This window comes from Somniosus microcephalus, chromosome 30, assembly GCF_052327205.1.
Source record: "Somniosus microcephalus isolate GS21.2 chromosome 30, FLI_Smic_1.0, whole genome shotgun sequence".
Taxonomy (NCBI): domain Eukaryota; kingdom Metazoa; phylum Chordata; class Chondrichthyes; order Squaliformes; family Somniosidae; genus Somniosus; species Somniosus microcephalus.
The window spans coordinates 43,446,695-43,735,052 of NC_141016.1; the positions used below are offsets into that span (position 1 = coordinate 43,446,695).

The 288,358-nt window shown below is 49.3% G+C and overlaps 1 long non-coding RNA gene across 1 annotated transcript; it reads left to right on the top strand.

Moving 5' to 3' along the window:
- Positions 1-2,193: 2,193 nt before the first annotated feature.
- LOC147098182 (uncharacterized) lies at positions 2,194-230,290 on the top strand. The gene is made up of 4 exons (XR_015074289.1): positions 2,194-2,314; positions 153,931-154,075; positions 205,242-205,355; positions 227,867-230,290. It is a non-coding gene; the product is annotated as an uncharacterized LOC147098182 (long non-coding RNA).
- The last annotated feature ends 58,068 nt before the right edge of the window (positions 230,291-288,358 follow it).

The window sequence follows — 288,358 nt, forward strand, 5'->3', positions numbered from 1 at the left end:
TCCAGCCTCACAACCCTCCCTATCGCTGTGACCTCCTCCAGCCCCACAACCCTCCCTATCGCTGTGACCTCCTCCAGCCTCACAACCCTCCCTATCGCTGTGACCTCCTCCAGCCCCACAACCCTCCCTATCGCTGTGACCTCCTCCAGCCCCACAACCCTCCCTATCGCTGTGACCTCCTCCAGCCCCACAACCCTCCCTATCACTGTGACCTCCTCCAGCCCCACAACCCTCCCTATCGCTGTGACCTCCTCCAGCCCCACAACCCTCCCTATCACTGTGACCTCCTCCAGCCCCACAACCCTCCCTATCTCTGTGACCTCCTCCAGCCCACAACCCTCCCTATCGCTGTGACCTCCTCCAGCCCCACAACCCTCCCTATCGCTGTGACCTCCTCCAGCCCCACAACCCTCCCTATCGCTGTGACCTCCTCCAGCCCCACAACCCTCCCTATCACTGTGACCTCCTCCAGCCCCACAACCCTCCCTATCTCTGTGACCTCCTCCAGCCCCACAACCCTCCCTATCACTGTGACCTCCTCCAACCCCACAACCCTCCCTATCTCTGTGACCTCCTCCAGCCCCACAACCCTCCCTATCTCTGTGACCTCCTCCAACCCCACAACCCTCCCTATCGCTGTGACCTCCTCCAGCCCCACAACCCTCCCTATCTCTGTAACCTCCTCCAGCCCAAAACCCTCCCTATCGCTGTGACCTCCTCCAGCCCCACAACCCTCCCTATCTCTGTGACCTCCTCCAGCCCCACAACCCTCCCTATCACTGTGACCTCCTCCAGCCCCACAACCCTCCCTATCTCTGTCATCTCCTCCAGCCCCACAACCCTCCCAGATCTCTGCGCTCCTCAAATTCTGGTCTCTTGCACATCCAAGATTTTCATTGCTCCACCATTGGCGGCTGTGCCTTCAGCTGCCACTAAGCTCTGGAATTCCCTCCCTAAACCTTCAAAGGCAAAATACTGCAGATGCTGGAAATCTGAAATAAAAACAGAAAATGCTGGAAAGGATCTCTCACTGACACCACGCTCTGTCTCCCTATCTCTGTAACCTCCCTCAACCTCTCTGCTTCTCTACCTCTCTCTCCCCCTTAAAACCTACCTCTTGCACCAAGCTTTTGGTTACCTGTCCTAATATCTCAGGTGCCTCAGTGTCAGGTTTTGTTTGATAAACGCTCCTGTGAAGCACCTTGGGAGGTTTCACGACATTAAAGGTGCTATATAAATGCAAGTTGTTGGAATATTAAATTCTGCACCATCTCCGAACCATGGACCATCTCTGCCTGTCCCTCAACCTCACCACTACTGAAACACTCGCCCATGTCCTTCACCTCCAGCTCGACTTGTCCAACACTAAATCCTAACATTCATCCCTTTGCTTGCCCACCTTCATTGGCCGCCCATCCCCCATTTCATCCTCATCTACAGATCCCTCCAGGGCCTCGACATTCCCGTATCCTCTACCTCCAGCCCTCTGCTCTTCTGACTCCTGTTCCCTATGCATCTCCCCCTCCCTCCAGTTGGGCTTCGGTGACACAGCTCTCAGCTACCTCTGACTCCACACTCCGCCACTCTTTCCCTATAACTCCTCTGCCTTGCCACCTCCCTCCCGTCCTTTAAAAGCCTCAAAAAACGAACTCCCTGACAACACCTTTGCCTGCTCTCCCCAACCCTTCTCCTCCTATTGCTGTGTCGGATTTGCCCTGTGAAGCACCTGGGGTCATTTTACTGTAGGCAGGGCACAAGAAAGTAAGTTCTTGTCGGGTCAAAGGGAGTGCCTGTGGAAAATACCTAGCCTTGTATTGTCTTTCTTACAGACCCAATGCTGCTAAAGGGACAGAGAGCAGCAAGTGAAAATCAAAGTTTTCTGCTCAATCACCACACACCACATCAGTCCAATGTAGTTGGATATTGGACAATGTAATCCCACTGCATTATTACCCCTCAGATCTTTCATCATTTCTAATATGACAAATTCTGGTCTGTGAGAGTGAGCCCGCCTTTTATCAGGAGTGAGGAAGCTGCGGTTCAGGCGGTGGATGTGCAGACAATGAGGATTCAAATCCATTCCCAGTGTCTCTGGACTCCTGTTAGGGTTTTACCAATGGCCGGCAAACATGGCCCACAGAGTCACCAATGTAACCTGACACTTGTGCTGGCTGAGCTCGGTGCAATGCGAGGTTGATTCACTCACTCCAGCACCAACATCAGGCCAGTGCTTTCCCTCCTCCTGTGGGCAGAAGCAGCTCTGGGGCAGCCCAGCTCCTGCTCTGCTCGAATGCAGCACCCCGTCCCTCAGTGTGTAAGTATCTTGAAATCTATTGGTTGCAGGCTGTGTGTTGTTTGGGGGGAGTGTCCTTTGTGAGTGGAAATAGAGGTAAAATGCAATGTGTGAATCTCAGCACTCCACACAGACGAGGAACGATGAGTAAAATCACCAGCAATGGGCAAAAGCAGATGGGCGCATTCATGCCAAGCAAGGCGCGCTTGATTGAATCGGTGTGATTGCCCTGTGCTCTTTGACTTGTCATTTGTAAGGGTGACGGCAGTGTGAGGCAGTGCACCGAAAGTGGTCGAGTGCTCCCCTGAACAGGTGAGGGAAGGAAGGAGGGATCTGTAATGATATCAGCAAATAGTGATGTTATTTGCTTGTTTGATTATCATGCCTTACCAGCATAGTTGCATGTATTGATTACTTATGCCTGACCAGCAGAGGTCATGTGAGAGACAAGCAGTTTGGTTTAGTTTCAGTTTTGTTCTAGATGCATCACTAGCATGATGTCTCCTGTAAATGTTGTTAAAAGAGTTGAACAAGCTTTAGATTAAAAGACATTCTCTTTCATAAATGTCTCGTCATTGAACCCACTAAGAAATCAATACATGGTGTCAGAAGTGATTGAAAGAGATGAAGAGGAAAAATCTGAAGTTAAATCAGCTCTCCACAGATTAGCAAGCAAAAAGAGAACATCGTTACTTACCATTAGAGAATAGCTAACGAAGTGAAAAATGGAAGGTTTACTCCCACCGGCGACGCTTCAGTTGACAGGTAATGTGGCTGAAAATTGGAGGAGATTCAAACAACGTGTAGAGTTGTATTTAGCGGCAATCGGAGCTGACAAGAAAGGTGATAAAGTAAAAGCGTCGTTGTTCTTACATGTCGTGGGTGATGAAGCGCTGGAGGTGTATAATAACTTCATATTCGCTGCTGATGGAGACAAAATGAAGCTAGATAAAATAATGGAACAGTTTGAGGCCTACTGCATACCTAAATGTAACGTGACGTTTGAGAGGCACAGATTTTTCACATGTGTACAGAAAACGGGTGAGACTATTGATCAGTATGTGACTGAACTGAGAAACAGAAGCAAATCGTGTGAATTTGGGGGACTGACAGACTCGCTGATAAAAGACAGACTGGTGTGTGGTATTCCAGATAATGGCCTAAGGGAAAGATTGCTAAGAGAGCAAGATCTAGACCTGGGAAAAGCCATAGCACTGTGTAGGGCTACAGAGACTGTGAAGTTGCAGGCAAAGGAGCTGTTCAGTGACAATAGCTGCAACGTGGATGCAGTGAGAAAGAATGGACACAAACCGTTTAACAAAAAGAGCGCCAATGTGAAAAAAGAGGCGTGGCCAGCGAACAAAAATGACAGGGACAATCGAAAGTCATGTAGTCGATGCGGTACACAGCATCCACCAAGAAAGTGTCCAGCATATGGTAAAACATGCAATAGTTGCAACAAAAACAACCATTATGCCCGTTGCTGTAAGAACCAAGCGCAACAAAGCAAGGCCCATACAGTAGATGAAAGCAAGATAGAGGAGTTCTATGTAGATGTTGTGTCTGAAAACAAAAAAGAAGAAAGAGACTGGATGTTGACACTAAAAGTGAATGACATACATATTCCATTTAAATTGGATACTGGAGCACAAGTTAACGTGATATCAGAGACTGATTTTAAGAAAATTAGACCCAGACCAAAGATACATGGAATCAAAGTGAAAGTGACAGGATACTCAGGTACTGATATACCAGTGAAAGGAAGATGCATTGTCAAAGTAACACACAAGGACAGAGAGCACACGCTAGCATTAATCGTGGTGCCAAAGGATGTGCAAGCCATACTAGGTTTAAAAGCCTGTGAGAGACTGAACCTGGTAAAGAGAGTCCTCGTTGTGGAAAGCGAAGGAGAGACAGTCTATGATGAACTGAATGTTGCGTACACACCGGGTAAGCTGATGTATACAGCAGACACGTTGTCCAGAGCTGTTGACCCAGGAGAGCCCGCAAACACAGTGAAAAGACTGAAGTACAAGGCAAAAGACAGTGGAACTGACTTCTACCAAAGCATGCTTGTATACCGCACAACGCCGCTCGAGTGTGATATGTCACCAGCCCAACTCCTGATGGGGCGTCGGCTAAGGTCAAACCTACCCATCCCGGAGAACCTCCTGAAAACAAAAGAGGGGGAGAAAGTGAGGAAGTTCAAAGAGCAACAGAAAGAAAAGCAAAAGTACTACTATGACAGAGGAACACAAAACCTACCTGAACTCCACACTGGTGACCAAGTAAGGTTCAAAGACAAAACAAACACATGGACTCAGAAGGGAACTGTCCTGAGTGAAGTTCAACCAAGATCATACACCATTCAGACAGATGAGGGTGCTGTTCTGAGAAGAAATCGTCGAGATCTTCTCATGGGACCAGCCACAGCAGGTCAAGAGACTGATACTGTTGAACAACCTGATCACACAGCTGAGAACACATCATCTGAGGCAACAACTCAGATTCAAGGACAATCAATCAGAAAATCCTCAAGACACGTGAAGCCTCCTGAGAGACTCATTGAGCAAATTTAAGGACTATTGTTATAGAAGGAAGTAACGTTATCTTATTCTTTCTTCAAGTTCTAGTGTATTGACATATTTCATGTGAACACACAAAGCAAGGTTAAAAAACCTTGATCATGATAATGATAATGTAAGTTCATTAAGTGTTACAGTTAAAATGCAGATTAATACAAAGAAAACATGTTGTTAGTTAAAAGTAAAATACTTTTGTTTTAAGAAAGGGAGATGTAATGATATCAGCAAATAGTGATGTTATTTGCCTGTTTGATTATCATGCCTTACCAGCATAGTTGCATGTATTGATTACTTATGCCTGACCAGCAGAGGTCATGTGAGAGACAAGCAGTTTGGTTTAGTTTCAGTTTCATTCTAGATGCATCACTAGCATGATGTCTCCTGTAAATGTTTTTAAAAGAGTTGAACAAGCTTTAGATTAAAAGACATTCTCTTTCATAAATGTCTCGTCATTGAACCCACTAAGAAATCAATACAGGATCCAGTGCTGCAGAGCCCAGGGGGAATTAGTGTCAAACTGTACTGTTGGAGCCCTTGTTGAGAACTAGTTGGGGAGTTGTAGTTAGTGTGTCTTCTCCTGACCATAGGCAGGGAGTGCGAGGGCTCCAGGGCATTGCCTCTCAGTGTGTGGAATTTCATTCACATTTCTCTCTCTCTCTCTCTCTCGATATCTCCACGGCTCCGCTGGAAGAAGGGGAACAATCGGAGGGGGGTTTAGTGCCCGCCCCCCCCAGTTTCTTTCTAAAACCAGTCAGAAGCACTTGGCCATGAGGGGAACTTTAACTGGGAAGATGGGAAGGCGCTGAGAGCCAGACTTGAGATTCCGGTCTCTCACATCTTCAGTCCACAGATATAGCATTTGTAGTGTATGTACCTTTAAGGGGAGAACTACTTTTTTACAGCTCCTGTATACTGTAGTACCGGCAGTGACCACACCTGTATATAAACCCTGAGTAGGGATCTGTACTTTAGTTTTAGAGTAACCCTCATCCAGTAAACACCTGTTGATTGTTCCTCTGCAGTCTCTGTCGAATTATTGAAGGACACCATACATCAAAATTCACGGATTTAACATTGGCGGTGAGTCGATTCGAACCTACCTGCAACTCTGCAGAAGAAGGCCAATTCCGCCAGTGCGGGCGTCGACCATCCGGAGAGGACTTGAACATCGCAGAGGAGGTTGTGGAGAGCTGGGCTTGGTTCTCCAGTCACGACGATCCAGCGCAGCAGGCTGGCAGCAGGTATGGCGCAGACCCTTTCCGGATGGCGGCGGCTGGAGCCGACCGACGGCACAGAAAAAGGCCGAGCAGCGTCGACGGGGTAAGAGAGAGGGTAAAGCGCACAGGGTGCAGCCGGGGTTGAAGACCGAGCGGCGTCAACGAGAGAGGGTAAAGCGCACAGGGCGCAGCCGGGGTTCAGGACCTAGAGAGGCGCAGGAAAACGCGCAGAGCGCGGCCGGTATTCAAGGGCTGAGCAGCGTCCATGGGGGAAGAAAGGAAGCGTGGGAGACGCCATTTTGAGCCAGCGGAGAAGAAGGGAGAGCGCGGGAAGAAAGGAAAGCGCGGGAGACGCCATTTTGAGCCAGCGGAGAAGAAGGGAGAGTGCGGGAGACGCTATTTTTAGCCAGTCTAACCACACCCAGGGATGCTGAAGAGTGGCAGTGTCACAGCATTCGACAATGAAGTCGAAGATTGGGCGACATATATAGAACGCATAGAAGTATACTGCAAGGCGAATGAAGTGCCAGATGCCAGGAAAGCACTAGTATTGTTGAATTCCATGGGTGCAAAAACGTACGGCTTACTGCGAAACCTAGTAACCCCAGAGAAGCCAGTGGAAAAGGATTTTGAAAGCATAATGGCAATCCTACAGGACCACTGAAACCCCACACCGCTGCTGATAGCAGAAAGATTTAAGTTTCACAAAAGGAACCAGCATAAAGACGAAAGTAATGCTGAGTATTTAACGGAACTGCGCAAGCTATCGAAACACTGCCAGTTTGGAATGGGACTAGCAGATACTTTAAGAGACAAGTTTGTGTGTGGGCTTCAAAGGGAAGGAACCCAGAAATGGCTTCTATCAGAAAAGGATCTTAGGCTTTCAGCATGGCAGTATCACATGAAGCAGCCGCACGGGGCGCTGCAGAGATACAACGGAGACCGCCAGAATATGCCACAAATGAAATGTCATATGGAGTAGTGAAGTGTTATTGCTGCGGCAGAACAACACACGACCATAAGGATTTTTGGTTCAAGGACCAATTCTGCAGACAGTGTGGAAAAGTAGGACACATAGCAAGAGTCTGCAGGTCGGGAAAGAAAACCAGCAGCAAGAAATCTCCACAGGAGAAGTACAAAAAGGTACATAAGGTGACAGAGAGTAGTTCAGACGAACAGAAAAGTGATACAGACTCCGGAAGCAAGGAGCTGGGTTGTCTGAAACTACATAATGTAATCAAAATGGAGGATCACCAAACTATCTGGGTCACGCTCAAGATAGACGGAGTCCAAGTGAAAATGGAATTGGACACAGGATCAGCCCTAACAGTCAAAAACCGAAGGGACTACAAGCGGCTATTCTCACATATACCCTTGAGAGATACAGAGATTGTCTTGAAGACGTACACGGGGCAAAAAGTCGACCCCAAAGGAAAAATAAGGGTGAACATGATATACAACGGCAAGGAAACACCAAAAATGGACCTATATGTGTTGCCAGATGGAGGACCACCACTACTAGGACGTGAATGGATCCAGAAGATACAGTTAGATTGGCATTCCATACAAGCACTGATGGTAGATGCCAAAAAGGATGATGGCGTCACACCTGGATGACTGTCAAAAATGCTAACTGATGCACAAGAAGTGTTCCAGGAGGGACTCGGAACACTAAAAGGCATAACAGCGACGATCAAAATAGAGCAAAATGCAAGCCCAAAGTTTTTTAAGGCCTTATGCAATCCGCCCAGCCGTTGAAGCAGAGCTGGAAGGGTTGGAACGTTCTGGAGTACTGTCCAAAGTGGACTGGAGTGAGTGGGCTACACCCATCGTTCTTGTAATGAGTAATACGCCTGGGGAACCAAAGAAGGTTCGCATCTGTGAGGACTTTAAGGTGACAGTGAACCCAGTCCTTCACACAGTACAATATCCGCTTCCGCGGATTGAAGATATTTTCGCCTCGCTATCTGAAGGAAAACGCTTCACTAAGATTGATCTGGCCCAGGCGTACCTGCAAATGGAGGTAGAAGAAGCCTCGAAACAGTACCTCATGATCAACACTCACAAAGGTCTCTACCAATACAACCGGCTGGTGTTCGGGGTAGCATCAGCTCCGGCTATTTGGCAAAAGGCAATGGATCAAGTCCTGCAAGGGATTCCAGGGACCCAGTGTTATTTGGACGATATCCTGGTCACGGGCGAAAATGACAGTGATCACCTCGCCAACCTGGAGCAGGTGCTCACTAGATTGAAGGAATATGGGCTCCGAGCTAATCGCCACAAATGCGAGTTTTTCCAGAAGCAGATCTCGTACTGTGGCCACGTTATTGATGAAGAGGGGTTACATAAGTCCCCTGAAAAGATTGAGGCAGTAGTCAACTGCTAACAGTTTAACCCGGAAAAGTGCGAGGTGATGCACTTTGGGGGGACTAACAAGGCAAGGGAATACACAATGAATGGTAAGACCCTAGGCAAGACGAAGGGTCAGAGGGATCTGGGTGTGCAAGTACACAGATCCCTGAAGGCGGCGGAACAGGTGGATAAGGTGGTAAAAAAGGCATATGGGATACTTGCCTTCATTAGCCGAGGCATAGAATATAAGAGCAAGGAGGTTATGATGGAGCTGTATAAAACACTGGTTAGGCCACAGCTGGAATACTGTGTGCAGTTCTGGTCGCCACACTACAGGAAGGATGTGAACGCTTTGGAGAGGGTGCAGAGGAGATTCACCAGGATGTTACCAGGGCTGGAGCACTTCAGCTATGAAGAGAGACTGGGCAGATTGGGTTTGTTTTCCTTGGAGCAGAGGAGGCTGAGGGGGGACATGATTGAGGTGTACAAAATTATGAGGGGCATAGATAGGATGGATACTGAGGAGCTTTTTCCCTTAGTAGAAGGGTCAATAACTAGGGGGCATAGATTCAAGGTAAAGGGCGGGAGGTTTAGAGGGGATTTGAGAAAGAACTTTTTCACCCAGAGGGTGGTTGGAGTCTGGAACTCACTGCCTGAAAGGGTTGTGGAGGCAGAAACCCTCACAACATTTAAGAAGCATTTGGATGAGCACTTGAAATGCCATAGCATACAAGGCTACGGACCAAATGCTGGAATATGGGATTAGATTAGACAGGGCTTGATGGCCGGCGCGGACACGATGGGCCGAAGGGCCTCTATCCGTGCTGTATAACTCTATGACTCTATGACTCAAGGCTCCAGCACCGGAAAATGTGTCAAAACTGAGGTCGTTCCTCGGGCTGGTGAACTACTACCATAAGTTCTTGCCGAATTTGTCTACAGTACTACACCCACTGAACACCCTACTGCAAACGGGGGTACCATGGAAGTGGAATGACGAATGTAAACGAGCTTTCCAGAAGTGCAAAGAATTGATCACATCAAAAGAGGTGTTGGCTCATTTCAGCCCAGCACTACCAATTCGGTTGGCGTGTGATGCATCACCCTATGGTATTAGAGCGGTGCTGTCACACAAATACCCGGACGGCTTGGAGAGGCCAGTAGCCTTTGCGTCTCGGTCACTAACCTCAACCAAGCGTAACTACGCCCAGATTGACAGGGAGGCCCTCAGCCTAGTGAGGGGAGTAAAAAAGTTCAACCACTATCTGCACGGGCAGAAGTTCACCTTGCTGACTGACCACCAACCACTTGTCTCCATCTTTAATCCAAAGAAGGGCGTTCCAGTGATGACTGCGCAACGGCTACAAAGATGATCCCTTTTTCTAGGGGCGAACCAATATGAAATCGAGTATAAGGGCACTAAACAGCATGGAAACGCTGATGGGCTATCACGCCTGCCACTGCCTACTGCGGAGGAAGCACCAGCAGTGGACCCTGTCGAAATATTTTATTCGACTATAATTGAACGCTTGCCAGTAACTAACGCGGATATAGAGAAGGAGACCCGAAATGACCCGACACTGTCTCGGGTATATGATTTGACGGTGAAGGGATGGCCAATACATGGCGACTCACTGTTGCCAGCATTCTCATCCAGAAGAGAACAGCTGTCAGTATGCCAGGGGACCTTGATGTGTGGATCCCGAGTGGTAATTCCACCCAAGTTAAGGGAGAGAGTGCTCAATGTGCTGCACAAAGGCCATCTGGGAGGGGTGAAAATGAAAAGCCTTGCTAGGGCTTATGTGTGGTGGCCGGGGATCGATCAGCAAAATGAGGACTTGACAAAGAGCTGCTCAGGATGCCAGAAGGTCCAAAATGCACCACCACATGCCCCTCTACACCCATGGGAGTGGCCCTCCTCTCCATGGCAAAGGGTACATATTGATTTTGCTGGTCCATTCATGGACTCAATGTTCTTAATAGCCGTGGATGTGCACTCGAAATGGCCTGAGGTCATCAAAATGTCCTCCACCACCACGGAGAAAACTATTGCAGTCCTACGGACCATATTTGCCAGGAACGGCTTGCCAGAGCAGATTTGCTCTGATAACGGACCACAGTTTGTGTCCGAAGAGTTTCGGAAATTTATGGGAAGGAATGGGGTAAGGCATTACACATCCGCCCCGTATCATCCAGCCACAAATGGATTGGCTGAGAGGTTCGTACAAACCTTTAAAAAGGCAGTAAGGGCCATGTGCGATGACGACATTCCACTGCAGCATAAGGTGGACAATTTCCTGTCAGCCTACAGAAATGCGACACATGCAGTTACCAACCAGACCTCGGCCATGATGTTCTTTAACCGAAGGTTGAGATCTCGTCTGGATTTGCTCAGACCAAATGTACAAAGAAATGTTGAGAATAAGCAATTCCAGCACATCAATGAGAAGCCGACAAGGAGCTTCAATGTAGGGCAACCAGTCTTGGCCCGCGACTACCAAACAGAGAAATGGCAACCAGGAACGATATGCATACGGCAGGGGCCACTAATGTACACAGTGGATGTTGGGGAGAACATTGTGAGATGCCATGTCGACCAGATCCTAGAGTCACAGGAACGAGGCAACCCCAGGTCTCACGTACCTGGTGGTGAACCCGACATACAAGTAGCATCTACCCCAGAAACAGTAGCATCGGAAGCTGATGAACCAACCGATGACAGGGGGCCAGAATCGCCTCCGCACCAAGAGCAAGACACTCAGGAAAGGCGCTATCCAGAAAGGATCAGGAAGCTGCCCCAAAGACTGAATTTATAAATGGACTATTTGCAGTTAATGTTGCATGTTAAAAGTGTTAATTGTTAAATGAATGTTATGGTACTGTTAATCTAAAAGGGGAGGAATTGTAATGTATGTACCTTTAAGGGGACAACTACTTTTTTACAGCTCCTGTATACTGTAGTACCGGCAGTGACCACGCCTGTATATAAACCCTGATTAGGGATCTGTACTTTAGTTTTAGAGTAACCCTCATCCAGTAAACACCTGTTGATTGTTCCTCTGCAGTCTCTGTCGATTTATTGAAGGACACCATACATCAAAATTCACGGATTTAACAGCATTGTTTGAGCAATTTCTTCCCCAAAGTTGTCTGCCCTATTTTGGCATCAAATCAGCACAATGCAAAGTTGAACTGATCCTGAGAGCAGTTTTAGTTTAGTCTAAAAACCAGAGAATGCTGGAAACACTCAACAGGTCAGACAGCGTCTGTGGCGAGAGAAACAGAGTTAACGTTTCAGGTCGATCAGCTTTTCTCAGACCTGGTTTACTTTAGTTTAGTCTGAGAGGGCTCAGGAAGAAAAGAGAATCTGGGAGAGGTAAAGTCCTCTGTTAACTTATACTTGTCAGATGATCAGTAGTGAATATACCTCCACTGTGCTGTGTGATTCGCTGCTCCTGTCCTGCCATGGACTCCTCTTGGAGGAGAGTTACATGGACTCCTCTTGGAGCAGGGTTACACGGACTCCTCTTGGAGCAGGGTTACACGGACTCCTCTTGGAGCAGGGTTACATGGACTCCTCTTGGAGCAGGGTTACACGGACTCCTCTTGGAGCAGGGTTACATGGACTCCTCTTGGAGCAGGGTTACATGGACTCTCTTTTGGAGCAGGGTTACATGGACTCCTCTTGGAGCAGGGTTACATGGACTCCTCTTGGAGCAGGGTTACATGGACTCCTCTTGGAGCAAGGTTACAGGGGCTCCTTCTTGGAGCAGGGTTACATGGACTCCTCTTGGAGCAAGGTTACATAGACTCCTCTTGGAGCAAGGTTACAGGGACTCCTATTGGAGCAGGGTTACATGGACTCCCTCTTGGAGCAGGGTTATATGGACTCCTCTTGGAGCAGGGTTACATGGACTCCTCTTGGAGCAAGGTTACAGGGACTCCTTCTTGGAGCAGGGTTACATGGACTCCCTCCTTGGAGCAAGGTTACATGGACTCCTCTTGGAGCAAGGTTACAGGGACTCCTTCTTGGAGCAGGGTTACATGGACTCCTCTTGGAGCAGGGTTACACAGACTCTATTTTGGAGCAGGGTTACATGGACTCCTCTTGGAGCAGGGTTACATGGACTCCTCTTGGAGCAGGGTTACTTGGACTCCCTCTTGGAGCAGGGTTACATGGACTCTTCTTGGAGCAGGGTTACATGGACTCCTCTTGGAGCAGGGTTACATGGACTCCTCTTGGAGCAGGGTTACATGGACTCCTCTTGGAGCAGAGTTACACGGACTCCTCTTGGAGCAGGGTTACATGGAATCCTCTTGGAGCAGGGTTACATAGATTCCTCTTGGAGCAGGGTTACATGGCCTCCTCTTGGAGCAGGGTTACATGGACTCCTCTTGGAGCAGGGTTACATGGACTCCTCTTGGAGCAGGGTTACATAGACTCCTCTTGGAGCAGGGTTACATGGACTCCTCTTGGAGCAGGGTTACATGGACTCCTCTTGGAGCAGAGTTACACGGACTCCTCTTGGAGCAGGGATACATGGACTCCTCTTGGAGCAGGGTTACATGGACTCCTCTTGGAGCAGGGTTACATGGACTCCCTCTTGGAGCAGGGTTACATGGACTCCTCTTGGAGCAGGGTTACATGGACTCCTCTTGGAGCAGGGTTACATGGACTCCTCTTGGAGCAGGGTTACATGGACTCCTCTTGGAGTAGGGTTACATGGACTCCTCTTGGAGCAGGGTTACATGGACTCCTCTTGGAGCAGGGTTACATAGACTCTTCTTGGAGCAGGGTTACAGGGACTCCTCTTGGAGCAGGGTTACACGGACTCCTCTTGGAGCACAGTTACACGGACTCCACTTGGAGCAGGGTTACATGGACTCCTCTTGGAGCAGGGTTACATGGACTCCTCTTGGAGCAGGGTTACATGGACTCCCTCTTGGAGCAGGGTTACATGGACTCCTCTTGGAGCAAGGTTACAGGGACTCCTTCTTGGAGTAGGGTTACATGGACTCCCTCTTGGAGCAGGGTTACATGGACTCCTCTTGGAGCAAGGTTACAGGGACTCCTTCTTGGAGTAGGGTTACATGGACTCCTCTTGGAGCAGGGTTACACAGACTCTCTTTTGGAGCAGGGTTACATGGACTCCTCTTGGAGCAGGGTTACACGGACTCCTCTTGGAGCAGGGTTACATGGACTCCCTCTTGGAGCAGGGTTACATGGACTCCTCCTGGAGCAGGGTTACTTGGACTCCCTCTTGGAGCAGGGTTACATGGACTGCTCTTGGAGCAAGGTTACATGGACTCCTCTTGGAGCAGGGTTACATGGACTCCTCTTGGAGTAGGGTTACATGGACTCCTCTTGGAGCAGGGTTACATGGACTCCTCTTGGAGCAGGGTTACGTGGACTCCTCTTGGAGCAGGGTTACATGGACTCCTCTTGGAGCAGGGTTACATGGACTCCACTTGGAGCAGGGTTACATAGACTCCTCTTGGAGCAGGGTTACATGGACTCCTCTTGGAGCAGGGTTACATGGACGCCTCTTGGAGCAGAGTTACATGGACTCCTCTTGGAGCAGGGTTACATGGCCTCCTCTTGGAGCAGGGTTACATGGACTCCTCTTGGAACAGAGTTACACGGACTCCTCTTGGAGCAGGGATACATGGACTCCTCTTGGAGCAGGGTTACATGGACTCCCTCTTGGAGCAGGGTTACATAGACTCCTCTTGGATCAGGGTTACACGGACTCCTCTTGGAGCAGGGTTACATGGACTCCTCTTGGAGCAGGGTTACATGGACTCCTCTTGGAGTAGGGTTACATGGACTCCTCTTGGAGCAGGGTTACATGAACTCCTCTTGGAGCAGGGTTACATAGACTCCTCTTGGAGCAGGGTTACATGGACTCCTCTTGGAGCAGGGTTACATGGCCTCCTCTTGGAGCAGGGTTACATAGACTCCTCTTGGAGCAGGGTTACATGGACTCCTCTTGGAGCAGGGTTACATGGACTCCTCTTGGAGCAGGGTTACATGGACTCCTCTTGGAGCAGGGTTACATGGACTCCTCTTGGAGCAGGGTTACATGGACTCCCTCTTGGAGCAGGGTTACATGGACTCCCTCTTGGAGCAGGGTTACATGGACTCCTCTTGCAGCAGGGTTACATGGACTCCTCTTGGAGCAGGGTTACATGGACTCCTCTTGGAGCAGGGTTACATGGACTGCACTTGGAGCAGGGTTACATGGACTCCTCTTGGAGCAGGGTTACACGGACTCCTCTTGGAGCAGGGTTACATGGACTCCTCTTGGAGCAGAGTTACATGGACTCTCTCTTGGAGCAGGGTTACATGGACTCCTCTTGGAGCAGGGTTACATGGACTCCTCTTGGAGCAGGGTTACATGGACTCCCTCTTGGAGCAGGGTTACATAGACTCCTCTTGGAGCAGGATTACATGGACTCCTCTTGGAGCAGGATTACATAGACTCCTCTTGGAGCAGGGTTACATGGACTCCTCTTGGAGCAGGGTTACACGGAGTCCTCTTGGAGCAGGGTTACACGGACTCCTCTTAGAGCAGGGTTACATGGACTCCTCTTGGAGCAGTGTTACATGGACTCCTCTTGGAGCAGGGTTACTTGGACTCCCTCTTGGAGCAGGGTTACATTGAATCCTCTTGGAGCAGGGTTACATGGACTCCTCTTGGAGCAGGGTTACAGGGACTCCTCTTGGAGCAGGGTTACATGGACTCCTCTTGGAGCAGGGTTACACGGACTCCTCTTGGAGCAGGGTTACATGGACTCCTCTTGGAGCAGGGTTACACGGACTCCTCTTGGAGCAGGGTTACATGGACTCCTCTTGGAGCAGGGTTACACGGACTCCTCTTGGAGCAGGGTTACAGGGACTCCTCTTGGAGCAGGGTTACATGGACTCCTCTTGGAGCAGGGTTACATGGACTCCTCTTGGAGCAGGGTTACATGGACTCCTCTTGGAGCAGGGTTACATGGACTCCCTCTTGGAGCAGGGTTACATGGACTCCTCTTGGAGCAGTTTTACATGGACTCCTCTTGGAGCAGGGTCACATGGACTCCCTCTTGGAGCAGGGTTACATGGACTCCTCTTGGAGCAGGGTCACATGGACTCCCTCTTGGAGCAGGGTTACATGGACTTCTCTTGGAGTAAGGTTACATGGACTCCTCTTGGAGCTGGGTTACATGGACTCCTCTTGGAGCAGGGTTACATAGACTCCTCTTGGAGTAAAGTTACATGGACTCCTCTTGGAGCAGGGTTACATGGACTCCTCTTGGAGCAGGGTTACATGGACTCCTCTTGGAGCAGGGTTACATGGACTCCTCTTGGAGCAGGGTTACACGGACGCCACTTGGAGCAGGGTTACATGGACTCCTCTTGGAGCAGAGTTACATGGACTCTCTCTTGGAGCAGGGTTACATGGACTCCTCTTGGAGCAGGGTTACATGGACTCCTCTTGGAGCAGGGTTACATGGACTCCTCTTGGAGCAGGGTTACATGGACTCCTCTTGGAGCAGGGTTACACGGACTCCTCTTGGAGCAGGGTTACATGGACTCCTCTTGGAGCAGGGTTACTTGGACTCCCTCTTGGAGCAGGGTTACATTGAATCCTCTTGGAGCAGGGTTACATGGACTCCTCTTGGAGCAGGGTTACAGGGACTCCTCTTGGAGCAGGGTTACATGGACTCCTCTTGGAGCAGCGTTACAGGGACTCCTCTTGGAGCAGGGTTACATGGACTCCTCTTGGAGCAGGGTTACATGGACTCCTCTTGGAGCAGGGTTACAGGGACTCCTCTTGGAGCAGGGTTACATGCACTCCTCTTGGAGCAGAGTTTCATGGACTCTCTCTTGGAGCAGGGTTACACGGACGCCACTTGGAGCAGGGTTACATGGACTCCTCTTGGAGCAGGGTTACATGGACTCCTCTTGGAGCAGAGTTACATGGACTCCCTCTTGGAGCAGGGTTACACGGACTCCCTCTTGGAGCAGGGTTACATCGACTCCTCTTGGAGCAGGGTCACATGGACTCCTCTTGGAGCAGTGTTACACGGACTCCTCTTGGAGCAGGGTTACATGGACTCCCTCTTGGAGCAGGGTTACATGGACTCCTCTTGGAGCAGGGTTACACGGACTCCTCTTGGAGCAGGGTTACATGGACTCCTCTTGGAGCAGGGTTACATGGACTCCCTCTTGGAGCAGGGTTACATGGACTGCTCTTGGAGCAGGGTTACATGGACTCCTCTTGGAGCAGGGTTACATGGGCTCCTCTTGGAGCAGGGTTACATGGACTCCTCTTGGAGCAGGGTTACATGGACTCCCTCTTGGAGCAGGGTTACATGGACTCCTCTTGGAGCAGGGTTACATGGACTCCTCTTGGAGCAGGGTTAAACGGACTCCTCTTGGAGCAGGGTTACACGGACTCCTCTTGGAGCAGGGTTACATGGGCTCCTCTTGGAGCAGGGTTACATGGACTCCTCTTGGAGCAGGGTTATTTGGACTCCCTCTTGGAGCAGGGTTACATGGACTCCTCTTGGAGCAGGGTTACTTGGACTCCCTCTTGGAGCAGGGTTACATGGACTCCTCTTGGAGCAGGGTTACTTGGACTCCCTCTTGGAGCAGGGTTACATGGACTCCTCTTGGAGCAGGGTTACATGGACTCCCTCTTGGAGCAGGGTTACATGGACTCCTCTTGGAGCAGGGTTACATGGACTCCTCTTGGAGCAGGGTTACTTGGACTCCCTCTTGGAGCAGGGTTACATGGACTGCTCTTGGAGCAGGGTTACATGGACTCCTCTTGGAGCAGGGTTACATGGACTCCTCTTGGAGTAGGGTTACATGGACTGCTCTTGGAGCAGGGTTACATGGACTCCTCTTGGAGTAGGGTTACATGGACTCCTCTTGGAGCAGGGTTACATGGACTCCTCTTGGAGCAGTGTTACATAGACTCCTCTTGGAGCAGGGTTACATGGACTCCTCTTGGAGCAGGGTTACATGGACGCCTCTTGGAGCAGAGTTACATGGACTCCTCTTGGAGCAGGGTTACATGGACGCCTCTTGGAGCAGAGTTACATGGACTCCTCTTGGAGTAGGGTTACATGGACTCCTCTTGGAGCAGAGTTACACGGACTCCTCTTGGAGCAGGGTTACATGGACTCCTCTTGGAGCAGGGTTACATGGACTCCTCTTGGAGCAGAGTTACACGGACTCCTCTTGGAGCAGGGTTACATGGACTCCCTCTTGGAGCAGGGTTACACGGACTCCTCTTGGAGCAGGGTTACACGGACTCCTCTTGGAGCAGGGTTACATGGACTCCTCTTGGAGCAGGGTTACATGGACTCCTCTTGGAGCAGGGTTACATGGACTCCTCTTGGAGCAGGGTTACATGGACTCCTCTTGGAGCAGGGTTACATGGACTCCTCTTGGAGCAGGGTTACATGGACTCCTCTTGGAGCAGGGTTACATGGACTCCTCTTGGAGCAGGGTTACATGGACTCCTCTTGGAACAGGGTTACATGGACTCCTCTTGGAGCAGGGTTACATGGACTCCCTCTTGGAGCAGGGCTACAGGGACTCCTCTTGGAGCAGGGTTACATGGACTCCCTCTTGGAGCAGGGTTACATGGACTCCTCTTGGAGCAGGGTTACACGGACTCCTCTTGGAGCAGGGTTACATGGACTCCCTCTTGGAGCAGAGTTACATGGACTCCTCTTGGAGGAGGGTTACAGGGACTCCTCTTGGAGCAGGGTTACACGGACTCCTCTTGGAGCAGAGTTACACGGACTCCACTTGGAGCAGGGTTACATGGACTCCTCTTGGAGCAGGGTTACAGGGACTCCTCTTGGAGCAGGGTTACATGGACTCCTCTTGGAGCAGGGTTACATGGACTCCTCTTGGAGCAGGGTTACAGGGACTCCTCTTGGAGCAGGGTTACATGGACTCCTCTTGGAGCAGGGTTACACGGACTCCTCTTGGAGCAGGGTTACATGGACTCCTCTTGGAGCAGGGTTACGTGGACTCCTCTTGGAGCAGGGTTACGTGGAGTCCCTCTTGGAGCAAGGTTACATGGACTCCTCTTGGAGCAGGGTTACAGGGACTCCTCTTGGAGCAGGGTTACATGGACTCCTCTTGGAGCAGGGTTACACGGACTCCTCTTGGAGCAGGGTTACATGGACTCCTCTTGGAGCAGGGTTACGTGGACTCCTCTTGGAGCAGGGTTACGTGGAGTCCCTCTTGGAGCAGGGTTACATGGACTCCTCTTGGAGCAGGGTTACATGGAGCCAAGGTGCTTTTTGGTGCCTCACCCATGTTATTCTGCTGAAGCTATTCTACTGCAGTGGGAATCACAGCTGAAGATGACCATCCAACATCCACTCAGGCTCACTCCCTGCAGCAACCATTGGCAGCCCAGAGCAAGAACTCTGGAGAATTCCTCTCTGAGTTAACTCAGGGGCTGCTGAGCACCATTCACTGCCCTGACTGTACCCCTGCCTGATATCATGGAACTGGTCAGACACTGAGGAGTCAACCTGGGGCCGTCCTGACCCGGATGGCTCAGTTGATTAAAAAGAAATGGAAGGACTCAATGTTGGGTCCTGTTTTAAGTTGGGAGAACCTGATCTAAAGCAACCGTTGAGAGAGGCCAGAGAAACGGAAGACTCCACCAAGCTACCATCAGCCTTTCCACAGGAGCCTGTGCTCCCAGCCCGAGCTCTGACCCAAACCCGGGCCTCGACACATGTTGCAGGGTGGGTGATGAATTAGCAGCAATCCTTTTTATTACCTGCAGCATAGATAAGCAATCATTTATTTATCACAAAAAGACTTGGATTTCTGCAGTGCCTTTCATGACCACCGGACGTCCCAATGCACTTTACAGCCAATGAAGTACTTTTTGAAGTGTAGTCACTGTTTTAATGTAAGAAACACACAGCAAGCTCCCACAAACAGAAATGTGATAATGACCAGAGCATCTGTTTGTGATGTTGAGGGATAAGCATTGGCCAGGACACCGGGGAGAACTCCCCTGCTCTTCTTTGAAATAATGCCATGGGATCTTTTACATCCACCCGAGAGAGCAGACAGGGCCTCGGTTTAACATCTCATCCGAAAGACGGTACCTCCGACAGTGCAGCACTCCCTCCGTACTGCACTGGACTGTCAGCCTGGATTACGTGCTCAAGTCCCTGGAGCGAGACTTGAACCCACAACCTTCTGACTCCGCGGTGAGTGAGCTACCCCCGAGCCACAGCTGTCAGTGTCTGCGCTCACATAAAACACACACAGCTGCTCTCACACGCTAAGTTCTGGCACATGTATAACACTGATACTTCACAACAATACTTGACAAAGTAACACATTTTTAAGCACTGGACTGTAATAAAACCCGGGAAATTGTGCTGGTGGCACTCGGGGGACTAGTTCCAAACAGCAAATATTCTTCCTGCTGTTGAAACAAATGGAGAAGGAGGTAAATTTGACGGCAATTCAATAGCCAGAAACACTAACACAGATTAACACTAACACAAACTCTTTGTTTTCATGAACACTGGCCCAGAAATTCGGGTCGGGGGCTTCCCGCGGGTGCAAGTCTCTGACCTGCACTTACCTAGCGCGCCGGCCGTTGAGCTCTGGGCCCGCATGGGATTCTGATCCTGGGCCTCCTCCAACTGCCGGCGCACAGTGCTTGTGTATCCCGGGGCGCAGTTAGTTCAATGCATCCGCTGGGATCACATGGGCCATGGAGAGCCAATGGTAGCAGGGAATGCTTCATTCATAAGTTTGACAGGAAGACCTGTCAAACCTATAAATACTATAAGCCCCAAAACATCACTAAAATCTCAAATAAATTTTTTTTTAAATCACATTTTTAAAGTAACTATAAATTACATGAAATAACTATTTTAAACAATAATTTAAAATTTTGAAAAAATTAATTACATTTTCTAACGGGGCTAAAAATAAACTTACCCTTCTTTAAAGTATTTAAAAATAATAAACCTGTGGAAAAATGTTTTAATTTTAATTAATTCACCACTTACCTTGTTAAAAGCAGGCCTTGCGACTACTTTTAAAAGTGTAACTGCTGGAGACTTACCCTCCCGGAGAAACCTGCAAAAAAAATGTAAGTTCGATGCGCACGTGCTGCCTCTCCGGCGCACGCGTTCCACCTTCTTTCAAGGGAACGGAAGTTCCGGTTTCCCGCGCATGCGCAGTGCATGCACGAAACTGGCACTTTCATTGGGCCTATGGGTGAGTACACAGTGTGTACTCACGCGTGGGGATCCGAGTTTCTGGGCCATCGTGTACGGATGATAAACCGAGTCCCCATCTGCTCTCTCAAGTGGATGTAAAGGATCCCATGGCATTATTTTGAAGAGCAGAGGAATTCGCCCCAGTGTCCTGGCCAACCACCATTACTAAATACCAGATTTTATGGTCATTATCACATTGCTGTTTGTGAGAGCTTGCTGTGGGACAATAGAAAGGGAAACCCGGCGGGGTTTGTAATCTAAGAACGAACTCCGATATCACGGGTCAATCTCTGATTGTAATCACTCCACCATTGGCGGCCGTGCATTCTGTTCCTGGGCCCTGAGCTCTGGAATTCCCTCCCTAAACCTCTCCGCCTCGCTACCTCTCTCTCCTCCTTTAAGACTCTCCTTAAAACCTACCTCTTTGACCAAGCCTTTAGTCAAATGTCCCAATATCTCCTTATGTGGCTCGGTGTCAAATTCTGTTTGATAATCGCTCCTGTGAAGCGCCTTGGGATGTTTTACTACATCGAGGTGCTATATAAATGCAAGTTGTTACATTTCTATCTATTAATGGTTCGAATGAACAAAGGTCATTGTAACTTTGCCGATAGTGTAAAATGGGCCATATCAGATTTCACAATGGAAAGGAAAACCAGGAGAGGTGTATAACATGTGGCCGATCCAATATTGCCCCTTTGCTCTTTCGCTAACAGTTAAAATGACCCCCTAATGTTCCAATACATTTTTAGACTGGAATGGGATGCCTTCACTTTGTGCTTTAATCTGCTGTCAGCTTTTCGTTTTACCATTAAAAATGTTTTAATGTCCATTTTAATCACAATGCAATTAGGTAGTGTACTGTTGGTGGTCAACATAATATAGAATTATGTTCAGTTCAGTGAATATCTGCTCCATTATAAATGAATGTTGTACGTAAAGAGGATATATACAACGGTATGGCAGATTACAAACAATGAGCACTTAAGCCTTGAACCTGGGTTCATTAAATAGTAATGTATTCATATTAAATCCCTTTGCTGCTATGTTAACGGGAGGTGCTAACTTGTTTAAATAGCGGACAAAGAAATCGCAAACAAGCTCATTAAACTAATATTCCAGGAGTTTAATTCTGACGCATCATGATCTGCAGAACACAGATGCAAGTGAGTTATTTTGATAAGTGGGTTATCGACTGTATTCTGTGTCGCCTTTGCATAGAGACAGTTTATACCACACGCTTCTGTATTTACTAGTCAAAGTTCTAATTCAAGGCAATGTTTTTATGTGTTTTTGCTGAGATGCTCGAGTTATCCTTTCAGCACAGGACCAGAGGACCAGAGTTAAAGTTAAGGAACCTCAAGTGAGAATAAAGAATCAAATCTTTTTCCCCCACTGCACTATTGAACCTGTAATGATTAACTTCTTCAAAGAAGAGCTGGATAGATATCTGGTTGAGGTTAGGTGTTGTACAAGTAGGCTGAGATCATTTGCTGTGTCATAGTACATGATGAATGTAAGAAGTCACACAACACCAGGTTATAGTCCAACAGCTTTATTTGAAATCACAAGCTTTCGGAGCGCTGCTCCTTCTTCAGGTGAAGTGGAGAAATGCATAAAGACACAGCTTATATAGTCAGAGAATCATGTCAGATGTTTACAGGTAACCTTTCCAACTGCCATTTATCACACCTCGGCAGAGAGATAATCACAGCAGTCAAAGGTGTGAATGGTGTCCAAACAGGTCAGTCAGGGAAACATTACATCAAAGAACAATGAGGTGGGGTCACAAGGGGTTAAATATTGCAGATGCTGGGGTCTGTATGAAAAACAAAAAAACAGACAAAAAACATTTTTTTTGGCTGGAAATCACAGCAGGTCCGGCCGCATCTGTGTAGAGAGAACAAGCCAATGTTGACTCGAGTCTGGATGACCCTGCACCAGGTGGGGTTACATGTAGCGTGACATGAACCCAAGATCTCGGTTGAGGCCGTCCTCATGGGTGCGGAACTTGACTATCAGTTTCTGCTCGACGATTTTGCGTTGTCGTGTGTCTCGAAGGCCACCTTGGAGAATGCTTACCCGAAGATCGGAGGCTGAATGTCCTTGACTGCTGAAGTGTTCCCCGACTGGGAGGGAACACTCCTGCCTGGTGATTGTTGCGCGGTGTCCGTTCATCCGTTGTCGCAGTGTCTGCATGGTCTCGCCGATGTACCATGCTCCGGGGCATCCTTTCCTGCAACGTATGAGGTAGACAACGTTGGCCGAGTCACATGAGTATGTACCATGTACCTGGTGGGTGGTGTCCTCACGTGTGATGATGGTATCTGTGTTGATGATCTGGCATGTCTTGCAGAGGTTGCTGTGGCAGGGTTGTGTGGTGTCGTGGTCGCTGTTCTCCTGAAAGCTGGGTAATTTGCTGCGAACGATGGTCTGTTTGAGGTTAGGCGGCTGTTTGAAAGCGAGTAGTGGAGGCGTGGGGATGGCCTTAGCGAGGTGTTCGTCGTCATCGATGACATCTTGAAGGCTGCGAAGAACATGGCGTAGTTTCTCCGCTCCGGGGAAGTACTGGACGACAAAGGGTACTCTGTTGGTTGTGTCCCGTGTTTGTCTTCTGAGGAGGTCGATGCGATTTTTCGCTGTGGCCCGTCGGAACTGTCGATCGACGAGTCGAGCGTCATATCCCGTTCTTACAAGGGCGTCTTTCAAATGATGCATTTAAGGGGAAGCTGGATAAGTACATGAGGGAGAAAGGAATAGAAGGATATGTCGATAGGGTGAGATGAAGTAGCGTGGGAGGAGGCTCGTGTGGAGAATAAAGAGCAGCATTGACTGGTTGTGCCGAATGGCCTGTTTCTGTGCTGTAGATTCTGAGATAGTTGCTGTGCTGTTGGGGAGTAAGGGTGTTTGGGTTCAGAAAGATTTTGCGCAAAAACTCCTTCTTAGGAGGTTAAGTGGGGTAGAGTCCGTGTCATGTTGGGTTGCATGTGGTGCGTGGATGGAACAGGCTTGATTTGGGTGAATGGCCTTTTTTCATTTCATCTTTCTTATGTTCTTGTATCCTAACATTAGTGATTTGAGCCATCAGGACATTTCTTTGTCACTGTGGGCGTTGGAGCAATCGATAGCTCTGTCTGGAAGCGAGAGAAAAATTACATCGACAACTTCAGTTAGAGAGTAGGTGTAATGAGGGAAAGAAGTTGGGAGAGATGAGGTGAGCAACTAGGAAGGGGAAACAAGTTGGAGAAATCAGAAATGCAAGGTTGAGAGAGGTGACAATCAGTAAGTTTGAGAGAAACTGCACTGGTTAGCACTGTTGCCTCACAGCGCCAGGGACCCGGGTTCGAATCCGGCCTCGGGTGACTGTCTGTGTGGAGTTTGCACATTCTCCCCGTGTTTGCGTGGGTTTCCTCCGCGTGCTCCGGTTTCCTCCCACAGTCCAAAGATGTGCAGGTTAGGTTGATTGGCTATGACAAAAATTGACCCTTAGTGTTAGGGGGATTAAATACATGGGGTTACGGGGATAGGGTGGGATATGTGTTGGTGTAGGGGTTACGGGGATTGGGAGGGATATGTGTCGGTGCAGGCTTGATGGGCCGAAATGGCCTCTATCTGTACTGTGAGGTTTCTGTGATTTCTGTGATTTCTGTGAAAAGCAAGCTGCTGCTGGACAAAGCGAGAGAGGGCCAGGGAAAGGGTCAAGGTGGAATTAGTTGGGAGACAAGCTCTGGGCTACGCACTGCTAAAGAAGGGGAGGAGGAGGAGATATTCTCCAGAAATGTTGCACAGTAGTTTCAGCACTTTCCATTTGAGTATTGGATGTTGGTGCGGTGTGCGAATTACTTCATGGCAATGTTTGTAGCAATAGGATTGAATTTATTTATTTTATTTGTTCATGGGATGTGGGCATCACAAGCAAGGCCAGCATTTATTGCCCATTCCTAATTGCCCTTGAGAAGGTGGTGGTGAGCTGCCTTCTTGAACCGCTGCAGTCCGTGTGGTGAATGTGCTCCCGCAGTGCTGTTAGGGAGGGAGTTCCAGGATTTTGACCCAGCGACGATGAAGGAACAGCCAATATATTTCCAAGTCAGGATGGTGTGTGACTTGGAGGGGAACTTGGAGGTGGTGGTGTTCCCATGCACCTGCTGCCCTTGTCCTTCTAGGCGGAAGAGGTCGCGGGTTTGGGAGGTGCTGCCGAAGAAGCCTTGGCGAGTTGCTGCAGTGCATCTTGTAGATGGTACACACTGCAGCCACGGTGCGCCGGTGGTGGAGGGAGTGAATGTTAAGGTGGTGGATGGGGAACCAATCAAGTGGGCTGCCTTGTCCTGGATGGTGTTGAGCTGTGGTCCCGATTTTAACTCCACATGGATTCCCCACTCAGGCCTGAGTTAAAATGAGTCGGGTCTCAATGATGTCATAAGGCCACAACATGCATCTGTAAAGAAGGACCCTGTTGGCTCCGGGTGTGTGTCCTTGCTGCTTGCTCAGGAGAGCAGGTTAAAATTGCAGATGTTGTGATCGTGGCGGCTTTTGGACAGGTAAGTGCCAGGGTGATTTTAACTGCCCACACGCCAGGCTTCTGCTGAGCGAGTAGGGTATCTTGTCACTTTATTTTCAGGCAAATGCTATTTCCCACAGTAATTTTTATATTTATGTTCTTTTAATCTATTTTGAGATGCTGATCAAGAGATGCTGTTGTCAGATTGTAAATGGAAAGGTTCGCAGACACCCGAAGAGATTTGAGCAGAATGCCACGACACAGTGCTGCTCAGTGAGCAATCAGAATGTTGGCAAAGGCAAGAGGCTCTTGGATTTTCCTGACAGTAAATGTGAATACCGATGATATCATTGGCTGTTTAGGTCACGTAAACTCGGTTGAGCATTGTCAATGATAAAAGGACTGGCTGCTGTGTGTGTCTCAGAAATATCCCATCGCAGCGGAGCCACAGTGAATTACTAGGGCTTATTTTGCAATTAAATGCAGCAATGAGTGGATTCAGCGAGAGTCGACTAACCACAAGGTGAAGAATGACCAGGCGATTTGGTTTTAGTGGTGCTGGCTCAGGGAGGAATGTTGGTCAAGACACCGGGAGAATTCTTTGCTCTTCTTTGAATAGTGCCTTGGAATAGGCAGATGGTGGTCTCGGTGTTAATGTCTCGTCTGAAGGACGGCATCTCTAACAATGCAGGACTCCCTCAGTACTGTACATTGTTGGTCTACATTTTGTACTTGTTCTAGAGTGGAACTTGAACCCACAAGCTTCCGGCTCAGACAACAACAACTTGTATTTATATATTTCTTTATTCGTTTATGGGATGTGGGTGTCACTGGCAAGGCCAATATTTATTGCCCATCCCTAATTGCCCTTGAGAAGGTGGTGGTGAGCCGCCTTCTTGAACCGCTGCAGCCCGCATGGTGAATGTTCTCCCACAGTGCTGTTAGGGAGTTCCAGGATTTTGACCCAGTGACGATGAAGGATCGGCGATATACTTCTAAGTCAGGATGGTGTGTGACTTGGAGGGGAACTTGGAGGTGGTGGTGTTCCCATGCGCCTGCTGCCCTTGTCCTTCTAGGTGGAAGAGGTCGCGGGTTTGGGAGGTGCTGCCGAAGAAGCCTTGGCAAGTTGCTGCACTGCATCTTGTAGATGGTACACACTGCAGCCATGGTACGCCAGTGGTGGAGGGAGTGAATAGTCCTTTTATTCCAACCTGCTGTAGATCCAACCTAGACAGATAGACTAATAGTGCAATGTTTATGTTGGGCAGCCTTGCGTTCTCTCAGTCTAGCTCAGAGTGATGTTTCCAAGATTTTCCCTCAATTTGGCCATGAGTATGCAAGATTTTTACTGCATTTTGGCATCGCTACTGCACAAGTGTCAGCTGTGGCTCAGTGGGCAGCACTCTTGCCTCTGAGTCAGAAGGTTGTGGGTTCAAATCCCACTCCAGGGAATTCAGCACAAAATCTGCTGCACTGTCGGTGGTGCCGTCTTTCGGATGAGATGTTAAACTGAGGCTCTTGTCTCCCCCCTCGGTTATGCAAAAGATCCTGTAACGCTTCTTGAAGAAGAGCAGGGGAGTTCTCCAGATGTCCAGGCCAGTATTTCTCCCTCAACCAACACCATGAAAACCAGATTATCTGGTCATTTATCTCATTACTGTTTGTGGGAGCTTGCTGTGCACAAATTGACTGCCACGTTTCCTTACATTACAACAGTGGCCACACTTCAGAAGTACTTCATTGGTGGCAAAGCACTATTAAGATGTCCTGAGGCTGTGTAAAGTACTATATAAATGAAAGCTTTCTTTATAAGTAGCTTTGTGAACCTGTGTCGGTGATTCCGGTTCTATGAACATTTCAGTTTTAGTGCAGTGAGGAGAATGTCCTTGTGAGGTTTGCGTTTTTAATAACTTGCCAAGTAATGTTCGAGATTATGCACTTCATGAAGCACTTAAACATACCTGGCAAATACTGCAGTGCCGTTTGTAGTGTGACTTTCATAGTTCATCCCTGGAACCAGTATGGGGTCTGAACAGTATGGGTATTGTGCAATGAGAAGGGACTTATCAGCAATCTTCTTGTACGAGGCCCCTTGGGTCAGAGCGATCATAATATGATCGAGCTCTCAGTCGAGATGGGGAGTGAGGAAATTGAATCAGAGACTAAGGTCCAGAACTTAAATAAAGGGAATTACGAGGCTCTGAGACGGGAATTGGGTAAGATTGATTGGGTGGTGTTTCTGGGGGGATTGACAGTAGAGAGACAATGGCAAGCATTCAAAGATAGAATGGAAGAATTCCAGAACATGTTTATACCGGTTTGGCATAAAAATAAACCTAAAAAGGTGACTCAACCGTGGATAACGAGGGAAATTAGGGACAGCATAAAATAAAAAAAAAGGGCATATCAACTGGCAAAAAAAAGCACCAGACCGGAAGATTGGGGGCAGTACAGGATACAGCAAAAGAGGACAAAGGGATTAATCAGGAAGGGGAAAATAGAATACGAAAGTAAACTTGCAGCAAACATAAAGACAGACTGCAAAAGCTTTTATCGGTATATCAGGAGGAAAAGACTGGTAAAATCCCAAGTCGGTCCCTTGCAGTCCGATTCGGTAGAATATATAATGGAGAATAAGGAAATGGCAGACCAATTAAACTCATACTTTGGTTCTGTATTCACAAAGGAGGACACAAATAACCTCCCAGGAATATCGGCAAACATAGGGACTAATGAGAGGGAGGAGCTGACAGAAATTAGTATCTCTAGGGATATGGTGTTGGGTAAGTTGAGGGGACTGAAGGCCGACAAATCCCCGGGGCCTGATAAACTACATCCTAGGGTACTTAAGGAGGTGGCCCTGGAGATAGCAGATGCTCTAAGGATCATCTTCCGGAACTCCATTGACTCGGGAACAGTACCCGTGGATTGGAGGGTAGCTAATGTTACCCCAATATTTAAAAAGGGGGGTAGAGAGAAAGCAGGGAATTATAGACCAGTAAGCCTTACATCGGTTGTGGGCAAAATGCTAGAGTCCATTATTAAGGATAAAATAGCGGAGCACTTGACAAATGGGGAAAGGATCGGACAGAGTCAACATGGATTTACAAAGGGTAAATCGTGTTTGACTAATCTGCTGGAATTTTTTGAGGAAGTAACTGGTAAAATAGATGGGGGAGAGCCAGTGGATGTGGTGTACCTTGACTTCCAGAAAGCCTTCGATAAGGTTCCACACAAAAGATTATCATGCAAAATTAAGGCTCATGGAATTGGGGGCAAAGTATTAACGTGGATAGAGAACTGGCTGGCGGATAGAAAACAGAGAGTTGGAATAAACGGCTCGTTTTCGGAGTGGCAGGCAGTGACCAGCGGGGTGCCACAAGGATCTGTCCTGGGACCCCAGCTGTTCACAATATATATAAATGATCTGGATCAGGGAATTGGATGCAATATTTCCAAATTCGCTGACGACACTAAACTAGGAGGAGGGGTGGGCTCTGATGAGGATGTCAGGAGGCTACAGTGCGATTTGGACAGGTTGGGGGAATGGGCGGATACGTGGCAGATGCACTATAATGTGGATAAATGCGAGGTTATCCACTTTGGGGGTAAAAACAGGAGGGTAGATTATTATCTAAATGGCAATAGATTGGGAGATGGGGAAGTGCAGAGGGACCTGGGTGTTCTTGTGCACCAGTCACTGAAGGAGAGCATGCAGGTGCAACAGGCGATTAAGAAGGCAAATGGTATGTTGGCCTTCATATCAAGGGGGTTCGAGTATAGGAATAGGGATACCTTACTACAGCTGTACAAGGTGCTGGTGAGACCGCATCTGGAGTATTGTGTACAGTTTTGGTCGCCCCATCTGCGGAAGGATGTTCTTGCCATGGAAAGAGTGCAACGGCGATTCACCAGGCTGATACCTGGAATGGCGGGAATGACCTACGAAGAGAGATTAAATAGTTTGGGCTTGTACTCACTGGAGTTTAGAAGATTGAGAGGGGATCTCATCGAAACATATAAAATTATGGCAGGCCTGGACAGGCTGAATTCAGAGAGAATGTTTCCAATGGCCGGGGAGCACAGAACCAGGGGCCACAGCCTAAAAATAGCGGGCAAATCATTTAAAACAGAGATGAGGAAGAATTTCTTCACTCAAAGAGTGGTGAGCCTGTGGAATTCCCTGCCACAGAGGGCTGTGAAGGCTAATTCAATAAATATTTTCAAGAGAGAATTGGATATATTTCTGAAGGCTAAGGGAATTAAGGGTTACGGAGAAAAGGCGGGGACGGGGTACTGAACTGGTAAGATCAGCCATGATCTCATTGAATGGCGGAGCAGGCTCGAAGGGCCGAATGGCCTACTCCTGTTCCTATCTCTATGTATCTATGTATCTAACTCTAGGACAATAGCAAAATACTATCACGGTGGCATAGTGGTTAGCACTGTTGCCTCACAGCGCCAGGGACCCGGGTTCGAATCCGGCCTCGGGCGATTGTCTGTGTGGAGTTTGCACATTCTCCCTGTGTCTGCGTGGGTTTTCTCCGGGTGCTCCGGTTTCCTCCCACAGTCCAAAGATGTGCGGGTTAGGTTGATTGGCTATGATAAATTGACCCTTAGTGTTAGTGGGGTTACGGGGATAGGGTGGGATATGTGTTGGTGTCGGGGTTACGGTGATCGGGTGGGATATGTGTCGGTGCAGGCTCGATGGGCCGAAATGGCCTCTATCTGCACTGTGGAGTTTCTGTGATTCTGTGGATGCTGGAAATCCGAAATAACAACAGAAAATGCTGGAAAAACTCAGCAGGCCATGCAACATCCTGGAGAGAAAGTAGTCAACGTTTCGGGTCGAAACCCTTTTGACCTGAAACGTTGACTCTATTTCTCTCTCCACGGATGTTGCCTGGCCTGCTGAGTTTTTCCAGCATTTTCTGTTGTTATTTTGGGGTCTGAACTGTTTATGCTGCTGGAGACGATGGATTTTTTTTCCAGTTTTGTATGCAGAGTGAATGGCAGGCGGTGCTATAAGTTCAAGGCTCCATACTGTTAGTGCGCAGAGACGTGCGAACGCATCAGGGGGCTCTTTCTGGAGCCAGACTAGCGATCCACTCGCACTGTCTGAACCCCCCCACCCCCGGGGAGGAGGGCGAGTTTGCTGGCTCGGTTGCAGAGTGGGTTGGATTTTCTTTGCCACTTTCTAGATTGGGGTCCGTGCCGGAATGACTTGTGCTATTGAGAGTGGGAGAATGGGGTGAATTCAGGGAGATGAATCGGTGGGGGAGAGGGGGGTGAAGGGACAGGGACCTCGGCAGTACATGAAACCTGTGCCAGCATAAAACATACCCCTGATTAAAATCAGCACCAGTTCGAGTCTGATTCCAATTCAGGAACTGACGTTGAATTGAATCTGATTTCGGGTCTGATCTGTTGAAAGTGGTTGTTGATGTCTTTGTGTAGAAGAGCAGGGAGGAGAATGTTGCTTTTTTGCACCCTGTCATCTCTCAGCTTCACGAGTTGTTGTGACTGAATTTCAGGATTTACACAAATGAGTGAACCCTTTTCTCCCCCCTCCCCACCCCACTTATAAATTGGCCAATAGCTGAGCTTTGAGTCAGGAATTCAGGGTCGCTGAAGCAACATGTCCTGGAAACTGTGCTCAGCTCTTTGTGTGTTCCTTCATGTTTGAAGAGCTGTGAGGTTTGAAGCGAAGGCCTCCTGGCAGGGTGTTTATTTACCATCTGCCTCGAGCCTAGTGCACATTGGGGACAGGGAACGGAGCCAAATCTGCTGTCTACTCGATTTAAAAATCTCCGTGTTTTTCAGTACTCGCACAGAATTTAAAGTTGGAAAAATTAACGTGACTTTGGATATGTACATGTGGATGTTCTGGGAATGTAATTTTGACAGAAAGCCAGCGTTTATGCAGGGCAGTGGAAAACATACTGCAGGTTTTAACTTTCTGAGCACAGACTGCTCTTCAAAGCTTTCAAAATACACCGAGTTCCTACTGGAAGGAACGTAAAATCTGCAGAAATCAGTTTGACAATTTTCTAATGTATTTGTGTTGGATAATTGTGTCAAATTGTTAATTCACTTTACCTTGCCATTTTATTCTGCTCCCGCAACCCTCCGTGTCCGAGTTGACCCAAACCGAAATGACTTTCAGCTGATGTTCAGCTGCAAACATTCACTCAATTAAAAAGGACAGTTTTGCCCATTCATTATTAATTTCCAGTTTGTTTTAACTGCCCGAAATGTCTTTAGGCTCATGCTTAAAGAATGGATCAGCAAGCTCCCATTCCAGGAGAGGGGTATGGGGTCGGGATTTGGCAAAATAATATACAGTGTGCTCTCAAAAGTTTCATTTTCACCTGGTCCCGGAAATGAAACCCCCTCCTGCCGCTTTCCGCTGTTGTCCCCGGTTTGCAGTCGAGGGCCGTGCATCACGTGGCATGTTCACAAACGCTGTTTATCCCATTCCTTAATTTTGATCTTCCAGGAGGGATGATCGGAGTGCAGGAGTACCCTTCCCCACACCCGCCATGGCCATAAATGAAACCTATTGCCAAGAAATTGTTGCTTGATTTGGAAAACAAGCACAATCAGCAGCTATCTGAGAGCGAGCAATGCTGCAAACCCGGCCCGCACTCCAAGTCAGAGAAATGGAATACATTCCACTTCAGGGACACCGCGTCAGAATCAAGCATCCCAGATCAGATACAGCATAGCTTAGATATGGAGTAAAGTGCCCTCTACACTGTCCCATCAGGGACTCCCAGATCAGATACAACACGGCTTAGATATGGAGTAAAGTGCCCTCTACACTGTCCCACCAGGCACTCCCAGACCAGATACAGCATAGCTTAGATAAGGAGTAAAGTGCCCTCTACACTGTCCCACCAGGTACTCCCAGATCAAATACAGCATGGCTTAGATATGGAGTAAAGTGTCTTCTACACTGTCCCATCAGGGACTCCCAGATCAGATACAGCATGGCTTAGATATGGAGTAAAGTGCCCTCTACACTGTCCCATCAGGGACTCCCAGATCAGATACAGCATGGCTTAGATATGGAGTAAAGTGCCCTCTACACTGTCCCATCAGGGACTCCCAAATCAGATACAACACGGCTTAGATATGGAGTAAAGTGCCCTCTACACTGTCCCATCAGGTACTCCCAGATCAGATACAACATGGCTTAGATATGGAGTAAAGTGCCCTCTACACTGTCCCATCAGGGACTTCCAGATCAGATACAACACGGCTTAGATATGGAGTAAAGTGCGCTCTACACTGTCCCATCAGGGACTCCCTGAGCAGAGACAGGCCAACCATCTCCCCTGACCTTGAATGACACCGCTGTCGCCGACTCCCCCACCACCATCTGTTCCTGCCAACTAGCCTCAGGAAAAAACTTGCATTCATTCACCGAATCTGCCAAGTTTCCCGTGATGTTGCTGTCGGCGGTAGGAGGCCGTCGTACCAGAAGGCAAATGGTATGTTGGCATTCGTAGCAAGAGGGTTCGAGTACAGGAACAAGGATGTCTTGCTACAGTTGTACAGGGCCTTGGTGAGACCGCACCTTGAGTATTGTGTGCAGTTTTGGTCGCCTTACCTGAGGAAGGACGTTCTTGCCATGGAAGGAGTGCAGCGAAGATTCACCAGGCTGATACCTGGGATGGCAGGAATGACGTACGAGGAGAGATTGTGTCAATTGGGCTTATACTCACTGGAGTTTAGAAGATTGAGAGGGGATCTCATCGAAACCTATAAAATTCTGTCAGGCCTGGACAGACTAGATGCAGGAAGGATGTTTCTGATGGCCGGGGAGTCCAGAACCAGGGGCCATAGTTTAAGGATAAGGGGTAAGCCATTTTGGACTGAAATGAGGAGGAATTTCTTCACCCAGAGAGTGGTGAACCTGTGGAATTCTCTACCACAGAAGGCAGTGGAGGCCAATTCATTAAATATATTCAAGAAGGAGTTAGATATATTTCTTAAGGCTAAAGGGATCAAGGGATATGGGGAGAAGGCAGGGACAGGGTACTGAATTTGGATGATCAGCCATGATCTCATTGAATGGCGGAGCAGGCTCGAGGGGCCGAATGGCCTACTCCTGCTCCTATCTTCTGTTTCTATGTTTCTATGACATCAAAGCATCTCCCCCGCCCCAATCTCCTGACTCCTGCTCGGTGCCAGCTGCCCTTCAGTGATTCCGTTACACAGACAGTAAGTGCTGACGGGCTGTGCAATTGTGCAGGACATACAAGCTGAACCCGATGTTGTTCAGTTGGAGCCCCGGCTGATTGTCCCCTCTTTCGCTCACAGACGGGGGTCGGTTGTCGAGCAACAGTTCCTGCCCTGGTTGAAATGATCTAAGGCTGGAAATAAAACCTGCAACCCCCTGGCCTGGTTCTTTAATGCTTCCCCATTGTGCCATGGGAGGGGGAGGGGGAGCGGGGCCAAATCCCCAACAAATTGAATGTTTAAACTATTGTTTTCAGCCTCCTTTCCTTGCAAACAACAACTGGATTATTTCTAACCTGTCTGCCGGCTTTGTATTAATGGAGAAATCAAGGGCTCCTTCCAGACCATCAGTTAGCAGATAAATCCGACTCACTTGGACAAAAGTGTGTTGAATGTTTTTGCCCTGTTGTGTGCGGTGCAGTTTATTCGGAAGGGTTTCGACCTGAAACGTTAACTCTGTTTCTCTCTCCACGGATGTTGCCTGGCCTGCTGAGTTTTTCCAGCGTTTTCTGTTGTTATTTTGGATTTCCAGCATCCGCAGTATTTTCCTATCCTAAGAACCCTTCTTTGACTGAACCTTCAGTCTCTTCCCCGCGCCCCCCCCCCCAGCTCCCATATTCCTTCACCTTGTACTTGTACAGTGTGAGTTGTTTTTCCCTGCTGGTAACACCTGTCTCTTTATGTGTGCTGATGGCTTTAGTGGCTCAGCCTGTTAAGGGAACGAGTAACAAAAGACTAAAAATTGCATTTATATAACACATTTGCACACACCCGGGACATCCCAAAGTGCTTCACAGCCAAAAACTAACTTGTGTGGAGGAGATTCCCTCCCTGTGTGGAGTGTGTGTGGAGTGTGCAAAATATACCATCGGACAGCAGCGAATGTTCTGAACTTTTTCATTTTGTAAAACCTATTGGCCCAGAAATTCGGGTCCCAACGCGTGAGTACGGACGGAGTGCCGGAATCTTGCATGCACTACACATGCGCGGGAAACCGGCATTTCCCATCCTCTGAACCAAGGGATTCAGAGGTTGAATGCGTGCGCGCAGGAGTCTGCGCGTGCGCATTGAACTTCCTTTTTTTTTTCCAGGTTTGCCCGTGTGTGAAGGCCTCCACTTTTTACACTTGGAAAAAAGCAGACGTAAGGACTTAATTTTAAAAGGTAAGTGGTCTAATAATTAAAATTAGAATTTTTTTTCCACAGGTTTATTATTTTTAAAGACTTTATAGTAAGGTAAGTGTATTTTTAGCCCCGATTTTTTATAAAAATTTTTTTTCAAAAATTTAATTTATTCTTTAAAACAGTTATTTAAAGTTATTTATAGTTCATTTAAATACTGTGATTTAAAAAAAAAATTATTTCAAGTTTAAGTACTGTGTTGGGCGCCCGGAGTTTTCATGAGTTTGACAGTTCTTACTATAAAACTCATGCCCAGTGCTCACATGATCCCAGCCGACGCATCGCACTAAGTAGGCCACTGGATCATGCAAGCACAGCGCACCGGGAGCTGAACCGGGCCGCAGACAGGAAATCCACGCAGGCCCAGGCTTCAACTGTCGGCGCGCTAGGTAAGTGTAGGTCGGGGGCTTGCACCCGCGGGAAGCCCCCGACACCAATTTCTGGGCCGTTATCGTCCAAACATGCTTTTTGTTTTCTTCTGCCAAGGTCCAATTCCTTACGTCTCGATGTTAAACTAGAAAACGGTCGCGGTGTGAAGTCCGCCAAACCCTTCACCCCCACCAGTTACAGAAACCATCGAAGAGATGCCAGATTGGAGAAAGATTGATTATTTGTTGAATGGTCGAGCGGATCACATAGAAACATAGAAGATAGGAGCAGGAGTAGGCCATTCGGCCCCTCGAGCCTGCTCCGCCATTCAGTGCGATCATGGCTGATCATCCAAATTCAGTACCCTGTCCCTGCCTTCTCCCCATATCCCTTGATCCCTTTAGCCTTAAGAAATATATCCAACTCCTTCTTGAATATATTTAATGAATTGGTCCCAACTGTCTTCTGTGGTAGAGAATTCCACAGGTTCACCACTCTCTGGGTGAAGAAATTCCTCCTCATCTCTGTCCTAAATGGCTTACCCCTTATCCTTAGACTGTGACCCCTGGTTCTGGACTCCCCGGCCATCGGGAACATCCTTCCTGCATCTAGTCTGTCCAGTCCTGTTAGAATTTTATAAGTTTCAATGAGATCCCCTCTCATTCTTCTAAACTCAATCGACCCAATCTCTCCTCATACGTCATTCCTGCCATCCCAGGTATCAGCCTGGTGAATCTTCGCTGCACTCCCTCCATGGCAAGAACATCCTTCCTCAGATAAGGCGACCAAAACTGCACACAATACTCAAGATGTGGTCTCACCAAGGCCCTGTACAACTGCAGCAAGACATCCTTGTTCCTGTACTCGAACCCTCTCGCTACAAAGGCCAACATACCATTTGCCTTCTTAACTACCTGCTGCACCTGCATCACGGCAGTGTAGTTGTTGAAGTTGCCGATGTAAATGTTTGTTCCCTGAATGTTTAGCTGTTGGAGCGAGGTTGTATTAACATCTTCCCTGTGCCTGCCCAAAATCAGACTGACAGAAGCTCAGTAAAAACACACGGGTTTGAGTTCCAGGCTGAATTTTGTGTTCTATTTCTGTTAGCAGCCGGATATATCTTGGCCCAGTCTAGACCATCTTGGGCCCAGAACATATGGTTGAGTAATGTTCCTGCTAAGTTTTTTTTGGGTGCGCGGTCCATTCAAATTTCCTCACTTGCGTGGATTTTCCCCGTACAAGAGCCGATGGAAGGCCTGCACGGGACCTCAAGACCTCCGTGCAGTTATGCAGCTTAACAGGAACAGTGCTGTGGAGTATATTCAAGGCTGAGAGCGATAGATTTATGGGCACAAAGGGAATCAAGGGATTTGGAGATCAGGCGGGAAAGTGGAGTTGATGTCGATGATCAGCCATGATCTTATTGAATGGCGGAGCAGGCTCGAGGGGCCAAATGGCCGACTCCTGCTCCTAATTCTTCCTTTCTTTCTTTGGATGTTCTGTGTGTGAATCTTACTGGTTTCCATTATCTTGCTGAAATTGCCAATACCAGACATGTTATAATAAGCCACTTCCGTCGCCATCTTTGAACTGTTTATCTGGTTTTATCGCTCTCTTTCACGAGTCTCAACTTTATGTGGGCTGTTGTGAAAATGTTTAAACAAGAGGATTTAAATTGGAAATGTTGGGAGGAGACTGGTTCAGCAGCTCACTCCTCCTCCTCCTGCCCCACCGCGCGCACACGGATTGATCCTGATTAATCTGTGAGCTGATGCAGAGCAGAAGTATGGAGATCATGGTAAATGTTGCTTGGTTGGATCACATCTCATTGAACATGATCCAGAGCGAATGTGATTGCAGGAGTCAATGAAGTCGTTCTTCCAAGTCATGAGCCTATAATCCAGGCAGCCACTCCAGTGCAGTGCTGAGGGACCGCTGCACTGTCAGAGAATTAGTATTGAGGGAGCGCTGCACTGTCAGAGAATTAGTATTCAGGGAGCGCTGCACTGTCAGAGAATTAGTATTGAGGGAGAGCCACACTGTCGGAGGGGTAGTACTGAGGAAGCGCTGCACTGTCAGAGGGGCAGTACTGAGGGAGCCGCACTGACGGAGGGGCAGTACTGAGGGAGTGCTTCACTGTTGGAGGGGCAGTACTGAGGGAGCGCTGCACTGTCGGAGGGGCAGTACTGAGGGAGCGCTTCACTGTCGGAGGGGCAGTACTGAGGGGGCGCTTCACTGTCGGAGGGGCACTACTGAGGGAGTGCCACACTGTCGGAGGGGCAGTACTGAGGGAGCGCTGCACTGTCAGAGGGGCAGTGCTGAGGGAGCGCTGCACTGTAGGAGAGGCAGTACTGAGGGAGCCGCACTGTCGGAGGGGCAGTACTGAGGGCGCGCTGCACTGTCGGAAGGGCAGTACTGAGGGAGCCGCACTGTCGGAGGGGCAGTACCGAGGGAGCGCTGCACTGTCGGAAGGGCACTACTGAGGGAGAGCTGCACTGTCGGAGGGGCAGTACTGAGGAAGCGCTGCACTGTCGGAGGGGCAGTACTGAGGGAGCGCTGCACTGTCGGAGGGGCAGTACTGAGGGAGTGCTTCACTGTCGGAGGGGCAGTACTGAGGGAGCGCTGCACTGTCGGAGTGGCAGTACTGAGGGAGCGCTGCACTGTCGGAGGGGCACTACTGAGGGAGAGCCACACTGTCGGAGGGGCAGTACTGAGGAAGCGCTGCACTGTCAGAGGGGCAGTACTGAGGGAGCGCTTCACTGTCGGAGGGGCAGTACTGAGGGAGCGCTGCACTGTCGGAGGGGCAGTACTGAGGGAGTGCTTCACTGTCGGAGGGGCAGTACTGAGGGAGCGCTTCACTGTCGGAGGGGCTCTACTGAGGGAGTGCCGCACTGTCAGAGGGGCAGTACTGAGGGAGCGCTGCACTGTCAGAGGGGTAGTACTGAGGGAGCGCTGCACTGTCAGAGGGGCAGTGCTGAGGGAGCACTGCACTGTAGGAGAGGCAGTACTGAGGGAGCCGCACTGTCGGAGGGGCAGTACTGAGGGCGCGCTGCACTGTCGGAAGGGCAGTACTGAGGGAGCCGCACTGTCGGAGGGGCAGTACTGAGGGCGCGCTGCACTGTCGGAAGGGCAGTACTGAGGAAGCGCTGCACTGTCGGAGGGGCAGTACCGAGGGAGCGCTGCACTGTCGGAGGGGCAGTACTGAGGGAGCGCTGCACTGTCGGAGGGGCAGTACTGAGGGAGCGCTTCACTGTCGGAGGGGCACTACTGAGGGAGTGCCACACTGTCGGAGGGGCAGTACTGAGGGAGTGCTGCACTGTCAGAGGGGTAGTACTGAGGGAGCGCTGCACTGTCAGAGGGGCAGTGCTGAGGGAGCGCTGCACTGTAGGTGAGGCAGTACTGAGGGAGCCGCACTGTCGGAGGGGCAGTACTGAGGGCGCGCTGCACTGTCGGAAGGGCAGTACTGAGGGAGCCGCACTGTCGGAGGGGCAGTACTGAGGGCGCGCTGCACTGTCGGAAGGGCAGTACTGAGGAAGCGCTGCACTGTCGGAGGGGCAGTACCGAGGGAGCGCTGCACTGTCGGAGGGGCAGTACTGAGGGAGCGCTGCACTGTCGGAGTGGCAGTACTGAGGGAGCGCTGCACTGTCGGAGGGGCACTACTGAGGGAGAGCCACACTGTTGGAGGGGCAGTACTGAGGAAGCGCTGCACTGTCAGAGGGGCAGTACTGAGGGAGCGCTTCACTGTTGGAGGGGCAGTACTGAGGGAGCGCTGCACTGTCGGAGGGGCAGTACTGAGGGAGCGCTTCACTGTCGGAGGGGCAGTACTGAGGGAGCGCTTCACTGTCGGAGGGGCACTACTGAGGGAGTGCCACACTGTCGGAGGGGCACTACTGAGGGAGTGCCACACTGTCGGAGGGGCAGTACTGAGGGAGTGCTGCACTGTCAGAGGGGTAGTACTGAGGGAGCGCTGCACTGTCAGAGGGGCAGTGCTGAGGGAGCGCTGCACTGTAGGTGAGGCAGTACTGAGGGAGCCGCACTGTCGGAGGGGCAGTACTGAGGGAGCGCTGCACTGTCGGAGGGGCAGTACTGGGGGAGTGCCGCACTGTCGGAGGGTCAGTACTGAGGGAGCACTGCACTGTCGGAGGGGCAGTACTGAGGGAGCGTGGCACTATTGGAGGGTCAGTACTGAGGGAGCGCCGCACAGTCGGAGGGGCAGTACTGAGGGAGCGCCGCACTGTCGGAGGGTCAGTACTGAGGGAGCGCCACACCGTCGGAGGGTCAGTACTGAGGGAGCGCCACACCATCGGAGGGGCAGTACTGAGGGAGCGCCGCACAGTCGGAGGGGCAGTACTGAGGGAGCGCCGCACTGTCGGAGGGTCAGTACTGAGGGAGCGCCGCACTGTCGGAGGGGCAGTACTGAGGGAGCGCCGCACTGTCGGAGGGTCAGTACTGAGGGAGCGCTGCACTGTCGGAGGGGCAGTACTGAGGGAGCACTGCACTGTCGGAGGGGCAGTACTGAGGGAGCACTGCACTGTCGGAGGGTCAGTACTGAGGGAGCACTGCACTGTCGGAGGGTCAGTACTGAGGGAGTGCTGCACTGTCGGAGGGGCAGTACTGAGGGAGCGCCGCACTGTCGGAGGGGCAGTACTGAGGGAGCACTGCACTGTCGGTGGGCCAGTACTGAGGGAGCACTGCACTGTCGGAGGGTCAGTAGTGAGGGAGCACTGCACTGTCGGAGGGGCAGTACTGAGGGATCGCTGCACTGTAGGAGAGGCAGTACTGAGGGAGCGCCGCACTGTCGGAGGGGCAGTACTGAGGGAGCGCTGCACTGTCGGAGGGGCAGTACTGAGGGAGCGCTGCACTGTCGGAAGTTCCGTCTTTTGGATGAGACATTAAACCACGTTTGCCCTCTCGGGGTGTAAAAGATCCCATGACACTATTTCAAAGAAGAGCAGGGATGTTCTCCCTGGTGTCCTGGGGCCAATATTTATCCCTCAATCAACATCACTAAAACAGATTATCTGGTCATTATCACATTGCTGTTTCTGGGAGCTTGCTCTGCACAAAGATCTGCTGTGTTTCCTACTTTACAACAGTGACTGCAGTTCAATGGCTGTAAAGCACTTTGGGACGTTCTGAGGCTCTGAAAGGCACTATAGAATTGCTTGTGCATTCGTTCCTGATAAATTTAGACAGCTACGAGGACAACCTGGAGCCTCACCAGAGACACGCATGGGTCGGACAGAGGACTACTGCACTGTAGCCCTGACTCTGCACCGTGTTCTCATCTGGTGAGGATTATATAGGATATACGGCACAGAAACAGGCCATTCGGCCCAACCTTTCTATGCCGGTGTTTATGCTCCACTCGAGCCTCTTCCCATCTTTCCTCATCTAACTCTATCAGCAGAACCCTCGATTCCCTTCTCCCTCATTTGCTTGTCAAGCCTCCCCTTAAATGTATCTATACTATTCGCTTCAACCACTCCCTGTGGTAGCGAGTTCCACATTCTCACCGCTCTCTGGGTAAAGACGTTTCTTCTGAATTCCCTATTGGATTTCTTGGTGACTATCTTATATTGATGGCCTCTAGTTATGCTCTTCCCCACAAGTGGAAACATTCTCTCTGTATCCACTCTATCAAAACCTTTCATAATTTTAAAGACCTCTATTAGGTCACCCCTCAGCCTTCTGTTTTCAGGAGAAAAGAGACCCAGCCTGTTCATCCTTTCCTGATATGTATACCCTCGCATTTCTGGTATCATCCTTGTAAATCTTCTCCGCACCCTCTCCAGTGCCTCTATATCCTTTTCATAATATAGCGACCAGAACTGTACGCAGCACTCTAAGTGCGGTCTAACCACGGTTCGATACAGGTTTAGCATAACTTCCCTACGTTTCGATTCTATCCCTCTAGAAATAAACCCCAGTGCTTGGTTTGTGTTTTTATGGCCTTGCTAACCTGTGTCACAACTCTTAGTGATTTGTGTATTTGTACTCCTGGATCCCTTTGTTCCTCGACCCCACCCAGACTCGCACCCTCCAACTGATGTGACCTCCCTATTCTTCTACCAAATTATAATACCTCACATTTATTGGTAACTTCAGTTGCCAATTATATGCCCATTCTAAATCGTTAATATAAATTGTGAACAGCAGTGGTCCCAGCACGGATCCTTGTGGAACACCACTACCCACCTTCTGCCACTGTGAATAGCTACCCTTTACCCCTACTCTCTGCTTTCTGTCCTGAAGCCAGCTAGCGATCCATTCTGCTACTTGTCCCCTGACTCCACATTCCCTGACCTTGTTCATCAGTCTATTATGGGGTACCTTATCGAAGGCCTTTTGAAAATCCAGATAAATTACATCTACTGCATTACCCTTGTCTACTCCCTGTTACCGCTTCAAAAATTTCAATGAGTTTGGTCAAGGAAGACTTTCCCTTTTGAAATCCATGCTGACTATTCATTATTATATTTTTGTTTCTAGATGTTCTTCTATTTTCTCCTTTAGTAGGGATTCCATTATTTTTCCTACCACTGATGTTAAGCTGACTGATCTATAATTCCCTGGACATGTTCTATCCCCCTTCTTAAATATCGGTATTACGTTAGCTATTCGCCAGTCCTCTGGCACTACACCTTTTTCTAACTAATTATTAAATACTAGCTGAAGTGCCCGGCGGTGCCGAGGCTTTTTCGAGGGCATGTTGTTGTTGGAAGAGAGAGAGAGAGAGCGACTGGGGGGGGGGAGGGAGGGTGGGGGGGGGAAGGGAGGGTGGGGAAGGGAGGGCGGGGGGGAAGGAGCGGGGGAAGGGAGCGGGGGAAGGGAGGGGGGAAGGGAGGGCGGGGGTGGAAGGGAGGGCGGGGGGGAAGGGAGGGGGGGAGAAGGGGGGAAGGGGGGGAAAAGGGGGGGAGGGAGGGCGGGGGGGGCCCCCCCGAGGGTCGCGGCCCCCCGAGGGTCGCGGCCCCCGCAGAGGGTTGCGCCCCCCCCGAGGGTCGCGGCCACCCCCCAAGGGTCGCGCCCCCCCCAAGGTGAAGCCCGCCGATTGCGGCTGTGCGAGACGGCCGGCGGGCCCGGTTGCCAGGGTAACCGTTGACGCTCAGCAAGCCCCGCCCCCCGGCTGAGCCAGAGAGAGACGCCGCATCTCAGCTCCTGCTGCGTGCGCACCCTTTAGTAAGGTAGCGGCGCTGGGCTGAGGCCTGCCCGCCCCTGCAGCCTTCGAGTGGGGCCGGGAGGTGCCTAGCTTGGGTGTGGGTGCGGAGGAGAAGCCGAGGCTTCGAGGCCTACCTGGAAAAACGGGGAAAGGTAGGAAAATTAATGAGATTAGATAAGTTAATTCGTTTCTAAATCATTTTTTTTAAAAACAATATGTGTTTTAAAAGCAACGTTTTTTTTAAAGACGCAGAAAGCGGTAAAAAGAAAGGAAAAGTTTGGAATCAAGATGGCGGCGACTCACCTCGGTTCAGAACGATAAGGCCCGCCCACACACGCACCGATTGGCCCGGTCGCACGCGGCAGCAAGCCGCCGTACGATTGGTCGACCTCGAGGTCACTCTGTCGCTAATGAGCGGATAATGAGATGCTAATGAGCGGAATGTTGAAGGTTTTTGGGATACCGCGGGCGCGATTTTAGCCCGGCCGAAACGTAAATACACTTAAAACCGTCTCGGAAGCGTAAGCTTTCTTTGGAGGTAACGCACGCGTAGGTACGCCCTGTAACTTTCGAGCGCATAGCCCGCCAGACGCACACGCGATGACAGACAGAATGACAGATCGACCGATGTGTAGTAATGCCTCTGCTATCTCTTCCCTAGATTCTTTAAAAATGCGTGGATGCAATCCATCCGGACCAGGAGTTTTATCCTCTTTGAGTTTAATTAGTTTATTTAATATATCCCCTCTTTTTATTTTAAATGCACTTAGCTCATTACTCATTTAATTATCCAATGTCATGTCCACCTGTTTTATCTCCCTGGTAAATACTGAAGCAAAATAATTATTTAATATTTCTGCCATCTCTCTATCATTACCTGTGGTATTGTCCTGTCTATCGCTTAATGGCCCTATTCCCATCCCAATCTTCCTTTTTTTATTGATGTGCCTCTAAAATATTTTACGATTTTGTTTTATGTTCCTTGATAATTTCATTTCATACTTTCTCTTTGCCTTCCTAATTGTTTTTTTGATTTCTCTCCTAACCTTTTCGTATTCTCCCTTATCATGCACTCCCCTGCTGTCTATGTACTTAATCTATGCCTCTTTCCTTACCCTCAGTTGTTCCCTTATGGCTTTATTCATCCATAGAGTCTCATTATTGTTTAGTTCGTTCTTTCCTTTAAGTGGAATATATATTTTCCTGCACTCTGCAGGAAACTGGCTCTCGGACACCTAGCATCCTCTGCCCAGGCTTGATGTAGCACTAGGCTGAGTGGATCAGTCGAACACTGCAAGTCCCCTCTGTGTTTCCCAGCCTGTGCAGAGTCAGCCAGCCTCAGCCAGGGGAGCTTTTGGAGCTCTGCAATGGGCCTCGGCCCCCTGGACTAGGGAGGGCTCGAATAGCTTGCTGACAAATGGTGTGGACATGCACATGGTGAATTCGGAACGAGTGCGGCGGAGAGCAATGGTGTGGTACCACAATGCAGCTTCTAATCTTGAGAGCTAAGGAGGCCATATTGAAAAACTGTTGATGGAAAAAGGTGAAAAGAAAACGATAAGATATTGCCTGGTGGGCAAGTGCCCAAATCAAAATGGAAAACAGGGAAACCATCATTTATACTTCACTGTAATTTTCCCAGAATTGTGTTTGCTCTATTTATTACCATTGATGTTTGGCGGACATTGAGGTATTTGTTGCTAAATCCCGAATGTATCAGGTTTATACCAGTCTGAAAGTGTCCAGTCTGCGGAATGAGTTGCAGGATTCCTGAATAACAACAGAAAATGCTGGAAAAACTCAGCAGGCCAGGCAACATCCATGGAGAGAGAAATAGAGTCAACGTTTCAGGTCGAAACCCTTTGTCAAGATTCGGGCAAAGATTCCACCAGTGACCATCATCCAGTGACACAAAAGACAGATGTCTGGAAGACACCCGGATTCTGTCACACAATCAGCAGCGTGAATTGCACAGGTTGTGTGATTTACCACCGAACCAAGCTCCTGTAAAACAGCTCGTTCGGCAGCTTTCCCCATCCCACTCATTCTGCTGCCTCTTGCTGCCTGACTGGGTGAAGAAGCCAGAACAACAAATGAATTCAAGCTCAGCCACACAAGGCTTCTCCTGAAGGAGGAAGGCACTCCTTAACCTGTGAAGTGCCGAGACAGTCCATGTCGTCCTTCTGTATTAACTACATCAAAACCACGGTTAAACATCTGGGGGAATGTCCAGACTACCAGCATTATCTTCAACATGTTTTACTTGCATTTATTCCCTTTGCCTCTACCGATGTTATTGACTCTTTGCTGTGGTACCAGTGCCGACCACTGCTGGCTACTCTTCATCGCAGAGCCCAGACAGAGAGTCTGGTGATCGGGTGAAGCAGAGTTAGTTTCAGGTCAATGACCCTTCATCAGGGTTCTGACGGAGGGTCATCGACCTGAAACGTTAACTCTGTTTCTCTCTCCACGGATGCTGCCCTGACCTGCTGAGTATTTCCAGCATTTTCTGGTTTTGTTTCAGATTTCCAGCACCCGCAGTATTTTGCTTTTGATCAGATCTCACCTGGTGACCCCCGACACGTACACTCTCCAGCGCGGGAGATCAGTGCTACAGGCAGGAGCAAGAACCCTGGCTTTTTTTGTTCTCTTCCTAAACTGAGAGAGGAACTGAGGCCAACACGTTAAAATGACAATACATGCCTTGTGGTGACTTATGATTTGCTGGCATCCATCATATGCTGTGCCGTTTGACAGGAAGATGTTACCTGTAAACAAACCAGATTGTATCAGTGTGATCTGAACGGGGTCTGATTGGTGGTTTTAGTGTGCACATACACTGGAGCAGAGGCCAAGAAGAGAAACAGCAAACTTGCCAAAACTGCAACTTCAATTTATATAATGAAAGAGAAAAGCTATTGGTGAAAGAGCGGGGAGTGGGACTGATTGGAGAGCTCTTTCAAAGAACCGGCACAGGCAAGATGGGCCGAATGGCCTCCTGTGCTGAGAGATTGTATGGTTCTGTGACAGGTTCTGATAGTGAATCTCTACCTGAAACAATTGGATCTAATGAAGACCCACATCCAAAACATGAACGTGTGGCGCTGGTATAGCAGGACCGAATGTGTTGAGAGTGTGTGGAGCCCCCAATCTCAGCTAACACTTCAGTGCAGGACTGAGGGAGCCCGCATTGTCCAGAGATCTGGTGCGTTGCTTAGTTAGAGTCTCCTGTGCCTATGGGGCAACTCATTTCTTGCTTTGCTGTCTGACTCCATCGGAGTATCCTCTTGCCCACATCCAGCTGATCGGACTGTGGAGCCAGCGACGGTGAGAAGGAGGCCACGGCGACCGGTGCATTTACAATCCGATGATGTGTTCGGCGAGTCGGGCGGAGGCAGCGCAGCGCAACGAGCAGCAGCAGCAGCCACGACGACCCGCTACAGCACGTCGGCCGGCAGCTCCATGGCGGGAAGCTCGCAGTCCGACTGGGAGGAGGGGAGCCGGGCATGGCGGCCAGAGGTCGGATCATGAGCGGGAGAAGCAGGCCACCACACGTGGAGCCAGCAACAGTGAGGAGGAGGCCGCAGTGACGAGGAGGATGGAGCGGCTGAGGGAAATCGTGCTCCCACTGCCACTGGATGCCAAAGAATTGACTTTCAGAACACGGCGCTGTAAGAATAGCTGACGTGTCCCTACGGGGAGTAAGCATTCCATTGTACTTGTACTTGTACTAGTTACATATGGCAAATAAAATTGAATTGAATTGATTCTCCGCAGTTGATGTTTATATTTCAAGTCTGTAACAGACTCGTTTTGTCTCCGGGTTCTTTCCGTAACCAAAGGTATTTTTATGTGAGCAGGTTGTTTGCCTGACTCACAACCCATCACCAGGAGAGCTGGTGCACTGCCCTATGTCTGGCTTGGGTGTCCCCGACCAGGAGTTATACTCCCGTCAGCATAGCTCTCCGGGTCATAGGAGCACGCAAGCCTCCTCGTCCCCTCCTCGTCAAGGGGCAGCCCCTACTGTCCTTTGGATGTGAAGTTATGCCGAGGTCCTGTCTGCCTGTTGCGGAGGTTCTGATGCCAGGGCACGGGCACGGTTCGATGGGTTGCAGGGAGATGACTGGCTGCCGCTGATGGGCCGCAGGGTTGTTAGAAGCCATATCCCGGCATGAGCCAACACCTTCAGGATAAAAGGAGCAGGAGGAGATTTGGGGAAAACTGAAAGTATTCATTGTAACAACCGAAAACGCTGGAAAATCTCAGCAGGCCCGGCAACATCCGTGGAGAGAGAAACAGAGTTAACGTTTCAGGTCGAAACCCTTCGTCAGAACTGAGAAAAAAAGGCAGGAGTATTCATTGTGTTGGGTGAAAAATTTAATTTTTTGATATTGTAGGAGTCTCTGCACTCCTAGCAAAGAATCTATAAACTCACTAGTAGTTAACAAACTGAGTTTAATGTACTAAAACTTTACAAAACAAGAAAATGCAGGAGAAGCTCTAAACAGGTCTATTCACTATCACTCCACACGAGGACTAGCTGGAAACGCCCTCTACCTCTGACGTCATGACGTCATCACGTTTCCTGCCGTTGGAACATCACATGACCCACGTGATGACATCATCGCTTCAGATCGCGATTTTGTCGATCTAGCTCTGTTTAACCAGAGCCAACATTAAAAGGTAATAAACATGATTAAAGGCAATTGTACCAGTCACTGTGAGAGTCCCTTAATGGCTTTGTCACATAATACTGTTAAGGATCAAATGATTAAAACGCAGAACATGTGATAGAGACAGAACGCAGAATGGTGAGCACTGGACTCAGAGCTGAGTCATAGGCGAGCTCGAAATGTCACACTTGTGACTCATGGATATCAGAATTCTGTTTAATACCCTATAATTTATCACCACGCATTTCTCCTCCCCTCCCAGTCCCGGAGCAATTCACAGTGTTTTCCTTTCATCTGGAGGGGTCATTCCACGCTGCAGCACATTACTGAGCAAGACAGCAGGTAGAGTCCATAGACTCTGCATCAGAAAGCCTTGGGTTATCTTGCTCCTTTATTTCTTCCTTCTTCTTGCCTTCAGTGTGAGTGTCTCTCGCTGGTAGCATTCCAGTCAATGTGCAGGGCTCTGGGGAAAGAGCAGGGAGTGATTGGAGAGCTCTTTCAAAGAGCCGGCACTGGCACGATGGGCCGAATGGCCTCCTGTACTGTAGGATTCTATGAATCTAAGAGTCCTAATTGTAATGATTTGAGGTGGTGTCTGAGGCCTTTGTACAAAAATCGTCCAGAATTTAGCAATCTACCTAAGGCAGGCCGTGAGGGTGGGCTGTGTGGGACATGGGAACGTCACACTGGCACTCGCCTGATTCTGGGACATGGGAACGTCACACTGGCACTCGTCTGATTCTGGGACATGGGAACGTCACACTGGCATTCGTCTGATGCTGGGACATGGGAACGTCACACTGGCACTCGTCTGATGCTGGGACATGGGAACGTCACACTGGCACTCGTCTGCTGCTGGGACATGGGAACGTCACACTGGCACTCGTCTGATGCTGGGACATGGGAACGTCACACTGGCACTCGTCTGCTGCTGGGACATGGGAACGTCACACTGGCACTCGTCTGATTCTGGGACATGGGAACGTCACACTGGCACTCGTCTGATGCTGGGACATGGGAACGTCACACTGGCATTCGTCTGATGCTGGGACATGGGAATGTCACACTGGCACTCGTCTGATGCTGGGACATGGGAACGTCACACTGGCACTCGTCTGATGCTGGGACATGGGAACGTCACACTGGCACTCATCTGATGCTGGGACATGGGAACGTCACACTGGCACTCGTCTGATGCTGGGACATGGGAACGTCACACTGGCACTCGTCTGATGCTGGGATCCAGGAATGTCATTAGGGCAGTGTTTAGGCACCTTAACTTAATGCTGAGATGGCAAAAGTGAAAAGAATGCTCAATTCTCCAGCATGACCTTCTAACAGCCTGCTAAGCAAAAACCTTTATTTAATAATGATTTAATGCCGGGGGATACAAGGCTGTTTTGGCAGTTAGTGTCCAACCACTCATTTAAAACAGACTCCATGGTTAAAGGATCCGCTGTCACCTAAACAGCTGAATACTTGAATTGTAAATTGTCTTGCTTGGTTATGTGTTTTACACACGGGGGAATGAATTAATTCCATTAGTTTGTGAAAGAATCAGAAAGCGAGAGAAGAGGAGGCTTTAGAAGGAGCACGTGTAGGAAGAACAAAACAAACCGGGACTGCTGGAAGCAAAGGAACAGGAGAGAGAAGAGAGTAAATTACGAGGAGAGATTTTTAAAAATTCACTTTTGGGATCAGGGCATCGCTGGCAAGGCCAGCATTTATTGCCCATCCCTAGTTGCCCTTGAGAAGGTGGTGGTGAGCCGCCTTCTTGAACTGCTGCAGTCCATGTGGTGAAGGTACTCCCACAGTGCTGTTAGGAAGGGAGTTCCAGGATTCTGACCCAGCGACGATGAAGGATCGGCGATATACTTCTAAGGCAGGATGGTGTGTGACTTGGAGGTGGTGGTGTCCCCATGCACCTGCTGTCCTTGTCCTTCTAGGTGGAAGAGGTCGCGAGTTTGGGAGGTGCTGTCGAAGAAGCCTTGGCGAGTTGCTGCAGTGCATCTTGTAGATGGTACACACTGCAGCCACGGTGCACTGGTGGTGGAGAGAGTGAATGTTTAAGGCGATGGATGGGGTGCCAATCAAACAGGCTGCTTTGTCCTGGATGGTGTCAAGCTTCTTGAGTGTTGTTGGAGCTGCACTCATCCATCACATTCCTTACTTGTGCCTTGTAAATGGTGGAAAGGCTTTGGGGAGTCAGGAGGTGAGATACTTGCTGCAGAATACCTAACCTCTGACCTGCTCTTGTTGCCACAGTATTTATGTGGCTGGTCCAGTTAAGTTTCTGGTCAATGGTGACCCCCAGGATGTTGATGGTGGGGGATTCGGCGATGGTAATGCCGTTGAATGTCAAGGGGAGGTGGTTAGACTCTCGCTTGTTGGAGATGGTCATTGCCTGGCACTTCTGTGGCGTGAATGTTACCTGCCACTTATCAGCCCAAGCCTGAACGTCATCCAGGTCTTGTTCCATGTGGGCATGGACTGCTTCATTATCTGAGGAGTTGTGAATGGTGCTGAACACTGCAGTCATCAGTGAACATTCCCATGTCTGACCATATGTTGGAGGGAAGGTCATTGATGAAGCAGCTGAAGATGGTTGGGCCTAGGACACTGTCCTGAGGAACTCCTGCAGCGATGTCCTGGGGCTGTGATGATTGACCTTCAATCACCACAACCATCTTCCTTTGTGCTAGGTATTACACAAACTAGGGTTGTATTCCCTGAAATTTAGAAGGTTAGGTGATCTGATCGAAGTTTTCATGATATTAAGGGGAACTGATAGGGTAGTTAGAGTGAAAGTAAATCTGCTGGTTGGGGAGTCTCGCACGAGGGGGCATAGTCTAAAATTTAGAGCCAGACCTTTCAGGAGTGAAATTAGGAAACATTTCTACACACAAAGGGTGGTAGAAGTTTGGAACTCTCTTCCGCCAACAGCAGTTGATGCTAGATCAATTGTTAATTTTAAATCTGAGATTGATAGATTTTTGTTAACCAAAATTATTAAGGGATACAGGACAAAGGCGGGTATATGGAGTTAGGTCACAGATCAGCCATGAACTTATTGAATGGTGGAATGCTGGAATGGCCTCCTCCTGTTCCTAATGTAACAGACTCGAGGGGCTGAATGGCCTCCTCCTGTTCCTATGCAAAAATCTCGAGAGGCTGAATGACTTCCTCCTGTTCCTGTGTAACAGGCTCGAGGGGCTGAATGGCCTCCTCCTGTTCCTGTGTAACAGGCACGAGGGGCTGAATGGCCTCCTCCTGTTCCTGTGTCACTGTCTCAAGGGGCTGAGTGGCCTCCTCCTATTCCTGTGTAATAGGCTCGAGGGGCTGAATGGCCTCCTCCTGTTCCTGTGTAACAGGCTTGAGGGGCTGAATGGCCTCCTCCTGTTCCTGTGTAATAGACTCAAAGGGCTGAATGGCCTCCTCCTGTTCCTATGCCAAAATCTCGAGGGGCTGAATGACCTCCTCCTGTTCCTGTGTAACAGGCTCGAGGGGCTGAATGGCCTCCTCCTGTTCCTGTGTAACAGGCATGAGGGGCTGAATGGCCTCCTCCTGTTCCTGTGTCACTGTCTTGAGGGGCTGAATGGCCTCCTCCTGTTCCTATGCCAAAATCTCGAGGGGCTGAATGGCCTCCTCTTGTTCCTGTGCCAAAATCTCGAGGGGCTGAATGGCCTCCTCCTGTTCCTATGCAAAAATCTCGAGGGGCTGAATGGCCTCCTCCTGTTCCTGTGTAACAGGTTCGAGGGGCTGAATGGCCTACTCCTGTTCCTGTGTAACAGGTTCGAGGGGCTGAATGGCCTCCTCCTGTTCCTGTGTAACAGGCTCGAGGGGCTGAATGGCCTCCTCCTGTTCCTGTGTAACAGGCTTGAGGGGCTGAATGGCCTCCTCCTGTTCCTGTGTAATAGACTCAAAGGGCTGAATGGCCTCCTCCTGTTCCTATGCCAAAATCTCGAGGGGCTGAATGACCTCCTCCTGTTCCTGTGTAACAGGCTCGAGGGGCTGAATGGCCTCCTCCTGTTCCTGTGTAACAGGCATGAGGGGCTGAATGGCCTCCTCCTGTTCCTGTGTCACTGTCTTGAGGGGCTGAATGGCCTCCTCCTGTTCCTATGCCAAAATCTTGAGGGGCTGAATGGCCTCCTCCTGTTCCTATGCCAAAATCTCGAGGGGCTGAATGGCCTCCTCTTGTTCCTGTGCCAAAATCTCGAGGGGCTGAATGGCCTCCTCCTGTTCCTATGCAAAAATCTCGAGGGGCTGAATGGCCTCCTCCTGTTCCTGTGTAATAGACTCGAGGGGCTGAGTGGCCTCCTCCTGTTCCTATGCCAAAATCTCGAGGGGCTGAATGGCCTCCTCCTGTTCCTGTGTAACAGGTTCGAGGGGCTGAATGGCCTACTCCTGTTCCTGTGTAACAGGTTCGAGGGGCTGAATGGCCTCCTCCTGTTCCTGTGTAACAGGTTCGAGGGGCTGAATGGCCTCCTCCTGTTCCTGTGTAACAGTTTCGAGGGGCTGAATGGCCTCCTCCTGTTCCTGTGTAACAGGTTCGAGGGGCTGAATGGCCTACTCCTGTTCCTGTGTAACAGGCTCGAGGGGCTGAATGGCCTCCTCCTGTTCCTGTGTAACAGGTTCGAGGGGTTGAATGGCCTCCTCCTGTGCTGGAGGATTCTATGAAAAGGAGGGAAATTTTCTTTTATAAAACAAAATGTACCTTATTGATATTCTGTTAAGGTACAGCAGTAAGTATTGTGCAAAAACCCACCCATTAAATGGCTCGACCCTGTACCCCAATCTACGGCAGTATTATCACCAGGATTTTAATACAGAGCGATCCTGGATGTGTGAAATGTTTCCATTTGAAATGTGCAAAGCCCCCTCAGTGCAGTGAAAGGCGGTGGGTTGAGACAATCGCGCAGGAGTTTTGTTCTGTTGATCTCGGAGGGATGAAGACGGGCGGGGTTCCAGAGCGGGCAGAGTTCTTACAACAGGGCGGGTTCTGTAACAGGCTCCCAGGTGAAATTGAAAGTTTCCCCTTCCTGTCAAAACTTACAACAGGCAGCATTACGGTTACTAGCGGTCTGAGCGTGAAGTTTTACCTTCCATTCCCATAGAATCTTACAGCACAGGAGTTGGCCGTTTGGTTCTTTGAAAGAGCTCTCCAATTAATCCCACTCCCCTGCAACTCAAGCATTGCATGTGTCATTAAACCTGGCGGTAGCGAGCCCAGAGAGGCACTGAGAGTGCAGGCGGACAGTGGGGACGAGCATGTGAAATGCAGGAAGCTGCAGTGTAGTTTGTCATTAAAATGGCCAATTATTTCCTCCCCACTGGATCACATTCTCTATGTTAGAGACGAAGATTCATGCGTGGAACATAAAAAAAAACTTTAATTTTAACTTAATCCAAGTCTTTTAGTATTCAGCAGCAGAGTAGCGAGTATGAATCATGGTAATATCTCCAGATATCTGCTGTGAGGCTGAGACGGAAAGGAATGCTGCGGACAATCACTGTAGCATCATCAGTGGATCACTTCATCAAGCCAATTAATCTGGAATTTTAGTAAACACTCTGGATATAGTTAGTGCAAGTTGCTGAGATGCTGCTCGATATCCTGAATTGTTCATCACCTGTCTGGGAGCCGTCTGGGATTGACTTACCTCCATTGGCTGCTTGGTAGACAGGCAGGCAAGTGAACCTCGCATTGCTTCTTCCAAAGGCAAGTTGGACTGAGAGCGGATTGTTTGATCCTGACATTTGTTTGTTTGATACGAGAGGCTGGGCCGAGATATCATCACGGTCATTCGGGGGACAAACCAATTCAGAGAATCAACTGAGTCCAGATTGACCAAGGATGCTCCAGTTGACCAGGAGACGCAAGCTTGAATCCCAATCCGGATTTATTGCGGCACTTGCATTTCTCCCAGGGGGCACTGGGCCAAGTCAAGGCAACGGGGGAGTGGGAGGACTTGGATTGGCGGGGCGGGGGGCGGTGATGATCATTTTCTTCCAGTAGGTTCACCAAGGCAGCGTTAAACAGACTGGTGAGGTAGGGGTTCTGATTGTCACGGTCGTCACCTGTAGAATCCATTTTTCAAAGTCACTGCGGGCACGGTCACTCAGGGCACGGTCACTCCACGCATGGTCACTCCGGGCACGGTCAGTCTGCACACGGTCACTCCAGGCACGGTCACTCCAGGCACGGTCACTCCACGCACAGTCACTCCAGGCTCGGTCACTCTGCGCACGATCACTCCACGCACGGTCACTCCGCGCACGGTCACTCCGGGCACGGTCACTCCGGGCTCGGTCACTCTGCACACGGTCACTCCGGGCACGGTCACTCCGGGCTCGGTCACTCCGGGCTCGGTCACTCTGCACACGGTCACTCCGCGCACGGTCACTCTGGGCACGGTCACTCCGGGCTCGGTCACTCTGCTCACGGTCACTCTGGGCACGGTCACTCCGGGCTCGGTCACTCCGCGCACGGTCACTCCGGGCACGGTCACTCCGGGCACGGTCACTCCGGGCTTGGTCACTCCGGGCTCGGTCACCCTGCACACGGTCACTCCGCGCACGGTCACTCTGGGCACGGTCACTCCGGGCTCGGTCACTCCGCTCACGGTCACTCTGGGCACGGTCACTCCGGGCTCGGTCACTCCGCTCACGGTCACTCTGGGCACGGTCACTCCGGGCTCGGTCACTCCGCTCACGGTCACTCTGGGCACGGTCACTCCGGGCTTGGTCACTCCGGGCTTGGTCACTCCGGGCTTGGTCACTCCGGGCACGGTCACTCCGGGCACGGTCACTCCGGGCTTGGTCACTCCGGGCTCGATCACTCTGCACATGGTCACTCCACGCACGGTCACTCTGGGCACGGTCACTCCAGGCTCGGTCACTCCACTCACGGTCACTCTGGGCACGGTCACTCCGGGCTCGGTCACTCCGCGCATGGTCACTCTGGGCACGGTCACTCTGGGCACAGTCACTCCGGGCTCGGTCACTCTGCACACGGTCACTCCACGCACGGTCACTCTGGGCACGGTCACTCCGGGCTTGGTCACTCCACTCACGGTCACTCTGGGCACGGTCACTCCGGGCTCGGTCACTCCGCTCACGGTCACTCTGGGCACGGTCACTCCGGGCTTGGTCACTCCGGGCTTGGTCACTCCGGGCACGGTCACTCCGGGCTCGGTCACTCCGGGCTCGGTCACTCTGCACATGGTCACTCCACGCACGGTCACTCTGGGCACGGTCACTCCGGGCTCGGTCACTCCGCTCACCATCACTCTGGGCACGGTCACTCTGGGCTCGGTCACTCCGCTCACGGTAACTCCGGGCACGGCCACTCCGGGCTCGGTCACTCCGGGCTCGGTCACTCTGCACACGGTCACTCTGCACATGGTCACTCTGGGCACGGTCACTCCGGGCTTGGTCACTCCGCTCACGGTCACTCTGGGCACGGTCACTCCGGGCACGGTCACTCCGGGCTCGATCACTCCGGGCACGGTCACTCCGGGCACGGTCACTCCGGGCTCGGTCACTCCGGGCTCGGTCACTCTGCGCATGGTCACTCTGCGCACGGTCACTCTGGGCACGGTCACTCTGGGCTCGGTCACTCTGCTCACGGTCACTCCGGGCACGGTCACTCCGTACACGGTCACTCTGGGCACGGTCACTCCAGGCACGGTTACTCCACACATGGTCACTCCGGGCACCGTCAGTCCGCGCACGGTCACTCTGCACACAGTCACTCCACATATGGTCACTCCGGGCACGGTCACTCGGCGCACGGTCACTCCATGCACGGTCACTCTGCACACGGTCACTCCTCGCATGGTCACTCCTCGCATGGTCACTCCTCGCACCATCAATCCAGACACAGCCACTCTGGGCACGGTCACTCTGCACATGGTCACTCCTCGCACGGTCACTTCTTGCACGGTCACTCTGCGCACCATCAATCCAGACACGGCCACTCTGGGCATGGTCACTCCAGGCTCGGTCACTCCGGGCTCGGTCACTCTGCACATGGTCACTCCACGCATGGTCACTCCGGGCACAGTCACTCCGCACACGGTCACTCTGAGCACGGTCACTCCGGGCACGGTCACTCCGGGCACAGTCACTCCGCTCACGGTCACTCCGGGCATGGTCACTCCGCGCACGGTCACTCCGGGCACGGTCACTCTGCTCATGGTCACTCCGGGCACAGTCACTCCGGGCACGGTCACTCCATGCACCGTCTCTCCGGGCACAGTCACTCCGGGCATGGTCACTCCGCACACCGTCACTCCGTGCACGGTCACTCCGCACACTGTCACTGTCTTCACAGTAGAAGACACAAAAAATATACCAGAAATAGTGGGGAACCAAAGGGCTAATGAGAGTGAAGAAAGTAATTAATATCAGTGGAGAAAAAGTACTGGAGAAATCAATGCGACGAGAAGCCATCAAATCCCCTGGACCTGATGGCCTAGATCCAAGGGTTCTAATGTGGCGGCTGCAGAGATAGTCCATGCATTGGCTGTAATCTTCCAAAATTCCCTAGACTCTGGAACAGTCGTGTTTGACAAATGTATTCATTTTTTGAGGATGCAACTGGCAGGATAGATAAAGGGGAACCAACGGATGTAGTATATTTGGATTTCCAAAAGGCATTCAATAAGGTGCCACACGAAAGTTGTTGCACAAGATAAGGGCTCATGGGGTTGGGGGTAATATAGTAGCATGGATAGAGGATTGGTTAATGGACAGAAAGCAAAGAGTTGGGCTAAACGGCTCTTTTTCAGGTTGGCAGGCTGTTACTAGTGGGGTGCCGCAAGGATCAGTGCTACGGAATCAGCTATTTACAATCTATATTAATGACTTAGATGAAGGGACCAAGTGTAATGTATCCAAGTTTGCTGATGATACAAAGCTAGGTGGGACAGTAAGCTGTGAGAACACAAAGAGCCTGTAAAGGGTATAGGCAGGTTAAGTGAGTGGGCAGTAAGGTGGCAGATGGAGTATAATGTAGGGAAATGTGAGGTTATTCACTTTGGTAGGAAGAATAGAAAAACAGAATATTTTTTAAATGGTGAAAAACTATTAAATGTTGGTGTTCAGAGAGATTTGGGTGTCCTCGTACAGGAAACACAGCAAGCTAGCATGCAGATACAGCAAGCAATAAGGAAGGCAAATGGCATGTTGGCCTTTATTGCAAGGGGTTGGAGTATAAGAGTGAGGAAGTCTTGCTACAATTGTACAGGGCCTTGGTGAGACCACACCTGGAGTACTGTGCACAGTTTTGGTCTCCATACCTAAGGAAAGACATGCTTGTGTTCGAGGGAGTGCAACGAAGGTTCACTAGATTGATTCCTGGGATGAGAGGGCTGCCCTATGATGAGAGATTGAGTAGAATGGGCAGTATGGTGGCATAGTGGTTAGCACTGTTGCCTCACAGCGCCAGGAACCCGGGTTCGATTCCGGCCTCGGGTGACTGTCTGTGTGGAGTTTGCACATTCTCCCCGTGTTTGCGTGGGTTTCCTCCGGGTGCTCCGGTTTCCTCCCACAGTCCAAAGATGTGCGGGTTAGGTTGATTGGCTGTGATAAATTGACCCTTAGTGTTAGGGGGATTAAATACATGGGGTTATGGGGATAGGGTGGGGTAGGGGTTACAGGGACCGGGTGGGATATGTGTCGGTGCAGGCTCGATGGGCCGAAATGGCCTCCATCTGCACTGTGGGGTTTCTGTGAATTCTGTGAATCTGTGAATACTCTCTGGAGTTTCGAAAAATGAGAGGTGATCTCATTGAAACATATAAGATTCTGAGAGGGCTTGATAGGATAGATGCTGAGAGGTTGTTTCCCCTGGCTGGTGAGTCTAGAACTAGGGGGCATAGTCTCAGGATAAGGGGTCGACAATTTAAGACTGAGATGAGGAGAAATGTCTTCACTCAGAGTGTTGTGAATCTTTGGAATTCTCTACCCCCAGAGGGCAGTGGTTGCTGAGTCATTGAGTATATTCAAGGCTGAGATCGATAGATTTTTGGACTCTAGGGGAATCAAGGGATATGGAGATAGGGCGGGAAAGTGGAGCTGAGGTCGATGATCAGCCATGATCTTATTGAATGGTGGAGCAGGCTCGAGGGGCCGAATGGCCGACTCCTGCTCCTATTCCTTATGTTCTTACTTATGATCACTCTGCGCATGGTCACACTGCGCATGGTCACACCTACCCTGTCTACATCATTATCTAATGAACTTTACCTAACTCTTTTCCACAGTAAGACTTGTACGGTGGCAGCACAGTATGGTCTGAATACACTTCCAGTTCTGACTGTGGCACTGACTATAACTTTGTTCATGAGTTCAGCACTTGTAAGTTACCAGGTCAGCTCAGTGGTGAAACGTGAATCAAATCCTCCCGGATTCCCTAATGTAACCTACATGTACCCAGCTTCTAACACAGCTAGCGTGATTGGAAGAGTTTCACTATTCTGCATTGTGTAAGTGTGGCCACGCAGTCCTAATACGCTTTGTCCCCTTTACGGTCCCGTACCGTGCAGAGGGCGGTTTCACGACCTAGGGTTGAAACAGTGTTGAGTCACTTGTGCTGCCTGGTTATCTCCAACTCTGCTTGTGTCATAGCCAACCCTGGCGGGTACAACAAGGCTACTCCTCTCTGTACGCTGAAACTCATGGGCTGTGCTCGGAAACTCATGGGCTGTGCTCGGAAATACAGTGCAACGTTGTATTCTGTTCTTCAGTGTGTTCCTGCACTGTCAGCTCTTCCTGTGTGAGTCTAGATAGGTTCAAAGCTCTTTGGCTGAGGGGGGAGACCAATCTGGTCCTCACGTACCTCCAGCAGGGCTCACTAGATAGTAACCAGAAACGGAGCTCTGGCCAGTGTTCCTTTCCCTTCCTCAGGTGTGTTGAAGCCAGCTGGAACATATTTACTGACCCACCCCCCCCCCCCCCCGCTAACAGACAGGCGATACAACCTGGGCCAGCTGTTCACTGCCTTCATTAGCTGGGCCACTGGGGAAGCCAAACCAGCAATCTTAACAACGCGCACAAGAAGCGACACATGGACGGAACAATCTGTTTTGACAGAAATACCCTGAAGCTGAAGAATTTAATAAAAGCTCTCTGGAATCCCCCCTGGGGATAAATTGTGAGATGAAGTTGGTTGAGAGGAGGCTGATAGAGTCATAACGGCACAGAAGGAGGCCATTTGGCCCATCGAGTCCGTGCCAGCTCTCTGTAGAGCAATCCAGTCAGTCCCATTCCCCCGCTCTATCCCCGTAGCCCTGCAAGTTTATTTCCCTCAAGTGCCGATCCAGTCTCCCCTTGAAAACATTGAGTGTCTCCGCTTCCACCACTTCCGTCGGTAGCGAGTTCCAGGTCCTCACCACTCGCTGCGTAAAAAAGTTTTGCCTCACATCCCCCCTGTATCTCTTGCCCTAAACCTTAAATCTGTGTCCCCTGGTCTTTGTACCATCAACTAGTGGGAACAGCCTTTCCCCGTCTAGCCTATCCAAACCCGTCATAATCTTGTACACCTCGGTCAAATCACCCCGCAACCTCCTTTGCTCTAATGAAACTAAATCCAGCTTCTCCAACCTGTCCTTGTAGCTAAGATCCCCCATCCCCGGAACCATTCTGGTAAATCATGTGGAGCATGAACACCGGTACAGACCAGTTGGGCCGAATGGCCTGTTTCTGTGCTGTAAATCGATGTCATTCTATGTAATTGCTTCTTCGTATTGTATAGCCCGCCACCATATCTGCGTTCCTCCAACTCTGGCCTCTTGTGCATCCAACACTCTCTTCGGCCCACCATTGGCGGCCGTGCCTTTAGTCGTCTCGGCCCCAAGCTCTGGAATTCCCTTCCTAACCCACACAGCCTCACCACCTCTCTGTCCCTTTAAGAGCCTCCCTCAAACCCATCTCTTTGACCAAGCTCCTGTGAAAAGCTTCAGGACATTTTACTATGTTACAGACCCAAAAGTAGTTGTTGAAGTTTGACACAGTATTGGGTCATAAATTGCATTTATTGCTAAACTTGTTGTCCTGTTCGAAACATTTTCTTACTCCAACTGTCAGTGCAAAAAATGCTATTAGAACATGATTGGCTGCTGTTTATTTTTGCCGGGTTTTTTTGCTATCTAAAAGAAGTATTGCATCGAATGTTCAGCACAGAAACAGGCCATTCAGCCAAACAGTTGTTTCTGCTCCACACGAGCCTCCACCCACCCCTCTTCATCTCACTGCACCAGCATATCCTTCTATTCCCATCTACCTGTTGTGTTTATTTGGCTTCCCCTTCGGGGCAACTCTGCAAGTATGAAAATGACACCTTCATTGGACAGTTTTAATAAAGGAACTTCCTGCGAGACATGGAACTCATCTGTTAAATATAATGGCCCGGAATTTGCGGTGGGTAATAACAGCGAATGAGCAGCGTTTGCTGTTATTGCCCCTTTGAAACCGACCGCAACTTCAGGATGTAGCGCATGCGCATCCTAACGGGGGAATCCTGAAGTTGCGGTCAGTCATTCACTGCTCCGACACTGACTGCGCTGTGGATTCCCCGCCTCCACCTCCTCCCCCGCCCCACAGAGCCGGCAATCAGTGAAATCAGTGGAACTGGCGAAACGTCGGCTCTTCCGCGGTTAATACCGCTGTAAAATTCCCCACTAAAAGTTAGACCTTGTCGGATTAGGTGTAACTGGGGTTTTAACAGCGTATTGACTGCTGAACAAAGGTTATGGGCCTGAAAAACTCATTTCAATTCAGTGAAGAGTCAAATTTCTCCATTATTATAAAAATTACAATTTTTAAGAAATTTTTTAAAAAATTACAATTTTTTTAAAAGTTTGTTCCTGTTTATTTCAGGTTTACCTTTTCCCCATGTGAGACCCCTATCTTTGTTTTGCTCGCTATCACATTTTTTCAAAAATTAGAATAAAAACAGCTTCTTCACTTCCTGGTTCCCAGTCTGTGAGAATTCTCATAGAGTCATAGAGTTATACAGCACAGAAAGAGGCCCTTCGGCCCATCGTGTCTACGCCGGCCATCAAGCCCTGTCCAATCTAATCCCATTTTCTAGCACTTGGTCCATAGCCTTGTATGCTATGGCGTTTCAAGTGCTCATCTAAATGCTTCTTGAATGTTGTGAGGGTTCCTGCCTCTACCACCCTTTCAGGCAGTGAGTTCCAGATTCCAACCACCCTCTGGATGAAAAAGTTTTTCCTCAAATCCCCTCTAAACCTCCTGCCCCTTACCTTGAAACTATGCCCCCTGGTTATTGACCCCTCTACTAAGGGGAAAAGTTCCTTTCTATCTACCCTATCTATGCCCCTCATAATTTTGTACACCTCAATCAAGTCCCCCCTCAGCCTTCTCTGCTCTAAGGAAAACAATCCCAGCCTGTCCAGTCTCTCTTCATAGCTGAAGCGCTCCAGCCCAGGTAACATCCTGGTGAATCTCCTCTGCACCCTCTCCAATGCAATCACATCCTTCCTATAGTGTGGCGACCAGAACTGCACACAGTATTCCAGCTGTGGCCTAACTAACGTTTTGTACAGCTCCATCATAACCTCCCTGCTCTTATATTCTATGCCTCAGCTAATGAAGGCAAGTAACCCAACAGCCTTTTTAACCACCTTATCTACCTGTTGTGTTGCCTTCAGGGATCTATGTACATGCACACCAAGGTCCCTCTGATCCTCTGTCTTTCCTAGGGTCTTACAATTCATTGTGTATTTCCTTGCCTTGTTAGTCCTCCCAAAATGCATCACCTCCCACTTTTCAGGGTTAAATTCCATTTGCCACTGTTCTGCCCATCTGACCAACCCATCTATATCGTCCTGTAGCCTGAGGCTTCCCTCCTCGCTATTTACAACTCCACCAATTTTCGTGTCATCTGCGAACTTACTGATCCTACCTCCTACATTCATATCTAAATCATTAATGTACACTACAAATAGCAAAGGACCCAGCACCAATCCCAGGCTTCCAGTCACAAAAACAACCTTCGACCATCACCCTCTACCTCCCGCCACTAAGCCAATTTTGGATCCAATGTGCCAAATTGCCCTGGATCCCATGGGCTCTTACCTTCTTGACCAGTCTCCCATGTGGGACTTTGTCAAAAGCCTTGCTGATGTCCATGTAGACTACATCATCTGCATTACCTTCATCCACACACCTAGTCACCCCCTCGAAAAATTCAATCAAATTGGTCAGACATGATCTCCCCCCTGACAAAGCCATGCTGACTATCCTTGATTAATCCTTGCCTCTCCAAGTGGAGACTAATTCTGTCCCTCAAATTTTTTTCCAATAATTTCCCTACCACTGATGTTAGGCTCACTGGCCTGTAATTCCCTGGTTTATCCCTACTACCCTTCTTGAATAATGGTACTACGTTAGCTGTCCTCCAGTCCTCTGGCACCTCCCCTGTGGCCAGAGAGGTTCTGAAAATTTATGTCAGAGCCCCTGCAATCTCCTCCCTTGCCTCACACAGCAGCCTGGGATATATCCCATCAGGGCCTGGGGATTTATCCACTTTTAAGCCCGCTAAAACTACTAGTACCTCCTCCTTCTCAATCCTAATTTGTTCAAGTATATCACAACCCCCCTGCCTGATTTCTATGCCTACATCACCCTTCTCCATAGTGAACACAGATGCAAAATACTCATTTAATACCTCACCTCCATCTTCTGGCTCTACGCACAGATTGCCACTTTGGTCCCTAATGGGCCCTACTCTTTCCCTGGTTATCCTCCTGCCCTTAATATACTTATAAAACACCTTGGGATTTTCCTTTATTTTGCACGCCAGTGTTTTTTCATGCCCCCTCTTCGCTCTCCTAATTTGTTTTTTAAGTACCCCCCTGCACTTTCTATACTCCTCTTGGGCTTCCATTGTTTTTAGTCCTTTGTATCTGCCAAAAGCCTCCCTTTTTTTCCTAATCTATTCTTGTATATCCCTTGACATCCAGGGTTCCTGGACTGTGATTGGCTGCTTACACAGCTTGTTGCCATCACAGCTTGTTGGGATTCCCACTAAACTGCGCGGATCTCAATTGCATGTCGAAAAAGGCAAACTTCTCGCCACAGGGATCGCAAGATACATTTTGGTAGAAAGAATGAGGAGAGGCTAAATGGTACAATCCTAAAGTGGGTGCATGAATAGAGAGACCTGGGGGTATGTGCAAAAATCGTTGAAGGTGGCAGGGCAGGTTGAGAAAGCAGTTAAAAAAGCTTACAGGATCCTGGGCTTCATGAATAGAGGTACAGAGTACAAAAGCGTGGAAGTTATGATGAACCTGTATAAAACACTGGTTTGGCCTCAACTGGAGAACTGTGTCCAATTCTGGACTTTAGGAAGGATGTGAAGGCCTTAGAGAGGGTGCAAGAAAAGATTTATCAGAATGATTCCAGGAATGAGGGACTTCAGTTACGTTGATAGACTGGAGAAGCTGGGGTGGTTCTCCTTAGAGCAGAGAATATTGAGAGTGGATTTGATAGAGGTGTTCAAAATCATGAGGGGTGTGGACAGAGTAGAGAGAGAGAAACTGTTCCCATTGGTAGAAGGGTCCAGAACCAGAGGACACAGATTTAAGGTGATTGGCAAAAGAGCCACAAGCAACATGAGGAAAAACTTTTTTAGCAGCCAGTGGTTAGGAAAGGGCGGTGGAGGCAGACTCAATGACGGCTTTCAAAGGGAATTGGTTAAGTATCTGAAGGAAAAAAAAATTCAGGGCTCCGGGGAAAGGGCGGGGGAAGTGGGACTAGCTGAAGTGCAGAGAGCCCACGGGCTCGACGGGCCGAATGGACTCCTTCCCTGCTGTAACCATTCTATGATTCTATCTTTGTCGCTGCTCCTTTGAACAGTCTCCATGTCAACGGGTTGTTGATTAATTCCCATCCGACCGTGAGATGGGACACGTTCCATTTTTCCAGATGGTACTTTACCACCAACAGTAAGTTAAGCAGTTCAAGCAGTCAGAAATTGATTCGGTTCCCATGTGGCAGTCACTGTCACAACATTATACAGCCTAGAATCTTTATCTGAGGAACCCAGAATTTATAGAGCCGGAGCTAGAACTCATCACCGAGGAGATGGGCTCCATTTCTGGAATCAGCGTAATTCCATCGCACCCCAGAATGGGCCAGGGATTGCTCAATTGCTGATGTCTCTTCCTGCATTGCCTATAATTCTTGCTCACTCATCCATGGGTTGGCATTGAGGACATCCCTGCCCGACTGATTTACTGAGATAAGGTTGGAATTGGCGAATCAAATCTAGAAGTAAATTATTCATAAAGGCATTCATACTTTCCTTTTGTAAGAACCATGCCGTGCAATAATTGGGATTATCTCAGGATCAGGGCCCGCAGCATAATGAGGTGAAATGGGAATTTGATCCGACTGATGAACCCTTGGACAGCCAGTAACTCCGAGTTCAACTCCACATAACCCTGCTACCAACTAATGTTCGAGCAATTCGAGTCACTGACTAGAAGGTGAGCCTTCTCACAGCAAGATTAACCTCTCTGCTACCATAGAATAGAATGGTTACAGCACAGGAGGAGGCCATTCCGCCCGTCGAGCCTGTGCCTCTCTACAACAGCACTTCAGCATAAAATATCTTCCAAAATATATATCTCCAACCAATAGTAAAAGTGAACACTAAAAACGTCCCTTCTGCTCCTGTTGCCTTTCTGCTTCCTGCTCACGGTGTTAATCTCTTGTTTCTGCTATTTTGAGGCTGCCTCGAGCTGAGACTCGCTTTGCCCCAAATTAGCCAGTGGTTGCAAACCAGCTCCAAAGGGCAATGTCTCAGCCAGCTGAGGCTTAAAGATTGACCTGAGTGTGACGCGGGCAACACTGGCGCAGCTTTGATTGTAGACACTCCAGACACTTTAATGAGATAATTCATCTTCTTGTTGATATTCTAAGGGTTAACACGTTCCTCTTAAAAATAAAACCTAAACAGATAGAAAGACGCGAGCTGAATATTTTATCACCGTCTAACCTGTTATTCTGATCTCGGCTGAAGAAACGGAGATTTTCCCTCCGGCATTTTAGAGTCAGGTAATTGCAGACAAAGTCCACGCGAGGAACCAATGGTTGGTGAGGAGGAACCCAGCCAGTAAATGATGCACTGCTTTACTTTTCACAGCTCGTCCATTCTCCGCGCTATCTTTTGTGTTTTTCATCATTCCTACATCCCATAGTTCACTGAGAAATGTAAGGTGGAATCTCACATTGCCCAGCTGTCCAAAGCTTAACATTATGTAGTTATTTATCCAATTTTCCTTCCTGTTCGTTTTTCTTCCCTCACTCACTTCCTCCTTCACCTCTTTCTTAGCCTCTTCCTTCCTTCCTTCCTTCTCTTATCTTCCTTCCTTCCTTCTCTTATCTTCCTTCTTTCCTTCCTTCCTTCTCTTCCTATGAGCAGTTTAATATTAAGTGACTGGTCCTAAAGGCTAGAGAGTGCGATTGAATCCAGCTCTCTTGTTCATTTAGTTCTGGCCCACACTTACTCTGCTCAGCTCTTTGGTGTCACCATGACCCAGTGGGGAGCACTCTCAGCGCTGAGTCAGAAGGTTGTGTCTTCAAGTCCCACTTCACAGTGTTGAGCACATAATCCAAGCTGACATTTCAATCCTGTACTGAGGGAGTGCTGCACTGTCAGAAGTGCCATCTTTCAGATGAGACATTAAACCGAGGCCTCAAAGATGGACGTAAAAGATCCCATGGCGCAATTCGTAGAAGAGCAGGGGCATTATCCCTGCAGTCCTGGCCAATAATTATCCCTCAAACAGTGTCACTAAAACAAGTGGTCTGATTGCTGTTTCTGGGAGCTTGCTGTGCACAAATTGGCTGCCGCGTTTCCTACATTACAACAGCGACTACACTTCAAAAAGTACTTCATTGGTTGTAAAGTGCTTTGGGACATCCAGCACTCATGAAAGACGCTGTAGAAATACAAGTCTTTCTCTCTACACAAACATGCTAGAAAATGCAAGATTTACAACAACTTGTATTTATACAGCACCTTTGATGTAGTAAAACCCCCCAAGGCACTTCACAGGAGCGTGATCAGACAACAATTGACACCGAGCCATGTAAGGAGATATTAGGACAGGTGACAAAAAGCTTGGTCAAAGAGGTAGGTTTTAAGGAGCATCTTAAAGGAGGAGAGAGAGGCGGAGAGGGTAAGGCAGGGAATTCCAGAGCTCGGGGCCCAGGCAGCTGAAGGCACAGCCGCCAATGGTGGAGTGAAGGGAAGGAGGGATGAACAAGAGTCCAGAGTTCACTATTTCAAGGTGGAGGTTGCAGATTGCACAATGTCAGTGGCTTAGAGAAGTTGTGTTTTTGGAGTAAAGTGCATTGTTGCCCTAGCTTATATCAAACTCTAGCACCTCCATCCTGAGTACTTCCGAGTGGCTCTGCAGCACCAAGTCCTCGCAGGTCTTCACTGGATCCCTGTCTCCCAACACAATGAATTCCAAATCCTTATCTTCATTTAAAATCCCTCCCAAGCCCCACCCTCCCCCCGCAGACTCCTCCAGTCCGATGTTCCAGCTCACACCCAGCTCGGGCCTTGTGGTAAACCACTGTATTGTATATTGCCACCTCTGGGTGGCGCTGTGTATGGAGGCATGCCTCAGCTGACTCCACCCACCACTGTGTGGGTTTCGTTCAGACTTGTTCAGTCACTCACGAAGAAGCATGGTCTCTTCTTAGCTAATAAAAGCCTTATTCATCTCTTCTTTCGACTCATCATCTCTTCTTCGACTCATCACCTTTTATGAAGTAATTGATAAGCGTATCAATTTTATTAGCTAAAAGTTAAATGGCGACACCTGAGGAGCAACAACAGCAACGGATACAGCAGACATTGCTGAGAGCCCTCAGACCACCACGCCTGGACCTCGACCCTCAAGATGTGGGTGCATCAGCCAAGTTTGAACACTGGCTGAGCTGCTTTGAATCCTTCCTCGCAATCTCACAGGTTACAGAGGAGGATCACAAACTGAAAATTTTGACCGCCCAGGTGAGCCATCAAGTATATATGCTAATCCGGGACTCTAATACGTACGTGGCGGCCCTCGAGCTACTAAAAGGGCAATATACGCGCCCAGTGAACACAATTTACGCCCGACACCTCTTGGGATCCCGCAGGCAGCAACCGGGAGAATCGGTAGGGGCATTTGCACGGGCGCTACTGGCACTCTGCAGAGACTGCGATTGTAAAGCGGTAACGGCTGTGGAGCACGCGCAGGGACTCGCCTGTGATGCCTTCGTCAGGGGCCTCCAGTCAGACCACACCCGGCAGAGACTGCTAGAAAGCAAGGAACCCGACCTGAAGACGGCCATTGCCCTTGCGCTCTCGTTAGAGGAGGCCCACCGAAACCTCGAGGCATACCCCCGTAACGGCGCCGAGACATGGCAATCGAAACCGTGGGACACGGGACCGCCGCCCCCGGCACCAACCGCTGCAGCGACCCAACCGAGACAGCAGCCTCCGGTAAGAACTGCTTCGATGCCCAGTAACCAGGCCCAAAAATGCTATTTCTGTGGCCAGTTAAAACATCCCAGAGCGCACTGCCCAGCTAAGACAGCTACCTGCTCGGGCTGCGGGAAGAAAGGCCATTACGCTAACGCCTGCAAGGGGAAGCCAGCCAGCAGCGCAGCGTGCGGGCCGTGGGAGCAGCCATCTTATCCGCCATTTTGTGTACCCCCGGCCGCATGGCATCCGCCGCCATCGTATCCAACGCACTCAACCGCCATTTCGTCACCGGAACCGACCACCGTCTCGGCGGATGACTATAGTGACTCACTAAGCCACATACTGGCCTCCGTGACGCTGGATCAAGGCCACCCTCACCATCTATCCAGCTCCATGATGGATATCGCGGTAAACGGCCGCGCCACCAGTTGCCTGATCGACAGCGGGAGCACAGAGAGTTTCGTCCACCCCGACACGGTACGTAGCCACTCCCTCACGATTCTGCCAACGCACCATCGCATTTCTATGGCGTCCAAGTCCCAGTCAATGGACATCAGCGGCTACTGTGTGGTGACCCTGTCAGTAGGGGGCACTGAATATCAAAAATTTAAACTGCTAGTCCTGCCCCGTCTTTGCGCTGCCGTCCTGCTAGGGTTGGATTTTCAGTGCCACCTTAAGAGTGTCACACTAGCATACGGTGGACCCCTCCCCCCACTCACAGTCTGCAACCAACAACTTTTAAATCGCCCGCTGCAAACCACCTGCAGCCTTTCCACATTAAAAGTCCCCCCCCCTCCCCTGTTCGCTAACCTCACCCGCGACTGTAAACCCATCGCTACCAAAAGCAGGCGGTACAGTGCCGGGGACAGAGCTTTTATCAGCTCTGAGGTGGAGCGGCTCTTGAAGGAGGGCATTATCGAAGGTAGCACTAGCCCCTGGCGAGCCCAGGTTGTAGTCGTTAAAACCACTGCAAAACGCCGCATGGTAATCGACTACAGCCAAACCATAAACCGGTACACCCAGCTGGACGCGTACCCCCTCCCTCGCATATCTGATATGGTCAATCAGATTGCGCAATACAAAGTATTCTCCACCATCGACCTTAAGTCAGCGTACCACCAGCTGCCCATCCGCCATGAGGACCGCCAGTATACTGCCTTCGAGGCAAACGGCCGCCTCTACCACTTCCTTAGGGTCCCCTTCGGCGTCACCAACGGGGTTTCGGTCTTCCAAAGGGAGATGGACCGAATGGTTGACCAGAACGCGCTGCGGGCAACCTTCCCCTATTTGGATAACGTCACCATCTGCGGCCACGACCAGCAGGACCACGACGTTAATCTAGCAAATTTCCTCCGTACGGCCCAACGGCTGAACCTAACGTACAATAAGGAAAAATGTATGTTTCACACCAAGCGCCTGGCCATCCTCGGCTGCGTGGTGGAGAACGGAGTCATCGGGCCCGACCCCGACAGAATGCGCCCCCTAATGGAGCTACCCCTTCCCCACTGCCAAAAAGCACTGAAGAGATGCCTGGGGTTTTTCTCCTACTACGCCCAGTGGGTGCCCCTCTATGCAGACAAAGCCAGGCCCCTCATCAAAGCCACCTCCTTCCCCCTGACACCAGAGGCGTGTGCAGCCTTCACTCTTATCAAGAACGATATCGCGAAGGCCGCAATGCACGCGGTGGATGAGTCCATCCCCTTCCAAGTGGAGAGCGATGCCTCCGACTTCGCCCTAGCCGCGACCCTTAACCAGGCGGGCAGACCCGTGGCCTTTTTCTCAAGGACCCTCCAGGGCCCCGAGACGAGACACTCCTCCATCGAAAAGGAGGCCCAGGCTATTGTAGAAGCGGTGCGTCACTGGAGGCATTACCTGGCCGGGAAACGATTTACCCTGCTCACTGACCAGCGTTCAGTAGCTTTTATGTTTAATAATAAGCAGAGGGGTAAAATCAAGAACGACAAGATCTTGAGGTGGAGAATCGAACTCTCCACCTACAATTATGATATCTTGTATCGGCCAGGGAAACTCAATGAGCCCCCAGATGCCCTATCACGTGGTACATGCGCCAACGCGCAGAGTGATAGGCTGCAGTCCCTCCACAATGACCTCTGCCACCCGGGGGTCACCAGGTTTTTCCATTTTATCAAATCCCGTAACCTGCCCTACTCCATCGAGGAGGTCAGGACCATGACCAAGAGCTGCCAAATCTGCGCCGAGTGCAAACCGCACTTCTATAGGCCGGACAGAGCAAGCCTGATCAAGGCCACCCGCCCCTTCGAACGCCTGAGCGTCGATTTTAAAGGGCCCCTCCCCTCCGCTGACCGCAATGTGTACTTCCTCAACATAGTTGATGAGTACTCCCGTTTCCCCTTTGCCATCCCTTGCCCAGACATGACCAGTACCACGGTCATCAAGTGTCTGAATGACATCTTCGCTCTGTTCGGGTTCCCCAGCTATATACATAGCGACAGGGGCTCATCGTTCATGAGCGACGAACTTCGGCAGTACCTGCTAACAAGAGGTATCGCCACGAGCAGGACCACCAGTTACAACCCCCGGGGGAACGGCCAGGTGGAAAGGGAGAACGCGACGGTTTGGAAGGCAGTCCTCTTAGCACTAAAATCTAAGGGCCTTCCGACCTCCCGCTGGCAGGAGGTCCTCCCTGCAGCGCTTCACTCCATTCAGTCACTGCTTTGTACTGCCACTAATGCGACCCCTCATGAGAAAATGTTCGTTTTCCCCCGGAAGTCTACATCGGGAACCTCGCTACCGGCATGGTTGACTTCTCCTGGGCCCGTCCTACTGCGGAGGCACGTGAGGACGCATAAAACGGACCCCCTGGTCGAGCGGGTGCACCTCCTACACGCCAACCCCCAGTATGCCTGGGTGACATACCCAGACGGGCGGGAGGACACGGTCTCCATACGAGATCTCGCACCCTCGGGTACCCCTGAATTACCACCGTTATCCCCCTTACCACCGTTATCCCCCTTACCACTGTTATCCCCCACCACCCCTCCCAACCCAACCCCTGCAGACGGCATGCCAAAGCCCCAGGAATCTTCGCCAACCACCCAGACACCAGACCCGACGTCGGATGCTGCTACACCACCGCCGCCACCACGACGATCAGGACGTCAGACAAGGCCTCCTGATAGACTTAACTTGTAGTACTCTTCACCCCGCCGGACTTCACATTAAACAAGGGGTGAATGTGGTAAACCACTGTATTGTATATTGCCACCTCTGGGTGGCGCTGTGTATGGAGGCATGCCTCAGCTGACTCCACCCACCACTGTGTGGGTTTCGTTCAGACTTGTTCAGTCACTCACGAAGAAGCATGGTCTCTTCTTAGCTAATAAAAGCCTTATTCATCTCTTCTTTCGACTCATCATCTCTTCTTCGACTCATCACCTTTTATGAAGTAATTGATAAGCGTATCAGGCCTCCTGTACATCCCCTCCCTCCCAACACTCCTCATTCAGTATCAGTGCCTTCAGCCATCTCAGCCTCACTCACTCAGCCTCCCTCCCTGGAATACCTGCCCTTGCTAATTCTCTCCCTGCTGTTCACCCTCCTCAAAACCTCTCGTTTTGACCCTACATTTGCTCACCGCACAGTCAGTTCTCTGCTGTGTGAAGCACCTTGGGCTGGTTCTAGAACATTAAAAATGCTGTATAAATGCAAGTTATTGTAAAACTATGAGAAAACTGCAAGGGACCATCTTCACTCCATAAATGTTTAATGGCGAGTATGAGAAACAAGTATTTAGTTCCCTCTGACATTGTACCTTGTGAGAGCAAGGCTTTCAGTATAATTTTTGCATATTTATGAAGAAAGCTATGTCAGTTACATAGATGTCTTGGTGCAGAGACATGTGGGATGAGGTCTGTGGAAATTCCAACACTTGGTTCCATGTTTGCAGAGCCCTTTGGTGAAGTATATTGACTGAGGTCCTGTGGATCTCAGTGTTAGTGCATTCATTTTAGAGCAATGTGATTAAAGTTTCTTTTAGTAATAAGTTGTGACTGTATCCCTTGTCTGCTTTATATCTTCATCTACACTCTGTAATTCCTCACTTAACAGGGATTGATGCATTGACGAGCACAGTGTAATGCTTCATTCAGACTGATGGGTTGGCAGTACCGTAGCTGAGGCAGCAACGCGTTCTGTCAACCAGAAGGTTGGAGCTGAAATCCCAGCTTTCACTGGTATTCAGACTTGTGTTCTGTCACTTTGTGGTTTGTTGCAAGTTCTTTTCCGACTGTTCCGTTTAGTGAACAGTGTTGTCACTGTGATTTCAGTAAAATGTACTGCAGGGTGTGTGACACGCCCACGCTATCACTGGGCTAGTAACCCAGTGGTAAAAACAGAGAATGCTGGAAACACTCAGCAGGTCAGGCAGCCTCCGTGGAGAGAGAAACAGAGCTAACGTTTCAGGCCAATGACCCTTCATCAGAACTGATAATCCAGAAGCCTGGACTAATAATCCAGACAATGTGGGTTCTAATCCCACCTCGGCAGTCTGCGAATTTGAATTCAGTTTTATTAACCTGGAAGTAAAAGGTTGGTGTCATTACTGTCCTTTATGAAACATGCCACCGTTACCAGGTCCGGCCTATATGTGACTCCAGTCTCACCACAACAGTAGCCTAAGCAAGGCACTCCATTGTATCACCACCCCATCAGGGCAGGTAGTAATGGACAATAAATGCTGGCCTTGCTAGCGACTCCCACATCCCGAGAATGAGTAATAAAAATACTTGAACCGGAAAGAGCATCAAGCAGTATAATACATAGATACATAGAAGATAGGAGCAGGAGTAGGCCATTCGGCCCTTCGTGCCTGCTCCGCCATTCGATGAGATCATGGCTGATCCTTTAATTCAGTATCCCGTCCCCGCCTTCTCTCCGTAACCCTTAACCCCTTTTGCCCGTAGAAATATATCTAATTCCCTCTTAAATATATTTAATGAGCTGGCGTACACTGCCCTCTGTGGCAATGAGTTCCACAGGTTCACCACTCTCTGAGTGAAGAAATTCCCCCTCATCTCTGTCCTAAATGGTTTAGCCCTTATCCTTAAATTATGTCCTCTAGTTCTGTTCTCACCCGCCAAGGGAAACATTCCTTCTGCATCCAGTCTGTCTAGACCTGTCAGAATTTTATACACTTCTATGAGGTCCCCTCTCAATCTTCTAAACTCCAGTGTGTACATCCCTAAACTACATAGTCTCTCCTCATAGGTCATTCCCGCCATTCCTGGTATCAGCCTGGTGAATCGCCGCTGCACCCCCTCCATGGCAAGAACATCCTTCCTCAGATGAGGGATTCTGTCCTGCCTGGGGAGAGTATTTTGGGCTCCACCACTCTCGGTGAGGTACTGGTGAGCACATGGCTGTCACTGGGGGTGGGCGAAGTTTGAGGGATGAATTAAGAGAATCAGATGTAATTATTTTCACTGTAGTGGTACTTCCCCTGGAGTACATGCAGTATCACTAATATGTCAAATAAAGTGACAACCCTGGTTATCCCAAAGCCATAGGAAAGTTAGGAGCAGGAGGAGGCCATTCAGCCCCTTGAGTCTGCTCCGCCATTCAATGAGATCATGGCTGATCTGCAGCTCAACGCCTTTTTCCCGCCTTTGCTCCATGTCCCTTGATGTCCAAGCCCAACATTCCTGCGAAGTTGTGCGGCCGTGCCGTGGTCTGGAGGTCCCGCACAGGCTGCTCACCGGCTTCTACAGGGAAGAAACCGGGCATGTGTGAAAATTTGAATGGGCCGCGCAGCCTGTTAAAGGGGCCGCGCAGCCCGTTAAAGGGACCGCGCACCCAAAAAATGAGAGGGAACCTTGCCCAAGACACCTTTAGGTTGAGAGTGTCTGTTGATGTGATGCCCGTAGTTCTGACAGTATATCTATCTATCTATCTACATATATATATAAACGAGTCATTCTGTCTGTCTGTCTATCTGTCTGTCTGTCCTTCTGTCTGTCTGTCCTTCTGTCTGTCTGTCCTCGGGTGTGCGTCTGTCCGGCTATGCGCTCGAAAGTTATAGAGCCTACCTACGCGCGCGTCACCTCCAAAGAAAGCTTACGGTTCCGGGACGGTCGTAAGCGTATTTACTTTTCGGTCGGATGAAAATTGTTCGCGCCTTATGCAAAAAACCTTCAAAATTAAACTCATTATCTGCTACTTAGCATTGATTGACTGACGTCAAGGTTCGACCAATCCTGTGCCGTCACGATTGACCAATCCTACAGTACGGTCCCCTGATGGTTGGCCAATCGGTGTGTGTGTGTGGGCGGGACTAATCGTTTTCATCTCAGGGATGTGGCAGCCATTGTTTCACTGCTTCCAGCTCAAACTACTTTGATCATCCAGCTTTGAAAAAGTTAGTATCTCTTTTAAAAATAACATAAGATTTACCAAAAACGTTTTATAAGTACTTTCACTTTAATCTTTCAAGGTATTAAAAGGTAGAAATGTTGCCCGGCAGCAGATTGAGAGAGGGACACAGACAGGGCCCAAAAGCCTGGGACTCAATTTAAAATGTTGCCCGGCAGCAGATTCACAGAGGGACACAGAGAGGCCCCAAAGCCTGGCACTCGATTTAAACCGCCCGGCCCAAAACAGCCCTGGCAAAGCCGGGCTCCCCCAGTTATTACAATATAAAAGCAAGCTTTGCAAGGGGGCTGTCTGAGAGGCTGAGCAAAGGCCCGTCACATACTGGCAGCACACACGGGCAGAGCGATGTTTATGTTTGAGCACCAGGTGTCTGCGGGAAGCTGAGATTGGGAATTTTGACCTCTTTCAATGCTGCTCATGCGGGCCAAAGACCCCAAACAGATCCGTCTGTGGGGTCAGCCAATTGCTGCATTAATTATTGCTTCATATCTTTTATTTTCCTTAGTTTGAAGTGGGGGTTAAATGACTGTATTTCCCCCCGAAACCCGAGGAAGCTCCCAGGGACTGTTTGCCTCCCAATTTCCCCCCTCAGTGCGGCTGTGCCCGGTGTCCACCTGGCCCTCCCAGCAGCACAGCGACTTACAACGGAGTGCTCAGCTGTGTGGGGATCAGGCCTGGGTTGTGCTTTGCCTGAGTTGTTTCGGGGCCTCACCACCTCGCCGTTTGCTGCAGCTGGAGTGGAGGAAAGTCTGAAGCAGCGTTTTCCGTCCAGCGTCTCCTGTGGCTGAAGGGCAACTTCTTCACTGCTTTGTTCTACTGTCCTGCCCGGCACCCAGTCCCTCTGGCAGAGATTTAGAATAACAAAGGGCACCATCAGAGGTTGGTGGGGAGGGTCGTTGGGGTCGGGGGGGAGGTTGGTGGGGAGGGTCGGTGGGGTTGGTGGGGAGGGTCGGGGGGGTTGGTGGGGAGGGTCGGGGGGTGAGGGGGTGTCGGGGGGTTGATGGGGAGGGTCGGGGGGAGGGGGGTTGGTGGGGAGGGGGGGTCGGGGGGGTTGGTGGGGAGGGATGGGGAAGGGGGGGTTGGGGGTTTGGTAGGGGTGTTGGTGGGGAGGGTCGGGGTGGGGGGGTCGGTGGGGCGAGGGAGGGTTGGTGGGGGGGTCGGTGGGGCAAGGGGGGGTCGGTGGGGTGGGTTGGGGGGTTGGTGGGGAGGGTCGGGGGGCGAGGGGGGTCGGTGGTCAGGAGGGTCGGGTAGGGGGTCGTGGGGGGGTCGGTGGGGTGAGGGAGGGTTGGTCGGGGGGGTCGTGGGGGGTTGGTGGGGTGAGGGGGGGTGGGTTGGTGGGGAGGGTCGGGGGGCGAGGGGGGTCGGTGGTCAGGAGGGTCGGGGGGGTGGGAGGGTCGGGGGGGAGGGTGGGGAGGGTCAGTGGGGTGGGAGGGTCAGGGTGGGTCGGGGGGGTTGGTGGGGAGGGTCGGGGGGGGCTGTTATTTGAGACATTAGAATTTCCAAACTCCAGTGAATGTGTTGGCTATATCTTTGGGATAATGGAGGAATTTTTGACAAAACCTAATTGATGCACATTCTCCTGATAAATAACAAGATCGTCAGTTGGTGAGCGAGATTGGGTAATTGAAGTTGAGTTGTCATCACTTTTAGTTGATGATGGGATGTTCTTTGCTTGTGTTTTGAGGACAGCTGCTGCGAAACCGATGATTCGAGATGGAGAGGCCCAGCGTTCTTCACCATTGAAACCGTCGTTTACCATGAGTGAGGGCCGTTAACATGGGCGCACAGATTGCGGATTTATTTTCCTACATTGTATTTTCCTGCATTACAACAGTGACTACACTTCAAAAAGTACTTCATCATTGTAAAGTGCTTGGGGACGTCCTGAGGCCACGAATGGCGCGGGAGAAATACAAGTCAGTCTTTTAATTTCTTCTGGAATGGACTTCCCGAAGATAAACCAGTTTATCTGTTTCTAAGTTTGTGGAATCACCGCTATGTCGAGTGAGGGACCTGCCACACACCCACACTCCGCTCTACACAATCAATCAGTGTGGTGCCCAGCCGATGATCAGTGGGGACCAACAGCACTGATGTCTGGGCAAGGACACCTCTCCATGCTGCTGGCTCGAGAGCAGAAGAGAAGCCAGATGGTTTAACACTGAAATAAAAACACAAAATGCTGGAAATACTCAGCAGGTCAGGCAGCATCTGTAGAGAGAGAGAAACAGAGTTAACGTTTCAGGTCGATGACCCTTGGTCAGGTATAACTCTGAATGCAGGTTCAGGTGGGTTTGAGGGTGGAAGAGCCACTGCCAGTAACTGTGAGAGAGAGGGAATGTAAATGAAGAAGCACGGTGGCATAGTGGTTAGCACTGTTGCCTCACAGCACCAGGGACCCGGGTTCGAATCCGGCCTCGGGCGACTGTCTGTGTGGAGTTTGCACATTCTCCCCGTGTTTGCGTGGGTTTTCTCCGGGTGCTCCGGTTTCCTCCCATAGTCCAAAGATGTGCGGGTTAGGTTGATTGGCTATGATAAATTGACACTTAGTGTTAGGGAGATTAAATATGTGGGGTTACGGGGATAGGGTGGGATATGTGTTGGTGTAGGGGTTACGGGGATCGGGTGGGATATGTGTCGGTACAGGCTCGATGGGCCGAAATGGCCTCTATCTGCACTGTGGGGTTTCTGTGAAGTTCTGTGAAGAAGAGAGACGGAGAGGGGGACTGAGAGGGACACAGAGAATGAGCGAATGACAAAGCCAAGTGGAGAGCAAATGATAAGTTATGAGAGAGAGGGGTTGTGATATAGAGACGTAATGAGAGGGAAAGTAGGGAAGAAGAAATGAGAAACAGGAAAGAGTGTGGGGGAGCCGGGGAGAAGGGAATGTGAAAGATGTAATGACCGAAATAATGAGAGATTGGGGAACAGAGGGAAAATGTGACAGAGAATGAAAGGGAAGATGGAAAATGAAAGTTGAAAGAATAAAAGAAAAGAACTGAGGGAATGTAAGTGGGAGAGAAAGAATGAAATTAGAAAAAAAATCTTCATCTGAAGCGCTGATTGCTGTCGCCATTGGCTGTGACAGAAGCAAGTGGAAGGGCATTGGCCACAGGACTGATAGCAGTTTTTTACAGTGCGATATCAAGTGACACACAAATTGTAATAAATCAGCTCAGCAGAAATGCAAAGTGAGCTGAACACAAATCGCACCCTTGGGCTAAAGCTAATGTAACCACAAAATGAATACTTCAGTATAAAGCTGTCCTGGCTTTCTACTCCGAATTACTTAATTAGCTACATTTTATTCAGTAATTTGAAATGTCTCCCGACAGCCGAGCTTCGACCTGCAGAGCAGGAAGTTCCATTCCCAATCTCTGCTGATCATGGATCAGATAGCCGCTGGAGGCCGACACTTGACCCCGCCACTCCTGGGGAGGAAAGAATTAGTTCGGGACCCTGTACCTGATTGTAAAGTCTGTGGGTTGTGCAGTTAATAAATACACAGACTTCAGAAGTAACAAACAAACAGGTCTTTACTATTCGAAGGTCAGGGCGAATCTGCCCCAGCGATCCTGCCACAACACTGGTGTGGTCACTATCGGTATTACAGTATACAGAAGCCAAACAAATAGTGCCACACCGAAAGTAGTCCTCTTAAAGGTGAACGGTTACATTCAATAGTTCCCTTAAAGGTAGACGGTTACATACACTACAATCCTCCCTTTTTAGCTTATTACTTACTAAGTCCATAGTGAACATACATTCTAACATATATACAGGTTTATGTAAGACAGTTCATAGATTCAGTCTTTCCGGGGGTTTCCGGATTCTGTCCGGGTAACGCCGCAGTGGTGTCGTCATTTCCGGCCACTTGGAGTGGGCATCCACCGCTATTAGAAACATCGAGTCCATAAATGGACCAGCAAAGTCGATGTGTACTCTTTGCCAGGGAGATGAGGGCCACTCCCATGGGTGCAGAGGAGCCTGGGGCGGCGCGTTCTGAACCCTCTGACATCCTAGGCAGTTCTTCGTGATCTCCTCTATGTCTCCATCAATGCCTGGCCACCACACAAACGCTCTTGCTAGATTCTTCATCTTTACTCCCCCCAGATGTCCTTCGTGCAGCTCCTTTAGCACCTTCTTTTGGAGTTTAGGTGGAATCACCACTCTAGATCCACACATCAGGGTTCCTCGACACACTGACAGTTGTTCTTTCCTCTGTGCAAATGCTTGCAGTGTTGGTTCGCTCTGTGCTGGCCATCCCTCCACCGTTACATCATAGACTCGTGAAAGAGTCGGGTCATTCCTTGTCTCATTCTCAATCATTGAGTTTGTTATCGGTAGACACTCCACTATGGATGAGTGGAACAACTCTACTGGGTCCACTATACTCGCTCCTTCTACCATCGGCAATGGCAAGCGTGACAACCCATCAGCATTTCCATGCTGTTTAGACCTTTTGTACTCAATTTCGTATTGGTGTGCCCCAAGTAACACGGACCACCTTTGTAACCTTTGTGCTGTCATGGTGGAAACGGCCTTATTTGGGTTGAATATGGACACCAATGGCTGGTGGTCTGTCAGCAATGTGAACTTTTTACATTGTAGGTAATGGTTGAATTTCTTCACGCCCCACACAAGACTGAGGGCCTCCCTATCTATTTGGGCGTAATTTCGCTCCGCGGGTGTCAATGATCGGGACGCGAAAGCCACTGGCCTTTCCGAGCCATTTGGTAGCCTGTGCGAGAGTACTGCCCCAATTCCGTACGGGGAAGCATTGCAAGCTAGACGAAGGGGTAATGCTGGGTTGAAATGAGCCAACACTTCTTCCGAGGTAATCAACTCCTTGCTTCTGCGAAAAGCCTTTTTGCATTCTTCACTCCACTTCCATGGTGTTTCTTTCCGCAACAGGTCATTCAGCGGATGCAGCACCGTGGATAAATTAGGCAGAAACTTGTGATAGTAATTAATCAACCCCAAGAATGATCTTAACTGTGATACGTTTCCTGGAGCGGGGGCCTTTACAACCGCTTCTATCTTTTCAGGTGACTTATGCAGTCCCTCTCGGTCAATGACATGACCGCAGTATGAGATCCGTTTTTGGAAGAACTCACACTTCTTGCGATTAACCTGAAGGCCATACTCCTTCAACCTGGTGAGTACCAGTTTCAAATTCGTGAGGTGTTCTTCCTCATCTTTTCCCGTGATTAAAATGTCATCTAAGTAGCACTGCGTGCTTGGAATTCCTTGTAACACCTGTTCCATGGCCCTCTGCCAAATTGCTGGCGCCGAAGCTACCCCAAAGACCAGTCTATTGTAGCGATACAAGCCTCTGTGAGTGTTGATGGTGAGGTACTGGCGTGACTCTTCCTCGACCTCCATCTGTAGATATGCTTGAGCCAGATCTATTTTTGTGAAGTGCTTCCCTCCAGCCAACGAAGCAAAGATATCTTCAATCCGCGGAAGCGGGTATTGTACCGTGTGAAGCACCGGATTCACAGTAATCTTGAAATCTCCGCAGATACGGACCTTCCCCGGTCCCCCTGGCTTATTACTTGGTGAGGACTTCATGACGGGAACAATGGGCGTGGCCCACTCACTCCAGTCCACTTTTGACAGAACCCCTGATCGTTCAAGTTCTTCCAGTTCTGCCTCCACAGCTGGTCGTATTGCGTAAGGTACCGATCTGGCCTTAAAAAACTTTGGGCTTGCATTTTCTGCAATCTTAACCTTTGCTTTAATACCTCGCAGTGTTCCCAGTCCTTGCTGGAATACCTCCTTAGCTTCGTCCAATATTCTGGACAACCGTTCAGGTTTGACATCCTCTTTTTCGGAATCCACCGTCATGGTGTTCAGTGACTGCCAGTCCAACTTTATTTTTTGGATCCACTCCCGTCCCAGAAGTGGTGGTCCTCCCTCAGGCAATACATACAGGTCCAACCGGTGATGATCTTTATCCTTGTATCTCACCTTGACTTCTATCTTTCCGATGGGGATTACTTTGTGCCCCGTGTATGTCTGTAGTACTAGTTCCGTATCCCGTAGTGGAATATGCTTGAAATTTTTTTTATAGTCATGCTTATTCATGACCGTCAACGCCGATCTGGTGTCCACTTCCATTTTTACTTGGACCTTTGCAATCTGTAGCGTTATCCAGATAGTTTGTCGGTCAGCTTCATTGTTCACGTTGTGAATTCTCAGACTGTCCAGTCCTTTGCATTTGGAGTGTGAGACCGACTTCTGTTCCCTCAGACTCTTCTTAGTCACCTCTTGTACCTTTCCGTACCATTTTTGTGGTGACTTCTTATTGTTGTACGTTGCTCCTGACCGGCATACCTTAGCTATGTGCCCGATCTTGCCACATTTCCTGCATTCTTGGTTTTTAACCCAGCATTGATTCTGGTCGTGTGTTGTCTTCCCACAACGGTAGCATTTTGTTGTGCTCGAAGTAATTTGGTCCACCCCTAGTGCCGCCGCCTTTAGCTGCATTTCCGCAGTTCCTTTCGCTGCGGCTTCGTGCGATGCAGCTGTGAGGACAGCCCTGTCCAGTGTGAGGTCATTTTCTTCCAGTAGTCGCTTCTGCGTTCCTTCTTTGGACAATCCGCATACGAACTTGTCACGCAGTGCCTCTGTCAGATTCCCTCCAAACTGGCAGTATTTCGCTAGCCTACGCAGTTCGACCAAGTATTCCGCATTGCTTTCGTCTTTCCTCTGCGTTCTTGCGTAGAATTTGAATCGTTCAGCCAGCATCAACGGTGTGGGGTTCAAGTGATCCTTCAGCACTGCTGCAATATCATCGAAAGTCTGATCTGCCGGTTTAGCTGGTGAGAGAAGATTCTTCAACAACCCGAATGTTTTCGCACCCATCATGTTAAGTAAGGTTAAAGCTTTTTCCTCCTTAGCTATTTTGTTAGCCTTACAATGTATCTCAATACGTTCTACGTACGTGGCCCAGTCTTCTATCTCTGAATTGAACTCGTTGATGTCCGCCCGCTTAGGCATCTTTCTTTCCTTGGGTACAACACAAGTATTTCTCCAAGTATTCTTATTTATTTGTTTATTTCTAAGATGGCGGTTTCCCCGCGAAAATGGCGGTTTCCCGCTCTTTCCTTCTCGCCCCGCCCACTTCAATCGTCTTCTCCGCCTAATGGCGGCTTCCCGCGTTTCTTCCCTGGTGGAAGGGGTACGCTTTCCCCACAGCGGACAGGTTCAGCCGCTGGGCTGGCTTCCGCACAGCTCCCCTTACTCAGCTCTGTCTTTTCCTCCCGCCCGCACGGCTCTACCGGCGCTGGGTACACCCCGTTAACGGAGGACAGTTCAGCCGCTGGACTGGCTCTCGCGCAGTTTCTCTCTCCGTACCTGGCTCTGTCGCTCTCTCTCCCGCACGTTCGGTTCTACCGGCCCTGGGTACCCCGTTGGTGGAGAACAGTTCAGCCGCTGGACTGGCTCTCGCGCAGTCTCTCTCCCCTTGCTCGGCTCTGTCTCTCTCTCCCACCCACACGGTTCCTGTTCGCCTCCCAGCCCTCTCGCAGACCGGTGTTTCCCTCCTCGGCTGCGGCTGGGTTTCTCTTCCTGCGCCTACTCCCGGTCTCAGCGCTTCGTGGCTGCGGTCGCTGCCCGGCTTTTCCCGCCGATCGCGGTCCGGCTGTCACCCGACGCCGTTGGACCCGACTGCTGACCGGCTCCGTTCCCCCCTCGACCGTGGTCGAGTGCACAGCCCTTATCCTCCGGATATTCTCTACACCTTCCCCTACTCACAGTCTCCGCGGCCGCCTTGTTTCCTGCTGATCGGCTCACTCCGCACCGTGGTAGAAGGGTAGTCAGTGCCTGTTGCAGACGGAAGCTTTTGTTGCTAAAGTCTTCCACCTTTCTCCTGCTGCAGCCTCGTGTTTTCTTCCAGCAGCACGACGAGGGCGGTTGCCTCTCTTCGACGCTCTTCGTTGCTTTGGTAGTCTTGCCGCAGGGTACGATCGGACTCGTCGCCACTGTAAAGACTGTGGGTTGTGCAGTTAATAAATACACAGACTTCAGAAGTAACAAACAAACAGGTCTTTACTATTCGAAGGTCCGGGCGAATCTGCCCCAGCAATCCTGCCACAACACTTATGTACTGGTGTGGTCACTATCGGTATTACAGTATACAGAAGCCAAACAAATAGTGCCACACCGAAAGTAGTCCTCTTAAAGGTGAACGGTTACATTCAATAGTTCCCTTAAAGGTAGACGGTTACATACACTACACTGATCACTATCCAGTGACCGTTGCACATAAGAACATAAGAATTAGGAGCAGGAGTGGGCCATACGGCCCCTCGAGCCTGCTCCGCCATTCAATAAGATCATGGCTGATCATCGACCTCAACTCCACTTTCCTGCACTATCCCCATATCGCTCGATTCCCTTAATATCCAAAAATCCATCGATCTCAGTCTTGAATATACTCAACGACTGAGCCTCCACAGCCCTCTGGGGTAGAGAATTCCAAAGATTCACCACCCTCTGAGTGAGGAGATTTCTCCTCATCTCAGTCCTAAATGGCCGACCCCTTATCCTGAGACTGTGACCCCTGGTTCCAGACACCCCAGCTGCGCGGTGCGAGTGTGTGGAGGCTGGGATCAGTCCAGACACGGTCAAATAGCCTGCCAAAAGTTACTGCCTGGGCTCTCGCATGAAGAATGGTCAGTTGGGTGAGGTGTTGACAGGCCTGATCTCCCACACCACTGAGAGCATGATCTTGGCTACTGCTGCTAAGAGATGCCAAGTGGAGATTAGCAACTTGAGGGAATTAACATTGGAATGTTGGCTGTATCTGGGCCCCGAAGCCTGTCAGACTGCAGCCCAGCAAGAGACAGCACCTTCAGCAAAAGAGGGAGGGAATAATCGGGACCAGTTCCTGATTGTGAAAGTGATGTGTTGCACAATCACTGCCTGAATATATGAGTGAATGTTACTCTACAGCAAGTTACATATTAATAGAAAAGGAAAAATGCTTCAAGCATCATGAAAATTCAGATCATGGCTGTTTTAGAAAATGCTAATGTTACATATAATTGGCCTGAGGATTTAGGAAGCCCCATGTGCGACCTGCAATGGGAGTTGGTGCAAATTTCGGAATCTCCCTCAGGAACACCTTTCTTCTCCGTTCTTCAGTTGCCGTGACCATGTTGAGGTTAAAACAAGTTGTGTGTTGGCTTTCTGCCCCGTGCGGTGTAACAAGAGAAAGGATGTTACTCTGTGAGTTGATCCACGTTACCAGGGTGATTCCCTGTTGTTCACGGCTGTTTGTATCGGGGCGTTTTACAGAATTCGTTGTGGCCAAGCTTCAGCGGGAGTGTGGGGAGGGGGCGGCTGGGGCACGAAGTCACCAAAGGTCACCTTATTTTCCCAATTAAATCTATGTGCTTCAGACATTCTCTGCATTGCGGGTAAATTCCACTTGATTAGCCTGTTCAGGGCCGGGCCAGTGTGCACTGGGTGGGCAGGATGAAAACCCTCAAAGGACTCGGAAACCACAGATCTACCAGCAGGTTAACCCTTGCCGTGAACAGTTCCTCACAGAAAAGGTGCACCAAGTATATGGTCAGTCAGAAGAGGAACAGGAACATCACATTGAATTTTACAGCAGTAATTTGTAATAATTGGGAAAGGGGCTCACACACCACTCACATTTACACACTCGCTTACACACACATACTCTTACACATTCACACTTGCCCACATATTCACATGCACGCCCACACATTTACAGACACTTAACACACGGGCAGCCCACATACATCACACATTCACACCCACACGTTGTCACACCCACTTACACGCACACAATTACACATTCACACTTACCTCTCTTCTCTTAGGCAGAACCGAGGATGACTTGCTTCCACATTAAAAATGAGTTCGCAGGTGACTGATGAGTCCAATGCGGGACCAAAAAGTCTCTGTCACAGGTGGGGCAGACGGTGGTTGAAGGGGCGGGTGGGTGGGGTGCTTGGGTTGATGTGCGCTCCTTGCGCTGCCTGCGCTTGGCTTCCGTTTGCTCCCGGCGAAGAGACTCGAGGTGTTCGGCGCCTTCCCGTGCGGTCTTGGGCCAGGGATTCCCAGGTGTCGATGGGGATGTTACACTTTTTCAAGGAGGCTTTGAGGATGTCCTTGAAGAATTTTCTCTGCCCACCTGGGGCTCTCTTGCCGTGCCGGAGCTCCGAGTAGAGCGCTTGTTTTGGGAGTCTCGTATCGGGCATGAGGACAATGTGACCCGTCCATTGGAGCTGATTTGAGCGTGGTCAAAGCTTCAATGCTGGGGATGTTGGCCTGAGCAAGAACACTGACGTTGGTGCACCTATCCTGCCAATGGATTTGCAGGATCTTGCGGAGGCAGCATTGGTGGTACCTCTCCAGTGCTTTGAGGTGCCTGCTGTACATGGTCCATGTCTCTGAGGCATACAGCAGGGTGTGTATCACCACTTCTCTGTAGACCATGAGCTTAGTGCCGGGTTTGAGGTCCTGGTCTTCAAACATTCTCTTCCTCAGGTGACCGAAGGCTGCACTGGCACACTGAAGGTGTTGTTGGACTTCGTCGTCAACGTCTGCCCTTGTTGACAGTAGGCTGCCGAGGTATGGAAAGTGGTCCACATTGTCCAAGGCCTTGTCGTGGATTTTGATAATCGGGGGCAATACTGTGTGGCAGGGGCAGGTTGGTAGAGAACCTTTGTCTTATGGATGTTTAGTGTAAGGCTCATGCTCTCGTATGCTTCGGTGAAGGTGTTGACGATGGTTTGGAGTTCGATCTCTGAGTGAGCGCAGATGCAAGCATTGTCTGCATACTGTAATTTGATGACAGAGGATGGGACGACCTTGGATCTGGACTGGAGGTGACGGAAGTTGAACAGTTTCCCATTTGTTTTGTAAATTAGCTCCACTCCAGCGGGGAGCTTACTGAGGGTGAGATGGAGCATTGCAGCAAGGAAGATCGAGAAGAGCGTTGGTGCGATGACACAGCCTTGTTTGACCCTGGTTCGTACATGAATTGGGTCTGTGGTGGAACCGTTGGTCAGGATCATGGCTTGCATGTCGTCGTGATGCAGGCGGAGGATGGTGACAAACTTTTGAGGGCAGCCGAATTTGAGGAGGACACTCCATAATCCCTCATGGTTGACAGTGTCGAAGGCCTTTGTGAGATCAAAGAAGGCCATGTACAGCGGTTGGTGCTGTTCCCTGCATTCCACACTTACCTACACATTCACATACATGCACTCACAAACCCACACAATTGTAGGCACTTTACACACCGGCAATCCACATATTCACACCCAAAGAGAAACACTTAACCACTTACATACTCAGAAAACATTGCCCGGTCAACTAATATTCCTCCATGTAATAAAATTCTCATCACCTAATTGACCAACTTCCCTGGAACTCTTCAAAAGGTTGCCATGGGTTTCCTTTCCATTACCTCCACTGTTGAAGTCACTGACTGGTTCCAAAGGCTCTGCCGGCCATCTCTTACCTCGCACAAGCCGACATTTGTTTTTTGGTGAACTTTGCAGTGAGGTCTGTTGGGCTATTCCACCACCAAAGGCATCACGGCTGAGCCTAATCCTGTCGTTGCCCAATGACCACACACGTACCCTATCCAGCAGAGATCACTGGCGAGCGGTCAGGAATTGGGACCATCCCTCACTAGCCCAGGGGTGCTGAACGATATCTGTTTTAAGAAGTAGGAATAGTGCGATGGGAGTTGTAGTTCGATCAGACTTGCATTTAATGGGAAAATAAAGTAAGCGTTGAACTGAAAAATGAAGGCTACGAATAAGAGCATCGATTATTGGAGTCTTCATTGTGCCACATAGTCAGTTATTCAACACATTCATTAAATGGGCTTGTACAAAGGATGGCCCAGAGATTCGGGTCGGGGGCTTCCCGCGGGTGTAAGCCCCCGACCTGCACTTACCTAGCGCGCCGGCCGTTGAGCTGTGGGCCCCCGTGGGATTCCGATCCTGGGCCTGCTCCAGCTGCCGGCGCGCAGTGCTTGCGTATCCCGGGGCACAGTTAGTTCGATGCGTCCCCTGGGATCACGTGGGCCATGGGGAGCCAATCGGAGTAGGGAATGCTTCATTCATAAGTTTGACAGGAAGGGCTGTCAAACTTATAAATACTATAAGCCCCAAAACATCACTAAATCTTCAAATAAATTTTTTTTTAAATCACATTTTTTAAATAAACTATAAATTACATGAAATAACTATTTTAAACAATAATTTAAATTTATGAAAAAAATAATTTTATTTTCTAATGGGGCTAAAAATAAACGTACCTTTCTTTAAAGTATTTAAAAATAATAAACCTGTGGAAAAAATGTTTTAATTTTAATTAATTCACCACTTACCTTGTAAAAAGCAGGCCTTGCGACTGCTTTTTATGTCTAACTTCTGGAGACTTACCCTCCCGGGAAAACCTGCAAAAAAACGTAAGTTCGATGCGCACGCGCTGCCTCTCCTGCGCATGCGTTCGACCTCTCAACCCCTCCTTTCAGGGGAACGGAAGTGCCGGTTTCCCGCGCATGCGCAGTGCATGCAGGAAACCGGCACTTCCATTGGGCCTACGGGCGAGTACCCCGTGCGTACTCACCCGTGGAGACCCGAAGTTCTGGGCCAATGTTTCAGGTGGAGTTGGCGCTGGCAGACTGACTCACAGACTGACTCACAACTGCCCACTGAAACTTTGCCGCAGCGGACCACAGACGTTCAGTTCTCCCCGGTTATCCGAGATAACGCAGGCTGCAGTGGGTGGCGAGCAGGAGGAATTAGGAATTGCTGGCAATACTTGGCAGGCCTGTCAGCCTGCGAGAGGGCAAAGATGGGCTGATGTTTTGGGCGCACACCCAGCTCTCTGAAAAGTCTCCTTCCAAGACGTTAAACTTTTCTCTCGGTTGCTGAACGATTTGCTCCATATTTCTAGCATTTACTGTGTTTTTGCAGAAAGACTGGCCATGTTAGTCTGCGTTAACTTTGTGTGGTGAGTATCCCTGTATCCTTTCACATGAGTGCTGTACCTTTTCCCAGCCATTGATTGAGAATGCAGCAGCTTTTGTTAGAGCCGAGGATAAGAGCTTGCGTCCCAGGCTCCACTGACTTGCATTCTTGGCTTCCCACTATGAGTGGGTTTTAGTGGTTCGAAGCTCTCCCGAGGTGGCAGCAGGTTACCTTTAGAGGGACAATAACAGGATTAATAATATGAGTGCGGAATTCTGAATGATCCACTTGAGGGAGGCTGGATGGCCCGGTGAATTAAACACTGGCATTTCACCTCTGCAGCCGAGATAGATGGATGACTATCGTTCTACTGGTTTTAAAGTCTACCACATGAAAGGCCTTTGGGCCCTCTTAACCCAGTTCCTAGTGAGTGTGACACAAATCTCCCCCTTATTCTGTGTTAGCTGGCAAGCTCGCTGCGAGAGGCTGCAGGATAGCTGGTGTGGAATGGATCAGTGTCGTGCTGCTGCTCTCGGAGCTGCTTCTCCGAGGCTGGGGCTGAGGCACATTGCTGGTGATTGATGCCTGAATTTCCAGCACTAACATCCATCACCTTGATCAACTTCCAATTCATTAGTGTTAATCTGAACTCTGCCAGTTTAGACTAGTTCAGAATGAAGTGCTTTTGATGATCCACCTCATTCAAATATTCTACGGCGCAGTGTATATGGGATGGACGTGGGCTGGGGCAGGAGATTAAATGGATGGGGTGGAGTCCATCCCAGTGTGGAGTGGACACGGGCTGGGGCAGGAGATTAAATGGATGGGGTGGAGTCCATCCCAGTGTGGAGTGGACATGGGCTGCGACAGGAGATTAAATGGATGGGGTGGAGTCCATCCCAGTGTGGAGTGGACATGGGCTGTGGCAAGAGATTAAATGGATGGGGTAGAGTCCATCCCAGTGTGGAGTGGACACGGGCAGCTTTGCTAGACTGAATTCTCATTCCTTGCGCTTTTTGTGTTATTGGTTGCAAATTAATCAAATGTTGCCGAGGCCGCTGTGGTGATATTCTGGGAAGCCCCTCTGTTTGCTGACTGCTTAAGAATTTATTTTAAACACTGAGATGAGTAAAGGCTTTAAAACCTGGTCGTGTCTAAGTCAGCATTATAATCGCTCGCCCGATTTGGAGCGTGAACATTTTGAGCTGGTCATTATGAAGTAGTCCAGTGAAGTTCTGGAGGCGGGTGTTAAAGATGGCATCATATTTGTAGCTGCATGAAATACTTAAACAGTCATGTGCCTGAGTCAGACTGGTTTCTGAAATACAAGCCCTGTAGGTTCCTCACCATGATACTGTTCACTTAATGTTGCTTATGAAGTTTATAATGGTGTGAAGTGGTGGCAGCTTATAATGTTTGAGGATACCAACAGAAAATGCTGGAAAAACTCAGCAGGCCAGGCAACATCCGTGGAGAGAGAAATTAGAGTGACGTTTCGGGTCTAACTGGAAAGGAAATAAAATAGATCGAAGGCAGGGCTGCGATAGAACAAAAGAAGTAAAAGAAGTAAAAGCGACATTAAGAGTTATTCAAAACGAGACGAGATGGTAATAGGACAGTGGAGACAAAAGACAGCTCAGATTAGGTGTGAAGTGTACTGGCAGGATGAGAGACAGCTGCCATGTGGGAGAAAAAAAAGGAAAGGGGGGGGGAAGGGAAGATCCAAAACAAGGGGTGGAAAAAAAATATAAGTAAAAATGTAATAGGGGCCGAGGTTATGATCTGAAATTGTTGAACTCGATATTGAGTCCGGAAGACTGCAAAGTGCCTAATCGGAAGATGAGGTGCTGTTCCTCGAGTTTACGTTGAGCTTCCGTGGAACAATGCAAGAGGCCAAGGACAGTGAGGACCGAGTGGGAATGGAGCGGTGAATTAAAATGACAGGTGACCGGAAACTCGGGGTCACCCTTACGGACTGAACGAAGGTGTTCCGCAAAGCGGTCACCCAATCTGCGTTTGGTCTCCCCAACGTAGAGGAGACCGCATTGTGAGCAGTGAATACAGTATACTAGATTGCAAGAAGTACAAGTAAATCGCTGTTTCACCTGGAAGGGGTGTTTGGGGCCCTGGACAGTGGGAAGGGGGGAGGTATAAGGGCAGGTGTTACATCTCCTGCGCTTGCACGGGAAGGTGCCAGGCGAAGGAGAAGGGCTGTTGGGGGTGATAGAGGAGTGGACTAGGGTGTCTCGGAGGGAGCGGTCCCTACGGAATGCTGAAAGGGGAGGGGAGGGGAAAATGCGTTTGGTGGTGGGATCACTTTGGAGGTAGCGGAAATGGCGGAGGATGATGCGTTGAATGTGGAGGCTGGTGGGGTGAAAGGTGAGGACAAGGGGAACCCTATCGTGGTTCCGGGAGGGAGGGGCAGGGGTGAGGGCAGAAGTGCGGGAGATAGAACGGACACGGTCGAGGGCCGTGTCAACCACAGTAGAGGGGAATCCTCGGTTGCGGAAAAAGGAAGATATGTCGGAAGCACTGGTGTGGAAGGTGGCGTCGTCGGAGCAGATACGGCGGAGACGGAGAAACTGGGAGAATGGAATAGAGTCCTTACAGGAGGCGGGGTGGGAGGAAGTGTAGTCCAGGTAGCTGTGGGAGTCAGTGGGCTTGTAGTGAATATTGGTCGATAACCTATCCCCAGAGATGGAGACGGAGAAGTCGAGGAAGGGAAGGGAAGAGTCAGAGATGGACCATGTGAAGGTGAGGGAAGGGTGGAAATTGGAGGCAAAGTGAATGAAATTGTCTAGTTCGGGGCGAGAGCAGGAAACGGCACCGATACAGTCATCAATGTACCGGAAAAAGAGGTGAGGGAGGGGACCCGAGTAGGACTGGAACAAAGAGTGTTCCACATATCCCACGAAAAGGCAGGCATAGCTAGGACCCATGCGGGTACCCATAGCAACACCTTTGATTTGGAGGAAATGAGTGGAGTTAAAGGAGAAGTTGTTCAATGTGAGAACAAGTTCAGCCAGGCGGAGGAGGGTGGTGGTGGATGGGGACTGGTCTCTCTTTCTCTCTCTCTGGCAGCTGTCTCTCTTTCTGCCAGTACACTTCACACCTAATCTTGCCGTCTTTTGTCTCCACTGTCCTATTACCATCTCGTCTGGTTTTGAATACCTCTTAATGTCTCTTTTACTTCTTTTGTTCTATCGCAGCCCTGCCTTCGATCTATTTTATTTCCTTTCCAGTTTGAAAAAGGGTTTCGACCCGAAACGTCGACTCTAATTTCTCTCCACGGATGTTGCCTGGCCTGCTGAGTTTTTCCAGCATTTTCTGTAGTTATTTCGGATTTCCAGCATCTGCAGTATTTAGCTATCGTATAATGTTTGAGGTCCATTTTTTTCAGGTTGGCAGGCTGTAACTAGTGGGGTGCCGCAAGGACCAGTGCTGGGGCCTCAGCTATTTACAATCTATATTAATGACCTAGATGAAAGGACCGAGTGCAATGTATCCAAGTTTGCTGATGATACAAAGCTAGGTGGAACAGTAAACTGTGAGAAGAACACAATGAGTCTGTAATAGGCTATAGATAGACTAAGTGAGTGGGCAGTAAGGTGGCAGATGGAGTATAATGTGGGGAAATGTGAGGTTATTCACTTTGGTAGGAAGAATAGAGAAACAGAATATTTTTTAAATGGTGAGAAACTTTCAAATGTTGGTGTTCAGAGAGATTTGGGTGTCCTCATGCAAGAAACACAGAAAGCTAGCGTGCAGGTACAGCAAGCAATAAGTCAAATGGCATGTTGGCCTTTATTGCAAGGGGGTTGGAGTATAAGGGCTCGATTTTGCCAGGTCCAAGGAGGCATGTGAGGTGTTAAAATCGCAATAAATGGCGGGCGGCACCAATCCCGCCTCTAGCCCGCCTCCGAGCAATTTTCCAGAATCGGGGTTTCAGACCCCGTTATAGGCCTTTAAGGCCCTTAACAACCAGTTAAGTGCCTCTATAATCCAATTTTGAGAGGCCTTTCTGAATTTAACACTTTTCCCCTGTGCTGCACCCCTCCTCTGGAACACGACAGTTAATCCTGGCGGCCTCACAAGTGGATTGCTTACTAACAGCTGCAGCTCCACCATTAAAAAGGAGTTTTCAGCAATCATCATTTGCAGGTGGCAGAACTTGGGGGATCTGGGGGATCTTTTAGCGGCCTACTCATTGTTGTGGAAGTTTGGAGCCTGACACCCATCTCCAGTGTGACCTCCTGGGAAACCCCTCTCCCCACCTTGACTGAGCGCTTCCTCAATTGAGGCATACACCAGAAGAATGGGAACCATTTATTTCCTTTCCTCCTGGCCAGTGGGGAGGGGGGCTCTCGATTGTCCTGTGGGGGAGTAAAGGAAAGAGTTAGAGATGTGAGATAAACTTTACATGCACATTGAATTGTGCAGATGATCATAAGTCAATCTGTTAGTGCATCAGAATCAATATCAGTCACTCATGCAATGTCAATGAGAGAGATGAAAAACTATTCTGTCACCAGCTTGCTCTGATGCGCCCGTCTGTCCGTCCCCGACTTGCGCATCCTCCTCCACTCTCACGGTCTCCAGGGCCGCCTCCTCTGCAGTGGTGAGCTGGGCTATTGAGAGTGGCCCTCCTCCTGTCCTTGTCCTTGAGGTGTACAAAATTATGAGGGGCACAGATAGGATGGATACTGAAGAGCTTTTTCCCTTAGTAGAAGGGTCAATAACTAGGGGGCATAGATTCAAGGTAAAGGGCGGGAGGTTTAGAGGGGATTTGAGAAAGAACTTTTTCACCCAGAGGGTGGTTGGAGTCTGGAACTCACTGCCTGAAAGGGTTGTGGAGGCAGGAACCCTCACAACATTTAAGAAGCATTTGGATGAGCACTTGAAATGCCATAACATACAAGGCTACGGACCAAATGCTGGAATATGGGATTAGATTAGACAGGGCTTGATGGCCGGCACGGACACGATGGGCCGAAGGGCCTCTATCCGTGCTGTATAACTCTATGACTCTATGACTCTCCCTCTTATTGTGGGCTCCCTTTTCCTGCAATGAGGGACACAAGTGGAGTTTGAGTGAGAATGAAGGAGTTAGTGTAGAGAATCCATAGCATAGAAGGACACAAAGATAGAGTGAGGTGTCAAGACCAAGGGCCCTCCCTGTGTGTTGTAAGTTGTTGTCATAGCATCACAGTGATAGGGAGTGTGAGGGCTGTACAGTCGAATAGTTAAGTGAATGTGAACATACAGAGAGAGGGAATGGGTAAGGGTGCAGGGATGTAAGGGTGAAGTGGGATGTGGAGGAGGAGGTTGACAAAGCAGAGTGCTGGTGATGAGAGGCGATGGGGATCAGACTGAGGGTCATGGAGATGGAATACTCACATTTCCTGTGCAGAGAAGGTCATGAAACCTCTTTCGGCACTGCAGCCAGGTTCTGCTGCACATTGAAATCGCATTCACCTCCTGTGCGGCTTGCAGCCACACAGCTTTGGTCTGTTCTGGAGGCTTTTTCCTCCCTGAGGAAGGAAAGAGCACTTCCTTATTTGCTCTTGATCCCTCCACCAGAGCTTGGAGGGAGGCCTCATCGAATCTGGGTGCACACTTTGGTCTGGTGCTGGACATAGTGGCAGTAGGAATCCCTCAGAAGTATATGTTGATAAAGTTGTAAGGCTGAAAAAAACCCAAGGCTGCTTGAAGGCCTTAAATCCAGCTGCATAGATGACATCATCGGAGGCGAGTTTCAGTATCAAAAGACTCATTGGGCCAGGGGTTCCCACACGCTGCAAATCAAGGGCCCAATTGGGGCAAAATCGCACTTTTGTCCTGCCTCACATCGGAGGCGGGGTCCTGACACGCCGACCACCTGACACGTCCCCAGCCCCAATGACAAAATCCAGCCCTAAGAGTAAGGAAGTCGTGCTACAATTGTACAGGGCCTTGGTGAGACCACACCTGGAGTACTGGGCACTGTTTTGGTCTCCTTATCTAAGGAAGGATGTACTTGCCTTGGAGGCGGTGCAACGAAGGTTCACTAGATTGATTCCTGGGATGAGAGGGTTGTCCTATGAGGAGAGATTGTGTAGAATGGGCCGATACTCTCTGGAGTTTAGAAGAATGAGAGGCGATCTCATTGAAACATACAAGATTCTGAAGGGCATTGACAGGGTAGATGCTGAGAGGTTGTTTCCCCTGGCCGGAGAGTCTAGAACGAGGGGGCATAGTCTCAGGATAAGGGGTTGGCCATTTAAGACTGAGATGAGGAGGAATTTCTTCACTCAGAGGGCTGTGAATGCTGAGTCTGAGTATATCCAAGGCTGAGATCGACTGATTTTTGGACTCGAGGGGAATCGAGGGATATGGAGATCGGGCGGGAAAGTGGAGTTAAGGTCGATGATCAGCCATGATCTTATTGAATGGTGGAGCAGGCTCGAGGGGCCGTATGGCCGACTCCTGCTCCTAATTCTTATGTTCTTATGTTTGTTAGCCGTGGCTGAGTGGTGGCTCTCTTGCCTCTGAGAGAGAAGCAAAGACTGGAATTTCTATAGTGTCTTTCACACCACCGGACGCCCCAAAGTGCTTTACAGCCAAAGAAGTATTTTTTTTGCAGTGTAGTCACTATTGTAGTGTGAAAGGTTCAAGTCCCAATCCAGAGACGTGAGCACAAAATCTAGATTGACACTGCACTTTTGGAGGTGCCGTCTTTCAAATGAGATGTTTGAGGTCCCGTCTGCTCTCTCAGGTGGACATAAAAGATCCCACGGCACTATTTCGAAGAATAGCAGGGGCGTTCACCCCGGTGTCCTGGTCAATATTTATCCCTCAACCAACATCACTAAAACAGATTATCAACAGCTAAGAGGGGTCGGAGGAGGCTCATGTAGAGCAAACACCGGCACTGACCTGTTGGGCTGAATGGCCTATTTCTGTGCTGTACATTCTATGTAATTCCATGTGATATCTGGTCATGATCACATTGCTGTTTGTGGGAGCTTGCTGTGCACAAATTGGCTGCTGCGTTTCCTACATTACAACAGTGACTACACTTCAAAAGTACCTCAACACAAAAGCAAAATACTGTGGATGCTGGAAATCGGAAATAAAACCAGAAAATGCTGGAAATACTCAGCAGCTCAGACAGCATCTGTAGAGAGAAACAGAGTTAACGGTTCAGGTCGATGAAAAATGTTGGAAAAAGTTAGAGATATAACAGGTTTTTAAGCAAGTGCAGGGGCAGGGAAAGGGGGGGTGAGGAAAGAACAAAAGGGAAGGTCTGTGATAGGTTGGCAGGCAGGAGAGATTAAATGACAAACGTCAAAAGTTCTTACTTCACAAGTACTTCATTGGCTGTAAAGCGCTCTGGGACGTCCTGAGGCTGTGAAAGGCGCTGTGCAAGTCTTTTTTTGTGTAAGATCTGTTACCCTTGTACACTGCTGCATCAAAAGTCAACACGTCTGCTGGGATTATCACCCTTGACCACCAATCAATGACCCCTGCCAGAAAATGCATGCGTGAGTGGATGTGAGGTGACGAGAGGTTTGGGCTCGGCGCTGACTCACTCCACAGTTGCATAGTCTGCTAATACTCGCTGTTGAATCTCATGCATGAAGAATGGCCTGTGAGGTATCATGGAGCAGTGAGTCTCGGGAAGGCTGATGGGGTGGGGAGGTCTCACTTCATTTACCTTGTCACCTACCTTGTGTCTCCAATCCTGCACTCAACATAACTAAAGCATACAGTGATAGAAACTCAAGAGTTGTACTGATGTTCATAACCGGCTCTCAAGTTTTGTTGTGGTTAAAAAACATAGAAACATAGAAGATAGGAGCAGGAGTAGGCCATTCGGCCCTTCGAGCCTGCTCCGCCATTCAATGAGATCATGGCTGATCATTCAAATTCAGTACCCTGTCCCTGCCTTCTCCCCATACCCCTTGATCCCTTTAGCCTCAAGAAATATATCCAACTCTTTCTTGAATATATTTAATGAACTGGCCTCCACCGCCCTCTGTGGCAGAGAGTTCCACAGGTTCACCACTCTCTGGGTGAAGAAATTCCTCCTCATTTCAGTCCTAAATGTCCTACCCCTTATCCTTAGGCTATGACCCCTGGTTCTGGACTCCCCAACCATCGGGAACATCCTTCCAGCATCTAGTCTGTCCAGGCCTGACAGAATTTTATAGGTTTCGATGAGATCCCTTCTCAATCTTCTAAACTCCAGTGAGTATAAGCCCAATCGACACAATCTTTCCTCATACGTCATTCCTGCCATCCCAGGTATCAGCCTGGTGAATCTTCGCTGCACTCCTTCCATGGCAAGAATGTCCTTCCTCAGATAAGGCGACCAAAACTGCACACAATACTCAAGGTGCGGTCTCACCAAGGCCCTGTACAACTGTAGCAAGACATCCTTGTTCCTGTACGCGAACCCTCTTGCTACGAAGGCCAACATACCATTTGCCTTCTTAACCGCCTGCTGCACCTGCATGCTTACCTTCAGCGACTGGTGCACAAGAACACCCAGGTGTCTTTGCACTTCCCCTTCTCCCAATCTATTGCCATTCAAATAATAATGTGCCTTCCTGTTTTTGCCACCAAAGTGGATAACCTCACATTTATCCACATTATAGTGTATTTGCCATGTTTCTGCCCAATCACCTAACCTGTCCAAATCGTACTGGAGTTTCATGACATCCTCCTCACAGCTTACCCTCCCACCCAGCTTTGAGTCGTCTGCAAATTTGGAGATATTACATCCAATTCCCTCGTCCAGATCATTAATATATATTGTGAACAGCTGGGGTCCTAGGACCGATCCTTGCGGTATCCCACTAGTCACTGCCTGCCACTCAGAAAACGACCCGTTTATTCCAACTCTTTGCTTTCTGTCCGCCAACCAGTTCTCTATCCAAGTCAATACCTTGCCCCCAATCCCATGTGCCTTAATTTTGCACGCTAACCTCTTATGTGGGACCTTATCGAAAGCCTTCTGAAAATCCAAATACACCACATCCACTGGTTCTCCCTTATCTATTTTACCAGTTACATCCTCAAAAAATTCCAGTAGATTAGTCAAGCATGATTTACCTTTTGTAAATCCATGTTGACTTTGTCCGATCCTGTCACTGCTTTCCAAGTGCTCTGCTATTACATCTTTTATAATGGACTCTAGCATTTTCCCCACTACTGATGCCAGGCTTACCGGCCTATAATTCCCCACTTTTTCTCTGCCACCTTTTTGAATAGTGAGGTAACATTAGCTACCCTCCAATCCATGGGTACTGTTCCAGAGTCTATCGAGTTCTGGAAGATGACCAGCAATGCATCTACTATTTCTAGGGCCACTTCCTTAAGTACCCTGGGATGTAGATTATCAGGCCCTGGGGATTTATCGGCCTTCAGTCCCATCAATTTTCCTAACACCATTTCCCTACAAATACTGATTTCTTTCAGTTCCACCCTTTCATCAGACCCTATGTTCCCCGGTATTTCTGGGAGGTTATTTGTGTCCTCCTTTGTGAAGACAGAACCAAAATATGTATTTATTTGGTCTGCCATTTCTTTGTTCCCCATTATAAATTCCCCTGATTCTGACTGCAAGGGACCTACGCTTGACTTCACCAATCTTTTTCTCTTCACATATCTATAAAAACTTTTACAGTCAGTTTTTATGTTCCCTGAAAGCTTACTCTCATATTCTATTTTCCCTTTCTTAATTAATCCCTTTGTGCTCCTTTGTTGAATCCTGAACTGCTCCCAATCCTCAGGATTATTGCTTTTTCTGGCCAATTTGTATGTCCTCTCCTTGCATCTTATGCTATCCCTAATTTCCCTTGTTAGCCATGGTTGAGTCACCTTTTTTGTTTTATTTTTATGCCAAACTGGGATGAACAACTTCTGTAGTTCATCCATTCGGTCTTTGAATGTTTGCCATTGCCTATCCACCATCAACCCTTTGAGTGCCATTCCCCAATCAATCCTACCCAACTCGCTCCTCAGACCATCGTAGTTTCCTTTATTTAAATTGAGGACCCTTGTTTCTGAGTCAACTACTTCATTCTCCATCTTAATGAAGAATTCGATCATATTATGATCACTCCGACCCAAGGGGCCTCGTACAACAAGATTGCTAATTAATCCTTTCTCGTTACATAATACCCAGTCTAAGATGGCCTGATCTCTGGTTGGTTCCTCGACATATTGGTCCAGGAAACCATCCCGTAAACACTCCAGGAATTCCTCCTCTACAGTATTGTTACCAATTTGGTTAGCCCAATCTATATGTAGATTAAAGTCACCCATGATGACTGCTGTGCCCTTGTTGCATGCTTCTTTAATTTCCCTTTTAATGCCATCCCGAACCTCCACCTTACTGTTTGGAGGTCTATATACCACTCCCACTAACTTTTTTTCCCCTTAGTATTTCTCAATTCTACCCATACAGATTCCACATCATCAGAGCTAATATCCTTCATTACAATTGTGTTAATCCCTTCTTTAACCAGTAATGCTACCCCACCTCCCTTTCCTTTTTGCCTATCTTTCCTGAATATCGAATACCCCTGGATGTTGAGTTCCCAGTCTTGGCCATCCTTGAGCCACGTTTCCGTAATCCCAACCAAATCATATTCGTTTACCTCTATTTGCGCAGCCAATTCATCCACCTTATTACAAATGCTCCTCGCATTAAGACACAAAGCCTTCAGGCTTGTTTCTTTAACGCTCTTAGATCTATTCGAATTATTATTTACTGTGGCCATGTTTGATTTAAACCGTTGATTTCTCTGACTGCCACTTTTGTTTTTTTCCTTCCTATCTTTTGCTTTTATCCTTGTTTCCCTTTCCTCTGTCTCCCTGCTCAGGTTCCCAACCCCCTTCCATTTTAGTTTAAACCCTCCCCCACAGCACTAGCAAACAAACCCCCTAGGACATCGGTTCCAGCCCTGCCCAGGTGCAGACCGTCCGGTTTGAACTAGTCCCACCTCCCCCAGAACCGGTTCCAATGTCCCAGGAACTTGAATCCCTCCCCCTGGCACCATTCCTCTAGCCACGTATTCATCTGAAGTATCCTTCTATTTCTACTCTGACTAGCACGTGGCACTGGTAGCAATCCTGAGATTACTACCTTTGAGGTCCTGTTTTTTAATTACCTCCTAACTCCCTATACTCCGCTTTTAGGACCTCATCCCGCTTTTTACCTATATCGTTGGTGCCTATATGCACCACGACAACTGGCTGTTCACCCTCCCCTTCCAAGATGTTCTGCAGCCGCTCGGAGACATCCTTGACCCTTGCACCAGGGAGGCAACACACCATCCTGGAGTCTCGTTTGCGGCCGCAGAAACGCCTACCTATTCCCCTTACAATTGAATCCCCTATTACTATAGCTCTACCACTCTTTTTCCTCCCATTCTGTGCAGCAGAGCCATCGCTGGTGCTAGGAAGTTGGCTGCTGCTGCCTTCCTCTGATGAGCCATCCCCCGCAACAGTACTCAAAGTGGTGTATCTGTTGGAGAGGGAGATGGCCACAGGGGACCCCTGCACTACCTGCCTGATACCTACTTACTGCGCCAATAGGGCCCTTTAATTGAACTGTTTCTGTAACTGTGCCAGCCATCTATTATTCTGCATTTATGTCTGCTGTACCACTGCCTCCTACCAATTTTCCTTTTGGTGCCAAATATTGATGGACTGTCTGAACTGTGGGAACTAATTGGGTTGGTCATGTCCAATGTTGGCATTGGCTCACCTGAGTCCAGGCTGACCTCTGCTACCCACTGGAAGAGGTCACATAGGGGTTAACCACCACCCCAGGGAAGGGAATGGAGGAGAAGGGGGTAAAGTACGGGGTCTGTCAGCCTCTGGTACGTGAACATGCAATCTCAGGATGTTAGATACATCCTACATTTAGCAACTTGTTTTTCTTTGTCTGCTGTGTTTGATTTTGACGCACTAGCCCACATATTTCAACCAATCAATTTGGAATGTATCCTGCCACGGTCAGGAACAAAATGGTAGTAAATCAGGACACCTATTTTTTGGCGGTATGTGTGCATGTTAATCAAAGAACAATGCACATATAGAAGGGGGCAAAAGAGGTTTTTTTTCAGCCCTGCCAGACAAGTAGGGTAAGTATTGTTGCAGTCTGTGGAAATGGGACATCTCGCATAATCGGGGTCACTGGATACATCTTGGTATTCTGGAAATCCCCATGGCTTTCGGAGGTCGTGTCTCTCCTTTTTTGATGTTACTATCTCCCTGTGTTTGATTCAAAGTAGAGCAGTGAAGTTGTTTGGTGTCCTGGCCACTATTTTTCCCTGGACCAAAACAGATTGTTTGCCCATTCCTTAATTTGATATTGGTGGGATCTTGCTGTGCAGAATTTGGCTGCCATGTTTGCCTACATAACAAGAAATGACTGCACTTCAAAAAAGTTATCCCTTGGTTGCAAGGTGCTCTGGGGTGTCACAAAAATGCAACCAATTGCTAAGTCAGCCCATCTGCTGCTGAAACCCTCACCCAATACACTCCTGGCCAGCCTCCCACCTCCATAAGATGAGCTCATCCGAAACTCTGCTTCCCATGTCCGAACTCGCACCAAGTCCCGCTCACCCATCACCCTCGTGCTCGCTGACCTACATTGGCTCCCGGTCCAGTAAGGCCTCGAATTTAAAATTATCCTCCTTTTGTTTCAATCCCTCCATGGCCTCGCCCTCCCTATCTCTGCCACCTCCTCCAGCTCTACAATCATAGAGTCATAGAGTCATAGAGTTTTACAGCACAGAAAGAGGCCCTTCGGCCCATCGTGTCTGCGCCGTCCATCAATCCCTGTCCAGTCTAATCCCATTTTCCAGCATTTGGTCCATAGCCTTGTATGCAATGGCATTTCAAGTGCTCATCCAAATGCTTCTTGAATGTTGTGAGGGTTCCTGCCTCTACCACCCTTTCAGGCAGTGAGTTCCAGATTCCAACCACCCTCTGGGTGAAAAAGTTCCTCCTCAAATCCCCTCTAAATCTCCTGCCCCTTACCCTGAATCTATGCCCCCTTGTTATTGACCCCCCTACTAAGGGGAAAAGTTCCTCTTTATCCACCCTATCGATGCCCCTCATCATTTTGTACACCTCAATCAGGTCCCCCCTCAGCCTTCTTTGCTCCAAGGAAAACAACCCCAGCCTGTTTAGCCTTTCTTCATAGCTGAGGCGCTCCATCCCAGGTAACATCCTGGTGAATCTTCTCTGCACCCTCTCCAAAGCAATCACATCCTTTCTATAGTGAGGCGACCAGAACTGCACACAGTACTCCAGCTGTGGCCTCACCAGCGTTTTGTACAGCTCCATCATAACCTCCCTGCTCTTATATTCTATGCCTCGGCTAATGAAGGCAAGTATCCCATATGCCTTTTTAACCACCTTATCTACCTGTTCCGCTGCCTTCAGGGATCTATGTACATGTAAACCAAGGTCCCTCTGACCCTCTGTACTTCCTAGGGTCCTACCACTCATTGTGTATTCCCTTTCCTTATTTGTCCGTCCAAAATGCATCACCTCGCACTTTTCAGGGTTGAATTCCATTTGCCACTTTTCCGCCCATCTGACCAACCCGTTTATATCGTCCTGTAGCCTGAGGCTTTCCTCCTCGCAATTAACCACCCCACCAATTTTCGTGTCATCTGCGAACTTACTGATCATACCTTTTACATTCTCATCCAAATCATTTATGTAGATCACAAACTGCAAGGGACGCAGCACCGATCCCTGAGGTACCCCACTGGACACAGGCTTCCAGTCACAAAAGCAACCTTCGACCATCACCCTCTGCCTCCTGCCACTCAGCCAGTTTAGGATCCAACGTGCCAAGGCACCCTGGATCCCATGGGCTCTTCTTGACCAGTCTCCTATGCGGGACTTTGTCAAAAGCTTTACTGAAGTCCATGTAAACCACATCCACAGCATTTCCCTCATCTACACACCTAGTCACCCCCTCAAAAAATTCAATCAGATTGGTCAGACATGATTTACCATTGACAAAGCCATGCTGACTATCCCCGATTAATCCTTGCCTCTCCAAGTGGTGACTAATTTTGTTCCTCAGAATTTTTTCCAATAATTTCCCTACCACAGATGTTAGGCTCACTGGCCTGTAATTCCCTGGTTTATCCCTGCTACCCTTCTTGAATAATGGTACTACGTTAGCTGTTCTCCAGTCCTCTGGTACATCCCCTGTGGCCAGAGAGGTTCTGAAAATTTGTGTCAGAGCCCCTGCAATCTCCTCCTTTGCCTCACACAACAGCCTGGGATACATCTCGTCCGGGCCTGGGGATTTATCCACTTTTTGGCCTGCTAAAACCGCTAGTACCTCCTCCCTCTCGATGCTAATATGTTCAAGTATGTCACAGTCCCCTTGCCCGATTTCTATGTCTACATCATCTTTCTCCATAGTGAACACAGATGCAAAAAATTCATTTAAAACCCCGCCTACATCATCTGGCTCTACACACAGATTGCCACTTTGGTCCCTAATGGGCCCAACCCTTTCCCTGGTTATCCTCTTGCCCTTAATATACTTATAAAACATCTTAGGATTTTCCTTTATTTTGCTCGCCAGTGTTATTTCATGGCCCCTCCTTGCCCTCCTAATTTCTTTTTTAAGTATGCCCCTGCACTTTTTATACTCCTCTAGGGCTTCCTCCGTCTTTAGTCTTTTGTAATTGCCAAAAGCTCCCCTTTTTTTCCTAATGCATTTTTGTATATCCCTTGTCATCCAAGGTTCCCTTTGCTTGTTGGTCCCACCCTTGACCTTTACAGGAACATGTTGGCGTTGTACTCTCTCTATTTCCCTTCTGAAAGTCTCCCACTGTTTTGATGTGGATTTTCCTATAAGTAGCTGCTCCCAGTCCACTTTGGCCAGATCCTGCCTTATCATATTAAAATCGGCCTTCCCCCAATTTAGAACCCTTATTTCCGGGCCGTCTTTGTCCTTTTCCATGACCACCTTAAATCTCACCGAATTATGGTCACTGTCGCCAAAATGCTCTCCTACTGACACTTCCACCACTTGCCCGGCTACATTCCCTAGAATTAGGTCCAGTACCGCCCCCCCTCTTGTAGGACTTTCTACATGTTGGCTCAAAAAGCTCTCTTGGATGCACTTTAAGAATTCTGCACCCTCTAAGCCTTTCACACTCTGACTATCCCAATTAATATTGGGGAAGTTGAAATCCCCCACTATTATTACCCTATTATTTTCGCACTTCTCTGAGATTTGCCTACATATCTGTTCCTCTATCTCCCCCTGACTGTTTGGGGGCCTATAGTACACTCCCAGCAGAGTGCTTGCCCCCTTTTTGTTTTTAAGTTCTACCCATATGGCCTCATTAGAGGAACCCACTAATATATCATCCCTCCTTACAGCAGTAATTGACTCCTTAATTAATATTACAACACCCCCTCCCCTTTTACACCCCCCTCTGTCTCGCCTGAAGATTCTATACCCCGGAATATTGAGCTGCCAGTCCTGACCCTCCCTCAACCATGTCTCCGTGATAGCAACAATATCGTACTCCCATGTGTTCAACAACAACTTCAGTTCATCCACCTTATTTGCAAGACTCCTTGCATTAAAATAAATGCCTTCCAGCCCTGCCATATTCCCTTTTGCCTTCACATATTTGCTCTGCCTTCCCAGCTGACTTGTTTTTTCCTCCGTATTTGGCTGTAAATCACCCCCTACTATAGCTCCACTCTGTATCCCATCCCCCTGCCAAGTTAGTTTAAACCCCCCCCAGCAGTGCTAGCAAACCTCCCCGCAAGGATATTGGTTCCCCTCTGGTTTAGGTGTAAACCGTCCGACTTGTACAAGTCCCACCTTTCCCAGAAGCAGACCCAGTGATCCAGGAAACTAAAGCCCTCCCCCCTGCACCATCCCTTTAGCCACGCATTCATCTGTTCTATCTTCCTATTCCTATACTCACTAGCACGTGGCACCGGGAGTAATCCAGAGATTACAACCTTTGAGGTCCTGCTCTTTAATCTTCCACCTAGCTCCCTAAATTCTTGCTGCAGGACCTCATCCCTCTTTTTACCTATGTCTTTGGTACCAATGTGGACCACGACCTCTGGCTGTTCACCCTCCCCCTCCAGAATGCCCTGCAGCCGCTCAGTGACATCCTTGACCCTGGCACTAGGGAGGCAAGAAACCATCCTGGATTCACATCTACGGCCACAGAAACGCCTATCTGTTCCCCTTACTATAGAATCCCCTACCACTATTGCTCTCCCACTCTTTTTTCTCCCTTCCTGGGCAGCAGGAGCACCCCCAGTGCCAGGAAGTTGGCTGCTGCTGCCTTCCCCTGGTGAGTCATCCCCCTCAACAGTATCCAAAGCAGTATACCTGTTTGAGAGGGGAATGGTCACAGGGGTCTCCTGCACTACCTGCCTGCTTCTATTGTTCCGCCTGGTGGTCACCCATTTCCTTTCTTCCTGTGCAGCCCTACCCTGCGGTGTGACCAACTCACTAAACGTGTTATCCACGACCCTCTCAGCATCGTGAATGCTCAACAACCCATCCACCCGCAGCTCCAGCGCCTCAATGCGGTCTGCTCGTAGCTGCAGATGGATGCATCTCCGGCACACGCGGTCATCAGGGGCACCGGCAGTGTCCCTGAATTCCCACATAGAGCAAGAGGAGCATATCATGGGGCTGGGCTCTCCTGGCATGACCTTCCCTTTAATTAATTTAAATTAATTTACTATCACCAATTAAAGATATCACTAAGGCGCTTGTATAGTCTACCAACAGTCCCTGCTATACCAGAAAAGACCCTAGTAACTATTAAACTACAGAGTTAAAGTTTAAAAAAGAGAAATACTCACCAACCAATCACTTACCTGCTCCCTGGTGACGTCACACTCTGATTACTTTTTACCTCTCTCCTCTGCTGTTGATTTGGTGTGCCTCGCTGGTCGCCGGTTTTTATACCGGGCTCCGCCTCCTGCTCCCTGGTCCGATCTGGTCTCGGGCCTCGCTGGTCGCCGGTTTTTATACCGGGCTCCGCCTCACTGCTCCCTGGCCCGATCTGGTCTCGGGCCTCGCTGGTCGCCGGTTTTTATACCGGGCTCCGCCTCCTGCTCCCTGGTCCGACCTGGTCTCGGGCCTCGCTGGTCGGCGGTTTTTATACCGGGCTCCGCCTCCTGCTCCCTGGTCCGATCTGGTCTCGGGCCTCGCTGGTCGCCGGTTTTTATACCGGGCTCCGCCTCCTGCTCCCTGGTCCGATCTGGTCTCGGGCCTCGTTGGTCGGCGGTTTTTATACCGGGCTCCGCCTCCTGCTCCCTGGTCTGATCTGGTCTCGGGCCTCGCTGGTCGCCGGTTTTTATACCGGGCTCCGCCTCCTGCCTCCTGGTCCGATCTGGTCCTCGGAGATCTCTGTGTTCCTCCAACTCTGGCCTCTTGCACATCCCCAACTTCCTTTGCCTAGCAATTGGTGGCCGTGCCTTCAACTATCTAGACCCTAAGCTCTGGAATTCCCTCCCTAAACCTCTCCGCCTCTCTTTTGTCCTTTAAGACACTCCTTAAAACCTACCTCTTTGACCAAGAATGCCTTTGTCTGATAACGCTGCTGTGAAGCACCTTGGGATGTTTCACTACATTAAAGGCACTGTATAAATGCGAGTCCTGATAGTCTGCTATCATATCGCCCTGTGTCTTTTGATGTCTGTGATGTTCTATTGATTGGCTATTTCTAGGAAATCCACAATGTGAGGCATTACAAGCTAATCGTGCTGCCAGTTTCTCTCGCACTGTAACGCTCCTTCTAGTAGCTTGACTGAGAACTGATAAACCTCATGAACATTTATTGGCCATCTGTTGCGCAGTCAAGTCTCTGCTAAGCGACAAACATCTCATATTAGGGGAGAAAATTAACTGCCAGAACAAGGGAATTGGATAAGTACCGGAAGGAAAAACATTTGCAGGGCTCCGGGGAAAGGGCGGGGAGTGGGACTAGCTGAAGTGTTCTTGCAGGGAGCTGGCACGGGCTCGATGAGCCGAATGGCCTCCTACTGTGCTGTAACCATTCTATGATTCTATTGTCACCAAGCCACACCGCTGTAGGTGTTAGTATTGTGGGCCCAAGATTGCACTGTGTAAGGGTGGTGTGTGTGGTCAGCTTCACCCCTGACTCTTGAGCGGTTCGAATCGCTCCCACTCCCTTGGTTCTAGACCTGGACTTATTTGGGGGTTGTAATGAAATTGCGGCAGGCAACTAAATTGGTGAAAAGAACTTGGATTTTTATTTGAGACAAGAAAATATACACAACACAATAATCTTATCACTCTAAAAAGGGGAACACTTCAGAATATACGAGGGAGAATGACAATAAACAAAATACTTCACCCCTCCCAATCCCACTACACTAACTAGGTTGGATTCCAGAGGACCAGGAAAATGCTCACCAAAACGCAGGAATAGTTTGCAGAGTGGGAAAAACTTGCAGATCTTCAGTTTCTTCCGAGTTGGTTTCTTGTTGGTCGCGGTGGCCCAGTATTACCTGGTTGTTGGTAATATTGTTAGTTGTTTGTTTCGTGGGGCCCTTGGTTGCCGCGATTCCTTTCCGTTCTCTTTCTGTTGTCCTTCCATCGATTGATTGTCCCGAGGCTGATGTCTTTCGAATGAGCTGTGCCTCTGTCTGTGTCTGTCCGAACTGTACTGCTGGCTTCAATTCACTGCCTGCTGTTTCAATTCTCTGACTGTTTCTGTGTAAAAGCAGTCCTCAATTATACTGTTTTGAGGCCTTGCTTATCTGCTCGCCAAATCTCATCTGGCCCATTGTTAATTTTGGTGGGCTCGTTAACTTTAATAGTTTTAAAATTCTTATCGAGTTTCGGGGCTGGTCCCATCTATTTTTAATTGACTTTTAACTGGTTTCGGGATTGCTTCGAAATCAGTTTAGGTGTGCGAAGTGGTTTTGGATGTCTCTCTGAGTGGGTTTAAACTGTTGTTCGATTGTCTTCCCCTGCTGGGGCCAGGGTCTCTTTTGTTGATTAGTGGCATGTATTGTATTATTCATGTTCTTGATGGCCCTGTAGGTTTTTGGCGGGAACTGTCCTTCCGTGGGCCTATTGTCTTTATGTAGAATGGCTGGGACGGTCCAGAACATTCCCAGACAATCTGACCTTTTCCAATACTCAAACTGTCTGTCCCACAGTGCCCAACCCAGTTCCTTTGTTGCAGCTTTCCACAGGCCTGGACATGCCTTTTCAAATAGCCAAATCTTCCTGGGGTTTTGACTTTAAGTCCCTTTTGGCCCAATATTCTTTAAAACAGTCCAAAATCTCTCCTTTTTTTGGTTTGGGGGAATCTGCGAGCCTTACAACTGTACAAGTTGGTAAATTAGTAAGAATAAACACTTCATTTGTTTTACCTCCTTGTTGTACGGACTTTGTATTAGATGGAGTGAGAGTTAACTGTACAAGGGCAGCCATCTCGGGAGTTAAGCCCTGGCTGTTGCGGAGAATCTTGGAGAAGCTGTGAGTGTTGCGAATTGAAAATGTGGCTGACTTCTTTTGTCGTTGTCATCGTCTGGGATTAAGTTTCACTGACACTGGATACAGACAAGCTCAAGATGGCAGCCACAGAACTAAAGGACCCACAGAAATCAGTTTCTCGTTTCTCGCACAGCTTGGTAGCTGCCATCCATATTTATCTTTAGATAGAAAGAAAGACTTGCATTTCTATAGTGCCTTTCCCGACCTCAGAATGTCCCAAAGCGCTTCACAGCCAATGAAGTACGTTTTGAAGTCATAATCATAATCATAATCAATTTTATTGTCATTGTTAGTGCACAAGTGCAGTACAACGAAATGTAGGCTTGCGGCTCCCGAGAGTGTACGTTTAGATTAAGACATTTAAACATTCAACATACATTTGGCTTGTAATACATTAACATAAACATAACCATAATAAAGTGCATTGGCAGATGTGCAGGCTTTAGAGTTTATTTGTGGAGTTCAGTAGGATGACAGCCCTGGGAAAGAAGCTGTTCCTAAATCTGGTCGTACGGGTGCGAATGCATCTGTAGCGTCTCCCAGATGGCAGGAGGGCGAACAGACTGTGGCTGGGGTGGGTAGGGTCTTTGATGATGGTCCATGACCTCCGTAAACAGCGTTTCTGGTATATGTGCTCTATGGTCGGTAGCCGGGTGCCGGTAATGCGTTGGGCAGTTTTGACTACCTGCTGCAGGGCTTTCCGGTCATAGTAGCTACAGCTGCCATACCATACTGTGATACAGTTCGCCAGGATGCTCTATATTGTGCAGCGGTAAAAGTTAGAGAGGATCAGGGGTGACAGGTTACATCCCTTCAGCCTCCTTAGGAAATATAGGTGCTGCTGGGCCTTCTTCACTAGAGAGGAGGTATTGAGGGACCAGGAGAGGTCTTCCGTGATGTGGACTCCGAGGAACTTAAAGCTGTCCACCCTTTCCACCACAGCCTCATTGATGTGAATGGGGGTGTGACTTCCGCCTTTAGACTTCCTGAAGTCCACAATGATTTCTTTGGTTTTCTTGATGTTAAGGGCCAGGTTGTTGTCAGCGCACCACTTCACGAGATGCTGGACCTCCTCCCTGTAGGCTGACTCATCGTTGTTGGTGATCTGGCCTACTACCGTGGTATCATCCGCAAACTTGATGATGGTGTTGGAACCATGAACAGCCACACAGTCGTGGGTGAAGAGGGAGTAGAGGAGGGGGCTCAGCACACACCCTTGTGGGGCCCCCGTGTTCAGGGTCGGGGGGGGAGGTGTGGTTACCTAATTTGACAGACTGGGGTCTGTTTGTTAGGAAGTCCAGGGTCCAGTTGCAGAGGGAAGTGTTCAGGCCAAGAGTGTGGAGTTTGGTGGCCAGCTTGTTGGGGACGATAGTGTTGAATGCTGAGCTGTAGTCTATGAACAGCATTCTGATGTAGGTCTCTTTACCATCTAAGTGATTTAGTGCAGAGTGTAGAGCAGTTGTGATTGCATCCTCCGTTGATCTGTTTGCACGATAGGCAAACTGGTGTTGGTCAAGAGAGGCGGGAACACTGGCTTTGATGTGAGCCAGGACCAATCTCTCGAAACACTTCATTATGATGGGTGTGAGTGCGACAGGTCGATAGTCATTCAGGCACGTCACAGCCGTTTGTTTTGGCACAGGAATAATGGTAGCGGTCTTGAAGCATGTAGGGACTACTGCCTGGGCCAATGACAGATTGAAGATGGCGGTGAAGACATCAGCCAGCTGATCAGCACATTCCTTGAGTACCCGTCCAGGGATGCTATCCGGTCCAGCAGCCTTTCGTGTGTTCACTCCGCGTAGAACACCCCTTACGTCGGAGGTCGACAGAGTGAGCACCTGGTCTTCCGGGGGTGGCAAGGCTTTGGTAGCCGGCTCCCTGTTGTCCCTGTCGAAGCGAGCGTAGAAGTTGTTAAGCTCCTCCGGAAGGGAGGCATCGCTAACCGGGGGGCTGGTGTTTTTGCTCTTGTAGTCAGTGATGGACTGGATGCCTTGCCACATGCGCCAGGGGTCCGAGTTGTTGTGGAAATGATCCTCTATCCGCAGTGTCTGTTTCCTTTTGGCAGTCCTGATACCCTTTTTTAGGTTGGTCCTAGCTGCACTGTAAGCCGCCGCGTCGCCAGATTTAAATGTTGCGTTGCGTGCTTTCAACAGCGAGCGGACCTCTCCGTTCATCCAGGGTTTCTGGTTGGGGTATGTCCTGATATTTTTATGGGTCGTGACGACCTCGACGCAACTGTTAATGTAGAATAGCACTGTGGATGCGTATTCCTCGATGTCATTATGGGCAAACATGCCCCAATCAGTGCGTTCGAAGCAATCCTGAAGCTCCAATACTGCCCCCTCTGGCCATACTTTCACTGCTCTCACTGATGTTCTCACTCTTTTGATGAGCGGTTTGTATGCCGGGGCTAGAAACAGGGAGAGGTGGTCAGACTTCCCAAGGTGGGGGCAGGGAATGGCCTTATAAGCGTCTACAATGCTCGTGTAGACTTGATCCAGTGTGTTCTCCCCTCTTGTGGGGCAGGAAACATTCTGGTGGAATTTCGGTAGTACAGTTTTTAGGTTTATGTGATTGAAGTCCCCCGCGACGATAAAAGCTCCATCTGGGTGCGCAGTTTGTTGTTCGCTGATGGCCCTGTAGAGGTCCTTCAGTGCTAGTTTGGCATTAGCGTGTGGTGGGATGTAGACCGCAGTGATGATAACAGCCGTGAATTCCCGAGGCAGGTAGAAGGGTCTGCACCTTACCATGAGGAATTCCAAATCAGCCGAACAGGATCTATCGATTATGTCCGTGTTAGTGCACCAGGCATTGTTAGTGTAAATACACAAACCGCCTCCCTTGCTCTTACCAGAGTCTGCAGTTCTGTCGGCGCGGAAGACCGTGCGTCCTTCTAGTTGGATGGTGGTGTCAGGGATGCCGTTGTTCAACCAGGTCTCTGTGAAGATCATGGCGCAGCATTCCTTTGTCCTTTTCTGTGAGGAGAGATCAAGTTTGATCTCATCCCTTTTATTTTCTAGTGACCTGACGTTGGCCAGGAAAATACTTGGGAGGGAGGGTTTGTGTGGGGCCCTCTTCAGCCTATTTTGGATTCCGGCCCTCTTACCCCGCTTCTGCTTGCGTTCTCTGCGCGGTCTGCGCCGACTTCCGGCTGGGGAAGGACGCCACGCTGGTCCCGGGGGTCGGGCGATGTCGGGAGGCAGATCGATGGCGTCGAGTGTGAGCCGCACGCAGTCGGCCCCGATGTCGAGGAGCGTCTGCCGGCTGTACAGTAGGTCTGCCCTCAATTCCCGTATCAGCAGAGTCCAGAAGAGACTCAGAAAGAGGGTGAAAACGCTCAGTCTTGGGAGAGACAAAGCCGCTGCGTCCGTGCGCGCCGCCATTTTTTTTTGCCTCGCGGTCACTGTGGTCACTGTTGTAATGTAGGAAACGCAGCAGCCACTTCACACACAGCAAACTCCCACAAACAGCAATGTGATAATGACCAAATAATCTGTTTTAATAATGTTGATTGAGGGATAAATATTTGGCTCCCCTGCTCTTCGAAATAGTGCCATGGGATCTTTTACGCCCACCTGACAGAGCAGACGGGGCCGCGGTTTAACGTCTCATCCGAAAGACGGCAGCTCTGACAGTGCAGCACTCCCTCAGCACTGCACTGGATTGTCAGCCTGGATTCTGTGCTCTAGCCTGTGAAGCTGGGGTGCTACAGTTGGTTTCAGCAGTGGGAAGTGGCTCAATCTATCAGGGTTCCTGCCCCGATCTCCAATCATTGACTCTGCTGGAAAGTGTGTGCCTGTTTGTTGACCTTTGGTGAGAACAGAATCGGCACCAGACATGATGCTGTTTTGGTGCGATCAACTAAAACTGTAACTTAACAAAAATACAACAAATGAAACTTAACAAATTAAAGTTTGGTTACTGGGGTTGCTGATGCACTCTAGTCCCTGCGGTGCCCACGGGTGGCTGTTGGCCTTGAACGTGCTGGCAGACACCACGTGCTCCATTTCCAGGGCCACCCGGGCGCAAACGTGGCCGCGGAAGAGAGGTGGGCAGTCGGGCCGAACGGCCCCCTCACCAGACATGATGTCCTCCATGGTGCAATAGCCAGTTGGCACTCACTGTCTTAGATTCACGCCTGAAAAATGGTCACTAAAGTGAGAAATGGGGGAGAAGGGGGGGCATTGATCGGGGGGGCTTGTGACAGTGTAGAATCGGCACCTTCAGGACAGGAGGGGGAGGGTTATCCAGCAAAACATAGAAACATAGAAGATAGGAGCAGGAGTAGGCCATTCGGCCCCTCGAGCCTGCTCCGTCATTCAATGCGATCATGGCTGATCATCCAAATTCAGTACCCTGTCCCTGCTTTCTCCCCATATCTCTTGATCCCTTTAGCCTTAAGAAATATATCCAACTCCTTCTTGAATATATTTAATGAATTGGCCTCTACTGCCTTCTGTGGTAGAGAATTCCACAGGTTCACCACTCTCTGGGTGAAGAAATTCCTCCTCATTTCTGTCTTAAATGGCCTACCCCTTATCCTTAGACTGTGACCCCTGGTTCTGGACTCCCTGACCATCGGGAACATCCTTCCTGCATCTAGTCTGTCCAGTCCTGTCAGAATTTTATAAGTTTCAATGAGAACCCCTCGCATTCTTCTAAACTCCAGCGAGTACAAGCCCAATCGACCCAATCTCTCCTCATACGTCATTCCTGCCATCCCAGGTATCAGCCTGGTGAATCTTCGCTGAGTTCCTTCCATGGCAAGAACATCCTTCCTCAGATAAGGCGACCAAAACTGCACACAATACTCAAGATGTGGTCTCACCAAGGCCCTGTACAACTGGAACAAGACATCCTTGTTCCTGTACTCAAACCCTCTCGCTATGAAGGCCAATATACCATTTGCCTTCTTAACCGCCTGCTACACCTGCATGCTTACCTTCAGCGACTGGTGCACAAGGACACCCAGGTCTCGTTGCACTCCCCCTTCTCCCAATCTATTGCCATTCAGATAATAATCTGCATTCCTGTTTTTGACACCAAAGTGGATAAGCTCACATTTATCCACGTTATATTGCATCTGCCATGCTTCTGCCCAATCACCCAACCTGTCCAAATCATCCTGGAGTTTCTCGGCATCCTCCTCACAGCACACACGCCCACCCAGCTTTGTATCGTCTGCAAATTTGGAGATATTACATCTAGTTCCCTTGTCTAGATCATTAATATATATTGTGAATAGCTGGGGTCCAAGGACTGATCCCTGCGGTACCCCACTAGTCACTGCCTGCCACTTGGAAAAAGACCCGTTTATTCCAACTCTTTGCTTTCTGTCTGCCAACCAGTTCTCTATCCAAGTCAGTACCTTGCCCCCAATCCCATGTGCCTTAACTTTACACGCTTATCTCTTATGCGGGACCTTATCGAAAGCCTTCTGAAAGTCCAAATACACCACATCCACTGGTTCTCTCATCTATTTTACCAGTTACATCTTCAAAAAATTCCAGTAGATTAGTCAAGCACGATTTACCTTTTGTAAATCCATGTTGACTTTGTCCGATCCTGTCACTGTTTTCCAAGTGCGCTGCTATTACATCTTTTATAATGGACTCTAGCATTTTCCCCACTACCGATGTCAAGCTTACCGGTCTGTAATTCCCCGTTTTTTCTCTACCACCTTTTTTGAATAGTGGGGTAACAAAGTGATTGGACCATGCACAACCCATATTGCACGGTCCCGGCAGCTAACAGTGAGACTGAGTGGCCTTGTGGTGCACTCTCTGCTGGTTGGCAACAGCTCCATTAAGTTGTTATCAATGGGGTATGTAGTGTATGTAACTGTTCTACCTTTAAGAGAACTATTGTATGTAACCGTCCACCTTTAAGAGAACTATTTTAGGTGTTGCACTACTTTAGCTTGGCTGCTGTATACTGTAATACCGGGAGTGACCACACCGGTATATAAGTGCTGTGTAAGGATTTATTGGGCAGATTCGCCCTGACCTTCGAATAGTAAAGTCCTGTTAAAGTTATTCTTGTAGTCTGTGTATTAATTCACCATATAACCCACAGACTTTACAGTGGCGACGAGTTCGATCTTACCCTGCGGCAGCGATACATCCGAAGCAGTTAACGAGCGTCGAGAAGAGGCACCCGCCCTCGTCGTTCTGCTGAGAGAAGACTCGAGTCTGCAGAGCAAGGAAGAAGGAAGGATTCAGACACGAAGCCTTCCATCAGCAACAGGCTGTTATTGTCCCTTCTGCCACGGCGGTGAGTGAGCCGATCAGCCAAGAGAAGCAAGTCAGCCATGTTGACTGTGAGTAGGGGGAAAATAAAAAGAAACGGAGGATAAGGGCGGTGAACTCGACCACGGTCGGGGGAACGGAGCCGGACAGAAGTCGGGCCCAGAGGCGCTGAGACTGGGGCAGCATAGGGCACGGAAGCCGCGGTACAAGCGGGAACGCAGCCGGTGTGAGAGACCGGGCTACAAGCGGGAACGCAGCCGGTGTGAGAGACCGGGCTACAAGCGGGCTGGGAGACGCAACAGCATCGTGAGACAGCTAGACCGCGACCGGCGAAAAAGGCCGGGCAGCTACCGAGGCCACGAGGCGCTGCGACCGGGATCGTAAGGCGCGGGAAGATATAAAAATAAATAAAACCGCGGAGTACTCAGCCGCAGCCGGGGGAGGAAAAGACCGGACTGCGAGAGGGCTGGGAGGCGCGATTGGAAGCCGCTGAGGGAGAGACAGAGCCCGAGTGAAGGGGGAACGGGACCGAGCGAGGGAGACCGAGCGAGATTCCGCCCAGCGGCTGGAACTGTTCGCCGCCAACGGGTTGTCCCCAGCGCCGGTTGCCGGCCGAGAAAAGGGAACAAGGAACGCATTGAAGCCGGCGCGCAGGCTGCGAACTCCGAAAGCCAGCGGTCGTCGCCCGAAGGGAAGCTTACCCCTCCCGCCAGGGGGAAGAAGACAGAAGCGGGAAACCGCCATTTTGAAAGTGGGCGGGGAAGAAGACAAGCGCGGGAAACCGCCATTTTTGGAAAAAAAAGAAAAAAAAGGTAACGAACAAATTCGTTGTGGTTTCTCAAAAAGATAGTGAAGATGCCTAAGCATGGCAACATCAACAACTTCGATTCCGAGGTGGAAGATTGGGCCACGTACGTAGAACGCATCGAGATATATTGTGAGGCCAATAAAATAGCAGATGATGATAAAGCTCTCACCTTATTAAACGCAATGGGGGCGAAGACATACGGGCTATTGAAGCATCTTCTATCACCAGCTAAACCGGCGGATCAGACTTTCGCTGATATTGTTGCTGTCCTGAAGGATCATTTGAACCCCACACCGCTGATGTTGGCGGAACGATTCAAATTTTATGCGAGAACGCAACAGAAAGAGGAAAGCAACGCGGAATACTTGGTCGAACTGCGTAGACTAGCGAAATACTGCCAGTTTGGGGAAAATCTGACAGAGGCATTGAGAGACAAGTTCGTGTGCGGGTTGTCGAAGGAAGGAACACAAAAGCGACTGCTCGAAGAGAACGATCTTACACTTCACAAGGCTGTCCTTATTGCAGCATCACACGAAGCAGCCGCGAGAGGCACTGCGGAAATGCAGCTGAAGGCAGCGGTACTCAGCGTGGATCAAATGACTTCGGGTACAACAAAATGTTATCGTTGTGGGAAGACAACACACGACCAGAACCAATGCTGGTTTAAAAACCAGGAATGTAGAAAATGTGGCAAGCTTGGTCACATAGCTAAAGTATGCCGGTCAGGAAAGAAGACCAACAACAGAAAAAAGTCACCGCAGGAAAAGTACAGCAAGATACACAAGGTGGCTGAGAAGAGTTCAGATGAACAGAATTCGGATTCAGACCCGAACGGCCAGGAACTGGGTAGTCTGAGAATTCACAATGTGAGTAAGGAAGCTGACCTACAAACTATCTGGGTCACACTAAAAGTAGCCGGAGTCCAAGTGAAAATGGAATTGGACACAGGATCAGCCCTATCAGTCATAAATCGAAGGGATTACAACCGGCTATTCTCACATATACCCTTGAGAGATACCAAGATCGTATTGCAGACATACACGGGGCATAAAGTATACCCCATGGGGAAGATACAAGTCAAGGTGAGAGACAGGGGCAAAGAACACCAAGGAATGGACTTATATGTACTACCTGTGAGAGGTCCACCACTTCTGGGACGGGAGTGGATCAGGGAAATAAACATGGAATGGCACTACCTAAAAGCAATAACGAGTGAGAACTCGGTGAAGACAATCAGCTCAGACTCTGAAACGGATGATGACAAGACCAGCCCAGGTGCGAAAGACAAGTCTAAAATGGACTTGCTGACTAAGGTTGGAAAAACGAAGGAGTGCATAAATACTGATGCTTCAAAGGAGAACAAAGTTTCAGAACAGAATTCCACTGAACAACAACAACTTAGTTTGGCAGAGAATTCTGAGTCTGTCCAGTTTACAGACATGCACAAGTCTGAGGAACACCGGGCTCGAACTCAACTCCATTTCAAATTACAACAGCAATTGGAACAATTGAGTTGCCGTCTCGAGCAAGAGATAAAAGCAATGAAAACGTTCTTTGACACAGAGTGGGAGAATCTGGAAAGACAACAGGAACAGCTGAGGGAGAAAAGGGAGCAGGAGCACACAAACCGTCTGCGCAAGGAGGCCAAACGAATCAAAGCTGATTCGGTTTCTGAAGGTGCGTGCTCTAATCTGGTGGAGCAAGATGTTCAGCAACTGAAGGCGCTTGTTAGCAGATTGCAGGCAGAAAAGGCTGAGTTGGTCGCCATGAATTCCGAGCTCCTACTGAAGTTGTGTGCAGCATCACCGGACGATTCATTTGTGGAAATTCGAATGGTGGAGGCTGCGGATGATGGCGAAGTAGAAACAGCAAAGGAGCCCCAGGGCAAGGTTATAAGCAGCCCTGCAGCTACTGGGAAACGGATGAGGTCAGAAGAGTCAATGGTCAGTCAACTCCGTCATATGCTGAGGGACAAGACTCTGAAATGGGAACAATTTGGACATGAGTCTAAATCTTCAAAGGAGAGGGGTTTGGAGCTCCCAAAAGTTATTGGAATAGCTGAGGTTGCAACACAGACTGAGAAGATGGCAGCAGAGCAAACCTTGGATGCCAAAAGTACGCTGATTCACGTCAATGTTGAACAACAGAATGCTGAAACAGCTGCTCCAGTAGAGGGATTGAATAATACAATCAATCAATCTCCCAATGAAGTTGAAGTATTGAAATCACGAATGAGGTCATTCGTAAAAGACTTGCAGGAAGCCCAGAAAAAGCTGGATGAAACAGAACGCATGAAGAAGTCTCTTCAGGAAAGATGTCTGGATTTGGAACAAAAGCTGGCTAACGTCCAGCTGGGTATGGAGGAAATAGAAGACCCTCTCGCTGGCCTAGCTCAGGATGACACCGAATATTACCATGACCTGTTGGACGACACCGAATATTACGATGACCTGCTCTGCCCAGCTTGTGATGAAAACTCCCAAAGTGCAGAAACCATGAAGAATCACCTAAAGTCTAAGGAACATCGGGAGATGGTGGCGCTACTACGGAAAAAGGAGGACGAGAAGGAAGAACGGTGCATGCAGCTGGCAGCTGACAGTGGAGCCCAGAGAGTCTCCAAGAAGCAGAAAAGGAAAAGACGAAGCAGAAGATGATGACCATCTGAACCATTATCACCTCTACCAGGTCACGCACGTGGTCTCTCCGTACGGAGCCAAATCAGTTTGGAAGTAGAAAAACTTCCCAAGGTACTCAAGCTTTTAAAAGTCAACAATGCTGGTTCAGAAGTGACGGAAGTTCAAGCTGTTAAGTCCAGTGAAGGACTATTGGATGAGTCACTCCAGCAACGTGAACCGACTACACCGAGACTGAATCTGTGAACTGTTTTCCGCAGAGACTGAATCTGTTAACTGTTTCCCGCAGAGACTGAATCTGTGAACTGTTTCCGCAGAGACTACATCTGTGAACTGTTTTTACATGAAGTTGGATATATGTTATGTTTAATGGGGACTAAGTATGTTGTAAGCTAAAAAGGGAGGATTGTAGTGTATGTAACCGTTCTACCTTTAAGAGAACTATTGTATGTAACCGTCCACCTTTAGGAGAACTATTTTAGGTGTTGCACTACTTTATCTTGGCTGCTGTATACTGTAATACCGGGAGTGACCACACCGGTATATAAGTGCTGTGTAAGGATTTATTGGGCAGATTCACCCTGACCTTCGAATAGTAAAGTCCTGTTAAAGTTACTCTTGTAGTCTGTGTATTAATTCACCATATAACCCACAGACTTTACAGGGTACAAGTTGTAGCATCCGCTGAGTTACACGGAGTTTGATCTGGTTGTTTACTTGCTGCCGATGGCCCTGGCTGCCAGCACTTGGCAGGTTCTTGTAGACTGGGTTCCAAATTTTAGTTCCTGCCACTCTTCATAGTCTTGCAGTAAAACTTTATAATGCTTCGGCAGAAAGGAGGTCGATGTAAACTCCTCCATCCGAACTGAGTGAATGCTTCACTCCCACAATACTGCCCATGAGGTTAGGGTGCACAGCTTGCTATTTGTTTTCTCCGCGCTGAGTTTAAGCACTCCTGGTTCCATGTAGTTCACTTCAAAGACAACGTCAGTTGTGTGGAGCCTCTGGAGACATGTGGCGAGTACTGCACCTTCTCCTGCCACTAGTTGTATTTCCTGCTCCATCTTCAGCTGCTCCACTTTGCTGTTCATCTGAGAACTGACTAATCAACACAAATTCATAGCTTGTAGATGGTGCCCGTGTGGAATAAATGCCACAGATACTGCAGAACAGTCTTTGTTTTGTTTTGTAGAACTATTTTTACTATATAAGCATTAAAGAAGGTGGAGGTAGAGAGAGATTTGGGCATTCTGGTGCATACACCTCTAAAGGTACATGAGCAATGCTGTGCAGCGATAGCTAAAGCAAGTAGAGTGTTGGGGTTGGGGACAATTAAGTACAAGACGAGGCATACTGTTTTGTTCTTGTACAAGACCTTGGTCAGGCTGCACTTGGAATACTGTGTCCAGTTTTAGTCTCCTCACATGGTGGGTGATATTGAGGCTTTGGAGAGGGTGCAGAGGAGGGCCACTAGACTAATTCCATGTTTAAAGCTTCTTAGTTATCAAGATAGCCTAAAAGAACTGGAACTCTACACTTTAGAGAAGCGTAGACTGAGGGGTGATCTGGCCGAGGTTTATAAGATGATGAAGGGAATAGATCGGGTTCCAGTTGACAGTTTGTTCCAATTAAATAGGTTAGGGAGGGCCAGGGGTCACAAAGTTCAGTTGTTTAAGGCCAGATCTACGTGAATGTCAGGAGGTGGTTCTTTTCCCAGAGAATAGTGGAGCTCTGGGACAGGCTGCTGGCTCGTGCGGTGGATGCTGATTCGTTGAATTCCTTCAAGTGAGAGCTGGACCTGTTTCTGGCCGGGGTGGAGATCACCTCTTACAGAAGGTGGGCACTGCAGGGAATTCAGGGCCAGTGTGATCTCCTGGACTAGTTTCGATTGCTGAGATGGGTCGGAGAGGAATTTCCCAGATTTATTTCCCCCAAATTGGCCTGGTTTTTTTTTTACCTGTTTTTTCGCCTCTCCCAGGAGATCACATGGTTTCAGGTGGGGTGGAGTGTATATATCATGATACACAAGGTATGGGATTGGATGGAACGACCACAGGGTCTTTACCTGTCCGTCATTGCTCGTATGTTCATATGTTCATATATATCTCAGAACTATTATTTAAAAGTTCTATGTATTTTCATTTTTTTTTAAACTTTCCCCTCCCTGACGGTGCTGTCACTGGGGTACAGTTTGATGGGTGGTGTTCACCCTCTGGTGGGATCATAGGAACAGGAGGTCATTCAGCCCCTCGAGCCTGTTCCACCATTCAATTAGTTCATGGCTGATCTGTATTCTAACTCCATCCACCTGCCTTGGCTCCATATCCCTTAATACACTTGGCTAGCAAACATCGATCGATCTCAGATTTAAAACTATTAATTGAGCCCCAGCATCTCCTGCTTTTTGTGGGAGGGTTCCACACTTCTTGTGTGAAGAAGTGTTTCCGAACTTCTCTCCTGAATGGCCTGGCTCTGATTTTCAGGTTATGTCCCTGAGTCCTAGACTCCCCCACCAGCGGAAAAAGCTTCTCTCTATCTACCCAATCAATTCCTTTCACAATCCTAAAACCTCAATTAATCCCCCTTAACCGTCTATATTCCAGGGAATACAAGCCTAGTTTATGTAATCTCTCCTCATAATCTAACCCTTGGAGCCCTGGTAACACTCTGGTGAATCTGCGCTGCCCTCCTTCCAAGGCCAATATATCCTTTCTACGGTGCGGTGCCCAGAAATGTTCACAGTGCCCCAGATGTGATCTAACCAGGGCTTTGTACAGCTGTAGCAAAACGTCCTCCCCTTTATATTCCAGCCCTCTCGACATTCCATTAGCCTTTTGATTATTTTTTGTACCTGACTACATTTTAGTGATCTGTGTACACGGAGCCCTAAATCTCTTGGGACCTCCACTGTTCCCAGCTTTTCACCATTTATAGAATACTCGGATCCATCCTTTTTTGGCCCAAAATGGACTCACCCACTTACACTTACCTGGGTTGAAATCCATCTGCCAGGGTTTTGCCCACTCACTGAATCTCTCAATGGCTCTTTGTAATTTTACGCTCCCGTCTACACGACTTACTATACCACCAATCCGTGTCAGCAGCAAGCTTGGATATACAGCTCTCTATTGTGTTCTTCCCCCTGCAGTGGCTGTTCTTTGTGTGTGAGAGCAGTTAATGGCTATTTGACCATGGGGTGATGGCACCACAGCTGCACCTGATCTTGCCCTTATCCAGGGTCCACATTCACACACTTTGCAGTCGGGGTGACTGGATGGGGATCAGGAGTGGGAATTCTGGCTGATTGATTTCCCTTGTAGCCTCTTCCCCACTGCCCCAGTCACGACCTGCAGCCTCAGGATGTGGCCAATTGCGCTGTATGAAACTTACAGCTCAGAGGGTGCAGGAAGCAAGACCCTTGGGGATGGGACAGCTGCATGCAAACTCAACACATTTTTATATTCTTAACATATATACATTACAGTAAAAATTGTGGTTATCGAGCAAAATGCAATGTTTGTAAATACTATGTTTGGCCGCTTTACACGGGAAGGATTGCAGATCGGAGGACCTCCTCATAGGACTGCTCCTGGGCCTGGCCAAAAAATCCATCAATTGGTCCAGGCAGTGGGCGGTCGAGGGGGTTGTTCGGCCCGATTGCCTGCCTTTCTTCCGCGGCCATGTTTGCGCCCAGGCGGCCCTGGAGGTGGAGCATGCGGTGTCCGCTGGCACGCTTGAGGCCTTCCGCGGCCGGTGGGTGCCACGGGGACTGGAGTGCATTATCACCACCGGGAACCAAATTTTAATTTAATTTGTTAAGTTTTATTTAAAGTTTTATTAATTTACAGTTGATTTGTTTATCCACCAAAACTAAAAGAGTACACGGGAAGGATTGCTGAGCTGACTGGGTGATGGCGTAAATGCAGTCAATGTAACTCGACGCACATCTCAAACTGGCTGGAATCATTCTTCCCCCTGCTACTCTGGTTTAGCGACCAAATGAAAGCATATAGACAGAAATGACGCTCGGGTTTGATAGTCTAATGCTTTTGCCTGAAGTTCCTATTTTAGGTGAGGTGGCGATGAGCTTTTTAAAGAGTCCAGGCCTGCTGTTGTAACCGAGGAAAGAGGAGGAGTCTCGGACAGTGTCGTACAGTATCTTCAGGGCCCTTGTTTCTTTAACAGCAATGGATTGTAACATACTGTGGCTGCAAAGTGAGCAGAAACGGCAGGCGTTGGTACTGAATGAAGGGGGAGTTTTCAAGCAATGCATCAGCTGCTTAATTTACTGACTGCGCTGATGGGCTTTTTAGGTTCAGTTTACGACACAATTAAAAGCTCAAGTGGGATCATGTGGCTCAGCAAAGCCTTCCTCGATATTAATGGGACATTATGTGTGCACTGTGAACCTGAGTACAGGGTGACTGCAGGATTGTTTGTTCATTTTATTCAGCTTTTAAAGCTTAGGACAAATGTTTGCACGTTTGAAACCTCAGAAGTGACTGTTCAGTTCGATGTCGAGCATCTGTTTGATGCCAATGCCGGATTACACTGGTTTTATATTGTGGCAAAAATCCAGGCCTGATTTTAACCCACGTGGCCGAGGAGCAGATAAAATCACGGGAATTCACTTACCATCCGTTTCCACTGTGAACTCTGCCATCACGATTTTAACGGTGTGACTGACTGGGCTCAGATACTGGCGGGTGCCTGATGAACATATCTTAATCGGGGTCCCGTGATATCATTGGGACCTCAATGCTATTTTAACAGAAGTCCGGCCCAGCTGCCAAACCCGCTCAGTTAAACCTCGTGTGATTGGCCTCAGAAACTGACTGACGTGGCTGCAAGGACTGTTTAGAGGGCACTTTCCTGCAGTCATTTGGATTATTGGGATCTTTGTGCTTGTCTGGTTACTATGGCATTTCTTGGAGATTGCTTCTTTTTGATTTGTTTGCCTTTCTCTCCCGGACTAAGGATTTCTGGCTAACTATCTGCGCCATTTTTGCTGTTTTATTCTGAATGTCTTTCAGGTGGATGTAAAAGATCCCACGGCACTATTCAAAGAAGAGCAGGGGAGTTCTCCCCGGTGTCCTGGCCAATATTTATCCCTCAACCAACATCATTAAAACAGATTTTCTGGTCATTATCACATTGCTGTTTGTGGGATCTTGCTGTGCGCAAATTGGCTGCTGCGTTTCCTACATTACAACAGTGACTACACGTCAAAAGTACTTCATTGGCTGTAAAACGCGTTGGGACGTCCTGAGGTTGTGAAAGGCGCTGTAGAAATGCAAGTCTGTCTGTCTTTATGGTGAAAAAATTGGAGGAAGAACAGCAGCTGGTCCTGTTGGAGCACGGCAGGTGATGGGACTACTCGTAGACGCCACGCCCAGAACACAAGGTCTGTCGGACAAGAGTCCCTTCCCTGGACATCTTAAAGGAGCACTTCTTGCAACAGGACCTGTTGTCTACTGGACCAAGATGTCCTGCTTTACCAGTGGCTGTGAAAATCACCACCACCCTGAACCTTTTCACCTCAGTCTCCTTCCAGGCGGCTACAGGAGACGCCGCCCGCCTCTGCCAATCTGCATTGCACAGCTGCATTAAGCAGATCGCCTCTTAACCAGAGCCAGAGCCGATCAGCACATTACTTTCCCAGTGGACACCAGCTGTCAGACTGAGCGAGCCATGGGATTTGCAGCAGTGGCTGGCTTCTCTCTAGCACAGGGGATCATTGACCGTTGTAAGTTGATGTAGTCAGGCTGCGTAAATGTGCATTTTGCCAGTGCCTAATGAAGGGGTACAGGTAATTGTCAGACACCCTGCTCAATGAAGCCCCCAGCCTCGAAATGCCCGGTGCACACAGCTCTGGCAGGTCCACACATTTCCCTGCCTTGCTGCTCCAGCTCACTCAGGATCATAAGGTTGAAGGGTCCTCCCATAGTCTTGCTCCTTTTGCCATTATTGTGCATTGTTTTGTCCTGCAGACAGAGAGAGCGAGAGTTAGTTAGTGGCTACTGAAAAGGGGAGTGCTGGTAGTGACTGTGCTGAGCGAGAAGCAGGATGAGGAGGTGTTGAAGGGGAAGCAAGTGTGTGGAGTAAGGAAGGGGGGGGCCCTGCGAGAAGTCAGTGAGTGTACAAAGGCGGGTGAGAGGAGAAAGCTGGTGTGAAGCGTTCAAAGAAGAGGTGAGTGTGTGTTTGTCATGAGAATGAGAGGTGTTGTAGTGTGGCCTTGTGCTGGGGGAGTGATGGAGGGAAGAGAAGTGTGGAAGAGCGAGGGAGGAGGGTTTACTGCCAGGTGTTCTACGGAGAGGGGCATCAATGATCATCCTTGCCACCCCAGCGAGGCCATTGAAGTGCTTCCTGCACTGTACCCAGGACCAGGGCTTGAGCTGATGACCTGTGAAACCCCTGGTGGGCGGAGGGTTTGACGACCCTCCTGGCACTGTTGGGGACAGGAGTTCCCGCCTCGCCCTCACCTCTTCCACAAGCACCTCCAGATCGGGGTGGGGCAGGGTGGGGGGCTTGCCTGCGCCTTGCAGCACCCTGGAAATGGAGAAGTCGCAAGGGGATGCAAACAATGTTCCCACTAATGTGCGTGCATGGCCACACAGCAATGGGAAAAGTCCCGTACGGGCCGCTCACCGGCTTTTACACTGTAAACACCATGCATGCACAGAAATTTAAAGGGACTGTGCATTAAAAGAAACCAGCCATGCAGAACAAATCACAGCTTCCAGGGAACATTAGAGACAACCTCGCTTCAAGAGGTGCGTTCCCGCTGGAAATTGCACCCTGGAATGTGGCGGCTTTCTGCTCGGTCAGCCAATTCTCGCCAGTAAGGTTATAATAAGGCCTGAGAGTTAAGATACCCCGGGTCTGTGTTTGGCTGCAATGGGTGAATTTTAAACTAAAACTCACCCACTGAAAACTGAGTTAAAATGGGGGGCCTATTACCAGCTCGTTCAAACTTTGCCCCTCCCCATATGCCACAGTACACAGTGAAGAAATGGGTGAATGGTGCATTAATGGCACGTCCAGGCACTGCCACAGTAAAACTGGAACTCCTCACCTCCCTCAGTCCTTTCTTCTGGTGTCCGCTGTGTCTCAGTGGGCAGCACCCTCACCTCTGAGTCAGAAGGTCGTGGGTTCAAGTCCCACTCCAGAGACTTGAGCACAAAATTCTAGGCTTACACTCCAGCGCAGTGCTGAGGGAGTGCTGCACTGTCGGAGGTGCCGTCTTTTGGATGAGACGTTAAACCAAGGCCCCGTCTGCTCTCTCGGGTGGATGTAAAAGATCCCATGGCATTATTTCAAAGAAGAGCAGGGGAGTTCTCCTCAGTGTCCTGGCCAATATTTATCCCTCAATCAACATCAGTAGAACAGATTATCTGGTCATTATCACATTGCTGTTTGTGGGATCTTGCTGTGTGCAATTTGGCTGCTGTGTATCCTGCATTAAAACAGTGACCACACTCCAAAATTGCCTGAAAAGCACTTTGGGACGTCCTGAGGCTGTGAAAGGCGCTATTGTGGTGATTATTTCCTATGTGTAATAAGAAGTATTGTGATTGGTGAATGGGGTGGTTGTTCTCTGTATTAGTAAGAAGTATTGTAATTGGTTGTTTGTTTCTACCTTGAGATATATGTTGTAAACTCATTGGTAGTGGATGTCAGGTGATTTGTGGTGGCCATCTTAAATTCAGTTCTCTCTAGTCATTGTTGGAGACTGGTGTTGAAAGATGTGCTACTGGGTTTTTAAAGTTAATAAAGCCTAGATTAGAAAGGCAAATCTATTCTTTATTTCAATTTATTAACTTTTTATCAGAATGGAGCGATATCTTCAACCGGAACGATTCAATGCTGACCCTAATTCTGCAGGAGTGGATGATAAATGGAAACATTGGTATTGTACATTTACAAACTTTTTGGGTGTGTTGGAACAAGAGTCTCTGAATAAGCTGAATATGCTGATCAACTACATTGCTCTGGATGTGTATAAGTATATTTTGGACTGTAAAACTTACGAATTGGCTATTTCTACATTGGAGAAGATTTTTGTTAAACCAAAGAATGAGGTATTTGCACGTTACCTTCTATCTGCCCGTAGGCAGCAGGTGGGAGAATCTTTGGATACTTATTTACAAGCACTTCGGCACCTTGGTGCTAACTGTAATTATAAAGCCGTGACGGCCGAAGCATATAAGGAAGAATCGGTACGGGATGCTTTTATTAATGGACTACTATCTAGATCAATTCATCAGCGGTTGTTAGAAAATAAGACTTTGGATCTCAAGAGTGCTTTTGAGCAAGCTTCTACATTGGATATGGCTCAGAGAAGTTTGGATTCTTATGCTCTTTCTAATCGGCCTGTGACTGTGGTTTCGGCAGTTCCGGACGAAAGGAATTAGGTGGACTTAATGGGAGTGATTTACTAGATTCTGAAATAGTTTCTACTCCAACAGCTCCACCTTTTACTTCGGCGGCTGTTGCCTCTAGGATTCAGAAGTGTTATTTTTGTGGGAACGTCCGGCATCCTCGTTTGAAGTGTCCTGCCTGGGAGGCTGTATGTAGTAAATGCGGCAAGAGAGGTCATTATGCACATGTTTGTAAATCATTAGGTTCAATTACCTCCTCTTCTGCGACTATTCAACCTGTAGAGAGGGCGTTTATTGCATCAATTTCTGCTGCATTTGCTCATGGCCTAAACAAAGCTATAGTTGTGGCCCAAGTTAATGGGTTAGAAGTGAAGGCTCTCATAGATACGGGCAGTACCGAGAGTTTTATAAGTCTTCAGTTTGTGAAGGAAAAGTGTTTGAAAATCTTGCCTGTTACTTATCAGGTGTGTATGGCTCAGACGACCCTTACTTCACAAGTAGCTGGTTGTTGCCTTGTGAAATTGATTCTTCTAGGTAATACGTATACTGATATACGCCTATCTGTTTTGCCTAATCTTTGTGCGGATATTTTGATTGGTCATGATGTGCTTAAATTACACGAGAGTCTTAGTCTTTCGTTTGGAGGGACTAAGCCACCCTTATCCATTTGTGGATTAACTTCTTTATCCATTTCTCCATTATCACTTTTTTCCAATTTGATGCCGGAATGTAAGCCAATTGCTACCAAGTCAAGAAGGTATAGCAGTCAGGATAGAGAATGTATTAATTCTGAAGTCCAACGTCTTTTATTGGAAGGAATTATTGAACCTAGTTGTTCACCTTGGCGGGCTCAGGTAGTTGTCACCACTAACGAGAGGCATAAGAAATGAATGGTGATAGACTACTCTCAAACTATTAATAGGTATACTCAATTAGATGTGTACCCTTTGCCTAAGATTGATGAGCTTATCAACAAACTATCTCAGTATAAGTTTTTTAGCACTATTGATTTAAAGAGTGCTTATCATCAGATTCCTATTGTTAAGAGGGATCAACCATATACAGCCTTTGAGGCTGGTGGAAAGCTGTATCAGTTTTGCTGAATACCATTTGGTGTTACTAATGGTGTTGCTTGTTTTCAACGGGCAATGGATGCTTTTATAAGTGATAACTCTCTGACACCTTTTCATATTTAGATGATATCACGGTGTGTGGTAAATCAAGGGTGGAGCATGATTCTAATTTAGAAAGATTCCTTCAAGCTGCGGAAAAAGTTGGTTTAACTTTTAATAAAGAGAAGTGTATCTTTTCGACTACTGAGGTAAATCTACTGGGGTATATTATCTCGGGAAATAAGATTAAACCAGATCCAGAACGTCTGCGACCATTGATCGATTTACCTTATCCTACTAATTCTAAGGCTTTGCAACGAGTTGTTGGACTGTTTTCTTACTATTCTAATTGGATTGCAAACTTTTTGCAGAAGATCCGGCCCCTTATACGGGTTACGACATATCCTCTATCATGGGAGGCCAGGACATGTTTTGATAAATTTAAAAAGGATATTCTAGGAGCATTTGTGCATTCTATTGATGAGCAGGTTCCCTTTGTGATTGAGACGGATGCTTCTGATTTTGCAATTGGGGCTACTCTGAACCAAAATGGAAGACCTGTGGCCTTTTTTTTCACGTACTTTGAACAATAGTGAAAAAAGGCATTCTTCAATAGAGAAAGAGGCATATGCAATAGTAGAAGCACTGCGTAAATGGAGACATTATTTATCGGGGCAACATTTCACGTTGGTAACCGATCAAAAATCTGTGTCCTTTATGTTTGATGTTAAACATTTTGGAAAGATCAAAAATGATAAAATAATGAGGTGGAGGATTGAGTTGGCATGTTACCATTTTGATATAGTTTATCGTCCGGGGAAGGATAATGTTGCTGCTGATGCACTGTCGAGGGCTTATTGTTCTGTGATTCATGGAGATACGCTTATTAATCTTCACAATGCTTTATGTCATCCTGGGGTTACGAGGATGATACACTTCGTACGCAGTAAGAATTTGCCCTTTTCAGTTGAAGATGTCAAGCGGATGACTTCATCATGTTCTATCTGTGCTCGGTGTAAACCGAATTTCTTTAAGCCTCAACGAGCTCATCTTATAAAGGCTACTTCTCCTTTTGAACATTTGAGCGTTGATTTTAAGGGGCCTCTTCCTTCAACGACTTAAAATCGATACATATTTACTGTTGTGGATGAGTTTTCAAGGTTTCCTTTTGCTTTTCCCTGCGCAGATGTATCAGCTGCTACAGTTATCAAATGTCTGACTCAACTTTTTGTCATCTTTGGGATGCCGGCGTATATCCATTCGGATCAAGGAAGTTCTTTTATGTCTTCCCAGTTGAAGGAATACCTTCAGAGTCGGGGAATTTCTACTAGTAGAACTACCCCGTATAACCCCCAGGGTAATGGACAGTGCGAACGATACAATGGGGTGATCTGGAAGGCAGTTATGTTGGCTTTGACATCCCGGAATCTTAAGAATACACAGTGGGAAATGGTACTGCCTGATGCCCTGCATTCCATTAGATCATTGCTTTCAACGGCTACTAATGTGACCCCCCATGAAAGGCTCTTTAATTACCCGCGGAGATCTACTACGGGATATTCGGTACCTTCATGGCTTACTATGCAGGGACCTGTGTTGCTTCGACGCCATGTTAGATTGTCAAAATATGATCCTTTAGTGGAGGAGGTGGAGCTGTTAGAGGCAAATTCCCAATATGCTCATATTCGATTCCAAGATAGGAAAGAAAGTACTGTTTCAATTAAAGACTTGGCTCCTTGTGGTGGCCAGCCCTCTTCCGAGGATACTAATAATAGTCATGATTCAGATAATGTGGATGTTGTTATAGATACTACGAATGTTTCCAATCCTATTGCAGATAATTATACTTCTATTAGTCAGCCTTTGAGGGATGTTTATGACCGTCCTAGTTTACTTCCTGATGGGATTTCCAATCCGGAAACCGTTGATAATCGGGATATGGATAGCCTGTCTGCAGAAGATACTTCGGTGCCTCCGGGTGTGGGAGGGCAAGGAATTTCACCAAGGTTAAGAAGGTCGACACGAACAAGATATCCGGTCGACCGATTGAAAATGGACTTTTAAATTGATAGTAATGTTTTAAAGTTGTTGAAATATTATATTTGTATTTTAGTTGTAAATAAATTAATTATAAATTGTAAAGGTTATTTAGGTTGGAGCATGTTTTAAAAGGAGGGGTGAATGTGGTGATTATTTCCTATGTTTAATAAGAAGTATTGTGATTGGTGAATGGGGTGGTTGTTCTCTGTATTAGTAAGAAGTATTGTAATTGGTTGTTTGTTTCTACCTTGAGATATATGTTGTAAACTCATTGGTAGTGGATGTCAGGTGATTTGTGGTGGCCATCTTAAATTCAGTTCTCTCTAGTCATTGTTGGAGACTGGTGTTGAAAGATGTGCTACTGGGTTTTTAAAGTTAATAAAGCCTAGATTAGAAAGGCAAATCTATTCTTTATTTCAGCTATATAAATGCAAGTCTTTCTTTTCTTCTCTTCCTCATCAGTGTACAGCCTTTTAAAATGGCGTCACCTCGTCACTACTTTCTGATTTGCCTTATTTTAGCCCTCACTCATTCCTGCACTGCGGGCCACGGTCCTCCCTGTGGGCCAGGGTCCTCCCCGTGGGCCAGGGTCCTCCCCGTGGGCCAGGGTCCTCCCCGTGGGCCAGGGTCCTCTCCGTGGGCCAGGGTCCTCCCCGTGGGCCACGGTCCTTCCCGTGGGCCAGGGTCCTCCCCGTGGGCCAGGTTCCGCCCTGTGGGCCACGGTCCTCCCTGCGGGCCAGGGTCCTTCCTGCGGGCCACGGTCCTCCCTGCGGGCCACGGCCCTCCCTGCGGGCCACGATCCTCCCTGCGGGCCAGGGTCCTCCCTGCGGGCCACGGTCCTCCCTGCGGGCCAGGGTTCTCCCTGCGGGCCATGGTCCTCCCTGCGGGCCATGGTCCTCCCTGTGGGCCACGGTCCTCCCTGCACTGTGGGCCACGGTCCTCCCTGTGGGCCATGGTCCTCCCTGTGGGCCACGGTCCTCCCTGTCGGCCACGGTCCTCCCTGTGGGCCACGGTCCTCCCTGTGGGCCACGGTCCTGCACTGTGGGCCATGGTCCTCCCTGCGGGCCAGGGTCCTCCCTGCGGGCCACGGTCCTCCCTGCGGGCCAGGGTCCTTCCTGTGGGCCACGGTCCTGCACTGTGGGCCACGGTCCTCCCTGTGGGCCAGGGTCCTCCCTGTGGGCCATGGTCCTCCCTGCGGGCCAGGGTCCTGCACTGTGGGCCACGGTCCTCCCTGTGGGCCAGGGTCCTCCCTGTGGGCCATGGTCCTCCCTGCGGGCCAGGGTCCTCCCTGTCGGCCACGGTCCTCCCTGTCGGCCACGGTCCTCCCTGTGGGCCACGGTCCTGCACTGTGGGCCATGGTCCTCCCTGCGGGCCAGGGTCCTCCCTGCGGGCCACGGTCCTCCCTGCGGGCCAGGGTCCTTCCTGTGGGCCACGGTCCTGCACTGTGGGCCACGGTCCTCCCTGTGGGCCAGGGTCCTCCCTGTGGGCCATGGTCCTCCCTGCGGGCCAGGGTCCTGCACTGTGGGCCACGGTCCTCCCTGTGGGCCAGGGTCCTCCCTGTGGGCCATGGTCCTCCCTGCGGGCCAGGGTCCTCCCTGTGGGTCACGGTCCTCCCTGCGGGCCATGGTCCTCCCTGTGGGTTTTGCAATTAAAATAAGTATCCGTTTTTCCTGGTGCTGTTTTGCTGAGACCACAAAACTCGAGCATTAGCACTGCATCTTCCAGACCCTGAATCTTGAAACATTAGGTCCACGAGCCTAAAGCTGGGACTCTGGATGGGCGAATGGGTGAGTAGCTGAACTATTTCGAAGGAAGGTTTCAGGTTGGATCTCAGTTTGACAAGGTGGCAAGAAGCGTCCTACCTGGTATCCGCACCGCTGGGTCAGGGAGAGACAATAAACAGCCAGGTTTCCTGCTCCAGTGCCCACCGCTTACAGCGGGCGTGATTGGTGCTACCGCCATTTGTCTGTGATGCGCGTTGGACCGTTTACATGATTAAAAAGTTCTGACACTAATTAAACCATGAAAAAAAAATGCCTTCAGAAGAACCTGTGCTTAGTGCCATTGGTACTTCACATAGTAAAGGCAGGCTCTGATTTCATCCCTATTGCCTGTTTGCCACAACTTTCTTCTTTCATTTTGATTGCTGCATAAGGGCAGCAGAGGCAGAGGCAGAGGAACGCGGAATCCACTGCAGCTTAGCGGGGGGAGCAGATGACAAACAAATACCAAAGGTCAAAATTGTCTATTGTAACAAGCTGGTTGGATTAGCCTTACCTGAGCTATTGCTTGGGTTTGCTAATGTAATTTACTTCGAGGTTCACCTGAACGGGGTGAGGCCCGCTCGCTGAAGGGGGTGAGGGGCCCCCCAGCCGGCCGAAGGGGGTGAGGCCCGCTCGCTGAACGGGGTGAGGCCCACCGGCCGAAGGGGGTGAGGCCCACCGGCCGAAGGAGGGGAGGTCCACTCGCTGAACGCCTGTTTCTGCCCAAAATAGCCGGCGTGGTTCACGGGCTGTAAGTGGAGACTCTGTAACCGACAGTAATGGTCGTGGGTGGCGCTGCTGCTGTTTGGCGAACCGACCTCTACCTAGCGGAGACAACTCTGTGACCTCTTCTAGTAATGGTCCTGGGAATTGGTTAGCGCTATTCGCCCGATTTAACCACGGGTGGGTTAAGTGGTGGGGATTGTAAATGTTGATTCCTGGCGAGGTGCGTGAGGCCAGTGCCACGCTTGGCTCTGATGCTCTCCATGAAGCCTGCTCACACTCACTGGGCTCACACACGGAGAACGTCCATTTGAAACAAATCTGTGTCTCGGGTTCGGGGGCAATAGAAATAGAAACAGAAATATAAAGGTAGGACATCCCGTTGCTGTTCTCATTAACACCTAATGCACTCTCACCAGATTCTCACCACACTCGGCGCTTTACAGAGAGAATTGGATACGAGTGTTCATGCATATTCACTTAATGTGACAAGAAAAATCTACCCCATAAAAGTATATTGTGGTGCAGTTTGTTCAGTATAGCTTCGGGCTGGTCGCAGGTGGGCTGCATTTCAGGAAGTGTAGCCTAACGCGCTCGCTGGAAAAAGAAATCTCTGTGCCTTGTTGTGAGGAGAATGAGCCCAAAATGTTAATTCAGCTGTAGTGTTGAATAAAACACGGCAGCGCCCAGGGATATGTAGTCATTCTTTAATCACATTGTTCAGGTTAACAAAAATGGGCTTAATGACTGCGGCAGGAGTGTGCTGCTGCTGTCTATTGATTTGGAGGAATGTGCTGTTGTTTCTACGGCAACGTGGCAGAGCCCAGTGCAGGCGAGACTAATAAATCTTGATAAAGACACAAATGAACAAGGAGATTGAAAACGGGTCATTCTGTGAGTGAAGTGGGGGGGGGGGGGCAGTGTTGCCCTGTCCCTCATGAAACAAATGCTTATTTCTTTCAAATGCAGCAGAGTACAGTTAAATGTCGTGGCGATGTGTAGATTTTGATGGTTTTAACGACGACACCCTAAGCCTCCTTGACATAAGTCATGGAAAACATACGGCGTGTGTATGGAGTATTTCCCAGCTCTGCCTGTGCGTGTGCCCTGAATGACATTGATCGCCCGGGCAGAGACAACCTGCAATCAGACATTGGTCTGGGTACAAAGTGGGAGCCAATATGGGCTGGAGTTCCATCCCAGCCATTGCTTCTGCTTATGTCCAGATAATAAACGCTGCAAAAGTGCTTGTGTGCCAAGTCAATGTCAAGGGCACAGACAAACAGAAGTTATTACTGCTGGGCACCAAGATGCTCAGAAATACATTCTTTTGGATTTTGTTGGGTGTTCTGAAGGGTGTTGCTCGTGAACTTTGTTCACCACAGTGGAAAATAAAAATCTCCTCTCTCTCTTAGGCAGTGCCTCGGAACCGAGGATGACTTGCTTCTACACTAAAAATGAATTCTCAGGTGACTGATGAGTCCAATGCGGGACCTACAGTCTCTGTCACAGGTGGGGCAGACGGTGGTTGAAGGGGTGGGCGGGTGGGGTGCTTGGGTTGATGTGCGCTCCTTCCGCTGTTTGCGCTTGGCTTCCACTTGCTCCCGGCGAAGAGACGCGAGGTGTTCGGCGCCTTCCCGGATGCTTCTCCTCCACTTTGTGCGGTCTTGGGCCAGGGATTCCCAGGTGTCGGAGGGGATGTTGCACTTTTTCAAGGAGGCTTTGAGGATGTCCTTGAAGCATTTCCTCTGCTTACCTGGGGCTCTCCTGCCATGTCGGAGCTCTGAGTAGAGCGCTTGTTTTGGGAGTCTCGTATCGGGCATGTGGACGATGTGGTCCGTCTATCGGAGCTGATTGAGCGTGGTCAAAGCTTCGAGGCTGGGGATGTTGAGCAAGAACACTGACATTGGTGCACCTATCCTGCCAATGGATTTGCAGGATCTTGCGGAGGCAGCGTTGGTGGGACCTCGCTAGTGCTTTGAGGTGCCTGCTGTACATGGCCCATGTCTCTGAAGCATACAGGAGGGCGGAAATCACTACTGCTCTGTAGACCATGAGCTTAGTGCCGGGTTTGAGGTCCTGGTCTTCAAACACTCTCTTCCTCAGGCGACCAAAGGCTGCACAGGCACACTGAAGGCAGTGTTGGACTTCATCATCGACGTCTGCCCTTGTTGACAGTACGCTCCCGAGGTATGGAAAGTGGTCCACAGGCCCAATTCACGTACAGGCCAGGGTCAAGCAAGGCTGTGTCATCGCACCAACGCTCTTCTCAATCTTCCTTGCTGCAATGCTCCATCTCACCCTCAGTTAGCTCCCCACTGGAGTGGAGCTAATTTACAGAACAAACGGGAAACTGTTCAACCTCCGTCGCCTCCAGTCCAGATCCAAGGTCGTCCCATCCTCTGTCATCGAATTACAGTATGCAGACGACGCTTGCGTCTGCGCACACTCAGATGTCGAACTCCAAACCATTGTCAACACCTTCACGGAAGCGTACGAGAGCATAGGCCTTACACTAAACATCCGTAAGACAAAATTCCTCTACCAATCTGCCCCCGCCACACAGTACTGCCTCCCGATTATCAAAATAAAAATAGTCCCAAACAATGGCAGTTATTTCTCGGACCTTTGCTGCCCATTTTACGTGTAGCTTTTTGTCATCTCTGTCTCGCGCTTGCTTTTGCCAGTTTTTTCTCCCCGGCTGCTTGTTGGGGTTCAGCTCCATGGGCACTCGCGACCTCTCAGTATCCCAGCCAAGTGGCTACTTGTGTAAGTTCAGATGGTGAGACTGCAAGGAGGAGCATCACAGCTGAACTCAACCCTGTCCTCAACCCTTGCACATCACCCCTGCCCCAGCCCAGGGCTCAGGAACACCTGTCGTGTCCCTCCTGTTACTCTGGCCCAGAGCACAACTCCACACAGCCTGGCAATCAAACACTGGGCCACTCCTGCTGTGCACCGCACACCACCTTTTGGAAAAAGTAAATATACCAGGAGAGATTTTCCTCATCCGCGCGCCCAAAGTGTGTATCTGGAAACTGCACACCCCACCCTGTCTTAAGAACATAAGAAATAGGAGCAAGAGTAGGCCATTCGGCCCCTCGAGCCTGCTCCGCCATTCAATAAGATCATGGCTGATCTTCTTCCTCATGTCCACTTCCCCCCCCGATCCTCATATCCCTTGATTCCCCTAGAGTCCAAAAATCTCTCTCTTAGCCTTGAATATACTCAACGACTGAGTGTCCACAGCCCTCTGGGATAGAGAATTCCAATGATTCCATTCCATTTATAGGGAATGGTAGCACAGTGGTTATGTCACTGGGCTAGTAATCCCGAGGCCTGGACTAATTATCTGGTGAAGGCGTTGACGATGGTTTGGAGTTCGACCTCCGAGTGTGTGCAGATGCAAGCATTGTCTGCATACTGTAATTTGATGACAGAGGATGGGATGACCTTGGATCTGGACTGGAAGCGACGGAGGTTGAACAGTTTCCCATTTGTTCTGTAGATTACTTACTGAGATGTCATCAACACCTTCACCGAAGCGTACAAGAGCATAGGCCTTACACTAAATATCCATAAGACAAAGGTCCTCTACCAACCTGTACTGCCCCCCGATTATCAAAATCCATGACGAGGCCTTGGACAACGTGAACCACTTTCCATACCTCGGGAGCCTACTGTCAACAAGGGCAGACGTCGATGATGAAGTCCAACACTGCCTTCAGTGTGCCAGTGCAGCCTTTGGTAGCCTGAAGACCAGGACCTCGGCAGCACCTCCCAAACCCACGACCTCTTCCACCTAGAAGGACAAGGGCAGCAGGCGCATGGGAACACCACCATCTCCAAGTTCCCCTCCAAGTCACACACCATCCTGACTTAGAAGTATATCGCCGATCCTTCATTGTCGCTGGGTCAAAATCCTGGAACTCCCTACCTAGCAGCACTGTGGGAGTACCTTCACCACACAGACTGCAGCGGTTCAAGAAGGCGGCTCAACACCACCTTCTCAACGGCAACTAGGGGTGGGCAATAAATGTTGGCATTGCCAGCGATGCCCTGATCCCATAAACAAATTTTAAAAAACCCTCAAAGCCTCCTTGAAAAAGTGCAACATCCCCTCCGACACCTGGGAATCCCTGGCCCAAGACCGCACAAAGTGGAGGAGAAGCATCCGGGAAGGTGCCGACCACCTCGAGTGTCTTCACCGGGAGCAAGTGGAAGCCAAGCGCAGGCAGCACAAGGAGCGCACGTCAACCCAAGCACCCCACCCACCCGCCCCTTCAACCACCGTCTGCCCCACCTGTGACAGAGACTGTAGGTCCCGCATTGGACTCATCAGTCACCTGAGAACTCATTTTTAGCGTGGAAGCAAGTTATCCTCGGTTGCGATGAACTGCCTAAGAAGAAGAATGATCTGGAGACACGAGTTCAAATCCCACCACGGCAGCTGGGGAATTTAAATTCAGTTAATTAATCTGGAATAAAAAGCTAGTATCTTTAATGGTGACCATAAAACTACCGGATTGACGTAAAAACCCATCTGGTTCACTAATGTCCTTTAGGGAAGGAAATCTGCTGTCCTTACCCAGTCTGGCGATTCTATGCAACTCCAAACTCCAGGATGATTCTTAACTACCCTCTGAAAAGGCCTAGCAAGCCATTCAGTTGTACCAAACTGCTACAAAGAAGTATACGAAGAATAAAATGGGATGGTCCACCTAGGCACCGGAAACGACAGCGGCACACCCAGCCCAGTCAATCCTGCAAAGTCCTCCTCACCAACATCTGGGGTCTTGTGCCAAAATTGGGAGAGCTGTCCCACAGACTAGTCAAGCAACAGCCTGACAGTCATACTCACAGAATCATACCTTTCAGCCAATGTCCCAAACTCCACCATCACCATTCCTGGGGTGGCGGCGCAGTGGAGGGAGTGGCCCTGGGAGTCCGCAACATTGACTCCAGACCCCAAGAAGTCTCATGGCATCAGGTCAAACATGGGAAAGGAACCCTTCTGCTGATTACCACCTACTGCCCTCCCTCGTCTGGCCGAGTCCTGAAGAACATAGCTGCCAGACTGCAGCACGTGGTGAGAGAACCAAGGCGAGGGAAATACCTACTTGATCTCGTCCTCACCAACCTGCCTGTCGTAGATGCATCTGTCTATGACAGGATTGGTAGGTACAACTGAGTGACCACCGCACAATCCTTGTGTGAGACAAAGTCCTTTCTTCACACTGAGGACACCCTCAATCATGTTGTGTGGCACTACTACCGTGTTAAATGGGATAGATTCAGAACAGATCTAGCAGCTCAAAACTGGGCATCCATGAGGTGCTGTGGGCCATCAGCAGCAGCAGAATTGTATTCCCCCACAATCTGCAACCTCATGGCCTGGCATATCCCTCACTCTACCATTACCATCAAGCCAGGGTACCAACCCTGGCTCAATAAGGAGTGTAGAAGAGCTGGCATACCTAAAAATGAGGTGCCTACCTGGTGAAGCTACAACACAGGACTACAAGCATGCTAAAAAGCGGAAGCAGCATGCTATAGACAGCTAAGCGATTCCACAACAAACGGATCAGATCAAAGCTCTGCAGTCCTGCCACATCCAGTCGTGAATGGTGGTGGACCAATAAACAACTAACGGGAGCTGGAGGCTCCATGAATATCTCCATCCTCAATGATGGTGGAGCCCAGCACACGAGTGCAAAAGACAAGGCTGAAGTGTTTGCAGCCATCTTCAGCCAGAAGTGCCGAGTGGATGATCCATATCGGCCTCCTTCTGAGGTCCCCACCATCACAGAAGCCAGTCTTCAGCCAATTCGTTTCACTCCATGTGATATCAAGAAACAGCTGAGTGCACTGGATACAGCAAAGACTATGGGTCCTGACAAAATTCCGGCTGTCGTGCTGAAGATTTGTGCTCCAGAACTAGCCAAGCTGTTCCAGTACAGCTACAACACTGGCATCTAACCGACAATGTGGAAAATTGCCCAGGTATGTCCTGTCCACAAAAAGCAGGACAAATCCAACCCGGCCAATTACTGCCCCATCAGTCTATTCTCAATCATCAGCAAAGTGATGGAAGGTGTCGTCGACAGTGCGATCAAGTGGCACTTACTCACCAATAACCTGCTCACCGATGCTCAGTTTGGGTTTCGCCACGACCATTCGGCTCCAGACCTCATTACAGCCTTGGTCCAAACATGGACAAAGGAGCTGAATTCCAGAGGTGAGGTGAGAGTGACTGCCTTTGGCATCAAGGCAGCATTTGACCGAGTGTGGCATCAAGGAGCCCTAGTAAACCTGAAGTCAATGGGAATCAGGGGGAAAACACCCCACTGGCTGGGGTCATACCTAGCACAAAGGAAGATGGTTGTGGTTGTTGGAGGCCAATCATCTCAACCCCAGGACATCGCTGCAGGAGTTCCTCAGGGCAGTGTCCAAGGCCTAACCATCTTCAGCTGCTTCATTAATGACCTTGCCTCCATCATTAGGTCAGACGTAGGGATGTTCGCTGTTAGTTGCGGTGTTCAGTTTCATTTCCAACTCCTCAGATAATGAAGCAGTCTGTGCCCGCATGCAGCAAGACCTTGACAACATTCAGGCTTGGGCTGGTAAGTGGCAGGTAACATTCGCACCACACAAGTACCAGGCAATGACCATCTCTAACAAGAGAGAGTCGAAACACCGCCCCTTGACATTCAATGGCATTACCATCGTCAAATCCTTCACTTCAAAATCCTGGGTGTCACTATTGACCAGAAACTTAACTGGACCAGCCACATAAATAGTGTGTCTGCAAGAGCAGGTCAGAGGCTAGGTATCCTGTGGCGAGTGACTCACCTCCTGACTTCCCCAAAGCCTTTCCACCATCTACAAGGCACAAGTCAGGAGTGTGATGGAATACTCTCCACTTGCCTGGATGAGTGCAGCTCCAACAACACTCAAGAAGCTCGACACCATCCAGGACAAAGCAGCCCGCTTGATTGGCACCTCATCCACCACCTTAAACATTCACTCCCTGCACCACCAGTGCACCGTGGCTGCAGTGTGTACCGTCTACAAGATACACTGCAGCAACTCGCCAAGGCTTCTTCGACAGCACCTCACAAACCCGCGACCTCTACCACCTAGAAGGACAAGGGCAGCAGGCGCATGGGAACACCACCAACTTCAAGTTCCCCTCCAAGTCACACACCATCCTGACTTCAAAATATATCGCCGTTCCTTCATCATCGCTGGATCAAAATCCTGGAACTCCCTCCCTAACAGCACTGTGGGAGCACCTTCACCACACGGACTGCAGCGGTTCAAGAAGGCGGCTCACCACCACCTTCTCAAGGGCAACTAGGTAAGGGCAATAAATGCTGGCTTTGCCTGTGACGCCCAGATCCCAGGAACAAATTAAAAAAAATTCACAACCCTCTGAGTGAAGAAATTTCTTCTCATCTCAGTCATTATTTCCCCATTCGCCTGAGTGACCAGGAACTCGTGGGCTGGGGATGCGGCATTTCCAGATACACGCTCTAGCCATGCACCAGTGGTGGAAGTAGAAAGTGCACTTATTGTTACCAGGTCCTGATGCAAACACCAGTGCAAGTTGTCAGACAGTGGCGTACCCCAGCTGATCAATTTGAAGTCTGACCTCACGAATCGCATAACTATACCACAACAACTTGCATTTATATAGTGCCTTTAACGTAGTCCCAAGCTGCATCACAGGAGCGTAATCAGATCAAATTTGACAGCGAACCACATAGGGCGATATTGGGACAGGTGACCAAAAGCTTGGTCAAAGAGGTCGGCTTTAAGGAGCGTCTTAAACAAGGAGAGAGAGACGGAAAGGTTCAGAGAGGGCATTCCAGGGCTTAAGGCCCAGGCAGCTGAAGGCACGGCAATTAAAATCACGGATGCTGAAGAGGCCGGAATTGGAGGAGTGCAGGTGTTGGGTGGTGACTGCGTTGGGCTCAGCTGTGATGTGGTGAAGTAGCCTGCTGAGATTGTGAGACGCCGTCTCAGCTCACACACGGAGTGGGGTAAACTGGAGGGCAGCCTGTAACCCAGCAAGGGCTCAGCACCTTCAGGAGAGGAGCTCGGGAGAAAACTTGGGAGGAAGAAATATTTGAGACGAATGCAGCTCTGTGCTTGAGAAAAAAAAATATTTGCAGTATTTGCTGTTTTACATAATTTAATAACAGTTAACCTTGGCTCGTGACTGGCCTTGGCATCATCATCATATAATTATGATGTATTTTAATTTGAAACTACAGGTTAACATTATAATTAAAATAAAATTGCTGCATCAGTGTTTGCACTGGCTACATTTAGCTTAGCTGTACAATATATCAAGTCTCTCAAATTCTGTAATACGCTTCCTGTCTGACGCTCTTAACTCATCTCTTCAAACTATTCCCCCAGTGACAGGCTTGCACACATCAGTACTTCACCCGAGTGTCACAGAGCTCATACTGCTCAGTCCACATACAGCCCACGTTTAGAAGGACGCAGTCTCGAGCTTTACGGCCGGGTGTTTCTCACAGTTCAGTGTGGGAGTTTCACATGCTCAGCATTACCCTGGACTGAAATCTCCACGACAGCACTCAAGTGGAGAGTTGAGGTTTCCCAGGGGTTGGGCAAAATTGGAGGGTAAATTATTGCAGATCAGCTGTCTGCTCTTGGGTTAGGAGATGAGGAATTACCCAGCAGTGCTTAAGAAAATCAAAATAATTCAAAAAGGGCAAAACCCTCTCAATTCGAGGCACCCCCTTTGTTCCAATTTCTCTTCACCGTGCTGATTTCCCCCTCTCTCTTGTGAAGGTGCCAACTCATGCTGGTAGCAAGCATGTGAACTTTGACAGTGAATGTCAGCAGGGTGATCATGACCCTGCACAAGCACTTTTCACCAATGAGGCTCATAGGATGATACAGCCCATCTTGCTCTTTGGTAGAGCTATCGAATTACTCTCACTCCCTGCTCTTTCCCCATAGCCCTGTAAGTATTTTCCCTTCAAGTATTTCTCCAATTCCCTTTTGAAAGCTACTATTGAATCTGCTTCCACCGCCCTTTCAGGCAGCGCATTCCCGATCACAACAACTCACTGCGTAAAAGAAAAGTTTCCTCATGTCGCCCCTGGTTACCGATCCTTCTGTCACTGGAGACAGTTTCTCCTTATTTACTCTATCAAAACCATTCATGATTCTAACACCTCTATCAAAACTCCCTTCTCTGCTCTAAGGAGAACAATCCCAGCTTCTCCACATAACTGAAGTCTCTCCTCCCTGGGACCATTCTAGTAAATCTCCTCCGCACCCTCTCCAAGGCCTTGACATCCTTCCTAAAGTGTGGGGCCCAGAATTGAACACGATACTCCAGCTGCGGCCGAACCAGTGCTTTATAAAGGTTTATAAAGCTCTGGAATTCCCTCCCTAAACCTCTCTACCCCTCTCTCCTCCTTTAAGACGCTCCTTAAAACCTGCCGCTTTGACCAATCTGTCCTAATATCTCCTTATGTGGCTCGGTGTCAAATTATGTTTAATAATGCTCCTTTGAAACGCCTTGGGACTTTTTACTATGTTAAAGGCACTGTATAAATACAAGTTGTTGTTGTTCAGCATAACCTACTTGCTTTATACTCTATTCCTCTATTAATAAAGCCAAGGATCCCATGTGCTTTTTTAACAGCCTTCTCAACTTGTCCTGCCCCCTTCAATGATTTGTGTACCCACACCCCCAGGTCTCTCTGTTCCTGCACCCCCTTTAAAATTGTATCATTTAGTTCATATTGCCTCTCCTCATTCTTCCTACCAAAATATATCACGTCACACTTCTCTGCATTAAATTCCATCTGCCATGTACCTGCCCATTTCACCAGTCTGCCTATGTCCTCCTTGTAATGTATATACCTTTAAGGGGGGAACTACTTTTTACAGCTTATGTATACTGTAGTACCGGCAGTGACCACACCTGTATATAGCACTGAGTAGTAATCTGTACAGTCAGTTCAACTGTGAGCCACATTGAGTAAACACCTGTTGTACCGTTTCTGCTGCAGTCTGTGTCTTATTATACCCAGACGTAACATTGGCGACGAGGCAGGTTCGAACCTACCTGCAACTCTGCATCACCTCCCGGGGATGATGATGCAGCACGGTGGCATAGTGGTTAGCACTGTTGCCTCACAGCGCCAGGGACCCGGGTTCGAATCCGGCCTCGGGTGACTGTCTGTGTGGAGTTTGCACATTCTCCCCGTGTCTGCGTGGGTTTCCTCCGGGTGCTCCGGTTTCCTCCCACAGTCCAAAGATGTGCAGGTTAGGTCGATTGGCTATGATAAATTGACCCTTAGTGTTAGGGGGATTAAATACGTGGGGTTACGGGGATAGGGTGGGATATGTGTTGGTGTAGGGGTTACGGGGATCGGGTGGGATATGTGTCGGTGCAGGCTCGATGGGCCGAAATGGCCTCTATCTGCACTGTGGGGTTTCTGTGATTCTGTGATTCTGTGATTCGTTCCTGGAGATCAGTGGATTGGAGGTCAAGGCAGAGACTCGGGCATCGACCACGGGCAAACGCCCAGTCATCCAGCAGAGACTCGAGAATTGCGGGGTAGGCTGTTGAGAGCCAGGCTTGGCTTTCCAGTCGAGGTGGTCCAGCAAAACGGGCTGGCAACAGGTAGTGCACAGACCCTTCCCAGACAGCGGCGGGTTAGAGCCCGGCCGAGCGGCACAGCAAAGGGCCGAGCAGTGTCGACGGGGGAGAGAGAGAGAGGGCAGAGCGCACAGGGCGCAGCCGGTGTTCAGGGGCCGAGCAGCATCGGAGAGAGGGAGAGAGAGACGTGCAGAAACCCGCGAGGCGCCACCATTGCCACGAGGACCGCCGAGTGCGGCGTTGGCAGCAGCGGGGGAGGAAGGAAAACGCGGGAGACGCCATTGGGAGACGCCATTTTCAACCACACCCAAAATGCCGAAGAGTGGCAGTATTACCGCATTTGACAATGAAGTCGAAGATTGGACTACATATGTCGAGCGAATAGAGGTGTACTGTAAGGCAAATGAGGTGTCAGATGACAAGAAAGCATCAGTATTGTTAAATTTAATGGGTGCAAAGACGTATGGGTTATTACGAAATCTAGTAACCCTAATGAAGCCAATGGAAAAGAGTTTTGAATACATAGTAACGATACTACAGGAACATTTAAACCCCACACCGCTGCTGATAGCAGAAAGATTCAAGTTTCACAAACGGAACCAGCATAAGGATGAAAGCAATGCTGATTATTTAACAGAACTGCGCAAACTATCGAAACACTGCCAGTTTGGAGTGGGACTGGCAGATACCTTAAGGGACAAGTTTGTGTGTGGGCTTCAAAGTGAAGGAACCCAGAAACGGCTTTTATCTGAAAAGGACCTTACGCTGGAAAAGGCTTTCAGCATTGCGGTATCATATGAAGCAGCAGCACGGGGCGCTGCAGAGATACAACAGAGACCGCAAGAATATGGCACAAATGAAATGTCATATGGAACAGAGAAGTGCTATCGCTGTGGCAGAACAACACACGACCAGAATGATTGCTGGTTCAAAGACAAAGTGTGCAGACAGTGTGGAAAAGTAGGACACATAGCACGAGTCTGCAGGTCGGGAAAGAAAACCAGCAATAAGAAACCTACCAAAGGAAAGTACAAGAAGGTACATAAGATGATGGAGAATAGTTCAGATGAACAAAAGAGTGATAACGATTCCGAAAGCAGGGAACTGAGTTGTCTGAAACTACATAATGTGATCACAATGGAGGATCACCAAACCATTTGGGTCACTCTCAAGATAGCAGGAGTCCAGGTAAAGATGGAATTGGACACAGGATCAGCCCTAACAGTCATAAACCGACGGGACTATGAGCGGCTATTCTCACACATACCCTTGAGAGACACAAAAATTATTTTGAAGACGTACACGGGGCAAAAAGTCTACCCCAAAGGAAAAATAAGGGTGACCGTTATATATAACAGTAAGGAAACACCAAAACTAGACCTGTATGTATTGCAAGATGGAGGACCACCATTACTGGGACGTGAATGGATCCGGAAAATACAACTGAATTGGCATTCCATACAGGCACTGACTGTGGCTGACAAAAAGGATGACGACGTCACACCTGGGCGACTGTCAAAGATCCTAACTGACGCGTAAGAAGTGTTCCAGCAAGGACTCGGAACACTAAAAGGCATGACAGCGACGATTAAAATTGAAGAAAACGCGAGCCCAAAATTTTTTACGGCCAGACCGGTACCTTATGCGATCCGCCCAGCCGTCGAAGCAGAGCGGGAGAGTCTGGAACGTTCAGGTGTACTGTCCAAGGTAGACTGGAGCGAGTGGGCTACACCCATCATCCCTGTGATGAAAAAGTCGTTGAGCAGCACGCCTGGGGAACCAAGGAAGGTTTGCATCTGTGGGGACTTTAAGGTAACAGTTTCTTGCCAAATTTGTCTACAATACTACACCCACTGAACACGCTACTGCAAACTGGGGTGCCATGGAAGTGGAGTGACGAATGTAGATGAGCTTTCCAGAAGAGCAAAACACTAATCACATCGAAAGAGGTACTGGCCCATTACAACCCAGCATTACCAATTCGGTTGGCATGTGATGCGTCACCCTACGGCATTGGAGCGGTGCTGTCGCACAAATTCTCAGACGGCTCAGAGAGGCCAATAGCCTTTGCGTCACGATCACTAACCTCAGCCGAGCATAACTACGCCCAGATTGACAGGGAGGCCCTCAGCCTAGTGTGGGGAGTGAAAAAGTTCAATCACTATCTGCACAGGCAGAAATTCACCTTGCTGACTGATCACCAGCCTCTTGTCTCCATTTTTAATCCGAAGAAGGGCGTTCCGGTGATGACTGCGCAACGACTACAAAGATGGTCACTTTTTCTAGGGGCGCACCACTATGAGATTGAATATAAGGGCACGAAACAGCATGGAAATGCTGATGGGCTATCACGCCTGCCACTGCCTACTGCGGAGGAAGCACCAGCAGTGGATCCTGTCGACATATTCCATTCGACTATAGTTGAGTACCTACCGGTAACTAACACTTGTATCGAAAAGGAAACCCGAAATGACCCGACACTGTCTCGGGTATATGATTTGACGGTGAAGGGATGGCCAGCACATGGCGACTCACTGTTGCCAGCATTCTCGACAAGGAGAGAACAGCTGTCAGTGTGCCGGGGGACCTTGATGTGTGGATCCCGAGTGGTAATTCCACCCAAGTTAAGGGATAGAGTGCTCAATGAGCTTCATGAGGGTCATCTGGGAGGGGTAAAAATGAAAAGCCTAGCCAGAGCTTATGTGTGGTGGCCGGGAATCGATAAACAAATCGAGGACCTGACCAAGAGCTGCTCAGGATGCCAGAAAGTTCAAAATGCACCACCACAGGCCCCTCTACACCCATGGGAGTGGCCCTCATCTCCACGGCAACGGGTGCATATTGATTTTGTTGGTCCATTCATGGACTCAAATGTTTTTAATAGCCATGGATGCGCACTCGAAATGGCCTGAGGTCATCAAAATGTCCTCCACCACCACGGAGAAAACTATTGCAGTCCTACGGACCATTTTTGCCAGGAATGGCTTGCCAGAACAGAGTTGCTCCGACAACGGACCACAGTTTGTGTCCGAAGAGTTCCAGAGGTTCTTGAAAAAGAATGGGGTAAGGCATTACACATCCGCCCCGTATTATCCAGCCACAAATGGATTGGCTGAGAGGTTCGTACAAACCTTTAAGAAGGCAATAAAGGCTATGTACAATGACAACATTCCGCTGCAGCACAAGGTGGACAAATTCCTGTTCGCCTACCGGAATGCGACACATGCAGTCACCAACCAGGCCCCAGCCATGATGTTCTTTAACCGAAGGTTAAGATCTCGCCTGGATTTGCTCAGGCCAAACGTACGAAGAGATGTTGAGAGTAAGCAATTCCAGCACATCCATGAGAAGCCAACAAGGAGCTTCAATGTAGGGCAACCAGTCTTGGCCCGCGACTACCGAACAGAAAAATGGCAGCCAGGAACGATATGCACACGGCAGGGCCCACTAATGTACACAGTGGACGTTGGGGAGAGCATCGTGAGATGCCATGCTGACCAGATCCTAGAGTCACAGGAACAAGTCAACCCCATGCCTCGCCCATACGTACCTGGTGATGAACCCGACGTACAGGTCGCATCTACCCCAGAAACAGTAGCATCGGAAGCTGATGAACCAACCGACGACGGGGGGGCAGAATCGCCTCCGCACCAAGAGCAAGACACTCGGGAAAGGCGCTATCCAGAAAGGATCAGGAGGCCTCCCCAAAGACTGAATATATAAATAGACTATTTTCAGCTAATGTTGCATGTTAAAAGTGTTCATTGTAATTAGTTTGATATTTAATTGTTAAATGAGTGTTATGGTACTGTTCATCTAAAAGGGGAGGAATTGTAATGTATGTACCTTTAAGGGGGGAACTACTTTTTACAGCTCATGTATACTGTAGTACCGGCAGTGACCACACCTGTATATAGCACTGAGTAGTAATCTGTACAGTCAGTTCAACTGTGAGCCACGTTGAGTAAACACCTGTTGTACCGTTTCTGCTGCAGTCTGTATCTTATTATACCCAGACGTAACACTCCTGAACTCTATCCTCCTCACTGTTTACTACTTTTCCAAGTTTCGTATCATCGCCAAACTTTGAAATGATGCCCTGTTTATCCAAGTCCAGGTCATTAGTATATATCAAAAAGAGCAGTGGTCGTAATACCAAACTCTCGGGAACACCACTGTATGCTTGCCTCCGGTCTGAGAAACAACTGTCCACCACTACTCTCTGCTTTCTGTCCCTTAGCCAGTTTTGCATCCATGCTGCCACTGTCCCTTTAATCCCATGGGCTTTAATTTAGCTAACACATCTATTATGTAGCACTTTATCAAACACCTTTTAAAAGTCCATATACACATCAACTGCACTACCCTCATCAACCCTTTCCATTACGTCATCAAAGAACTCAATCAAGCTCCAGAACTAGCCGCACCTCTAGCCAAGCAGTTCCAGTACCGCTATAACACTGGCATCTACCCAACAATGTAGAAAACTGCCCAGGTATGTCCTGTCCACAAAAAGCAAGACAAGCCCAATCCGGCCAATTACCACCAAATACTCTCAATCGTCAGCAAAGTAATGGAAGGTGTTGTCGACAGTGCTACCGAGCAGCACTTACTCACCAATAACCTGCTCACTGATGCCCAGTTTGGGTTCCGCCAGGACAACTCGGATCCAGACCTCATTACAGCCTTGATCCAAACAAGTACAAAAGAACTAAATTCCAGAGGTGAGGTGAGAGTGACTGCCCTTGACATCAAGGCAGCATTTGACTGAGTGTGGCATCAAGGAGCCCTTGGAAAACTGAAGTCAATGGGAATGGGGAGAAAACTCTTGACTGGCTGGAGTCATACCTAGCACAAAGGAAGATGGTTGTGGTGGTTGGAGGTCAATCATCTCAGGCCCAGGACATCACTGCAGGAGTTCCTCAGGGTCCTAGGCCCAACCATCATCAATGACCTTCCCTCCACCATAAGGTCAGGAGTGGGGATATTCGCTGATGACTGCATAGTGTTCAGTGCCATTCACAACTCCACAGATAATGAATCGGTCCATGCCCGAAAGCAGCAAGACCTGGATGACATTCAGGCTTGGGCTGATAAATGGCAGGTTAACATTTGTGGTGTATGTAACCGTTCCACCTTTAAGAGAACTATTTTAAGAGTTGCACTACTTTATCTTGGCTGCTGTATACTGTAATACCGGTGGTGACCACACCGGTATATAAGTGCTGTGTAATGATTTATTGGGCAGTTCAGCCCGGACCTTCGATTAGTAAAGACCTGTTAAAATTTACTCTTGTGGTCTGTGTAGTAATTCTCACTATAACACACAGACTTAACAGTGGCGACGAGTACGATCTTACCCTGCGGCAGAGATACATCCAAGGCAGTTTAATGGGCGTCGAGAGGAGGCATCCGCCCTCATCATTCTGCTGAGAAAAGACTCGGGTCTGCAGAGCAAAGGAAGAATTCTGACACGAAGCCTTCCATCAGCTACAGGCAGTGATCATCCCTTCTATCACGGTGGTGGGTAAGCCGATCAGCGACGAGCAGCAAGTCGGCCACGTTGGCGTGAAGTAGGGGAGGGAAAAACGGAGGATATAAGGGCGGAGAACTCGACCACGGCCGGGGAAAAGAGCCGGACAGAAGTCGGGGCCAGAGGCGCTGAGACTGGGGCAGCGTAAGGCACGGGAGCCGCGGTGAATGCAAACGCAGCCGGTGTAAAAGACTGGGCTGCAAGCGGGCTGGGAGATGCAACAGCGTCGAGAGAGAGCGCGACTGCGACCGGTGAAAAAGGCCGGGCAGCTACCGTCGCCACGAGGCGCAGCGACCGGGTCAGCGTAAGGCGCGGGAGAAAATTTTAAAAAACCGCGGAGAACTCAGCCGCAGCCGGGGGAAAGGACCGGACTGCAAGAGGGGCTGGGAGGCACGATTTGAAAACCGCTGGGGAGGGCGAACGCAACAATACGGCAATCGCCATTACAGCCAGCGGGGGGAGAAAGGCAAATGCGGGAAGCCGCCATTTTCGTAGGCGGGGGGAAGAAGACAAGCGTGGGAAACCGCCATTTTGAAAAAATAAATAAATAAAAGAAAAATTTCTTTTTGTTTCTCAAGAAGATTGCGAGGATGCCTAAGCGTGGTAACATCAACGAGTTCGATCCCGATGTTGAAGATTGGGCCACGTATGTAGAATGCATAGAGATTTATTGTAAGGCAAATAAAATATCAGATGAAGATAAAGCACTAACCTTACTAAACTCAATGGGTGCGAAGACATACGGGCTATTGAAGCATCTTCTATCACCAGCTAAACCGGTGGATCAGACTTTCGCTAATATTGTTGCTGTCCTGAAGAATCATTTGAACCCCACACCGCTGATGTTAGCGGAACGATTTAAATTTTATGCGAGAACGCAACTGAAAGAGGAAAGCAACGCGGAGTATTTAATTGAACTGCGTAAGCTAACGAAATACTGTCAGTTTGGGGAAAGACTGACAGAGGCACTGAGAGACAAATTCGTGTGTGGATTGTCGAAAGAAGGAACACAAAAGCGGCTGCTTGAAGAGAATGACCTTACACTTGATAAGGCTGTCACTATTGCAGCATCGCACGAAGCCACAGCGAGAGGCACTGTGGAAATGCAGCTGAAGGCAGCGGTACTCAGCGTAGATCAAATGGCTTTGGGTACAACGAAATGTTATCGTTGTGGAAAGACAACACACGATCAGAACCAATGCTGGTTTAAAAACCAGGAATGTAGAAAATGTGGCAAGCTTGGTCACATAGCTAAAGTATGCCGGTCAGGAAAGAAGACCAGCAACAAAAAGTCACCGCAGGAAAAGTGCAGAAAGGTACATAAGGTGGCTGAGAAGAGTTCGGATGAACAGAATTCGGATTCAGACTCCAACAGCAAGGAACTGGGTAGTCTGAGAATTCACAATGTGAGTAAGGAAGCTGACCGACAAACTATCTGGGTCACACTGCAGATAGCAGGAGCCCAAGTGAAGATGGAATTGGACACCGGATCGGTGTTGACGGTCATGAATAAGCAAGATTACCAAAGGTTATTCACACATATTCCCCTACGGGATACGGAGATAGTATTGCAGACATACACGGGGCAAAGAGTATACCCCATCGGAAAGATAAAAGTCAAGGTGATACACAAGGGCAAAGAACACCAAGGAATGGACTTATATGTACTACCTGAGGGAGGTCCACCACTTCTGGGACGGGAGTGGATCAGGAAAATAAATATGGACTGGCACTCCCTAAAAGCAATAACGGTAGATTCCGGAAAAAAAGATGTCAAACCTGAACGATTGTCCAGAATATTGGATGAGGCTAAAGAGGTGTTCCAACAGGGACTGGGAACACTGAGAGGAATTAAGGCAAAAATCAAGATTGCAGAACATGCAAACCCAAAATTTTTCAAAGCCAGACCGGTACCTTATGCGATACGACCTGCTGTGGAAGCTGAGCTGGAAGGGCTAGAACGTTCAGGAGTACTGTCTAAGGTGGACTGGAGTGAGTGGGCCACGCCCATTGTTCCCGTCATGAAGCGTTCATCGAGTAACAAGCCAGGGGAACCGGGGAAGGTCCGCATTTGTGGAGACTTCAAGATCACAGTTAATCCGGTGCTTCACACGGTGCCATATCCGCTTCCGCGGATTGAGGATATCTTTGCTTCATTGTCTGGTGGGAAACACTTCACCAAGATAGACCTGGCGCAAGCGTACTTACAGATGGAAGTTGAGGAAGAGTCGCGCCAGTATCTCACAATCAACACGCACAGAGGCTTGTATCGATATAATAGAGTGGTTTGTGGAGTGGCTTCGGCTCCAGCAATTTGGCAGAGGGCCATGGAGCAGGTATTACAGGGAATTCCAAACACTCAATGTTACTTGGACGATATCCTGATTACAGGAGATGACGATGAGGAACACCTTGCAAATTTGAAACTGGTGCTCACCAGATTGAAGGAATATGGACTTCGAGTTAATCGCCAGAAATGTGAGTTCTTTCAGAAACGGATCTCGTACTGTGGTCATGTCATTGACCAGGAGGGGCTGCACAAGTCACCTGACAAGATCGAAGCTGTTGTGAAGGCTCCCGCTCCGGAAAATGTATCCCAGTTGAGGTCGTTCCTAGGGTTGATTAACTATTACCATAAGTTTCTGCCAAATCTATCCACGGTGCTGCACCCGCTGAATGCTCTTTTGCAGAAGGAAGTACCATGGAAGTGGAGCGAGGACTGTAAGAAGGCCTTTCGCAAAAGCAAGGCATTGATCACCTCAGAGGAAGTGTTGGCTCATTTCAACCCAACGCTACCTATTCGTTTAGCTTGTGATGCTTCTCCTTATGGTATTGGAGCAGTACTCTCACACAAGTTGCCAAATGGCTTGGAAAGGCCAGTCGCATTTGCATCCAGATCATTGACCTCCGCTGAGCGCAACTATGCTCAGATAGATAGGGAGGCTCTCAGCCTGGTGTGGGGAGTAAAGAAGTTTAATCATTACCTGCAGGGCCAGAAGTTTACACTGCTGACAGACCACCAGCCGTTGGTATCCATATTCAACCCTAAAAAGGGCGTTTCCATTATGACAGCGCAAAGGCTACAGAGGTGGTCCCTTTTCCTAGGGGCACACCAATATGACATAGAATACAAAGGATCAAAACAGCATGGGAATGCTGACGGTTTATCGCGCCTACCGTTGCCAACGGTAGAAGAGGCGCCTACAGTGGACCCAGTGGAGATGTTCCACTCAACCATAGTGGAATGTCTACCAGTAACAAATTCTACCATTGAAAAGGAAACGAGAAATGACCCGACTCTCTCACGAGTCTACGATTTAACAGTGAAGGGATGGCCAGCACATGGCGAACCACTGTTGCCAGCATTCTCGCAAAGAAGAGAACAGCTGTCAGTGTGCCGAGGAACCTTGATGTGTGGATCCAGAGTGGTGATTCCACCCAAACTTCAGCATAAAGTGCTAAAGGAGCTTCACGAGGGGCATCTGGGTGGAGTGAAAATGAAGAACCTAGCCAGAGCGTTTGTGTGGTGGCCAGGTATCGATGGAGACATCGAAGAAATGACCAAGAGCTGTATAGGATGCCAGAAGGTCCAAAACGCCCCACCACAAGCCCCTCTACATCCATGGGAGTGGCCCTCATCTCCATGGCAAAGGGTACATATCGACTTTGCTGGTCCATTTATGGACTCAATGTTCTTAATCGCGGTGGATGCACACTCCAAGTGGCCGGAGGTAATAAAGATGTCCTCCACCACCACGGAAAAAACCATCACAGTATTAAGGACCATATTTGCCAGGAATGGGCTGCCGGAACAGATCTGTTCTGATAATGGACCGCAATTTGTGTCCGAAGAATTCAGGAAGTTCTTAAAAAACAATGGGGTTAAGCACTACATGTCCGCCCCATACCATCCCGCCACCAATGGATTAGCTGAAAGGTTTGTCCAGACCTTCAAGAAGGCCATAAAGGCCATGGGTAATGAAGACATAAATCTACAACATAAGGTAGATAACTTCTTGTTGGCGTACAGGAATGCAACACATGCGGTTACAAACCAAACTCCCGCCATGATGTTTTTCAATAGAAGACTAAGATGCCGGCTGGATTTGATCAAGCCAAACATCAGAAGGGACGTAGAGAACCGGCAATTTCAAGGCATGAATGAAAGGCCAACTAGAACCTTCCAGATAGGTCAACAAGTTTTGGCCCGGGACTACCGTACCGAGAAATGGCAGCCTGGAACTATTTGCACACGACTAGGACTGCTGATGTATACTGTGGACATTGGTGAAAGCATAATAAGGCGCCATGTTGACCAGATCATAGAGTCATCCGAAAAGGGACAATCTACTCTACAACTCTATACGCCTAATGATGAAGCAGAGATACCCATAGTATCTACCTCCGATCCGGTGATACTGGAATCAGATGAACCCGACACTGGCATTCAAGCCGAATCGACCTTGCCAAAAGAGCCTACTACACCACCGAAAACTACTACACCACCGAGGCGTTATCCGGACCGAGTCAGGAAGCCTCCAGAGAGACTGAATCTGTGAACTGTTTTTACATGAAGTTGTGTATATATGTTATTATGTTACGTTAATGGGGAATATATACTGTTAAGCTAAAAAGGGAGGATTGTGGTGTATGTAACCGTTCCACCTTTAAGAGAACTATTTTAAGAGTTGCACTACTTTATCTTGGCTGCTGTATACTGTAATACCGGTGGTGACCACACCGGTATATAAGTGCTGTGTAATGATTTATTGGGCAGTTCAGCCCGGACCTTCGATTAGTAAAGACCTGTTAAAGTTTACTCTTGTGGTCTGTGTAGTAATTCTCACTATAACACACAGACTTAACAACATTCGTGCCACACATGTGCCAGGCAATGACTATCTCCAACAAGCAAGAGCCTAACCACCGCCCCTTGACATTCAACGGCATTACCATCGCTGAATCCCCCACCATCAACATCCTGGGGAGTCACCATTGATCAGAAACTTAACTGGACCAGCCACATAAATACTGTGACTACAGGAGCAGGTCACAGGCTGGGTATTCTGTGGTGAATGTCGCACCTCCTGACTCCCCAAAGCCTTTCCACCATCTACAAGGCAAAAGTAAGGAGTGTGATGGAATACTCTCCACTTGCCTGGATGAGTGCAGCTCCAACAACACTCAAGAAGCTCGACACCATCCAGGACAAAGCAGCCCACTTGATTGGCACCCCATCCACCACCTTAAACATTCACTCTCTCCACCACCGGCGCACCGTGGCTGCAGTGTGTACCATCTACAAGATGCACTGCAGCAACTCGCCAAGGCTTCTTCGGCAGCACCTCCCAAACCTGCGACCTCTTCCACCTGTAAGGACAACAGCAGCAGGCGCATGGGAACACCACCACCTGCAAGTATCCCTCCAAGTCACACACCATCCTGACTCGGAAATATATCGCTGTTCCTTCATCGTCGCTGGGTCAAAATCCTGGAACTCCCTCCCTAATAGCACTGTGGGAGCACCTTCACCACACGGACTGCAGCGGTTCAAGGGCTAACCACCACCTTCTCAAGGGTAACTAGGGATAGAAACATAGAAACATAGAAGCATAGAAACATAGAAGATAGGAGCAGGAGTAGGCCATTCGGCCCTTCGAGCCTGCTCCGCCATTCAACGAGATCATGGCTGATCATCCAAACCCTAGCACCCGGTCCCTACACCGACAGCCACCCCACCCAAGCCCTATCCCCGTAACCCCGTAACCCCACGTATTTAATCCCTCCTAACACTAAGGGTCAATTTTTATCATGGCCAATCAACCTAACCCGCACATCTTTGGACTGTGGGAGGAAACCGGAGCACCCGGAGGAAACCCACGCAAACACGGGGAGAATGTGCAAACTCCACACAGACAGTCACCCGAGGCCGGATTTGAACCTGGGTCCCTGGCGCTGTGAGGCAACAGTGCTAACCACTATGCCACCGTGGATGGGCAATAAATGCTGGCCTTGCCAGCGACGCCCACATCCCATGAACGAATTTTTAAAAAATCAAACACAATTTGCCTTTAACAAATCCACGTGACTTTCATTTATTAGTTCATACTTTTCCAAGTGCCAATTCATTTTGTCCTGGATTATTGTCTCTAAAGGTTTCCCACCACTGACGTTAGGCTGACTGGCCTGTAGTTGCTGGAGTTATCGCTCTCCCCTTTTTTAAGTAGGGCTGTAACATTTGCAATCCTCCAGAGCCTTGGTTGATTTCCCCCTCCTCAGCCCAAGGTTGCTGAGGCCGATGGTAGGGACCCGACTGTAACCCTGGCTGAGATCAAGCACGTCCGTGCAGCCCAGGGATAGAACCGGTGACCTTCAGCGTGGTTTGACTGAACGACCAGAGAAGCCCCTTCTCCTATCTTTAGAGAACCTTTAACTCCGTGTGTTCCCAGCAGCGTGCTGTGAGACATTGGGCTGTGCCTTTAGGTCAGTGTATTAATACACTGTGCCATCCGGCAGCATTAGAATGGAGTTCCATACAGACTGGCCTTCAGATTCAATTTTAAAACTGGTCAGTTCAACATTACAAACTGTTTCACTGCTAAACGAAACGATTGTTTGAATTATTGCTTTTGTCAGTGTTGATTATAATTGCTGGAATTTATTATTTTTCCATAACCATTTGCTCTCCTGGCCTGACGGACTGCTGGGACCTGGTCCCATGGGCACCTGGTGCCTCCCCTACCTTGTCTCACGAAGCCATTATTTATGTATGAGCGTGACTGTTGGCTGATTATTCACCACCAGAGGCATCACAGCCACACGGGATCCTGTCCTCTGATATCCGCACTCCCAATGGGAAAGGAATTGGGAAGTGTCCCAGCTCACTGCATCACCGTGTCGCCCAACAAAGCATTTTAGATTACATTTTTCAGACCTGCAAAAATCCAAACGTTTTTCAACTTCCATGTAATGTCTCTTAACAGTCTAACTAGAAAATAAATGAAATCTGTTTTAACCCTCAGAAGTTAACACAAACACTTGAAGCAACATCCTAATGATGCTGGGTTGTTAGTTTCTCAATCCGTTGACGCCTAGTTTCTGCCCTGTCTCCGTTCATGTCTTCCCGAACATCTCTTGCTCCCTTGACCCCAATTCCCACTAAACTGCTGACCACCTAACTTCCCTTCCTGGCCCCATGCTAGTTATATTGTAAATCGTTATCTCTCCTTAGGTACTGTCCCCCTCCCTTTCAAAACCGTCGTCACCCCTCTCCTCAAAAAATCCACCCTCAATCCCACGTCCTTGCAAACTGAGTTCCCATCTCCAACCTCCCTTTTCCTCTCCAAAGTCCTTGAATGTGTTGTCGCCTCCCAAATCCGTGCCCATGTTTCCCACAGCTCCATGCTTGAATCTCTACAATCTGGGTTCTGCCCCTGCCACAGCGCTGAAATAGCCCGCATCAAAGTCTCAAATGACATTTTCTGTGACTGTGATCATGACGCATTATCCCTTCTCTTCCTCCTCAGCCTCTCTGCAGCCTTTGACGTGGTTGATCACACCATCCTCCTCCAACGCGTCTCCTCCATTGTCCAGCTGAGTGGCACTACCCTCGCTGGTTTCCACTCTTACCTATCCAGTCGTAGCCACAGAATCACCTGCAATGGCTTCTCTTCCCGTCTCCACACTGTTATCTCCGGAGTCCTCCAAGGTACTATCCTTGGTCCCCTTATGTTCCTGATGTACAGGCTGCCTCTTTGGTGATATCGTCTGTAAACATGAGGTCAGCGTCCACATATACACTGAAGAGACCCAACTCCACCTCTCTCGACCCCTTCATTGCCTCTGAGTTGTCAGCCTGGTTTTCCAACATCCAGTCCTGGATGAGCCACAATTTCCTCCAGTTAAATATTGGGAAGACTGAAGGCACCAGCTTCGACCCCACCACATACACACCGTACGCTACTTACATCCCCCTCCCCGGCCACTGCCTTAGGCGGAACCAGACTGTTTGTATCCTCAGCGTCCTATTCAAACCCAACTTGAGTTTCCAATTCTATATCCTCTCAATTACAAAGACCTCCTACTTCCACCTCCGTAACCTCGCCTGCTTCCACCTGTACCTCAGCTCACCTGTTGATGAAACCCTCATCCATTCCTTTAGCACCTCCAGACTTGACTATTCCAATGCTCTCTTTGCCGGCCTCCCGTCCTCCTCGCTCCATAAACTTCAGCTCATCTGCATCTCTGCTGCCTGTATCCCATCCCACACCAAGTCCCGTTCACCCATCACCCCTGGTCTTGCTGACTTATATCGTCTCCAATTTAAAATTCATATCCTCATGTTTAAATTCCTTTATGGCCTTGCCCCCCTCTCTCTCTCTCACATCCTCCAGCCCTCTCCCTTCCGTACTCTCTGTTTATAACTCTGGCTTTTTACACAACTCACCTTCCCTTCACCTCAGCTGCCTCGGCTCCATGGCTCTGGAATTCCCAGTCTAAGCCTCTCCACCGCCCTCTCCTCCTTTAAGACCCTCTTTAAACCTACCTCTTGGTCCAACCTTTTGTTGACCTCTCCTAATATCTCTCATTGGCTCATTTCTTTCTGACTCTGCCTGTGTGAAGCACCTTGGGATGTTTTTCAATGTTAATGCACGATATAAATACAAGTTGCCTTTTGTTATTCTGATTGTGGACGAGATGCACCAATAGTAATCTACACCTTCGATTTTCAGGTAAAACTTGCATTGCGACAAAGTACTTCTGGAAAATTGATGGCACAAAGATAGAGGACAATAGCAGCCTGACAGCATACACACTCGAGCCTCCATGGACAGACACACTCAACACACAAATGATCGACTGCTGTGTATTAAACAGGTAAAGGCTCGTGCTGTCAGTAAGACTCTGTTGTGGTGATTTTCTGGGCCTGTGTGATCCAATAGTTGAGTTTTTCAACCAGGGGACTAGTGTTTTAACAAAAGCAAAATACTGTGCATGCTGGAAATCTGAAATAAAAACAGAAAAAGGTGGAAATGTTCACCACGTCAGACCGCATCTGTGGAGAGAGAAACAGAGTTAACGGGCTGAATTTTGCCACCGCTCAGAGTGCGGGTTTGGAGGCGGGTCCGCTGTCAAAATCGAAATGATTGATAGCGGGTTGGGAACCCGCTCTGAACCCACCTCCATGTAAGTTTCCAAAGTGTCGGGTCTGCGATTTCAGAACAGACCCGACACCAATCAGCGGGGCAGGCATTCATTTAACATAGTTAAGTGCTTGTTAACTACTATTCTGCCAGCCTATTTCTATTTTACCACTTTTTTTTTCGAGGTTCCCATCGCTCAGGAATCACGTCAGGTAAGTAGGTCGGGTTCTCTATGTCTCCTCATTGCTGTGAATAGGTGACAGCTGCAAAAATGGTATGAAAGCTACCATTTCACAGATGGTCACTTTCCAATGTCAGAAGCTTGAGCCTTTAGGACTTGGAAGACACTTTTGAGCTGTATGCAGTTTGGAAGTGTTTGTACTAAAGAAGTCTTACTCCAATTATATAGGGCCTTGGTGAGACCCCACCTGGAGTACTGTGTACAATTTTGGTCTCCTTACCTAAGGAAGGATATACTTGCCATAGAGGGAGTGCAACGAAGGTTCACGAGATTGATCCCTGGGATGGCGGGACTGCCGTATGAGAAGAGATTGAGTAAACTAGGCCTGTATTCTCTTGAATTCAGAAGAATGAGAGGGGATCTCATTGAAGCATACAAAATTATTACAGGGCTTGATAGGATGGATGCTGGGAGAATGTTTCCCTTGGCTGGGGAGTCTAGAACCAGGGCCCACAGCCTCAGGATAAAGGGTAGGCCATTCAGGACTGAGATGAGAAGATATTTCTTCACACAGAGGGTGGTGAATCTTTGGAATTCTCTACCCCAGAGGGCTGTGGAGACTCAGTCATTGGGTATATTCAAAACAGAAGTCGATAGATTTCTGACTAGTAAGGGCATCAAGGGATATGGCGATAGGGCCGGTGAATGGAGTTGCTCTCCATAAGCATATGGAAGGAGTCATGCGAGAGCCTGGGTGCGGCTGTCCACCTTTGTGCAGTGATTGTCAGTGTTTGCAGCACCTCAATGCTGTAGAACACTGACAGCACAACGTCAAACTGAATGTGGTCATGGCCCCTTTAAGGAAACCGGCTGATGACGTGTCATCAAATGACATCATTAGACCCACTTCCTTTTAATTGGCCGGGAAATGCACAGGGCGGGCTTAACAAGCCCAATCTACGTAAAATCACTTGGAGCGAGCGGGCTGGAGCCGCCTCTCGCCGCGATCCCGCCACCGCTGGCGAAATCGCGGCCAACGTTTCAGGTCGATGACCTTTCATCAGAACTGGAAGATGTTAGAGATGAACGTGCAGAGGCAGGGAAAGGCGGGAGCGCAGGGAACCAGCAAAAGGGAAGGTCTGTCATAGGGTGGAGGGCAGGCGGGATTAAATGACTAAAGGGAGGGTGGTGCGAGGCAAAAGGGGGTGGCAATGGAACATGTAAAGAAACAAAAGATGGGTCTAGAAAGGGTGTAAATGGCAACAGCAGAACAGCAGAGGGGGAGGGAAGCATGGGAAATCTGGCAAAGAGGAGCAGGCTCCCATGGCCTGGGAATGTGCTGGAGAAAGGTGGGGAGACCGCAGGGGCACGGACCACCCCATCGACCGTGTATCGATAGGGGATCCCCACCCCTACCCCCAGCACATACATCTGCCACCCCCACCCCCACCCCACACCTCCCCCACCCCCACCCCCACCCCACCCCACCCCACACCCACACCTCCCCCACCCCACACCTCCCCCACCCCCCACACCCCCACCCACACCACTCCCCCACCCCCACACCCCCCCCACCCACACCTCCCCCACCCCAGCCCACACCTCCCCACCCCCACCCCACCCTCACCCCATCCCCAGCCCACCACACCCCCACCCCCACCAACACCCCCCCACCCCACCCCACACCTCCCCCACCCCCACCCCCACCCTCACCCCCCCAGCCCCACCACACCCCCACCCCCACCAACACCTCCCCACCCCACCCCACACCTCCCCCACCCCCCACCCCCACCCCACACCCCCCACCCCACCCCCACCCCACACCTCCCCACCCCCACCCCCACACCCCCAACCACCCCCCCACCCCCACCTCCCCCACCCCCAGCCACACCCCCACCTCCCACCCCCCCACCTCCCCCACCCCCCCCACACCCCCCACCCCCACCCCCACCCCCACCCCCCCCACCCCCACCCCCACCCCACCCCACACCACCCCCACCCCACACCTCCCCCACCCCACCCCACCACCCCCCACCCCCACACACCACCCCCACCCCACCACACCCACCCCCACCCCCACCACACCCCCCCCCCACCACCACCCCCACCCCCACCCCCACCCCCACCCACACCCCCCCACCACCACCCCCACTCCCCACACCCCCACACCACCCACCCACCCCCCACCCCCACCCCCACCCCCACCCCACACCCCCACCACACACCTCCCCCACCCCCACCACACACCTCCCCCACCCCACCACACACCTCCCCCACCCCCACCCCCACCCCACACCTCCCCCACCCCCACCACACACCTCCCCCTCCCCCAGCTCCCCCACCCCCACCCCACAACTCCACCCCCACCACACACCTCCCCCACCCCCACCCCCACCCCCACCCCCACACCCACACCCCCACCACACAGCTCCCCACCCCACCCCCACCCCACACCTCCCCCACCCCACCACACACCTCCCCCTCCCCCAGCTCCCCCACCCCACCCCACCCCCCCACCCCCACCACACACCTCCCCCACCCCCATCCCACCCCCCCACCCCCACCCCGCACCTCCCCCACCCCACACCTCCCCCACCCCAGCACCAGCCCACTCCTCCCCCACCCCCCACCCCCAGCACCAGCCCACACCTCCCCCACCCCACCCCACACCTACCCCACCCCCACCCCACACCTCCCCCACCCCACCCCACACCCCCACCCCACACCTCCCCCCACCCCAGCCCACACCTCCCCCACCCCCAGCCCACACCTACCCCACCCCACACCCCCCACCCCACACCTCCCCCACCCCACACCTCCCCCACCCCCAGCACCAGCCCACTCCTCCCTCACCCCACCCCACCCCACACCTCCCCCACTCCACCCCCAGCCCACACCTCCCCCACCCCCAGCACCAGCCCACACCTCCCCCACCCCCCAGCACCAGCCCACACCTCCCCCACCCCAGCACCAGCCCACACCTCCCCCACCCCCAGCACGAGCCCAAACCTCCCCCACCCCCAGCACCAGCCCACACCTCCCCCACCCCCCAGCACCAGCCCACACCTCCCCCACCCCAGCACCAGCCCACACCTCCCCCACCCCAGCACCAGCCCACACCTCCCCCCACCCCCAGCACCAGCCCACACCTCCCCCCCACCCCCAGCACCAGCCCACACCTGCCCCACCCCCGGCACCAGCCCACACCTCCCCCACCCCAGCACCAGCCCACACCTCCCCCACCCCCAGCACCAGCCCACACCTCCCCCACCCCCAGCCCACACCTCCCCCACCCCCGGCACCAGCCCACACCTCCCCCACCCCAGCACACCAGCCCACACGTCCCCCACCCCCACCCCACACCTCCCCCACCCCCACCCCCAGCCCACACCTACCCCACCCCACCCCAGCACCAGCCCACACCTCCCCCACCCCCAGCACCAGCCCACACCTCCCCCACCCCCAGCACCAGCCCACACCTCCCCCACCCCCAGCACCAGCCCACACCTCCCCCACCCCCACCCCACACCACCCCACCTCCCCACCCCCCACCCCACCCCCAGCCCACACCACCCCCACCCCAGCACCAGCCCACACCTCCCCCACCCCCAGCACCAGCCCACACCTCCCCCCACCCCCGGCACCAGCCCACACCTCCCCCACCCCCAGCACCAGCCCACACCTCCCCCACCCCCAGCACCAGCCCACACCTCCCCCACCCCCAGCACCAGCCTACACCTCCCCCACCCCCAGCACCAGCCCACACCTCCCCCACCCCCAGCGCCAGCCCACACCTCCCCCACCCCTGGCACCGGTCCACACCTCCCCCACCCCCCAGCACCACCCCACACCTCCCCCACCCCACCCCCCACCCCACCCCCCGGCCCGGACCACCCCCACCCCCACCCCAGCCCACACCTACACCACCCCCACCCCAGCACCAGCCCACACCTCCCCCACCCCCAGCACCAGCCCACACCTCCCCCACCCCCCAGCACCACCCCACACCTCCCCCACCCCCACCCCACACCTCCCCCACCCCACCCCCACCCCACCCCCGGCCCACACCTCCCCCACCCTCACCCCCCAGCCCACACCTACCCCACCCCCACCCCAGCACCAGCCCACACCTCCCCCACCCCCAGCACCAGCCCACACCTCCCCCACCCCCAGCACCAGCCCACACCTCCCCCACCCCAGCACCAGCCACACCTCCCCCACCCCCAGCACCAGCCCACACCTCCCCCACCCCAGCACCAGCCCACACCTCCCCCACCCCCAGCACCAGCCCACACCTCCCCCACCCCCAGCACCAGCCCACACCTCCCCCACCCCAGCACCAGCCCACACCTCCCCCACCCCCCAGCACCAGCCCACACCTCCCCCATCCCAGCACCAGCCCACACCTCCCCCACCCCCAGCACCAGCCCACACCTCCCCCACCCCCGGCACCGGCCCACACCTCCCCCACCCCCAGCACCACCCCACACCTCCCCCACCCCACCCCCACCCCACCCCCGGCCCAGACCTCCCCCACTCCCACCCCCAGCCCACACCTACCCCACCCCCACCCCAGCACCAGCCCACACCTCCCCCACCCCCAGCACCAGCCCCACACCTCCCCCACCCCCAGCACCAGCCCACACCTCCCCCACCCCCAGCACCAGCCCACACCTCCCCCACCCCCAGCACCAGCCCACACCTCCCCCACCCCCAGCACCACCCCACACCTGCCCCCACCCCCACCCCACACCTCCCCCACCCGACCCCCACCCCACCCCCGGCCCACACCTCCCCCACCCCCACCCCCAGCCCACACCTACCCCCACCCCCACCCCAGCACCAGCCCACACCTCCCCCACCCCCAGCACCAGCCCACACCTCCCCCACCCCCAGCACCAGCCCACACCTCCCCCACCCCAGCACCAGCCCACACCTCCCCCACCCCCAGCACCAGCCCACACCTCCCCCACCCCAGCACCAGCCCACACCTCCCCCCCACCCCCAGCACCAGCCCACACCTCCCCCACCCCCAGCACCAGCCCACACCTCCCCCACCCCAGCACCAGCCCACACCTCCCCCACCCCAGCATCCCACCCCAGCACCAGCCCACACCTCCCCCACCCCCAGCACCAGCCCACACCTCCCCCACCCCCAGCACCAGCCCACTCCTCCCCCACCCCCGGCACCAGCCCACACCTCCCCCACCCCCGGCACCAGCCCACACCTCCCCCACCCCCAGCACCAGCCCACACCTCCCCCACCCCCAGCACCAGCCCACACCTCCCCCACCCCAGCACCAGCCCACACCTCCCCCACCCCCGGCACCAGCCCACACCTCCCCCACCCCCAGCACCAGCCCACACCTCCCCCACCCCCACCCCACACCTCCCCCACCCCACCCCCGGCCCACACCTCCCCCACCCCCACCCCCAGCCCACACCTACCCCACCCCCACCCCAGCACCAGCCCACACCTCCCCCACCCCAGCACCAGCCCACACCTCCCCCACCCCCAGCACCAGCCCACACCCCCACACCTCCCCCACCCCACACTTCCCCACCCCACCCCAGCCCACACCTCCCCCACCCCAGCACCAGCCCACACCTCCCCACCCCCAGCACCAGCCCACACCTCCCCCACCCCAGCACCAGCCCACACCTCCCCCACCCCAGCACCAGCCCACACCTCCCCCACCCCCAGCACCAGCCCACACCTCCCCCACCCCAGCACCAGCCCACACCTCCCCCACCCCAGCACCAGCCCACACCTCCCCCACCCCCAGCACCAGCCCACACCTCCCCCACCCCCAGCACCAGCCCACACCTCCCCCACCCCAGCACCAGCCCACACCTCCCCCACCCCCAGCACCAGCCCACACCTCCCCCACCCCAGCACCAGCCCACACTTCCCCCACCCCCAGCACCAGCCTGTTCCCAGGGACCCTGGTGCAGCCACCCTCCATTACCAGCACCTGCTCTCTGAGAACATGGCAGTGGTGGTTAAGATCTAAAGTTATGAAACTCAATGTCCCGGATTTTGCAGTGGGAATGACAGTGAAACTCTGTGTTCGCTGTCATTACTCCTCTGAAACTGACCATAAGTTCAGGATTTAGCGTATGTGCAGAAACGGGGAAATGCTGAAGTTGCGGTCAGTTATTCCCTGCTCCCCCACAGGCTGCGATGTGGAACTCCCCACAACCGGCAATCAGTGAAATCAGTTGAATTGAAGAAAACTTGAGCTTTTCCAATCTGATATCGCTGTTAAACACGCCATAAAAAGTTAAACCTTGTTGGAATAGGTGTAAGTGGAGTTTTCATGGCATATTGACTGCTGAACACCTAATTTTATATTTGTGGATTGTCAAATTTTTCCATTGATTAAAAAAAGACTAGATTTTAAAAATAATAAATATTCTTTTATATATTTTTTTAAAAGTTGGTTCATGATATTTCAGCTTCTACCTTAACCTCATGTGTATGTCCCAATCTTTATTTCACTTTCTGTAAAAAAAATTTAAAAAGTGAAAGATAAATCCCCAGGACCTGATGGCCTACATCCTAGGGTTTTGAAAGAGGTGGCTATAGAGATAGTGGATGCATTGGTTGTCATCTTCCAAAATTCCCTAGATTCTAGAACAGTCCCCGTGGATTGGAAGGTATCAAATGTAAACCCGCTATTTAAGAAAGGACGGAGAGACAAAACGGGGAACGACAGACCAGCCTGACATCAATAGTAGGGAAAATGCTAGAATCTATTATTAAGGATGTGGTAACAGGTCACTTAGAAAATAATAATAGGATTGGGCAGAGTCCACATGTGTTTATGAATGGGAAATCGTGTTTGACAAATTTGTTAGAGTTTTTTGAGGTTGTAACTAGCAGAATAGATAAAGGGGAGCCAGTGGATGTGGTGTATTTGGATTTTCATAAGGCATTCGATAAGGTGCCACACAAGAGGTTATTAAACAAAATTAGGGCTCATGGGATTGGGGGTAATATACTAGCATGGATTGAGGATTGGTTAACAGACAGAAAACAGAGAGTAGGAATAAACGGGTAATTTCCGGGTTGGCAGGCTATAACTAGTGGGGTACCGCAAGGATCAGTGCTTGGGCCTCAGCTATTCACAATCTATATCAATGATTTGGATGAGGGGACCAAATGTAATATATCCAAGTTTGTTGATGATACAAAGCTGGGTGGGAATGTAAGTTGTGAGGAGGATGCAAAGAGCCTGCAAAGGGATATAGACAGGCTAAGTGAGTGGGCAAGAACATGGCAAATGGAATATAATGTGGAGAAATGTGAAGTTTTCCACTTTGGTAGGAAACATAGAAACATAGGAGATAGGAGCAGGAGTAGGCCATTCGGCCCTTCGAGCCTGTTCCGCCATTTAATGAGATCATGGCTGATCATCCAAACTCAGTACCCTGTCCCTGCTTTCTCCCCATATCCCTTGATTCCTTTAGCCTTAAGAAATATATCTAACTCCTTCTTGAATATATTTAATAAGTTGGCCTCAACTGCCTTCTGTGGTAGAGAATTCCACAGGTTCACCACTCTCTGGGTGAAGAAATTCCTCCTCATCTCAGTCCTAAATGGCTTACCCCTTATCGTTAGACTGTAACCCCTGGTTCTGGACTCCCTGGCCATCAGGAACATCCTTCCTGCATCTAGTCTGTCTAGTCCTGTTAGAATTTTATAAGTTTCAATGAGATCCCCTCTCATTCTTCTAAACACCAGCGAATATAAGCCTAATCGACCCAATCTCTCTTCATACGTCATTCCTGCCATCCCAGGTGTCAGCTTGGTGAATCTTCGCTGCACTCCCGCCATGGCAAGAACATCCTTCCTCAGATAAGGCGACCAAAACTGCACACAATACTCAAGGTGTGGTCTCACCAAGGCCTTGTACAACTGCAGCAAGACATCCTTGCTCCTGTACTCGAATCCTCTTGCTATGAAGGCCAACATACCATTTGCCTTCTTAACCGCCTGCTGCACCTGCATGCTTACCTTCAGCGACTGGTGCACAAGGACACCCAGGTCTCGTTGCACTTCCCCTTTTCCCAATCTATTGCTGTTCAGATAATAATCTGCCTTCCTGTTTTAGCCACCAAAGTGGATAACCTCGCATATATCCACATTATACTGCATCTGCCATGCATCTGCCCAATCACCCAACCTGTCCAAATCATACTGGAGTTTCTCTGCATCCTCCTCACAGCACACACGCCCACCCAGCTTTGTATTATCTGCAAACTTGGAGATATTACATCTAGTTCCCTCGTCTAGATCATTAATATATATTGTGAATAGCTGGGGTCCTAGCACTCAGCCCTGCAGTACCCTACTAGTCACTGCCTGCCACTCGGAAAAAGACCCATTTATTCCAACTCTTTGCTTCCTGTCTGCCAACCAGTTCTCTATCCAAGTCAGTACCTTACCCCCAATCCCATGTGCTTTAACTTTGCAAGCTAATCTCTTATGTGGGACCTTATCGAAAGCCTTCTGAAAGTCCAAATATACCACATCCACTGGTTCTCCCTTATCTTTCCAACCAGTTACATCCTCAAAAAATTCCAGTAGATTATTCAAGCATGATTTACCTTTTGTAAATCCATGTTGACTTTGTCCGATCCTGTCACTGTTTTCCAAGTGCTCTGCTATTACATCTTTTATAATGGACTCTAGCATTTTCCCCACTACCAATGTCAGGCTTACTGGTCTATAATTCCGCATTTTCGCTCTACCACCTTTTTTAAATAGTGGGGTTGCATTAGCTACCCTCCAATCCATGGGAACTGTTCCAGAGTCTATAGAATTTTGGAAGATGACCAGCAATGCATCTGCTATTTCTAGGGCCACTTCCTTAAGTACCCTAGGATGTAGATTATCAGGCCCTGGGGATTTATCGGCCTTCAATCATGTCAATTTCCCTAACACCGTTTCCCTACAAATACTGATTTTATTCAATTCCTGCCTCTCATTAGACCCTATGTTCCCCGACATCTCTGGGAGGTTATTTGTGTCCTCCTTTGTGAAGACAGAACCAAAGTATGTATTTAATTGGTCTGCCATTTCTTTGTTCCCCATTATAAATTCCCCTGATTCTGACTGCAAGGGACCTACGCTTGACTTCATCAATCTTTTTCTCTTCACATATCTATAGAAGCTTTTACAGTCAGTTTTTATGTTCCCTGCAAGCTTACTCTCATATTCTATTTCCCCCCTCTTAATTAATCTCTTTGTCCTCCTTTGCTGAATCCTAAACTGCTCCCAATCCTCAAGTTTGCTGCTTTTTCTGGCCAATTTATATGTACTCTCCTTGGATCTTATGCTATCCCTAATTTCCCTTGTTAGCCACGGTTGAGTCACCTTTTTTGTTTTATTTTTACGCCAAACAGGGATGAACAAATTCTGTAGTTTATCCATGCGATCTTTAAATGTTTGCCATTGCCAATCCACCGTCAACCCTTTAAGTAACGCTCCCCAATCCATCCTAGCCAACTCGCGCCTCATACCATCGTAGTTTCCTTTATTTAAATTTAGGACCCTAGTCTCTGAGTCAACTACTTCACTCTCCATCTTAATGAAGAATTCTTTCATATTATGATCGCTCCTCACCAAGGGGCCTTGCACAACAAGATTCCTAATTAATCCTTTCTCATTATATAATACCCAGTCTAAAATGGCCTGATCTCTAGTTGGTTCCTCGACATACTGGTCCAGGAAACCATCCCGTATACACTCTAGGAATTCCTCCTCCACAGTATTGTTACTAATTTGGTTAGCCCAACCTATATGTAGATTAAAGTCACCTATGATAACTGCTGTGCCCTTATTGCACACGTCTCTAATTTCCCATTTAATGCCATCCCCAACGTCAGCATTACTGTTTGGAGGTCTGTATACAACTCCCACTAACGTTTTCTACCCCTCGGTATTTCTCAGCTCTACCCATACAGATTCCACATCATCAGAGCTAATATCCTTCCTTACTATTGTGTTAATCTCCTCTTTAACCAGCAATGCTACCCCACCTCCTTTTCCCTTTTGCCTGTCCTTCCTGAATATTGAATACCCCTGGATGTTGAATTCCCGGCCTTGGTCACCCTGAAGCCATGTCTCCGTAATCCCAATTATATCATATCCGTTCACATCTATTTGCACAGCTAATTCATCCACCTTATTACGAATTCTCCTCGCATTAAGACACAAAGCCTTCAAGCTTGTTTTTTTAATGCTCTTAGAAACATAGAAACATAGAAGATAGGAGCAGGAGTAGGCCATTCGGCCCTTCGAGCGTGCTCCGCCATTCAACGAGATCATGGCTGATCATCCAAACCCTACACCGACAGCCATCCCACCCAAACCCTATCCCTGTAACCCCACGTATTTAACCCCCCCTAACACTAAGGGCCAATTTTTATCATGGCCAATCAACCTAACCCGCACATCTTTGGACTGTGGGAGGAAACCGGAGCACCCGGAGGAAACCCACGCAAACACGGGGAGAATGTGCAAACTCCACACAGACAGTCACCCGAGGCCGGATTTGAACCCGGGTCCCTGGTGCTGTGAGGCAACAGTGCTAACCACTATGCCACCGTGCTGCCCCTCTTAGTCCTTTTAGAATTATTATTTACTGTGGCCCTGTTTGATTTACACCCTTGATTTCTCTGCCTTCCACTTTTGCTTTTCTCCTTCCTGTCTTTTGTTTCTATCCTTGCTTCCCTTTCCTCTGTCTCCCTGCACCGGTTCTCAACCCCCTGCCATTTTAGTTTAAACCCTCCCCAACAGCACTAGCAAACACTCCCCTAAGGACATTGGTCCCGGTCCCACCCAGGTGCAAACCATCCAGTTTGTACTGGTCCCACCTCCCCCAGAACCGGTTCCAATGTCCCAAGAATTTGAATCCCTCCCCCTTGCACCATTCCTCTAGCCACCATTCAGATGGATATTTCTAGCTGTTCACCCTCCCCCTCCAGAATGCCTTAAAATAGAAAAGCAGAGTATTTTTTAAATGGTGAGAGATTGGGAAATGTTGGTGTTCAGAGGGACCTGGGTGTCCTTGTACAAGAATCACTGACAGTTAACATGCAGGTACAGCAAGTGAAAATGTTTAACTGGGGGAAGGCCAATTTCAGTGGGATGAGAACGGATCTGGCCCGGGTAAACTGGAATCAAAGATTGGCAGGCAAAACTGTAATGGAACAATGGGCTGCCTTTAAAGAGGAAATAGTTCGGATACAGTTGAGGTATATTCCCACTTGGGTGAAAGGCAGGGCAACTAAAGTCAGAGCTCCCTGAATGATGAAAGAGATAGAGAATGCGATGAAGCAGAAAAAGAGTGCGTATGACAGATGTCAGGTTGCAAATACATCTGAGAATCAGGCTAAATATAGAAAGGTCAGAGAAGTGAAAAAGAAAATAAGAGGGGCAAAGAGAGGATATGAGAATAGAATGGCAGCTAACATAAAAGCTTATCCAAATGTCTTCTATAGGCATATAAATAGTAAAAGGGTAGTAAGAGGAGGGGTGGGGCCGATTAGGGACCAAAAAGGAGACCTATTCATGAAGGCAGAGGGTATAACTGAGGTATTACATGAGTACTTTGCATCTGTCTTCACCAAGGAAGAAGATGCTGCCATAGACATAGTGAAGGAGGAGTTAGTCAAGACACTTGATAGGATAAAAATTGATAAAGAGGTATTAGAAAGACTGGCTGTACTTAAAGTAGATAAATCACCAGGAGAGGTTGGGATGCATCCTAGGATGCTGAGGGAATTGAGGGCGGAAATCGCAGAGGTACTGGTCATAATATTCCAATCCTCCTTAGATACGGGGGTGGTGCCAGAAGACTGGAGAATTGCAAAAGTTAGACTCTTGTTCAAAAAAGGGTGTAACGATAAACCCAGCAACTACAGGCCAGTCAGCTTAACCTCGGTAGTGGGGAAGCTTTTAGAAACAGTAATCAGGGACAAAATTAACAGTCACTTGGATAGGTGTGGATTAGTTAAGGAAAGCCAGCACAGATTTGTTAAAGGCAAATCGTGTTTAACCAACTGGATTGAGTTTTTTGATGAGGTAACAGAGAGGGTTGATGAGGACAATGCGGTTGACGTGGATTTCCAAAAGGCGTTCGACAAAGTGCCACATAATAGGCTTGCCAGCAAAGTTGAAGCCCATGGAATAAAAGGGACAATGGACATGGATACGGAATTGGCTAAGTGACAGGAAACAGGGAGTAGTGGTGAACAGTTGTTTTTCGGACTGGAGGGAGGTTATACAGTGGTGTTCCCCAGGGGTCGGTTCTAGGACCACTGCTTTTCTTGATATATATTAATGACTTGGACGTGGGTGTACAGGGCACAATTTCAAAATTTGCAGATGACATAAAACTTGGAAGTATAGTGAACAGTGAGGAGAAGAGTGATAGACTTCAGGAAGACATAGACAGGCTGGTGAAATGGGCGGACACGTGGCAGATGAAATTTAACGCAGAAAAGTGTGAAGTGATACATTTTGGTAGAAAGAATGGAGAGAGGAAATATAAACTAAAGGGTACAATCCTAAAGTGGGTGCACAAACAGAGACCTGGGGGTATATGTGCACAAATCATTGAAGGTGGCAGGGCAGGTTGAGGAAGCAGTTAAAAAGGCTTACGGGATCCTGGGCTTCATGAATAGAGATATAGAGTACAAAAGTGTGGAAATTATGATGAAGATAAGAACATAAGAACATGAGAAATAGGAGCACGACTAGGCAATTTGGCCCTTCGAGCCATTCAATAGGATCATGGCTGATCTTCTACCTCATCTCCACTTTCCTGAACTAATAAGAACATATCCTGAAATAATGAGAACAAGAATAAGAACCTGTTTAAAACACTGGTTCGGCCTCAACTGGAGTATTGTGTCCAATTCTGGGCACCACACTTTAGGAAGGATGTGAAGGCCTTAGAGAGGGTGCAGAAAAGATTGACGAGAATGATTCCAGGAATGAGGGACTTCAGTTACATGGATAGACTGGAGAAGCTGGGGTTGTTCAAAATCAATAGGGGTCTGGACAAAGTAGATAGAGAGAGAAACTGTTCCCATAGGCAGAAGGGTCGAGAACCAGAGGACACAGATTTAAGGTGATTGGCAAAAGAAGCAAAGGCGACGTAAGAAAAAAAGATTTACGCAGCGAGTGGTTAATATCTGGAATGCGCTTCCTGAAAGGGTAGTGGAGGCAGATTCAATCTTATCTTTCAAAAGGGAGTTGGATAAGTATCTGAAGGAAAAAAATTTGCACGGCTACGGGGAAAGGGCAGTGGAGTGGGACTAGCTGAAGTGCTCTCGCAGAGAGCTGGCATGGGCTCAACGGGTCGAATGGCCGCCTTCCATGCTGTAACCATTCTATGAGCAATTAGGAAAGCAAGTGGTATGTTGGCCATTATTACAAGAGGATTTGAGTATAAGAGTAAAGACGTCTTACTGCAATTATATAGGGCCCTGGTGAGACCACACTTGGAGTATTGTGTACAGTTTTGGTCTCCTTACCTAAGGAAGAATATATTTGCCATAAAGGGAGTGCAACGAAGGTTCACCAGACTGATTCCTGGGATGGGGGGATTGTCCTATGAGGAGAGATTGAGTAGACTAGGCCTATATTCGCTAATGTTTAGAAGAGTGAGAGGTGATCTCATTGAAACATATAAAATTCTTACAGGCTTGACAGGGTAGATGCAGGGAGGATATTCCCCCTGGCTGGGGAGTCTATAACCAGGGGTCACAGTCTCAGAATAAGGGCTTGGCCATTTAGGACTGAGATGAGGAGAAATGTCTTCACTCAGAGGGTGGTGAATCTTTGGAATTCTCTACCCCAGGGGGCTGTGGAGGCTCAGTCGTTGAGTATATTCAAGACAGAGATCGATATATTTTTGGATATTAAGGGAATCAAGGGAAATGGGGATAGTGCAGGAAGTGGAGATGAGGTAGAAGATCAGCCATGATCTTATTGAATGGTAGAGCAGGCCCAAGGGGCCGAATGGCCGACTCCTGCTCCTATTTCTTATGTTCTTATGCTGAAGCTGCTTTTTATTTCCTGGTTTGCTGTGTGAGAATTCTTCAATGTGATTGGCTGCTTAGTCAGCTTGATGACATCATTGCTGCTCTATGCTGGGGATCCCCTTTTGACAAGGCTACAATGAAATTAACGTTGAGAAAGCGAATGTTTTCGCCACAGAAATCGTGAGATCTTTGTGGGCAGCTTTTTTCGAGGTCAGCAGCGATCACCGTTGCTTTGCACTGACCACAAATTCCGGGCCATTGTTACGGGCGGAAGGCTGTAAAGTGCCCAGTAGAAAGATGAGGTGCTGTTCCTCGAATTTCTGTTGAGCTTCATTGGAACGGTGTAAGCCGTCGAGGTTAGAGTGGGAGTTGTTAGATCCGGGTATCTTAATGTGGTGTCCTTCAATAATCAGACAAAAGACTGCAGGGAACGATCAACAGGTGTTTACTGAATGAGGGTTCAAACTGCAACTGACTGTACAGAGCACTACTCAGGGTTTATATACAGGTGTGGTCACTGCCGGTACTACAGGATACAGGAGCTGTAAAAAGTAGTTCTCCCCCTTAAAGGTACATACATTACAATTCCTCCCCTTTTAGATTAACAGTACCATAACACTCATTTAACAATTAAATATCAAACTAATTACAATTAACACTTTTAACATGCAACATTAACTGGAAATAGTCCATTTATAAATTCAGTCTTTCGGGAGGCTTCCTGATTCTTTCTGGATAACGCCTTTCCCAAGTGTCTCGCTCTTGGTGCGGAGGCAATTCTAACAGCCTGTCGTCAGTTGATTCATCAGCTTCCAATGCTATTGTTTCTGAGGTAGCTGCGACCTGTACGTCGGGTTCCTCACCAGGTACGTATGGCCGAGACATGGGGTTGACTCGTTCCTGTGACGCTAGGATCTGGTCAGCATGGCGTCTCACAATGTTCTCCCCAACATCCACTGTGTACATTAGTGGCCCCTGCCGTGTGCATATCGTTCCTGGTTGCCATTTCTCTGTTCGGTAGTCGCGGGCCAAGACTGGTTGCCCTACATTGAAGCTCCTTGTCGGCTTCTCATTGATGTGCTGGAATTGCTTATTCTCAACATCTCTTCATACATTTGGTCTGAGCAAATCCAGATGAGATCTCAACCTTCGGTTAAAGAACATCATGGCCGGGGCCTGGTTGGTGACTGCATGTGTCGCATTTCTGTAGGCTAACAGGAAATTGTCCACCTTATGCTGCAGTGGAATGTCGTCATCGCACATGGCCTTTACTGCTTTTTTAAAGGTTTGTACGAACCTCTCAGCCAATCCATTTGTGGCTGGATGATACGGGGCGGATGTGTAATGCCTTACCCCATGCCTTTTCATAAATCTTCGAAACTCTTCGGACACAAACTGTGGTCCGTTATCAGAGCAAATCTGCTCTGGCAAGCCGTTCCTGGCAAAAATGGTCCGTAGGACTGCAATAGTTTTCTCTGTGGTGGTGGAGGACATTTTGATCACCTCAGGCCATTTCGAGTGCGCATCCACGGTTATTAAAAACATTGAGTCCATGAACGGAGCAGCAAAATCAATATGCACCCGTTGCCATGGAGATGAGGGCCACTCCCATGGGTGTAGAGGGGCATGGGGTGGTGCATTTTGGACTTTCTGGCATCCTGAGCAGCTCTTTGTCAGGTCCTCAATTTGCTGATCGATCCCCGGCCATCACACATGCCCTAGCAAGGCTTTTCATTTTCACCCCTCCCAGATGACCTTCGTGAAGCTCATTGAGCACTCTCTCCCTTAACTTGGGTGGAATTACCACTCGGGATCCACACATCAAGGTCTCCTGGCATACTGACAGCTGTTCTCTTCTGGATGAGAATGCTGGCAACAGTGAGTCGCCATGTGCTAGCCATCCCTTCACCGTCAAATCATATACCCGAGACAGTGTCGGCTCATTTCGGGTCTCCTTCTCTATACCAGCGTTAGTTACTGGCAAGCATTCAATTATAGTCGAATGAAATATTTCGACAGGATCCACTGCTGGTGCTTCCTCTGCAGTAGGCAGTGGCAGGCGTGATAGCCCATCAGCGTTTCCATGCTGTTTCGTGCCCTTATACTCGATATCATATTGGTGCGCCCCTAGAAAAAGGGACCATCTTTGTAGCCGTTGCGCAGTCATCACCGGAACGCTCTTCTTTGGATTAAAGATGGAGACAAGTGGTTGGTGGTCAGTCAGCAAGGTGAACTTCTGCCCGTGCAGATAGTGATTGAAGTTTTTCACTCCCCACACTAGGCTGAGGGCCTCCCTGTCAATCTGGGCGTAGTTACGCTCGGCTGAGGTTAGTGACCGAGACGCAAAGGCTACTGGCCTCTCCGAGCTGTTCGGGAATTTGTGCGACAGCACCGCTCCAATGCCATAGAGTGATGCATCACACGCCAACCGAATTGATAGTGCTGGGTTGAAATGAGCCAACACCTCTTTTGATGTAATCAATGCTTTGCTCTTCTGGAAAGCTCGTTTACATTCGTCACTCCACTTCCATGGTACCCCCGTTTGCAGTAGGGTGTTCAGGGGGTGTAGTACGGTAGACAAATTCAGCAAGAACTTATGGTAGTAGTCCACCAGCCTGAGGAACGACCTCAGTTGTGACACATTTTTCGGTGCTGGAGCCTTGACTACTGCCTCAATCTCTTCAGGGGACTTACGTAACCCCTCTTTATCAATAACGTGGCCACAATACGAGATCTGCTCCTGGAAAAACTCGCATTTGTGGCGATTAGCTCGGAGCCCATATTCCTTCAATCTAGTGAGCACCTGCTCCAGGTTGGCGAGGTGATCACTGTCATTTTCGCCCGTGACCAGGATGTCGTCCAAATAACACTGGGTCCCTGGAATCCCTTGCAGGACTTGTTCCATTGCCCTTTGCCAAATAGCCGGAGCTGATGCTACCCCGAACACCAGCCGGTTGTATTGGTAGAGACCTTTATGAGTGTTGATCGTGAGGTACTGTTTCGAGGCTTCTTCTACCTCCATTTGCAGGTACGCCTGGGCCAGATCAATCTTAGTGAAGCATTTCCCTCCAGATAGCGAGGCGAAAATATCTTCAATCCGCGGAAGCGGATATTGTACAGTGTGAAGGACTGGGTTCACTGTCACCTTAAAGTCCCCACAGATGCGAACCTTCTTTGGTTCCCCAGGCATATCACTCAACGACCTCTTCATTACAGGAATGATGGGTGTAGCCCACTCATTCCAGTCCACTTTGGACAGTACTCCTGAACGTTCCAAACCTTCCAGCTCTGCTTCGACGGCTGGGCGGATCGCATAAGGTACCGGTCTGGCCTTAAAAAACTTTGGGCTTGCATTTTCCTCTATTTTGATCATCGCTGTTATGCCTTTTAGTGTTCCGAGTCCCTGCTGGAACACTTCTTGTGGGTCAGTTAGCATTTTTGACAGTCGTCCAGTGTGACGTCATCATCCTTTTTGGCATCTACAGTCAGTGCTTGTATGGAATGCCAATCTAGCTGTATCTTCCGGATCGATTCACGTCCTAGTAGTGGTGGTCCTCCACCTGGCAATATATATAGCTCCATTTTTGGTGTTTCCTTGCCGTTATATATAACGTTCACCCTTATTTTTCCTTTGGGGTAGACTTTTTGCCCCGTGTACGTCTTCAAGACAATCTTTGTATCTCTCAAGAGTATATGTGAGAATAGCCGCTTGTAGTCCCTTCGGTTTATGACTGTTAGGGCTGATCCTGTGTCCAATTCCATTTTTACTTGGACTCCTGCTATCTTGAGCGTGACCCAGATAGTTTGGTGATCCTCCGTTTTGATCACAATGTAGTTTCAGACAACCCAGCTCCTTGCTTCCGGAGTCTGTATCACTCTTCTGTTCGTCTGAACTACTCTCCGTCACCTTATGTACCTTCTTGTACTTCTCCTGTGGAGATTTCTTGCTGCTGGTTTTCTTTCCCGACCTGCAGACTCTTGCTATGTGTCCTACTTTTCCACACTGTCTGCACACTTTGTCCTTGAACCAGCAATCATTATGGTCGTGTGTTGTTCTGCCGCAGCGATAGCACTTCACTGTTCTGTATGACATTTCATTTGTGCCATATTCTTGCGGTCTCCGTTGTATCTCTGCAGCGTCCCGTGCGGCTGCTTCGTGTGATACTGCAATGCTGAAAGCCTTGTCCAGCGTAAGATCCTTTTCTGATAGAAGCCGTTTCTGGGTTCCTTCACTTTGAAGCCCACACACAAACTTGTCCCTTAAAGTATCTGCTAGTCCCGTTCCAAACTGGCAGTGTTTCGATAGCTTGCGCAGTTTCGTTAAATACTCAGCATTACTTTCATCTTTATGCTGGTTCCTTTTGTGAAACTTAAATCTTTCTGCTATCAGCAGCGGTGTGGGGTTTAAGTGGTCCTGTAGGATTGACACTATGTTTTCAAAATCCTTTTCTACTGGCTTCTCTGGGGTTACTAGGTTTCATAGTAAGCCATACGTTTTTGCACCCATTGAATTCAACAATACCAGCGCTTTCTTGTCATCTGGCACTTCATTCGCCTTGCAGTATACTTCTATGCGTTCGACATATGTCGTCCAATCTTCGACTTCATTGTCAAACGCTGTGATACTGCCACTCTTCGGCATTTTTGCGTGTGGTTAGACTGGCTTAAAAAGGCGTCTCCCGCGCTTTCCTTTCTTCCCCGCTGCGGCTTAAAATGGCGTCTCCCGCGTTTTCCTTTCTTCCCCGCAGCGGCTTAAAATGGCGTCTCCCGCGCTGCTGCCACCGTCGCTCTCGGCGGTCCTCGTGGCAAATGGCAACGCCCTGTGGGTTTCGTGCGCTGCTCCTGCGCTGCTGCCAATGCCGCTCTCTGCGGTTCTCATGGCAATGGCAGCGCCTCGCGTTTTCCTGCGCGCCTCTCTCCCCCGTTGATGCTGCTCAGCCCTTGAACACCGGCTACGCTCTGCTCTCTCTCGCCTCTCTCCCCCGTTGACGCCGCTCGGTCCTGAACACCGGCTGCACTCTGCTCTCTCTCGCCTCTCTCCCCCGTTGACGCTGCTAGGCCCTTGAACACCGGCTGCGCCCTGTGCGCTCTGCCCTCTCTCTCTCCCCGTCGACACTGCTCGGCCTTTTTCTGTGCCGCTCGGTCGGCTCTAGCCGCCGCTGTCCGGGAAGGGTCTGCGCAGTACTTGTTGCCAGCCCGTTTTGCTGGACCACCATGACTGGAAAGCCAAGCCTGGCTCTCAACAGCCTCCCCTGTGATGCCCGTGCTTCTGGACTCGACCCCCTTCCACTGTTCTCCAGGAGCGAATCCCCGGGAGGTGATGCAGAGTTGCAGGTAGGTTCGAATCTTTCTCGTCGCCAATGTTAGATCTGGGTATCTTAATGTGGTGTCCTTCAATAATCAGACAAAAGACTGCAGGGAACGATCAACAGGTGTTTACTGAATGAGGGTTCAAACTGCAACTGACTGTACAGAGCACTACTCAGGGTTTATATACAGGTGTGGTCACTGCCGGTACTACAGGATACAGGAGCTGTAAAAAGTAGTTCTCCCCCTTAAAGGTACATACATACAGGAGTGGGATGCAAAATTACATTTCTGTTTTAAATACGTTCCCCACTGCCAAACGTTTCTGGTACGAGTATTCCCCTGAGCATCAGACTCACCACAAGTGGGGGCGAGCTCCAATATACCCACCTGCAAAAAGGGCTACCAATAATACCATGGAATGGGATTGGAGTAAACTGCTCCAGTTTAAGGGCCGTCACTAGCACAGGCACGATGGGCCAAATGTCCTCCTTTTTATGCTGTAATTTCAATGATTGTATAAAATGACCAATGACTTTCCAAGGGAGTTACACACTCTGCCATCATCAATGACCTATCTACCCCACACCCCAAAATTCCTCTGCTTCATTTAAAATCTGTCCATTTATGGTGTAGCAAAAAGGGAATGATCACGCTATTGGGGATATTCTACAGGCCTCCAAATAGTGAGAGGGAGGTAGAGGAGCAAATCTGCAGGGAAATCGCAGAGATATGCAAGAGCTATAGGGGGAGAAATTCAGTATCGCCCCGTTTGGGGCGCGATTATCGGCCGGGCGCAAAGTTTAGCGTCTGATGCTAATTATCGCCTCCGACTGCAAACTTGGCTTTTATCGTCCCTGGAGGTGATTAGAGCGCTAAATCAGTCGCTGCACACTTGTCTTAAGGCGCAAAGGCCGAGGAGCGAGGCGCTAACTCAAAATGTCTAGTCAATTTCATGAGCGGTGCAAACATCGCCACGCACGGGCGCTAGTTGCTTTGTGCCACATTAGCGCCCTCTCAAGGCGCTAACGGGAGGCACAAACCAACCAAATTTTTCCGCCAAAGGTGATATTGGGGGACTTTAATTACCCAAATATCGATTGGGATACTGCTAGGGTAAAGGGAAAGGAGGGGGAGGAATTTCTGAAATGTGTTCAAGCGAACTTCCTTGACCAATATGTTCTTGGCCCAACTAGGAAGAAGGCATTGCTGGATCTGGTCCTGGGGAATGAGGTGGGCCAGGCTGACCAAGTGTCTATGAGAGAACAAAAGGATCCAGCCAGGGTAAAATGGAACCAAAGACTGACAGGAAAAACTGTAACGGAATAATGGGTGATCTTTAAGGAGGAGATTTTCCAAGTACAGACTAGGTACATTCCAACAAGAGGGAAGGGTAGGGGAACCAAAGCAAGGGCTCCTTGGATGACGAGGGAGATAGAGAAGATGATGAAACAGAAAAAGAGGGTGTATGGTGCATGTCAGGTGAATTCTTCAAGGGAGAACCAGACCAAATACAATAAGTTGAGAGAGGATGTGAAGATGAAAATAAGATTGGCAAAGAGAGAATATGAGAGCAGAATGGTGGTTAACATAAAAGGGAACCCAAAAATCTTCTACCGGCATGTAAACAGTAAGCGGGTAGTAAGAGGTCGGGTGGGGCCTATTAGAGACAAAGAAGGTGATATATGCTTAGAGGTGCAGGGCAAGGCTAGAATACTCAATGAGTACTTTGTATCGGTGTTTACTAAGGAGGTGGATGCTGACAAAATATCGATAGAAGTGGAAAAAGTAGAAGCAATGGAAGGGGTGAAAATTGATACACAGGATGTACTAGAAAAGCTGGGTATTCTTAGAGTGGATAAGTCATCTGGTCCAGATGGTTTGCATCCCAGGTTGCTAAGGGAATTGGGGGAGGAGATAGCGGAAGGGCTTGCCATAATTTTCCAATCTTCCCTAGATGTGGGGGAGGTGCCTGAGGATTGGAAAGTGGCAACTGTGACACCATTGTTCAAGAAAGGGTGTAAGGACAATCCTAGTAACTACAGGCTGGTCAGTTTAACATCAGTGGTGGGTAAAGTTTTAGAAACAATAATCAAGGAAAAAATTAATGGGCACTTGGAGATGTTTAAGCTAATTAAGGAGAACCGACACGGATTTGTAAAAAGCAGATTGTGTTTGTCTAACCTAATTGAATTTTTTGATGAAGTAACAGAGAGGATTGATGAAGGGAATGGTGTCTACATGGATTTTTGGAAGGCGTTTGACAAAGTAACACATAGAAGGCTAGTTAACAAAATTGAGGCTCATGGAATAGGTGGGTCAGTGGCAGCTTGGATAAGGAATTGGCTTAAGGACAGAAAACAACAAATTGTGGTAAATGGCTGTTTTTCAGACTGGAGGATGGTAGACAGTGGTGTTCCCCAAGGGTCAGTGTTGGGGCCACTGGATATTGGAATACAGAGTAGAATTTCTAAATTTGACAATGACACCAAACTTGGGGGTGTGGCAAACAGTGATGATGATACCAATCGACTGCACCAGGACATAGAAAGGCTAGCAGAATGGGCAGACAAGTGGCAAATGGAATTTAATACAGAGAAATGTGAGGTGATGCATTTTGGCAGAAGGATACACATAATGGCACAGTTTTCAAGAGTGTGCAGGGACAGAGGGACCTGGGAGTTAACGTGCATAGGTCCCTAAAGGTGGCAGGACATATTGAGAGAGTAGTTAACAAAGCATATGGGATTTTGGGCTTCATAAATAGAGGTATTGATTACAAAAATAGAGAAGTTATGCTGAACCTTTATAAAGCGCTGGTTAGGTCACAACTGGAGTATTGCGTCCAGTTCTGGTCAGCACATTTTAGGAAGGATGTGAAGGCCCTTGAGAGGGTGCAGAGGAAATTTACCAGAATGGTTCTGGGGATGGGGGATCTTACCTAAAAGGACAGGTTGGAGAAGCTGGATTTGTTTGCATTAGAGCAAAGGAGGTTGAGGGGTGATTTGATAGAGGTGTACAAGATTATGACGGGTTTGGATAGGCTAGACGGGGAAAGGCTGTTCCCACTAGTTGATGGTACAAGGACTAGGGGACACAGATTTAAGGTTTTGGCCAAGAGATACATGGAGGATGTGAGGAAAAACTTTTTTACGCAGCGAGTGGTGAGGACCTGGAATTCGCTGCCGACGGAAGTGGTGGAAGCGGAGATGCTCAATGTTTTCAAGGGGAGACTGGATAGGCACTTGAGGGAAATAAACTTGCAGGGCTACGGGGATAGAGCGGGGGAATGGGACTGACTGGATTGCTCTAGAGAGCCAGCATGGACTCGATGGGCCAAATGGCCTCCTTCTGTGCTGTTATGGCTCTATGATCTCTTTCTGACTTATAAAATGTATTGCCTCCCATTCTCTACATTAATCTGCATTTGCCACCTAGTCGCCCATATGTCCTGCCTACAGTTTTTCACAATCCTCACCAAAATTTGCCAAATCCCGAAATTTGTTGTCACCAGCAAATTGCAGTATTATTCTTATTATTTGTAAGTTCATGCAGCACTTCTTTCCAAGTGGAAAAATTTCCTTTGCCCCTTCCCCTTTACTTTCTTTCCTCAAACCATCTCTTTATTCATGCGTCCACATTCCCCTCAATTCCATCTTTACCAAAAGGCTTTAAACTAGTAAGTTGGGGGGAGGGATATACAAGAAACGTAACCAGCCTAAATATAAACAAAAAAGGAACAGAGAGCACAGGAAAGAATAAAGTAAGGAAGGACATTGCTGGCAAGGGATTAAATAGGGTTATAGAACAGGAGTCTAAAAAGACGGTTAAACACAAAGTGAGAGGAAGTCCTATTAAAAATGAGTTAAACTGTCTGTACAGCAATGCACACAGTGTCCGTAATAATACCGGGGAGCTGGAGGCAATCATGCGTAGTAGGGATTGCTGAGACATGGCTACAGAAAAAAATCAGGACTGGGAATTAAACATTGCAGGGCATAACATATTTAGAAAAGATAGAGATGTAAAAAGGGGAGGTGGAGTAGCTGTACTTATTAGGGATAACATAATGGCAGTAGAAAAAAGTGACGCAGCTATCAGCAAGACAAAAATAGAATCCATATGGATAGAGATAAAAGATAATAAAGGATCAATCACACTAATAGGCGTAGTCTACAGACCACCTAATAATGGAAGGGAGGTGGAGGAAGTAATATGCAGACAAATTAGGGAAATTAGTAAAATACATAGAATAAAAATCATGCAGGATTTCAACTACCCCAATATTAATTGGACAGAAGAGATAGGTAAAGGGGATAAGGGAATGGAGCTCCTACAATGTGTACAGGACTCCTTTCTAACCCAATATGTAAAAAGCCCAACAAGGGAGGATTTACTATTGGACCTAGTAATGGGGAATGAACCAGAGCAGATAGGAGAAGTAAAAGTAGGGGAACATCCAGATAATAGCGACCATAATATAATACGCTTTAAGATGATAATTGAGAAGGACATAAGTATGATGAAAACCAGGGTAATAGATTAGAGAAAAGCTGATTTTGAGGGGCTGAGAATAGAACTTCGGAAAATAAAATGTGCAACAATATTGGCAAACAACGATGTAGAATAGCAATGGGAAACATTTAAAATGCTGTTCAACAGAGTTCAGGAACAATATATTCCGCTAAAAGGAAAGAACAAACTAAACACTAATGTGACTCCATGGATGAATAAAGCCATAAGGGAACAATTGAGGGTAAGGAAAGAGGCCTACATTAAGTATACAGACAGCAGGGGAGTGCATGATAAGGGAGAATATGAAGAGATTAAGAGAGAAGTCAAAAACAGTTAGGAAGGCAAAGAGGAACTATGAAATTAAATTATCAAGGAACATAAAACAAAATAGTAAAATATTTTACAGGCACATCAATAAAAAAAGTAATGTTGGGATGGGAATAGGGCCATTAAGCAATAGACAGGATAATATCACAGGTAACGATAGAGAGATGGCAGAAATATTAAATAATTATTTTGCTTCAGTATTTACCAGGGAGATAAAACAGGTGGACATGACATTGGATAATTAAATGAGTAATGAGCTAAGTGCATTTAAAATAAAAAGAGGGGATATATTAAATAAACTAATTAAACTCAAAGAGGATAAAACCCCCATGTCCGGATGGATTGCATCCACGCATTTTTAAAGAATCTAGGGAAGAGATAGCAGAGGCATTACGACACATATTTAATAATTCGTTAGAAAAAGGTGTAGTGCCAGAGGACTGGCGGGTAGCTAACGTAATACCGATATTTAAGAAGGGGGATAGAACATGTCCAGGGAATTATAGACCAGTCAGCTTAACATCAGTGGTAAGAAAAATAATGGAATCCCTACTAAAGGAGAAAATAGAAGAACATCTAGAAACCAAAAACATAGTAATGAATAGTCAGCATGGATTTCAAAAGGGAAAGTCTTGCTTGACCTCACTGAATTTTTTGAAGAGGTAATGGAGAGAGTAGACAAGGGTAATGCAGTAGATGTAATTTATCTGGATTTTCAAAAGGCCTTCGATAAGGTGCCCCATAATAGACTGATGAACAAGGTCAGAGAATGCAGAGTCAGGGGACAATTATCAGAATGGATAGCTGGCTGGCTTCAAGACAGAAAGCAGAGAGTAAGGGTAAAGGGTAGCTATTCACAGTGGCAGAAGGTGGGTAGTGGTGTTCCACAAGGATCAGTGCTGGGACCACTGTTGTTCACAATTTATATTAACGATTTAGACTTTGGAATCAAGAACACAATTTCTAAATTTGCGGATGACACCAAATTGGGGGGATAGTCAATACTGAGGAGGACTGCAACAAATTACAGGAGGACATTAATAAACTTGCAGAATGGGCATATAATTGGCAAATGAAGTTCAACAGAGATAAATGTGAGGTATTGGGCCAGAAATTCTGGTCGGAGGCTTCCTCGGGCACAAGCCCTCGACCTGCACTTAAGAAGCGCGCCTACTGTTATGCTCTGGGCCCGCACTAGGAGTATTGCGTACAGTTCTGGTCACCATATTATGAAAGGATATAGAGACACTGGAGAGGGTGTAGAGAAGATTTACATGGATGATACCAGAAATATGAGGGTATACATATCAGGAAATGATGAACAGGCTGGGTCTTTCTCTTGAAAGAAGGCTGAGGGGTGACCTAATAGAGGTCTTTAAAATTATGAAAGGTTTTGATGGAGTGGATACAGAGAGAATGGGGGAGAAATTCAGTATCGCCCCGTTTGGGGCGTAAGTATCGGCCGGGCGTGAAATTTTGCGCTCGGCACAAATTATCGCCACCTACTGGTAAATTGGCCTGCTTCGCCCCAGGAGGTGCTTGGAGCGCTAAAAGAGGCGCTGCACGACTGTCTTAAGGCGCTAAGCCGAAGAAGCGAGGCGCTACCACTGAGGGCGGGCGATTGCACGCAGACACGCTGGCGCCGGTCAGCTCTTAAAGGGGAGGTTCGATCTTGGATTGCAGCCACACCCTGCACATCGGAGCCCTGATTCTCGGCCTGGACAGAGCTGCTGCCACATTCTTACGCCTAGGACCATGGAGAGGGCCAGGGAGTGAGCGCAGCAGTTCAGCGAGGGGGCCTTGCAGGTTCTGGTTGGTGCAGTGGAGCGCAGGCGATCTATCCTGTTCCCGGACAGTGGCAGGAGGCCGCTGCCCAATGACTATCGCAAAGCTTGGAGGGAGGTGGCCCACAGAGTGACCTCCAGCAGCATGGTGCCTAGGACCCCTGTGCAATGCAGGAAGAAGTTCAACGACCTCACTCAGGTCGTCAGGGTGAGTGCCCTTTTCAGAATCCTCTTCATTCCTGCATGTCGACCTCACTTTATGGCCAAAGGGTCCTGAAAGCCCCAATGCCCAGCCCTCATCCAACACCTAGGGCCCTTTCAGGAAACTCACACGCACATTCAGCACTTTACACATTGTAAGGGCTAATCAACCATGGGAGGCAGTGCAGCCAAGATCAGGGCTTCACACTGTAAGGGCTATTCCACCATGGGAGGCAGTGCAGCCAAGATCAGGGCTTCACACTGTAAGGGCTATTGTGAGGGTGCCGGTTAGTTCCCTCAGTAACCCCTAGATGGCACCTTCACTTGTTTTTTTCCCTTTGCTAATTGTTACTAGTTTCTCCTGTGTTTATTACTTAACTGCCTTTTATCAGGTTTATTGGTTTCACCTGTTTTTGCTTGTATTTAAGTTCTGTGGTTTCTTCCCTCTGTGCTCAGTCTTGACAAGCCGTTTGCCTAGTGGTAGCTTGTCTTGAGCTCCTATGTTTGTAACTGTTTACCTGTGTGATTCTAGTAAAGTACTTTTATTTAAGACTGCATACCTGCTTCTCGCCTCGTCTGTCTGCACTTGGGTCCAGAACCAGCCTCGCCCTGACAGGCTATTCCACCATGGGAGGCAGTGCAGCCAAGATCAGGGCTTCACACTGTACTCAGAGCCCATCCTTTCTCTTGCAGGGCAAGCTGGCGCATAACAGGAGGCAGCAGCAACTGACCGGGGGAGGCCGGCCTCACCTTCAAGCCCTCACTGATCTGGAGCAGCGAGTCCAGCAGATTATGGCAGGCCGGATGATTGGCCCCATCGCCACTGGAGATGCCGACCCCATTCTGGACAGCAATGGTAAGGTCATCATCACCTTTTTGACCTCTCTCCTTCCACTTGTGCCTCACACCAGCATCCTTTGCCACTATCGAACCAATACAGTGCATTGCAGCACTCATGCCTCCCTCGCTGCCACCCTGTCCTCACGCTAAAGCCACTCTTGTACCTCCCTGCTTTCAGATACTGATTCGCCAGGTGAGGAGACGGGTCAAGCTGTCACTGTGAGTGACTCTGAAGGTGACAATGAGGAGGAAGCCGGACCATCATTGCCACCCTCAGCTGAGGCAGCCCATGGCCATAATGGGGACACTCTTCCCTGGAGGGGAGCAAGGGGGAATGGTCTGAGGAGGGTGAAGCTCTGGGGCCCAGCGGGCTGCAACAACGTGGGTGGGGGGGGTAGGGAAGCTCGGTGGCCTTCTCCCCGGAGGGAGAGTCTGGCCTCCAGTCCTGCTACAGTGAGCGCAGAAGAGGTGCGGCTCCTCGCTGAAATGAGCGCCCAGGCGGAGCACAGGCACACTGAGCTCATGGCTGCAGTGGCAAGGATGCCTGAATCCATTGAGTCACTGGCAAGGAGTGTCCAGGACTTCGGCGCAGCACAGGCAAGGAGTGTCCAGGATGTCGGCGCAGCACAGGCAAGGAGTCTCCAGGACTTTGGCGCAGCACAGGCGGCTGCCATGCAAGTGCTTAGTGGTGCAATGCAGTCAGTGGCTGGTCTCATGCAGACGCAGATTGAGGCCACACGAACACTGACTGCTGCCACCCTCGCTGGATCGGGCACGAATCGCCGGAGCCCTCGCCGCGCCACAGCAGGCCAGCAGTCTGTGCTTCAGCAGATTGCTCCGCATGCTGCAGTGCTGCCCCGTGGGAGTGCCAGTGTGTCGTCCGAACAGGGAGTTGCTGTCCTCTGTCAGGATGACAGCATTCCTGCTGCCAACACTGTCACTTCTCCACTGCAGCTGCCACCACCTGTAGGACAGACTGCTGCCGCCCATGCAGAGTTGGAGCAGTCAGCAGCCGGGCCCTCCAGGCCCAGAGCTTGTCCAGGCCGTCCCTCAAGGGCATCTGCAGTCTCAGTTTCTGACACTCAGCAGCCTTCCCCCAGCCTTGCTGCAGCCACTGGGGTCCCATTACGGAGGAGCTGCAGGGTGGGAAGGGGCGAATCTCGCAAGCGAAGCAGATCACCCTCGAAGGGCAAAAAGTAGGAGGTGTGGCAAAATGCTGTTAAATGTTTTATTGAAGGCCGAGGATCGTGGTCATTTTTTGGTTACTGTTTTGTTCATTGTCTCCAGGTTGTGAGAGCCAGTTATGTGTCTGACTGCTTTTTTGGGGTTTCTCTCTATTACTTTGTCATGCGGGAAGGGAACACAGTTTGTTAAATAAAGAAGTGTCTTTATTCAGAATGTGCATGTTTGCTCTTTGAACTATTTGTTGCCTTGACCGGCTTAGGGGTTGCGGCACGGTTCCATTCATGTTCTTTGACTGGCAGAAGCCATTCCCTCAGAGGGGGCCTAGAACCAACTTGCTATAAGCCACTGATGGACGGCCCTTGCACTTTGTGCCTCCTGTCTTGGTGCTCCTCCTCCTCCTCCTCCTCTGCTGGTGCTCCAAGGCCCGGTGGCATTGGCTGAGTCCTGAGGATTGCCAGGTTATGCAGCATGCATCACACAACAACGAAGTGGGAGACTCGCTCAGGTGAGTACTGAAGGGCTCCTCCGGAATGGTCCAGACAGCGGAACCGTTGCTTGAGCACGCCGATTGTGTGCTCAATGATGTTCCTGGTCACTTGATGGCTCTCATTGTATCGTTCTTCAGCAGGGGTGCTGGGCGAATGGAGCGGGGTCATCAGCCAGTTGCACAGAGGATAGCCCTTGTACCCAAGAAGCCAGCCTCCTGGGTGAGCCAGGGCCTCAAAGGTCTGCAACAGAAGTCTGGTGCAGGATGAAGGCGTCGTGGCTGCTGCCTGGAAAGCGGGCATTGACAGCGACTATCAGCTGTCTGTGGTCACAGACCAACTGGACGTTCAACGAATGGAACCCCTTCCGGTTGCGGTAATCCTCGGCATTCTCTTGCGGCGCCCGCAAAGCCACATGCATGCAGTCAATGGCGCCCTGGACCATGGGGAAGCCCACTATTCTTGCAAATCCCATTGCGCGCTCTTGCTGCTTGTCCGGGGTCATGGGGAAGGAGATGTACTGACGTCTCCTTTTAAAGAGGGCATTCGTGACTTGACGGATGCAGCAATGCACCGCGAACTGGGAGCTATTGGCAATGTCCCCAGTAGCAGATTGAAAGGAGCCGGTGGCATAGAAGTTGAGAGCCACTGTCACCTTCACTGCCACCGACAGAGACGTCCTGCTCCTCAGTTGAGGCTGCAGATCTGGCTGAAGCAAGTGGCAGAGCTCAGTGACCACCTCCCTGCTGAATCGCAGCCTCCGGAAACACTGCTCCTCAGACATATTGAGGTATGAGAACTGTTGGCGGAAAACCCTGGGACAGTAAGGTCTCCTGTGCCGACGCCTGTTGGCCCTCCTCCGTCTGGCCATGATTGGCACTCTCTCTCGGCGTCTCTGAGCCCTCTCAATGTAATGGAGAAGCCCAACGTTCCCACCCTTTGCAGCCCCCATAGTATGTGGCCACTCAAGGATATGCCGGTGAAAAAGCAAACCAACTACAAAGTTCTGGGCCGAAGCCAGAAGTACCTCAGCGAGCGCTGACTCAATGCAGAAAGCTCTCTCCCTTTGTCTCTCTGCAAATCTCTCTCTCTCTCACAGAAGGAGTGGTCCAAAAATGGCTACCACAAAGAAGCCAGGAAGAGCCCCCTTTAAATAACATCCCCCCCAGCCCCACAGCGACTGGGAACCGTTCCAGTCAACCAGTCGCTGGGAGCGACAGGCGGAAAGGAGGGGGGGCGCCACTGAATTTCCGGTTTGGGGCGCCCCAAGGGCGTTGCACCATGAAATGACGTCAGGATCTGCGTGCGCAGCTGAGCGAGCATTGCGGTTTAGCGCCGCCGCTAAATGTCCGCTCAATTTCGCGAGAGGCGCAGGTCTCGCCGCGCCCGGGTGCGAGCTGGCTCACGCCCCACTTATCGCCCTCTTAAGGTGCTAACGGCTGGCGCAAACAACTGAATTTCTCCCCCAATGTTTCCACTTGTGGGGAAGAGCATAACTAGAGGCCATCAATATAAGATAGTCACCAAGAAATCCAATAGGGAATTCAGAAGAAACTTCTTCACCCAAAGGGTGGTGAGAATGTGGAACTCGCTACAACAGGGAGTGGTTGAAGTGAATGGTATAGATGCATTAAAGGGGAGGCTAGAAAAGCATATGCAGGAGAAGTGAATCGAGGGTTCTGCTGATCGGTTTAGATGAGGAAAGACGGGAGGAGGCTCGAGTTGAGCATAAACACCGGCATGGACTGGTTGGGCCGAATGGCCTGTTTCTGTGCCGTATATCCGATGTAATCCTGTGAAAGTCTCTTGTGTCGTATTTTATTAAATGCTTTTTGGAAATGCACGTAAACCACATCTGCCACTAACCCTCCTACTTGTTATTTCTTCAAAGAATTCTATAATTTTGGTCAAGCACAGCCTGCCTTTTAGAAATCCATGCTGACTGGTCCTCACCAACTCATCTTGATGTTTCCACTTTTCTGCCCTCCTCTCCTGGAGGTATTGGCTCTTGCTGGGATTGGTTCCACAAAGAACTTGCATTTATGTAGCGCCTTTCACAACCTCAGGACGTTCCAAAGCACTTTGCAGCCAACAAAGTACTTTTTGAAGTGGAGTCACTGTTGTAATGTAGGAAACTCCCACGAACAGGAATGTAATAGTGACCAGTTAATTTATTTTAATGATGTTGATTGAGGGATAAATATTGGCCAGGACACTGGGGAGAACTCCCCAGCTCTTCTTTGAAATAGTGCGTTGGGATCTTTTACGTCCACCTGAGAGGGCAGACTGGGCATTGGTTTAACGTCTCATCCAAAGGACGCCACCTCCGACAGTGCAGCACTCCCTCAGTACTGCCCCTCCGACAGTACAGTGCTCCCTCAGTACTGCCCCTCCGACAGTACAGCGCGCCCTCAGTACTGCCCCTCCGACAGTGCAGCACTCCCTCAGTACTGCCCCTCCGACAGTGCGGCACTCCCTCAGTACTGCCCCTCCGACAGTGCGGCACTCCCTCAGTACTGCCCCTCCAACAGTGCGGCACTCCCTCAGTACTGCCCCTCCGACAGTGCAGCACACCCTCAGTACTGCCCCTCCGACAGTGCAGCACTCCCTCAGCACTGCCCCTCCGACAGTGCAGTACTCCCTCAGTACTGCCCCTCCGACAGTGCAGCACTCCCTCAGTACTGCCCCTCCGACAGTGAAGCACTCCCTCAGCACTGCCCCTCCGACAGTGCAGCACTCCCTCTGTACTGCCCCTCCGACAGTGCAGCACTCCCTCAGCACTGCCCCTCCGACAGTGCAGCACTCCCTCAGCACTGCCCCTCCGACAGTGCAGCACTCCCTCAGCACTGCCCCTCCGACAGTGCAGCACTCCCTCAGTACTGCCCCTCCGACAGTGCAGCACTCCCTCAGTACTGCCCCTCCGACAGTGCGGCGCTCCCTCAGCACTGCACTGAAGTGCCAACCTAGATTATGTGAGTAGGACTTGAACCCACAACCTTCTGACTCAGAGACAAGAGTGCTACCGCTGAGCCACGACTGACAGCTGGTACAGGCCCAAGTGCGTAGTTTTCATTTGTGAGCTTAGAAAGGCTACTCGGCCTGTCGAGGACAACCTCTGGCTCACAGGAGAATTCACATGCACCAGATATTTTTGTTGATGACTTTACTTATGGCAGCAGTGATCTCAATGGAGTCGGTTATGTGGATCTCAGTAAAGTATTGTGGAATGATTGGATAGTTGGCTATACAAAGGACTTTTTTGAGAATTTTATTTTGTTGAACATTTTTATTGGCTAGCTGAGATATATTCTGGCAGCTTCACAGACCACCCAGAAGAGTCGGCACTTAAAGTGAGCTCAGTTAACTGAAAACGTTGCACTTTGAAGGTCTGTTGTGATTCTGTACAGTGGAATACTGTTTGCAGTCCTGGTCGCCACACATTACGAAGGGTGTGATTGCATTGGAGAGGGTGCAGAGGAGATTCACCAGGATGTTACCTGGGCTGGAGCGCTTCAGCTATGAAGAGAGACTGGACAGGCTGGGGTTGTTTTCCTTAGAGCAGAGAAGGCTGAGGGGGGACCTGATTGAGGTGTACAAAATTATGAGGGGCATAGATAGAGTAGATAGAGGGGTCAATAACCAGGAGGCATAGTTTCAAGGTAAGGGGCAAGAGGTTTAGAGGGATTTGAGGAAAAACTTTTTCACCCAGAGGGTGGTTGGAATCTGGAACTCACTGCCTGAAAGGGTGGTAGAGGCAGGAACCCTCACAACATTCAAGAAGCATTTAGATGAGCACTTGAAATGCCATAGCATACAAGGCTACGGACCAAGTGCTGGAAAATGGGATTAGAATCGACAGGGCTTGATGGCCGGCGTGGACACGATGGGCCGAAGGGCCTCTTTCTGTGCTGTATAAATCTATGACTCTATGTTAGTCTCAGAACCTTGGGTTTGTAGACTTCTGTTGTGCAATTTTAAAAATTGGGAAAGCGAGAATGACACGCACTGCTCACTGTAAAGAAAAATTGAGCCATTTGGGCTCAAAGTGAACAGTGATAACTGAAGCTACAGTTAGCAACAGACAGGCTGGACTGGGAGTGCTGTGGTCTGAGAGACACTGGTTGCAGTGCAGCTCCCTCACATACTGACAGCATCGAACTCCCACATGCAGCAAAGTTCTCAGACAGGCTTTATGCAAACTGCTTCCAAGACCCCCGGGTACACGGTGCAGTATATACCGGCCCAATTTCAATTATTTGTCGACCTTTATTTCACTATTGGCTTCTGTCAGTGATTCTCTGGTTTTAATTGCAAAACCCTCAGTGGAGCCCCTTCAGAATCAATTATTTACCACGTTCAGTTATAATTATGGGAGGTTGCTGGTGTCCTGCTTACCCCCGAGCAACGCTAACTGCAGTGGGACTCTTTGAAACTTTTCATTATTGAGGCAGTCCAGTTGGCTAAGGTTTGACTGCCTCTGTGCTGAGCTAGCTGATGTCAGTTGGGTTGCTGTGGACCGTCTCTGTGCTCAGAAGGGGAAGGAGCAGCCAGGGTTGCTGCTCACGCTCACTGCGCCATCACCCCAGCTGCAAAGTGTATGGATGTTGGGTAAGGTCAGGTGGAATGCCTCCCACAGTCCAATAGCTCTGTGTTCAGACTCTCGCATGAAGTCCAATTGGCTGAGGTAGATCAGGGTTTTATATTCTGTGAACTGGAGCTCAGAGAGAATCAGCACCTTCAGTCGAAGAGGCACAACATTGGCATTTAAAAAAATAAGGTTTTGATTACAGTAGGGGATCAGTGCGCTTTTTATTCAGCAGTACTCTATTATTGTTTATTCCTGCCCCTGTAACAGATCAGTTCTTTGCCTGGTTCAGGAGCTGCGATATCATGGATTCAGCCCAGCTCTTCCATTACTTTGAATAGCTAATTCCGCTGCTAGGAGGCCCAGTAGTGACGGAGTTCAAGTGCTCACTTAATTTGTAGGTGGCCAAACCTTAATCATTTCTTTTTTTAAACTGTGCCGGGAGCCACAGAACAGTACAAGCTGTTGCCATGCCAACGCCTAACCCTGTTGGAATGATGTGCAGGCTTGTTTTCAAAAACACACATCATCGAGCTAGTCACACCTGCAGCACCTGCTGGCTCCATTTTTCCTGCTTCCTGCTTCCCCCACTATTCCCGTCTACCCTCTCAGGTGGACGTAAAACACCCCACGGCACTACTTCGAAGAAGAGCAGGGGAGTTCTCGCTGGTGTCCTGGCCAAACAACATCACTAAAGCAGATTATCTGATTGCTGTTTGTGGGAGCTTGCTGTGCGCAACTTGGCTGCCGTGTTTCCTACATTACAACAGTGACTACGCTTCCGAAAGTACTTCATTGGCTGTGAAGTGCTTTGGGATGTCCTGAGGTGGTGAAAGACACTACAGAAATGCAAGTCTTTCTTTCTCAGTGTAGAGACTTGTGCACAACAGTGTTTTTAATTCTGCTCCAGTTCATTATTGCCCGCAACATTTCCACTGTTTTGAAATCAAGGGGCAAATTTTACAATTACATTGTAACTGTCTGCTGTCAACGTGCGATGAAAAATCGGCCGCTTTGGTTTACTCTTCACAACCTTGATTCATTCATTCTCGGGATTTGGGCATCGCTGGAAAGGCTGGCATTTATTGCCCAGCATTAGTTGCCCTGGAAAGGTTTGATATTGCTGGGCCACTTCAGAGGGCAGACATCAACCCACATTGGTGTGGGACTGGAGTCACAAATAGGCCCAGACCAGGTGAGGACGGCAGGTTTTCTCAGTGAATGAATTGTCACTTTTATTGCTACCAGATTTTTATTTTCACTTTTTTTAAAAACTGAATTGAAATTCTTAAATTCGCACCAAATCCCGTTCACCCATCACCCCTGTGCTCACTGCCCCGTCTCCGAACTCGCACCAAATCCCGTTCACCCATCACCCCTGTGCTCACTGCCCCGTCTCCGAACTCGCACCAAATCCCGTTCACCCATCACCCCTGTGCTCACTGCCCCGTGTCCTAACTCACACCCAGTCCTGTTCACCCATCACCCCTGTGCTCACTGCCCCGTCTCCGAACTCGCACCAAATCCCGTTCACCCATCACCCCTGTGCTCACTGGCCCGTCTCCGAACTCGCACCAAATCCCGGTCACCCACCACCCCTGTGCTCACTGCCCCGTCTCCGAACTCGCACCAAATCCCGTTCACCCATCACCCCTGTGCTCACTGACCCGTCTCCGAACTCGCACCAAGTCCCGTTCACCCATCACCCCTGTGCTCACTGACCCGTCTCCGAACTCGCACCAAATCCCGTTCACCCATCACCCCTGTGCTCACTGACCCGTCTCCGAACTCGCACCAAATCCCGTTCACCCATCACCCCTGTGCTCACTGCCCCGTCTCCGAACTCGCACCAAATCCCGTTCACCCATCACCCCTGTGCTCACTGCCCCGTCTCCGAACTCGCACCAAATCCCGTTCACCCATCACCCCTGTGCTCACTGCCCCGTCTCCGAACTCGCACCAAATCCCGTTCACCCATCACCCCTGTGCTCACTGCCCCGTGTCCGAACTCGCACCAAATCCCGTTCACCCATCACCCCTGTGCTCACTGCCCCGTGTCCTAACTCACACCCAGTCCTGTTCACCCATCACCCCTGTGCTCACTGCCCCGTCTCCGATCTCGCACCAAATCCCGTTCACCCATCACCCCTGTGCTCACTGACCCGTCTCCGATCTCGCACCAAATCCCGTTCACCCATCATCCCTGTGCTCACTGACCCGTCTCCAAACTCGCACCAAATCCCATTCACCCATCACCCCTGTGCTCACTGCCCTGTCTCCGAACTCGCACCAAATCCCGTTCACCCATCACCCCTGTGCTCACTGCCCCGTCTCCGAACTCGCACCAAATCCCGTTCACCCATCACCCCTGTGCTCACTGCCCCGTCTCCGAACTCGCACCAAATCCCGTTCACCCATCACCCCTGTGCTCACTGCCCCGTCTCCGAACTCGCACCAAATCCCGTTCACCCATCACCCCTGTGCTCACTGACCCATCTCCGAACTCGCACCAAATCCCGTTCACCCATCACCCCTGTGCTCACTGACCCATCTCCGAACTCGCACCAAATCCCGTTCACCCATCACCCCTGTGCTCACTGGCCCATCTCCGAACTCGTACCAAATCCCGTTCACCCATCACCCCTGTGCTCACTGACCTACACTGGCTCCCGGTTAAGCAACATCGAATAGAATCACAGAATCATAGAAAGTTACAGCACGGAAGGAGGCCATTTCGGCCCATCGTGTCCGCGCCGGCCAACAAAGAGCTATCCAGCCTAATCCCACTTCCCAGCTCTTGGTCCGTAGCCCTGCAGGTTACAGCATCCCAAGTGCACATCCAAGTACTTTTTAAATGTGGTTAGGGTTTCTGCCTCTACCACCCTTTCAGGCAGAGAGTTCCAGACCCCCACAACCCTCTGGGTGAAGAAATTTCCCCACAAATCCCCTCTAAACCTTCCACCAATTACTTTAAATCTGTGCCCCCTGGTTTTTGACCCCTCTGCGAAGGGAAATAGGTCCTTTCTATCCACTTTATCTAAGCCCCTCATAATTTTAAACACCGTGCGGAGACCGAGGAGTTAAAGAGCGGGGAGCGAGAGCGGCCCAGATTCACCGGCGGCAGCAGCGAGAAGTAAAAAGTAATTGAAGTGTGACATCACCAGAAAGCAGGTAAGTGATTGGTTGGTCAGTATTTCTCTCTCTCTCGCTATTTTCCAAACTTAATTTTTGTGGTTTATAGTTTCTAGGGTCTCTGTTGTGTAGCGGGCAGTGGTAGTAAACAAGGGCCCTTGAGTATATTATTTAATTGTAGTGTAATTAGTGGTATTGATTTGATTTAATTTAATTTGAATTAATTAAAGGGTCAGTCATGGCAGCACAGCTCGGCCACATGGCATGCTCCTCCTACACTATGTGGGAAATCAGGGACACTTCCTGTGTCCCTGATGGCCATGTGTGCAGGAAGTGTATCCAGCTGCAGCGACTGACAGACCGCATTGAGGCGCTGGAGCTGCGAATGGATACATACTGGAGCATTCGCGATGCTGAGGACATCGTGGATAGCACGTTTAGGGAATTGGTCACACCGCAGGTAAAAGTTGCACAGGCAGGAAGGGAATGGGTGACCACCATCAGAGTAGTAGGCGCAGGCAGGGAGTGCAGGGGTCCCCTGTGGCCATCTCCCTTTCAAACAGATATACCACTTTGGATATTGTTGAAGGAGATGGCTTATCGGGGGAAGGCAGCAGCAGCCAACTTCCTGGCACCATGGGTGGTCCTGCTGCACAGGATGGGAAGAAAAAGAGCGGGAGAGCTATAGTGATAAGGGATTCTATTGTAAGGCCGCAAACGAGACTCCAGGATGGTATGTTGCCTCCCTGGTGCAAGGGTCAAGGATGTCTCGGGGTGGCTGCAGGGCATTCTGGAGGGGAAGGGTGAACAGCCAGTTGTCATGGTGCATATAGGTACCAACAATATAGGTAAAAAACGGGATGAGGTCATAAAAGCTGAATATAGGGAGTTAGGAGGTAAATTAAAAAATAGGACCTCAAAGGTAATCGCTCTCTTCTTAGGCAGTCCCTTGGAGCCGAGGAGGATTTGCTTCCACATTAAAAATGAGTTCTCAGGTGACTGATGAGTCCAATGCGGGACCTACAGTCTCTGTCACAGGTGGGGCAGATGGTGGTTAAAGGGGCGGTTGGGTGGGGGTGCTTGGGTTGACGTGCGCTCCTTGCGCTGCCTGCGCTTGGCTTCCGCTTGCTCCCGGCGAAGAGATTCGAGGTGTTCGGCACCTTCCCGGATGCTTCTCCTCCACTTTGTGCGGTCTTGGGCCAGTGATTCCCAGGTGTCGGTGGGGATGTTACACTTTTTCAAGGAGGCTTTGAGGGTGTCCTTGAAGCGTTTCCTCTGCCCACCTGAGGCTCTCTTGCCATGCCGGAGCTCCGAATAGAGCACTTGTTTTGAGAGTCTCGTATTGGGCATGCGGACAATGTGACCCGTCCATCGGAGCTGATTGAGCGTGGTCAGAGCTTTGATGCTGGGGATGTTGGCCTGAGCAAGAACACTGACGTTGGTGCGCCTATCCTGCCAATGGATTTGCAGGATCTTGCGGAGGCAGCGTTGGTGGTACCTCTCCAGTGCTTTGAGGTGCCTGCTGGTCCATGTCTCTGAGGCATACAGCAGGGCAGGTATCACTGCTGCCCTGTAGACCATGAGCTTAGTGCCGGGCTTGAGGTCCTGGTCTTCAAACACTCTCTTCCTCAGGCGACCGAAGGCTGCACTGGCACACTGAAGGCGGTGTTGGACTTCGTTGTCGACGTCTGCCCTTGTTGACAGTAGGCTCCCGAGGTATGGAAAGTGGTCCACGTTGTCCAAGGCCTTGTCGTGGATTTTGATAATCGGGGGGCAGCACTGTGTGGCGGGGGCAGGTTGGTAGAGGACCTTTGTCTTACAGATGTTTAGTGTAAGGCCCATGCTCTCAAATGCTTCGGTGAAGGTATTTACGATGGTTTGGAGTTCGACCTCCGAGTGAGCGCAGACGCAAGCATCGTCTGCATACAGTAATTCGACGACAGAGGATGGGACGACCTTGGATCTGGACTGGAAGCGACGGAGGTTGAACAGTTTCCCGTTTGTTCTGTAAATTAGCTCCACTCCAGTGGGGAGCTTACTGAGGGTGAGATGGAGCATTGCAGCAAGGAAGATTGAGAAGAGCGTTGGTGCGATGACACAGCCTTGCGTGACCCCGGTTCGTACGTGAATTGGGTCAGTGGTGGAACCGTTGGTCAGGATCATGGCTTGCATGTCGTCGTGAAGCAGGCAGAGGATAGTGACAAACTTTGAGGGCAGCCGAATTTGAGGGGGACACTCCATAATCCCTCACGGTTGACAGTGTCGAAGGCCTTTGTGAGATCAAAGAAGGCCATGTACAGCGGTTGGTGCTGTTCCCTGCATTTCTCTTGTAATTGACGTGCGGTGAAGATCATGTCCATTGTGCCACTTAGTGGGCGGAATCCGCATTGTGACTCTGGGAGGAGCTCTTCAGCCACTGGGAGAAGGCGATTGAGGAGGATTCTTGCGATGACTTTTCCTGTGACCGAAGAGCTCCTCAAAGGTAATAATCTCAGGATTGCTACAAGTGCCATGTGCTAGTCAGAGTAGAAATAGAAGGATATTTCAGATGAATACGTGGCTAGAGGAATGGTGCAAGGGGAAGGGATTTAAATTCCTGGGATATTGGAACTGGTGCTGGGGGAGGTGGGACCAGTACAAACTGGACAGTTTGCACCTGGGCGGGACCGGAACCGATGTCCTAGGGGGAGTGTTTGCTAGTGTTGTTGGGGAGGGTTTTAACTAAAATGGCAGGGGGTTGGGAACCTGTGCAGGGAGACAGAGCAAAAGGAAGCAAGGATAGAAACAAAGGACAGGAAGGAGAAAAGCAAAAGTGGAAGGTGGAGAAACCACGGGTGTAAATGAAACATGGCCACAGTACATAATAATACTAAAAGGACTAAGAGTGTTAAAAAATCAAGCCTGAAGGCATTGTGTCTTAATGCGAGGAGCATTCGTAATAAGGTGGATGAATTAGCTGCGCAAATAGATGTAAACGGATATGATATAATTCGGATTACGGAGACATGGCTCCAGGGTGACCAAGACTGGGAATTCAACATCCAGGGGTATTCAATATTCAGGAAGGACAGGAAAAAAGGAAAAGGAGGTGGAGTAGCATTGCTGGTTAAAGAGGAGATTAACACAACAGTAAGGAAGGATATTAGCTCTGATGATGTGGAATCTGTATGGGCAGAGCTGAGAAATACCAAGGGGCAGAAAACTTTAGTGGGAGTTGTATACAGACCCCCAAACAGTAATGCTGAGGTTGGGGATGGCATTAAACGGGAAATTAGAGACGCGTGCAATAAGGCACACCAGTTATCATGGGTGACTTTAATCTACATATAGATTGGGCTAACCAAATTAGTAACAATACTGTGGAGGAGGAATTCCTAGAGTGTATACGAGATGGTATCCTGGACCAATATGTCGAGGAACCAACAAGAGATCAGGCCATCTTAGACTGGGTATTGTGTAATGAGAAAGGATTAATTAGCAATCTTGTTGTGCGAGGCCCCTTGGGGAGGAGTGATCATAATATGAAAGAATTCTTCATCAAAATAGAGAGTGAAGTAGTTGACTCAGAGTCTAGGGTCCTGAATTTAAATAAAGGAAACTATGATGGTATGAGGCACGAGTTGGCTAGGATGGATTGGGGAACGTTACTTAAAGGGTTGATGGTGGATAGGCAATGGCAAACATTTAAAGATCGCATAGATGAACTACAGAATTTGTTCATCCCTGTTTGGCATAAAAATAAAACAAAAAAGGTGACTCAACCGTGGCTAACAAGGAAAATTAGGGATAGCATAAGATCCAAGGTGAGGACATATAATTTGGCCAGAAAAAGCAGCAAACCTGAGGATTGGGAGCAGTTTAGGATTCAGCAAAGGAGGACAAAGGGATTAATTAAGAGGGGAAAAATAGATTGAGAGTAAGCTTGCAGGGAACATAAAAACTGACTGTAAAAGCTTCTATAGATATGTGAAGAGAAAAAGATTGGTGAAGTCAAGCGTAGGTCCCTTGCAGTCAGAATCAGGGGAATTTATAATGGGGAACAAAGAAATGGCCAACCAATTAAATACATACTTTGGTTCTGTCTTCACAAAGGAGGACACAAATAACATCCCAGAGATGTCAGGCAACATAGGGTCTAATGAGAGGGAGGAATTGAACGAAATCAATATGTGTAGGGAAATGGTGTTAGGGAAATTGACGGGATTGAAGGCCGATAAATCCCCAGGGCCTGCTAATCTACATCCTAGGGTACTTAAGGAAGTGGCCCTAGAAATAGTAGATGCATTGGAGGTCATCTTCCAAAATTCTATAGACTCTGGAACAGTTCCCATGGATTGGAGGGTAGCTAATGTAACCCCACTATTTAAAAAGTGTGGTAGAGAGAAAATGGGGAATTATAGACTGGTAAGCCTGACATCGGTAGTGGGGAAAATGCTAGAGTCCATTATAAAAGATGTAACAGCAGAGCACTTGGAAAACAGTGACAGGATTGGATAAAGTCAACATGGATTTACAAAAGGTTCTTGACTAATCTACTGGAATTTTTTGAGGATGTAACTGGTAGAATAGATAAGGGAGAACCAGTGAATGTGGTGTATTTGGACTTTCAGAAGGCTTTCGATAAGGTCCCGCATATGAGATTAGCGTGCAAAGTTAAAGCACATGAGATTGGGGGTAAGGTACTGTCTTGGATAGAGAACTGGTTGGCACACAGGAAGCAAAGAGTTGGAATAAACAGGTCTTTTTCCAAGTGGCAGGCAGTGACTAGTGGGGTACCGCAGGGATCAGTGCTATGACCCCAGCTATTCACAATATATATAAATAATCTAGACGAGGGAACTAGATGTACTATCTCCAAGTTTGCAGACGACACAAAGCTGGGTGGGCGTGTGTGCTGTGAGGATGATGCAGAGAAACTCCAGTATGATTTGGACAGGTTGGGTGATTGGGCAGATGCGTGGCAAATGCAGTATAATGTGGATAAATGTGAGGTTATCCACTTTGCTGGCAAAAACAGGAAGACAGATTATTATCTGAACGGCAATAGATTGGGAAAAGGGGAAGTGCAATGAGACCTGGGTGTCCTTGTGCACCAGTCGTTGAAGGTAAGCATGCAGGTGCAGCAGGCGGTTAAGAAGGCAAATGGTATGTTGGCCTTCATAGCGAGAGGATTCGAGTACAGGAGCAAGGATGTCTTGCTGCAGTTGTACAGGGCCTTGTTGAGACCACACCTTGAGTATTGTGTGCAGTTTTGGTCGCCTTATCTGAGGAAGGATGTTCTTGCCATGGAGAGAGTGCAGCGAAGATTCACCAGACTGATACCTGGGATGGCAGGAATGACGTATGAGGAGAGATTGGGTCGATTAGGCTTATATTCGCTAGAGTTTAGAAGAATGAGAGGGGATCTCATTGAAAATTATAAAATTCTAACAGGACTAGACCGACTAGATGCAGGAAGGATGTTCCCGATGGCGGGGCAGTCCAGAACCAGGGTCACAGTCTAAGGATAAGGGGTAAGCAATTTAGGACTGAGATGAGGAGGAATTTCTTCACCCAGAGAGTGGTGAACCTGTGGAATTCTCTGCCACACAGGGCAGTTGAGGCCAATTCAATAAATATATTCAAGAAGGAGTTGGATATATTTCTTAAGGCTAAAGGGATCAAGGGATATGGGGAGAAAGCAGGGACAGGGTACTGAATTTGGATGATCAGCCATGATCTCATTGAATGGCGGAGCGGGCTTGAGGGGCCGAATGGCCTACTCCTGCTCCTATCTTCTATGTTTCAATAAGGCCTCCCCTCAGCCCCCTCTGTTCCAAGGAAACTAACCCAGCCTATCCAGTCTTTCCTCAGAGCTAAGATTCTCTACTCCTGGCAACATCCTTGTAAATCTCCTCTGTACCCTCTCTAGTGCAATCACATCTTCGCATCTTTCCTGTAATGTGGTGACCAGAACTGTACTCTAGCTGAGGCCTAACTAGTGTTTTATACAGTTGAAGCATAACCCCACTGCTCTTGTATTCTGTGCCACGGCTAATAAAGGCAAGCATTCCGTATGCCTTCTTAACCACCTTATCTACCTGGTCTGCTACCTTTAGGGATCTGTGGACATGCACTCCAAGGTCCCTTTGTTCCTCTACATTACTCAGTGTCCTCCCATTTAATGTGTATTCCCTTTCCTTGTTAGCCCTCCCCAAATGCATTACCTATTACGTCTCGATTTTAAAATTCTCATCCTTGTTTTCGAATCCCTCCATGGCCTCGCCCCTCCCTATCTCTGTAACCTCCTCCAGCCCCGCAACCCCCAAAATATCTGCGCTCCTCTAATTCTGCCCTCTTGAGCATCCCCGATTTTAGTCGCTCCACCATTGGCGGCCGTGTCTTCAGCTGCTTAGGCCCTAAGCTCTGGAATTCCCTCCTTAAATTTCTCCGCCTCGCTACCTCTCTTTCCTCCTTTAAGACGCTCCTCATAACCTACCTCTTTCTGCCATAATATCTACTTATGTGGCTCGGTGTTAACATTTGTTTGATAATGCTCCTGTGAAGAGCCTTGGGACATTTTACTACATTAAAGGCGCTATATAAATACAAGTTGTTGTTGCTGTTGTTAAACTACCATGTTTAAATGCTTGACGCTGGTGGTGAAAGTTTGGGAAGCGTAGGGCAAAGTTGAAATGTGTTTAGACTTTGCTTGTTCGCCGAGAGCTCACAGCAGGGCACGGCGCAGCATATTTTGCAGAGATCACATCATTAATAATAACTAAATAATTCCTATTGTGATTTGAACTCACATTCTCTAGATTATTAGTCTGGTAAAATAACTCCTACACTACCTGCTGGTGTGGGGCCCACAGTGCAAGACTACTGGGGGAAAAATTCAGTTGGTAGCACCACCCATTAGCGCCTTAAGAGGGCGCTAAGTGGGGTGCAAACCAACTAGCGCCTGGGCGCGGCGATATCTGCGCCTCTCGCGAAATTGACCGGACATTTTGTGGCGGCGCTAAACAATACCGCCCGATCTCCTGCGCACGCAGATCTTGACGTCATTCAAGAGTGCAATGTCCTTGGGGCGCCCCGGACCGGAAATTCAGTGGCGCCCCCCTCCTTTCTGCCTGGCGCTACCAATGACAGGTTGACTGGAACGCATCCCAGTCGCTGTGGGGCTGGGGGGGGGGCGCTATTTAAAGGGGGCCTCTTCCTGGCTTTTGTGTGGTAGCCATTTTTGCACCACTCGTTCTGAGAGAGAGAGAGAGATTTGGAGAGGGACAAAGAGAGAAAGAGAGACTTCTGCATTGAGTCAACGCTGTCTGAGGTAGTTTGGGTTCTGACCATAACTTTGCAGGCACTTTGCTTTTGGACCTTCATAACTTTGATTGCCTAGATACTATGGGGGCTGCAATGGATGGGAACGTTGTCCTTCTCCATCACATTCGGAGGGAACAGAGAGAGAGAGAGAGTGGCAATCATGGCCAGATGGAGGAGGGCCAACAGGCCTCGGTACAGGAGACCTTACCCTCCCAGGGTTTTTCACCAACAGTTCTCCTACATTAATTTGTCTGAAGAGCAGTGTTTTCAGAGGCTGCGATTCAGCAAGGATGTGGTCACAGAGCTCTGCCACCTGCTTCAGCCAGATCTGCAGCCTCAACTGAGGAGCAGGACGTCTCCGTCGGTGGCAGTGAAGATAACAGTGGCTCTCAACTTTTATGCCACCGGCTCATTTCAATCAGCTACTGGGGACATCACCAATATCTCCCAGTTCGCGGTGCATTGCTGCATCCGTCAGGTAACAAATGCCCTCTTTAAAAGGAGACGAGAGTACATCTCTTTCCCCATGACCCCGGACAAGCAGCAAGAACGCGCAATGGGCTTTGCGATGATAGCAGGCTTCCCCATGGTGCAGGGCGCCAGTGACTGCATGCATGTGGCTTTGTGGGCGCCGCAAGAGAATGCCGAGGATTTCCGCAACCGAAAGGGCTTCCATTCCTTAAATGTCCAGTTGGTCTGTGACCACAGACAGCTGATACTCGCTGTCAATACCCACTTTCCAGGCAGCAGCCATGATGCCTTCATCCTGCGTCAGACTTCTGTGGCAGACTTTTTCCAGGCACTGCACCACCCAGGAGGTTGGCTTCTCGGGGACAAGGGATATCCTCTGTGCACCTGGCTGATGACACCGCTCCGTTCGCCCAGCACCCCTGCTGAGCTGTGATACAACGAGAGCCATCAAGCTACCAGGAACATCGTTGAGCACACAATCGGCGTGCTCAAGCAACGGTTCCGCTGTCTGGACCATTCTGGAGGAGCCCTTCAGTACTCGCCTGAGCGAGTCTCCCACTTCGTTGTTGTGTGCTGCATGCTGCATAACCTGGCAATCCTCAGGACCCAGCCAATGCCACCAGGCATTAGAGCACCAGCAGAGGAGGAGGAGGAGGAGGAGGAGGAAGATGAGGAGGATGATCATCAGCAGCACCAAAGCGGGAGGGAGGCACAAAGTGCAAGGGCCGTCCGTCAAAGGCTCATAGCAAGTCGCTTCTAGGCCCCCTCTGAGGGAATGGCTTCTGCCATTCAAACAACCTGAATGAAACCATCCCGCAACCCCTAAGCCGGTCAAGGCAACAATGAGTGCAAAGACCAAACATGTACATTTTGAATACAGACACTTCTTTATTTCACAAACTCTGTGTGTCTCATTTCCGCATGACAAAGTAATAGAAAGAAACACAAAAAAAAGCTGTCATTCACATAACTGGCTCTAACAACCTGGAGACAATGTCCAAAACAGTTACAAAAATTTGACCACGAACCTCGGCCTTCAATAAAACAATGAAAAACATTTTGCCACACTTCCTACTTTTTGCCCTTCGAGGGTGATCTGCTTCCCTTGCGAAATTCCCCCTTTCCCACCCTGCAGCTCCTCTGTAATGGGACCCCAGTGGCTGGAGCAAGGCTGGGGGAAGGCTGCTGAGTGTCAGAAACTGAGACTGCAGATGCCCTTGAGGGATGGCCTGGACCAGCTCTGGGCCTGGAGGGCCCGGCTGCTGACTGCACCAACTCTGCATGGGCGGCAGCAGTCTGTCCTACAGGTGGTGGCAACTGCAGTGGAGAAGTGCCAGTGGTGGCAACAGGAATGCTGTCATCTTGAGAGAGGACAGCAACTCCCTGCTCGACCGACACACTGGCACTCCCACGGGACAGCACTTCAGCATCCGGAGCAATCTGATGGAGCACAGATTGCTGGCCTGCTGCGGCGCGGTGAGAGCTCCGGGGAAATGTGCCCGATCCAGCGAGGGTGGCAGCAGTCAGTGCTCGCGTGGCCTCAATCTGCGTCTGCATGAGACCAGCCACTGACTGCATTGCAGCACTTAGCATTTGAGTGGCAGCCGCCTGTGCTACAGCAAAGTGCTCCACACTCCTTGCCAGTGATTCAATGGATTTGGGCACTCTTGCCACTGCAGCCATGAGCTCAGTGTGCCTTTGCTCCGTCTGGGCGCTCATTTCAGCGACGGACCCGCTCCTCGTCTGCGTTCAGTGCAGCAGGACTCGAGGCCATACTCTCCCTCCGGGGAGAAGACCCCGAGCTTCCCTACTCCCATCACATTGCTGCAGCCCGCTGGGTCCTGGAGCTTCACCCTCATCAGACCATTCCCCCCTGCTCCCCTCCAGGGAAGGCGTGTCCCCAGTATGGGCATGGGCTGCCTCGGTAGAGGGTGGCGCTGATGGTCCGGCTTCCTCTTCTTCCTCGCCTTCAGCTTCACTCTCACTGGCAGCTTGAGGGCCCGTCTCCTCACCTGGTGAATCACCATCTGAAAGCAGGGAGGTACAAGAGTGGCTTTAGCGTGAGGACAGGGTGGCAGCAAGGGAGGCATGAGTGCAGCAATTTAGTGATTTGGATCGAGAGTGTCAAAGGATGCTGTTGTGAGGAACAAGTGGAAGGAGAGAGAACAAAAAGGTGATGACCTTACCATTGCTGTCCAGAACGGGGTCGGCGTCTCCAGTGGCGACGAGACCAATCACCCGGCTTGCCACAATCCTGTGGATGCGCTCCTCAAGATCGCTGAGGGGTTGAAGCTGAGGCCGCCCTCCACCGTTGCTGCTGTCTCCTATTATGAGACAGCTTGGCCTGCAAGAAAAAGGATGGCATCTGAGTAAATATACAGCCATGGTCTTGCCTGATGTGCCTCCCATAGTTGAATAGCCCCTACTGTATGCAGCCATGGTGTAAGGGGTTTTAGATCGCAGAGGTTTCTCTCTCTAGAGGCCTCTCTCTCTTGCACAGTAAAACCTTGAGTGGTTCGACCCACTCGCCCCTTAGATTCTATACTCTGGACTTTGGGGCAGGAACTACAGTGTAGAGAAAACTCTTGTAGACCAAGTTTGATGGAACGAAATGGAATTTTATTGCATAATGTAGAACAAATCAAGATGCAAGCAAATAAGAGGGTACATGGGAGGGGAAAACACAAACAAATCATAACGACACAGTACTAACTAAGGCAAATACAGGCATATTATTCTCTACAAAGATCATCATGAAATGGGGAAAACACACGGAACATCGAGGGACAACAACTCATGTTAATTATACCCTTAAATGTCCACCCCCTTAAACCTATCTAGATCTGATTATGAAGGGCCAGAAACATGCTCACCAATCCAACTAGGAAGTGCAAGGTTTTGAAACAGGTCTGCGTTTGATCCTTCCAGGCGTCCTGTCTCCACGTGGTTGTTGGAGCCCCAGCGAACCGCGCCACACCTCTCTCCTGAGGTGGGGGTCGGGGACGGCTGGACACCGGCTGGTCTGGATGTCGGCGGGGTCGGGGATCGTTAGCTCAACCCCGGTCAGAGGAGCCTTGGGCTGGCCCCCATCATCCTTTCTGTAGTTTTATCTTATCTCTTCTCCCGAGCCGGAGTGGGTCGATGGCCTCTCGTTTCATCAACGGCCCGGGGTTGGTCGATGATCTCCCGATGTTTTACCCCGGGGCGGGACGCCGGCTCGAACCGTCTTCCTCTCCGATGATGGTCGCTCCGTTTATGGCTTCCTCCCGTTTTCCACGATGCTTCCCTCGATGACTTCTTCCTACCCCTGGGTTCCCAGATATACTTCTCATCAGAAGCCCTTATCTCGCGCCAAATCAGGTTAGTCTTTTGTTTTAATTTTGGCGGGCTGGGAGCACAACAGGGTAGTTATTATATTTTAAACTGTTCTTCGATGGCCGGTAACGGGCCATCTCTGGTCTGGGATGACCTTCATTGTTTTTAATGTCCTGGTGATGTCCTTAATGGGCCCTTGATGCTCTTCTCATGAATATGAAACTGTTCCCTTTTGTTTGGTTAAACATTTAGATGGCCTTTATCTACAGGCCGATCTTGACTGGATCTGCATCCAATCTATATGTATATGTGGGTGTCTGGTTTCGTTCTCTCAGAAACGGCTTCCAGAACTTACTGTGGGCTGGATCCACAAAGCTGTCTGAGGACTGCAGGAACCATTTTAAAGTGTCCCAATAAGTTGGTCACGGGGTCTGGCGGCCATTTTGAATGCCCCTTTTTCCTGGGCTTCTTTTAAAACAGTCTTTAAAATCATGGCCTCTTCTGCCATTCGCCCCTTTATAATATAAAGTTCAATTTTGCGAATCCTACAGTGGTCTTGCCTGATGTGCCTCCCATAGTTGAATAGCCCTTACTGTATGCAAAGTGTGGAATGTGCATGTGTGTTTGATGAAAGGTCCCTAGGTGTTGGATGAGTGTTGGGCATTGAGGCTGTCAAGACCCTCTGGCCATAAAGTGAGGTTGAGATGGAGGGATGAAGAGGTTTTGAAAAAAAGGCACTCACCCTGACGACCCGAGTGAGGTCGTTGAATTTTTTCCTACATTGCACATGGGTCCTAGGCACCATGCTGCTTGAGGCAACGCTTTGAGCCACCTCCCTCCACACTTTTCTGTACTCGCGTGGCAAAGGCCGCCTGCCACTCTTTGGGTACAGAATGGATCTTCTGAGCTCCATCCCGCGAACCAGAGCCTCCAAAGCCCGCTCGCAGAAGCGCTGTGCTCACTTCCTGGCCCTTTCCATAGTGTCTGGCTGCTAGATTTAGCCACAGGTCTGCCCAGGCCGAGATTCAAGGCTCCAGTGAGCAGGGTGTGGCTGCAGAGCAAGATCGACCCTCCCCTTTAAGAACTGACCGGCGCCAGTGGGTCTGTGTTCAATCGCTAACTGACAGCACCTGCGCTGCGCCCGCCCTCCGAGGTAGCACTTCGCTCCTCAGCCTTAGCGCCTTAAGAGAGTTGTGTAGCGCCTAATTTAGCGCTCCAATCACCTCCAGGGGCGATAAAAGCCAAGTTTTCTGTTGGAGGCGATAATTAGCGCCAGGCGCTAAACTTTGCGAACCGCCAGTAATGGCACCCCATATGGGGCGATACCGAATTTTTCCCCCTTGGTTTCTGAACAATAAATGTAGTTCCCAATGTAGTGCTTGCTGTACAAGTCTGTGCTTACTCTCTAATTGCACATGTTAGAACCACCTCAGGAATTATTTAGCTATTATTAACGATGTGATCTCTGCAAAATCTGCTGCGTCGTGCCCTGCTGTGAGCTCTCGGCGAACAAGCGAAGTCTCAACTTAGTCCTGCTCTTTCCAAAACTTTCACCACCCTCACCAAGTTTCTGAGATTAAAAAGAAAACCTGTGAATGCTGTAAATACGCAGTAAGGTCTGTCAGCATCTGAGAGACAGAAGACAGGTTAGCTTTTCAGGTGGAGACCCGTTGTCAGAACTCTGGCAGATTGAGATTGCGCACTGTAAGGAATCTGTTAACATGCTTGTTGAACTTCCTTTGTCTACTGTTTTAAGGAAGGTTCTAACCCGCGGCTACAATAGCAGAGAGGTTCAATGCGAGTGTTTCCACTAATACCACACCACGCAAGTTCAATCCATGTATTGTCAACCTGCATTCCTCTGTCAGATGATCACCAACCAAACTATTGTTGTAGCACCCACTGTCGATATCAAACCTGTCTGACATCAAGTCATGGATGGTCCACAGCTTCCTGCAACTGAATATTATCAACCCCGGCATAAACCCCGCTCCCTTGTCCCTGGTTAGCTATTCCCTGTGGGGAAGTGGTCTGAATGGGTCTGGAGGCCAATAGGCTAATTATGGTTGTTGGACATTTCTCTGGATTGGCAACTGCTTGGCCTCACTCCTTACCTCAAGAACGTCTCCAGGTTATCTCACGATTTCAAGGTCTCGGAGAGGATGCGGAGGAGATTTACTAGAATTCTACCAGGATTGAGGGACTTCAGTTATGTGGAGCGACTAGAAAAGCTGGGATTGTTCTCCTTCGAGCAGAGGTTAGGGGGGGAGATTCAATGGAGGTGTTCAAAAATTATGAAGAGTTTTGATAGAGTAGAATAATACAGCACAGAAGGAGGCCATTCGGCCCATCGTGCCTGTGCCGGCTCTTTGAAAGAGCTCCCCAATTAGTCTCACTCCCCCCTGCCCTTTCCCCACAGCCCTGCAGATTTTTCCCCTCCCAGTATTTATCCAATTCCCTTTTGAAAGTTACTATTGAATCTGCTTCTGCCGCCCTTTCAGGCAGCGCATTCCAGATCACAACAACTCACTGCATAAAGATAGGGAGATTTCCACATGGCAGGAGGGTCGCTAACCAGAATTGTCAAAAGAACTAGGGGGAGATGAGAAATTATTTTTACGCAGCGAGTTATAATGATCGGGAATGCACTGTCTGAAAGGCTGGTGGAAGCAGATTCAATAATAACTTTCAAAAGGGAACTGGGATGTATACTTGAAAAAGAAAAAAATTGCAGGGCTATGGGGAAAGAGCAGGGGAGTGGGACTGAGTGGAGCTCTTTCAAAGAGCTGGCACAGGCACGATGGGCCGAATGGCCTCCTTCTGTGCTGTACCATTCTATGATTCTGTTAGATTAACAGCAGGAAGTAACTCGGTTTATTTTTTTACATATCTTTTTAAAGATTTTCCAATTGTGATTTGTTGGTACTATTTGCAAAAAGTGGGAAATCTGGAATGTGTTGAGTAATCTTGATATTTTTATACAATTGGAATTACTGAATAAAAAAACAGCTATATAGAGGAACCCCTTCTCTCCAGTGACTCCCAGTCTCAATCCCAACAATAACTGATTGTGTTTGGACACTGACTGTGAAGAAAGACTGTACCCTCCCACCCCCATCCCAAATGTGACTCTTATCAATGTTTTCGTGCAATGAATGCTGTTCCTTCCCCTGGTCATTCTGTAATTATCTCTCCTCCTTTAACAGCACCTACAGAGTCCAGGCAGTTTCCAGACAGCAGCCCAGGAGCTCCTTGACTGGTGCGAAGATCTGCGGGCGTTCCAGAGAGCCTTCGGGCAGAGTCTACTGGGATGTTTGACGGTATGTTATCTTACCTACCACTGGTTAGCACTTGGAGCAGTTGCCTTTATTTACATTTGAGTAACTGTCCTTGCATACCTCCTGAAGACCCATAGTGACCTGCTAACAGAAGCATTTTACCACTTGACTCTTTTTCAAGAAGGATGTGAGTTTGAATCACAGGACTGCCTGTCACTCAGACTCACTCTCCTCAACTAAAGGAGTTTTGTCGGTGTTTCACTGGGCTGCCAAATGGGGTAGGTCAGTGCGGCAGCTCAGAGTTAGACAGAACACTGCAAGTTTCCAAGGTACGGAGTTGAAGACGCAGCCAATCTTGAGAGGTCATGACTGAAAGTATTCCAGCTTCCTGGTCAGAGGAGGACAATTGGCAGCAACAGGAGTGGGAAAAGCTGGTCATTAAAGTCACTACTGAAGGGTGAACTTCAAGTTCTGACCAGTGACCTGATCCCACCTCCCCCACTGATCAGTGACCTGATCCCACCTCCCCACTGACCAGTGACCTGGTCCCACCTCCCCCACTGACCAGTGACCTGATCCCACCTCCCCCACTGACCAGTGACCAGATCCCACCTCCCCACTGACCAGTGACCTGATCCCAACTCCCCCACTGACCAGTGACCTGATCCCACCTCCCCCACTGACCAGTGACCAGATCCCACCTCCCCACTGACCAGTGACCTGATCCCACCTCCCCCACTGACCAGTGACCAGATCCCACCTCCCCCACTGACCACTGACCTGATCCCACCTCCCCCACTGACCACTGACCTGATCCCACCTCCCCCACTGACCAGTGACCTGATCCCACCTCCCCCACTGACCAGTGACCTGATCCCAGCTCCCCCACTGACCAGTGACCAGATCCCACCTCCCCCACTGACCACTGACCTGATCCCACCTCCCCCACTGACCAGATCCCACCTCCCCACTGACTACTGACCAGATCCCACCTCCCCCGCTGACCACTGACCTGATCCCACCTCCCCCACTGACCAGATCCCACCTCCCCACTGACCAGTGACCTGATCCCACCTCCCCCACTGACCAGTGACCTGATCCCATCTCCCCCACTGACCACTGACCTGATCCCACCTCCCCCACTGACCAGTGACTTGATCCCACCTCCCCCACTAACCTGATCCCACCTCCCCCACTGACCAGTGACCTGATCCCACCTCCCCCACTGACCTGATCCCACTTCCCCCACTGACCAGTGACCTGATCCCACCTCCCCACTGACCTGATCCCACCTCCCCACTGACCTGATCCCACCTCCCCCACTGACCTGATCTCACCTCCCCACTGACCTGATCCCACCTCCCCCACTGACCAGTGACATGATCCCACCTCCCCCACTGACCTGATCCCACCTCCCCCACTGACCAGTGACCTGATCCCACCTCCCCACTGACCAGTATCCTGATCCCACCTCCCCCACTGACCAGTGACCTGATCCCACCTCCCCCACTGACCAGTGACCTGATCCCAGCTCCCCCACTGACCAGATCCCACCTCCCCACTGACCAGTGACCTGATCCCACCTCCCCCACTGACCAGTGACCTGATCCCACCTCCCCCACTGGCCAGTGACCTGATCCCACCTCCCCCACTGACCAGTGACCTGATCCCACATCTGCTACTGATGCAGTCAGGAACATATATGGTGCTGAGCGAGATCAAGGGTAAACTGCAGTAAAGCCATTCTGGACTGTGCTCAGAGGTTTGTCTGATATCTGCCATTATTTAAATTAAAACTATGATACAGTCTTGAATATTTTTTGTAAATATTTGCATGTTTTGAACCATTGTGCAGGAACAGCTGTCATTGGAACAGCTATAACCAAGGTGCCATTGTCTGTAGGTGTGATTACAGTGCACCCAGCTTGCTGAGGGTGCGTTAGGATACATCATCAAGGGATCCAACCTTTAGTTATTGACCTGGTCTAAAATGCTGGTTCTGAAATTCTGCAGGGGTCGTCCACTGGTCTCCCACAGGGCGAGAGAGATGGCGGAAGGCTAGTGGAGACCTCGTGGGACGTCAGTCCTACTTTGTTGACTGTCAGATGTGAACCTTAATCTTGTATCTGTAAATCTGAAAAGGTGCTTCAATGAAATGACAAAGGAAAGGTCCTAGAACATAAGAACATAAGAACATAAGAAATAGGAGCAGGAGTAGGCCAATCGGCCCCTCGAGCCTGCTCCGCCATTCAATAAGATCATGGCTGATCTGATCCTAACCGCCAATCCACTATCACAGAACCATCTCCTGAATCTAACAGAATTAGACACACGAAATAGGAGCAGGATCAGGCTACGCGGCCCCTGGGCCCGTTCCGCTAACCACAGGGCCATGACCGATCCGAACCTAGACTCATGTCCAAATTCCTGCCCGCTCTCCGTAACCCTTAATTCCCTTTACTTCTAGGAAACTGTCTATTTCTGTTTTAAATTTATGTAATGATGTAGCTTCTACAGCTTTTTGGGGCAGCATATTCCATGGACCTACCACCCTCTGAGTGAAGTAGTTCCTCCTCATCTCAGTTTTGAAAGAGCAGCCCTTATTCTAAGACTATGCCCCCTAGTTCTAGTTTCACCCATCATCGGGAACATCTTCCCTGCATCCACCCGATCCGGCCCCTTCACAATCTTATATGTTTCAATAAGATCGCCTCTCATTCTTCTGAACTCCAATGAGTAGAGTCCCAATCTACTCAACCTCTCCTCATATGTCCATCCCCTCATCCCCGGGATTAACCGAGTGAACCTTCTTTGTACTGACTCGAGAGCAAGTATGTCCTTTCTTAAGTATGGACACCAAAACTGTATGCAGTATTCCAGGTGCGGCCTCACCAATACCTTGTACAACTGAAGCAATACCTCCCTATTTTTATATTCTATCCCCCTAGCAATGAAAGCCAACATTCCATTGGCCTTCTTAATCACTTGCTGCACCTGCATACTAACCTTTTGAGTTTCGTGCACCAGGACCCCCAGATCCCTTTGTACTTCAGTACTTTCCAGTTTCTTGCCATTAAGATAATAACTTGCTCTACGATTTTTCCTGCCAAAGTGCATAACCTCACACTTTCCAGTATTGTATTCCATCTGCCAAATCTCTGCCCACTTACTTAGCCTGTCGATGTCCCCTTGCAGGTTTTTTATGCCCTCCTCACTCACTACTTTCCCTCCCATCTTAGTATCATCTGCAAACTGTGATATGTTACACTCGGTCCCCTCCTCCAAATCGTTAATATAGATTGTAAAGAGTTGGGGACCCAGCACTGACCCCTGCGGAACACCACTAGTTACTGATTGCCAGTCTGAGAATGAACCATTTATCCCAACTCTCTGCCTTCTGTTAGATAGCCAATCCTCTATCCATGCCAGAATATTACCCCCAATCCCGTGATTTTTTATCTTAACCAATAATCTTTTGTGTGGCACCTTGTCAAATGCCTTTTGGAAGTCTAAATACACTACGTCCACTGGTTCCCCTTTATCCACCCTATACGTTACTTCCTCAAAGAACTCCAGCAAATTTGTCAAACATGACTTCCCCTTCATAAAACCATGCTGACTTTGTCCTATTAAATTATGATTATCCAAATGTCCTGTTACTGTCTCCTTAATAATGGACTCCAAAATTTTACCTACCACAGATGTTAGGCTAACCGGTCTATAGTTTCCAGCCTTCTGTCTACTGCCCTTTTTAAATAAGGGTGTTACATTAGTAGTTTTTCAGTCTGCCGGGACCTTTGCCGAGTCCAGGGAGTTTTGGAAAATTATTACCAATGCATCCACAATCCCTACCGCCACTTCCCTCAAGACCCTAGGATGTAAGCCATCAGGTCCAGGTGATTTATCCGCCTTGAGTCCCATTATTTTACCGAGTAGGATAAAGGTTGAGGCATTTGCTTTGCACTCTCTTGGTCACATTGTATTATTGTTATAAATCTCATCATCAAGAAACTACTTATGAAATAACTCTGGACGGCCAGCTGGTGGCGCCGTCCAAGGAGTATAAATACTCGGGCGTGGGCCCAGCTTGTCAGCGACATTTTGTAAGACAAGGAACTAGTGAAGTACGACTAGACCTCCATGTTCTGAAACAAGTTGATTAAAGCCTTGCTTTATACTCAAACCAAGTGCGTAGTGAGTTTTATTACGTCAATTATATTTTATGTCCGTAATTCCTCCCCATTCACCAGTAGCTCCTGGCAAACATGTTATCCTATTCAGTTGAGAGAATGATAGGAGACACCCCAGCCTATGAATAGGCATTACTGGATGACTCTTTAAGTTGTGGGTAGTGTTTAAGTTATGTATTGGCTGATTGTTCAGGCTGGTAGTCTTTCCTTTTTCGGACACCCTCAGACAGACTAGCTTGGACCCACTGGGGGATGGTTGAAGCTGAATATCGGTCAAGACTGAGACTTGAAGTCTCCAGCATCCTGGTTCGAACAGCAACTTGAAGAGCTGAGTTTGGATGGTGGACGAGAGTGCATAGTTCTGAGCTCCCACACAGCAGCAGCAGAAATCAGACCCACTTCCTTGGTGAGCTGTCACTGATTTAGTTATATTGCCAACAAATCAGCAGCCAATCAGAACCCAGATCGACAGAGCAGCATTTCTTCTCCAGCTTGCTGTTCCCCACATGTATTTGACGTGTACATGTTTGCAATGTGTGCACATCCACATGTACCCCATTGAGGATCACGGTGATTACATTTGCGACAAGTGTTTGCTTCTAGAGGGACTCCGGCTCCGTATTGAGGTGCTTGAGACCGAGCTTCAGACACTGCGACACATCAGGGAGGGGGAGAAGTACCTGGACTCTATGTTTCAAGAGGTAGTCACACCAATTAGATTAACTAATTCAGATGTAGTCCGTGGTCAGGGACAGGACGGTGTGACTATGAGTGAGGCAGGTACAGGGATCCAGGGGGTAGTGTTGAAGGAGCCGCAGCCCTTGCTCTTGTCAAAAAAGTTCGAGATTCTTACTCCCTGTGAGGGCGGGAGTGGGGACTGCAGGGAGGATGAGCAACCTGGCCACAGCACCGTGGAACAGGGGGCCATTCAAGAGGGGGGAGTAAAAAGAAATGTTGTAGTGGTAGGGGATAGTATCATTAGGGGGATAGATAGGGTTCTCTGCAGTCGAGAGCAGGAGTCCCGAAGGCTGTGTTGCCTGCCCGGTGCCAGGGTTAAGGACATCTCTTCTGGGCTGGAAAGAAACTTGGAGTGGGAGGGGGAGGATCCAGTTGTCGTGGTCCATGTTGGTACAAACGACGTAGATAGGACAAGGAAGAAGGTTCTGTTAAAGGAGTATGAACAGCTAAGGGTCAAATTAAAAAACAGAAACTCAAGGGTAATAATCTCTGGATTATTACCTGAGCCACGAGCAAATTTGGCTAGGACAAATAAAATTAGAGAGTTAAATGCGTGGCTCCAAGACTGGTGTGGGAAAAATGGGTTTTGCTTCTTGGGACACTGGCACCAGTACTGGGGCAGGAGGGAGCTGTTACGTTGGGATGGACTTCACTTGGCCAGTGCTGGGACTAGAATCCTGGCGAATCATATAACTAGGGCTGTAGAGAGGGCTTTAAACTAATTAGTGGGGGGGAGGTTTCTAGAGAGCAAATAACAGAAATGACAACGGAGAGGGTCATAGACTTAGGTAGCAGTGGGGGAATTAAAAAACAGAATGTGTCAGGAAGGGACAGAAGGTATGGAGTAAAAGGTAAAGTAGTAAAAGGGGAAAAACAGGAACTAAGTGTTACAAAACATATTTGAAAGTTCTTTATCTGAATGCACGTAGCATTCGTAACAAAATGGACGAGTTAACGGCACAAATAACTACATATGGGTATGATCTTGTGGCCATTACAGAAACATGGCTGCAGGGTGACCATGACTGGGAATTAAACATACCAGGTTATTTAACAATCAGGAAGGACAGGCAGGAAGGAAGGGGAGGTGGGGTGGCTATGTTAATAAAGGAAGGAATCACTGTAATACAGAGAAATGATATTGGGTCAAAGGATCAGGATAGTGAAACAGTTTGGGTGGAGATAAGGAATAATAAGGGGAAAAAAACACTAGTGGGCGTAGTCTATAGGCCTCCGAACAGTTGAAACTCTGTTGGACAGAGTATTAATCAGGAAATAGTTGAGGCTTGTAATAAGGGAACAGCTATAATTATGGGGGATTTTAACTATCATATTAACTGGACAAATCAAATTGGACAGGGCAGCCTTGAGGATGAGTTCATTTAGTGTATTAGGGATGGGTTTCTTGAGCAGTATGTAACTGAACCGACCAGGGGGCAAGCAACCTTAGATTTGGTCCTGTGTAATGAGACAGGATTAATTAAAAATGTCCTAGTAAAGGATCCCCTTGGAATGAGTGACCATAACATGGTTGAATTCCATATTCAATTAGAGGGTGAGAAGGTTGGATCTCAAACAAGCGTGCTGAGCTTGAATAAAGGAGACTATGAAGGTATGAGAGCGGAATTGATTAGAGTGGACTGGGAAAATAGATTAAAGGGTAAGACGGTACATGATCAGTGGTGTATATTTAAAGAGTTATTTTACAACTTCCAAAAAATATATATTCCACTGAGGAAAAAAGGGTGTAAAAGAAAAGGTAGCCATCCGTGGCTAAGTAAAGTAATTAAGGATAGTATCCGACTAAAAACAAGGGCATATAAGGTAGCCAAATCTAGTGGGAGAATAGAAGATTGGGAAGTCTTTAAAAGACAGCAAAAAATAACTAAAAGATTGATTAAGAAAGGGAAGATAGATTATGAAAGTAAATGAGCAAAAAATATAAAAACAGATAGCAAAAGTTTCTATAGTTATATAAAAAGAAAAAGGGTGGCTAAAGTAAATGTTGGTCCCTTAGAGGATGAGACTGGGAAATTAATGGTGGGAAACATGGAGATGGCAAAAACGCTGAACAAATATTTTGTATCAGTCTTTACGGTAGAGGACACTAAGGCCTAGAAATTCAGTATAGCCACTTTTGGGGCGGTAAAGTCGGGCGGCCGCTAAAGTTTGCGCCCGGCGCAAAGTCGCGCCCCCTTCGCCGATATTCAGTCACATCGCCCCAAGAGGTTGCTGCTGCGCTAAAACAGGCGATGCACGACTATCTTTAGGCGCTAAGCCGGCGGTGCTGAGCGATACCCCCAAGGCCGGGCGCAGCGCCGGTGCGGCGAGTTGTTGATTGACGGCAGACACTCTGGCGCCGGTCAGCTCTTAAAGGGGGAGGGTGGATTTGTTTGCCTGCCATGCCCTGCACACTGCAGCCCTCAACCTAGGCCTGACCACTTCAGCTTCACCTGCACAACACCCAGGGCTATGGAGAAGGCCAGGGAGAGAGCGCAGCGCTTCAGCGACGGTGACCTGAGGCTGCTGGTTGGCGAAGTGGAGCGCAGGCGCCATGTTCTGTTCCCAGAAGGTGGCAAGAGGCCGCTGCCCAGCGCCTACCGGAAAGCCTGGAGGGAGGTCTCAAACAGGGTGTCTTCCAACAGCGTGGTTGCCAGGACTCCTGTGCAATGCCGGAAGAAGTTCAACGACCTCACTCGGGTTGTCAGGGTAAGCACCCTTTCCAGTGTCCTCCCCATCCCTGCATGTGCACCTCACTTTATGGGCAAAGGGACCTGAAAGCCCTAATGGCCAGCCCTCATCCAGCAGCTATGGGACTGTCATGAAAATCACTTGCACATTCAGCACTATACACACTGTACAAGCTATTCAACCATGGGAGGCAGTGCAGACAGGATCAGGGCTTCACACTGTACAAGCTATTCGACCATGGGAGGCAGTGCAGACAAGATCAGGGCTTCACACTGTACTTAGAGGCCGTCCTTTCTCTTGCAGGCCGAGGTGGCGCACAACCGGCGGAAACGAATTGACACCGGGGGAGGCCGTCCTGACGTAAAAGAGCTCTCCGACCTCGACCAGCATGTGGAGTGCATTATGGCAGGCCGGCTGATTGGCCCCGTCGCCAGTGGAGATGCCGACCCTGTTCTGGGCACCAATGGTAAGGGCATCACCTTTTTGACCTCGCTCGTTCCACTTGCGCCTCAGATCAGCATCCTTTGCCACTGTCCGACCAATGCAGTGCATGGCAGCACTCATGCCTCCCTCGCTGCCGCCCTGTCCTCACTCTAAAGCTAATCTTGTGCCTTCCTGCTTTCAGATGGTGAATCGCCAGGTGAGGAGGCGGGCCCTCAAGCTGCCACTGTCAGCGCTTCGGAATACGAGGAGGAGGAAGAGGAAGCCGGCCCATCAGTGCCACCCTCAGCCGCGCCAGCCCATGGCGATGAAGGGGACACGTCTTCCCTGGAGGGGAGCCGGGGGGAAGGGTCGGAGGAGAGTGAAGCTCCGGGGCCCAGCGGCCTGCAGCAACGCGGGAGGGGTGGGGAAGCTCGGCGGACTTCTCCCCAGAGGGTGAGTGCGGCCTCCAGTCCTGCGACGGTGAGCGCAGAGGAGGTGTGGCTCCTGGAGGAAATGGCCGTCCAGGCTGAGCGCAGGCACAATGAGCTCATGGCTGCAGTGGCAAGGATGCCTGACTCCATTGAGTCTTTGTCAAGGAGTGTGCAGCAATTTGGAGCAGCACAGGCCAGGAGTCTGGATCAATTCAGTGCAGCACAGGCCAGGAGTCTACAGGACTTCGCGGCAGCACAGGCGGCGTCGAGCCAAGTGCTCAGTCGTGCCGTCCATTCACTGGCTGTTGTCATGCGGACACAGACCAGGGCCACACGGGCACTAACTGCTGCCACCCTCGCTGGATCAGCCAGGCATCGCCAGGGCACTCGCCGCGCAGCAGCAGCCCAGCAGTCTGTTCTTCAGCTGTTTGCTGCGCATGCTGCAGTGCTGGCCCGTGCGAGTGCCAATGTGTCAGGCGACCAGCGAGCACCTGCGATCTGCCAGGTTGGCACCATTCCTGCAGCCGACACTGCCACTCCGCCATTGCAGCTGCCACGAGCCGCTGGACAGACTGCTGCCGCCCAGCCAGAGTTGGAGCAGTCAGCAGCCGGCCACTCCAAGGCCAGAGCTGGTGCAGGCCGACCCCCAAGGGCATCTGCCGTCTCGCCATCTGCCCCTCAGCAGCCTTCCCCCAGCCTTGCTGCAGCCACTGGGCTCCCATTGAGGAGGAGCTGCAGGGCGGGCAGGGGCCAGGCAAGGATGCGAAAGGCATCGCCCTCGCAGGGCAAAAAGTAGAAGGTATGCACAAATGCCTGGTGCTTTTTGTAAGGCCGAGATTGGTGCAGTTGTGTTTTTGTAAGGCCGAGACTGGTGTTTTTCTTTCTTTTTGTAAGGCCAAGACTGGTAGTTTTGTGTTTTTGGAAGGGGCTTCTCCACATGAGGATGTAATGTGGGAAGGGCAGAGGTTTTCAATAAATTATTGTTGTTAAATTGCACTGTGCATGGTTTTTTGGTTAAGTCCTGGTTGCCCTGCTCGGCTGAGGGCTTGTGGAGCGGCTACATTCATCTGCTGACATTGGCACAAGCCATTCCCTGAGAGGGGGCCTAGAACCGACGTTCAATAAGCCGGCGACGGGCGGCCCTTGCACTTTCTGCCTCCCTCCTGTGCTGGTCCTCCTCCTCCTCCTCCTCCTCCTCAGGTGGTCCTCCAATCTCTGGTGGCAGTGGCTGAGTCCTGCGGATAGCCAGGTTGTGCAGCATGCAGCAAACGACCACGAAATGCGAGACTCGCTCCGGCGAATACTGTAGGGCTCCACCGGAACGATCCAGACAGCGGAACCGTTGCTTCAGGACACCGATTGTTTGTTCGATGGTGTTCCTGGTCGCTTGATGGCTATCGTTGTATCCCTCTTCAGCAGGGGTGCTGGGCGCACGGAGCGGGGTCATCAGCCAGGTACACAAAGGATAGCCTTTGTCCCCGATAAGCCATCCTCGTGGGTGAGGCTGGGCCTGGAACATGTCTGCCACAGAAGTCTGGCGCAGGATGAAGGCATCGTGGCTGCTGCCTGGAAAGCGGGCATTGACAGCGAGGATGAGCTGCCTGTGGTCACACACCAGCTGGACGTTCAGCAAATGGTAGCCCTTCCGGTTGCGATAATCCTCGGCATTCTCCAGAGGTGCCCGCAAAGCCACATGCGTGCAGTCAATGGCGCCCTGCACCATGGGGAAGCCCGCGAATGCTGCAAAGCTGCTTGGCAAGGGCCATGGAGAAGGAGATGAACTGACGTCTCCTTGTGAAAAGGGCATTGGTCACCTGGCGGATGCAGCAATGCACGGCGAACTGGGAGATGTTGGCAATGTCCCCAGCAGTGGATTGGAAGGAGCCGGTGGCATAGAAGTTGAGAGCCACCGTCACCTTCACTGCCACCGACAGAGACGTCCTGCTCCTCAGCTGTGGCTGCAGATCACCGCCAAGCAGGTGGCAGATCTCTGTGACCACCTCCCTTCTGAATCGCAGCCTCCGAACACACTGCTCCTCAGACATGTTGAGATAGGAGAAATGCTGGCGGTATACCCTGGGTGGGTAAGGCCTCCTATCCCGACGCCTGTTGCCCCCTCTCCGTCTAGCCAGGGCTGCCACTCTCTCACGGTGTCTGTGAGCCCTTTGGATGTAATTGAGAAAGCCAGCGTTTACACCCATTGCAGCCCCCATAATATGCTGGCAAACAATGAGATGTCAATGAAGGCAAAGACAAGTGGAAAGCTGTGGCCTGAAGCCACAAGTACCTGTCCGAGTGTTGGGCCAAAGCAGAAAGCTCTCTACCTTGGTCTCTCTGCAAAGATCCGTCTCTCAAGAAGGAGTGCTGCGAAATGGCAGCCTTTTATAGTGCAGGAGGAGTGCCCTTTAATTTGCGCCCCCCGCGCCCCGCATCGACTGAGCACCGTTCCACTCTAACAGTCGCCAGGGGCGCCAGGCGCACAATGGGGCGTCGCGACTGAATTTCCGGTTGGGGGCGCACAAAGGGCGTTGCACGAGGAAATGACATCATAATCTGCGCGCGCAGCTGAGCGCGTGCAAAGACTTTGCGCCGCCGCTAAATCTTGAGTGAAGTTGGGGCGAGGCGCAGATCGCGCTGCGCCCAACCGCTAGCCGCCTAGCGCCCGACATCTACTCCTCCTAAGGCGCTACCGGCTGGCGCAACCAACTGAATTTCTAGGCCTAAGAATATCCCAACACTGGACAAACAGGGGGCTCTGGAGGGGTAGGAACTAAATACGATTAAAATCGCTAAGGAAGTGGTACTTGGTAAAATAATGGGACTCAAGGCGGATAAATCCCCTGGACCTGATGGCTTACATCCTAGGGTCTTGAGAGAAGTGGCGGTAGGGATTGTGGATGCATTGGTAATAATTTTCCAAAACTCCCTGGACTCAGCAAAGGTCCCGGCAGATTGGAAAACTGCTAATGTAACACCCTTATTTAAAAAGGGTAGTAGGCAGAAGGCTGGAAACTATAGACCTGTTAGCCTAACATCTGTGGTTGGTAAAATTTTAGAGTCCATTATTAAGGAGACAGTAACAGGACATTTGGATAAACATAATTTAATAGGACAAAGTCAGCATGGTTTTATGAAGGGGAAGTCATGTTTGACAAATTTGCTTGAGTTCTTTGAGGAAGTAACATACAGGGTGGATAAAGGGGAACCAGTGGACGTAGTGTATTTAGACTTACAAAAGGCATTTGACAAGGTGCCACACAAAAGATTATTGCTCAAGATAAAAAATCACGGGATTGGGGGTAATATTCTGGCATGGATAGAGGATTGGCTATCTAACAGAAAGCAGAGAGTTGGGATAAATGGTTCATTCTCAGACTGGCAATCAGTAACTAGTGGTGTTCCGCAGGGGTCAGTGCTGGGTCCCCAACTCTTTACAATCTATATTAATGATTTGGAGGAGGGGACTGAGTGTAACATATCAAAGTTTGCAGATGATACAAAGATGGGAGGGAAAGTAGTGAGTGAGGAGGACATTTAAAACCTGCAAAGGGACATAGACAGGCTAAGTAAGTGGGCAGAGATTTGGCAGATGGAATACAATACTGGAAAGTGTGAGGTTATGCACTTTGGCAGGAAAAATCATAGAGCAAGTTATTATCTTAATGGCAAGAAACTGGAAAGTACTGTAGTACAAAGGGATCTGGGGGTCCTGCTGCACGAAGCTCAAAAAGTTAGTATGCAGGTGCAGCAAGTGATCAAGAAGGCCAATGGAATGTTGGCTTTTATTGCTAGGGGGATAGAATATAAAAACAGGGAAGTATTGTTGCAGTTGTACAAGGTATTGGTGAGACCGCACCTGGAATACTGCGTACAGTTTTGGTGTCCATACTTAAGAAAAGACATACTTGCTCTCGAGTCAGTACAAAGAAGGTTCACTCGGTTAATCCCGGGGATGAGGGGGTGGACATATGAGGAGAGGTTGAGTAGATTGGGACTCTACTCATTGGAGTTCAGAAGAATGAGAGGCGATCTTATTGAAACATATAAGATTGTGAAGGGGCTTGATCAGGTGGATGCGGTGAGGATGTTCCAGATGATGGGTGAAACTAGAACTAGGGGGCATAATCTTAGAATAAGGGGCTGCTCTTTCAAAACTGAGATGAGGAGAAACTTCTTCACTCAGTGGGTAGTAGGTCTGTGGAATTTGCTGCCCCAGAAAGCTGTGGAAGCTACATCATTAAATAAATTTAAAACAGAAATAGAATGTTTCCTAGAAGTAAAGGGAATTAGGGGTTACGGGGAGTGGGCAGGAAATTGGACATGAGTCTAGGTTCGGAACGGTCATGGCCCTGTGGGTAGCGGAGCAGGCCCAGGGGCCGTGTAGCCTGGTTCTTCTCCCACTTCTTGTGTTCTAATTCTGTGTTAGATTTCAGGAGATGGTTCTATTCCTGTTCCTGGCTGGGGTGTAGATCACCTTTTACAGAAGGTAAGTACTGTAGAAAATATAGGGACAGAGTGATCTCCTGGACGAGTTTTGATCGCCTAGATGGGTCGGAGAGGAATTTCCCAGATTTTTTCTCCCAAATTGGCCATTGGGTTTTTAATCTGTTTTTTCGCCTCTCCCAGGAGATCACATGGGTTCGGGCAGGATGTAGAGTGATAGTAGATTTGAGGTTAGGATCAGATCAGCCATGATCTTATTGAATGGTGAAGCAGGCTCGAGGGGCCGATTGGCCTACTCCTGCTCCTATTTCTTATGTTCTTATATTGTTCAATTGCAAAGTATCAGCAGATTGGGTGACCACTTTGCGGAACACTTCCGTTCAGTCCGTAAGGGTGACCCCGAGCTTCCGGTCGCCTGTCATTTTAATTCACCGCCCCATTCCCACTCGGACCTCACCGTCCTTGGCCTCTTGTATTGTTCCATGGAAGCTCAGCGTAAACTCGAGGAACAGCACCTCATCTTCCGATTAGGCACTCTGCAGCCTTCCGGACTCAATATCGAGTTCAACAATTTCAGATCATAACCTCGGCCCCTATTACTTTTTTAGTTATAATTTTTTCCACCCCTTTGTTTTGGGTCCTCCTTTCCGCGCCCCCCCCCCTTTCCTTTTGTTTCTCTCTTTCACCTGGCAGCTGTCTCTTACCTGCCAGTACACTACACACCTAATCTCTGCTGCCTTTTGTCTCCACAGGCCTATTACCATCTCGTCTGGCTTCGAATACCTTTTATTGTCTCTTTTGTTCGATCGCAGCCTTGCCTTCGATCTATTTTCTTTTCTTTCCAGTTTTGAAGAAGGGTTTCGACCCGAAACGTCAACTCAAATTTCTCTCCACGGATGTTGCCTGACCTGCTGAGTTTTTCCAGCATCTTCTGTTGTTATTTCCATAAGCCTTACCTTTGTGATGTAAGTGCTGAGCAAGGATTCTAGTCACAAGGTTTGAGTTAAGAACCAGACATTCCAGTGCTACAAGACTGTTGTGAGTTGTAGTGGTATGTTTGGTACCAGGGCCGCCCCCCACCCCTGGCCGCCCCCCCACCTCACCCAACGCCGTCCGTCCTGAGCTGCCCTCTCTAATACAGTGCGTCCAGTCTGCGCGTCTCTGAGACCATGGCCTGAGAAACTCGGGCACACCCATCTTAGGGTGGGGGGGCGGCGGGGGGCGCAGGGAACGATCACCTGATTGGTGAGGCCCAAGGTACCCCCGATATTGGCTCTCGGGCATCATTTACATCAAGCTGGCTGTTTTAAATAAAGTAAGTTGAGAACTGGCAGCGTTAAAACGAGAGTGATGCTGACAGAGGCTGTGGGGAAAATATAAATGCCAATTAGAAGCAGAATTACAACATGCAGCAAGGGGAGAAATTGCTGAGCATGGTGTTCACAAAGCAAGATCGGAAAACATGGGTGTGTCGCCTTGCCCGAGACTGCTTAGTTTTGCCCAGCTGAGGTTATATAACGACTTGGTTTTTGTTATTTTGCCAGTTTCTTTTTCTTCCCCGAGGCATTGGCTCATTTCTGGGCACCAGGCACACTTTGAGACCTCACCAATCTTGTCATTCCTCATGTGTGAGACTAGCTAGGATATTCATTCACAGAGAGCGTCGCAGTCGACCTTGAATCTGTCCACTCCAATGTTGGCAAGCACATAGGCACACGGGTGTCAGCTGCGGCCCATTGGACGGTACTCGCGCCTCTGAGTCAGAAGGTCGTGGGTTCAAGTCCCACTCCAGAAACCTGAGCACATAATCCAGGCTGACACTCCCAGTGCAGTACCGAGGGAGTGCTGCACTGTAGAAGGTGCCGTCTTTCACATTATCTGGTCATTATCACATTGCTGTTTGTGGGAGTTTGCTGGGCGCAAATTGGCTGCCGCGTTTCCTACATTGCAACACTTCAAAAGTACTTTGTTGGTTTTTAAGCGCTCTGGGACATCCCGAGGCCATGAAAGGCGCTGTGCTTCTATAATGATCTGGCTTTGATTTACTTCCAGTATTTTCCTTTCCCTGAAGGCATTGACTGCTTACTGGCCCTCCCTGGTGGCGATGTGCTGCCATTATCTTCAACTCACGAGCAATCAGGAGCAGGAGCGTGGGTGATTTTCTTCTCCTGAGCCTGAGGTTTCCCTGATTAGCGCACTAAAGTAGCTGCTGCCCTGACTCGCTCCTCCACACTGAGAGTTCAGGGGTCGCACCACTGGCTGGGTCTCCACTGCACGCAGAAACATGAAGCCCACCGTCACTTTTACACTTTGTTAATTGAGAGTTGTGGCTATGCTTTGCTAGGCCCAAAATGTGTAAAACCAGATGTTTAATTGAGGCTGATTCCTGGTTTAAATCAGGGTGTAACTTGCAATCAAACAAAGATGTGCGGGTTAGGTTGATTGGCTATGATAAATTGACCCTTAGTGTTAGGGGGATTAAATACATGGGGTTACGGGGATAGGGTGGGATATGTGTTGGTGTAGGGGTTACGGGGATTGGGTGGGATATGTGTCGGTGCAGGCTCGATGGGCCGAAATGGCCTCTATCTGCACTGTGGGGTTTCTGTGATTTCTGTGATCTGTGATTTCAGTGGAAGTAGTTTGTATTGTGCGTCTAGCAGCAGTAGCGCTGCAGTACACGCTTGAGGCTGTTACTGATCTGGAAGCTGCATCTTTTACACGAGGGTCGATTGCAGAGCTCCAGCAACAACACAAACAACTGCACGTACACTGCTGTATCGAATGCACACTCACACCTTTACGTTTCAGGCGGTGGACCTGCTCTGTTTTGGGGGGAAATGCTTATGTGGGGCTGGAATGCAAAAACTGCATTTTGCTGCTGTGTATGTGGGCTGTGAGGTAACCTCCTCTATGGTTCCCCCCCTGCCCTAGCCTTGAACTCGCATCTTTCTCCAGTTTCTCTCCGATCTCCCATCATGCCCTCTCAGAGCTAATCTTGTCCAGGAGACCCACTTCCTGCTCCCTCAACCCTATTCCCATCAAACTGACCATCACCCAACTTCCCTTCCTGGCCCCCATGTTAGCTGATATTGTTAACGGTTCTCTTTCCTCAGGTACTGTCTCCCTCTCCTTCAAATCTGCCGTCATCACCCCCCTCCTCAAAAAACCCCTTCGTCCTTGCAAACTACCGCCCCATCTCCAACCTCCCTTTCCTCTCCAAAGTCCTTGAACGTATTGTCGTCTCCCAAATCCGTGCCCATCCTTCCTGGAATTCTAGAAGCTAAATTAAAAAACAGGAGCTTCAAGGGTTATAATCTCTGGATTCTTACCTGAGCCATGTCCAAATTGGCGTAGGGATAAACAGATTAGGGAGGTGAACACGTGGCTGAAGGTGTGGTGTGGGAAAGAGAGGTTCCATTTCATGGGGCATTGGCTCCAGTAGTGGGACAGGAAGGAACTGTACCACTGTGACGGGCTCCACCTGAACTGGTTTGGCACCAGGGTCCTTGCGGAATGGGTAAATAGGGTGGTCACAAGGACTTTAAACTAATAAATGGGGGGGGGGCCTCAGGCGGAAATTGTAGTATAAATAATAATTCAAAAACAAACAAAAGGGAAGAGAGCAGAGTAACAGTCAGAAATTGTGCTTCAGGCGCTACAGGCAAAGGGAAAACTAAAAGATGTAAAGTGATTAAACCAGGAGAGAGAAATAAGAAACATGTGAGTAAAACATTAGAGCTAAAGGACAGGCTAGGGTGTGTGGCCCAAATATACAAACGCTCAGACATAAGGAACAAATTGAATGAACTGCTGTAAGGGGTTTTCCTTCAGAGATTTCCCTGAGGTTTCTCTCTCTAGAGGCCACTCTCTCTTGCACAGTAAAACCATGAGTGGTTCGACCCACTCGCCCCTTAGATTCTATACTCTGGACTTAGGCGCAGGAACTACAATGTAGAGAAAACTCTTGTAGACCAAGTTTGATGAAACAAAATGACATTTTATTGCATAAGGAAAAATATCAAATCAAATGCAAGCAGATACGGGAATACATGGGAGGGAAAAAAACACACAAACAAATCATAATGACACAGTACTAACTAAAGCAAATACAGGCATCTTATACTCTACAAAGATCATCATGAAATAAGGAAACACACGGAACATCAAGGGACAACAACTCATGTTAATTGTACCCTTAAATCCACCCCCTTATTAAACCTATCTAGATCTGATTGTGAAGGGCCAGAAACATGCTCACCAATCCCACTAGGAAGTGCAAGGTTTTGAAATCGAGTCTGTGTTTGGTCCTTTCAGGCGTTTCGTCTCCACGTGGATCGTGGAGCCCCTGCGAGCTGCGCCACACCTCTCTCCTGAGGTGGGGGTCGGGGGCGGCTGGACACCGGCGGGCCTGGATGTCGGCGGGGTCGAGGATCATCGGCTCGACCCTGGTTAGAGGAGCCTTGGGCTGGCTCCCATCGCTTCTTCAGTTTCCTTTTCTCTCTTCTCCCGAGCCGGGGTGGCTGGAAGATTTCTTCTCTTGGGACCTTTATTTTTTTGTCTCTTCTCCCAAGTTGGGTCAATGGCCTCTCGTTCCGGCAACGGCCCGGGGATGGTCGACGATCTCCCGCTGTGTTTCCCCAGGGCGGGACGCCGGCTTCGAGACGGCCTTCTCGATGTTGGCTTTCTTCTTCCTCCTGCGAGTGCCTCTATCATCTTCTGGCTGTCCGGATGCAAACTCGACACAAGCTGCAACTGTCTCCAAGCTTGCAACTGTAACCCCAGTTATACCTTTCCTTCCGAGGCTTCACTTCCCGCCCAAAATCAGGTTAGTCTTTGTTTTATTTTTGGTGGGCCGGGATCACAGCGGGGTAGTTATTATATTTTAAAATGTCTTAAACGGCTGGTAAAGGCCCATCTCTGGTCTGGAATTACCTTCATTGTTTTTAATGTCCTGCTGATCTCGTTATCTAGTCCTGGGTGCTGTTCTCATGAATATGAAATTGTCCCCTTTTGTCTGGGTCAACATTTTGATGGCCTCTGTCTCCAGGCCGATCTTGACTGGATCTGCATCTAATCCATATGCATATGGATTCCAACTAAACTTCCACCTTTCGTGCTTCGGATCCACCCAGGATTACAAATATCTCCAAGGTATTAATCGTTCCTCGAACTACTGCTCTCGCCGCATCCTGAGATCCACGCTCAACGCCATGCGGCGCCACATGAACACTCTCGACTTCTCTCTTCAGCAACACCAGCGCACTCTATCTCAAAGCTGTCCGGGTCCACAGTTCCATTTCATCCTTCAACTCATCCGACGCTTCAACAAAAAACTTTTCTTCTTCCTTTCTGATGTCAAGGATCGCAAGCTTCATCAACTCTTGGACACCAACAATGGAGAAATAGGTGGTGGAGTCTCAGCCTTTCACACCCCAGGAAAGATCTAATTCCCGATTTAAAGCGATACAACCCCAATGTTGATGTATGGGCAAAAATACGAAGTGCCGTGAAAGATATCATTGAGATAAAATGTCCCTCCGCGGTCTACGGGGCCCTGGGAGCGTTTGTCCTAGATCCCGCAGCCACCGCGGCTCAATATGAAATCCAATTTGAAGGTCTAAAAACAAGGTCTCAGGCAGGGGAACCAGCAGGGGTTGTCTGACCGAGAGCTGGAGGGACTGCGAGCCCTCCTCCTCCCGCCACCAGCCCCTCACAACGGATAGGACACCCTCTGTCGGAGGACCGGGGGGTACTCGCCCATGTCTAAGTGTACTGTTAGGAGGCCGGCAGTATTGTGCTTTGCGTTCACTGTCCAGTCCACTCAGTATACATGGACTCGGCTGCCCCAGGGATTCCACAATTCCCCCACTATCTTAAAGGCTCTCCAACCAGCCCTCGTGGACATCCGCATGAAAGACTCTGTTTGCCTTCAGTATGTAGATGATATTCTCATTGGTAGTCCCTCGCCCTTAACTCATCTGGACGCCCTGACGTGTGTCCTGGAGACGTTAATCCTAGGTGGGTTTAAATTGAATCCGACTAAAGCTCAGGTCGGGCTTTCCCGTGTCAGTTACCTCGGCCAGATTATTTCCCCAGAGGGGCAAACTATGACCCCTGAGAGGGTGCAAGCCCTCTTACAAATGCCATGACCTGTCACTGTTTCTGGCCTGCGGAGCATGATGGCGATTGTTCAACTACTGCCGCACGTACGTAGCCGACTTCACAGAATTGGCAAGTCTCTTAAATAACCTCCTAAAGGGAGAACCCCGGGAGAGGCAAGACTGGATTGGACACTTGAGGCAGTCAAAGCCTTTGATATGGTCAAAATCATTTTGGCCAGTGCACCTGCCCTGGGTCGCCCAGACCCTGCAAAACCCTTCCACCTGTGGAACTGGGTGGGCAATCGGGCGTATAGTGCAGCGGTTGAACAATTCTCCACACCTGCCACAGCCTAGTTAAACTCCTTACGGGCTCTTAAATTAGCAGAAGGAACAACTGTGAACATATATACTGACGGCCAGTATGCCTACTCCGTTGTCCACGATTATGTCCGCCTTTGGCAACGACGGGGTTACTTGACTACTTTAGACCACTCAATTAAACACGTTTCCGCGATTGCAGAACTCATCCGGGCTTCGGATTGCCCCACCTTGGGGGCTGTAATCAAAGTGCACGCCCACCAAACCAGAGAGTCCCCAGAAAGCCAAGGTAACCGGGCGGCTGATTTGGCTGCTAGACAGGCTGCTTTGGCTCTCCCTGGGACGGCCCTTAGTCCTGCAGAAATAATACACCAAGAAGAGGCGTCCCAGACCAATGATGTGACAAAGGATGCACTCCTGACGGCGTATCTCTCTGAGTCCCCCGAGAATATACACTTTTGGGTACATGAGGGAGCACACCAGGACCCTAGTGGGATTTGGCGTCACGAGGCACAGTACGTGGTCCCAACATCGCTCAGACGAGCCCTGATCCATCACTAAGGCTATTTCACAGACCCGGGAGGGGATGGACCCTTCCAGATCCTCCTTAGTACAGGCACCTCAGTTTGCTTGGAGGGAAAATTTGATGTAAAGTGGAGACACTGGAGCCAGATTAAGCCCGTGGTGACGTCCGGGGAAGAAATTTCCCCTAACCCTCAGGACCCCTAGGGCTGAGGATAAAAAAACTGCCGAGTGTGTGTTCATTCATCTTCAGTGTACTGTCCCTTTAAAAGCCTGTGCTTCCCTCTTCAAGGTCGCAGGCTGCGCGCTTTCTCTCTCTCTCTCTCTCTCTCTCTCTCTCTCTCTCGAGATTGTGACTGCAGCTTGAAGTTGTGATTGAAGTTGCATGGCGTGTGTGTGTGTGTCAATTAATGTGCAATGTGCGATGAATTACGAAATGAGAATGACCCTATGGTTAAGAATAATGCGAATTAACTGTCTTTCCTTCCCAATATTAGGTTAGGTTGGTCAGGTTAGGACCAAGTTCGGAGGATTAAGTCAATTCTTCGGGTTGTTATATACCTCGCTCTTCCTTACAGATCGACCTTTTCAACAGCTGAGTTTTTCAATTTAACCAGTGATCCTGCTCACCCTGACTGTTATACGACCCTGACTTGTCCCCAGGACATACCCCTGACTTTTGAGTTCTGATTATCTCCCCTTTGTGGTTGCTATGGTGAAGTCTTCCAAGGCAATTTGATGTGATTTGTTTAAATGTTAAAACTAATCTTTCTCCAGTTATAATTAATGTTTTTACAGTATTTTGGAAAGACATCTGAAGAAGGGACAACAAGAAAATGTGACGTAATTTACTGTTTTCTGCAAGAATGTGCTATTTTGTTTTGTTTGTCTGTTCATAGTTTTACAAAAGATAAGTTTCTGCGTTAAAGTTACAGTTGCCAATGTGCTTGGAAGAAAATTAATTTGAATGTTTACAAGATCTGGATTAAATTGGAGTTATGAGGTTAATTAACCTATTAAAACCAGACTTTCATTGTGGCCACAGTGAAATTCTGGTTGGTGTAAATTTGTGTAGACCGCATTGAATAAAATAACTCCGCTCCGCGAGAACATCCGATAGTTGCAGAGTCCCTTACAAAGACTTAATTAGCTTGTGAACTTTGCTCAATCCCGTCTTTGTCCATATTACTTCCGTGTTCGTGTTTAGTTAAAGGGTGAAAACACAACTGTCTTTCGATAGGGAAAGTTCTTTTTTTTTGATTTACGTGAATTGACGCAGTTGCGTGCATTTGATAATGTTTTGCTCCACCTTCTTAGAATCCTGCAAAGGAGTTAACCCTTTCCACTGACAGCTGTTTAAGTCCACCAAGCAACAACTTTAGTATGAAATTTAAGGATAATGGACATTATTAAATTTAAGTTTCTTAATTTTAAGTTAATATCTCCCTACAGTGACAGAAGGAAAATAATGATTTGATGAATTAACCCCTTGGGCTCTAAGCAGAGTCACAATGGATTTGCCTCTTTCTTTTGTTATATGGAAGTTACCTTGTAAACTAATTGCAGCACCTCTGTCTCTAATGTTAAAACACTGTGTAAGCTACCTAGCCTGAGAATTACTTGTTTCTGAAATTGGAAATGGAGGATAAATTGATAGAAATGAAATTGAACATTGCCAAAATTTGCCGGTACAATAATACTGCTGTTTAAATTTTGGGATAATTTTGTATTAACAAAATGGAATCAGGCACTATATATTGGGTTACTTTTGGGAAAAATAAAAGATCCTCTAAAATAATGATAAATAAAAAAGTATTAATAACTTGGATCAAGTGAGAATGTTTGATCTATGTTTTCTATCTTAAATATTGTACTGGACAGTAGAGTTTCTCCAGGACTCATGAATGAGATATGAATGGTAATTAAAGGAAAGTGATTGAGAGTGTAAGATTGAAACAGGAGAATTACACTACTGAATGGGAATTTTCAAAATTCCTTAGTTAAAGTCAGGAAAGTGTAGTTAAGAATAGTAAATTGATAGCTTTCTCTTGGAGGCATTTGTGTCCCTGCCTTAAATGCACTTTTACGAAAACTGAATTTGATAGCCTGGCCACTACCCAAGACATCGGGACCATGCAGAAGAAGATGAGCAAAGATCTCCAGGTGACGACAATCTTTTGATAAGATACCTGAAAGCCCGAGAAAGGCTTGTATCAGATGGCATGTGTGGCATGATATTGAGATACCGGTATGAATGTGCAAATGTGATTCGTTACGTATGAGGCAATTACCATCCGGGAATGTATGGTGAATTTACACTGAAGAATGGGTCTCAGACATGCTCAGTTACTTGACAACAGCAAGACATGAAATGGTTAATGTGGCTCAGGAGGGTGAGACAACCTTTTTAAGCATTGGCACATACTCCATCGAGAAACTATCTGATTAATGAAACAATCAGAATAGAGTTAAACACACTGGTACCTGTTAAAGGGATTGAAATTGAAGTTTAAGTTGAGGGCTAAGGAGAAATCATGTTTAGTAAGAATTATCCACAAGACGGATACGAGTAAAAGAGAGATCTGGAAAATCTTTTAAGTCCATGATTTGTTTATTAGATGTTAAACTATAATGTCGCTGGAAATGATTGTAAGTCTGAATTTAACTGTGACTGTAATAATTGTGTTTTGTAGGTAACAGAGCATGGGAAAAACTAGTACGAATCCAGTATGAGGTGATCAACCAACACGTTTTTAAGTATGAGCTGCACAATTGTGTGACACAATTCGGATACTCAGATACGACATTCCCCTTTTGTTTGAGGGTTTCAGTGAGTTCATGATGCGACTGAACTCCTCCCTAAAGCATTTTTATGTTTTGGGGTAAGACAACTCAAGAATGGATATTGAAATTGATAGCACACTGGTGAGATATTGGGCTTAACATACATCAACACTCCCTTACGTTCATACGCTCTGGTAGTTTTTATACGCTCTGGTAGTTCTTCAGCTTATAATGATAGTGTATTTGATATATGTATACACTATGTAGTAAGACTTTGATACATAAGCCAATTGGGCACTCATGCCCATGACTAACAAGTTATTTGAACACACCGAAAGGGAAGATCCAACGTAGAGGAAACCCCAGGCGGGGTAACATCAGGAAAGATAGAAGAAACAGAGGATACCCCAGGCGGGGCAGAATTGGAACACCTAGGTATCAGACTGATTTCACACATATTAGTCATGGTGCAGTTAATACTGGTTTTGAGTTTGCTATGTAAGAAGTGTAAACGGGCTAAAGCGAAACACTTTGCGAAACAAGTGGTTAAGACAGTTAGTGCATGCACTGCTCCTCCTACACGCGTTTCGGACAACTTTGGTCATTTGCAGGAGAGATCAAGCGTATGAACGTTGAGATAGTAGTATAATGAATCGGGAAACATTTTAGTTTAAATTTAAATTTACCATACTCATCTGATGCATACCTGGTGGCCACCTCGACAGGATCCACACCTGCCCTATGCAACAGATAGTCTTCCTGGAGTAGCCAGAGGTCTAGGGGGGAAGGTGTATAACAAAGTAGGTCCGGTAACTATTCACACTCTTGGTTTCCCAGCATGTTGTATCAGCATGTTGCACACTTTCCAACCCGCCTCAAGGTTTTCCTTTCGGGGGGTTGGAGGGGGGGACTGTTGGATTGCAAAACTAGGCCTGTGAATCAAAGCCTGAATCCTCGAGTCTTTAAATATATTAACTAAAGCTGTAGGGAAGGCAGTAGTACTAGAAACCATTCAAAGGATGTTTAGCTTCACGTATTAGGAAATATATATAAAATGAACATGTAGCATTTAGGTAGCTGCGAAGCATGTTGGGATACTTGACCATCATATTAACCAAGTACTGTAGGAATAACATATTTACTAGACTCTTGGGCCTAGAAATTCAGTTGCGTTTGCGCCCAATTAGGGGCGAAAGAGTGGGTTGCGCCGGAAGTTGCGTCGCGCCCGAAATTAGGTGGGCCCTAACATCGGCGTTAGCCGGTAGCGCTGCGCCGGCACCGATGACGTCATCGGTGTGCGCAGTGCCCCGGTACCGCCCGAAACCACGCCGATCCCCATCTTCAGTAGCGGCCGCCTCTTCCGTGGCGGGCGCTAACAACATCGGGAGACTGGGTCCTTACTGCAGCCTTAGCGGCGCAAGTTAAGGTGGAGGTGCGGGGCGGCCGCTTTTTCGGCGGCCGCCTGCCCGCACCTCCTTCCCCGGCCTCCTCCACCCGCCCCCCCCGCCGCGGCATTGCCGGCTGGTTTCCGTGGAGCCCGGCACTTCTCCGTTGTGCCGGGCTCTTTTGCCGGCACTTGCAATCGGGGCTCCGGCCGTTGCAGGCACCTCCCCCTTAAGAGAAGGGGGAGGCCTGCAGTACAGCAGCCTGCCGCACCGCATCGGGTGGCGCAGCGGGACCGGGAGCGCTGAAATTCACTTTCAGCGCCCCAAGCAGGGCGGACACACCCTGTACCAGCGCCCGGTTCCGCTTTGGGGCGCTGAAAGTGAATATGGGGCGGGCACAACTGGCTCCGCGGCGGGCGCAAAATTTTCGGCGCAAACATGCTGGCGGGGCTATACCCAATTTCTAGGCCTTAGTCTCTCTCTTTGTTGTTATCAGTGTTACAGAAGCTGTGTTTAATGCAGCTGGCCTTCTGAGAGCTAAGGGGAACTGAACTTCATAGGGAGTCGGCCATTTCTATCTCTGCCTCAAACACCTTATCTTCCTTTGTAATGTCTGCTCGCAACCAAAAGCGGACATTGTTTATCATCTCAAGAATTAAGCGACCTTGCTCACAGAGACTAGAGACTGTTATGCTGTATGTCAGAACACTTCAGGGCGGCTCCCGACATTGAGTGACTAATCACGCCAACCAATAAGGGAGTGACCAATAAGGCTGTTTGTATGTGTACGCCTACTTTTGCAACCTAATGGGCGGGTACCTATCGAAATGTATATCAAGGCTTGTAGATTGTATTTAGTTGAGAGGGAAGGTGCAAATCTGAGGAGGTTTCACCCGCTCTCCCTCGTGCACGGGGCTTTTAGCAATAAACCTTTTATTTTATTCTCAATTCCGTCTCCGTCTTGAATTTCTCCGAATTCGAATCTAACAAGATATTAATAGATTAAGTGAATGGGGAAAAACTGTGGCAAATGGATTTCAATGTAGGCAAATGTGAAGTCATCCATTTTGGAGCTAAAAAGGATAGAACAGGGTACTTTCTAAATGGGGAAAAGCTAAAAATAGAGACTCAGGGGTCCGTGTACATAGATCGTTAAAATGTCATGGACAGGTACAGAAAATAATCAAAAAGGCTAATGGAATGCTGGCCTTTATATCTAGAGGACTAGAATACAAGGGGGTAGAAGTTATGCTGCAGCTGTACAAAACCCTGGTTAGACCACACCTGGAGCACTGTGAGCAGTTCTGGGCACCACACCTTAGGAAGGATATACTGGCCTTGGAGGGAGTGCAGCGTAGGTTTACTAGAATGATACCCGGGCTCCAAGGGTTAAGTTACGAGGAGAGATTACACAAATTAGGGTTGTATTCCCTGGAATTTAGAAGGTTAAGGGGCGATCTGATCAAAGTTTTCAGGATATTAAGGGGAACAGATAGGGTAGATAGTGTTAAATCCGTGTATCTTGATGTTGTGAGTCCTTCAATAACTAGACAGAGACTGCAGGGGAACAATCAACAGGTGTTTACTGGATGAGGGTTACTCTTAAACTAACAGTACAGATCCCTACTCAGGGTTTATATACAGGTGTGGTCACTGCCGGTACTACAGTATACAGGAGCTGTAAAAAGTAGTTCTCCCCTTAAAGGTACATACACTACAATTCCTCCCCTTTTAGATTAACAGTACCATAACATTCATTTAACAATTAACATTTTTAACATGCAACATTAACTGAAAATAGTCCATTTATAAATTCAGTCTTTGGGGCGGCTTCCTGATCCTTTCTGGACAGCGCCTTTCCTGAGTGCCTTGCTCTTGGCGCGGAGGCAATTCTGGCCCCCTGTCGTCGGTTGGTTCATCAGCTTCCGATGCTACTGTTTCTGGGGTAGATGCTACCTGTATGTTGGGTTCATTACCAGGTACGCGAGACATGGGTTGACTCATTCCTGTGACTCATACAGGATCTGGTCGACATGGCATCTCACAATGTTCTCCCCAACATCCATTGTGTACATTAGTGGCCCCTGCCGTGTGCATATCGTTCCTGGTTGCCATTTCTCTGTTCGGTAGTCGCGGGCCAAAACTGGTTGCCCTACATTGAAGCTCCTTGTCGGCTTCTCATTGATGTGCTGGAATTGCTTATTCTCAACATCTCTTCGTACATTTGGTCTGAGCAAATCCAGATGAGATCTCAACCTTCGGTTAAAGAACATCATGGCCGGGGTCTGGTTGGTGACTGTATGTGTCGCATTTCTGTAGGCTAATAGGAAATTGTCCACCTTATGCTGCAGTGGAATGTCGTCATCGCACATGGCCCTTACTGCCTTTTTAAAGGTTTGTACGAACCTCTCAGCCAATCCATTTGTGGCTGGATGATATGGGGCGGATGTGTAATGCCTTACCCCATTCCTTTTCATAAATTTCTGAAACTCTTCGGACACAAACTGTGGTCCGTTATCAGAGCAAATCTGCTCTGGCAAGCCGTTCCTGGCAAATATGGTCCGTTGGACTGCAATAGTTTTCTCCGTGGTGGTGGAGGACATTTTGATCACCTCGGCCATTTTGAGTGCGCATCCACGGCTATTAAAAACATTGAGTCCATGAATGGACCAGCAAAATCAATATGCACCCGTTGCCATGGAGATGAGGGCCACTCCCATGGGTGTAGAGGGGCATGTGGTGTTGCATTTTGGACCTTCTGGCATCCTGAGCAGCTCCTTGTCAGGTCCTCGATTTGCTGATCAATCCCCGGCCACCACACATAAGCCCTAGCAAGGCTTTTCCTTTTCACCCCTCCCAGATAGCCTTCGTGAAGCTCATTGAGCACTCTCTCCCTTAACTTGGGTGGAATTACCACTCGGGATCCACACATCAAGGTCCCCTGGCATACTGACAGCTGTTCTCTTCTGGATGAGAATGCTGGCCACAGTGAGTCGCCATGTGTTGGCCATCCCTTCACCGTCAAGCCATATACCCGAGACAGTGTCGGGTCATTTCGGGTCTCCTCTATATCAGCGTTAGTTACTGGCAAGCGTTCAATTATAGTCGAATAAAATATTTTGACAGGGTCCACTGCTGGTGCTTCCTCCGCAGTAGGCAGTGGCAGGCGTGATAGCCCATCAGCGTTTCCATGCTGTTTCGTGCCCTTATACTCTATTTCATATTGGTTCGCCCCTAGAAAAAGGGACCATCTTTGTAGCTGTTGTGCAGTCATCACCGGAACGCCCTTCTTTGGATTAAAGATGGAGACAAGTGGTTGGTGGTCAGTCAGCAAGGTGAACTTCTGCCCGTGCAGATAGTGGTTGAACTTTTTCACTCCCCACACTAGGCTGAGGGCCTCCCTGTCAATCTGGGCATAGTTATGCTCGGCTGAGGTTAGTGACCGAGACGCAAAGGCTATTGGCCTCTCCGAGCCGTCCGGGAATCCGTGCGACAGCACCGCTCCAATACCATAGGGTGATGCATCACACGCCAACCGAATTGGTAGCGCTGGGTTGAAATGAGCCAACACCTCTTTTGATGTGATCAATTCTTTGCTCTTCTGGAAAGCTCGTTTACATTCGTCATTCCACTTCCATGGTACCCCCGTTTGCAGTAGGGTGTTCAGTGGGTGTAGTACGGTAGACAAATTTGGCAAGAACTTATGGTAGTAGTTCACCAGCCCGAGGAACGACCTCAGTTGTGACACATTTTCCGGTGCTGGAGCCTTGACTACTGCCTCAATCTTTTCAGGGGACTTATATAGCCCCTCTTCATCAATAACGTGGCCACAATACGAGATCTGCTTCTGGAAAAACTCGCATTTGTGGCGATTAGCTCGGAGCCCATATTCCTTCAATCTAGTGAGCACCTGCTCCAGGTTGGCGAGGTGATCACTGTCATTTTCGCCCGTGACCAGGATGTCGTCCAAGTAACACTGGGTCCCTGGAATCCCTTGCAGGACTTGATCCATTGCCCTTTGCCAAATAGCCGGAGCTGATGCTACCCCGAACACCAGCCGGTTGTATTGGTAGAGACCTTTATGAGTGTTGATCATGAGGCTTCTTCTACCTCCATTTGCAGGTACGCCTGGGCCAGATCAATCTTAGTGAAGCGTTTTCCTCCAGATAGCGAAGCGAAAATATCTTCAATCCGCGGAAGCGGATATTGTACCTTGTGAAGGACTGGGTTCACTGTCACCTTAAAGTCCCCACAGATGCGAACCTTCTTTGGTTCCCCAGGCATATTACTCAACGACCTCTTCATTACAGGAACAATGGGTGTAGCCCACTCACTCCAGTTCACTTTGGACAGTACTCCTGAACGTTCCAAACCTTCCAGCTCTGCTTCGACGGCTGGGCGGATCGCATAAGGTCTGGCCTTAAAAAACTTTGGGCTTGCATTTTCCTCTATTTTGATCATCGCTGTTATGCCTTTTAGTGTTCCGAGTCCCTCCTGGAACACTTCTTGTGCGTCAGTTAGCATTTTTGACAGTCGTCCAGGTATGACGTCGTCATCCTTTTTGGCATCTACAGTCAGTGCTTGTATGGAATGCCAATCTAGCTGTATCTTCCGGATCCATTCACGTGCTAGTAGTGGTGGTCCTCCATCTGGCAATACATATAGGTCCATTTTTGGTGTTTCCTTGCCGTTATATATAACGTTCACCCTTATTTTTCCTTTGGGGTAGACTTTTTGCCCTGTGTACGTCTTCAAGACAATCTCTGTATCTCTCAAGGGTATATGTGAGAATAGCTGCTTGTAGTCCCTTCGGTTTATGACTGTTAGGGCTGATCCTGTGTCCGATTCCATTTTCACTTGGACTCCATCTATCTTGAGCGTGACCCAGATAGTTTGGTGATCCTCCGTTTTGATCACATTATGTAGTTTCAGACAACCCAGCTCCTTGCTTCCAGAGTCTGTATCACTTTTCTGTTCGTCTGCACTACTCTCCGTCACCTTATGTACCTTCTTGTACTTCTCCTGTGGGGATTTCTTGCTGCTGGTTTTCTTTTCCGACCTGCAGACTCTTGGTATGTGTCCTACTTTTCCACACTGTCTGCACACTTGGTCCTTGAACCAGCAATCCTTATGGTCGTGTGTTGTTCTGCCGCAGCGATAGCACTTCACTGTTCTGTATGACATTTCATTTGTGCCATATTCTTGCGGTCTTCGTTGTATCTCTGCCGCGCCCCGTGCTGCTGCTTCGTGTGATACTGCCATGCTGAAAGCCTTGTCCAGCGTAAGATCCTTTTCTGATAGAAGCCGTTTCTGGGTTCCTTCACTTTGAAGCCCACACACAAACTTGTCCCTTAAAGTATCTGCTAGTCCCATTCCAAACTGGCAGTGTTTCGATAGCTTGCGCAGTTCTGTTAAAAACTCAGCATTCCTTTCATCTTTATGCTGGTTCCTTTTGTGAAACTTAAATCTTTCAGCTATCAGCAGTGGTGTGGGGTCTAAGTGGTCCTGTAGGATTGACACTATGTTTTCAAAATCCTTTTCCACTGGCTTCTCTGGGGTTACTAGGTTTCGCAGTAAGCCATACGTTTTTGCACCCATTGAATTCAACAATACCAGCGCTTTCCTGTCATCTGGCACTTCATTCGCCTTGCAGTACACGTCTATGCGTTCGACATATGTCGTCCAATCTTCCACTTCATTGTCGAACACTGTGACACTGCCACTCTTTGGCATCCCTGGGTGTGGTTAGACTGGCTCAAAATGGCGTCTCCCGCGCTCTCCCTTCTTCTCCGCTGCGGCTCAAAATGGCGTCTCCCGCACTTTCCTTTCTTCCCCGCTGACGCTGCTCGCCCCCTGAACACCGGCTGCACTCTGCGCGTTTTCCTGCGCGCCTCTCTCTCTCGTTGACACCGCTCAGTCCTGAACAGTGGCTGCGCCCTGTGTGCTCTACCCTCCCTCTTCTCAGCGTCGACGCTGCTCGGCCTTTTTCTGTGCCGTCGGTCGGCTCTAGCCGCCGCTGTGCGGGAAGGGTCTGCGCCGTACCTGTTGCCAGCCCATTTCGCTGGAGTCTCCGTTGGATGGTCGATGCCCGTGCCTCTGGACTCTCCGAAGAAACAGCAGTACTTTCTTCACTATCTCCTTGTCAAAGAGCCATTTACAACAGAATTCACAGCAATGATGGAATTTCCTTCTGCAGAGTTGCAGGTAGGTTCGAATTTTCTCGTCGCCAATGTTAAATCCGTGTATCTTGATGTTGTGTGTCCTTCAATAACTAGACAGAGACTGCAGGGGAACAATCAACAGGTGTTTACTGGATGAGGGTTACTCTAAAACTACAGTACAGATCCCTACTCAGGGTTTATATACAGGTGTGGTCACTGCCGGTACTACAGTATACAGGAGCTGTAAAAAGTAGTTCTCCCCTTAAAGGTACATACACTACAGATAGAGAGAAACTATTTCCGCTGGTTGGGGAGTCCAGTACGAGGGGACATAGCCTAAAAATTAGAGCCAGACCTTTCAGGGGCCGAGTCAGGAAACACTACTACACACAAAGGATGGTAGAAGTTTGGAACTCTCTTCCACAAGCGGCAACTGATGCTGGTTCAACTGTTAATTTAAAATCTGAGATAGATAGATTTTTGTTAACCAAAGGTATTAAGGGATATGGGGCAAAGGCGGGTATATGGAGTTAGGTCGCAGATCAGCCATGATCTCATTGAATAGCTGAACAGGCTCGAAGGGCCTACTCCTGTTCCTATGTTGCTATTGTGGCGGATCGCCACCTAAACGGGCGCAATTCACTTTTCCGTCCGTGGACAATAAGTTGGGCACCTTGCCTTTAAGAAGCATGCTGCCTTTAAGGCATGACAAAGGAGCGGGCGTCGCCCTCAGTGTGTACACAAAAGCGCGGGCGTCGCCCTCATTCGGTTTTCAGGTTTAGCAGAGAGAAGAGCTGGGGCAGCCATCTCTCAAGAGAATGTAATAAAAAGCCATGTGTTCCTCAGCCCGGTTCGGCCTCCATTCGTGTTCCGCGGCAGCCTCAACATTGGTGACCCCGACGCTCAGAACGTATTCCGAGCACTGCAATGGCGGACACGAACGCAGTTTCCGTGAAACTGCCAGAGTTTTGGGAAAACCAGCCCGAAGCCTGGTTCCTCCAAGCTGAGTCCCGATTCCGGCTGCGACACATCACCACAGATGGGACGAAGTATGACTACCTCGTCGCATCACTCGGTAGCTCCACAGTCACGAAGGTCTGGATAGCGCTGCAGAACTCACCAGAGGAGGGCAAGTATGCACATCTTAAGGCTGCGCTCCTTAAAAAATTTACGACCTCGACATACCAGCGAAACTGCCGCCTCCTCGACCTCCCAGGCCTCGGTGACGCCTCACCGTCAGACCTCCTCTCTCACATGCTCGCACTCACCGACGAGAGCCCACCCGGGTCCCTCTTCTGCATGCTGTTCATCCGCCAGCTACCTCCCAGCATCCGCCCAGCGATCGTGGCATCCGGCCTCACGGACCTAGAAGCCCTGGCCGACGAGGCTGACAAGCTGCTGTCCGCTCACTCCAGCCGCGACGTCGCTCCGGACCTGGCAGCCACAGCCTGGGCGCGCCGTTCACCGGCCACCACACGGCCACAAGGCCCAGCTACGGGGCCCACGGGGCCTTCGCGCCCCACAAACCCGGGCTACTGTTACTACCATGCACAGTTCGGCGCCAGGGCACAACGGTGCACACCTCCCTGCTCCTTCAAGTCTGCCCCCGTACCAGCCCCCGCGATGGCCGTGGGCCACGCGGGCTCCCTGCTGTACGTCACGGATGACAAAACTGGCCGCCGATTCCTGTGCGACACTGGAGCTCAGCACAGCATCATCCCGGCCTCCGCCCTCGACATCCAAAAGGGTGAACGAGGACAGGCGCTGGCTGCCGCTAACGGCTCGGACATCCGGACGTACGGCACCCGCACAGTCACCCTCGACCTCGCTGATCGCCGCTACCGATGGGAGTTCATCACTGCCAAGGTACTCTCCCCTCTCATCAGCGCAGGCTTCCTGTGCGCCCACGGCCTACTGGTAGACATCCCTCGACACCGCCTCGTGGACATGAACACCATGTCCCCCATCCTGGGCGCCATGGCCCCCCGTCAACCCGCCGACATGGCGTCACAGTGCCACGCCCGGGCCACGGATGACTACTCGGCACTCCTGGCCGAATTCCCGGCCCTCACCAACCCGACCTTCTCCGCGGAGGTCACCAAACACGGGGTGGAACACTTCATCCCCACCACAGGCCCCCCAGTGTACGCCCATGCCCGCAGGCTGGACCCGGCCAAACTGGAGATCGCGCGGACCGAGTTTGCCACTATGGAACAGCTCGGCATCATCCGCCACTCCAACAGTCCCTGGGCCTCCCCACTCCACATCGCCCCCAAACCAGGCGGGTGTTGGTGCCCCTGCGGGGATTACCGCCGCCTCAATGATGCCACCACCCCTGATCGGTACCCCGTGCCGCACATTCAGGACTTCTCGGCTAGACTGGCCGGCCGCTCAGTCTTTTCCAAAGTCGACCTGGTGCACGGCTACCACCAAGTCCCCGTCCACCCCGTGGACGTCCCCAAGACGGCCGTAATCACCCCCTTCGGGCTTTTCGAGTTCCTGCGGATGCCCTTCGGCCTCAAAAACGCAGCCCAGGCATTCCAACGGCTCGTGGACTCGGTCCTTCGGGACCTGAAGTTCCTGTTCGTCTACCTGGATGACATCCTGGTAGCCAGTTCCTCCAAGCAGGAACACCTCGAACACCTTCGCATCCTGTTTGGGCTCCTCAGCGACCACGGGCTCATCCTCAGCCCAGCCAAGTGCCAGTTCGGCCTGGACAAGATCGACTTCCTCGGCCACCACATCACCCATGCTGGGGCCATTCCCCTGCCCACCAAGGTGCAGGCCGTCCAGCAATTTCCCCGCCCCACCACCATCAAAGGACTCCAGGAGTTCCTCGGGATGGTGAATTTCTACAACCGCTTCATCCCCAAAGCGGCGTCCCTCATGAGGCCCCTGTATGAAGCCCTCCGGGGCAGGAGCGGCAAGATGGCGGTCGAATGGATGGCAGATGTATCAGCCGCCTTCAACTCCACCAAGACTACGCTCGCCGACGCCACCCTGCTCGCGCACCCACGGCCCAATGCAAGAGTAGCGCTCACCACGGACGCCTCCGACCATGCGGTCGGCACCGTGTACGAGCAGTGGGTCGATGGCGCCTGGCAACCACTTGCCTTCTTCAGCCGCCAACTACGCCCCCCCGGAGGTCAAGTACAGCGCCTTCGACAGCGAGCTCCTCGCGCTGTACCTGGCGGTCCGCCATTTTCGGTTTTTGCTGGAGGGCCACCCCTTCACTGCGTTTGTCGATCACAAACCCCTGACATTCGCAATGGCAAAGACAACCGACCCCTGGTCCGCCAGGCAGCAGCGCCAGCTCACGGCAGTGTCAGAGTTCACCACGGACATCCAACACGTCTCCGGCCAAGACAACGCGGTAGCCGACTGCCTCTCCCGCCCCGCCATTCACACCGCACACCTGGCAGTCGACTACGCTCAACTCGCAGCAGACCAGCTCATGGACCCTGATCTGCTCTCCGCACCTACCAACCTACCAGGGCTACGCCTGGCCGACGTCGCCTGCGGCCCGACCGCAGTCACGGTCAAGTGCAACATATCCCTATCTCAACCTCGGCCCGTCGTCCCAGCGTCCTGGCGCCGCCGGGTATTCGAGATTCTCCACAACCTCTCCCACCCCGGCACCCGCGCATCCATCAAATTGGTAGCCAACCGCTTTGTCTGGCGCGGCCTTCGCAAGGATGTGCGTACTTGGGCCAACTCCTGCCTAGCCTGCCAACGGGCCAAGGTGCAGCAACACACGAAAGCACCCCTCGAGGAGTTCACCATCCCTTCACGTAGATTCGACCACATCCACGTGGACATCGTTGGGCCCCTGCCGCCGTCGCAAGGCCACACGCACTTGCTGATGATCGTCGACCGCACCACGCGCTGGCCCAAGGCAATTCCACTGACCTCTACCAACACCGCCGACATCGCCAGAGCCTTCGTCAGCACCTGGGTCGCACGGTTCGGTGTCCCCTCCGACATGACGTCGGACAGAGGTCCGCAATTTACCTCTGAACTCTGGACCGCCATCGCACGCAATCTCGGGGCGACCATTCACCGCACCACAGCGTACCACCCCCAAGCCAACGGACTGTGTGAGCGGTTCCACAGATCCTTGAAGGCATCTCTTCGAGCCAGCCTCCAGGATGGCGCCTGGACCGACCGACTCCTGTGTGTCCTCCTCGGCCTGCACTCCGCGGTTAAAGAAGACCTCCACGCATCGGCAGCAGAGCTTGTGTACGGCCAGCCGCTGCGCGTACCCGGCGAGTTCCTGCCCACCGCCACGACACCCTGGTCAGCCGACCAGCAACGCCACGACTTCGCCTCACTGGCGCTACAGTTCGCCCCGGTGCCCATTGCCTGGCACGGCGAATCCACCTCACACGTCCCACTAAGCCTGCAACAGGCACGGTTCGTTTTTGTCCGGCACGACGCCCACCGCGGACCCCTTCAACCCCTGTACAATGGGCCCTACAAAGTGCTACAGGCTGGGGACAAATTTTTCGCCCTACAAGTGGGCGACAGGACTGAAAAAGTGTTGGTTGACCGACTCAAGCCAGCACACTCGGAGCCTGGTGAGCAGGTCCCAGTAGCTCATCCACCGCCACGCGGCCGACCTGCCCTCAAGCCAGTACACCCGGCTGCTCCACGCCCGGCCGTTCCACGTCCAGCGGCATCCTACAAGAGCCGCTCCGGCCGGCCCATCAGACCGCCGCACCGTCTCGTCCACACCTCCTAAGCGGATTCTGGCGGGAGCTGTGTGGCGGATCGCCACCTAAACGGGCGCAATCCACTTTTCCGTCCGTGGACAATAAATCGGGCACCTTGCCTTTTAAGAAGCATGCTGCCTTTAAGGCATGACAAAGGAGCGGGCGTCGCCCTCAGTGTGTATACAAAAGCACGGGCGTCGCCCTCATTCGGTTTTCGGGTTTAGCAGAGAGAAGAGCTGGGGCAGCCATCTCTCAAGAGAATGTAATAAAAAGCCATGTGTTCCTCAGATCGGTTCGGCCTCCATTAGTGTTCTGCGGCAGCCTCAACACTATTATCTTAATTCCATGTTAGAATCCCTCCAATCAGGTTCCCGCCCCTAGCACAGTACTGAAACAGCCATTATCAAAGTCACAAATGACATGCTCTGTAACTGTGACCATGGTAAACTATCCCTCCTCATCCCTCTCGACTTGTCTGCAGCCTTTGACACGGTTGACCACACATCCTCCTCCAATGCCTCTCCTCTGTCATCCAGCTAGGTGGGACTGCCCTCGCCTGGTTCCATTTTTATCTGTCCACTCGTAGCCAGAGAATCACCTGCAATGGCTTCTCTTCCTGCTCCTGCACCATTACCTCTGGTGTCCCCCCCCTTGGCCCCCTCCTATTTCTCATCTATATGCTGCCCCTTGGCGACATCATCTGAAAATGCAGCGTCAGGTTCCACATGTACGCTAACAACACCCAGCTCTACCTCACTACCACCTCCCTCGACCCCGCCACACTCTGTAATTTGTCAGACTGCTTCTCCGACATCCAGTACTGGATGAGCAGAAATTTCCTTCAACTAAATATTGGGAAGACCAAAGACATTGGCCGCGATTTTCGGCTCCTTTGCGCCTGGCGTTAGCACCTCCGGGGGGGGGCACTAATGGGGTGCAAAGGGCTTATCGCCCGGGCGGGGCCTCCTGAGAAATTTGGTGGGGTGGTACTGAGGCGCTAGCCAATAGCACCGTGCCCCTGCACCCGGCAAGGCTGCCGTTAAATCGCCGGCGATAATTCGGTTACCGCCCCCAAACGGGGTGGAATCGAATTTCGCCCCATTGTCTTCGGTCCCCGCCACAAACTACGTTCCCTCGCCACCGACTCCATCCCTCTCCCTGGCAACTGTCTGAGGCTGAACCAGACTGTTCACAACCTTTGTGTCGTATTTGACCCCGAGATGAGCTTCCGAACACATATCCTCTCCATCACCAAGATCGCCTACATCGCCTGACTCCACCCCTGCTTCAGCTCATCCACTACTGAAACTCTTTGTTCCCTCTAGACGTGACTATTCCAACACACTCCTGGCCGGCCTCCCATTTGCCACCCTTCATAAACTTGAAGTCATCCAAAGCTCGGCCGCCCATGTCCTAACTCGCACCAAGTCCCATTCACCCATCATCCCGTGCTCACAGACCTTCATTGGCTCCCGGTTTGGCAACGCCTCAATTTTCATATTTTCAAATCCCTTCATGGTCTCTCCCTATCTCTGTAACCACCTCCAGCCCTACAACCCTCCGAGATATCTGCACTCCTCCAATTCTGCGCTCTTGCGCATCCCCCGATTTTAATCACTCAACCATTGGCGGCCATGCCTTCAGCTACCTGGGGCATAACCTCTGGAATACCCTCCCTAAACCTCTCTGCATCTCCACCTCTCCTCTTTTAAGATGCTGCTTAAAACTTACATCTTTGACCAAGCTTTTGGTCACCTATCCTAATATCTCCTTATGTGGTTCGCTGTCAAAGCTTGTCTCCTGTGAAGCGCCTGGGGACGTTTTACTACGTTAGAGGTGCTACATAAATGCAAGTTGTTGTTGGGCACAGTGTAGCAACTACGTAGCAAGTCCAACAAGAGGGAGCGGTTCTGGACTTAGTTTTCGGGAATGAAGCTGGACATAAGAACATAAGAAATAGGAGCAGGAGAAGGCCATTCGGCCCTTCGAGCCTGCTCCACCATTCAATGAGATCATGGCTGATCTTCTGCCTCAACTCCATTCACCGGCCCTATCGCCATATCCCTTGATGCCCTTACTAGTCAGAAATCTATTGACTTCTGTTTTGAATATACCCAATGACTGAGCCTCCACAGCCCTCTGGGGTAGAGAATTCCAAAGATTCACCACCCTCGGTGTGAAGAAATTTCTTCTCATCTCAGTCCTGAATGGCCTACCCTTTATCCTGAGGCTGTGGGCCCTGGTTCTAGACTCCCCAGCTAAGGGAAACATTCTCCCAGCATCCACCCTATCAAGCCCTGTAATAATATTGTACGCTTCAATGAGATCCCCTCTCATTCTTCTGAATTCAAGAGAATACAGACCTAGTTTACTCAATCTCTTCTCATACGACAGTCCCGCCATCCCAGGAATCAAACTCGTGAACCTTCGTTGCACTCCCTCTATGGCAAGTATATCCTTCCTTAGGTAAGGAGACCAAAATTGTACACAGTACTCCAGGTGTGGTCTCACCAAGGCCCTATATAATTGGAGTAAGACTTCATTACAAGAGGATTTGAGTACAGGAGTAAAGAAGGCCAGCATACCATTTGCCTTCCTAATGGCTTGCTGCACCTGCACATTCACTTTCAGCGACTCATGTACAAGGACACCCAGGTCCCTTTGAGCATCTGCATTCCCCAATCTTTCACCAATTAGGAAATACTCTGCCTTTCTGTTTTTTCTACCAAAGTGGATAACTTCATATTTATCCACATTATATTCCATCTGCCATGTTCTCGCCCACTCACTGAGCCTGTCAAGATCCCCTTGAAGCTTCCTCACATCCTCTTCGCAACTGACACTGCCATCTAGCTTTGTACCATCAGCAAATTTGGAAATGTTACATTTAGTCCCCTCATCCAAATCATTGATATAGATTGTGAATAGCTGGGGCCCAAACACCGATCCTTGTGGTACCCCACTAGTCACAGCCTGCCATCCTGAAAAAGACCCATTTATACCTACGCTTTGTTTTCTGTCTGTTAACCAATTCTCAATCCATGCTAGTATATTACACCCAATTCCATGTGCCCTAATTTTGTTCATCAGCCTCTTGTGTGGGACCTTATCGAAGGCCTTCTGAAAATCCAGATACACCACATCTACCGGTTCCCCTTTGTCTACTCCACTAGTTACATCCTCAAAGAACTCCAATAGGTTTGTCAAACAGGGTTTCCCTTTCATAAGTCCATGTTGACTCTGCCCAATCTTACTATTAGTTTCTAAGTGCCCAGTTATTGCATCCTTTATAATAGATTCCAGCATTTTCTCAACTACTGATGTGAGGCTAACAGGTCTGTAGTTCCCCGTTTTCTCTCTCCCTCCTTTCTTAAATAGCGGGGTTACATTTGCTATCCTCCATTCTGCAGGAACCGTTCCAGAATCTAAAGAATTTTGAAAGATGACAACCAATGCATCCACTATTCCAATGGCCACCTCTTTCAAAACCCTGGGATATAGGTCATCCAGTCCTTGGGATTTATCGACTTTTAGGGCAGATGGAAGGGGTATCAGTGGGAGAGCATTTTGGTGGTAGTGATCATAATTCAGTTAGATTTAGCATAGTTATGGAAAAGGACAACGATAGACCAGGAGTAAAAGTTCTCGATTGGGGAAAGACCAATTTTGCTAAGCTGAGATGAGATTTAGCAAAAGTGGACTGGAAACAGCTATTTGAAGGTAAATCAGTGTCCGAGCAGTGGGAGGCATTCAAGGAGGAGATAGTGAGGGTTCAGAGCAAATATGTTCCCACAAGGATAAAGGGTGGGACTCCCAAATCTAGAGCCCCCTGGACGTCAAGGGGCATACAGGACAGGATAAGGCAAAAAAGGGAAGCTTATGTCAGATAGCGAGATCTCAGTACCGCAGAAAGTCCAGAGGAGTATAAAAAGTGCAGGGGTGAAATTAAAAAGGAAATTAGGAAAGCAAAGAGAGGGCATGAAAAAATATTGGCAAGTAATATCAAGGAAAACCCAAAGATGTTTTATAATGACATTAAGAGCAAGAGGATTACTAAAGAAAGAGTAGGGCCTATTAGAGACCAAAAAGGAAGCTTATGTGTGGAGGCAGAAGACGTGGGATTGGTTCTTAATGAATGCTTTGCATCTGTCTTCACAAAAGAGAGAGACGATGCAGACATTGTAGTTAAGGAGGAGGAGTGTGAAATATTAGATGAGATAAACATAGTGAGAGAGGAAGTATTAAGGGGTTTAGCATATTTGAAAGTAGATAAGTCACCAGGCCTGGATGAAATGTATCTCAGGCTATTATAAGAAGCAAGGGAGGAAATAGCGGAGGCTCGGACCATAATTTTCCATCCTCTCCGGCTACAGGCTTGGTGCCGGAGGACTGGTAATGTTGTACCATTGTTTAAAAAGGGAGACAGGGATAGACCGAGTAATTACAGGACAGTCAGCCTAACCTCAGATGTGGGCAAATCGTTGGAAAAAATTTTGAGGGACAGTATTAATCGTCATTTGGAAAGCCATGCATTAATCAAGGACAGTCAGCATGGATTTGTTAAGGGAAGGTCATGTCTGACGAACTTGATTGAATTTTTTGAGGAGGTAGCAAGGAGGGTTGATGAGGGTAGCGTATTTGATGTAGTCTACATGGATTTTAGCAAGGCTTTTGACAAGGTCCCACATGGCAGACCTGGGATCCAAGGGAAAGTGGCAAGTTGGATCCACAATTGGTTCAGTGGCAGGAAGCAAAGGGTAATGGTCAACGGATGTTTTTGTGTTTCCACTGGGGTTCCGCAGGGCTCAGTACTAGGTCCCTTGCTTTTTGTGGTATACATCAATGATTTAGACTTAAATGTAGGGGGCATGATTAAGAAGTTTGCAGATGATACAAAAATTGGCCGTGTGGTTGACAGTGAGGAAGAAAGTTGTAGACTGTAGGAAAATATCAATGGACTGGTCAGGTGGGCTGAAAAGCGGCAAATGGAATCCAATCGGAGCAGCAGAGAGCAGCGAGGAGGAGCCCGGCTTAAAAACCGGCGGCAGTTGCGAGGCCCGACCACTCGGAGCAGCAGAGAGCAGCGAGGAGGAGCCCGGCTTAAAAACCGGCGGCAGTTGCGAGGCCCGAACACTCGGAGCAGCAGGGAGCAGCGAGGAGGAGCCCGGCTTAAAAACCGGTGGCAGTTGCGAGGCCCGACCACTCGGAGCAGCAGAGAGCAGCGAGGAGGAGCCCGGCTTAAAAACCGGCGGCAGTTGCGAGGCCCGACCACTCGGAGCAGCAGGGAGCAGCGAGGAGGAGCCCGGCTTAAAAACCGGCGGCAGTTGCGAGGCCCAACCACTCGGAGCAGCAGAGAGCAGCGAGGAGGAGCCCGGCTTAAAAACCGGCGGCAGTTGCGAGGCCCGACCACTCGGAGCAGCAGAGAGCAGCGAGGAGGAGCCTGGCTTAAAAACCGGCGGCAGTTGCGAGGCCCGACCACTCGGAGCAGCAGAGAGCAGCGAGGAGGAGCCCGGCTTAAAAACCGGCGGCAGTTGCGAGGCCCGACCACTCGGAGCAGCAGGGAGTAGCGAGGAGGAGCCCGGCTTAAAAACCGGCGGCAGTTGCGAGGCCCGACCACTCGGAGCAGCAGAGAGCAGCGAGGAGGAGCCCGGCTTAAAAACATGCGGCAGTTGCGAGGCCCGACCACTCGGAGCAGCAGAGAGCAGCGAGGAGGAGCCCGGCTTAAAAACCGGCGGCAGTTGCGAGGCCCGACCACTCGGAGCAGCAGGGAGCAGCGAGGAGGAGCCCGGCTTAAAAACCGGCGGCAGTTGCGAGGCCCGACCACTCGGAGCAGCAGAGAGCAGCGAGGAGGAGCCCGGCTTAAAAACCGGCGGCAGTTGCGAGGCCCGACCACTCGGAGCAGCAGAGAGCAGCGAGGAGGAGCCTGGCTTAAAAACCGGCGGCAGTTGCGAGGCCCGACCACTCGGAGCAGCAGAGAGCAGCGAGGAGGAGCCCGGCTTAAAAACCGGCGGCAGTTGCGAGGCCCGACCACTCGGAGCAGCAGGGAGCAGCGAGGAGGAGCCCGGCTTAAAAACCGGCGGCAGTTGCGAGGCCCGACCACTCGGAGCAGCAGAGAGCAGCGAGGAGGAGCCCGGCTTAAAAACATGCGGCAGTTGCGAGGCCCGACCACTCGGAGCAGCAGAGAGCAGCGAGGAGGAGCCCGGCTTAAAAACCGGCGGCAGTTGCGAGGCCCGACCACTCGGAGCAGCAGAGAGCAGCGAGGAGGAGCCCGGCTTAAAAACCGGCGGCAGTTGCGAGGCCCGACCACTCGGAGCAGCAGAGAGCAGCGAGGAGGAGCCCGGCTTAAAAACCGGCGGCAGTTGCGAGGCCCGACCACTCGGAGCAGCAGAGAGCAGCGAGGAGGAGCCCAGCTTAAAAACCGGCGGCAGTTGCGAGGCCCGACCACTCGGAGCAGCAGGGAGCAGCGAGGAGGAGCCCGGCTTAAAAACCGGCGGCAGTTGCAAGGCCCGACCACTCGGAGCAGCAGAGAGCAGCGAGGAGGAGCCCGGCTTAAAAACCGGCGGCAGTTGCGAGGCCCGACCACTCGGAGCAGCAGAGAGCAGCGAGGAGGAGCCCGGCTTAAAAACCGGCGGCAGTTGCGAGGCCCGACCACTCGGAGCAGCAGGGAGCAGCGAGGAGGAGCCCGGCTTAAAAACCGGCGGCAGTTGCGAGGCCCGACCACTCGGAGCAGCAGGGAGCAGCGAGGAGGAGCCCGGCTTAAAAACCGGCGGCAGTTGCGAGGCCCGACCACTCGGAGCAGCAGAGAGCAGCGAGGAGGAGCCCGGCTTAAAAACCGGCGGCAGTTGCGAGGCGTACCAAATCAACAGCAGAGGAGAGGGGTAAATAGTAATCAGTGTGTGACGTCACCAGGGAGCAGCTGGTGCAGTCGGGAGAGCAGGAGGCCAGTAACTCTTATATAGGTGGAGCTGTTGCTAAACCCGAAACACTACAGTGTAGTGTCTCCCACCCTTCCACCTCCTCTAACCTTTTAGGGGTTAGGGGAAGTTGAAAAGGTAGGTTCAATTTATTTTATTTCAGGAGCCTAACCTAGGTGGAAAAGGTTCCAGGACAGGAGGCGGCAGTGAAAATACAACACCAGAAAACAGGTAGGTGACTGGTTGGTGAGTACTTTCACAAACTTATTCTAAGTAGAATTCAATAATTAAGGTAAATCGTAGTAAATAAAAAGGTATTGTAAGGGTTAAGTCATGGAAGGGCAGCTCAGACCCATGTCATGCTCCTCCTGTGCCATGTGGGAAATCAGGGACACTGTCCCTGACAACTATGTGTGCAGGAAGTGTGTCCAGCTGCAGCTCCTAGCGGACCGCATGGCGGCGCTGGAGCTGCGAATGGACTCACTCTGGAGCATACGCGATGCTGAGGATGTTGTGGATAGCACATTCAGTGAGTTGGTCACACCGCAGGTAAAGGCTAGCTCAGACAGTAAATGGGTGACCAAAAGGCAGGGTAAAGGCAGGAAGGTAGTGCAGGAGTCACCTGCGGTCATCTCCCTCCAAAACAGGTTTACCGTTTTGGGTACTGTTGGGGGAGATGACTTATCAGGGGAAGGCACCAGCAGCCAGGTTCAGGGCACCATGACTGGCTCTGCTGCACAGAAGGGCGGGAAAAAGAGGGATAGGGCTATAGTGATAGGGGATTCAATTGTAAGGGGGATAGATAGGAGTTTCTGTGGCCGAGACCGAGACTCCAAGATGGTATGTTGCCTCCCTGGTGCAAGGGTCAAGGATGTCTCGGAGCGGGTGCAGAGCATTCTGAAGGGGGAGGGGGATCAGCCAGTTGTCGTGGTACATGTAGGTACCAACGATGTAGGTAAAAAGAGGGAAAAGGTCCTACAAGCTGAATTTAGGGAGTTAGGAGCTAAATTGAAAAGTAGGACCTCAAAGGTAGTAATCTCTGGATTGCTACCAGTGCCACGAGCTAATAAGTTTAGAGAGAGTAAGATAGATAAGCTAAATACGTGGCTTGAGCAGTGGTGCAAGGGAGAGGGATTTAAATTCTTGAGGCATTGGAACCAGTTCTTGGGGAGGAGTGACCTGTACCAAGGGGACGGTCTACACCTGAACTGTGAGGGAGCCGATGTCCTCGGGGTAATATTTTCTAGGGCGGTTCGGGAGGATTTAAACTAATTTGGCAGGGGGATGGGAACCTAGGTAGTGGAAAAGAGGGAAGTCATATGAAGTCAGAAATAGATGGTAGAAAGGTGAGAAGCAATAAGCAAAGGAGAGAAACACAAAGGGCCAAACTAATTCATAATGAGAGTGTGAAAAAAGCAAGCCTGAAGGCTTTGTATCTTAATGCTAGAAGCATTAGGAACAAGGTGGATGAATTAGTTGTGGAAATAGAGGTAAACAAGTATGATTTGATTGGGATTACAGAAACGTGGCTGCAGGGTGGGCAAGGCTGGGAACTTAACATCCAGGGATATACAATATTTAGGAAGGATCGGCAAAAAGGTAGGGGAGGTGGGGTAGCATTGCTGGTAAAGGAGGGGATTAATGCAATGGAAAGGAAGGATATTAACTCGGATGAAACGGAATCTGTATGGGTAGAAATGAGAAATAGCAAGGGGAGGAAAACGTTAGTGGGTGTGATATATAGGCCTCCAAATAGTAATATGGAGGTGAGGGAAGGCATAAAAAGGGAAATTAGAGAAGCGTGCGATAAGAGCACAGCTGTCATCATGGGTGACTTTAATTTACATATTGATTGGACTACCCAAATTAGTAAAAATTCTGAGGAGGAGGAATTCCTGGAATGTTTTTGGGACGGTTATCTGGACCAATATGTCGAGGAGCCGACTCGAGATCAGGCCATTTTAGACTGGGTATTGTGCAATGAGAAGGGACTTATCAGCAATCTTCTTGTACGAGGCCCCTTGGGTCAGAGCGATCATAATATGATCGAGCTCTCAGTCGAGATGGAGAGTGAGGAAATTGAATCAGAGACTAAGGTCCAGAACTTAAATAAAGGGAATTACGAGGGTATGAGACGGGAATTGGGTAAGATTGATTGGGTGGTGTTTCTGGGGGGATTGACAGTGGATAGACAATGGCAAGCATTCAAAGATAGAATGGAAGAATTCCAGAACATGTTTATACCGGTTTGGCATAAAAATAAACCTAAAAAGGTGACTCAACCGTGGATAACGAGGGAAATTAGGGACAGCATAAAATCAAAAAAAAGGGCATATCAACTGGCAAAAAAAAGCACCAGACCGGAAGATTGGGGGCAGTACAGGATACAGCAAAAGAGGACAAAGGGATTAATCAGGAAGGGGAAAATAGAATACGAAAGTAAACTTGCAGCAAACATAAAGACAGACTGCAAAAGCTTTTATCGGTATATCAGGAGGAAAAGACTGGTAAAATCCCAAGTCGGTCCCTTGCAGTCCGATTCGGGAGAATATATAATGGAGAATAAGGAAATGGCAGACCAATTAAACTCATACTTTGGTTCTGTATTCACAAAGGAGGACACAAATAACCTCCCAGGAATATCGGCAAACATAGGGACTAATGAGAGGGAGGAGCTGACAGAAATTAGTATCTCTAGGGATATGGTGTTGGGTAAGTTGAGGGGACTGAAGGCCGACAAATCCCCGGGGCCTGATAAACTACATCCTAGGGTACTTAAGGAGGTGGCCCTGGAGATAGCAGATGCTCTAAGGATCATCTTCCGGAACTCCATTGACTCGGGAACAGTACCCGTGGATTGGAGGGTAGCTAATGTTACCCCAATATTTAAAAAGGGGGGTAGAGAGAAAGCAGGGAATTATAGACCAGTAAGCTTTACATCGGTTGTGGGCAAAATGCTAGAGTCCATTATTAAGGATAAAATAGCGGAGCACTTGACAAATGGGGAAAGGATCGGACAGAGTCAACATGGATTTACAAAGGGTAAATCGTGTTTGACTAATCTGCTGGAATTTTTTGAGGAAGTAACTGATAAAATAGATGGGGGAGAGCCAGTGGATGTGGTGTACCTTGACTTCCAGAAAGCCTTCAATAAGGTTCCACACAAAAGATTATCATGCAAAATTAAGGCTCATGGAATTGGGGGCAAAGTATTAACGTGGATAGAGAACTGGCTGGCGGATAGAAAACAGAGAGTTGGAATAAACGGCTCGTTTTCGGAGTGGCAGGCAGTGACCAGCGGGGTGCCGCAAGGATCTGTCCTGGGACCCCAGCTGTTCACAATATATATAAATGATCTGGATCAGGGAATTGGATGCAATATTTCCAAATTCGCTGACGACACTAAACTAGGAGGAGGGGTGGGCTCTGATGAGGATGTCAGGAGGCTACAGTGCGATTTGGACAGGTTGGGGGAATGGGCGGATACGTGGCAGATGCACTATAATGTGGATAAATGCGAGGTTATCCACTTTGGGGGTAAAAACAGGAGGGTAGATTATTATCTAAATGGCAATAGATTGGGAGATGGGGAAGTGCAGAGGGACCTGGGTGTTCTTGTGCACCAGTCACTGAAGGAGAGCATGCAGGTGCAACAGGCGATTAAGAGGGCAAATGGTATGTTGGCCTTCATATCAAGGGGGTTCGAGTATAGGAATAGGGATACCTTACTACAGCTGTACAAGGTGCTGGTGAGACCGCATCTGGAGTATTGTGTACAGTTTTGGTCGCCCCATCTGCGGAAGGATGTTCTTGCCATGGAAAGAGTGCAACGGCGATTCACCAGGCTGATACCTGGAATGGCGGGAATGACCTACGAAGAGAGATTAAATAGTTTGGGCTTGTACTCACTGGAGTTTAGAAGATTGAGAGGGGATCTCATCGAAACATATTAAATTATGGCAGGCCTGGACAGGCTGAATTCAGAGAGAATGTTTCCAATGGCCGGGGAGCACAGAACCAGGGGCCACAGTCTAAAAATAGCGGGCAAATCATTTAAAACAGAGATGAGGAAGAATTTCTTCACTCAAAGAGTGGTGAGCCTGTGGAATTCCCTGCCACAGAGGGCTGTGAAGGCTAATTCAATAAATATTTTCAAGAGAGAATTGGATATATTTCTGAAGGCTAAGGGGATTAAGGGTTACGGAGAAAAGGCGGGGACGGGGTACTGAACTGGTAAGATCAGCTATGATCTCAGACGAAGATCAGCCATGATCTCATTGAATGGCGGAGCAGGCTCGAAGGGCCGAATGGCCTATTCCTGTTCCTATCTCTATGTTTCTATGTTAATCTGGAAAAGTGTGAGGTAATGCATTTGGGGAGGGATAACGAGGCCAGGGAATACACAATAAATGATAGGATACTGAGAAGTGCAGAGGAACCTTGGTGTGCATGGCCACAGATCCCTAAAGGAAGCAGGACAGGTAGATAAGGTGGTTAAGAAGGCACACGGGATACTTGCCTTTATTAGCTGAGGCATAGAATATAAGAGCAGGGAGGTTATGCTTGAACGATATAAAACACTAGTTAGGCCACAGCTAGAGTACTGGGTACAGTTCAGGTCACATTACAGGACCCATATTACAGCACCACCACTGCACTCTGGACACTGTCCATATTACAGCACCACCACTGGACTCTGGACACTGTCAATATTACAGCACTACTACTGGACTCTGGACACTGTCCATATTACAGTACTACAACTGCACTCCGGACACTGTCCATATTACAGCACTACTACTGGACTCTGGACACTCTCCATATTACAGCACTACTACTGCACTCTGGACACTGTCCATATTACAGCACTACTACTGGACTCTGGACACAGTCCATATTACAGCACTGCTACTGGACTCTGGACACTGTCCATATTACAGCACTACTACTGGACTCTGGACACAGTCCATATTACAGCACTACAACTGGACTCTGGACACTGTCCATATTACAGCACTACAACTGCACTCCGGACACTGTCCATATTACAGCACTACTACTGGACTCTGGATCCTGTCCATATTACAGCACTACTACTGCACTCTGGACACTGTCCATATTACAGCACTACTACTGGACTCTGGATCCTGTCCATATTACAGCACTACTACTGGACTCTGGACACTGTCCATATTACAGCACTACTACTGGACTCTGGACACAGTCCATATTACAGCACTACTACTGGACTCTGGACACTGTCCATATTACAGCACTACTACTGGACTCTGGACACTGTCCATATTACAGCACTAATACTGGTCTCTGGACATTGTCCATATTACAGCACTACAACTGGACTCTGGATCCTGTCCATATTACAGCACTACTACTGGACTCTGGACACTGTCCATATTACAGCACTACTACTGCACTCTGGACACTGTCCATATTACAGCACTACTACTGGACTCTGGACACTGTCCATATTACAGCACTACAACTGCACTCCGGACACTGTCCATATTACAGCACTACTACTGGACTCTGGATCCTGTCCATATTACAGCACTACTACTGGACTCTGGACACTGTCCATATTACAGCACTACTACTGGACTCTGGACACAGTCCATATTACAGCACTACTACTGGACTCTGGACACTGTCCATATTACAGCACTACTACTGGACTCTGGACACTGTCCATATTACAGCACTAATACTGGTCTCTGGACATTGTCCATATTACAGCACTACAACTGGACTCTGGATCCTGTCCATATTACAGCACTACTACTGGACTCTGGACACTGTCCATATTACAGCACTACTACTGCACTCTGGACACTGTCCATATTACAGCACTACTACTGGACTCTGGACACTGTCCATATTACAGCACTACAACTGCACTCCGGACAGTGTCCATATTACAGCACTACTACTGGACTCTGGATCCTGTCCATATTACAGCACTACTACTGGACTCTGGACACTGTCCATATTACAGCACTACTACTGGACTCTGGACACAGTCCATATTACAGCACTACTACTGGACTCTGGACACTGTCCATATTACAGCACTACAACTGCACTCCGGACACTGTCCATATTACAGCACTACTACTGGACTCTGGATCCTGTCCATATTACAGCACTACTACTGGACTCTGGACACTGTCCATATTACAGCACTACTACTGGACTCTGGACACAGTCCATATTACAGCACTACTACTGGACTCTGGACACTGTCCATATTACAGCACTACTACTGCACTCTGGACACTGTCCATATTACAGCACTACTACTGGACTCTGGATCCTGTCCATATTACAGCACTACTACTGGACTCTGGACACTGTCCATATTACAGCACTACTACTGGACTCTGGATCCTGTCCATATTACAGCACTACTACTGGACTCCGGACACAGTCCATATTACAGCACTACAACTGGACTCTGGACACTGTCCATATTACAGCACTACAACTGCACTCCGGACACTGTCCATATTACAGCACTACTACTGGACTCTGGATCCTGTCCATATTACAGCACTACTACTGCACTCTGGACACTGTCCATATTACAGCACTACTACTGGACTCTGGACACTGTCCATATTACAGCACTACAACTGCACTCCGGACACTGTCCATATTACAGCACTACTACTGGACTCTGGATCCTGTCCATATTACAGCACTACTACTGGACTCTGGACACTGTCCATATTACAGCACTACTACTGGACTCTGGACACAGTCCATATTACAGCACTACTACTGGACTCTGGACACTGTCCATATTACAGCACTACTACTGGACTCTGGACACTGTCCATATTACAGCACTAATACTGGTCTCTGGACATTGTCCATATTACAGCACTACAACTGGACTCTGGATCCTGTCCATATTACAGCACTACTACTGGACTCTGGACACTGTCCATATTACAGCACTACTACTGCACTCTGGACACTGTCCATATTACAGCACTACTACTGGACTCTGGACACTGTCCATATTACAGCACTACAACTGCACTCCGGACACTGTCCATATTACAGCACTACTACTGGACTCTGGATCCTGTCCATATTACAGCACTACTACTGGACTCTGGACACTGTCCATATTACAGCACTACTACTGGACTCTGGACACAGTCCATATTACAGCACTACTACTGGACTCTGGACACTGTCCATATTACAGCACTACTACTGGACTCTGGACACTGTCCATATTACAGCACTAATACTGGTCTCTGGACATTGTCCATATTACAGCACTACAACTGGACTCTGGATCCTGTCCATATTACAGCACTACTACTGGACTCTGGACACTGTCCATATTACAGCACTACTACTGCACTCTGGACACTGTCCATATTACAGCACTACTACTGGACTCTGGACACTGTCCATATTACAGCACTACAACTGCACTCCGGACACTGTCCATATTACAGCACTACTACTGGACTCTGGATCCTGTCCATATTACAGCACTACTACTGGACTCTGGACACTGTCCATATTACAGCACTACTACTGGACTCTGGACACAGTCCATATTACAGCACTACTACTGGACTCTGGACACTGTCCATATTACAGCACTACAACTGCACTCCGGACACTGTCCATATTACAGCACTACTACTGGACTCTGGATCCTGTCCATATTACAGCACTACTACTGGACTCTGGACACTGTCCATATTACAGCACTACTACTGGACTCTGGACACAGTCCATATTACAGCACTACTACTGGACTCTGGACACTGTCCATATTACAGCACTACTACTGCACTCTGGACACTGTCCATATTACAGCACTACTACTGGACTCTGGATCCTGTCCATATTACAGCACTACTACTGGACTCTGGACACTGTCCATATTACAGCACTATTACTGGACTCTGGATCCTGTCCATATTACAGCACTACTACTGGACTCTGGACACTGTCCATATTACAGCACTACTACTGGACTCTGGACACAGTCCATATTACAGCACTACTACTGGACTCTGGACACTGTCCATATTACAGCACTACTACTGGACTCTGGACACTGTCCATATTACAGCACTAATACTGGTCTCTGGACATTGTCCATATTACAGCACTACAACTGGACTCTGGATCCTGTCCATATTACAGCACTACTACTGGACTCTGGACACTGTCCATATTACAGCACTACTACTGCACTCTGGACACTGTCCATATTACAGCACTACTACTGGACTCTGGACACTGTCCATATTACAGCACTACAACTGCACTCCGGACACTGTCCATATTACAGCACTACTACTGGACTCTGGATCCTGTCCATATTACAGCACTACTACTGGACTCTGTACACTGTCCATATTACAGCACTACTACTGGACTCTGGACACAGTCCATATTACAGCACTACTACTGGACTCTGGACACTGTCCATATTACAGCACTACAACTGGACTCTGGATTCTGTCCATATTACAGCACCACCACTGGACTCTGGACACTGTCCATATTACAGCACTACTACTGGACTCTGGACACTGTCCATATTACAGCACTACAACTGGACTCTGGATCCTGTCCATATTACAGCACCACCACTGGACTCTGGACACAGTCCATATTACAGCACTGCTACTGGACTCTGGACACTGTCCATATTACAGCACTACGACTGCACTCTGGACACTGTCCATATTACATCACTACTTCTGGACTCTGGACACTGTCCATATTACAGCACTACTACTGGACTCTGGACACTGTCCATATTACAGCACCACCACTGGACTCTGGACACAGTCCATATTACAGCACTACTACTGGACTCTGGACACTGTCCATATTACATCACTACTCCTGGACTCACAGAATCACAGAATCACAGAAACCCCACAGTGCAGATAGAGGCCAATTTGGCCCATCGAGCCTGCACCGACACATATCCCACCCGATCCCCGTAACCCCTAAACCAACACATACCCCACCCTATCCCTGTAACCCCACGTATTTAATCCCCCTAACACTAAGGGTCAATTTATCATTGACAATCATCCTAACCCGCACACCTTTGGACTGTGGGAGGAAACCGGAGCACCTGGAGAAAGCCCACGCAAACACGGGGAGAATGTGCAAACTCCACACAGAGAGTCGCCCGAGGCCGGATTCGAACCCGGGTCTCTGGCGCTGTGAGGCAACAGTGCTAACTACTGGACTCTGGAAACTGTCCATATTACAGGACAACTACTGGACTCTGGACACTGTCCATATTAAAGCACCACTTCTGGACTCTGGACACTGTCCATATGACAGCACCACCACTGGACTCTGGACACAGTCCATATTACAGCACTGCTACTGGACTCCGGGCACTTTCCATAGTACAGCACTACTACTGCACTCTGGACACTGTCCATATTACATCACTACAACTGCACTCTGGACACTGTCCATATTACAGCACTACTACTGCACTCTGGACACTGTCCATATTACATCACTACTACTGGACTCTGGACACTGTCCATATTACAGCACTACTACTGGACTCTGGACACTGTCCATATTACAGCACCACTACTGGACACTGTCCATATTACAGCCCTACTACTGGACTCTGGACACTGTCCATATTACAGGACTACTACTGGACTCTGGACACTGTCCATATTACAGCACTACTACTGGACTCTGGACACTGTCCATATTACAGCACCACTACTGGACTCTGGACACTGTCCATATTACAGCACTACAACTGGACTCTGGACACTGTCCATATTACAGCACTACTACTGGACTGTGGGCACTGTCCATATTACAGCACGACCACTGGACTCTGGACACTGTCCATATTACAGCCCTACTACTGGACTCTGGACACTGTCCATATTACAGCACTACTACTGGACTCTGGACACAGTCCATATTACAGCACTACAACTGGACTCTGGACACTGTCCATATTACAGCACTACAACTGCACTCCGGACACTGTCCATATTACAGCACTACTACTGGACTCTGGACACTGTCCATATTACAGCACTACTACTGCACTCTGGACACTGTCCATATTACAGCACTACTACTGGACTCTGGACACTGTCCATATTACAGCACTACAACTGCACTCCGGACACTGTCCATATTACAGCACTACTACTGGACTCTGGATCCTGTCCATATTACAGCACTACTACTGGACTCTGGACACTGTCCATATTACAGCACTACTACTGGACTCTGGACACAGTCCATATTACAGCACTACTACTGGACTCTGGACACTGTCCATATTACAGCACTACTACTGGACTCTGGACACTGTCCATATTACAGCACTAATACTGGTCTCTGGACATTGTCCATATTACAGCACTACAACTGGACTCTGGATCCTGTCCATATTACAGCACTACTACTGGACTCTGGACACTGTCCATATTACAGCACTACTACTGCACTCTGGACACTGTCCATATTACAGCACTACTACTGGACTCTGGACACTGTCCATATTACAGCACTACAACTGCACTCCGGACACTGTCCATATTACAGCACTACTACTGGACTCTGGATCCTGTCCATATTACAGCACTACTACTGGACTCTGGACACTGTCCATATTACAGCACTACTACTGGAATCTGGAGACAGTCCATATTACAGCACTACTACTGGACTCTGGACACTGTCCATATTACAGCACTACAACTGGACTCTGGACACTGTCCATATTACAGCACTACAACTGCACTCCGGACACTGTCCATATTACAGCACTACTACTGGACTCTGGATCCTGTCCATATTACAGCACTACTACTGGACTCTGGACACTGTCCATATTACAGCACTACTACTGGACTCTGGACACAGTCCATATTACAGCACTACTACTGGACTCTGGACACTGTCCATATTACAGCACTACAACTGGACTCTGGATTCTGTCCATATTACAGCACCACCACTGGACTCTGGACACTGTCCATATTACAGCACTACTACTGGACTCTGGACACTGTCCATATTACAGCACTACAACTGGACTCTGGATCCTGTCCATATTACAGCACAACAACTGGACTCTGGACACTGTCCATATTACAGCACCACCACTGGACTCTGGACACAGTCCATATTACAGCACTGCTACTGGTCTCTGGACACTGTCCATATTACAGCACTACGACTGCACTCTGGACACTGTCCATATTACATCACTACTACTGGACTCTGGACACTGTCCATATTACAGCACTACTACTGGACTCTGGACACTGTCCATATTACAGCACCACCACTGGACTCTGGACACAGTCCATATTACAGCACTACTACTGGACTCTGGACACCGTCCATATTACATCACTACTCCTGGACTCACAGAATCACAGAATCACAGAAACCCCACAGTGCAGATAGAGGCCAATTTGGCCCATCGAGCCTGCACCGACACATATCCCACCCGATCCCCGTAACCCCTACACCAACACATACCCCACCCTATCCCTGTAACCCCACATATTTAATCCCCCTAACACTAAGGGTCAATTTATCATTGCCAATCATCCTAACCCGCACACCTTTGGACTGTGGGAGGAAACCGGAGCACCCGGAGAAAGCCCACGCAAACACGGGGAGAATGTGCAAACTCCACACAGAGAGTCGCCCGAGGCCGGATTCGAACCCGGGTCTCTGGCGCTGTGAGGCAACAGTGCTAACTACTGGACTCTGGAAACTGTCCATATTACAGGACAACTACTGGACTCTGGACACTGTCCATATTAAAGCACCACTTCTGGACTCTGGACACTGTCCATATTACAGCACCACCACTGGACTCTGGACACAGTCCATATTACAGCACTGCTACTGGACTCCGGGCACTGTCCATAGTACAGCACTACCACTGCACTCTGGACACTGTCCATATTACATCACTACAACTGCACTCTGGACACTGTCCATATTACAGCACTACTACTGCACTCTGGACACTGTCCATATTACATCACTACTACTGGACTCTGGACACTGTCCATATTATAGCACTACTACTGGACTCTGGACACTGTCCATATTACAGCACCACTACTGGACACTGTCCATATTACAGCCCTACTACTGGATTCTGGACACTGTCCATATTACAGGACTACTACTGGACTCTGGACACTGTCCATATTACAGCACTACTACTGGACTCTGGACACTGTCCATATTACAGCACTACTACTGGACTCTGGATCCTGTCTATATTACAGCGCTACTACTGGACTATGGACACTGTCCATATTACAGCACCACTACTGGACTCTGGACACTGTCCATATTACAGCACTACAACTGGACTCTGGACACTGTCCATATTACAGCACTACTACTGGACTGTGGGCACTGCCCATATTACAGCACGGCCACTGGACTCTGGACACTGTCCATATTACAGCCCTACTACTGGACTCTGGACACTGTCCATATTACAGGACTACTCCTGGACTCTGGACACTGTCCATATTACAGGACTACTACTGGACTCTGGACACTGTCCATATTACAGCACCACTACTGGACTCTGGACACTGTCCATATTACAGCACTAATACTGGACTCTGGACACTGTCCATATTACAGCACTACTACTGGACTCTGGACACTGTCCATATTGCAGCACTTCTACTGGACTCTGGAATCTGTCCATATTACAGCACTACTACTGGACTCTGGACACTGTCCATATTACAGCACCACTACTGGACTCTATACACTGTCCATATTACAGCACTACTACTAGACTCTGGACACTGTCCATATTACAGCACTACTACTGGACTCTGGACACTGTCCATATTACAGCACTACTACTGGTCTCTGGACACACTCCATATTACTGCACTACTACTGGACTCTGGACACTGTCCATATTACAGCACTACTACAGGACTATGGACACTGTCCATATTGCAGCACTACTACTGGTCTCTGGACACTCTCCATATTACTGCACTACTGCTGGACTCTGGACACTGTCCATATTACAGCAGTACTACTGGACTCTGGACACTGTCCATATTACATCACTTCTACTGGACTCTGGAAACTGTCCATATTATAGGACTACTACTGGTCTCTGGACACTGTCCATATTACAGCACCACTACTGGACTCTGGACACTGTCCATATTACAGCACTACTACTGGACTCTGGACACTGTCCATATTACAGCACTACTACTGCTCTCTGGACACTCTCCATATTACAACACAACTACTGGACTCTGGGCACTGTCCATATTACAGCACTACTAATGGACTCTGGACACTGTCCATATTACAGTGCTACGACTGGACTCTGGACACTGTCCATATTACAGCACTGCTACTGGTCTCTGGACACTCTCCATATTACTGCACTATTACTGGACTCTGGACACTGTCCATATTACAGCACTACGACTGGACTCTGGACACTGTCCATATTACAGCACTAATATTGGTCTCTGGACATTCTCCATATTACTGCACTATGACTGGACTCTGGACACTGTCCATATTACAGCACTACTACTGGACTCTGGACACTGTCCATATTACAGCACTACCACTGGACTCTGGACACTGTCCATATTACAGCACTACTACTGGTCTCTGGGCACTCTCCATATTACAGCACTACTACTGGACTCTGGGCACTCTCCATATTACAGCACTACTACCGGACTCTGGACACTGTCCATGTTACAGCACTGCTACTGGTCCCTGGACACTCTCCATATTACAGCACTACTACGGGACTCTGGGCACTGTCCATATTACAGCACTACTACTGGACTCTGGACACTGTTCATATTACAGATCTACTACTGGACTCTGGACACTGTCCATATTACAGCACTACTACTGGTCTCTGGACACTCTCCATATTACTGCACTACTACTGGACTCTGGACACTGTCCATATTACAGCACTACTACTGGACTCTGGACACTGTCCATATTACAGCACTTCTACTGGACTCTGGAAACTGTCCATATTACAGCACTACTACTGGACTCTGGACACTGTCCATATTACAGCACCACCACTGGACTCTGGACACTCTCCATATTACAGCAGTACTATTGGACTCTGGACAGTGTCCATATTACAGCACTACTACTGGACTCTGGACACTGTCCATGTAACAGCACCACTACTGGTCTCTGGACACTCTCCATATTACAGCACTACTACTGGACTCTGGACACTGTCCATATTACAGTGCTACGACAGGACTCTGGACACTGTCCATATTGCAGCACCACGACTGGACTCTGGACACTGTCCATATTACTGCCCTACTACTGGACTCTGGACACTGTCCATATTACAGGACTACTACTGAACTCTGGACACTGTCCATATTACAGCACTACGACTGGACTCTGGACTCTGTCCATATTACAGCACTACTACTGGACTCTGGGCACTGTCCATATTACAGCGCTACTACTGGACTCTGGACACTGTCCATATTACAGCCCTACTACTGGACTCTGGACACTCTCCATATTACAGCACTACTACTGGACTCTGGACACTGTCCATATTACAGCAATACGGCTGGACTCTGGACACTGTCCATATTACAGCTCTACTACTGCACTCTGGACACTGTCCATATTACAGCCCTACTACTGGACTCTGGACACTGTCCATATTACAGCAGTACTACTGGTCTCTGGACACTGTCCATATTACAGCACTACTACTGGACTCTGGACACTGTCCATATTACAGCACTACTACTGGACTCTGGACACTGCCCATATTACAGCACTACTACTGGACTCAAGGCACTGTCCATATTACAGCACTACTACTGGACTGTGGACACTGTCCATATTACAGCACTACTACTGGACTCTGGGCACTGTCCATATTACAGCACTACTACTGGACTCTGGAGACTGTCCATAATGCAGCACTTCTACTGGACTCTGGAAACTGTCCATATTACAGCACTACTACTGGATTCTGGACACTGTCCATATTACAGCACCACTACTGAACTCTATACACTGTCCATATTACAGCACTACTACTAGACTCTGGACACTGTCCATATTACAGCACTACTACTGGACTCTGGACACTGTCCATATTACAGCACTACTACTGGTCTCTGGACACACTCCATATTACTGCACTACTACTGGACTCTGGACACTGTCCATATTACAGCACTACTACAGGACTCTGGACACTGTCCATATTACAGCACTACTACTGGTTTCTGGACACTCTCCATATTACTGCACCACTGCTGGACTCTGGACACTGTCCATATTACAGCAGTACTACTGGACTCTGGACACTGTCCATATTACAGCACTTCTACTGGACTCTGGATACTGTCCATATTATAGGACTACTACTGGACTCTGGACACTGTCCATATTACAGCACCACTACTGGACTCTGGACACTGTCCATATTACAGCACTACTACTGGACTCTGGACACTGTCCATATTACAGCACTACTACTGGACTCTAGGCACTGTCCATATTACAGCACTACTACTGCACTCAGGACACTGTCCATATTACAGCACTACTACTGGACTCTGGACACTGTCCATATTACAGCACTACTACTGGACTCTGGACACTGTCCATATTACATCACTACTACTGGACTCTGGACACTGTCCATTTTACAGCACTACCACTAGACTCTGGACACTGTCCATATTACAGCACTACTACTGGACTCTGGACACTGTCCATATTACAGCACTACTACTGTACTCTGGACACTGTCCATATTACAGCACCACTACTGGACTCTGGACTCTGTCCATATTACAGCACTACTACTGGACTCTGGACACTGTCCATATTACAGCACTACTATTGGACTCTGGACACTGTCCATATTACAGCACTACGACAGAACTCGAAGCACTGTCCATATTACAGCACTACTACTGGACTCTGGACACTGTCCATATTACAGCACACTACTAGGGGGGCACAGTGGCATAGTGGTTAGCACTGTTACCTCATAGCACCAGGGACCCGTGTTCAAATCCCGCCTCGGGCGACTGTCTGTGTGGAGTATGCACATTCTCCCTGTGTCTGCGTGGGTTTCCTCCAGGTGCCCCGGTTTCCTCCCACAGTCCAAAGATGTGCAGGTTAGGTTGATTTGGCTATGATAAATTGACCCTTAGTGTTAGGGGATTAAATACGTGGGGTTACTGGGATAGGGTGGGATATGTGCCGGTGCAGGCTCGATGGGCCGAAATGGCCTCTATCTGCACTGTAGATTCTGTGATTCTGTGATACTTGACTCTGGACACTGTCCATATTACATCACTACTACTGGACTCTGGACACTGTCCATATTACAGCACTACCAATGGATTCTGGACACTGTCCATATTACAGCACTACTACTGGACTCTGGACACTGTCCATATCACAGCACTACTACTGGGCTCTGGACACTGTCCATATTACAGCACCACTACTGGGCTCTGGACACTGTCCATATTATAGCACAACGACTGGACTCTGGGCACTGTCCATATTACAGCACTACCACTGGACTCTGGACACTGTCCATTTTACGGCACTACTACTGGACTCTGGACACTGTCCATATTACAGCACTACTGCAGGACTCTGGAAACTGTCCATATTACAGCACGACTCCTTGACTCTGGACACTGACAATATTACAACACTACAACTGGACTCTGGACACTGTCCATATTACAGCACTACTACTGGACTCTGGACACTGTCCATATTACAGCACTACAAATGGACTCTGGACACTGTCCATATTACAGCACTACGACTGGACTCTGGACACTGTCCATATTACAGCACTACTACTGGACCCTGGACACTGTCCATATTACAGCACCACTACTGGGCTCTGGACACTGTCCATATTACAGCACAACGACTGGACTCTGGACACTGTCCATATTAAAGCACAACGACTGGACTCTGGACACTGTCCATATTACAGCACTACTACTGGACTCTGGACACTGTCCATATTACAGCACTACTACTGCACTCTGGACACTGTCCATATTACAGCACTACTGCAGGACTCTGGACACTGTCCATATTACAGCACTACTGCTGGACTCTGGACACTGACAATATTACAACACTACCACTGGACTCTGGACACTGTCCATATTACAGCACTACTACTGGACTCTGGACACTGTCCATATTACAGCACTACTACTGGACTCTGGGCACTGTCCATATTACAGCACCACTACTGGACTCTGGACACTGTCATATTACAGCACTACTACTGGACTCTGGACACTGTCCAAATTACAGCACTACCACTAGACTCTGGGCACTGTCCCTATTACAGCACTACTACTGGACTCTGGACACTGTCCATATTACAGCCCTACTACTGGACTCTGGACACTGTCCATATTACAGGACTACCACTGGACTCTGGACACTGTCCATATTACAGAACTACGACTGGACTCTGGACACTGTCCATATTTCAGCACTACTACTGGACTCTGGACACTGTCCATATTACAGCACTACCACTGGACTCTGGGCACTGTCCATATTACAGCACTACCACTGGACTCTGTACACTGTCCATATTACAGCACTATTACTGGACTCTGGACACTGTCCATTTTACAGCACTACTACTGGACTCTGGACACTGTCCATATTACAGCCCTACCACTGGACTCTGGACACTGTCCATATTACAGCACTACTACTGGACTCTGGACACTGACAATATTACAATACTGCTACTGGACTCTGGACACTGTCCATATTACAGCACTACTACTGGACTCTGGACACTGTCCATATTACAGCACTACAAATGGACTCTGGATACTGTCCATATTACAGCACTACTACTGGACTCTGGACACTGTCCATATTACAGCACTATTACTGGACTCTGGACACTGTCCATATTACAGCACCACTACTGGGCTCTCGACACTGTCCATATTACAGCACTACTACTGGACTCTGGACACTGTCCATATTACAGCACTACTACTGGACTCTGGACACTGTCCATATTTCAGCACTACTACTGGACTCTGGACACTGTCCATTTTACAGCACTACTACTGGGTTCTGGACACTGTCCATATTACAGCCCTACCACTGGACTCTGGACACTGTCCATATTACAGCACTACTACTGGACTCTGGACACTGACAATATTACAATACTGCTACTGGACTCTGGACACTGTCCATATTACAGCACTACTACTGGACTCTGGACACTGTCCATATTACAGCACTACAAATGGACTCTGGATACTGTCCATATTACAGCACTACTACTGGACTCTGGACACTGTCCATATTACAGCACTATTACTGGACTCTGGACACTGTCCATATTACAGCACCACTACTGGGCTCTGGACACTGTCCATATTACAGCACTACTACTGGACTCTGGACACTGTCCATATTACAGCACTACCACTGGACTCTGGGCACTGTCCATATTACAGCACTACCACTGGACTCTGGACACTGTCCATATTACAGCACTACTACTGGACTCTGGACACTGTCCATTTTACAGCACTACTACTGGACTCTGGACACTGTCCATATTACGGCCCTACCACTGGACTCTGGACACTGTCCATATTACAGCACTACGACTGGACATGGACACTGTCCATATTACAGCACTACTACTGGTCTCTGGACACTGTCCACATGACAGAACTACTACTGGACTCTGGACGCTGTCCATATTACAGCACTACTACTGGACTCTGGACACTCTCCATGTTACAGCACTACTACTGGACTCTGTGCACTGTCCATATTCCAGCACTACTACTGGACTCTGGACAGTGCCCATATTAAAGCACTACTACTGGACTCTGGTCACTGTCCATATTACAGCATGAGTACTGGACTCTGGGCACTGTCCATATTACAGCACCACTACTGGACTCTGGACACTGTCCATATTACAGGACTACTACTGCACTCTGGGCACTGTCCATTTTACAGCACTACCACTGGACTCTGGACACTGTCCATAAAACAGCACTACTACTGGACTCTGGACACTGTCCATTTTACAGCACTACTACTGGACTCTGGACACTGTCCATATTACAGCCCTACTACTGGACTCTGGACACTGTCCATATTACAGCACTACTACTGGACTCTGGACACTGTCCATATTACAGCACTACTACTGGTCTCTGGACACTGTCCATAATACAGAAGTACGACTGGACTCTGGACACTGTCCATATTACAGCACTACTACTGGACTCTGTACACTCTCCATATTACAGCACTACTACTGGACTCTGTGCACTGTCCATATTACAGCACTACTATTGGACTCTGGTCACTGTCCATATTACAGCATGAGTACTGGATTCTGGATCCTGTCCATATTACAGCACTACTACTGGACTCTGGGCACTGTCCATATTACAGCACTACTACTGGACTCTGGACACTGTGCATATTACAGCACTACTACTGGACTCTGGACACTGTCCATATTACATCACTACTACTGGACTCTGGACACTGTTCATATTGCAGCACCACTACTGGACTCTGGACACTGTCCATATTACAGCACTACTACAGGACTCTGTACACTGTCCATATTACAGCACTACGACTGGACTCTGGGCACTGTCCATAATACAGCACCACTACTGGACTCTGGACACTGTCCATATTACAGCATTACTGCTGGACTCTGGACACTGTCCATATTACAGCACTTCGACTGGACTCTGGACACTGTCCATATTACAGCACTACCACTGGTCTCTGGACACTGTCCATATTACAGCACTACTACTGGACTCTGTGCCCTGTCCAAATTCCAGCACTACTACTGGACTCTGCACACTGTCCATATTACAGCACCACTACTGGACTCTGGTCACTGTCCATATTACAGCATGAGTACTGGTCTCTGGACACTGTCCATATTGCAGCACTACTACTGGACTCTGGGCACTGTCCATATTACAGCACCACTACTGGACTCTGGACACTGTCCATATTACAGCACTAACACTGGACTCTGGACACTGTCCATATTACAGCACTACTACAGGACTCTGGACACTGTCCATATTACAGCACTACCACTGGACATTGGACACTGTCCATATTACAGCACTACGACTGGACTCTGGACCCTGTCCATATTACAGCACTACCACTGGATTCTGGACACTGTACATATTACAGCACTACTACTGGACTCTGGACACTGTCCATATTACAGCCCTACTACTGGACTCTGGACTCTCTCCATATTGCTGCACTGCTACTGGACTCTGGACATTGTCCATATTACAGCACTACTACTGGAATCTGGACACCGACCATATTACAGCACTCCTACTGGACTCTGGAAACTGTCCCTATTACAGCACTACTACTGCACTCTGGACACTTTCCATATTACAGCACCACTACAGGACTCTGGACACTGTCCATATTACAGCACTACTACTGGACTCTGGACACTGTCCATATTACAGCACTACAACTGGACTCAGGACACTGTCCATATTACAGCGCTACAACTGGTCTCTGGACACTGTCCATATTACAGCACCACTACTGGCCTCTGGACACTGTCCATATTACAGCCCTACTACTGGCTCTGGACACTGTCCATATTACAGGACTACTACTGGACTCTCGACACTCTCCATATTACAGCCCTACTACTGGACTCTGGACACTGTCCATATTACAGGACTATGACTGGACTCAGGACACTGTCCATATTACAGCACTACGACTGGACTCTGGACACTGTCCATATTACAGCACTACTACTGGACTCTGGACACTGTCCATATTACAGCGCTACGACTGGACTCTGGACACTGTCCATATTACAGCCCTACGACTGGACTCTGGACACTCTCCATATTACAGCACTACTATTGGACTCTGGACACTGTCCATATTACAGCACTATGACTGGACTCTGGACACTGTCCATATTACAGCTCTACTACTGCACTCTGGACACTGTCCATATTACAGCTCTACTACTGGACTCTGGACACTGTCCATATTACAGCACTACTACTGCACTATGGACACTGTCCATATTACAGCCCTACTGCTGGACTCTGGACACTGTCCATATTACAGCACTACTACTGGACTCTGGACACTCTCCATATTACAGCGCTACTACTGGACTCTGGACACTGTCCATATTACAGTGCTACTACTGGACTCTGGACTCCGTACATATTACAGCACTACTACTGGACTCTGGACACTGTCCATATTACAGCACTACCACTGGACTCTGGGCACTGTCCATATTACAGCACTACCACTGGACTCTGGACACTGTCCATATTACAGCACTACGACTGGACATGGACACTGTCCATATTACAGCACTACTACTGGTCTCTGGACACTGTCCACATTACAGAACTACTACTGGACTCTGGACGCTGTCCATATTACAGCACTACTACTGGACTCTGGACACTCTCCATGTTACAGCACTACTACTGGACTCTGTGCACTGTCCATATTCCAGCACTACTACTGGAGTCTGGACAGTGTCCATATTAAAGCACTACTACTGGACTCTGGTCACTGTCCATATTACAGCATGAGTACTGGACTCTGGGCACTGTCCATATTACAGCACCACTACTGGACTCTGGACACTGTCCATATTACAGGACTACTACTGCACTCTGGGCACTGTCCATTTTACAGCACTAGCACTGGACTCTGGACACTGTCCATAAAACAGCACTACTACTGGACTCTGGACACTGTCCATTTTACAGCACTACTACTGGACTCTGGACACTGTCCATATTACAGCCCTACTACTGGACTCTGGACACTGTCCATATTACAGCACTACTACTGGACTCTGGACACTGTCCATATTACAGCACTACTACTGGTCTCTGGACACTGTCCATAATACAGAACTACGACTGGACTCTGGACACTGTCCATATTACAGCACTACTACTGGACTCTGTACACTCTCCATATTACAGCACTACTACTGGACTCTGTGCACTGTCCATATTACAGCACTACTACTGGACTCTGGTCACTGTCCATATTACAGCATGAGTACTGGATTCTGGACCCTGTCCATATTACAGCACTACTACTGGACTCTGGGCACTGTCCATATTACAGCACTACTACAGGACTCTGGACACTGTGCATATTACAGCACTACTACTGGACTCTGGACACTGTCCATATTACATCACTACTACTGGACTCTGGACACTGTCCATATTGCAGCACCACTACTGGACTCTGGACACTGTCCATATTACAGCACTACTACAGGACTCTGTACACTGTCCATATTACAGCACTACGACTGGACTCTGGGCACTGTCCATAATACAGCACCACTACTGGACTCTGGACACTGTCCATATTACAGCACTACTGCTGGACTCTGGACACTGTCCATATTACAGCACTTCGACTGGACTCTGGACACTGTCCATATTACAGCACTACCACTGGTCTCTAGACTCTGTCCATATTACAGCACTACTACTGGACTCTGTGCACTGTCCAAATTCCAGCACTACTACTGGACTCTGCACACTGTCCATATTACAGCACTACTACTGGACTCTGGTCACTGTCCATATTACAGCATGAGTACTGGTCTCTGGACACTGTCCATATTGCAGCACTACTACTGGACTCTGGGCACTGTCCATATTACAGCACCACTACTGGACTCTGGACACTGTCCATATTACAGCACTAACACTGGACTCTGGACACTGTCCATATTACAGCACTACTACAGGACTCTGGACACTGTCCATATTACAGCACTACCACTGGACATTGGACACTGTCCATATTACAGCACTACTACTGGACTCTGGACACTGTCCATATTACAGCACTACCACTGGATTCTGGACACTGTCCATATTACAGCACTACTACTGGACTCTGGACACTGTCCATATTACAGCCCTACTACTGGACTCTGGACTCTCTCCATATTGCTGCACTGCTACTGGACTCTGGACATTGTCCATATTACAGCACTACTACTGGAATCTGGACACCGACCATATTACAGCACTCCTACTGGACTCTGGAAACTGTCCCTATTACAGCACTACTACTGCACTCTGGACACTTTCCATATTACAGCACCACTACAGGACTCTGGACACTGTCCATATTACAGCACTACTACTGGACTCTGGACACTGTCCATATTACAGCACTACAACTGGACTCAGGACACTGTCCATATTACAGCGCTACAACTGGACTCTGGACACTGTCCATATTACAGCACCACTACTGGCCTCTGGACACTGTCCATATTACAGCCCTACTACTGGCTCTGGACACTGTCCATATTACAGGACTACTACTGGACTCTCGACACTCTCCATATTACAGCCCTACTACTGGACTCTGGACACTGTCCATATTACAGGACTACGACTGGACTCAGGACACTGTCCATATTACAGCACTACGACTGGACTCTGGACACTGTCCATATTACAGCACTACTACTGGACTCTGGACACTGTCCATATTACAGCGCTACGACTGGACTCTGGACACTGTCCATATTACAGCCCTACGACTGGACTCTGGACACTCTCCATATTACAGCACTACTACTGGACTCTGGACACTGTCCATATTACAGCACTATGACTGGACTCTGGACACTGTCCATATTACAGCTCTACTACTGCACTCTGGACACTGTCCATATTACAGCTCTACTACTGGACTCTGGACACTGTCCATATTACAGCACTACTACTGCACTATGGACACAGTCCATATTACAGCCCTACTACTGGACTCTGGACACTGTCCATATTACAGCACTACTACTGGACTCTGGACACTCTCCATATTACAGCGCTACTACTGGACTCTGGACACTGTCCATATTACAGTGCTACTACTGGACTCTGGACTCTGTACATATTACAGCACTACTACTGGACTCTGGACACTGTCCATATTACAGCACTACCACTGGACTCTGGGCACTGTCCATATTACAGCACTACCACTGGACTCTGGACACTGTCCATATTACAGCACTACTACTGGACTCTGGGCACTGTCCATTTTACAGCACTACTACTGGACTCTGGACACTGTCCATATTACGGCTCTACCACTGGACTCTGGACACTGTCCATATTACAGCACTACGACTGGACTCTGGACACTGTCCATATTACAGCACAACTACTGGTCTCTGGACACTGTCCATATTACAGAACTACTGCTGGACTCTGGATGCTGTCCATATTACAGCACTACTACTGGACTCTGGACACTCTCCATATTACAGCACTACTACTGGACTCTGGTCACTGTCCATATTACAGCACTACTACTGGACTCTGGACACTGTCCATATTACATCACTACTACTGGACTCTGGACACTCTCCATTTTACAGCACTACCACTAGACTCTGGACACTGTCCATATTAAAGCACTACGACTGGACTCTGGACACTGTCCATATTACAGCACTACTACTGTACTCTGGACACTGTCCATATTACAGCACCACTACTGGACTCTGGACACTGTCCATATTACAGCACTACTACTGGACTCTGGACACTGTCCATATTACAGCACTACTACTTGACTCTGGACACTGTCCATATTACATCACTACTACTGGGCTCTGGACACTGTCCATATTGCAGCACTACCAATGGATTCTGGACACTGTCCATATTACAGCACTACCACTGGACTCTGGACACTGTCCATATTACAGCACTACTACTGGGCTCTGGACACTGTCCATATTACAGCACCACTGCTGGGCTCTGAACACTGTCCATATTACAGCACAACGACTGGACTCTGGACACTGTCCATATTACAGCACTACTACTGGACTCTGGACACTGTCCATTTTACAGCACTACTACTGGACTCTGGACACTGTCCATATTACAGCACTACTACAGGACTCTGGACACTGTCCATATTACAGCCCTACTACTGGACTCTGGACTCTCTCCATATTGCTGCACTGCTACTGGACTCTGGACATTGTCCATATTACAGCACTACTACTGGAATCTGGACACCGACCATATTACAGCACTCCTACTGGACTCTGGAAACTGTCCCTATTACAGCACTACTACTGCACTCTGGGCACTTTCCATATTACAGCACCACTACAGGACTCTGGACACTGTCCATATTACAGCACTACTACTGGACTCTGGACACTGTCCATATTACAGCACTACAACTGGACTCAGGACACTGTCCATATTACAGTGCTACAACTGGACTCTGGACACTGTCCATATTACAGCACCACTACTGGCCTCTGGACACTGTCCATATTACAGCCCTACTCCTGGCTCTGGACACTGTCCATATTACAGGACTACTACTGGACTCTCGACACTCTCCATATTACAGCCCTACTACTGGACTCTGGACACTGTCCATATTACAGCACTACTACTGCACTCTGGACACTGTCCATCTTACAGCACTACTGCAGGACTCTGGACACTGTCCATATTACAGCACTACTACTGGACTCTGGACACTGACAATATTACAACACTACTACTGGATTCTGGACACTGTCCATATTACAGCACTACTACTGGACTCTGGACACTGTCCATATTACAGCACTACTACTGGGCTCTAGGCACTGTCCATATTACAGCACCACTACTTGACTCTGGACACTGTCATATTACAGCACTACTACTGGACTCTGGACACTGTCCAAATTACAGCACTACCACTAGGCTCTGGGCACTGTCCCTATTACAGCACTACTACTGGACTCTGGACACTGTCCATATTACAGCCCTACTACTGGACTCTGGACACTGTCCATATTACAGGACTACTACTGGACTCTGGACACTGTCCATATTACAGAACTACGACTGGACTCTGGACACTGTCCATATTTCAGCACTACTACTGGACTCTGGTCACTGTCCATATTACAGTGCTACTACTGGACTCTGGACACTGTACATATTACAGCACTACTACTGGACTCTGGACTCTGTCCATATTACAGCACTACCACTGGACTCTGGTCACTGTCCATATTACAGCACTACCACTGGACTCTGGACACTGTCCATATTACAGCACTACTACTGGACTCTGGACATTGTCCATTTTACAGCACTACTACTGGACTCTGGACACTGTCCATATTACGGCCCTACCACTGGACTCTGGACACTGTCCATATTACAGCACTACTACTGGACTCTGGACACTGTCCATATTACAGCACCACTACTGGACTCTGGACTCTGTCCATATTACAGCACTACTACTGGGCTCTAGGCACTGTCCATATTACAGCACCACTACTTGACTCTGGACACTGTCATATTACAGCACTACTACTGGACTCTGGACACTGTCCAAATTACAGCACTACCACTAGGCTCTGGGCACTGTCCCTATTACAGCACTACTACTGGACTCTGGACACTGTCCATATTACAGCCCTACTACTGGACTCTGGACACTGTCCATATTACAGGACTACTACTGGACTCTGGACACTGTCCATATTACAGAACTACGACTGGACTCTGGACACTGTCCATATTTCAGCACTACTACTGGACTCTGGTCACTGTCCATATTACAGTGCTACTACTGGACTCTGGACACTGTACATATTACAGCACTACTACTGGACTCTGGACTCTGTCCATATTACAGCACTACCACTGGACTCTGGGCACTGTCCATATTACAGCACTACCACTGGACTCTGGACACTGTCCATATTACAGCACTACTACTGGACTCTGGACATTGTCCATTTTACAGCACTACTACTGGACTCTGGACACTGTCCATATTACGGCCCTACCACTGGAATCTGGACACTGTCCATATTACAGCACTACTACTGGACTCTGGACACTGACAATATTACAACACTACTACTGGACTCTGGACACTGTCCATATTACAGCACTGCTACTGGACTCTGGACACTGTCCATATTACAGCACTACAAATGGACTCTGGACACTGTCCATATTACAGCACTACTACTGGACTCTGGACACTGTCCATATTACAGCACTACTACTGGACTCTGGACACTGTCCATATTACAGCACCACTACTGGGCTCTGGACACTGTCCATATTACAGCACCACTACTGGACTCTGGACACTGTCCATATTACAGCACTACCACTGGACTCTGGGCACTGTCCATATTACAGCACTACCACTGGACTCTGGACACTGTCCATATTACAGCGCTACTACTGGACTCTGGGCACTGTCCATTTTAAAACACTACTACTGGACTCTGGACACTGTCCATATTACGGCCCTACCACTGGACTCTGGACACTGTCCATATGACAGCACTACTACTGGACTCTGGACACTGTCCATATTACAGCACTACTACTGGTCTCTGGACACTGTCCATATTACAGAACTACTACTGGACTCTGGACGATGTCCATATTACAGCACTACTACTGGACTCTGGACACTCTCCATATTACAGCACTACTACTGGACTCTGGACACTGTCCATATTACAGCACTACTACTGGACTCTGGACACTGTCCATATTACAGCACTACTACTGGACTCTAGGCACTGTCCATATTACAGCACTACTACTGCACTCAGGACACTGTCCATATTACAGCACTACTACTGGACTCTGGACACTGTCCATATTACAGCACTACTACTGGACTCTGGACACTGTCCATATTACATCACTACTACTGGACTCTGGACACTGTCCATTTTACAGCACTACCACTAGACTCTGGACACTGTCCATATTACAGCACTACTACTGGACTCTGGACACTGTCCATATTACAGCACTACTACTGTACTCTGGACACTGTCCATATTACAGCACCACTACTGGACTCTGGACTCTGTCCATATTACAGCACTACTACTGGACTCTGGACACTGTCCATATTACAGCACTACTATTGGACTCTGGACACTGTCCATATTACAGCACTACTACTGGACTCTGGACACTGTCCATATTACAGCACCACTACTGGACTCTGGACTCTGTCCATATTACAGCACTACTACTGGGCTCTAGGCACTGTCCATATTACAGCACCACTACTTGACTCTGGACACTGTCATATTACAGCACTACTACTGGACTCTGGACACTGTCCAAATTACAGCACTACCACTAGGCTCTGGGCACTGTCCCTATTACAGCACTACTACTGGACTCTGGACACTGTCCATATTACAGCCCTACTACTGGACTCTGGACACTGTCCATATTACAGGACTACTACTGGACTCTGGACACTGTCCATATTACAGAACTACGACTGGACTCTGGACACTGTCCATATTTCAGCACTACTACTGGATTCTGGTCACTGTCCATATTACAGTGCTACTACTGGACTCTGGACACTGTACATATTACAGCACTACTACTGGACTCTGGACTCTGTCCATATTACAGCACGACCACTGGACTCTGGGCACTGTCCATATTACAGCACTACCCCTGGACTCTGGACACTGTCCATATTACAGCACTACTACTGGACTCTGGACATTGTCCATTTTACAGCACTACTACTGGACTCTGGACACTGTCCATATTACGGCCCTACCACTGGACTCTGGACACTGTCCATATTACAGCACTACTACTGGACTCTGGACACTGACAATATTACAACACTACTACTGGACTCTGGACACTGTCCATATTACAGCACTGCTACTGGGCTCTGGACACTGTCCATATTACAGCACTACAAATGGACTCTGGACACTGTCCATATGACAGCACTACTACTGGACTCTGGACACTGTCCATATTACAGCACTACTACTGGTCTCTGGACACTGTCCATATTACAGAACCACTACTGGACTCTGGACGCTGTCCATATTACAGCACTACTACTGGACTCTGGACACTCTCCATATTACAGCACTACTACTGGACTCTGGACACTGTCCATATTACAGCACTACTACTGGACTCTGGACACTGTCCATATTACAGCACTACTACTGGACTCTAGGCACTGTCCATATTACAGCACTACTACTGCACTCAGGACACTGTCCATATTACAGCACTACTACTGGACTCTGGACACTGTCCATATTACAGCACTACTACTGGACTCTGGACACTGTCCATATTACATCACTACTACTGGACTCTGGACACTGTCCATTTTACAGCACTACCACTAGACTCTGGACACTGTCCATATTACAGCACTACTACTGGGCTCTGGACACTGTCCATATTACAGCACTACTACTGTACTCTGGACACTGTCCATATTACAGCACCACTACAGAACTCTAAGCACTGTCCATATTACAGCACTACTACTGGACTCTGGACACTGTCCATATTACAGCACACTACTAGGGGGGCACAGTGGCATAGTGGTTAGCACTGTTAGCTCACAGCACCAGGGACCCGGGTTCAAATCCCGCCTCGGGCGACTGTCTGTGTGGAGTTTGCACATTCTCCCTGTGTCTGCGTGGGTTTCCTCCAGGTGCCCCGGTTTCCTCCCACAGTCCAAAGATGTGCAGGTTAGGTTGATTTGGCTATGATAAATTGACCCTTAGTGTTAGGGGATTAAATACGTGGGGTTACAGGGATAGGGTGGGATATGTGCCGGTGCAGGCTCGATGGGCCGAAATGGCCTCTATCTGCACTGTAGATTCTGTGATTCTGTGATACTTGACTCTGGACACTGTCCATATTACATCACTACCACTGGACTCTGGACACTGTCCATATTACAGCACTACCAATGGATTCTGGACACTGTCCATATTACAGCACTACTACTGGACTCTGGACACTGTCCATATCACAGCACTACTACTGGGCTCTGGACACTGTCCATATTATAGCACCACTACTGGGCTCTGGACACTGTCCATATTACAGCACTACAAATGGACTCTGGACACTGTCCATATTACAGCACTACGACTGGACTCTGGACACTGTCCATATTACAGCACTACTACTGGACCCTGTCCATATTACAGCACCACTGCTGGGCTCTGGACACTGTCCATATTACAGCACAACGACTGGACTCTGGACACTGTCCATATTACAGCACTACTACTGGACTCTGGACACTGTCCATATTACAGCACTACTACTGCACTCTGGACACTGTCCATATTACAGCACTACTACTGCACTCTGGACACTGTCCATATTACAGCACTACTGCAGGACTCTGGACACTGTCCATATTACAGCACTACTACTGGACTCTGGACACTGACAATATTACAACACTACTACTGGACTCTGGACACTGTTCATATTACAGCACTACTACTGGACTCTGGACACTGTCCATATTACAGCACTACTACTGGACTCTGGGCACTGTCCATATTACAGCACCACTACTGGACTCTGGACACTGTCATATTACAGCACTACTACTGGACTCTGGACACTGTCCAAATTACAGCACTACCACTAGACTCTGGGCACTGTCCCTATTACAGCACTACTACTGGACTCTGGACACTGTCCATATTACAGCCCTACTACTGGACTCTGGACACTGTCCATATTACAGGACTACCACTGGACTCTGGACACTGTCCATATTACAGAACTACGACTGGACTCTGAACACTGTCCATATTTCAGCACTACTAAAGGACTCTGGACACTGTCCATATTGCAGCACTACCACTGGACTCTGGGCACTGTCCATATTACAGCACCACTACTGGGCTCTGGACACTGTCCATATTACAGCACCACTACTGGACTCTGGACACTGTCCATATTACAGCACTACCATTGGACTCTGGGCACTGTCCATATTACAGCACTACCACTGGACTCTGGACACTGTCCATATTACAGCGCAACTACTGGACTCTGGACACTGTCCATTTTACAGCACTACTACTGGACTCTGGACACTGTCCATATTACGGCCCTACCACTGGACTCTGGACACTGTCCATATGACAGCACTACTACTGGACTCTGGACACTGTCCATATTACAGCACTACTACTGGTCTCTGGACACTGTCCATATTACAGAACTACTACTGGACTCTGGACGCTGTCCGTATTACAGCACTACTACTGGACTCTGGACACTCTCCATATTACAGCACTACTACTGGACTCTGGACACTGTCCATATTACAGCACTACTACTGGACTCTAGGCACTGTCCATATTACAGCACTACTACTGGACTCTAGGCACTGTCCATATTACAGCACTACTACTGCACTCAGGACACTGTCCATATTACAGCACTACTACTGGACTCTGGACACTGTCCATATTACAGCACTACTACTGGACTCTGGACACTGTCCATATTACATCACTACCACTGGACTCTGGACACTGTCCATTTTACAGCACTACCACTAGACTCTGGACACTGTCCATATTACAGCACTACTACTGGACTCTGGACACTGTCCATATTACAGCACTACTACTGTACTCTGGACACTGTCCATATTACAGCACCACTACTGGACTCTGGACTCTGTCCATATTACAGCACTACTACTGGACTCTGGACACTGTCCATATTACAGCACTACTATTGGACTCTGGACACTGTCCATATTACAGCACTACTACAGAACTCTAAGCACTGTCCATATTACAGCACTACTACTGGACTCTGGACACTGTCCATATTACAGCACACTACTAGGGGGGCACAGTGGCATAGTGGTTAGCACTGTTACCTCACAGCACCAGGGACCCGGGTTCAAATCCCGCCTCGGGCGACTGTCTGTGTGGAGTTTGCACATTCTCCCTGTGGCTGCGTGGGTTTCCTCCAGGTGCCCCGGTTTCCTCCCACAGTCCAAAGATGTGCAGGTTAGGTTGATTTGGCTATGATAAATTGACCCTTAGTGTTAGGGGTTAAATACGTGGGGTTACAGGGATAGGGTGGGATATGTGCCGGTGCAGGATCGATGGGCCGAAATGGCCTTCATCTGCACTGTAGATTCTGTGATTCTGTGATACTTGACTCTGGACACTGTCCATATTACATCACTACTACTGGAATCTGGACACTGTCCATATTACAGCACTACCAATGGATTCTGGACACTGTCCATATTACAGCACTACTACTGGACTCTGGACACTGTCCATATCACAGCACTACTACTGGGCTCTGGACACTGTCCATATTACAGCACCACTACTGGGCTCTGGACACTGTCCATATTATAGCACAACGACTGGACTCTGGGCACTGTCCATATTACAGCACTACCACTGGACTCTGGACACTGTCCATTTTACAGCACTACTACTGGACTCTGGACACTGTCCATATTACAGCACTACTGCAGGACTCTGGACACTGACAATATTACAACACTACTACTGGACTCTGGACACTGTCCATATTACAGCACTACTACTGGACTCTGGACACTGTCCATATTACAGCACTACAAATGGACTCTGGACACTGTCCATATTACAGCACTACGACTGGACTCTGGACACTGTCCATATTACAGCACTACTACTGGACCCTGTCCATATTACAGCACCACTACTGGGCTCTGGACACTGTCCATATTACAGCACAACGACTGGACTCTGGACACTGTCCATATTACAGCACTACTACTGGACTCTGGACACTGTCCATATTACAGCACTACTACTGCACTCTGGACACTGTCCATATTACAGCACTACTACTGGACTCTGGACACTGTCCATATCACAGCACTACTACTGGGCTCTGGACACTGTCCATATTACAGCACCACTACTGGGCTCTGGACACTGTCCATATTACAGCACTACAAATGGACTCTGGACACTGTCCATATTACAGCACTACGACTGGACTCTGGACACTGTCCATATTACAGCACTACTACTGGACCCTGTCCATATTACAGCACCACTGCTGGGCTCTGGACACTGTCCATATTACAGCACAACGACTGGACTCTGGACACTGTCCATATTACAGCACTACTCCTGGACTCTGGACACTGTCCATATTACAGCACTACTACTGCACTCTGGACACTGTCCATATTACAGCACTACTGCAGGACTCTGGACACTGTCCATATTACAGCACTACTACTGGACTCTGGACACTGACAATATTACAACACTACTACTGGACTCTGGACATTGTTCATATTACAGCACTACTACTGGACTCTGGACACTGTCCATATTACAGCACTACTACTGGACTCTGGGCACTGTCCATATTACAGCACCACTACTGGACTCTGGACACTGTCATATTACAGCACTACTACTGGACTCTGGACACTGTCCAAATTACAGCACTACCACTAGACTCTGGGCACTGTCCCTATTACAGCACTACTACTGGACTCTGGACACTGTCCATATTACAGCCCTACTACTGGACTCTGGACACTGTCCATATTACAGGACTACCACTGGACTCTGGACACTGTCCATATTACAGAACTACGACTGGACTCTGAACACTGTCCATATTTCAGCACTACTAAAGGACTCTGGACACTGTCCATATTGCAGCACTACCACTGGACTCTGGGCACAGTCCATATTACAGCACCACTACTGGGCTCTGGACACTGTCCATATTACAGCACCACTACTGGACTCTGGACACTGTCCATATTACAGCACTACCACTGGACTCTGGGCACTGTCCATATTACAGCACTACCACTGGACTCTGGACACTGTCCATATTACAGCGCAACTACTGGACTCTGGACACTGTCCATTTTACAGCACTACTACTGGATTCTGGACACTGTCCATATTACGGCCCTACCACTGGACTCTGGACACTGTCCATATGACAGCACTACTACTGGACTCTGGACACTGTCCATATTACAGCACTACTACTGGTCTCTGGACACTGTCCATATTACAGAACTACTACTGGACTCTGGACGCTGTCCATATTACAGCACTACTACTGGACTCTGGACACTCTCCATATTACAGCACTACTACTGGACTCTGGACACTGTCCATATTACAGCACTACTACTGGACTCTGGACACTGTCCATATTACAGCACTACTACTGGACTCTGGACACTGTCCATATTACATCACTACCACTGGACTCTGGACACTGTCCATTTTACAGCACTACCACTAGACTCTGGACACTGTCCATATTACAGCACTACTACTGGACTCTGGACACTGTCCATATTACAGCACTACTACTGTACTCTGGACACTGTCCATATTACAGCACTACTACTGGACACTGGACACTGTCCATATTACAGCACTGCGACTGGATTCTGGACACTGTCCATATTACAGGACTACTACTGGACTCTGGACACTGTCCATATTACAGCACTACCACTGGACTCTGGACACTGTCCATATTACAGTTCTACTACTGGACTCTGGATACTGTCCATATTACAGCATTACTACTGGACTCTGGACACTGCCCATATAACAGCACTACTACTGGACTCTTGACACTCTCCATATTACAGCACTACTACTGGACTCTGGACACTGTCCATATTACAGCACTACTACTGGACTCCGGACACTGTCCATATAACAGCGCTACTGCAGGACACTGGACACTGTCCATATTACAAAACCACTACTGGACTCTGGACACTGTCCATTTTACAGCACAACCACTGGACTCTGGACACTGTCCATATTAGAGCACTACTACTGGACTCTGCACACTGTCCATATTACAGCACCACTACTGGACTCTGGACACTGTCCATAATGCAGCACTACCACTGGACTCTGGGCACTCTCCATATTACAGCACTGCTACTGGACTCTGGACATTGTCCATATTACAACACTAAAGCTGGACTCTGGACACTGTCGATATTACAGCCCTACTACTGGATTCTGGGCAGTCTGCATATTACAGCACTGCTGCTGGACTCTGGACATTGTCCATATTACAACACTACTACTGGACTCTGGACAATGTCCATATTACAGCACTACTACTGGACTCTGGACACTGTCCATATTACAGCACCACTACTGGACTATGGACACTGTTCATATTACAGCACTACCACTGCACTCTGGACACTGTCCATATTATGGCACCACTACTGGACTCTGGACACTGTCCATATTACAGCACTACTACTGGGCTCTGGACACTGTCCAGATTACAGCACTACTACTGGACTCTGGACACTGTCCATATTACAACACTACTACTGGACTCTGGACACTGTCCATATTACAGCACTACGACTGGACTCCGGACAGTCTCCATATTACAGCACTACTGCAGGACTCTGGACACTGTCCATATTACAGAACCACTACTGGACTCTGAACACTGTCCATTTTACAGCACTACCACTGGACTCTGGACACTGTCCATATTACAGCACTACTACTGCACTCTGGACACTGTCCATATTACAGCACTACTACTGGACTCTGGACACTGTCCATATCACAGCACTACTACTGGGCTCTGGACACTGTCCATATTACAGCACCACTACTGGGCTCTGGACACTGTCCATATTACAGCACTACAAATGGACTCTGGACACTGTCCATATTACAGCACTACGACTGGACTCTGGACACTGTCCATATTACAGCACTACTACTGGACCCTGTCCATATTACAGCACCACTGCTGGGCTCTGGACACTGTCCATATTACAGCACAACGACTGGACTCTGGACACTGTCCATATTACAGCACTACTACTGGACTCTGGACACTGTCCATATTACAGCACTACTACTGCACTCTGGACACTGTCCATATTACAGCACTACTGCAGGACTCTGGACACTGTCCATATTACAGCACTACTACTGGACTCTGGACACTGACAATATTACAACACTACTACTGGACTCTGGACATTGTTCATATTACAGCACTACTACTGGACTCTGGACACTGTCCATATTACAGCACTACTGCTGGACTCTGGGCACTGTCCATATTACAGCACCACTACTGGACTCTGGACACTGTCATATTACAGCACTACTACTGGACTCTGGACACTGTCCAAATTACAGCACTACCACTAGACTCTGGGCACTGTCCCTATTACAGCACTACTACTGGACTCTGGACACTGTCCATATTACAGCCCTACTACTGGACTCTGGACACTGTCCATATTACAGGACTACCACTGGACTCTGGACACTGTCCATATTACAGAACTACGACTGGACTCTGAACACTGTCCATATTTCAGCACTACTAAAGGACTCTGGACACTGTCCATATTGCAGCACTACCACTGGACTCTGGGCACAGTCCATATTACAGCACCACTACTGGGCTCTGGACACTGTCCATATTACAGCACCACTACTGGACTCTGGACACTGTCCATATTACAGCACTACCACTGGACTCTGGGCACTGTCCATATTACAGCACTACCACTGGACTCTGGACACTGTCCATATTACAGCGCAACTACTGGACTCTGGACACTGTCCATTTTACAGCACTACTACTGGATTCTGGACACTGTCCATATTACGGCCCTACCACTGGACTCTGGACACTGTCCATATGACAGCACTACTACTGGACTCTGGACACTGTCCATATTACAGCACTACTACTGGTCTCTGGACACTGTCCATATTACAGAACTACTACTGGACTCTGGACGCTGTCCATATTACAGCACTACTACTGGACTCTGGACACTCTCCATATTACAGCACTACTACTGGACTCTGGACACTGTCCATATTACAGCACTACTACTGGACTCTGGACACTGTCCATATTACAGCACTACTACTGGACTCTGGACACTGTCCATATTACATCACTACCACTGGACTCTGGACACTGTCCATTTTACAGCACTACCACTAGACTCTGGACACTGTCCATATTACAGCACTACTACTGGACTCTGGACACTGTCCATATTACAGCACTACTACTGTACTCTGGACACTGTCCATATTACAGCACTACTACTGGACACTGGACACTGTCCATATTACAGCACTGCGACTGGATTCTGGACACTGTCCATATTACAGGACTACTACTGGACTCTGGACATTGTCCATATTACAGCACTACCACTGGACTCTGGACACTGTCCATATTACAGTTCTACTACTGGACTCTGGATACTGTCCATATTACAGCATTACTACTGGACTCTGGACACTGCCCATATAACAGCACTACTACTGGACTCTTGACACTCTCCATATTACAGCACTACTACTGGACTCTGGACACTGTCCATATTACAGAACTACTACTGGACTCCGGACACTGTCCATATAACAGCGCTACTGCAGGACACTGGACACTGTCCATATTACAAAACCACTACTGGACTCTGGACACTGTCCATTTTACAGCACAACCACTGGACTCTGGACACTGTCCATATTAGAGCACTACTACTGGACTCTGCACACTGTCCATATTACAGCACCACTACTGGACTCTGGACACTGTCCATAATGCAGCACTACCACTGGACTCTGGGCACTCTCCATATTACAGCACTGCTACTGGACTCTGGACATTGTCCATATTACAACACTAAAGCTGGACTCTGGACACTGTCGATATTACAGCCCTACTACTGGATTCTGGGCAGTCTGCATATTACAGCACTGCTGCTGGACTCTGGACATTGTCCATATTACAACACTACTACTGGACTCTGGACAATGTCCATATTACAGCACTACTACTGGACTCTGGACACTGTCCATATTACAGCACCACTACTGGACTATGGACACTGTTCATATTACAGCACTACCACTGGACTCTGGACACTGTCCATATTATGGCACCACTACTGGACTCTGGACACTGTCCATATTACAGCACTACTACTGGGCTCTGGACACTGTCCAGATTACAGCACTACTACTGGACTCTGGACACTGTCCATATTACAACACTACTACTGGACTCTGGACACTGTCCATATTACAGCACTACGACTGGACTCCGGACAGTCTCCATATTACAGCACTACTGCAGGACTCTGGACACTGTCCATATTACAGAACCACTACTGGACTCTGAACACTGTCCATTTTACAGCACTACCACTGGACTCTGGACACTGTCCATATTACAGCACGACTACTGGACTCGTGACACTGTCCATATTACAGCACCACTACTGGACTCTGGACACTGTCCATAATACAGCACTACTACTGGACTCTGGGTACTCTGCATATTACAGCACTGCTACTGGACTCTGGACATTGTCCATATTACAACACTACTACTGGACTCTGGACAATGTCCATATTACAGCACTACTACTGGACTCTGGACACGCTCCATATTACAGCACTAATACTGGACTCTGGACACTGTCCATATTACAGCACTGCTACTTGACTCAGGACACTGTCCATATTACAGCACTACCACTGGACTCTGGACACTGTCCATATTATAGCACTGCTACTGAACTCTGGACACTGTCCATATTACAGTGCTACTACTGGACTCTGGACACTGTCCATATTATAGCACTAATACTGGACTCTGGACACTGTCCATATTATAGCTCCACGACTAGACTCTGGACACTGTCCATATTACAGTGCAACTACTGGACTCTGGACACTGTCCATATTACAACGCTACTGCTGGACTCTGGGCACTCTCCATATTACAGCACTGCTACTGGACTCTGGACATTGACCATATTACAACACTACTACTGCACTCTGGACACTGTCCATATTACAGCACTACTGCAGGACTCTGGATACTGTCCATATTACAGCACCACTACTGGACTCTGGAAACTGTCCATATTACAGCACGACTACTGGACTCTGGACACTGTCCATATTACAGCACCACTACTGGACTCTGGACACTGTCCATATTACAGCAGCACTACTGGACTCTGGAAACTGTCCATATTACAGCACTACTACTGGACTCTGGACGCTGTCCATATTACAGCACTTCTACTGGATTCTGGACACTGTCCATGTTACAGCACTACTACTGGACTCTGGAAACTGTCCATATTACAGCACTACCACTGGACTCTGGACACTGTCCATATTACAGTTCTACTACTGGACTCTGGATACTGTCCATATTACAGCACTACTACTGGACTATGGATACTGTCCATATTACAGCACTACAACTGGACTCTGGACACTGTCCATGTTACAGCACTACTACTGGACTCTGGAAACTGTCCATATTACAGCACTACCACTGGACTCTGGACACTGTCCATATTACAGTTCTACTACTGGACTCTGGATACTGTCCATATTACAGCACTACCACTGGACTCTGGACACTGTCCATATTACAGCACTACTACTGGACTCTGGACACTGTCCATATTACAGCACTACTACTGGACTCCAGACACTGTCCATATTACAGCACTACTGCAGGACTCTGGACACTGTCCATATTACAGAACCGCTACTGGACTCTGGACACTGTCCATTTTACAGCACTACCACTGGACTCTGGACACTGTCCATATTACAGCACGACTACTGGACTCTGGACACTGTCCATATTGCAGCACCACTACTGGACTCTGGACACTGTCCATAATAAAGCACTACTACTGGACTCTGGGCACTCTCCATATTAGAGCACTGCTACTGGACTCTGGACATTGTCCATATTACAAAACTAATGCTGGACTCTGGACACTGTCGATATTACAGCCCTACTACTGGACTCTGGGCACTCTGCATATTACAGCACTGCTACTGGACTCTGGACAGTGTCCATATTACAACACTACTACTGGACTCTGGACAATGTCCATATTACAGCACTACTAATGGACTCTGGACACTGTCCATATTACAGCACAACTACTGGACTCTGGACACTGTCCATATTATGGCACCACTACTGGACTCTGGACACTGTCCATATTACAGAACTACTACTGGGCTCTGGACACTGTCCATATTACAGCACTACTACTGGACTCTGGACACTGTCCATATTACAGCACTAATACTGGACTCTGGACACTGTCCATATTACAGGAGTACTACTGGACTCTGGACACAGTCCATATTACAGCACCACTACTGGACTCTGGACACTGTCCATATTACAGCACTACGACTGGACTCTGGTCGCTGTCCATATTACAGCACTACTACTGGACTCTGGACACTGTCCATATTACAGCACTACTACTGGACTCTGGACACTGTCCATATTACAGCACTACTACTGCACTCCGGTCACTGTCCATATTACAGCACTACTGCAGGACTCTGGACACTGTCCATATTATAGCACCACTACTGGACTCTGGGCACTGTCCATATTACAGCACTACCACTGGACTCTGGACACTGCCCATATTACAGCACTACTACTGGACTCTGGATACTGTCCATATTACAGCACCACTACTGGACTCTGGATACTGATCATATTACAGCACTACTACTGGACTCTGGGCACTCTCCATATTACAGCACTGCTACTGGACTCTGGACATTGTCCATATTACAACACTAATACTGGACTCTGGGCACTGTCCATATTACAGCAGTACTACAGGACTCTGGGCACTCTCCATATTTCAGCACTGCTACTGGACTCTGGACATTGTCCATATTACAACACTACTACTGGACTCTGGACAATGTCCATATTACAGCACTACCACTGGACTCTGGACACTGTCCATATTACAGCACCACTACTGGACTCTGGACACGCTCCATATTACAGCACTAATACTGGACTCTGGACACTGTCCATATTACAGCACTGCTACTTGACTCAGGACACTGTCCATATTACAGCACTACTACCGGACTCTGGACACTGTCCATATTATAGCACTACTACTGTACTCTGGACACTGTCCATATTACAGTGCTACGACTGGACTCTGGACACTGTCCATATTATAGCACTATTACTGGACTCTGGACACTGTCCATATTGTAGCTCTACTACTAGACTCTGGACACTGTCCATATTACAGTGCAACTACTGGACT